A 288,358-nucleotide genomic window follows, 5' to 3' on the forward strand; every position below is an offset into this window, starting at 1 on the left:
GTTTGCAAGCTACCCATTTATGGATAATGCAGGTCCCAATTTAAAGGACTGTCTACTATAATTTTATAATGGTACTCGCAAGAAAAAAGTGTAGGGAAATCATCTGACACCCTTTTTTACATGACTTTATTTATAAGAGTCGTCCCTGTACATTGTCAAGCATATGGAATATAAATAACCTAATTTATTTAAAATGTAGTAGATTTTCACCCAATATTCAGTACAAGAAGGTTCCCATTTGTCAGGGGAAGTTGGGCGACAATTTTGTTGTAATGAGATTTGGCCTAGATTGGGTCTGTAAAACTTAACCTAGCAATGAAGGGAATGAGAAAAGGAAAAAGGAGTAACTTTCATTGCAAGCCTATTATTGTCAGGTTTTACCCATTTTCTTCTTCTTCTCTTTCCCTTCCTTTTTCTTCTTCATCATCAACATCACAGAAGCTAATAACATTTATTGAGTGCTTACTCTCAGTATATGCTATAAAGCTTTATTTACATGGATCATCTCAGTCTTTATAACACCATAAGGTAGGTGTCATATTCATTTCACAAATGGAAAACTCAAAGTTCTGTTTATTAAGTTGATTGATCAGGATCGTATAGAAGCCAGGATTTGAACAAAAGTCTATCTGAATACTGACTAAACCAGTGAGAGGACAGGGTACACATGTGTTATATTTATTTCTTTTTTTTTAAGGTTTTATTTATTTATTTGACAGACAGAGAGACCACAAGTAGAGAGGCAGGGGGCAGGGGGTGGGGGTGGGTGGGAAACAGGCTCCCTGCCAAGCAGAGAGCCTGACTCGGGGCTCGATTCCAGGACCCTGAGACCATGACCCGAGCCAAAGGCAGAGGCTTAACCCACTGAGCCACCCAGGTGCCCCTGTCATATTTATTTAAGATACTTTTATTTAATCCTTTTAAACCCATCTTAGGTGGGTATTACTATTCCTGCTTTGCATACAATGGTCTTAGGGTCAGAAAGGTTAGGCAAATTGCACAAGAACACACACCTGTGACAGAGCCAGGATTCAAACCCAGACCACGAACTCTACTTCTACACAGCAATTAACAGGCATTTGTAGTAAGAGAATCATAGACTCTTGGCGTGCTATAATCCTCTTATTTGATAAGAACTGAAACCCATTCTTATGGAAGTAGGCTGATGAGAATACAGAAAGGTGCATAATATCCATTGCTTTAATTAAGTCATTCTCTAAACACCTGAATTAACAATTCAGCAATAAAAATATATGTCTGTTTGCCAAGAGCTCCTCAACTAGCAAGTAATGCAGCACTGTGATGGGAGTGAAAATGGATATAGGTGGACCACATCCAGCTTAGAGGGATGGGGGAAGTCTTCCTAGAAGGGGTGATGCCTTCACTGAGTCTTAAAGTAAACCCAGGTGTTACCAAAGCAAGGATGGGATAGAGCACATTCCAGGTGATAGAACACCACATGCAAAGGTCCACGTAAGGCAAACGGTGGGAAGTGACCAGAATGAGGATGTGAAGGGGTGTCTCGCAGGCCTTGGTAAGACATTTCACTGCATTCTGAGCCTGGGAGAAGCCCCTGGAGGATATAAGCAAGAGAGTGTCATGGTCAGATTTGTGGTTTAGAAATACCACCCTGGATAGGAGGGCTGTTGCAATAATCCAGGAGACCAGTAATTATATTCTGGACTAGGTGGTGGCAGAGTAGTTGGAGAGACATGGATGGATTTGAGCCATTTTAGGAAGATTACTTGTTAGTACAGGATGATTGATGAAATGCGGAAGCAAAGGAGAAAGCTAAGGTAATGTTCAGATTACTGGCTTGAGCAACTCTCAATGGAATGGAAGGAGAGAAGGATCCTGGGAGGAACATGATGTGTTCCTGTGGGCATGTTGACTTTGGAGTTTCTGTGGAGTAGCAGAACAGGGGTGTCTTCTAGGCAGTTCTGATGCACTGGGGAGATTGCAGGACCAGAAATGAAAGTCTGGGCATTGTGGGCATTGAGAAGGTATTTGAGTCATGGGCCTAGATTATTTCACCCACAGGAGGGAACATGTAAAGTTGGAAGAAAAGAGAATGAGGCTAAATAACTCTAGGAAACACATTTAAAAGCAGTGGGACAAGGGGTACTTGGGTGGCTCAGTCAGTTAAGCGTCTGCCTTCAGCCCAAGTCATGATCTCAGGGTCCTGGGATCCAGCCCCACATCAGGTTCCCTGCTCAGCGGGGAACCTACTTCTCCCTCTCCCTCTCCCCCTCCCTGCAGATAATGCACTCTCTCGCTCTCTCGCTCTCAAATAAAATCTGTAAAAGTGGGATGTAGAGAGGAAAGGGGGAGGAGGCGTGGAAGAGGAGGAGAAGGGGAAGAAGAAGGAGAAGCAACAGCAGCAGTCAGGAGAGCAGTAACACTGATGCAAAGGAGGAAGCAGGAAGGAGGATTCCTAGGACATGTGTGTTCTGATGCTATGCTAAAACAGTTGTGCATTGATACCACAAGAGCAAACATGACAATTCTCTGGAATTACAACACCGGCAGTTCATTGTTCTTTATAGGGAAATGAAGCAACTTCATTTCATAAAGAAATGAAGGGGGCTTATCAAAGCCCAGGAGCCGGTACAGACACACACACACACACACACACACACTAGTTTCAACTACAGAGAAATGTTTTTCTTTTCTTCAACCTTTAGGTTACCTAAAAATTGAGAAGGTTTTTCCCACAATCTATTCTTGCCCCCAAAAAATACATTTAAGAAAGAAACATACAAAATAGAAAGACAATGTTGCTAAAAGCTGTAAAAAAAGTGAAAATTAAAAGAATTCTGAAATGTCAGGGCCACAGTAGCCTTTGCAGAACATCACAACTTGTTCAGACTTGATACATTTATGTAGTATTCTCTACTGTTCAGGATGCTTTGATTATCTCATTAGGCACTAACGTGGTTATAATGAAGTAGATGACTCTGGCATCAATGGGTTATTACACTGCTAAGAGAAAATAATAAGCAGCATAAGAGGAATAGAAAGGGGTACAGAGGTCTGGACAGGGGAAATGTTCCGTGTATGGGTGGGGGTAGGGAGAAGAAAAAGCTGAGCTTTGAAGAGCCAAGAGCACTTCCTAAATGTTTATGGCATCCCCGATACTGAGGTAAGCACTTTTTATGTTATCTCATTTGAAGGACTTGAGTGTGTTGCATGGTGGCAATGGGCATTTTGCACAAAGGCAGATGGAAACTTTGGTATTCATCATAGTGCCTGGTATAAGAACACAACACTATTAATATTAGGGGTTATCATTAATTGAAGACTTCATGGTGCCGGGCACAATAAGAACCTTTGTCCATGCTGTCACATTTCAGCCTTAAAACAACCCAGAGATTAAGGTATTTAACTCCCACTTTACATATAGCTCTCATTTACATATAAATTTAAGTGAGTCACCCAAATAAGCTCCCTGGTGAAAAAAGCAAATGGCATGCTCAACTAAGACTTTTGAGGAGAATGGTTTTAGAGGTATGAACAGGGTAAAGACAATGAACAAGGGATGTGAGGGTACCCAGAGACTAGCAAAAACAGGAGGTCATTGCCACCCCCAGATGTAGATAATTTGAGAAACACCTTTAAGCAGTTCCGCTGACCTACAGCAAATCAGCTGCTTCTTTCCAGAACATGGGGGTTAGGAATTCTAACTTTGCTGCTTTCATTGATATCTTTACATTAAACACACCTGTGATGATTATTATGTTGAATCTGTCAGTACCTTCTACAGCTACTCTGATCAACATTCCAGTGCCAGGAAACACTTTGAAAAACTGGAGAAAATGGATGGCCCTAAACACAGCCTCCTTATACATTGAATACTGCCAAATATTCTTTCTGAAAATGCTGAATTGACCTTTTTTTGGCATCTTGTTTGTTTTTTTTTTTTTTAATAGTCAATGTCATGGGCTTAAAAGTGGGTTTTGGAATGTGTGCTGTTTATTACTTCCATGAAAGTAGCTATCTGAACCAGCCAGGAGCTGGAATCACCCAAAAGGGGGCACCATAGAGAAGCTATGATTATAGAAGGGTGCGGATGTTGTAGAACCATGAAAAAGTAGGAAAAGAGTGGAGGAATAAATATGTTGACCTCCTTCTCCCCTCTTGCCCTCCAGTCTCTGGTAATTGCGTCCCACTGGCCAACCAAAGTCAACAATAATGGGATCCCAGGTGGTGCATTCCATGAAGATCAGTCCTCCAGGACTTAGAGCAAGACAGAAAATGGTGAAGCATGGGTCTAGGGCACACCAAAAATGCAGGAAGGCTAGGAGCCAAAGTCAAGTTTACCATGCCTCGGTTACTGCTTATATATTACTCTACCATATACGTTGTAGGTGCTTGGTAAATATTTGTTTAGTGAATGAATTCCCAGATGAAAGTTGAAGAAACTGAAGTTAGGAGGCTACACATCTTGACTTTAGAAACCAGAACCCTGACTACCCTGAAACCATCTTCTAGTCTATAACCTATTGCCTGCCCATTCAACCAAACATCATTCACTCCTTGGATGTCAAGGAAACTCTGTAACAATGGGTGTCTGCTACTGTAAACCCTTTTTGCATCAAATTTAATGACTATTATGTGGAAATACTCAGTACTTATTGTCAGAATGCATACTTACAGTACTTACTTGATCCAGTATTTTTAGCACTGAGATGGATGAGGACACCCTTGACCCCTCATTCTCTTTTAGGATTCCCACCCCCATCCCCAAACACCTGTTCCCCACTGAAAGTAAATCTTGAATCTTATAAATAATAGAGTAAGAAAGACTAAGGCAGGAATGCCTATTTTAATCCTGAAATAATTGCTTCTAAAATTGATACATAAGTACCAGCAATATTATCAATGGAGAAGAAAAGTTGCCTTTGTATCAGTGTCCACCAAGGAGAATAAAAACAGCTCTAGGTATTTCAAATGGAGGAAATTAAAACAGGGAATTAGTTATAAAGTTCTTAAAATGTGTAGAAGGGCAAAAAGAGCAATTTAACCATAATAAACCCTACATTATTGGGGCAACTGGGTGACTTGATTGGTTAAGCGTCCAACTCTTGCTATTGGCTGAGGTCATCATCTCTAGGTCATGAGATCGGGCCTCGCATTGGCCTCCCCACTGAGCATGGAGCCTGCTTGGGATTCTTCTCCCTCTCTCTCTCTGCCCATCCCCCATGCACATGTGCTCTAAATAAATAAATAAACTCTACATTGTCTTTCATGATTGCATCCCCAGTGCCTACTGCAGTACATAGCATGTAGCAAGGGTTTAACAATTAAGTACTGAATCTATGATTACACCTGTGGGTGAGATTTGGTCTGTCAGTCTAAGAAAACCATAGGTTCTGTGGGAAAGCATTAGGATACCTGTCTGACTCTGATAATTCAGTGAATGTGGATATGTGATTTGATCTTTGATAGGAAATCACATTCAGAGTCTTCTGTTCACAACCTGCCAATGGACAGTATTTATTGAACTAGGTGTTAGGTACTATTCTGGGCACTTTTCTAAACACCTTGTATTACTAACTTAACCTTCATAGTAACCCTATGATAATAGATTCATCATTTCCCATATTACAGGTGAGGATTAAATTTAGGCAAAGAGCTTTGAAGAAGGAGATCTAAGATCATACAAGAAAATAGCAGAGCCATGCTTCCACCCACAGAGTTTGGCTCTAGAGGCTACACTTAATCTCCACCCCATTTGTCTATTCATTGCTCAGGTGAGGGAAGCTTAATACCTTTATACCTTTATTTCCCATTTTTCCCATTGTTCTCTAGGCCAGAACCCTATTGGCTGTTTCTGTGACCTTCCTTTGGGGCCCAGAGAAGGCTGTATTTCCCAGCTCTTCCCTGTGATTACTGTAGCTGTGCGACCGAGTTCCAGCCAGAGGAAAGCGAGCAGGAATGACAGGCTTCACTCTCTGGCCTGGCCCGTTAAGCCTCTCACACGTGGTGCTGTATGTTCTTTCCCTTTCGTTCAGCTTTAGGAAGGTGGGCATGGTGAGTTTGGGTGCCATGTTTTGAAGTGTTGGAGCCACAAAATGGAAGAAGGCTGGATCCCTCCTTGTTTCGGGGACAATAGTCAGGAACCAATCAGGACCAACTGTGGTAGATTTTAAGTGAAGAAGAGACAAACGTATACCAGTTTTATACCAATATATTTGTTGGGGTTGTTTGTCGTCACATCTAGAGTTATCTTAACCAATATACGTGTGCATTGAATGGATTATCCCTGGAATGTATGTCTGGCTTTTGCATGTACTTTTCCTTAGAATTCTTATTCTTGCCTTCCAATTACTCACATCCTAAAAATTATTCAAGGTTTAAACCAAGTCCATTCACCTCCAAGCAGCTCTCTTCCACACCCATTAGCCACAATGACAATCTCTTTCCCTCAATTCCTATAGCACTTTGTTTTCTGTGCCTTTCATGTGCCCTTGTCATAGCTTCAATTTTGGATGTCTCATTTTCCCAGGGAGGTCTGTAAGCTCTTCAAGGTCAAGGATCATGTTTTTATGCTTCTTATATATCTCTGAAGTATGTAATACAGTGTTGTGCCCTGGGAATTTTCAATAAATATTTGTGGGGAAAAATGAATTTATAAATGTATTAGGCTCAATAAAGTCTGTTTTCCTAAAAACAGTCCTTCATTACTCAAGCAGGAAGGTACGTAAGCTATAATTTACTGGAGTTGGTGTTCTTGTTATTCTTTTCACTGACATATACATTCTAACACTTTTTGACAACTGCTTAGAGGAGACAGAAGGCATGCTTATCAAATTTCAGATGACACAAAACCAGAGGTAATAAATAATGCACAAGATGGCAGAATCAAAACTAGGCAAGTAGGAATGAAGCAGATAGCATTTAATAAGGATAACTACAAGATTAAATTTTTAAAAACCAATGGCCCAGTTTCGGTATGGAAAGACATGGCTAGCAGAAAAAAAATCTCAAGTTTTAATTGGCTGCTGGGCTGACATGAGCCCAGAGTGGTACATGGGACGCCACTCAAAGTTAGGCTCAGGGCACTGAGTGGCAGGCAAATTATTTAGGCTCTAAAAGGGCACTGGCATTAACTAAGTTTGCTAGGTGGAGGCCAATTGGAGGTAGATGGAGACTCAATTTTGGGTTGGAATTGAGGGGAGGAACAAAGTCCCGTATTATAGCCAGGTTAAGAACAGCACATGGTTTGGCTTTCAGCTGTAGCATTAGAGGAAACCCTTGTCTGAGGCCACCGTTAAGTGTTTTCCGACAGTAAGTTAGTACTGATAGGGCAGCCTGGGTCCCCTGAGAGTCTTGTCTCAGAAGTCAAACAAAGTAGGTCTTAAAGGTTTGTTATTTTAATTTTGGCCCCTCTCCCATGTCAGGGTAAGAGCTGCCCTTCACTTAAGACCCCTCACTTTTGAAGCTGAGAAATGCCATGGCATCTGGCATTTACATTCAGGTCACCTTTGAGATGGGGAGAGAAGGCAGATCACATCTTCTCTGGGCTCAGTTGGGACAATCATTCCAGGATCCTCAGATAGATCTGCTCCTAGAAGCCCACATTTCCTAAAAACTGGGATCAGAATTCTGGCAAGAAGCCTGTGGCCTTGGCCTTGGCACTGGATCATCAAAAAAGTGAATACAATCTTAGGTGGTGTGAATAGAAGTCTAGCATCTGGAACAAGGGTCCTGCCATCGTCTGTGCTGGTCCCAACACACAGGAAGAATTGTTTCTACTCCAGATACCATGAGTTAAAGGGATACAGGCAAACTAGTGTGTGTCAAAAGGAAGATGATCAGAATGTTGGAACACAAATCACTAGTTACTTTTTGGTGGTTCAGGGTCAAGGCCAAGATGGGGGGTGGGAGGGTGGTGTCAGGCAACATAGATATGAGAACTGTCTTCAGATAACATGAATGCAATCTTTTGAAAGAGAATATGAGCTTGTTAGGTAATGCTAGAAGACAAAATTTGGACCAGTGGGTTTTAAGTCCAAAAAGAAGATTTTAACCATTATAGCTCTTCAAAAGTAGACTATGCTTTTTAAGTTAGAGAGGTTTAAAATGCCCAAGTGAAGATCTTATTACTGTCATGTATGTTTTAGCTGGAGTTCAGGTCCTTTGGATGGGAAGTTAGAGGATTTCTAAGGTCCCGTCCAAATCTAATGTTTCATGATCTAATCAATCTTTAACTTAGAAATGTGCTACAGAATCTGAGAAAAGAAGCTTATTACCTGAGACCATTTTGGAGTTATGGTTTGGTTTTTGAAGTGGGTCTTCTCAAAAGAAACAGAACCCAAGGATTATTTAATCTGTGATAGGTAAGGGGGGAAAAATAGTGCCATTACGAAGGGAAAGCCACTCCTTGAGGTGTATGGAAAAAGAAACATTCAACAAATACCACGGGAATTGCACGGAGTCTGTACTGGCATGAAGGGAATGCCAGGGAGAAGGTTGGAAACCTTCTTTCCTAGTGATGAGAAGTTGTGATGCTATGTTTGTCTGACACTGCGCAAGGGGAGCGCTTGTCTGTAGTGGGGAAAACACACTTGGTCTTTGCCTCCCTACATCTGTGGGCCCTGGAGACAAACACACCAGAATCCCATTGTCCATGACAACTGATTGTCCTTGAAATACTGTGTTTCTATACCTCTGTTCTTCTCTCAACATATGTTTTTGAACTCTTCCTCTTTCTCACAGATGGGGAGAAACATATTCTTATAATCTCTTGGCTCACCGGGGGTGAAAGGTCATTCTCAGATCTGGGTAGGAAAACGGATCCTCACGCTAAGAACTGAGGGTGTTACCAGGTGTAGGGCAACCTGGGACCAAGAGAGTAGGGAGAGAGGTCAAAGTATTTATGCACAAAGGAATCACCCCATCCCTTGGCCTCTTGACCACCACGAAGCCCTCCAGGTACTCTGCTCAAACCATGGCATCTTCACGTGCGCCTTGGGGTGGATATGAGGTGTGCACCTGCGGCGGAATACAGGTAACCTCGGGCCCGGGTCCACCGATGTTCCCACTGCGCACAGCTCCGGGGCTCACCGCTTCCCCCGCCCACTCCTCGTGCGGTGCTCGATGCTGCAACTCCCGCCTGGGCTGCAGCAAACCCGAAAGCGCCGGGGTGGGCGCTCGGGCCAGCGCCGGGAGCTCTGGGCATGCTCAGTCGCTCGGGCAGGGCTCGGGGCGCGAGCCGGGCTCCTCCTGCACCACATTCATCCGCTGCCAAGGGGAGCCGCCAGGCGCTCGCAGGCTAGGCGCGCGCTGCCCGAGGGAGGACCCGGCCGCCGCCGCCCCGCCGCCTCCCGGAGCCATGGCAGCGCTCGGCCACCCCGCCGCCTTCGGCCGGGCCACCCACGCCGTGGTGCGGGCGCTGCCCGAGTCCCTGTGCCAGCACGCGCTGAGGCGCACCAAGGGCGACGAGGTGGATTTCGCCCGTGCCGAGCGGCAGCATCAGCTCTACGTGGGCGTGCTGGGCAGTAAGCTGGGGCTGCAGGTGGTGCAGCTGCCGGCCGACGAGAGCCTCCCCGACTGCGTGTTCGTGGAAGATGTGGCCGTGGTGTGCGAGGAGACGGCCCTCATCACTCGACCCGGGGCGCCCAGCCGGAGGAAGGAGGTAACTGTCCGCCCGGCGACGCGAGGGGCGCGGCCGGGAACGCGCACCCGGCCCTCCCCCGCCGCCCGCGCGGGAGTTGCCGGCGGAATCGCGAAATTGGCCCCCGGCTAGTTCAAAACTTCTCCTTTGGGGGGAGAGGGTGTGTGTGTGTGTGAGAGAGAGAGAGAAGTTCATTGTTCACGCCTCCTGGCTGTCGGCACAGCTGGGGTGCCTCCAAGACGCCCCGACTGAGTGTGGTGGTGCGGACTCCGGCAGGTGGGTGGGGTGGGGAATCCACCTCACTGGCGTTTTTTATGTGTAAAGAGTGAATAGTGGTAGAGACAGTGCAACTCTGAGCGTTTCCCAGGGAGGGTTGCTGCTCCTGGCTGGGTGAGGAGTCTTGGGGAGCAGCGCTGGTTTGTGACACTGAAGCCCCCAAGTCCTGCCTAGGGCTCGGAACCGCGCGGGCCTGAGTAATCAACCCGGTGTTGGTGGCTCAGACCTAGGGCGTCCCGAGTTACTTTTTAGTGGTGGCGAGTGAGTCGGGCAGAAAGCGACTAGTGTCAGGGGAGTGGTTTGTTGGTGAGCTGAGAATACGTGTTTATGAATAGGCGAGGTGTGGAAAGCTGTCCTCGGTGTAGGGTGTTGGGGGGTGTGTGTGTCTGTGCGTTTAATTAAAAATGGTTGTTTCAGAAATTCCATGATTTTTGCCATGTTATTAAACTTACAGCAATTAGAGCTTTGTGTGTTCTCAAGGGAAAGTGACTACTTTCAAATAGTGCAGCTTGTGAAAATGGCTGTGATGGCTTTAAACCCAAGGCAGGTTAGTGGGGAGAAAGAGAGTGAGAATGGATTTTAAAACGTTATCTGGCATGGGTTCCCCTTATCACCAGGCTAAAAGCCCAGCCTCAAGACTCTGTTTCTGTTGGCATCAAGTGGCATTGCAAGAAGCCGGTGGTTTCTTTCATATCTGGATGGTTAGGGATTCCCCCCTCCCCATTTTGTCTTTATTCAGTAGACATTAGAAATGCCTCATAGAGCTCATAGTTAAAATATGCTTACTCTACACATGCTTCACTACTTAGTTGATAGAACCATACATGGGCTGAGAGAATAAGCATATTGCATTTATTTCTTATTGAGACAATTCAGCCGTTGTTCACCCTACCTTAGCAGAAAACAAAAAGAGTAACCGGTCTCCTTTTCTTTACCTTTTATTTCCTTTGCCACACATTTGAGTCATTGAGATGGCTCACTATATTTTAAACTGATAAACATATTAACGCCATGTGAATACTTCTGGTGTGTCCTAGGCCATATGGCACAACTGTGGTTTGTGTTTTAAAGAGGAAAAGACATTTCAAAAACCCTTTCAAGATGGTACTCCTTTGATGAGGGTAGTCCAATTTCCTGTCAAGAGGCTGTTGCACATTTAATCATCCATTTCATTTTATTCCTGTAATAAAACCTTCCAAATTTTGGCTTCCTAATTGTAAGTGGGCAGTGATCCTTCTCCCCTGTCAGATTTTGAGGCATACATTTTAAGCTGGCTACTCTCTTCTATCAATCTAGTGGCTCTCTGCCAGAGACCTCACAGTGTGGTGGATAGGAACACCAGACTGCAGCTAATTCTGTGACCTTGGAGAGTGTCTCTTGCCTCAACTTTCTCACCTGAAAAGTAGACCTAATACTTATATCATAAATTTGTTGTACTAAATTTGTTAATCCATCTGAAGTTTATAGGGTAGGACATTTCATGAATGGTGGTTGTTATTATTTACTTAACAATGGGTCATGGAAGATTTTCTTTTTTTTGAGCAGTGAGAAGTCTGCTATATACTGAGGTAGTTACAGTGACATTTCCCCTTCCCACGGTGAAGGGGAGTCATATTCACACCTTAGGATCCATCCTAATCTGCTATGTAGCACTTCCTCCCAGCTTGAGTTTCCTACAGGAGCATATTGTCTCCCCAAAATGCCTTTACCATTGCATATGATCTGAATCAGCAGAGTAACAGATCTTGTAGCCAGAGAGAGCACGGGCAGCTGTGTTGGATGGGGTACTTCTGGAAGGCAGGGCTGTGCAGTCTTCTGGAAGACTAACACTCTTTGAAATCTCTCACCAGTTCACTGCCTTAGTTGTTGAGTGAATAAATGAATGAATAAAATGTTAACTAGCTAATATTAACAAGCTCATAATAATTACTTCAAGGTTCTCTTTGGACTGTTGTATATACTTTTCATGTGATACCTGCCTCCCTAACTGAAATTCCACAACAGTGAAGGCATTATTTTAAGATTATTGCCGCTGATCTCCTTGCCGTGTCTCCTTACTCTCCATTTCATTCTCCATGCTGTAGAGTCCAAGTCTCTAAGCTGGTCTTTCTAAAACTCAGATCTGATCCTGTCCCTGCTCTGATGAAGCTTCTTGAAGAACCCTCCATTAGGCTTGATAAACCCATTGAGTTGTTCTCTGTTTGCCTTTCCAGCTTCAGTTGCAACTCTGACCCTACCCCAGGTGCCTCCCAACCTTTTGGCTCAAGCCAGGTTCTTTCACTAAAGCTCACCACGCTATTCTTTTCTAAGCATACATTTCTCCTTTGTCTAGGACATTCTTCCTCTTTTCTCTCTTTTCCATTCTACCTAGCTGTTCTACTCATGCATCATTTCTCAGTTTTCTGTTATCATTAATATTATCAGCTAATCTCTATTGGGTGCTTGCCATTTGCAAAACATAGTGTCAGATTTATGACATGGATTTCACTGAATGCCCACATCAACGCTTTGAGCTCAGTACTATCATTATTCTTACTTTAAAGTTGATGGAACTGAAGCTTAGAGAGATTAAATACCTTGGCCAAGTTTATAAAGTAGAACCAGTGAAACTAGGACTTGAACTTGAATTTTAGCACTCTAAAGCTCTGGTCCCAACCACTGCGATACTAAACAACCAAGCATAAGGTTGGTCCTCCTTTTATGACCACTTGGAACTCTCTGCACTTTCTTCTATGGTATCTTTCATACTGTATGATAACGACTTGTTTTAACTTTCTGTATCTCCCCACTATTATGAGAACTCTCGGGACAAGGATCACATCTGCATTCCTTAACATTTTATTCCCAGGACCTTGCACACAAGACTCATGCAGCAAATGTTTTGTTGGACATGTGTGTCCATGACTTTAGATCAACCTTAGGTTTCCCTGCTTAGGACATATTTGGTGTTTTGCAGGCATTCTCAGTAGAGTCCCAAAAGTTTCGTTACAAGTGCAGGTGATTTATAATTGTTTTGTTTTTCTCTTCCTCTCCTTGTACCTGTCTCTGTCTCTTGTTATTTTGCTTGTTTTTATAATAATTCTGGAAAATTACTTTATCAAAACATCATGTTATATTTAATGACTTTTCTTCCTTGGAAGAAAGGACTGAGAACTGAACTCAAGAAAGTAACCCTTCTGTGAAAGCCACAATGGAGCCTCCCGAGATTAGTAAAATGCAGTTGCTGTCTGCAGGAAGCTTAAGTTTTAGTGAAGAAAACTGCGTGTAGAGAGTCAGCAAATAATGTTAATTGTCTCATAACTCTGTCTTCATGAAGACAGACAAATTAGCTTTGAGAACCCGTCATAATGATGTACTGTATGGTGACTAACATAACATAATTTTAAAAAAAGAGAAGCAGTCGTATTTTAAATGAATTCAGCTTGATTTTAGAAGAAAAAAGTCAACTTATAAATGCCAACATCCTGTAAACAAATACTTAAGAGCTGAAGTAAGACAAGTGACAGAATGTAAAAATTAAAATTTTTGGATGGGTTATACATTTCTGCAGCACCAAATTCAAAAGGTGCAAGAGGATAGATAGGCAGTGCAAGTAAGTTTCCCTGCTCTTGTACCTGACTTACCCTGTTCCCTTCCTTAGAGGCAGCTACGAATAACAGTTTCCTTACAGAAGGTTTTTAGTACATAATGATTAACTGGTGAAGGTTACTCAAGCAACATTGTCAAGTATATCCTGTGCCCTTTTGCTCCTCTTTCAGAGTCATTTTATCCTTTCCCAGGTACCAAGGATTAGTATGTGGGATATTCTGTCTAGGAGTAAAAACACACAAATTCATTCTCACAAGGTGATAACGGCCTTAATTATCCTTTCCTGGGCCGTTTATATTTTTAGGGGCTTCTTGCGGAAGAAGGCAATGTACATAGCACAAGGTAACAAATCCAAAAAGTGGAATTGGCCATTGGGTAGGGACATGGAGGCGTAGATGGAAGGCGTGAACAATACCTATTTAGATAGAAATTCTCCTTTTGTTAGGGCACTTAACTGTTTGGACCTACATATTTTGGCCCTGGGTTTATTCTTTGGTTAGGCTAAAAGCATAACCCCGATGATCCCAGAGCAAGGTAAACATCAAGACCATGTCTAATGACTAGCTAACATGTACCATGGTGTGTGTGTGTGTGTGTGTGTGTGTGTGAGAATTGCAAAACATGGTATTATTATCAACTCTATTTAAAAGAAGGAAACTGAGGCTCAGGTAACCAGAGTTAAGTAAGTTGTTCAAAAACACACAGCTAATAAGTGACAGAACTGAGGTCTTCATGAAAATGTGAAGGTCATTTTTCCTTGATGTGCTTGTAGCCAGTTGTGGTTAATCATAACAGAACATTAAATCAATACAAAATAACTACCCGAATCCCCTTTTATGCAGCCAGCAATATGCAAACCTCAGTTGGATATTAACAAGATGGAAGTTTTACTTCCCTCCTCTCATAAATGAGAGTAAATTGTTTTCATTTTAGTTAAATAATAATAATCTGATCATTTGCACGAAACCCCAGAATTATGTAGGCACAGTTTGTGCAGAATTGTATCTTCTTTACCACTAGACTGGATGATTGCTTTTTAAAATGCATACATTTTCTCAAATTTCTTTTTAACATCAGGTGAGAAAACTGCCCTAAGCCATAATTAGAACTTACTCTTACTCTCACCAAGATGGGAAGTAAATGTGCTGGAGTCTCTTTATACGGCAGCGGATTAACAGCTCTTGATAAATCGTCACCTCCAACTGGTTAGAACAACTGCTCCCTTTCAGGATGTTTCTTTTTGACTCTACTTGGCCTTGGCAAAAAATGTTTGGAAATTGATGTGTCTTGGAAACTGGAGTGCATCTATATATAATGCAATCTATTCCCATGCAGTTGATCTTGAAAGCCTTGAAAATAAAGAACATAGTGATGAGTAGGGAGTGACTTCTATTAGATACTATTAGCTGAAAATGAGCTTTCTGCAGAGATTCCTAGGATCATTAGAGAATCATTATAAGACTAAGAAGGCAGAGATGGATCCTTATAATTCAGATATGGTGGAAAATAGCTTTTGCATGTATTTAAATTTTTGTTGAGCTCAGATTTCTTCAAAATTGGTTTTATTATAGTAATGGTAGGTCTCCATCCATTAATATAAGCCACAACACAGAAAAATCTACTTAAGACTTTTGAACAAAGATTTACCTTCTATTGCTTTTGAATCATACATAAATTATTCATGGCCTCTTATGAATCTCAGTATGAATTTGGAGATGCATGTTTAAAAAATGAGTGCTGGTTGTTGTTTATTTCATGGGCATTTGCTATTAACATCTGTAATCACTTGAGAAAGCCTCATTTTCTACCTGGAGACTTGGACATATTGTAGAGTTCATTACCCTACTCAAGGGATATCATGATTAAAGGTAAAATAAATGAAATTTTAATGAAAGAAAAGTTTCATTCATCTCTTATGCAGAGCACAGTGTGTTGTTCATCCCAGATAGTCAATAAATGTTTATTTACCAAAGCTAAGTCCTTGATGTTCTATCAAAATGCTCCTCTGACCTTTGAAGTTAGCTTGTATTGTTTTCCCTAAACTGATATTAGGTATTAAATCTGTTAGTGTCCTCAGGCTCATTTCATAAGCAGGCACTTTTCATCCAAATGGACAAGCAGGAATAATCTCAAACAACAAATCCCATTTAAAAATGTGTGCATGTAATGCCATCCCAGTTCCCTTCCTCATTGTCAAACAATTTAATGATGTACATTGTCTTCCTGAAGCTGAGTGCTAAAGGAGGAGTAGCATCACATGGAGAGAATAAATAACCAGACTTTAGACTCCTGTTTCTGAATGTTTAGGTCATCTAAACAAGTATGACTAGAGAAAACAGCTCAGCAGAGTACAAAGATGAAAGTACATGTTATTACAGGGTTGGTTTAATTTTGCCCAGCAAATCAATGTGGGCAAACCTGACTTAGTTCATGTTAGCAAATTAAAGAGAATACAACTTTTAAGCTGCTTTTGCAACTGGATGAGCTTATAGGGGTAAATTTTCATTATTGTGAATATGAATACATCAACATTTTGCTTGATTTGAATATGTTTAATTAATTAAACAGACCTTTGCCTTTATTAAAGATATTTTGCCTTGATTTCTTTGTTCTTGTTTTGTTTAAGAAATACTAAAATTTTCTAATTTGCTTATGGTACTAATTATGAGTGCCATGATTGTAATAAAAATGACTGTACTTTAGAAGGTAAAGGAATAATAGTTGTATCACTCCTATATGTTTGTTCATTCAGCAACTGTCTCCTACATGCCAGACCCAGTGTTTGCTGTTAGGGAGACATAGCTGAATTAGATAACACTGCTGCCCTCAGGATCTCACAGTTCACTGGGGAGGCAGACTGGTGACAGATGCTTGCAGACAAAGGGGACTGGTTTCACGACAGGGTTCTGTCTAGTGCTATGGAAGCTCCAGGAAGAGTGTCTGACCCATATCAGGACCTCTCAGAAGAAGAGAATATTGAGCTAGAAGTAACCAGGAAGGGAAGAGAGGCAGCCTTCCAGAGACAGTGAGCACTATGAGGTAGGATAAGGGTGATCAGTAAAAGTAATTTCATTAACATTGAGGAGGATACAGCATTGAAAAAAGCCTGCCTGTGCCCTCTCAGAGCTCTGAGATTTTGTTCCCTAGTTCCAGGTTCACCAAGAGAACTACATACTTAGCTGTACTTCCTGTTCGGGGCCTACAGCGATTTCACCCCTTAGCACAGCCTACTCCTAATTGTGCACTCCAAGACCGAGACTTATTTCTTGAGGTGGCTAGAATGCCATTTGGTGGGGGCAGTAATTTTTCCTCTTTGGTCCCAAATTTGCCACATTAGGATGTATCAGGTAAACCTGGCATCCCGTAGTATATAGTTATATATAACATTATCCACGTCAATGGCAAGTAAGAGAAAATTATTTCCTCTTTGCTGTCAAAATGTGTTTTTATTCACAAACCTTTCCATCTTTGCAGTAGACATTAGTGAATCTCACACTAATATAAATCAAGTGTAGCCTAAAGTAAGCATCCATTTGTACTCATAGGTGAAATATACTGCAAAAGGCAACATAGTAGGGGTATAACACTATTCTAGGAGTGGGGGATACTGGTTTTGATTTTTTGCAATGGTAGGAATATCTAATATTCTTTCCAACTTGGAGATGCTGTGTTTTCTTTCTGGGTCTCAAGTCATGTTGGGATGGGACATAGAGGGTAGGGAAAAAAAAAGGATAAGGAAATGTGAAAAAACGATGGGGCAACGATGATAACTTAGGTTTGTGAGATGGGATTAGGGATTAGTGAATAAAAAATACTGGCTTTTATTCAACCTGACAGATGCTTGTCCTTCGTAACTAACCAATCCTATGACATCATGCCTTGCTAATGATAATCCATTATGAGGTAAAGCTGAATTTCCCAACTCTATTTCAAAAGCTCAGCTCACTCAACCATTTATAGCATATTTAAGTAATTTTTTATTTAGAAAACTTAGATAAGAGCCACTGGGAGAGAGTGACATACCTAGACCTACGTACTGTCGATCATCACATGACTTTCAGTGTCTGCCAGTTGATGTTTCTGTGGTAAATGTGAATCAATGGCTTGAAGAAATGGAGAGTGAATGAATGTGAAGTATATACTGTGAATGAATATGAAATATGTAGGTCGTGTTTTTTGTTAGAACTAAAAGTCTTGACTTGCCCATGGCCGTTCTTTCTTACAAACCCTCTGTGCATATGTGTTGATTTCCATCCCTGGTGCTAAAATTTGGGTTTTGTTTTCAAAATTTCGACTTTTGTCTTCCAAAACTTCATAGTTATTTTTCTGAATAAGGAAAAAAAAAAGGATACCCATTTAAATGTAGCCCTTTCTGTAGTTAGCTATGTACAATTTAAGATTGTTAACAGTAAGATACTGATATAATTATTTTTAAGGTTTGGAGACATGTTTGTGGTAAACTTAGACCTTTTTTGTCTGAAATTATTCAAAGAGCTGAAATTAGCTAATGTAATGCTTTTGGTATGGTTGAAAGATAATAATGGAAAAAAACACATCTACTTTATTCTCTTAATTATAATTTTTGGGGGTAGTAGGGAACCCTCATTTTACAAAGAAAGAATAACATAACTATGGTTTGGCTTTGGGTCATATTTTAGGCCACTATGATACAAACATATTTTCTAATTCCAGAGTTTTATGTGGAGAAATTTGAATCTAGTGCTTTATTTTGAGGTACTCAAACTATTTTATTCTTGCTTTTGGTATTCTTCGTTCTTTACACCCTCTTAGTCCTTCATCAGGGGCCCAGGTTTTCCAGTTCTCCTTTCGGCAAAAAATACAGTGTTGGGAGTCAGAGAGACCCTAGTCACAAAGGGTGCTGCTTTCTTCATTCTTATGTTTTTTTCAAACTAAACATCTCCAAAGCTTTAGGCCTCCCCTAGTCTCCAGGCTTTCCCAGGCCACCCCAAATATGTGAGTAGGTTAGCAATGAATAGAGCACAGCTTCAAGACAAGGCTTTTTGTACAGTCGTTTGAGTGCATGTTTTTAAACTGCTGTCCTTCACCTGCCATAGAAGGGTCACGAAATCAATTTAGTGGGTCATGACCAGCCCATTTGTTTTTATTGTAACAGAATCAATAGAAAATGTCAGAGTGCACTCCAACACGGTAAGATGGTGTCATGAAACTTTTTTTCATTTGTATACATTTGTGTTTCTATGTATACGAATTAGCTATATAAAATATGTTTCTTACTATAGGTCACTGGCAAAAAAAAAAAAAATGTGAAAACCCACTGTGTCTCCTTTGAATTGGACTCACCTCTCAGCCTCTTCTTAAAAATTCTGGAGGACTATGCCTGTTGTCCAGTTGGGATCTGGGAATCCTGGCCAAAATCCTAACTGTTTCCCTATGTGTATCAAGTCATGCTTGATTTCCATTTGCCTAGGTTGGAAATCGGACCTTCTGGCTAATTGGAACCCTGTCCATCAGGGGCAGGAAGTGAAGCTTACTGGAGGACCATGAGGAGGAGAAAGACTGTCAACTCCGTAATTTGCGAGAAGCTGATTCTACCTCTCCTTCGGTGACCTTCTATACCAGTTGAGGGAAGGTTACATTAAGACAGGCAAGCGTAGTTTCCATCTGAACTGGCATCTTTTTCATTTTTTTGCAAGTAGAAACTGTGGTAGCCGTAAGAACTGAACCCCTGAGCAAACTGCGTCCAGGGGTGTTGACTCCTACATTTTCTTACCAGCAACTTCCGGATGGAAGCTGAGATGGGCGATGACCCCAGGAAGCCTCAGCGTCCAACGTTGGGATTTCCATTGCATTTGGGGATGGAAACTCAGGACACTTCTTTTTTTCTTCAAAGAACCCCGGAATGTGTCAAAACACGGAATGTCCTAAAACATAATTATAACGTTCATGCCATTCTCAGACCACTGCCTAAAGGCCTAGAAGAGACCTGGAAGATCATTGGTTTCACTACTTTTTCTTCACACTCTGCAACACTAAATAGGTGTAAATCCAGCCTGTACAGATGAATGCCCAAAGGACATTTAATTTTATTCCCCAAGTAACCCATTTTAGCAATATTTGTTAGTGTTAGTACTCACACTAAGTATGAATCATTTGAACTAACATATAGGCTGGGGTTCATTCTGACAAAGTGTATTTGACTGGTTAGTAACAGTTAGTTACAGGGAAACAGCATCCGATTTTCGGTGGTAACCCCCCTTTGCACAGCTGAGCAGCCTAGTGCTAAGAGTAGAGTGTACTGTCTCACACCTGCTCTTTTGTCCCCCTCTAAAGCAGAGCTTTGAAGATTTTGGTAAAGGAATAATTATAGAGGCAAACAGTGTGGCTATGACTGGAGAAATTGTGTGTTTGTAGGAAAGGGGTTTGGAATTGTGCATCTTGGAACTATACTACATGAGAAAAAAAATGGATAATGCATTTGTCATGTCCATGACAACATTTTTCTTTGTGAGCACTGAGCTGGATAACTGAAGCCTCTGAGTGGTTTGCAAGAAAACTGAGGACGAATCTTGCTTCTAAACTAGTCTCCAGAGAGAAGCTTCTCCGTGAGGGAGAGAGAATAGGGATTTAGGTTAGAAGTTTTTTTTTGAAACTAAGTGCAGAAAAACATACAAGATATAGCCCACTGGCCTCAACACGGCTGAGGTTTCAATTATGATTCGATTCACGCTCCCTGAAACACTCGCCTGCCCGGAGGTCAGCCTAATGACTGGAAATTCTACAAATGCAACAGCTACTGTCTCTTAGACTGTTTTAAACACACACACACACACACACACACACACACACACACACACACAAACACAGTTTATATACACTCAGCATCAAGTTTGGATAAAATCAGTTTTCTAACAAAACCTTCCTTGTGCATAATGTTTGGTAGTAATGCAGATCGTCAAAACTAATTAGAGGGATTCTTGAGTTACATTATTTTGGTGGACCACTAGCCAGGAGAAATATTTTTTTGAATGAATTCTGCTTTTTCACTGGGCTCTTTCAGCTTGTAGTCAACTTCGTATCACCCTTTCTTCCTCTTGATTTCACCCTTTTTTGGAGCTGTCAGTGGAGGAGAAAGAATGTATGCAGTCCCTGGAGCTTTCTTACCCTTCTTTACTTTCCTTCTGTTGAGGAGTTCCCATAACACCATGAATTTTTCCTCATATTCTGGTCTGGATAGTGATTTTCAAATTACAAGTTTCAACTCAGAAGTAGATCATAAAGTCCACCTAGTGGGCCCCTCTACTTTTTGTTCACACTCTTGTGTAAATGAACTGGAATTGAAAATGTCAGAGCACATGCATTACCCATAAGACAGCCAAGTATTGTTTCCTTTATACACATACATACAGTTCCCTTGTGTGTTGTGGATTGTGACAAAAGGTGTATTTCTGGCTGGTGGTCATTGCTATTGAAACCTACTTACCTAGAAAACCAAGATAAAACTTAACCAAGTACTAACATTAGCTTTTATTGATATTCTTTGCTGTTCACAGCAACAATAGAATTTTGACATGTGTCAGAGCCACTGATTTTCATTGCGCAAATAGGCAGTTTGTCTCATTTTATTACCTGGTAGGAAGGTAGAACCACTTGTCTCAATGCAGCAAAATGCAGGAGATGGAAAGGAAGAGAAGAAACACAGCATAGGTGGCAAGTTTGGGGTTCTTTTCAGAAGTAGGTATTTTCAGATATCAAGGACTCCATCACAAAAATGTTTTAGAGTATTTCCATACACTTAGACATGGTATCTTCACTTGTAAATCAAATTATGATGATGTGTTGTGATAGGGCAGGATGGCAGGTACTCAGACAGCATACCTGTTATGAAAAGGGCCACATTAGAGCCCGGTACATTTTTATGTTTTGTTGACCCCAGCCTCCTTCCCACTGATTCTACTTTCCCCTGCTCCCCACTAATCTGCCCACGTGCATCTTCAGCTTGCCCCACTCCCTAAATCCATCATCACTTGAGGTGCTGGGTCACCTCAGGTGCCTCGAGCATTGTCGTTCCCAGGATGCACACCTCTCACACCAAGTCTGGTACCTGCAGACACACGGAGGCAGACCGATTCCTGGGACATTCCTTGAGCTGTGCTTTCTCTTCCTTTCCATTGCCTTCAAGAGTGGAAAAGGACAGCTAGGAATGCAAATTACGGTTGCCCCGCTTATTAGCTGAGTCGTGTTGAGCAAGGGGAGCTTCAGTTTCAGCATCTGTAACAATGGGGGTGGTTTTGAGCATCTGTAAGTTTGTTATGTGCCTAGATGCATTAACGTGTTAAAGTGCTCAGTTGTACTTTGCACAGAGTAGCTCTTCTTTCAGTGCTCAATCCCTCCTTTTCTGTTGTTACCTGCTTTTTGTATTTCTAGAGAGCCGTCATTCCAGCCCATAAGGTTGAGACTGATTTTTCTCTTCCTACTTCTTACCCGGAAGCTAGAGAGCTCATCTCTTCAGCTTCTGGCTCGCTGCCTGTAGCCTGCCCAGACGTTAAGACTTTGCTTAGGAATTGGGATCCATGGCTCTTGTATTTTGTGCCTCTCTGCTGGCTCCACTGAAACATGCCAGGAGGCTGGGAAGACCATTAGAACCTCTGCTTGAGCCTCAATGGGCACCTGGGCAAGTCCCCCAGCACCTGCGTGTGCTGCTATACAAGCAAGTCCCGGGGCGGGGCGGGGGGGGGGGGCTGGCTTTCGCTCCACCTCATTTTGTTAGGAGCAAGTCATCCTCAACTGAATCAAAAGATGTTGTTCTTTCTATAATTGTTTTTCATCCTCTGACCTTCTAAGCAAATGAATACTTAGAGAATCTCTGCCTTTAAATTTACCGTTTGGTCTTGAGCCAGTCATTTATGAGTATTTAGATTTGAATTCGTATTTCTAGTATCTTTATACATTTAGTATATTTTAAGGACTTTAAATTTTTTGTTTTATTTAATTTTTTATTATTACCATTTTTATTGAAGTATAGTTAACATACAATATTATATTAATTTTAGGTAATACAACATAATGAATCAACAAATTCTATGCATTATACAGTGCTCACCACAATAAGTATAGTCACGCTACAACATGATTACAAAATTCTTATTATTTGTATTTTAGTATAGTTGTACACAATGTTACATTAGTGTCCCGTGTATAACATAGTGATTCAACTAATCTATATGTTATACTATGCTCACTACCAGTATAGCACCCATCTCTCACCATATAGTGTTGTGATTCTCTTGACTATATTCCCTATACTCTACCTTTTATCCCTGTGACTTATGCATTCCGTAAGTGGAAGCCTGTATCTCCCACTCCCTTTTACCCATTTTGCCACCTCTCTGTACTCTCTCCTTTCCGGAAACCATCAGTTTGTTCTCCGCATTTATGGTCTCTTTCTGCTTTGAGGGTTTTTTTTTTTTTTTTCATTTGTTTTGGTTTTTTTAGACGCTACATATAAGCGAAATAATGTGGTATTTGTCTTTGTCTGACTTATTTCACTCAATATAATACCTTCTGGGACCATCTACGGTCTCATAAATGGTAAGATCTCCTTCTTTTTATGGCAGAATAATATTCCATTATATATGTGTGTGCACAAATATCTATGCATATATATGTATGTACATATATACGTACACACCCCACATCTTTTTTTATCTATCTATTGAAGGGCACTTGGATTGCTTCTATGTCTTGGCTGTTGTAAACCTGCCATAAACATAAGAGTGCATATATCTTTTTGAATTAACATTTTCATTCTCTTTGGGTAAATAGCCAGTAGTCGACTTACTGGATTATATGGTAATTCTATTTTTTATTTTTTTGAGAACCTCCATACTAATTTTTACAGTGACTGCACCAATTTACATTCCTACCAACTATGCAACAAGGGTTCCTTTTTCTCCACAACCCTGTCAATAATTGTTATTTTTTGGTCTTTTTTCAGCTACTATTCTGACAAGTATAAGGTACTATCTCATTGTGGTTTTAATATGCATTTCCCTGATTAGTGATGTTGAGCATCTTTCTATGTATCTGTTGGCCATCTGTATGCCTTCTTTGGGATAATGTCTGCTCAGGTCCTTTGCACATTTTTTTAATCAGATAATTTATTTTTATGGTGTTGCTTTGTGTAAGTTCTTTATATTTTGGATATTAATCCCTAATCAGATATATAATTTGCAAATATCTTTTCCCATTCAGTAGCTGCCTTTTTTGTTGTTGTTGATGGTTTCCTTTGCTGTATAAAACCTTTTATTTTGGCGTAGCCCCAATAGTTTATTTTTGCTTTTGTTTCCCTTACCACAGGAGACATAGCTATAAAAATATTGTTAAGGCTTGTGTTGAAGAAATTATTGCCTGTGTTTTCTCCTAGAAGTTTTTATGGTCTCAGGTCTTGCATTTAGATCTTTAATCCATATTGAGTTTATTTTCGTGTATGGTGTAAGAAAGTGGTCCAGTTTTGGGTTGTTTTTTTTTTTTTTTTTTTGCATGTAGCTGCGCAGTTTTCCCAGCACCACTTTTTGAAGAGACTGTCTTTTCACCATTGAATTTTCTTCCCTCTTTTTTCATAGATTAATTGACCATACAATCATAGGTTTAATCCTGGGCTCTGTTTTCTGTTCCATTGTCTATATGTCTGTTTTTGTGCCAATACCATACTGTTTTGAATACTACAGTTTTGTATTGGATCTTAAAATCTGGGATTGTGAAACCTGCAGCTTTGTTCATCTTTTTCAAGATTGCCTTGGCTATTTGGCAACTTTGTGGTCCATGAAAATTTTAGGATTATTCTAATTCTGTGAAAAATGCCATTAGTGTTTTGAGAGGGATTTCATTGTGTCAGTAGACTGCTTTGGATAACATGGCCATTTTAACAGTATTAATTTTTCTAGTACCTGTGCATGGAATATCTTTCCATTTGTTTGTGTCATCTGCAATACCCTTCATCAGTGTTTTATAGTGTTTTAACCTCCTTGGTTAAATTTATTCCTAGATATTTTATTCTTTTTGCTACCATTATAAATGGAATTGTCTTAATTTGTCTTTCTGCTACTGGTTATTAGTATATAGAAATATAACCAATTTCTGTGCTTTAATTTTGTCTCCTGCAACTTTACTCAATTCATGTATTAATTCTAATAGTTTTTTCATGGAGTCTTTAGGGTTTTCTATGTATATTATCATGTGAGTTGTAAATAGTGACAATTTAAACTTTTCCTTATCAATTTGGATTTTTTTGTTTCTTTTTCCTGTCTGATTGTTGAGGCTACGACTTCCATTACTGTGTTGAACAAAGGTGGTGAGAGTGGACATCTTTGTCTTGTTCCTGATCTTAGAGGAAAAGCTCTCAGTTTTTCACCATTGAGCACGATTTTATCTGTGGGCTTTTCATATATGGCCTTGATTATGTTGGGGTATGTTTCCTCTAAATCCACCACTTTTTTGAGAGCTTTTATCATGAGGTGATGTTGAATTTTGTCAAATGCTTTATCTGCATCTCTTGAGATGATCATGTGATTATTATTCCTCATTTTGTGGATGTACTGTTGATTGACTTGCAAGTATTGAACCATCCTGGCATCCCTGGAATAACACCCACTTGATCATGGCAAATGATTTTTTTAATGTATTGTTGAGTGTGATTTCTTAATATTTTCTTGAGGGTTTTACATACATGTTCTTCAGGGATATTGGCCTGTAGTTTTCTTTTTGTTTAGGATCTTTATCTGGTTTTGGTATCAGGATAATGCTGGCCTCATTGAATGTATTTAGAAGCTTGCTTTCTTCTTCCATTTTTTTGGAATAGAGGAAAATTGGTATTAACTCTTCTTTAGATGTTTGTGAATCCATCTGGTGCTGGACTTCTGTTTCTTGGGAGTTTTTTTATTACAAATTTTATTTTGTTACTAGTAATTGATATGTTCACACTTTCTATTTCTGTCTGTTTCAGTTTTAAAAGATTGGACGTTTCTAGAGATTTATATATTTCTGTTAGGTTGTCTAATTTGATGGCATATAATTTTTTATAATAGTCTCATAATTTTTTGTATTTCTGTGGTATCACTTATTGCTTCTTCTCTCCCATTTCTAATTTTACTTATTTGAGCCTTCTTTTTTCTTTAAGGACTTTAAAAATTCTTCTTACATTGCAAGGTAAAATTACACTTGGAATTGAGTCTTAGTTTCACTTTTCAGTTATATAATAGTGGGCAATTCACAAGTTTTAATTTCCAGTAAAATATCTTTCTTCCTGATTCCCAAGGATGTTGAAGATCAGTGTTCTGAGTACTGTGATGACTTATACAAATGTGATTACACTGTAACATCGTTATGGCCAATGAAAGATTGTACATAATGGTAATAGCAACATTATTATTTATGAACTAGGATAATGGGCTTTTCCTGAAGATGTCTCTGACTGATGAGATCTGACCAGTGTCACTTGCACTGTGACCACTAAGCCTTGACAACCCTTTGGGAATAGAGGTTGCTTTTAGGGCTTCAGTCAACTCTAAAGACGCAGATCTACTACTTATTAGCAAGGTGAAATTGGGGAAATAAATTTTGGGTACAGTTTTGTCATTCTGTAAGAAAAGAAAATGTGACTTTTATTCATGTAATTATTGAGTGCCTGCTCTATGTAAAACTGATAAACAAGTATGATGCCTGCCCGTGAACTGGGGAGTCTAACTAGGGAGACAAACATAAAATAAACAATTACAAATATATGCATATTTAAAAATAGTAAGGGCTGCAAAGGAAAAAAAAAATTATTCATGAGGTTTTAAAAATAAGAGAACTTTGCTGGAAAAGACCCTGAGTATCAGTTCTTAGATAGACATCTTATTAAACAGTAGGCAGTAGATGTTCACTGATCAAATGATAAATAACTGGTCTAATATGATGTTACCAGAGATACTCCCACAGGCATTAAAGAGGTAGGTTGGCATCAAGGGGGACCTGGACTAGGAAGTCTTAAAATCTTTACTTAAAAGCAGTGTAGCTCAGGGCTGGCAGGTGATTACTGTGGACTTCAGGATTCCCGTCTATGAACTAGGGATAATGCTGTTCTTGGCCAGCCTCTATTGTGTTGAGGTTTAAATGAAAAAAAAAAAAAAAAAAAAGAATATGAAGGTACACTATAAGATCAGGGTTGTGGGTATTACATAGTGGATACCTGTGAACTGTAAACTCAGCACCTATAGGACTTGGGCCACAACCTTCCCTCCCACAACATCACAATACCTAGAGATGGGTCCCCAGTCCCACAATCCTCTGTAGAAGTCTTAGAACCAGCTCTTAGAGTACTGTGGCCTAGCTCAATTGACTGTCAGACCTATGATAGTAGGATCTATAGCAGTGGTACTGAGTGTGGCTAACTTTTTGCTGCATGCTAAAAGATTAGCTATTTTATGGGACTTCTGGGGAGAGCCCTCTAGTTAGATCCAGGAGCTAATTATATCAGAATATGCACCCTATAAAAAACTTTGAGAGCTAGGTAGGCTTCAAGAGCACATGTGACTACCACTTATTTTGTACTATGTTTGCTGTTTTGTTTACCCTACTTCATCTCAGCCATATAGTCCCCCTCATTTTACAAATGGAGAAACTGAGGAGAGGTTACACAACTTGTTTAAGGTTAAGTAGTTACTAAGTAGAACTGATATGGACAGCCTGGTCTTTCTGACTCCGAGACCTAGGTATTTGGCCACAGAACCACAGAAAAGGCACAAAGAGCCATGCCATCCATTAGAGAATTTCAGTTAGCAAGACCCTGTCAATGCAAACACCAAAGTCACAGGCCTGATGCCCCCAAAGGGCAGCTGTCCAATCCATTAATGAGGACACTGAGAAGAATGAGAGACAAAGGCTTCTCTTTTTGAAAACATGGTTTCAACTCAGGAGCTACCCATCTCTCTACCCCTCATCCATGAGGCTAGCCCAAAAACCTTCCATACAAGGAGAATCACATATATGCTGGCCAGCATCTTCAGCCATGCATTTAGTTTGAGCTTGGTATTTGTTGGCAGGGTTCCTTGCCAAATAGTTAAGCAACCCATGGAGAACCTTGACCTTAACTTATAAACACAGAAGGACATGCTGAGTAAGAGTCCGAACAGGAATCCTGGGATGGTTCCAGCTCAAGGAAGGAAACTCCCCTGGCTCTCTGAGTAAAAGGCAAGGGTTAATTCCATCCATACACCCACACTAACTGTTGCTCAGTCTTCCCGGAGCCAAATCAAAGGAAAAATTATGTGAGTAATACATGAAAGAAGTAGATTGTCACTATTTTTTATATAGATGTTACCCTAACTCTGTGTGTGTCTCATTTGGTAACATAGACCCCCGGCGAACAGTATAAATGATAATACAAGCAATAATACAAGCGAGCTGCAAACTAATTCTTGTACCCCTGAGTTTTGGTTGAGGGGGCCCTGATACACCCAGAAGCATGTCTATATCTTACTGTCTTTGTACCTTAGAGGAGGGAGGGTAGGATGACATGTCTGGCTTTAGGTTCCAGCATCCCTTAACCTCATAACTAAGACACTTAACTTCTGTGATGGCTTGGATAAGCCATTGGCTCCTTACCCTTCCTCTCTCTTTAGTTTTGTTCTTGGGACCATATTCAAGAAAATGAATACATTTCTCACACTGTTGATCCTCTTTGGACAGCTCTGATTTTGTTTTTATGAATATTCCTTTTCCCTTCTATAGAGGACTGGAGTCCAGCCCCTATACTCTAGCCCGATGGGGACTTATCTCTGGTCTGCTCTGACTTCTGGACCCCGCAATGTTCATCTCTCCACCACCACCACACATCTTTCCTAACCCTCAACCTCACCTCCCCCTTGTTTCTGCCACCACGTTTTCCGGATATTCATTCTGTCTACCTGTTTGGATTTCTACCTACCTGTCTCTGTGTGCCTGGATCTACTTTTCAGGGTTATAGACCCCCTTCCAGGGCAGCCTACCTTCTCCTGGTTAATTCTCTCCCCAACAACAAACAGCAGCATAATATCATTTATCATGTATTTATTGTATGTTAGCACTTTATTTTATTTTTTTTAAAGATTTTATTTATTTATTTGACAGACAGAGATCACAAGTAGGCAGAGAGGCAGGCAGATGTGGGGGGAAGGCAGGCTCCCCGCTGAGCAGAGATCCCGATGCGGGGCTCGATCCCAGGACCCTGGGATCATGACCTGAGCCGAAGGCAGCGGCTTAATCCACTGAGCCACCCAGGTACCCTGTATGTTAGCACTTTAAATCCATCCTTCTCATCAGCTGCCTTAATCCTGTTCCCAGCTCTTGGAGCAGTCCGTCTGTTAGCAGAGGAATTTAGAATTTAGTCAATAGTCAATAATCAGTAGTAGGTCAGCCTCATTATTTCTGTTGTGGGCCTTGTTCTGACACGACCCTTGGTAACGTTTCAGATGCTCAAGTTGTGCCCTGGTTCCATTGACTGCATTTGTATCTTGATCTTGCTGATTACCTGTCTGGATCTCCAGTGAAAGACCTCAAGACTGACCTCTAGTGCCCTGAACGGGAGACTTCCTTAAGCTTACCGCCAAACCGTCTGGTCCTATGTTGTGCCAGCCTTCTCTTATATCTGCCTGGTAAATGTCAGGCCAAACACTAGCCTGCCATACGCTGGGGTGGACCCATCAGCCAGTTCCCTTTTTCTGGAGTTGCTAACGCCACTGCCAATTCTGACTCTTCTTCCTTCTGCCCACAGTTAGAACCATCCCTGGTCACTGGCCTTGCCCTGGTGGACCATTCTGCTGACTGGACCTCAAATCCAACACATCTTCTTATGTTTTAAAGTATCTGTTAGGTTCAACCTATTGGGAAGTGTGGAGTAAAGTGACTTGACTTGAGCACATCCTTAATTTTCCTTCTCCCTTCCTATCTCCTATAATAATTAACTATCATTTAAATGCTACTTTTCTGACTCAGTTCAATAAATCAATCTGTTCTTGGAACTCTGACTAAACTGACTTTAGTACGATTTAGTAAAATGGTATTTGCTGGTAGAAAAGTGATCTTAATGTATTTAATTAAGCAGATTAAAGTGTGATTATCTCAATTGTCCAAACTGTTTTTGTAGATTTCCTGTGTTTTTTGTTGTTTTCTGTAGAAGAAAAATTATTCACATTATTGTAATTCCATATAGTGCAAAACTAGAACAAAGGAAGTGATGCAGATCCTTTAGCAGAAAGGTCATTTGAGTCATTGGAGTGTCCTGAACCATAGTGGGAACTTAGAGCCACTGTTGATGCACAGCACATTTTTTCAGATTATGACACCACTCATTTATGTAGATGTTTTTCATGTGAATATTGGCTCTGAAGGCGAGCGATAGACATTCACTTGTAAACAAAGGCGGGTGGTGTGAGGAGGAAGTGAATCCTTTGTAGAACTCTGAAATAAACCAGATCCTCAGAATGCCTCATTCTTAATAATTCCTGACATTCTTTATCTTTTAGAAAAGAGGTGATGGAGAGAATTAAAAAGCAAGATTAGCAATGCTAAAAACATGAACTCTGATTGATGATCTGGGATAACAACTTCAAACTAATAGATCTTGATGTTCTCACAAGAAAGGATGATGAAGATTCTGGCTCCCAATCATAATTGGTTTATATTTACTGCTGAACACAGCACAGCACAAGGTCTCCATGACTTCCTTGGTTAGAGAAAGTGATAAATACAGGGTCAGAGCTGACTTGTTTTGATGATTGACTGGGAAGGAAGAAAACAGTTCTGCAGAAGAGAAATCTTTCCAATGTTTCCATTGAGGATTAGCCTGTCAAAATTCAGACAGCAAGGGCCAGTGTAACTTCTGGTTGACATTTTGCATAACTCAGACTGACTAAGCCTACAATTCCTGGTAACTGAATTTGAATTTTTGGCAAGCTTTGGAACTAGATAGGGAGCTATCAGATCTACCTCCAGGCTAAGACTAGCAATCATATTACTGGGTCAATGATTTTGCATTCTAGTCAGATTATTGTAGATTGTGGAAAAACAACAAGACCTATCCATGTCTGCTGCAAGAAAAAGAAGGAAATTGTAAGAATATACTCAAACGGAAACCAGAAAATCATTTGGAACATGGAATCTCTTTTTTCTTCATGCTCTTTCTTCTCTGTGGATCTGCTTTATCTTACTCTGTTTCTAAATAACTTCAGTTTCCTTGTGGTCCAGAATTTACCTCATATCCCCCTAACTTACCATATCAATGTGACTCAGACTTGCATTTTCCCTGTTTCCAACTCCCGAATGGGGAGCCTCATGGGCCCATACTAAGTTTCTGAGCCAGGCAACCAAGTCATGGGTAGTTGGCCAGCCTGTGAATAGACTGGATTTGTGTCAGGCCCCCAGTATTGGTTCATTCAGCTGTGTTTCAGAAAGACCATTGTAGGTTTGCTCAGAGCGGCAGAGTCTGTGAACAGGACAGATTCCAGAATATAAACAGACAGGCAGCGGTTGGTGTCTCACATATGACTAGCTACCTCCTGTTAGAAGTGAATCTGAACACTGAACTGTAGTGGGGGCGGGGGGAAGCTCTGGGTGAGGAGACCGCAGTCTGGTCTTTTTTCCCTTTGAGTTTTGAAATTCAGTGATGATGGCCTCCTTTTCTCTCCTGATGAAAGACGGCCTATCCTATAACCCTTTTCTCTTGCCTCCAGGTGAAAATGAAGACATAAAAAGCTATTGCGGCAAAGAGGGTGGTGAATGAGAAGGAAAAGAGCAAATGGGAAGCGAGAAGGAGGAAGAAAAAGGGAGAAGAACTGGCTAGAAATGAGATCTTCACTTTGCACCCAGAAACTTAATCCATCTCCATGATGCTAAATCATAAATCAGATAATTGGCGATGGTGTTGGGAGGTTTGAAGGAGATGTAGAGGGGGGAGATGGGGCCTCAATAGGTGGGAATTCCACCTTCAGGTCTTTGATGTGAGATTGCCAAAGGATCCGACAAAAGGAGGACTTGAAATGGAGATGAACCACTGAGCAAGGCTGGTTTTCAGGCTTTCCATCTTTCTGGAAGCATTTCAGGGCGCCTGGGTGGTTCAGTCCATTAAGCATCTAGCTCAGGTCATGATCCTGGGGTCCTGGCATCAAGCACCGCTTTGGGCTCCCTGCTCAATGGGGAGTCTATTACTCCCTTTTCTTTTGCCCCTCCCCCCACTCATGCTCTCTCATGCATTCTCTCTCTCTCTCTCTCAAATAAATAAATCTTAAAAAAAAAAAATCTAAAAACACTTCAGTAGGAAAGTTCATGAGAAGTCTCGGGCAATAGAGCTCAGCATGGGTGTCTCAACTTCTAACCAGCCCCAATTAGAGATGCACCAGACAACAAGCATCTGGACATTCCAGACATCTCTACTGGGCTGTAATATTTTGGTTTGCCATTGCAACAAATGGTCAGAGTTGCAGATGACATTTAGCTGTTTGGAATGATTTATTTGGTTTTAAAATGTAACCTGATCTTTTCGCTGAGCACACACCCTTTAGGAAAGAGGAGAACCCTCTTTTTTCTTTTATGCATCTTACTTGCTTCTAGCATTAACCATCTCTCCTAATTTGATGTCCTGTGGTTTGGCCTGCAAAGCCGCATATATCAAGCTTCCTAAATATTTGGTTTTGGGCACAGTACTTACGTTGCACAAATCAGTAATCTTTTACCTTTCTTTCTTTTTTTTAAAGATTATTTATTTATTTATTTATTTGAGAGAGAGAGCATGAGCAGGGGGAGGGGCAGAGGGAGGAGAAACAGACTCCCCACTGAACAGGGATCCTGACCTGAGCTGAGGGCAGACAGAGGCTTAACCAACTGAGCCCCACAGGTGTCCTATCTTCCTTCTTCGTTGAAGCTTTCACAAACTCTGTGGTCCCTGTACTTTGGCTAGCACATACGCTCTTTTTGTAGTTAACTACTTTCATGATGCTGTCCCTCACTAATCTATAAACTCCTTTCCTACATCACCACTTTCTCTTTTTTTTCACTTCTGAGTCTCCAGCCCTGAGCACAGTAGGTGGTACACAGTAGGTGCTCAATGAATGTTCATTGCATTGATTAGACAGTGTTCTATACAGCTTAGTATGAGCAATATTCTTGGAACCCATTCTGTGGAGCCATGTAATAGGTGGCAGCTTGGGTTTAGTGGGAAGAACACAGGAGTTGGAATCAAGGCATCTGTGTTCAAGCCCTTGCCTTGTTCTTTATGAACGTGTGGCTTTGGTCACAGTCTTCCTGAGCTTTGGTTTTCTGGTATATAAAATAGGGATAATGATTCCTGCTGCTTAAAGCTTTGGTGAAGATGAAATTTTTTTCAAAATGTGAAAAGTCTTTTTATTGTTAAAGTGCTACAGAATCACATCATCAAAATCGACCTTTTGAAAATTCAGAAAATAATCCCCCTTAAATGTTTGATTCAAGACAGACCATCTCCTTTCTGCTTTGTAGCGAACATGTCATAGAGTTGAAAGCTATGTTGTGAGGATAGTACATATGAAACATCTGGTATGGTGCCTAACATATAGTAGTCGCTCAGTGGATGATAGCTGTCATTACTGTTTTTACTCCTATTATTATTAGGATAATATAGCATTTCCTCAACTGGTTCAGAGGAAAGCAGTTGGGTGATCCAAGAAGGGTAATGAATCCTCAGTCCTCATACAATTCTGTAAGTCTCTATCCCTGAACAAGCAACTGCTTTCTTGCCTTCTCTTTCCAAATTCAGATATTCATGTGTATACTGTAGGATAACTTTTGAGCTCAGAGAAGAGAGCTGTGAAAATTCATGTGAGTGTAGCTGTCCTCTTGAGCATGTACTTTAATTCTCTCATCTGTCAGATAGCAGAACCTCTATTGAGAATAGGGAGACTATAAAAACGTCTGCATTTATCTGCAAAGCTGATATTCTACTTTATTTAGAAGTTGAGGTGGAGATGGAAACCCTTCAAGTTCTTGATGCCATTGAGCCTTGTTAATTTGTGAAGGGGTTTTGTACTTGCCCTTTTTTTTTTTCTTTAAACCATTCTTAATTTTCCAACCCTGCTTTTTTGTTGGCTTCAAATGTGCTCACCAGAGTCCTGCCAGCTTTAGTTGGAAGGAATATATTTCCGAGCTTAGTTGGACATCAGTTTTTTTTGGGCCCTGCCCAGACTTTTGACAGAGAAGGTAGTGTTAACGGGGTTGATGGTGTCTAGACAGTAAAATCAGAAACTGTGTAATTTATGTTGTATTACAGACATCCACTTCCCGGATTGGAAAAAGGAAACTGGTTTTTATCTAAGGAAGTTACATTAAAAACCAAAGCCCTGGGGTATTTCTGACCTATAAAAAGTTGAAGCTTGAATAGTTTTACATAACATTCTTCAGCCCCTTCAAAGACAAGAGTTATTGAGAGTATTACTGTGTAAGGCCAGAGATGAAAAACAAACTTCCAAGTTCCAGAAGACGATTCATAGAACTGTATAGTGAACGTGCACTGCTGCTCACCACTGGTTAAACCCCTTTATAAGCTCACAGTTCAATTTTGGTATTGCACACCAGTTTTAGAGGAATATGGGAAAGTTGGAGAAAAGAGAGGCTAATAGCCAAAGATGATGGAGCTGTTTGGACCTAAAGAAAATTGCAGATTTTCGAGGATTTAAACAAACAAACAAAAAAAACCAACTTTGTCTTTAAAAAAAAGCATGTTCTTTTTTTTTTTAATTTTTTTTTTTTTTAAAGATTTTATTTATTTATTTGTCAGAGAGAGAGAGAGGGAGAGAGAGCAAACGAGCACAGGCAGGCAGAGTGGCAGGCAGAGGCAGAGGGAGAAGCAGGCTTCCTGCTGAGCAAGGAGCCCGATGCGGGACTCGATCCCAGGACGCTGGGATCATGACCTGAGCCGAAGGCAGCTGCTTAACCAACTGAGCCACCCAGGCGTCCCAAAGCATGTTCTTGATTAGAAAAAAAAGTATTAGATATTTAAAATATCTTGAATCCACAATATTTGTGTTTCTTTTCAGGTTACTTAATGCTCATAAATATCAGATGTCAACATACAATACTGTCAAAAGTAATGAAAAGAAAAAAATCTTAATTAAGTTAGGCAAAATTTATGTGAAACTAAAGGTTTTTTTAAAGCCCATGGAAACTTTTGTTTTGTTTCAACCTGGATAATTATCTAGCTCCTTAATTAAAACTCTGCATTTTTTTTTCAGAAAAGTATAAACTGCTCTATGTAGTTATGAGACATCATATCAAAGGCTGCTCTCTGAACCGTTTTAGAACACATGCATTTAAAATGTTGTAGTCTTATTAATATTATGCATTAATACTAGAATTTGCTTTTCAATGATTGTTTAAAAGTTAATATTACTTAAAATAGGAAAATTAATTATCAAACTTCATTCATTAACAAATAATTACCTTTTTATTTTTATCAGATCCTACATTACTCCACTAGATTTAAATCTCAGTTTAATCATTTTCACCAGAATATACTAGGTCCTAGTAGTCACTCAGTGAATATTAGTTGAACTGTATGTTGAATTGCTTCTAAATTTTACATAGAAAGCACTTTTTCATGTGTAGTAATTAGGTAATTAAAATTTGTTTTAAAGAGCAGATGGTTTCAGAAATTATATATTAATATTAGATATTAAATATTAGATATGTTAAAATAAGAGCATACTATATAATGTACTGATTGCTACATATTCGTGATATGTATAATATGAAGAAATCTCTGTAGCAGCCAAAGATTGTGGTAAAAGCCTTTTCCACAGCACTGTAGCCCTTTGGCAGGAAGACTTGGAGGTCGTAACTGCGTCCGACACTTGGGAAGCTGAAGTCACTTGTTCAAAACTGGCCACTCCAGTCTGGGATGTTTAGATTGTTGGCTTCCCAGGGTGAAAGTCTGCACCTTCTATAGTTTCTGTGGTTCTGGCACAATGATGAGGATCTAGAGGACACAGTGGAATATTCTCAGCTAATTGGTGGAAATTGTCTGTTTAGAATGAATTGGTAACCAGCATCAGCTGGAACATTAGTATTCCACCACTGCTAATTATGGTTGAATGCAATGATTGGAAAACTGCAAAAATAATAATAATAGTCACCATTAATTAATGGTGATAACAGTCACCACTATATACTTACTGTCTGCTCATTTAATCCTTCCAACAACTCTATGAATTTCATTCTATTATCATAGTTTTCCAGATGGACAAGTTAAAGTTAAGTAACTTGACCAAGATCACAAACTTAGTGAAGACTGGAGTTATTTAGATTCAGATTTGGTGTGTCTTGAATTTAAAACCTATACTTTTTGGGATGCCTGGGTGGCACAGTTGGCTAAGCATCTAACTTGATCTCAGCTCAGTTCTTGATCTCAGGGTCGTGTGTTCAAGCCCTGCATTGGGCTCCATGCTCGGCGTGGAGCCTCCCTTTAAAAAAAAAACAACAAAAAAACCCCCCACCCTTTTCATTATCATCCTATTCTAGAACTTGTTACTCACCTTCCCCATTAGTTTCTCATAAGAAGTTATATTTTGGCCTATCCTTGGCTGCTCAACAGAGCTCTCTAGATATTATATGTCATACCTCAAAAGCGAAGGACCTTTTGAAAACCTTCTGCCATCATCCCAACCCTTGTTCTGGTTATTTCATGCTGCCTAACAAATTATTCCAAAACTTAGTGGCTTAAAACAATGACAGAATTTAATTTGCTCATGAATCTGCAATTTGGGCAGGACTTTGTGGGGATAGCTTGTCATTGCTTTGCTTGGTGTCAGCCAATGGGGCTCAAAAAATAATTATTTACAGTTCCGGCGGTTGGTACCGGAGAGACTCAAATAGCTAGAGAGTGCCACAGCTGAGGCTGCGCAGGCCTCTCTCCCCATCTCTCTGTGGATTTATCTGTGGTCTGTCCAATGTGGTGGTGTCAGAGTTCCTGGGGTTCCTATATATTGGCTTAGGACTCCTAAGAGGGTCAGAGAGAGAACAGGAGAGAGAAAGCCAGATGGAAGCTGTATTGACTTTCCTAATCAAGTTTCAAAAATCACGCAATACCACCATTTTTTAATGAGAAGCAGGCCACTAAGGCTGGCCCATAGTCAAGGGAAGGGGAATTAGATTTTGCCTTTTATTGGAGGAGTGTCAAAGAATTTGTGAACTTGTTTATCCTGGTACCATGAGCCTTTTTTGAGTAGGTCTACCCCTGTCTCAGCTTCAGGCAATAGGGCTAGCCCTGGGCACTTATGTGCAAGAAGTACAAGCTGTCAGCAGCATCCTCCCTCCACAGTTGCGGCCTTCACCTCTTCTCAGAACCTCTCTTCTCACGAGTGATAGCCCTCTATGGCTGGAGAGCTTCCCTGCTCTCCCAAGGCCCGAACTTTCCAGCTTTCCTACTCCACATCTCCATCATAATACTTCTCTAGATGATCAGTTCACCCACAATGACAGTACAGCCCAGAGAGATACTCAGCACCTTTCCCAACACAGACAGCAGAACCCCAATAGTGTCAGCACCGGATGGTGCCTGAGCCAGCTCTCCCCGGGGTTCCCGTTTGCCATTGTTGCCAAAACACCTATTTTCCCATCACCACCCATATGTGGTCACTTTCTCATCATTTCTACTAATGATACAACACAGCATTCCCAAGATGTGTCTGCCCAAAGCTTTGTTACCCACTTGAGTATACTGCACTCTCCTGTTCTCTGGAATACTAAATCCACGCGAATGGCATTAATAGAAGGTATTAGCTCTGGTATGGCAAACACCTGTTTGATGGCACAGGAAAGAGGTGGGTTCACCTTCCTAGGAAGAGTAGTACAGTGGTGGTAAGGACAAAACAGGGTTTTTCTCCTTTGGCTGTCTTGGTGACTTTCATGGGCTCGAAAATAAAATACAGTACTGCGTATTTTTAAAAATCTTGCGTATTTTTCCCAAGTTTGTGAAAATGCACTTTTTGAAAATAAAATTTAAATACTGAAAGCCGCTTACATCTTTGAGCAGTAATAGGAAATATTATTTTATGTGCTTGTAAAATAAATTATTATAGTTTTATCTGGAATGTCCTCTGTCTTATTTCCCAAATATCATATTTTTATCGTGTTCTTGAAGCTAAAATAATCTGCAGGATTTACGGTGGGAAGGCCAAAGATTCTGTACCTTGTTTCTAATCATCTTATGTGTTGCATAGTGGATAAAGGCACCAGCCAAGTACATTTTCTGATTTTAAAATATGGCACTTGATTTGGGAAGTATAGACAGGGCCCTTCATTCCTCATTTTGAGTTTACTTCAACATCCACGAGCAGTGGAGTCTTATGCTACTTAATCTCACGTCCACAAACCCGCTGTCTCCCATCTTTGCTCTTCAGGAGAATGCAGTAACCTGCACCAAGGTTCCTGGTACATTACTACAAAGCCAGGTTATAAGGCGAGGTTCACACAGTTGACTATGACAATCACTAATGCCATTTAAGGAGTCGTTACTGTCTGCCAGTGACTTGGAGTTTTATCTCAATCCTTGGAGAGAGTTGTTAATATTCACATTTTTCAAGCAGCAAAACCAGCGCTTCAGGAGATTAAGTAATTTGCCCAAGCTTGCCCACGAGTACGTAGTGAAAACTTGACTCTAAACTGGGCTTTTTTTTTTTTTTTTAAGATTTATTTATTTGAGAGAGAGATTAAGAGCTAGAGGGAGAAGGAGAAAGAATCTGAAGCAGAGGGGTGCCTTGGTAGCTCAGTCGGTTAGACATCTGCCTTTGGCTCGGGTCATGATCCCAGGGTCCTGGGATTGAGTCCCTTGTCAGACTCCTTGCTCAACAGGGAGTCTGCTTCTCCCTCTGCCTGCTGCTCCCCCTGCTTGTACTCTCTCTGTCTCTCTCTCTCACTGTGTCAAATAAATAAATAAAATCTTAAAAAAAAAAAAATTCTGAAACAGACTGTGCTGAGTGCAGAGCCTGATGTAGGGCTTGATCTTGTGACTCTGAGATCATGACCTGAGCCAAAACCCAGAGTCAGCTGCAACTGAGCCACCAGGTCCCTAAACTGGGCTTTTAGACCCGGCAGCTCTTGCTTTTAGCCTAATATTTTACTAAAACCATTGTTTGCCATTCTTCTATCCTCTTCCATTACCTTATTGAAATTCAGAAAACTCTCCATGGCCAGAGGATGCTTTTTCTTTCCAGTGGTATGGCTATGAGATAAATCACTTCTTTCATGCACTTTGAAGCTCCATGTGTAGTAAGAAGAGAATCCAAACAGACATCTGAGAGCTTGTAGAGTTTCTGTTTGCATATGGGTCAAATAAGCGTCATAGGGCTCTGTGACATTGTGTTGCCTCATAATGAATCTCTTTTTTTTAATTGAATTGAACTCACAGGAAGCACTGGGATTGATGGCCAACCCTGAATTAAGACTGTGGAGCAGGAAAAAAAAAAAAAAAAAAAGACTGTGGAGCAGGAGGAAGGACCCAGGCTGCCTCCCATTTTCTTGTGTTCAACAGTCTATTTTATGAACAAGCCTATTGTGGGGGTGGGGCTTGCGTAGAACTCACTGAGATAATGAACTATGAGAAACAGAAAGAGCAACTCTCATGAAAGGAGTAACACTTAAGCAAGAAATGCCTTTAAAAATTAGAAACCTGGGGCACCTGGGTGGCTCAGTGGGTTAAAGCCTCTGCCTTCAGCTCAGGTCATGATTCCAGGGTCCTGGGATCAAACCCCACATCAGGCTCTCTGCTCAGCAGGGAGCCTGCTTCCTCCCCTCTCTCTGCCTGCCTCTCTCCCTACTTGTGATCTCTTTCTCTGTCAAATAAATTAATTGAAAAGAGAAAAAAAAATGTTTAAAAAAAGAAAAATTTAGGAACCTGGAGGGTGAAGGGCACTGCTTCAACCTCACACGAAAGCTGCTAAAGAAAGAAAGGAGGGAGCAGAGATTCCCAGATGGGTACCCAGATAGAAACAGTGAAAATCAGGTTTCAAAGCCTATCTGCTGATTCTAAAATCAGGGGCAGTGAGATGGATTTGCTCCACAAAAGTTCATGGTAGTTGAGGTTCTGACGACAATTCCCTTTTGCCTTAAGCTTGTGTTGTTATCCAGCCAACAATTACGATAAAGGACTTGCATGAGGTCAGTGTGCTAGACACTACACCATAGTCTGCTGGGACGAAGGGTAGGAAAAAAAATAAACAGACAAATGTAGCAGTGATAAGAATTATGACTGAGAGAAATACTGTCGAAAATAGATGGGTCCATGAAGACTTACGAGAAGTGGTGACATCTGAGACAAGATGAGCATTTATTTACTTTTTAAGATAATTTTATTACTTCTAGGGGTGTGTGTCTGTGTGGTACATGTTTGTATGCATTTATCCCAGATAAAACTTTTAAAAGAAAACTTTAAAACTTTAAAAACAGATAAAACTTTTAAAATAAAACTTTAAAAACTTCTGTAGCACTATGTTAAATTAGAGTGGTTGGTGACAGTGAATATCCTTGCTTCGTTTCTGATCTAAGGAAGAAAAGCATTCTTTCGCATTGCTTTAGCTCTACCCTACAACTTTTGATATTTTGTATTTTCATCTTTGTTCATTTCAGTGTATTTTTCACTTTCTGCTGAGACTTCCTCTTTGACCCATTGACTGGAAGTGTGTCATTTAGTTTCCAGGTGTTTTGAAGATTTTCCTGTTATCTTTCTGTCCTTAGTCTTAGGTTTGATTCCATTTGGTCAGAGAACACACTGTATATTTTTAGTTCTTTTAAGTTTTATGAGGTTTGCTTTATGGCCCACAATATACTAAGTTAAACATGTCTTGTAGATGTTCTCTGGGCCCTTGAAAAGAATGGGTATTATGCCATTGTTGGGTATTCTATCTACAAATGTCGATTAGATGCTGGTGGTTGATGTGGTGTGTTCTTCTGGATCTTTGCTGTTTTATGTCTAGTACCATCTGTTGCTGAGAGTGGGGTGCTGAGTTTCCAACTGTAACTGTTGATTTGTCAATTTCCCTTTTCAGTTGTGTCAGTTTTTGTCTCACATGTTTTGCTGCTCTGTGGTTTAGTGCACAGCCATTTAGGATTGCTATATCTTCTGGATGGACCTTTCTAGCATTTTTATAATATCTCCCTCTCTTTCTGTCTCTGGTAGTTTTCTTTGGTCTGAAGTCTACTTTATCTGTCATTAATATAGCTACTCCTGTTTTCTTTTGACTAAGGTTTGCATGATATATCTTTTTCCTCCCTTTTCTTTTGAACCTACCTGTACCCTTATGTTTGAAGTGAGTTTTTAGTGGGCAGCATATAGTTGTGTTACTTTTTTTTTTTTTAAAGATTTTATTTATTTATTTGACAGAGAGAGACACAGCAAGAGAGGGAACACAAGCAGGGGGAGTGGAAGAGGGAGAGGCAGGCTTCCTGCAGAGGAGGGAGCCCCATGCAGGGCTTGATCCCAGGACACTGGGATCATGACCTGAGCCTAAGGCAGCCACTTAATGACTGAGCCACCAAGGTGCCCCAGTTGTGTTACATTTTTAATCCACTTTGCCTATCTTTGGCTTTTAATTGGTATATTTAGACCAGTTGCAATTAATGTAATTATTGTATTTCAGAGCTGTGTCAGCCATTTTATTTATTGTTCTATTTGTTCTGTTTTTCATTTCTCTGTGCTCTTTTTCCTGCTTTCCTCTGGATTACTCAAACAGTTGTTAGAATTTTTTATTTATGTTTAATGTTTTTTGAGTATATCTCTTTGTATAGCTTTTTTTTTCTTTGTATAGCTTTTATAGTGAGCGCTCTAGGTAGTATATGACATATACATAACTTTCCAGAGTTGTTGGTTTTTACATTTTATCAGTTTGAGTGAGGTGTAGAAACTTTATCTTCCTTTACTTCCTTTTACTTTCCTGCATTTAAAATTGTCTTAAGTACTTCCTCTGCATACATTTAGAAACACGACAAATCACAAGTTTTGCTTCAAATGTCAAACATTTTTTAGAAAGCTCGAGAAAAGAATGGTATCATATTTACTCATTTTTATTATCTGTTGCTCTTTCTTGTTTTCTCATGTTTCAAGATTCCTTCTTTCATTATTTCCTTTTTATTTAGAGAACTTGTTTTAGCTATTTTTTACGGTAGGTCTGCTGATGACAAATACTTTTAGTTTTCATTCATCTGGGAATGTCTTATTTTCTCTCCATTCATGAGGCACATTTTCATGGATATAGGATTCTGGACTGACAATTTTTTTCAGCACTTGAAAAATTGTGCCATTTTCTTCTAGCCTCCGTAGTTTCTGATAAAAAAAAAAATCTACTGTTTTTCAAATTGTTTTCCCTCAAAAAAAAATTGTTTTCCCTCTATAGATAGAAGTAATCTATCTGTGGTTTTGCTTTGCATGATTTTGGTTACTCACAGTCAACCATGGTTCAGAAGCAGATGGTCTTCCTTCTGACATATCATCAGAATTTCTGGTCAGTAGTAACCTAATGCTGTGTCACCCTACCTGCATCATTCGCCTCACTTCATCTCATCATATGTGCATTTTACCATCTCATGTCATCACAAGAAGAGTAAGCACAGCTTAAGATATTTTGAGAGAGAGGGAAATTTTGAGATTTTTGAGAGCTAAAGACCATATTCACATAGCTTCTATTACAGTGTATTGCTATAGTTGTTTTACTATTTATTATTTTACTGTGCTTAGTTTATAATTTTGACTTTATTATAGGTATGTGTGTATAGAAAAAAAAATAACATATATAGGGTTCAATATATCCAAGGTTTCAGGTATCCACTAAGGGTCTTGGAACATATCCCCCATGGATAAAGGGGGCAACTGTATATAGAAATACAATTGATTAATTGCATTTTGCAATCTTGCATCTTGTATTTGCAACCTTACTAAATTCACTTATTAGGATTTTTTTGTGGACTTTCTATGTACATGATCATGTCATCTGAAAAAATATTTTTACTTCCTCTCTAAATGATATGCTTTTCTTTTCTTCCCTGTCTTCCTCCTTTCTTCATTTTCTTCTTTTCTTCTTTTTTTCTTTCTTTCGTTCCTTCCTCCCTCCCTCCCTCCTTCCCTTCCTCCCTACCTTATTTTTATAAAAGAACATGGATGATTTTAATGGCATTTTTTTATTAAAGAATGGTATAAAATAATGAGATTTTTAAAACTTTGCTCAATTTTTTTAGCTTAAAAATTTAGTACAAGTTTTATGCAGATTATTTACATTCCTAGTTGTTGAATTGATAATACCTATGAAACTCCTTATCATTCTGTGTATTAGCTTTCTCCAGAAAATTCTGATTATGTTTGCAGTCTAAATGCTAGGTGTATATTGTTGCAGTTATCGTTGTTGTTTAGCATTAAGGACAGGAATCTCTACAAATGTCAACCAAATACCTAATGCATTTTTTAGAGGTCATTGAGGGGAGGTAGGTTTCATATGCAGAGTGAAGGAAGAAAGTCCTCTCTTATCCCCTCAGCCAAGCTCAAACCCACACTGCTCCTCTGTTAGCTCAGGTCCCCTGCCAGGTCTTTGATGTTTTACCTCCTAATTGCAACCTCTTCTTGGTACCTCAGCCATTCCATGAAAATCACTAAGTGGCACATATCGGAATTAAAAACAAAAACAAAATTGAATCCTGTACACACACACACACACAGCCTGGCAACCTGGCCCTAAACCAATTTTTTTGACACAGATTTGTATCACACAGTGTTAAGTATCAGTGTCACAGAGTGGATTCTATGGTTTGCAGTCATCTTCTCTGAATCGATAAGTTTAAACCAAAACTGAATGGGGAATTATAAGGTCTGAAGTATTGTTTGTTTTGCTGGTTTTGGTTTGTCGGAATCAGCCCAAGTCTTGATGAGTTCATGCCCCCAATTTGCTTTCACCACTGTGCCTTCAAGATGCTAAAATACCAGAATGAAAGTGAAAAATTGTTGGTTTTATAGATGCCTTAAGTATTAAACATTTGAGTTAACTAATAGAAGGTGGGAGAGGTAAACCAAATCATCAAGTAAACTAAAATTCATTTGGATTTGCTTCTGGAGTGCATCATGTGATATTTTCCAGGGAAGATTCACATTTTTAATCATGTTTGCTTTACAATAATATTAAAATAACCACATTTCCTGAATATAATTCAATTGTGCCATTAAGGGATATGGTGTTCTTTTATCATTCCAGTCAGGGTAGAATTCACTGGAAATAAAAACTGGCCATGAATAATCCATGCAAAAATATTTAGGAGCCAATGTAATACCAACAGAATTTACATTATCTCTGTATTGTAGTATTTCTTAGACATCTCAGAATCCTAGCTTTGAGAGGGATATTAGGGAGACTTCTCACTGGTTTAGCATAGGTTAGCTGATGGTCTGCTTTATATCAGGCACTGTATTCGTCTCTAGGGAAAGGAAGATGGGAGATGGAGGAGAGGTCATGCCCTCAAGGAGCTCCCTGTTTGGTGGTGCTCAGTCTGGCTATCTTGAGCCTTTGCTTGATCATCCTGAATAAAGCACCACTTTCTTTGCTGCCCAGGCAAGCAGGAGTAAACAGGCAAGCTGCCAGCTGTTTGTGTGGTCTGGGGTTACTTGTGTTGAGTTTGCTACAGGAAGCTGGTGAGGAACAGACCATTCCCAATGCCTTCTCAGATATCCATGCACTGACCTAGCAACAACCTTACCCTTCTTGAACAGTGTTTGTCTCCGAGCAAACCCCTGCACAGGCAATAATATCCCTCTCCTGAGCTTTGATTCTCAGAAGTCTGGAGAGGCACATGGATCCGTGAAGAGTCTTGGGTGACACAGACTACTTGGGTTCTTAATATGGGTGGACAACATAGTGATAGTTAGCTGGGACTCAGCTGGTTAACACCTGACTGCCAAGTAGTCTATAACCTTCCGTAACAAATGAGACTGATACATGGGTTGGTGCCAAGAATGTTGTAAGTGTTGGGCCTCGGTACCTTGGATTATACTTCTTTGACTCGTGTTCAGATCTCGGTGTTGGGGGAGACCTATGACACCTGAAGGAGAGGCTTTCCAACCCCTCCCTCACCTAGGATATTTGGGAGGACAGTTCAGCAGGAAATGCATAAATGTTTATGAGGTGGGAGGGGTGCAAAAAGAAAAAAATACGCTCAAATATCAGTGACCCACCCGCCTTATGACCTTTTCTCCCCCTTCTGCTTTTTCTCACTCTCACTTCCGTCACATCCTTAGAGAGAAACAAGATATTTCACCGTGTTTGTTTGTTTGTTTTCCAAGAGCAGTTGACAACAGACAGTCATGCAGGCACACCCAGTTGACGGATCATGGAAGGAAATAGATGACTATTCCTGTCTGTCCCTTCAAGTTGGCCCTGCAGGGACTGGCAAAACACAGACATTTTACACATGCCATTTCTATATAGAGTTCTCACAGCTATAAAAGTCGTCTTTGAATCCAAGTTATCATATGAACAAATTGGAATGAAAACCCCAAACAGAGTTCCTCGGCTGATTTGTTTCTTCTGAACAGGCTCCTTGATCGCTAGAAATTGGAAGCTTCACAGAAAAAATTTCAAAAAATGATCAGATTCTCCAACATGCCATAATACAGAATACCCTCTTCCCTAAATCGCTTCCCGTTGTCTCTTCCACTTTAAAAAACAAAACCAAAACCAAAACCACAAGCTCTTTACACACTACAGACCCGGGTAGGGTTTAAATAAGAATCAGAGACCTGTATTCTGTTTCATGTGTGAACACACAAGCTCTTTACACACTACAGACCCGGGTAGGGTTTAAATAAGAATCAGAGACCTGTATTCTGTTTCATGTGTGAACACACCTAGCCCGTGCTTGTCTCTGGTTAGGTGTGAAATTGGAAACTGGTGCCCACAGTAACTAGCTGTGATCCTGAGAAAGTTACTTCACTTCTCTGAGTCCTATTTGCCTTAGCTGTAAGATCAGGAACTTGAACTAAGATCATCCGTAAGCTAATAAGGAAGGTTTAGAAGTTTTAGCCTGAGTACGTGTACAAAGAAAATGTAGTGTTCTTCAACACCTTCAACAACTTATTGATAGCCAGTATTAACTTAGGAGACGTTGCCTGAATAAACCAGTATCTAGTTACCAACTTATAAGTGTTTAGTTTCTTGGGTCTCAGGCATTTGGGAGATTGCTTGAACAGTGGCTATGCAATTGCTTTAGCAATAAATTGACATTTAATTCAGTAAACATGTATTCAGGGCCTTTTGATTGCATGGACTTATTCCAGGAGCTGCATAATGATATCTTTAATTGGCATAGCTCTTGATAGTTTATGAAGCTTTTTTTCATATGAATTGTCTCACTTGATTTTTATACCAACACTGTGGAGCAGAGAAGGCATGTATGTAGTATCACCATTTTACAGATGTGGAAATTGAGGCTCAGTGATATCACATAGAATCCTAATCTCAATTTATTATTCCTGGGTTCTAAGGAGACAAAGGATAAAAAAAATACAAATGGAAAACTTCTTATGAAAAATAAGTATCCTCTGATGATGATGATGATGATGATGATGATGACTGATGGCAGTTAACATTTAATGAGCTCTTACTGTGTGCCAGACACTAAGTGTTGTATATGTAGTAACTAATCTAATTCCCACAACAATCTTATGATGGAGGTACTGAAATTATTTCTACTAGTGGTAAATATAATGTAAATTCTACTAGGGCAGTATTTCTTCTAATCTGTTTTGTTCACTGGTATATCCCCAGCAGTTAGAATACTGCCTAACACAAAATGGACACTCCATAAATATTTTTTGAATGAATGGAAGTTTCTGAATGTTTTGAATGAATGAATCTCTTTTTTTGCAGTAGAGAAACTGAGCTTGAAATAATTGGGTAGTTGTTCTGGACTCAGATCACTCAGGTAAAACAAGGTGGATGCAAGATTTGAATTTAGCTTTATCCAGAGTTTGTTTGTTTGTTTGTTTTTTGTCAGAGAGAGTGAGCACAGGCAGACAGAGAGGCAGGCAGAGGCAGAGGGAGAAGCAGGCTCCCTGCTGAGCAAGGAGCCCGATGTGGGACTCGATCCCAGGACCCTGGAATCATGACCTGAGCCAAAGGCAGCCGCTTAACCAACTGAGCCACCCAGGCGTCCCTTATCCAGAGTTTTTTTTAAGACCACAAGCTATCCTTGTGTTGAAACAATCCACCAACTATACTAAGTGTATGTGCTTTGGTTGGGGGGGAGGGGGACGGCGGTTAGACTTGGAAAATCATAACTTTCCTAATCCTTGCATTTAGATTCTTGCACAGAAACATTTAATTGACGTAAAACCCTATATTTGATATGTAACTTACGTATTTATTGATGGTGATCGTGCTTGGGAAATAGTAGTTTAACTGAGTGTTCTGATACTTCTACTTAAAAATGCATTCTCTAATTAAATGTGTGATTTTTTGTTTGTGTTGGCTGAGATATTCATTACAAACTAGGAAAATCTAGTTCTGGTTTATCCACCAAAGAAATACAAATGTCTGAGAGATGGTGTGACTAGCCATAGAAGCTTAAAGTGGGAGGTGGTTGGTGGGCGCTAGGATGGAGGGCAGGATCACAAATTCAGGTTAGTCAGAATAAAATACTTAGGAAAAACTGAATTGTTAGAAGGTTTGCCAGCTTGCAAAGATGAACCAGTGAAAATCTAGAAAGAAAAATAAGACAAAAGAAATGATGCATTATCTTTGAAAAGTACGAATTTAAAGCATATAATCCCGTTGTGAGATTTTGGCTTCACAGTGAAAGAATTGTAGTGTGAAATGTAATGCCTAACTTCACCTAGTAGTTAATGTGACTTGACAGTTCACCTGGGAATGAACTGTAAAGAAATGCTTCATTTAAAAATTATAGTGTATGGGGCGCCTGGGTGGCTCAGTGGATTAAGCCGCTGCCTTCGGCTCAGGTCATGATCTCAGGGTCCTGGGATCGAGCCCCGCATCGGGCTCTCTGCTCAGCGGGGAGCCTGCTTCCCCTTCTCTCTCTGCCTGCCTCTCTGCCTACTTGTGATCTCTCTATCTGTCAAATAAATAAATAAAATCTTTAAAAAAAAAAAAAATTATAGTGTATGATCTCTATAACTGAATATTAAAAGCTTTTTTAGCAGAGCATAAGTAAGTGCTTCAGTTAAAAAAAAATACGCTCTTTCCTTACAAATAACCTGTGACAATAGAATGGCTGTGATAATTTTCATTATTGTTTGTATAACTAATGCAGTTCTTACCTCTTTCTTGTGTATTTATACTTGCTTCTTGTTTTACATTGATAAACTAGAAATGGAAGCCAAAGAAGGATTTCTCCTTATTTTGCAATTTTTTTCTAATTATAAAACTAATTCATATTCATTGGAGAAAATTTGGAAAATCAGAAAAATTTAAACCCTTTAATATCAGAGTTTAGAAATTTCCCTTAGGGAGGTGGTATTTATGTCTATGTTAAGTCCTTTAGGAACTAAAAAAAATGGTATTTTCTAATTATACACCCATGTGAACTAAAAAGAAGAGAGATAATGCTACTCATTTTTATATTTGAGAAAAAGGCGATGCTGACTAAGGACAGAAAGAAAAATGGACTTTTAAAAAATTATGCTCATTAGACTATATCTGCATCTATAAAGATCTTCTTTTCTAAACTTATATCTGTATTGTGTGTTGACAGATATCATATGTGTGGAAAATAGCAGTTTACATCATCCATACTGTGTTCTCATTAGTCTCATAGTCTTTTCCATCTTGATCTCAGTGCAATTATTAACCTTTAAAAACAAAATAAAAGCACCAGGCCCAGTTAGTTTAATTGGTGAATTCTACTCAACATTTAAGGAAAAAATGACACCAATTCTCCATAATCTCTTCCAGAAAATGGAAGCAGAGGAGACACTTTATGAGGCCATTATTACCTTAACACCAAAACCAGGTAAAGCCATTACAAGAAGGGAACTCTACAGGCCAGTATCTCTCACGAACACAGATAAAAAATTCTTAACAAAATATTAGCAAATTGAATCCAACAATGTAGATAAAGAATTATACAGCATGATTAAGTGACATATATTTCAGGTATGCAGTGTCGATTCAGTGTTTGAAAATCATTCAGTATAACCCACCACATGCACAAGTTAAAGAAGGAAAACCGTATGGTCATATCAATATATGCAGAAAATGCATTTAACAAAATCCGACCCTCATTCATTATAAAAACTCTGAACAAAAACTAGGAATAGAGAGGAACTTCCTCAACTTAATAAAGAACATCTACAAAACAAAACAAATTCTACTGCTAACACATACTTAATGGTAACACTCTTTTACCCTAAGGTCAGGAATAAGGCAAAGATGTTCTCCCTCACCACTGCTATTCATCATTGTACCAAAAGCCCTAGCTAGTGCAATAAGACATAACAGGAGATAAAAAAATATACAGATTCAGAAGGAAGAAATAACACTGTTTTTATTTGCAGATGATATAATTATAATTATCTATATAGAAAAATCCCAAAGAATTGACTGCAACAAAAATTAAAACTCCTGGTACTAAAAAAAGTATAGCAAAATTTTGGTCATAATGTTAAAGTACAGAAGGTAATTGCTTGCCCAAATACCAGTAATGACAATTTGAATTTGAAATTTAAAAAAAATTATAATAGTAAAAAAAAAACAATGAAAGGAAGGAAGGAAGATAAACATACATATAAATCTAACAAAATATGTATAAGATCTATATGTGGAAAAACTACAAAATTCTGATGAAATAAATGAACGAAGACCTAAATGAGAGATTCCATGTTCATGGACTAGAAGACTCAATATTGTTAAGATATTAATTGTTCTCTATTTCCCCTAAATATTTGATGCATTCCCAGTCAAAATCCTAGCAAACTGTTTTATAGGTTATCAACAAACTGATTGTAAAGAATGAGTGGAAAGGCAAGAAACCTAGAATAACCAACAGAATACTGAATAAGAAGAAACAAAGTTGGAGGACTCACAATACCTGATTTCCAGACTTACTATAAAGCTATAGAAATCAGTAAGCATGGTATTCATGAAAGAATAGACATGTAGATCAATAGAACTGAGTAGAAAGCCTAGAAATAGACCCACACAAATGTGGTCAACTGATCTTTGACAAAAGAGTAAAAGTCATTTGTCTTAATTTGTCTTCATGGGTCATGACAAAATACCATAGATTAGGTGGCTTAAACAGCAGACATGTATTTTCTTACAGTTCTGGAATTGTAAATCTGAGACCAGGATGCCAACTTGTTTCAATTCTGGTGAGGGCTCTCTTTCTGGCTTGCAGATGGCTGTCTTCCCACTGTGCTCACGTGGCCTTTCATCGGAGTGCCTGTGTGGAAAGAAAGAGTGGAAGTTCTCTTGTATCTCTTCTCATAAGGGTGCTAATCCCATCTTGAAGGCCCCAGCCCCCAATAATCTTATTTAAACCCAAGTATCTTTCAAAAACTCCATTTGCAGACACTACCACATTGGGGGTAAGAGCTTCAATATATGAATTTTGGGGAGATGCAATTCAGAACATGGTACTATTCAATGGAGAAAGGATAATTTTTTCCATAAAGAGTATGGGAACAATTGGATGTCCACAAACAAAAAAACAAAACAAAAAACAAAACAACAACAAAAAAGAACCTAGACATAGACCTTGTATTTTCCATAGATATTAAATCAAGATATAAAATGTAAAACTATAAAACTTCTTGAAGAAAATATACGAAATATAAGTGGTGACAAGTTTTTAAATACGACACCACAAGCATGATTCGTGAAGAAAAATGTGATAAATACACTTTATTAAGATTAAACACTTCTGCTTTGTGAGGGAAACTATTAAGAAAATGAAAGATAAGCCACAGATGGGAGAAAATATTTGCAAAACATATCTGATAAAGGACTTGTGTCCAAAATATACAAAAAACTCTTAAAACTCAACAATAAGAAAGCAAACAACCCAGCTAAAAAGTGGGCAAAAGGTCCTCACCAAAGAAGAGTACAGATGACAAATAAACATATGAAAAGATGTTCAATATCATTTGTCATTAGGAATTACAAATTAAAATGAGATATCACCACCTTCCTATTAAAATGGCTGATGTCCAAACAACTGACAATACCAGTTGCTGCCAAGGATACAGAACAACAGAAGCATTTATGTATTGCTAATAAGAGTGTAAAACAGCACAGGTACTTTGGCAGTTTCTTTCAAAGCTAACCATAATATACCATATAATTCAGCAGTCATGTTCCTACGTATTTGCCCAACTGACTTGAAAACTTTTATGTCCACACAAAAACCTGCATGTAAATGTTCATAGCAGCTTTATTCATACTCATCCCAAAGTGAAAGCAACCAATTTGTCCTTATTAGGACCCTTATATGATGGATTCATATAAAGGAATATAAGTCCACGTTAAGAAGACATGAGCTATCAAGCCATAAAAAGACTTAGATGAATCTTCAGGATATATTGATACATGAAAGAAGCCATTCTGAAAGGGCTACATAATACTACTGTATGATTCCAATTATATGAAATTCTGGAAAAGGTAAAGCCATAACAGAGCCAGGGGTTCAAGGAGAGAGGAGGAGGGTTGAATCCATGAAGCACAGGGGGAATTTGTAGGGCAGTGAAACCATTCTGTATGACACTGTAATTATGGACACATCCACTATGCATTTGTCAAAACTCTTAAAACGTTGCAACACAAAAAGTAAACTTTAATATGTGCAGGCTTTTAAAAAATCGTTAAGGAAATTGGGAGTCCCAGGATGGAAAACAGAACATGATTTAAAAAAAATTATTATAAGGTATGAAACAATCTCACTGAGGAGGGTGGGAGGGAGAATTGTAGTGGACAATATTCTTTCCCTTGGAGACACGGGTTAACAATTCTGATATTTCTGTACTGGAATTGAGCAATTAAGTAAATGTATGACAGATGGTAGAAGCTGGGTTTCTCGTTGTTGGAATGAGTTTACTGGTAAGCAAGAAAAGCTGGAATGATCCCTGTGGCAGTAGATTAGAGTGGAGATGCCAGTTTGAATTCATGTTTAACTTAATAGAAATACAGATGGTTGCACATAGAAAAATTTATAGATATGTGTGTGTACAGGGGTTAATATATGCAAATATGTTTTTTGCTCCTCAGCAAAAGGGCTAGGAAATAACATCCCAGCAGTAACAAGCATACTTAGTGCCCAAATCTTGGTTTCTTAAGCTGTTCTCCAATAAAAGGAACCAGGACTCCTTGGAGAAAGATTTTTAGCACTAGATCAGGAAACATACAAGACGAATCTGGAGTGTCTCTTAGTGCCAGAAAGTAAGGGATTACTTTTAAAAATGCACATGGTGATAGAGTATGTCTAAGGGACATAGAAGGCAGTTGAAAGAGCTCCCAGTGGCTAAAGATGGAACAATTTGAGCAATGAAGTAAATAAAGCACTATGGGATTATAACCCAACGTATAAAATAAATATCCTTGAGCCCATACTGAAATAAAGAAATGATTGAATAAATACTTGTGGGAGAAAAGACAAATCTCCCAGGCAGAAGAATTACAAATAATTTATGTAGATGTTCGGTCCTCAAGGAGATAGAGCAAAACTCCCCATATCTTAAGTGTGACTGCCCAAACTGACTTTCTTCCAAAGTTACAATCTGCAGCGGGGGAGCAAAAAGTAACTTTAACAGGGGAGAGGCCTGACAAACACTGTGTGAGCCAGGTGATCAAGGTCAACACCAACAGTGATGGGTCATGTTCATAATGTGTACTCTGGATACAATGTAGCACTTGACCTCAGCAGTCTTCCTCTCCCAGAACCATAAACCCAGTCTAATCGTGAGAAAAACATCAGACAAATCCAAGTTGAGGGACATTCTACAAAATACCTGACCAGCACTCTTTTAAAACATCAAGGTCATCAAAGATAAGGAATCTAAAAAATTGTCACAGCCAAGAGTTGCCGAGGAAGACATGGTAACTAATTGCAATGTGGTCAGTCTCTCCAGATGGGATCCTGAAACAGAAAAAAGGTATTAGGCTGAAACTAAGATAATCTGAATAAAATATGGATTTTAGTAAATAAAACTCTCTCAGTATTGGTTCCTTAGCAATGTACCAATCTATGGTAACAAATGTACCACACTAATGCAAGATGTTAATTATAGGAGAAACTAGTTGCAGGGATATATGCAAAATGTCTGTATTCACTTCACAGTTTTTTTTCTGTCAATCTAAAATTGACATAAAAACAAAGGGGTTTTTTTTGTTGTTGTTTTCTTTCCTTTTTTTTTTTTTTTTTTTTAAATTTCCCAGACTTTTTTGCTGCTGGTGTCCTAAGGGTCACTATATTGCACAACTCCAGGAAACACCATTCATATAAAATTCAGTGTGAATGGTGTTCCCTGGAGTTGTGCTAGGCTGCAATTTTAATGTCTTTTTCCTAAGAAAATGTATCATGTTTGCCAGGTGTCAATTTATGTCTTCCAAGTAAAATTTTCCATCAGTTGATTATAGATCCTGCCTTACTGGTTCCCTCCAGAGGGGAAGGTTGTGCTGGATCAGTGATCAACCTGTTTCAGACAGAGGTAGGAAAGGCACCGTCCCTCTTTTTTAAGCAGGCATCAACCCAGCTACATGGGAACATACAGGGAAGATGTAGCCCAGTTGGGGAGATCTGCTTGGCTTCTCCTATCCTGGCCTATGATGTATACTACTCCACACTTTTACCCACCTCTGACCTTGGTTATGGGGTAGGAAGCACAGCATGACAGTTGGCATTGCTGGTGCTTTGACCTCCTGAACCAGGAAGCAACCCAGATGGGCCAGCAAAGCCCAGGGCATATAGGAATTGTGTTGGAAGTGGCAGCAGAAATATTTCTGAACCAAGAAAGAAGGGCTTCTCCAACATCCAAAGAAATGCTACATTTTCCAACCTGCTTGAATAAGAACCTGAAAGACAAAAATTTTTGTTGATTCCTCAGAAAACTCAGGCATTTAACTAAAATACGTAATATTCAGTCCCTATGAAATGTGAGGGCTTCCCCTGGTATTTAGTTCATAAGTTGTGCTCCACCAACTTTAACAGCATCCAGTTCCCCCCTTCTAGATCAAGCTTAATGGCCTTTCACTTTCTGTTTCTGTAAATTATAAACCCCGGATGTGTCACAGTGTGTAGTAAAAACCATCTAAAAAAAAATTTGTTTTTTAAAGAACTTCATAAATTTGTTTTACTCAGGTTTATTGGTCCTTTTTTAATGGGCAGAAGAAAAATTAACCTTTCGTGTTTTCACTTTTTTTGCACACTGAAGGGAGACCTTGAACTGTTTGGGCAAAAAGGGAAAATACTTTACTTGGGCCAATTTTTTTTTTTTTTAACAGAGTAGGTCCAGTTGCTGAGATAAGCCTCTTGCTGAATCAAATGTATGTTTTTGTGTTTGGTCTTGGATCTTATCTGCCTGCAGCAGCAGCAAGCTTCATAACAAATGAGGTTCAAAGAGGTGAAGCTGCTCTTTCAGCCTTACACCAGTGTTTTCAAAGAGTTCTGTAGATTTGGTCACTATGCTCATCCTAATCAAATTCTTTGAAAGCTTATCTTCGGCCACCATTTCCTACAGTCTTTCCTCAAAGCAGCCATTATTTGCCATCATTAGTAGAATGGCATGTGGTGTGTAAATATACTTCGTAGTTAAATTTCTAAGACATTGTTTGAGACCATCTTTGGAAGAATCTCAGCTTGGCATGAAATTTTTTTTGTTTTCAGTTTTCAAATCAGTGTTTTGCAATTATTTTGTACACATTGCAGATGGTTTCCGAAATTTGTTCTTCAGATGATGAGAGTTATGGCTTTTATAGTGCAAATAAGTTAAATAGATGCCATTTGGGTATCTAGATGACAGCTTGCTTCATTCTTTTTGTACTGGAGAATTCTGCCAGAAGATGCTGTGGATTACAAGAAGAGTTGTGTATATGAAGGTTGATAAAGAAGAACATTTTTAAGGCTGCAAGATCCCTAGAATGAGATGGGATTCACAGATTAACCTTGATTTTCTTCAAAAGACCCTGTTGACTTAAACTCTCGGAAAATATGATTGTACTCTTTGGTCAGCTAAATTGTAAAAGTGACCAGGCACCCTACCCTGAGGTAGAGGGCCTGTCAACATTTGGAGTGTCTGAGGTGGTGATGTTGGGGATTGGGCTGGCATGATGGAGGGATGGGGACTAAAATTCCTAGAATGCAAGCAAATTGAGCCCACTTGCCTCTCTGTAAATGGGGCTCTTGACCACAGGCCTGGCTCCCCTCACCTCCCCTCCCACTCACCCAGCAGAGGACTGACCCATCCCTGCCAGAAGGCAGCTGTCCTTGGCTAGAGCCAGTTCTTGGCTGCACGCTGTGCTCCACACAGTCTTCCAGCCCAGCCAGCTTGGCTAGAGAGGCCTCAGATTTCACCCCCCAAGTGCAGACAGTTCATACACTAAAATCAGATTTTCTCACCTGGTGATTTGATCATTTCTCAGTTGGTAGATTTCATCCATAAAAATTGTCTTCTAGAAAATAATATAAAATCCGGTGTTCTCTTGTGTGGTGTTATGGATAGAAACACTATCCAGTGAAAGCTCCTGAGAGAACCTTGGGTAAGAACAGCGGTTTAGGGTCACCTGGCTGGTTCTGTCAGTAGAGCACATGACTCTTGATCTCAGGGTTGTGAGTTTGAACCCCACGTTGGGTGTAGAATTTACTTAAAGAAAAATTTAAAAACACCAGTTCATTTGTCGGATCCATCCAGATCAGACCATGCCATTCTAAACTTGAATTTCTTTTGCATAAATTAGAGACACCCATTTTAAAAATAAATATCATGTGGGAATGTTTTACTAACTTCATAAGCATTTCCCTGCAGATAATCAAGCTAACCAGATACTATCTGTAAAAGGAAACAAATTCATGGTCACACAAAGACTGTGATAACATGAGTGACTTTCTTAAAATAAAAAGATCAGAAAACATCTATTGTTTCTTCATACCTTGAAGTAAATTTTATACAAATACGTCCTAATGTATGTAAACTCAAAATTCAAAAGTGTGGACATCCACATCGAGATGCTGGGGAATCATTTTCTTTTCCTACTAAGTCTTTCATGATATAATTTATCTAGGTGGATAATTCCTATAGTAGGATTCAGGTAGAATTTGGTTTATTTAAAAATGCAGCTCAAAAAAATCATTTAAAATACAACGCACATACAGTTTTTTAAATTATTGAAAACTACATCGTACATTCAGAAGGGTGTTTTAACTGAGCAGCTTAAAGGAAAACAATGAAATGAACACTTGTGCATTTATTACACAGATTAAAAAATAAAACTTAGATGGCCCCTTGGATAACCCTCCTCAGTCATAATCCTCTCCACAGAGGTAACTAACTACTCATCTGAATTTTATGTTAACCTACTCCCTTTTTTTTCTTTATAATTTAGTCACCTGTGTATTTTCTTTCAAAGTAATATAGTGTTTACCTTTTGTCTTTTTTGAACTTTACATAAACAGAAGCACAACTTCGTATTTTTGGGGTGACTTCTTTTGCTTAACATTACTGTGTACTTTGTTCTAGTATATGACTATATCAAATTTATCTGTTTTGCTGCTGATTTACATTTGAATTGTTTCTAATTTCTTGCTGTTCTAATGAGCAATCCTGTGGTTAGTCTTAAACATGCCTCCTAGGCCACAAGTGAGAGACATTGTCTCAGGTAGATGTGGATTTTAAGGCACATGTATTTCCAGCTATACTAAGCAATGCCAAAATGTTTCCCAAAGTGATTGCTCCTATCTGTGTTCCCATGAGCAATGGATGCAAGTGCTATTGCCTTCATCACATGTCCTCCACCACTAGATACTGCTTTTTTGTAGTGTAGTGAGTATGAAATGGTATCCCATTGTGATTTTCATTTTTATTTCCCTGATCCCAGTGAGGCTGGATATCTTTTCATATGTTTACGGGCTAATTGTGTTTTCATGCATCCAACAAATACTGTTTGTGTACCTCCCATGTGCCAGGCACTGTTAGGGTCTCTCTTCCACTTCTTTGAAATTTCTGTACCTACTGATTGCCCATTTTTTTTCCATTGGGTGTTTCCTTTTAAAAAAAAAATTCTTTGTATGCTCTAGAAGCATCCTTTGTTGGATACGGGTTTTGCAAATACTGTGCAAATATTTATTTGCAAATAAGTTTCTATCTTACCTTTTTACTCTGTGGTATTTTTTGATGAACAGAAGCTCTTAATATAATGTAGTCAGATACTTTTTCTTATATTGTTTTTTTAAAAATGCTTGAGTTTTCTCCACAGAATGCTCTTACACTGTTGGTGGAAATGCTAGTTGGTGCAGCCACTTTGGAAAACAGTGTGGAGATTCCTTAAGAAATTAAAAATAGAGCTTCCCTGTGACCCTGCAATTGCACTACTGGGTATTTACTCCAGAGATACAGATGTAGTGAAAAGAAGGGCCATAAGTACCCCAATGTTCATAGCAGCAGTGGCCACAGTTGCCAAACTGTGGAAAGAACCAAGATGTCCTTCAATGGACGATTGGATAAGGAAGATGTGGTCCATATATACAATGGAGTATTATGTCTCCATCAGAAGGATGAATACCCAACTTTTGTATCAACATGGACAGGACTGGAAGAGATTATGCTGAGTGAAATAAGTCATGCAGAGAGAGTCAATTATCATATGGTTTTGCTTATTTGTGGAGCATAAGTAATACAGAGATACATGGGGAACTGGAGAGGAGAAGGGAGTTGGGGGAAATTGGAGTGGGTGACAAACCATGAGAGACTGGACTCTGAGAAACAATCTGAGGGTTTCGGAGGGGTGGGGTGGGGTAGGAGATTGTGTGAGCCTGGTGGTGGGTATTAAGGAGGGCACGTATTGCATGGAGCACTGGGTATGGTGCATAAACAATGAATTCTGGAACACTGAAAAGAAATTTAAAAAAATAAAGACTACCTGAGGGCAGGAAAAAATGAGTTTTGCTTTTTGCTTTTCAAATTTAAGACCTTACTTCCATTTGAGGTGTATTCTTATACATTATATGAAGAAGGGATCCAATTTCTATTTTTTCCCCATATGGAGAACTAACTCATTGCGACATTATTAATGAGCTGTTTCTCCTTTACCTACTAACCTATAATGTCCTCTTTGTCATGAGTCATGTCCTTATGTACCTGTGTGGGTCTTTTTCTGGGTGCACCCTTCCATTTCATTGTTCTATTTGTCTTTCTCTATACCAGTTTCACTGTATCACTGTAGTCATTACTCATCATAAAAAGAAAAGGATAATACAGTTGGTCCTTGAACAACACGGGTTTGAACTGTGTGTGTCCACTTGTACATGGATTATTTACAGTGCGGCACTCTAAGTGTATTTTATCTTCCTTATGATTTTCTTACTACCATTTTCTTTTCTCTAGCTTACTTTATTATCAGAATACAGTATATAATACATACAACCTACAAAATATGTGTTAATCAACCAATTTTTTACATTATTGGTAAGGCTTCTGGTTAACTGTAAGCTATTAGTAGTAAAGTTTTGGGGGAGTCAAAAGTTTTGTGCGGGTTTTCAACTATGTAGTGGGTCAGCGCCCCTAACCCCCATGTTATCCAAGGAGCCACTATAATTATTTTGCACTGTTCCTGGCACACATGTGAAGCACCCAACAGTTGTCATCTATTATTATTTTAGTAGGGAACACATTTTGGGGGGGAGAGGGGCACATTTTAATATGTTGTTTTAAACAATGTCTGACACTGTGTAGACATTTAGTGAACATTCTGTAGAAATAACCACTTCTTGCATTTGATTTGAGTTACCTGAGTCCAGAGACAAGAAATACACATGCTCAGTCATTATCTTTGCCTTCTGGAGCCTATAGGAAAAGGTGAGAGATGAATTCTCTCAATTCTCCAGAATCCCTTAGGTAAGGCTAAATGAAGGAGGCTTTACTTTAGTAGTTTGTTTCTTTTTCAGAATTGAGTTTTGGAAGAGAAAATGATACAGAGGAACATAGAAGCACATTCAGGGAAGACTTCCAGGAATAGGTATCCAGAGCATCCACTTTTCTACAATTTTCTATTCCATGTTCGACTTATTATAAACCACCTCAGAGTCTTTATAAATAAACCCATTTATTTGATGAAGGAGAGGGAAGTGCCACATTTTAAGGTTACTGAAAGAAATGTTCTTTGCTCTGTTGGTCTTGGACTCCCACAAAAGTCTTGATTCCAGATGTTAAATTGTTTTTTCAGAAGCCTTGTTAAAGTGCCAGAGCATTAGATTTTGGAAGGCATTTCCAAACCCCAGCTGATTATCACAACACACAGGAATCCAAACTTTCAAAGCTCAGCTTTGGCTCTGAAGTGTATCAGCAGCTGCAAAAAATGTGTGCAAAGGCACAGGTTCACAGGACTGAGGTCTGATGGCCTTATATGGTAAAACTATAAGTGAATTTCCTTTACTTCCGGGTTGTCAGAGATTCAGGTCAGTTGTTCAAAAGGCACTAAATTTCCTTGATCCTACAAAAAATAATTGTAGCTCAATAATGGTAATAATGATTCAGCAATCACACAGGTGATATGTGGGTTCCGTTATGTAATATTACAGATTTTTAAAAAATTCTTTAATTTTATTTTTCTACCAAAGCATTCATAGTTGATAACCTTATTTTACATCTTACTCCTGCTGTATATTCCAGAATACATTTATAAGGTCACCTTTCCTCAAATTATTTTATATATACTCACAATTTGTGTTCTTCTAAAGAGGCTTGTTTCATCATTCCCTAAGGAACCAGTCCAAGAATGGAGAGAAAGTCCTCTCCATTCACCTCATCTCCCTCCATCTGCTGGCAGAGGGATATGCCTGAACACGACAAAGGTAGGAGAGGGAGTTTAGGAGAAAACCAGAGGATGTTTGAGCTACATCTCATAATTGTGTTCCAACAGCAGACTGATGATCTCTGTGTTCTTTGTATCATTTAACAAATAGCATTAGAGCATCTAACATGGTATAACAGACTCCATACTCAATAAATTATTGTCATCAGATAAAGCTGAATTATAAAGACAGTCTATAATAAATGAGAGTCTATCTTAGGCCCTAAAACAAAATGATTTCAATTTTTAAAAAATATATATTCTATTTCCTACCACTGGCCCTATGCCTAGAATTTGGTACATGTAGGAATTAAAAAATCAGTCCAATGTCTCTGTCTCCCAGATTCCATAAGGATAGTCTACATTGGCGTGATAACTTAGAAGGCAGCCCTGATGGTATCAGGGCAGAGCATTCCTCCAGGCCTGGCTCGGGTAGAAGTTCCACTTTCATCCTTCCCTAATTCCTTTTCCAGCAATTGATTGGCTTCTGCAGTGCTGAGGGCAGGGGTGTCAGCTGATCTTTCTCTGATTTCTTAAGATTCCTCATTTTCAGAGCAGAAGCCAGCATGATCAGAATACTTCTAAGAAATCCTCAGCAGCCATCTCCATGGGGAGCCTCAAAATGAGTGAAACACAGCGTTTACTCTCAAATGGCACAGCAGTTGTCATCATGGCAGCTATCAAGAACTGCAGATGTCTCTTTCACAGTCTTTATATTTAGGGCCCAATAGAATTAATTGTCTGCTGTCTTGGCATCTGGATCTAGAACAGATGTACACTAAGCAGCCATTTGGCTAAAGGCTGGGATCCAGCAATGGAAGATCAGTGATAGCACAATGTGATAATCAGCCCTACACCAGTCCCTCCCCACTGGGGTCCACATTTACTTTGTCAGGCAAAGGAGCAGGTCCGTTATCTTTCTAAGCACTTTTCCAGTGTTGTCAAGTCTTTTCTTTGTCCTCTTTGACCTCAATACGTAACAGTTTGTTTTTAAAATCTTATTCTCAGCTACTTATTGCAATTGTGCCAGATGGTTAATTCATAATTCTGATGAAGTTTTAGAATATAAGTGAGGTCCGGCGGGGTGAGGTCTGGAGCCGATGACCAAGAAAAAATTCTTGAGATATCTTTGGTGCTAAATGGTGGTTTATTAAAGCACAGGGACAGGACCCGTGGGCAGAAAAAGCTGCTGTCCCGGGGATCTGAGGAGTGGTCCATTATACACTTGCAACTTGGGAGGGGGTCAGGGATGGTGTAAGTTTCTAAGGAATTTTGGAAGCAAGGTTTCCGGGACCTTGAGGGGTTAGCTGTTGTTGGGAAAAGGTCATTTATTACTGTCTAATAAAACCTTAGTCATGAGACCCTTCAGATATGTATCAGTGGGCCATATGCTTGGGGATCATTGCCAGCACGTATCTTGGAGAGTTCAGAGATAAAGGAAGTTTCCAAAGGAAATTTTATATGTTAAAGTAGATTTACAGGATCCTGGTTGGGAGTAGGGTTCGGTCAAGCTAGGATTGCCTTTTAACCTTAGCAAAGCTTTAAGGTGGAGGTAGTTGAGTTCCTAGAGGACTGTCACTCTGCCTGTTTCAAGGGCTTGTCAGTGGGTAAGGAAATTTAATAATTTTTCTTCTGCCTCTGTTTCCCATATCAATTCTTTGTTCTAACTCCTCTACTTTGTGAAAGTTTACTATTTTTAAAGCCATGCCAAAAAAAAAAAAACAAAAAACTGAAGCCTACAAGTCTACCTTTCTTTAAACAATAATTCTACCCTAAAAACACCTGTGTGAAAATTTAATTCATATAATTTATAACAATTTATTACTCTTTCTTAGACTTCTGCCTCTCTGTCAAACTGCTATTGGTTTGTTTCATGGGTGATGGTGCTGAATATTTTCCTTTGCAATGCCGTGGTTTTCCTGATGTAATAGCTTGTGGGCTAGACCAAGTCTGGCCTGGCACTGGTCCTGGCCAGACACTCAGTCAGAGGACCTGTGGAAAACATAATTGGATAGAGCTGGATCTCAAGACATCATCTCAGCCCCATAAGTGATCTCTGCAACAGCCTAACCCCACTTTGATGGTGACTCTACACTATTATAATATCTCCTTCACTCTTCAGAATGTCTACTCCTGGTTTGGGTCCATATTCCCCAAGGCTGTTATTATACCCAAAGCAGGGGGATATTTCTCATTGGTTTGCTTGCTTTGGTGTTCCATCAGAGAAGCAAAGACTTAATTATTTATGAGATAAAGTTAAGTAAATTGAGAATCAAAATATTCTTGGGACTAAGCCATGCCTACCACTGCAAAATTATCTTTTAAAATGTATTCAACTTATGCATTCTAAACTAAATCATATTTAGTACCTAAACTAAAAATATTCAATATTAATCTCACTTTCCCTTTTCTCAAAAGGAGATAAACATTAACTTAAAGGAATTTTTTTCAGATCTATCTTTTCATAATCTCTGCTGAGATTTGTTGATTAAATAGGCATTGAACCTGCCTACTTAACTTTTGGCACAACAATTCAAGTAGGGAATGAAGACTAGTGAAGGAGTGAGTTACAACCAATAGCTTGAGTTTTGGTAAAAACTTTAGCACAGGATCCTCAAAATTTGTTTTAACCAATAAATAACATTTTCTCTAAACAGGATTGAAAGCTCATCTGTGCATTCCAATAGTGCTATTAAAGCAGGAAATGCCCTTGTAGAGGTGGAAGCAAATTGCTCTGGGAGCACAGAACTAAATGCCTGCTATGAAGTTAGGGAGCCCTTCACAAAAGATACAGTGTTTGAGCTGGGTCTAGAATGATGAGTGGGCATTCCACATGCAGAAAGGTAAAGGGTAATTTAAGCAATATGTGAAAAAGCATGGGGGTGTGACAGAGGATCTCAACACACCAGTAGGAAGTTTGACATGACTAGCACTTTAAGTGGCAGGAGAAATACTGAGAGCTTACACTATGGTTGCCAGGCTGAGACGGTCATACTTTGTCCTGTACTGTAGTTCAGTGGAAGATAACGAAGGTGTTTCACTGGGGCAGTGATGTGATCAGATCATGCTGTTTGGCGGTATCTCCACGTAGATTAGAAGTTCAAAACACTGGATTCAGGGAAAATTCTTAGGGCTCCTGGAGTAGTTGCTGCCAGACATGTTGAGAGTCTTGGACTCAGAGTGACTACGGGAATGCGGAACAGGAGATGAAGTTGGAAAGTATTTAAAGTTAGGTTATTAGCTCTGTGAGGGCAGGGACCATGCGTATTTTATTGAAGGTTGCCTCATAAAGCTCTCTACATCTGTTGTTTGATCTAAGTTGACATGGACCCTGTCTTGCAAAAACCCTTTTCCTATCCACTTTACTTCTCATTTTTACTGGTTGGTCCAAATTGTTCAGTGTAATAAGCACATTCATTGCTTCTGCTGCCGTCAGATATATAGAATTGTCATCAATGAATTAAGTAAAAAATTAAATATCCATACTCGTTTGTACTTTTTCATGTATTTCTGTCGTATTCTGTTTGTCCGTCTAGCTTATACTGGAAGAACAGCTACATTTTTAGTGGAGGTGTATATGTCATCTCATTCAGAAAGGAAGGTACATATTATGAGATACTTTTTAGCAATTTTTAAAATGAAGTATGTGTACAAATATGGAAACATTTCCAAGAAGGGCTTTTTTAAAAAAAACAATTTAGGGTAGTTGGGTTGTAGACATTGGGGAGGGTATGTGCTATGGTGAGTGCTGTGAAGTGTATAAACCTGGCGATTCACAGACCTGCCTGTACCACTGGGGCTAATCATACATTATATGTTAATAAAAAATAAAAAATTTAAAAAAACAATTTATAGAACGATGTGATAATATATTAAACAGAGGAAATAAACCACAAATCAAGATTACATATCTTATTTTATATGTATTATATAATTATACAGATACCCAAACAACAGTACGAAAAAAAATTTCTCCAAATTGGTAACAGTGGTTGCTTCTGAGGGAAGGACCAGAAGAGAGGGTAGATGGAAGCTTTCAGTTAATCTTTATTGTTTGAGTATTTTAACCATATACCTACTCCCCTGAAGAGAAAGAAAGAAAGGAAGGAAGGAAGAAGAAAGAAAGAAAGAAAGGAAGGAAGGAAGAATAAGTAAATAAATAAATACAAGGAAGAAAGAAAGAAATACAAGGAAGAGAGAGGGAGAAAGAGAGGAAGAGGAGAAAAAGAAGGAAGAGGATGAAGTAAGGTAGCCAAAAGCAGAACTCTTTGAAGGCAGAAAATTCCTCGTTCTGTGGTTATGTTTATTAAGAGCAAAAGAAACGAGAAAGTATGTCTTTGTCCAACACTGGGGAAAAAAGAATTTGCTTTCATCAATTATTATTATTATTATCATTATTGTTATTAATTAGAGAGAGGGTGGAGAGGGTGGAGGGGGCAGAAAAAGAGGGATAGAGGAATCCTCAAGCAGACTCCACGCCCCGCCAGAGCCCCAGATGGGGCTCCATTTCATGACCCTAGGATCATGACCCAAGCCAAAACAGAGAGTTAGACGTTTAACCCACTGAGCTATCCAGGCGCCCCACGATGAATGATTTTTATTATTGCTGCTGAAGCTGTGATTGGTGAAGTAGGACAATGAATCTAATACTGACTTTTAAACTATAAAAATCCATATTGTAAACCAGGACCTGCCTTTGAATAGCTGCGAACTCAAGCAAACAATTTAAATTCCATGTGCATTGTCTTCCAACTCTAAGGCAGGAGAAATAATACTTACCCCTAAAAAAATGTTGGAGGAGAGAAATAACAGATGTAAGCAAAAGAACTTAAGTCTTTTGAATTTTACAAGATTTTATAAGATAGGATCCTCTCCTATAATCTCTACTTTTATACATATACTGACACACTGGGTATCTCTGCATACTCTTTACCAATTTTAAATCTGCAAATCATTGTTTAAGGTAATCTTGCATAATCCTTGGGTCAATATTACAAAAAACTAACAATCAGTTCTTTCAGTTTCAGATTTCAAAAAGCCTCCTTTCAGATTTCAATTGAATGGGCAACCATTATTTTTAGTGCTTAAAAACACGGTGGCGTCCCTTTGGAAATCCTTAATTAGTAGTGGCCATTGTCTAAATTAGGTGAAAATGATAATGTAAGAAAGTCTATTGATTGTTTTCAAAGCAAGATATTGTAATTCAAGCATATTTCCAGATGACAGTGAATTGCTGGAAAGCTGTAAGTTTAGCTTTCCGCTCTGATAGAGTTTTAAAAGAGGTCAGAGTACGTTTTACCATAGTGTCTAGCAATGTAAGTCTGTGCAGACCTTTTGGCAGACACTGCTGTATACTCAAGCTAATTCAATGAATCATCCATTGTTGGCTGGCCCTGCTCTCAGTTGCTAAGAGATCTTTCAAGCATACTGAGGCTTCCTTCATTCTACATGGTCTGAAAAAAGGGCAAAATGTATTAAATTGGTAAATGTCTCATCATTCCTAAATCAGTTATTAAAACTTTGCCCAGGATTTTAACATTTGGGGCAGTGGGTAAGTGAGTGTACAGCTGGAGAACTTTCTACTGGAGAAAATACAGAAGAAAACTTCCTGTTCATAACTCTTGAGAGCTATGTGTGCAGGGGAGATGGAAATATTTAAAAAGTGGACGCAGACACCAAAAACAAACCCTCAACTAGGAAGGTCTAAACTCTTTTAATGAAAAATAATGTGTGTGTGTTATTATGTTTCAAATGAAGATTTTCTTTCATTTTTAGTAAATATACTTTAATTTTCATCATTTCTCTGAGTCATACAGACTTTCTTTGTAATTTAACATGTAATTATAAAGCTTTGATATAACATTTTTAATATAGAAATTTTAAAATGTCATAAAAATGGAATATAGTGGGGTGCCTGGGTGGTTCAGTCCGTTGAGCATCTTCCTTCGGCTTGGGTCATGGCCCCAGGGTCCTGGAATCGAGCCCCGCATCAGGCTCCCTGCTCAGTGGGGAGTCTGCTTCTCCCTCTCCCCCACACTTCCTCCCCCCCCCCAGGGCTTGTGTTCTTGGAATATAGTTTTTTTTTAGCTTACTATTTAAGAATGTGTAAAGTTTATTATGTTTTATCTGTATTCTTACTGATATTTCAAGTTTTAAAATATATAATAGTTGTTTTATTTATGTACTTTTTGGACTTGGTGGTAATTTCACATTATTGAGAATCCCATAATTTATCATGGAGGTTAATGATTCATTTGATGAGAGGAAGAGGATGTTTGGACTACAGATTTAAGAAGAGAAAGGAAGAGCATAACAAATCTAAACTTTAAAAAAAAGATATTTTATTGTATTTGAGTTTCTTCCTTAGTTTCCCAGGATAAAATTCTATTCCATAAATCTCTCATAAAGATGAAGCTTTGATGTAAGTACATGGGCTTTGAAGTTAGACAGGCCTGAATTGTGATCCTGGCTGCTCCATGTTCTAGGTGGTGTGACTTTGAGTAAGTTACCTTCTTTGGGCCCCCACTTCCACACCTGTAAAATAACATCACCCTGTATACCACGCCACGGGGTTGCTGACTCAAACAAGGCAATAACATAGCCCTGTCACGTAGCAGGTCCTCAGTTCTCATCTTCTCTAAAACTGTGGGAGGCTAATAGCAATACGCGCTTAAATGCTTACAACCACACCTTGTTTGTTTTCAGTTGGCAACATTACTATTTGTTTTAGTTCTAATTTCAACAGAGATGTATTCAGATGAGTGGACAAGAAGTATTCAGATAAGTATTCATCTCATGTTGGGGAGCTCAGGATAAGAGCACATGAAGAGTCTTACACCTCACCTTCTTTCTTGCAAAGAAACAAAACGTTTTGGTGATTCGTGGCTTCTTGCCTCCCCCCTCTCTATGAGGTCCTCTTGTTATGGACCCCACCTTCTTTCAAGACTTCCTTTCCAACATGCCATCTCCAGTTTACCGTTCACTGCTATAGCATTTTTTTTTTTTTTAAAGATTTTATTCATTTATTTGACAGACAGATCACAAGTAGGCAGAGAGGCAGGCAGAGAGAGAGGAGGAAGCAGGCTCCCTGCTGAGCAGAGAGCCCGATGCGGGGCTCGATCCCAGGACCCTGGGATCATGACCTGAGCCGAAGGCAGAGGCTTTAACCCACTGAGCCACCCAGGCGCCCCTACCGTTCACTGCTATAAAGCAGGACTTCATTAGGGCGCTTTAGTTTTAGGCAAGGAGCAAGTATTTCCCCAGCCAAAGGTAGAGCAGGGAATGAACTGCACCTTGGTACCAGCCCTGTTCTGTTGATCCAGAACATCACTTTTTAAGACTTTAAAGCAAGCTTACAGAAAAATAAAGACTGACCCTATTTATATGCTTAAGCTTCCTGACACCTGTGTTTGTTTAGAGGAAATAACTCAATGTCTGTACTAACAATTTGATGACGTACACCCTTTATAGGATCAAGTACATTATTTTTACAGTAAGTTTTTTAATGTCAGGGAAAAATAGTATCCTTTCCTCAGGTGTTTGAGTGTTTCCCTCTGTAGTCTTAGATACAGTTTTAACCCTATTTCTTTTGGGTAATCTTTGCTATTGTGCTTGAATGTAGACCAAATGGAAATGAACGCATTTGGCTTATCATTCAGTTATACTGAAGAGAATTGCTAGCATCTCTGCTCTCAGAATAATATAAAGTGGCAGCTGTACAGAACTGATAGAGAATCTGGTAGCCCCTGCATAAAAAGAGAAATCTTAATGTAGCTTAACAGTAGTATCAGCGAAAGAACCTCTCTGTCCTTGCCAAGAGAAGATAAAACAGAGGTGAATGACAGAATGTCTGCCTAAGGGCAGATTGTAGAGTTGGTTATTTCCTGGCAAAAATGAAGCAACACAAAACCCAGAGAAAAGAAGTGCAGGTTTAATGCATAAAGAAAATTACGTTCCCTGAAAATAAAGAAAATCAGCACAAACTAACTTACATTGCAGTGATAGCATTCGCTAAGCCCTACATGGAACAACTCTTGTGGCTTTCTGTTAGAGTTTCACTTTGCAATTATAATTTTCATACAATTCAACTTGAGAGAGAGAGAGGGAAGGAGGGTGAGGGAGAATTTCCCTCACTTTCTAAATCATGGCTCAGTAGTGTGTTATAAAACACCAAGAACGGAAAAGCCATTACGTGGAATATAAAGAAATACTTGAGGCTACAATATCATTGAACTCTTGGATTCAGTTTCAGCAGACATGCTCTATATTCCCACAAGAGTCTGGAAAATTAACTCCTATTTTTTTCTGTCTGGAGTTGCAGTTAGTGTTATTATTTGCTCCATGGCTCAATCCGGGTCAGACTGTTCTGCAGTAACACAGGTGGATGTTAAAACAGGGAATCTGTTGAAAAGATTTCGGAGGAACTGCTTCCCTAAAGCAGTTTTGGATGGCAGTTTGATGGCAGTCAGCTATGGTAAGGACAAATGAAGCCTAGCAGTACCTTCTAGAATGTGGTTGAGCAAGGTTTGTCACCTGCAATCCTTATGCAGAAGTTTCATGTAAAATGGGTCTTTAGGACCAGCTGGCATCCTCTAAGAAGTGGATCCTAGAAATGGAAGTCTTTGAATTCTCTTAATATTTGTGAATTGTAATGTTGTTTTGCCTTTCTCTAATTAGCTTTATTTGTGAATTATGATATGTAATTCTTAAAGGAAAATTACATAAACCTTTTGTATGGGCTTGAAAATATTCTAGAAATTTGCTGTTAAAAGCTAGTTATGGAAAGATTTTTTATCCTATTAAAGCTAGCAGGAGGAATATAGTTATGATTTAAGATGTAGAAATTGTTTTGTAGTACCTAAGGTGTTTTATTGTCAGGAATTACACTGTTAAAATGTAACATGTAAATTTTGCCAAGGGTACCTGTATCCACTTGTAAGCAGTTACACAAGGGAAACTATATTTTATGTGTTCAGCCCATTGAATTATTTTTCTAGTAAACAACCTGACATAAAATAGACTGAGACATCCATTTATTTTAACAACTATGTTAAATTACAGATTAATGGTCCAAAATAAAATTTGAACTGATTGAATACATAATTCAGCATTAGGGAGAAAATAGATCTTTTTCCAACTGAGGATAGACATAATTTTTTTTTCTTTTGTGAATAACTTATTTTCTGCCTTAATAAGTTTAAGACATGCCTGAACCACAGCCAGCCTTAAGAATCCCTTTGTTCAGAAACGTTCAGTGTTATATTGACTAAGGATCAACTTGGGGGTTGAAAAATAGATCAGTATTTCAATTTCTGACTTTAGACTATTTTTAAAGTGCTGAGAGTTCCAATTGAAAAATTGCAAATGCTCCAGGACACAGTGCCTGGAAATAAGATTCCTCAATAGTAGGGCTTGGGGATGTTAAGGCGGCCCTTACAGAAATGAGCCTTCAAGTACATTTTAAGTACAGTGTCTCCTGCACGTTTTGAACGGTTCTCTTCAGATTTTTCTTGGATATAACTGTTTCATTTTGCTTTGCTTCTTTTCTGTAATTCCGTTTGGTAAACCCAAGAGTTTCCATGTCCAAGGGAAAAATTTCCTCAAACTTGCTATCATTCCTCTCCAGATTAAACCCTAGCGGCCCTAGGGAGGGTCCCAGACCACTGCCAACACACACAGATTCCCTTCTTATCACTTGGAACAGACACTCCTCTATGGGCGCACACACACCGCTGTCTTAAGAGAGCAGATATCTGTTGAGGTTAAACTAATATTTTTGGAGCAAAAACAAGAACTCTGATATTTTTAATTGGTTAATTGTGTTTCCTAGAAATGAAACTTTAGGTCAGCTCTATTTACCAGAAAATCCAGAAAAGCACTTTTATATATTGGTATTTGTAACAAATTACAGGTTTCAGAAGAAAATATCAAATTTGAGTCTAAAACAGTGTGGGAAATTCATATATATACACTGTCTTTTAAAAATATTTTGTCAATAAAAAACCTGGAAATCAGTCTCATTTGTTACTAGATGAAAGACTGATTGAGGAGAAAAAAATGTTCACTCTTAGACCGCGGCTGGAAAAGAGAGACAGGAGGTGAATTTTTTTTAAAAACGACAATTTCAGAGCACCTTAAAAAAGAACTAGATGCAAAACAGTTTATGAAAAATGTTTTCTTTCAAATAAGATAGTAATAGTGCTTCTTTTAAAAATTTTATATGTAGCAATATCTAATTCTGTGCTTAAATGAGAGGAATTTTAAAATAGCTCAAAAGCTGCTTCTCTTAAAATTCAAAGTAAAATTATATTGCAGCCTCATTGCAACTTTTTCCCTTAAGGTAAATATGAACCATGCTCTTCTGTATATGCTGTTAAAACTGTCTTTAGTATTTTGGATATATCTAGTTGTTCTTTTCTGCCCCCTGGAAAGTGAATAAATCCAAATAAATCCAAGTAAAAGAAGTTGTCAAGAATGGAAGATTTCCCTTTTAACAAATTTCAGGTTTTCACAGTAGTCTCCCTTCTCTCTTAGGAGTTCTAGGTTCATGGAAAAAGGGAACATTTCTGTCATTTTATTGTTAAACTGTGTCAACACGGTATATTTTCATAGCTATTCTTACTACTCAAAGACAGTTTCTACATAGCATGAGAATTTATTGATGAAAGAGTGTCAAACTAGTGTACTCAGAAGTGTTCACTTTTTCAGCCAATTGTTCTAGAACTGTGTAGATAAAGCTTTAGAAATCCCAGATATTTGCTTACCATGTCTTTCAAGAGTGTAATGACATTGTGAGTGTGGATGATATCTCTGCTTACATTTTTATATGTTTTCCATTTATGTATCACGATGCTCTAGAAGGGATAGAAGACAGCTTAGGGTATATAAAATACAAGGCAGAGGGGCGCCTGGGTGGCTCAGTGGGTTAAGCCTCTGTCTTGGACTCAGGTCATGATCCCAGGGTCCTGGGATCAAGCCCCGCATCAGGTTCTCTGCTCAGCAGGGAGCCTGCTTCCTCCTCTCTCTCTGCCTGCCTCTCTGCCTACTTGTGATCTCTGTCTGTCAAATAAATAATAAATAAAATCTTAAAAAAAAATACAAGGCAGAATCAGTGAAAATATGGAGAAAGGAATAAAATAAGAATAATTACTGTGAGGAAGAGCCAGGAATGCTGTTGATGATATGCATGATCTAGCCACTATTACAGATGGGTCACAGATTTCACGCTAAGGTTTCTACTGAAGGTAGTAAGAGGTGGACCTGGTAGGTGTTTCAGTCCGTAAGGCCACAAAGATGCAGGCAAATCAGTTACTGAGAAGTGATAGTGTTCTCACTGCTAAGCTCAGAATTTCCTCTTGGGGCCCCATGAGGCTATAGTGTGATGATATAAATAACATCATCTATCACATTTCTATAGTAGGTACAACTCACTGAATTCAGTATTACAGTAGGCGAACTCACCTAATTCAGGTGTACATTTTAGAATTTCTGAAGAGTAGACTGTGTGTTCTTCAGGCAGGCCTCCCTGATTGTTCTTAATATATTGTGCCAGTGAGCTCACGATTTTGTTATGAAAAAGTAGCAGAGATGTAGAAAAACAAAGCCAAGATTTTCCTAAGCAGAAACTTTTGGGTCTACTCAGACACATGGACCAAGAAACAATGACAAAAAAATAATGAGCAAAAGTGGACCTTCACAACTCCACAGTTTTGTTCCTGTAACAGGGCTGACAGATGCAATCTCAGAAAAAGGCGAGGTCCTAGATCTGCACTCCTTATGATAACCCAATAAAACATGAATTAAACGTGCATTGAATCTGGGTGATACTGTTTTCTTGCATTGTCTCTAAGATGAACTATTTGAAAACTGCACACCCAGGCAACTAAATGATTTAATTCCTCCCAGATTATTACTTATAAGATATACAAACAGTGAAAGAACTTTGGTTTTAGGATATTTGAGTTAGAGTACTTTTGTTTTGTTTTTTGTTTTGTTTCTGGAGTTTTTTGTCTTTGTTTTTGTTTTGCTTTTTGGCATTTTTTTGTTTGTTTGTCCTTTTTTGCTTTTTTGATTACTATAGGCTGTAAATTTGTCTTTTTAGGCCATTCCTAGTTAGAGATCAAATAAACCAAATCAAGAAGCTTGGCTTTCTGCTATCTGTATCAGAAGAACAAGAATCCATTTCACTCAAATACAGTACATCCCCTCTCTCCTAAATAAAAAGTTGCACGTGGAGTATGGGATGCAGGGACTCGATTTCTTTTCCTCGTGCTTTCTTAAAGGAGTCCATTGCCCTGAAACATTTTGGTCTTCTGATCTATGGCAGTAAGCTGCTAATCCTGTTGGTTAGCCACATATTTTAGTAAATTCACAGGTCCTTTTGCTTAAAGTAGGAAGTGGGTTCCACCTTTATCTCTTTGCTCAGCCAAGCGTTCCCCTGTGTTTCCTATTTCCTTGTGGAATGTCTTGGGACCTGTGGGTGGGGTGAAGAATGGTGTGATTGGGTTTTAAAATGACATCAGCCCAGCTCATGGATCAAGTTGTGTTCAGTTCTGACTGGAAGGTAGGAGACCTTGCCAGTTCTCCAATTAGCTCTTTACGAGGGGACCCTGGATAAAGCTGATTCCTGATCCCTGTTCTTCCTTTGTTGCTTCCTACTTAGCCATAGGATAGAAAAGAGGGGTGTGTAGTAATTGATACTGCTAACCACTGGCAAATAAGACAAGGACACTGAGACAGGATACGGCTTGGCCAGACATAGAACAGTATGTGACAGTATATTCTCTTTTGTCCTTGGACTTCAGGTATAAAATTGGCTAGAGTTTCATTTTTCTATGATAAGTAATATAATTCTCTGTTTTTTGTTGAAAGTTAAAAGATCTTCTAGAAATGTCAAATTTGATCACACGTTCTTTTGCCATTATTGCTGAACAATACTAGCATAACTATAATAGAAATTTTCATTTTAAAAAAAGGGCTTAGGGAGCACCTGGGTGTCTCAGTTGGTTGAACATCTACCTCCAGCTCAGGTCATGATCTCAAAGTCTTGGGATCGAGCCCCGTGTTAGGCTCCCTGCTCAGCAGAGGGACTGCTTCTTCTCCCTCTGCTTCTCCATCTGTTCCCCCACCCGCTCCCACTTGTGCTCTCTCTCTCTAAAATAAACAAAAAAATCTTTAAAAAAAAAATCTTAAAAAAAAAAAGAAAGAAAGAAAGAAATTTTCAGTATTTTCCTCACGGTGAACCTACTATCTGAAATACCCTCCTTAAATGCTCCCTGCTTTCATTTTCCTTTTGGAGGCGAATTCCAACTTCAGCTAGAACGTGAGTTCTCTGAGATCAAAGAGCTCATTTTAATCATCCTTGTGTCATGTCGTTCATTCATTCATCCCTTACTAATATATATTCATTCAAAAAGAAAAACAAACCCAGCTTGTTAGCATCTCCTACGTGGTAGGTCTTGCGCCAGGTCCCTCAGTGAAGTAGCCATTAGCATGAGAGCAGAGATACCCCTCATGACAAAGGATTTCAATGAAGTACGGCATTGAGCACAGGGCCTCACAGCGTCAGCCACTCAGCGCACGTCTGCTCAGTGGATGAATCAGTCAGTAATGGGGAAGTGGCATGTCATCTGTGTCCAGAGTTTTTGTGTGGATTATCTGGATTCCCAGGCTAAACTTGAACAGACAGTAGGTAATATTCAGTGAACATTTGCTGTGGGTAGGGCACCATGTTAAGAGCTTTATGTATACCATTTTATTCATCACCACAACCCTGTCAAGTAAAAGCAACTTTTAATGTCAGCTTTACAAATGAGGAAACTGAGGCTCAGACTTGCCCAATCAAACAGCAACTATCAGAACAAGGATTTTTTTTTTAAGATTGTATATATTTATTTGACACAGAGAGAGAGAGATCACAAGTAGGCAGAGAGGCAGGCAGAGACAGAGGGGGGAGCAGGCTCCCTACTGAGCAGAGAGCCCGATGCAGGGCTCAATCCCAGGACCCTGAGACCATGACCTGAGCCAAAGGCAGAGGCTTAACCCACTGAGCCATCCAGGTGCCCCCAGAACAAGGATTTGAATGGAGTTGTTCAATTCCGAAGGTTATGAACTTAAGCATTTTTTTGTATAACCTCTCAGGGGTTATCTCTTTCAACTCCTTTCAGTGAATCCTGGGATCTTAACAGAGAAGCCATCTATCAGTCAGGAGACCAAATATTCCACATTGAAAGCAGATAAAAATAGCTTCATCAGGAGCCCAGTGGAGCCATTGATTGTCCTAGAGTGGTAGTATATCTAAGCAGGACCTTCCTGAATGCCACATCCAGCTAAGTTAAAGAGGAGGTGCCTCTGGATTCTTACAGTGAAATTTTCACAAGTTTTAATATAATATGTAATTTTATAGTTTCCTAAGGGACCAAATGATTTTGGACAACTCATTTAGAAATGGGGGGGGGGACAGAGAGAGGTGAAGTAAGACAAATTAAATATATTGTTCCCTTTCACCATCCTTCCAGTTTCATTTCTTAGGGAAAACAGTAAAGATGGGGTAAAATTACATAATTACTTTTCACTCAACCTTTCAGATTATTTCTATAGCCTCATAGTTTATGGCATTTACTCTCTATTTATATAACTTGTATTTACAAAGCTAGTGTTTAAGAGGCAGTTTGGGGTGTTTTTTTTTTTTTCTTAACAATATTAGCAACAGTAACAATAGCTGAAATTGTTTCCTGTGTTCCACGCTTTGTGCTAAAGCTTTTACATACATTATTTTATTTGATCATCCCCTCAACCCTAGGAGATAGTTACAATTATAATCTCCACTTTAAAAAGATCCAAAAGTTGGACAGGTCAAGTGAAGGAACTTGAATTTGGAGAGGTTGAGGATTATCTCAGGGTCACACACCTATTAAGTGGCTGAATTTATGCTCAGAATGAAGCCTGGCAGATTCCAGGGTCCATGGATTCAATGACTCTCCCAGCCCACCTCCTTAAAGGCTGGCCTGACTGTTGGCCACGCTGCATCAGGTAAGGCCTTGCAATCCAAACATAGGAGTTTCCCAGGGTAAAATGATTTGACGAAGAAGATGACACATTTCCCAACTTGATAATATTCTTTTAAAGTGTGTCTTAAGGGGCACCTGGGTGGCTTCGTAGATTAAGCATCCCCTGCTTGATTTCAGCTCAGGTCATGATCTCAGGGTCCTGAGACAGAGCTCCGTGTTGAACTACGTGCTCAGCCAGGATTGTCTCTCACCCTCTCGCTCTGCCCCTCCCCCTGCTTGTACTCTCTCTATCTCTCTTTAAAATAAATAAATTTAAAAAAAAATTTTAAGTGTGTTTTAAAATGAGATAGTCCTCCCAAAAGCAGATTATTAAAGAACACCTGTCATTAAAATTATATTTAATACCCATTTACTATTTATTTTCTTTTAAGGTGTTCCTGGTTTTCTTCACCAGGCCTAAAATTCAGTATTTTTTCCCAAGCCATTCTGAATTTGTTTTTGCTTCAAGTTAGGAAAGCTCCCTGGGTATAGGTGTGGATCAATGTTTTTAGCTGCTCTGCTCTATGCCGATGGCTCTGGCTCCTTGAGCAAAGGCACTCTGGCCTGCTGAGGTTCTCTTATACAGGAGCCCAAATAGATAGAGTAGAGGAGGACTCAACTGCAATTATGAATTGTGCTTCTGGGTCTCTGTTAATTTTAATATAATGGCTGAATTTTCTTATTAATCTCTTTGCTACAGGTTCATCTAAACACAGTCCAGAAACACAGTGCTATGTAGTTATAAATGGCATTCTTAATTAGCTTCCAAGCTCTATTAGAGTTAATGGCTATATCAGGACATAGCATTTAAATAACATTTAAATAAATCCTCAAGGAGTTTTTATCACACTTACTGTCTGCCATTGTCACCAAAATCATCAAGAATCATACTTGTTCTACAGAAGGATTTTCTAGACCATCCATTTATTTGTTAAAGGGGAAGATGTTGGCCCTCGCTGTTTTAATGAGAAAAAACAATCACTTGAGTTACGAGAAATTGTAGAATGTCGTCACAGAGGTCATTAGGGAAATAAAGTTACAGTGTTTGAGTGTATGGGCTTTAGCCCTTTTTCTAGCTGTGAAAGCCTACAGGTATTTCCCTTTTGTTGTGAACAGTTAGAAAACTGGACCAATTATGTGAATCCCTGGCTTCCAGACAGTGTCAAAGAGGAAGTATGGGACTGTGATCCCTGAGGGAAAGGAAACAAATGAAGTGAGATCTTCACTTGCCCCAACTCACTGTGTGGAGTCCATTTCCAGCCACTCAGGGGATAAGGGTAACAGAACAGAGCTCAGTGGTCTTGCTGAGTTCGGAGGATGAGATGAGAGTTTGAGGAGATCAAGAATTTCAGAACAGGGGCACCTGGGTGGCTCAGTGGGTTGAGCCTCTGCCTTTGGCTCAGGTCATTGTCACAGGGTCCTGGGATCAAGCCCCTCAACGGGCTTTCTGCTCAGCAGGGAGCCTGCTTCCCCCTCTCTCTCTGCCTGCATTTCTGCCTGCTTGTGATCTCTGTCTGTCAAATAAATAAATAAAATCTTGAAAAAAAAAAAAAGAATTTCAGGACAGAATTCAGGAGGTGAGTGTGCTTCATGAAGAGAGTATTCTAGACATCTGCAGAATTGCTCCTTCAGTCTTTGGCTATAAATTTGTCTGTGCATGCATAAAAGCAAGTACTTAAGACTGGAGAGAGAACTGGAAAATAGCCCAAAAAATTCCTGGAACTTAAAATAGATGGTAATAGTTCGTATTCCTACCGGCCAGAATGGAGAGATCTCAAAACGTGTGTGCACGTGTGCACGCACAAGATAGGCAGACAAAGGAGAGAGCCAATAGTGCAAAGGGATCTAACAGTCAGAACCAGAATATAATATGGCTAGAGAAGTCAACATGAACAATGCCATCAGTGTCCAGTGGGAATATGACCAAATAATTTATTCACAGATAATGGAGCAATCAATGATCTTCATCACATTTTTAAGTACCTATGTGTCCCTAAGATGTATTTTTGCATTTAAAGCACATTAGAAATTTAGACATGGTAAAGATAAAATCTTTTTGAAATTTGCCTCTGGAAATTATTTTTTTAACATTTTATTTATTTATTTGATAGAGATCACAAGTAGGCAGAGAGGCAGGCAGAGAGAGAGAGAGAGAGAGAGAGAGAGAGAGAGCGCGGGAGGCAGGCTCCCTGCTGAGCAGAGACCCTGATGTGGGCTCAATCCCAGGACCCTGGGATCATAACCTGAGCCGAAGGCAGAGGCTTTAACCCACTGAGCCACCCAGGCGCCCCTGGACATTTCTTTTTAAGATTTTATTTATTTATTTGGCAGAGAGCTCACAAGTAGGCAGAACAGCCGGCAAATGGAGAGGGAGAAGCAGGCTCCCTGCTGAGCAGAGAGCCTGATGTGGGTCTCAGTCCCGGGACCCTGGGATCCTGACCTGAGCCAAAGACAGACACTTAACTGACTAAGCCACCCAGGCACCCCTGGAAGTTTTTTTTTTTTTTTTCTTTTAATTTAGAATTTCAACTGTGCATTATTCTAGTGGCTTTCCTATTTACCTGTCACTGTAAATTTTCTGCAGTGTTTCTAGTAAATATATGGAGCCTTCTCCTGTTATGCTTGGCTTAGTGGTATAAAAAAACAACTGTCTGGATGCTTATTTCATCTGCAAGAATAGGATATTTTATATGCCAGGATTTTCACTTGTTAAAAAGAATCCCAGTCTCCATAGGCAGGGTATTAATTTGCTGGTTTTTGATAAGCCTTCTAGAGCAGAATGGAATCCTCTTCCCAGTAGATTACTAGAAATTTTTATTAGTAGAAACATGCTAAGCACCTAAACAAGGCTAACATTTGCATGTGGCGCATTTGGGGGAAAGCGTATGAAGGAGCAGCTTTAAGGAGAAGATGCCAAAGGACTCCCTCTTAATAGCTTATATTAAGATATATAATATCGTCTATTAAGATATATATTAAGATATATAATATTCTCTATAATTTTGCCTTTAATAGGGGAGATTTTCTTCACCCTAATTAATTTCTTCTATCCCTTTCTGGTTTGAAAAATTTGACACCCACCCATGTGTATCAAACAAAATCATTTTTCACTTATGTCCTTTGTAAAATGCAATATGTGGAATGTGGCTGAAATAATAGAATGGAGTCCAGTAAGTCACCTATAAAAATCAGCACAAATTATTATCTCATATTCAGGTCAAAAACTTTGTTCATATGACACATGTTTACTACTCATTTTAGATATATTTTCAAAGTGTCCAGCTATCAGATGAGAAATCAAATACAAAAACTGTGTCATGGTTTATACTATATATTTTTCAATTTTTCATTTGGATAAGGTGAAGAGGAAGAGAGGTTGTCAACTTATTTAAGAAGCCAAATCTTCAATTCTCCGATTACTCAAAAGTCTTATTGTACATGGGTGTATATGTATTGTGTGTGTGTATATTGGCAGGGAGGAAGTTATGTTTTGCCTTGCGAAAGAATCATTTAGGGAAAATCTGGCAGACATTGTGAGTAGCTTTGACTTAAAATTTTTTCTTATCATTTGAAAAACAGTTGAAAAACACCTGGGCCACTAACTGTGCATTATGCGGAAACATCTAAAAATGTGCCTGCCGGGATAATGTCACAGAGTGCCATGGTCCTCACTCTCGTCTTCCAGTGCCAAGCCACATCTATTCTGTGATCTTTGGTTTCATCAGATGGCAGATGCTTCCTCGTTTCATGCCACAGAAAGTGAAATTCCAGCTAAAATGAAAACTTTATAAATGAAATATGGTAATTTATACTTGAGTCTAAGAAGATAATTTAAGTTCATATGTATATATAATTATATATTAACTGTTTTCGTGCTGTTTAAGTAGAAATGATTTTATATTAGTAATCTTAACATCGACTTTTTGTCTTAAAAACATTTTTACTGGGATGCCTGGGTGAGTTAAGCATCTGTCTTTGGCTCAGGTCCTGACCCCAGGGCTCTGGGATCGAGTCCCACATAAGGTTTCCTGCTCAGCAGGGAATCTGCTTCTCCCTCTGCCTGGCACTCCCCCTGCCTGTATTTGTTTCCTCTCTCTCTCTAGCAAATAAATAAATATCTTTAAAATATATATATTTTTACTGAGTCAAGATCTTGTTATATTGTAAATATGGGCCTTGGGTTCTAAGTCGTGCTTTAGAATCTATGACTGAGGAAAGTTACTTAAAGTTAATGGGACTTGGTTCCCTGATCTCTATGACTGCTGAGATCTCTTCTGATTTTAATATTACACGATTCTGTGAGTTATATCATGTGCTAGTTTCGTTTCATTTAATTCTCCAGTTCAGAAATTTATCACACATATATCTGCATCTAGCTTTGATATCTATTAGGTGATCAATAAATATTTGTTAAAGTAATAGTGTGTTTTGCTGTTTCTGATGGGTTGTAAAATTACTGTAATTTCACAGCTTTTTATATTGGGCTGTTACTCGTGTTTATTTTTGTTGAATGATATTATCGTTGCTTTAACATTTACTTCCTCTCTACCATAGCTTTGTGCATGATGTAGAATTGGTTTTTATATGTTCTTGTTAAGATGTTTCAGAGAGGAATCTGCAGGAAAAGCTCTTTCACTACACCTAATCTTGGTCACTCTAAAAAGATAGAGGGTGGCTGAGTAGGTTAAGTGGCCGACTCTTGGTTTTGGCTCAGGTCGTGATCCCGGGGTCTTGGGATGCAGCCCTAGGAGCCCCTCGACATGTGGATGTGTGGTTGGACTCCACACTCAGTGGGGAGTCTGCTTCAGGATTCTCTCTTTCTGCCCCTCCCCCTTCTTTCGTGCACGCTCTCTCACTCTCTCTCAAATAAATAAATCTTTTTTAAAAAATAAAAAGTAAAAAGATAGACACAAATATTTTCCTAATCATAAGATAATCCAGAAAGCAAATTTTACTTTTATTTGCGTTGGCTTTACTAGTAAAAAAAAAAAAAAAAAAAAAAAAAGCTCAAACTTTCTGATAATGTTGCTCTATAGAAAGAAATGGTACCTCAAACTCTATCCATTGGAAAACTAGTTAGAGACAAATATTAGGTACCCTGAGCTTGGGGATATGTATGCCTTCTCCTAAGGCTCTTGGATGTATATACTGAATAGAAAAAAAAAATTACAGGAAACAAACTGTTTCCTGTTTAATAAAAGAATTTTAAAATTACAAATTTGTTCCCTTAACTGATTTTTTCCCATCATATGTTTTCAATGAATTTTTAAGTGAGGGTTAAACTATTTAACTCAGTCATCTGATAGACTTACTGAGATCATGTATTAGTTCTTTAAAAATTCCTAATTCTATAGAATCTATATTCAGCTTTGTTTATTTTCATTATTTAACACTAGCACCTCCGTGGCTTAATAAGCCATTTGTAATGGAGAGGGAGTTAATTAGTTATGCTAGTAAGAAGCAAACTTGAAAGCATTTAATACATTTTATATTATTATTTGTTCTGAGAGACTAACTCAAGATTTATAGGGTTCAATTTTGAACCTCAGAATAAATAAAGGGAAGGAAAGGCAAAACTTCCCCGGTGTTGAGGAAAAACCCCTGCTTTCTAACTTCCTATGAATGGCAGTATTGTTCACCACAGTATGGGGAACCGGGACCTTGCCATTCCATACTTAGGCTTGTTTTTATTTTTAAGGAATGTCGGAAAATTGTGGAAATGAATGTTTTTTCTTTTTCTTCTTTCCTTAATACCTCATGGATCCTGACCTTTTCCTTTAAACGGGTTTAGTATGTGTTTCCTTTAAAATTGGTCACTGACCCAAAAATAAGTTTTTCTTTTTCCATGATCTTCTCTAAAGAATTCTGTTAATAGCACACTAAACTGGATTACAAACTTACTGAATAAGTGCTTTGAATCCTGGGCAACCTTGGAATAAAGGGCACAGAAAGAGTAATACTGCATAAAACGAAATGGAGCAAGCTGGTATAAAGGAAAGGAATGAAACTGTATGGTTGATGTGATCAACATCTTCTAGTAGGTTTATTAGCAATTTAATGGAATATGGTTATTCAAGCACAATAATAGCTTCAGTTGAAATGTCTGCTCTGCTCTTTTTCCCATACACTTTGGAATGAGTTGAATGTGACAGCTGAGCTTTCAACAAGCTTCATGAATTTTAAATCCTTTTGAGACATAAAATGGGTTCCATGGCATGCAGTCCGTGTGGACAAGGAGTTGGCAGCCTCGCCGGGTGTTATGGGATATCAGGTGTATTCAACATACTGAGGACCCAGATTCACTGGGTGTATTCTGGGTCTGCTCTGCATCTCCACAAAGAACAGAGGACCTCTTTCTGTCTAAAATTTAATAATTAATTATTTTGCAGTTGCACAGTTCTTTTCCCAGCAATTGGTTCAAGACTTAAACTTCATATCATCGCAGAAGAAAATCTTTACTAATGTCTCAGAACAGATTATTTTTGGCAGCTAAATATTTCAGTTTTTTTTTCTTTCTCCTATCTGATTCATGCATATTTAGAAAAGAAAACCATGTGAATTTTGACACAGATTTGTATCCTCAAATTTTAACACTTATCCGGATCGGTCCTGAAGTACTTCTTTAAATATTTAAATGTTTTCTAAAGCTGTTCTCAAATTCTGTTTTTACCACTCTAAAAATCTGAATCTTTGCTTAGGGATAAAAAAATTGAAGTATTCTGAAATTCAATACAAAGAGCCTTCCTAATGGTATCTGGAACTACCTTACAACAAAAGGCTATTTTCAGAAGATAATTTTTCAAGAAATCCATTGCAAATAATCTCAATTTAAGTGTGAATTCATTCTTAAATTACCTTATTTAACAGTGCCCTATATTTTATTTAAATATGGAATATTGGTATTTAAAGTGTAATTTTATAATAGCATGAGCAGAAAAACATTTTCATAAATACAGGAAATTTTGAAAGTTTATGTGACAGATTATTAGTAGTTGTATCTGTAGATGGTATTGGGATTACAATGTTTTTAACGGTTTTATTTTTACTGATCAGTACTTTCTAATTTTTCTGCATTGAATGTATGGAATGGGATGTGCTACCTTTTTCTTCTCAAGTCTAGGGAGAGTAGATTTTACAGAGACCTCTCAGAGAGTTGATAAATATTCCCTGCGGTTGGAAGTGCCCTGGGCACTGGTCTAGGAGATCCGAAGGGCAAGAAACTGGGTGACTAATGGCGTAGTTACAGAGCCAGAAGAGTGCCACTTTGTTGAGGACAGACGTACTGCCAGAGTTTGTGGAAGTGTTTGCGTGGACTCGAAATGCTGGAGCAAAAGCTGGACTGGGGCTGTTTCAAGTCCAGTCCAAGTGTATTGCCCACAGAAGCAAGGGGATCCCCACAGTGAGAGCCTAAATGGAGTGAACCACAGGTGAACCAGGGGCTGGTAACTGAAGTGAAAAAGACTCCTAACAATGTGGCTACAAGTGGTCCACTCTTCTTACCCAGAGTCACATCAGCATTTGAATGTTTAGAATAGTAGAAAGCATGCATTAGCCAGCCATGTCCTCTGTGCACAGATCTGCCTTGGGAGTGGTTACTATAGTTGTAGATAGTAGATGGAGTTTTAAATGTTCAGGTATTTCTTAACTTTTCCATCAGTGACACAACAAATAGTATCCACTGACCAACTGTAGCTCTTCATTTGTGCACATTTCCTTTTAATCCTTGTTTAACAGTCCTGCTTTTTAAAAAAATGTTGCAATCTAGTTTTTTAACAGCTAAATGTTATCCATACTCTTCTTATTCTTAGAGATATCTCTTGGTTTCTCCCTGGGTGTTTATAAGGATACACTTCCATTCGTTGCACAAAAACTAAATGACATTAATCACTAAAGAGTATGTTAAATTGTGCTCCTCTGAAGACCTGAGTTAATCTACTTTTAAAAGTTCCTGAGGCACTATCCCCAGAGAAACTGAAGTAAAGAAAATCTGGCTAACTATCTGTCAATAAGAAATACTTAGGGAGTATATTTGTGTAATGCTAAAATGCATTTAGCTTTGTGTTTAGTGTAAACATTACTGTGTCCACTTGGTCTTTATTTCAAGATTTGAGTGTCAACTTATAGGATACTAAATTTAGTTCAGATACATTCAAAAATTTTACAAAACATACCCACTGTTAAACAAACTGGATTTTGCCAACAGAGTGTGTGCTCTGTTAGACTATAAGCTTTGTACATTTTATAATAAGCACATTCCTGTTGTGAAATGGAATGCATCTGATCCATAATAAATCTGGTTGAGAGACAATGGAACTTAGCCAGCTCAGCCCTCGTTCAAGGGAAAAGACAATAAATAGGGGCAATGACATTTAAGAGAATCTAATTTCATCATGCACTGCCTCATAAGAAGAATATCTAGATGGCATTAAGGTACTTTGAGAATTACCCCAAAGAAGCTACAAAGTGCATTCCATGTCATAGAAGGGACTAGTAGCTATTCCTCAGATAAATGTTTTAGTTAAAAGTTAATACTTAGTGATAAATTGGAAACAGAAATAAACTTTAAAAAAGAGAGAGAGAAAACTGTAAAGACAAGAGTGTTACCATATTTTTCTGAAACAATTTGGGAAAGGCAAAACTCACCAGCTAGACAATAATTAGTTTTCCTTGGTAAAACGTTGACTGGAATGTTTCTATTAGGAAAATATTATCAAACTATTCCAGTCTAAGTCCAGCTGAGAATACCCAGATTCGATAACAGAGAAGAGAAATTACTCACTATTTTTGTTACCGCTGTGTTAGAACTTGGACAGTTGTCAAAAACAAGAACCATTTCTTGAAACTAGCCATTTCATACAACTAAGCCTGTACTTATTATTTATAAGCATACAAATATTCAGCTGGTGGTTTTTCACTAACATATTTTAAATAAGCTCTGGGAGAAGCAAATGTTTGAACATATGACAAAGGGTGAATATTTACAAAATCACTTGCCATGTTGCAGCCTGGAATCAGAAGCCAACTTCTCAGAATGAATTACTATGTCCTCAACTAACAATGACTGCAGCCCGTCACAACCATTTCTAATGAAGGCTGCAATCACAACACATAAAAAAATCTAGGACTAGGAAGGAAAAAAGAAAAGCCGCGTTCTCCCCAAAGATAATCCCAGCATTCCAAAAACCATCCTAAATATTGTGTTCAAACACTGGGCAATGTGGTACAGTTTAAAAAGTACCAACTTATACCAGTTATGAAGAAAGTTAGTTTCAATTGGTAAAAATTAGTAAGTATAATATTTTTAAAAGATAAGCAGCCTTATTCATTTTTAGCACACACGACAGTCATTTAGGATGTACTAATGAAGGGTTTCTAAATTGAGATCTTTAGCAAACCTACTTGAATAAATGAGTAAGAATGTTTTAATTAGCACAGCAAGCCTCCATTTAGTCCTATGGTGCTTTGGTACAATTATTTTGGACTAATTGATCTAAAATGTGTTTGAAAGTTGTTCTTCCTATAGCCTTGTAACTTTATTTGCTTAATGAACTTCACCCTCTCTCCTGTTCAAAGAGATCACAATTTCAAAATGTATGGTTTCTGAACAAATGAAATCTTATACCACTGCTGTGTTTTATAGCTTCCACAAAACTGAATCTAACAAGAAAATGCACAGGCATTTGACAGTAAGTAGCACTTGAAGCCTCAACACACTTATTACATCCAGAAAGTTCATTACAATCCATTTATTTTTTTCCCAGACCTTTTATCCTTGTGGTATCTGTGCAATCAAAAATGTATATGCATTAAGTAGTCTTTTCCTGCCAAAGGGGGATTATTCCTTCCATTGTTGCAACCAGCCACCATACTGTGCAACAGGAATGGCTCAAAAAATATCTCCAGGAGTCTATTTCTTGGAATACAGTTGTTAAGAGGACTACACCCCCATAAGACTAGGTTAATATATTCAAATGTGGTGATCTCTCCTTATGGAGAATATCTAGAAGGCATTTCCAGCTCAGCTTGGTTAAAACAGAACTCCTGAATTTTCTCCCTAGACTTGTTCCTTTCCTCTGCCTTTCCTGTATCAGGAATTAGTGCTGTCATCCACCCAAATGCTCCAGTCAAAAATCTAAGTCGTTCTTGATTCTTTTCTTTCCTTTCACTCCCACATTTAATCCACCACCAAGTCCTGCCAACTCTCCTTCAAAACACATCCCAAAATCTGTGAGTTTTTTGTGTTTTTTGTTTTGTTTTTTTTTGTTATTGTTGTTGTTGTGGTCTCCACTTTCATCACCTTTGTCCATCCCACCATTATCTTTTGCTCAGACTCCTGTAAATGCCTCTTAGCTGAATTCTCTGCTTCCATTCTTGCCTTCCAGCCCATTGTCCACAAAGCAGCTAGCCAGAATCACCTTTGTAAATTAGATTACGTCACTCTCTCCTGTAAATTTCCAGTGGTTTCAGATGACATTTAAAATTCGAACCCTTAATGCTAGTTTACTAGGTTTTTTGTTTTTTTTTTTTTTAATGGCCTGTCCTCTCCCTACATCCCCAGCTTTAGTTAGTACTTTGCTATATTCATTTTCTAGAGCTGCCATAGCAAAGTATACCACATACTGGGAGGCTTAAACAATAGAAATTTATTTTCTTAAAAATTTGGAGCCTAGATATCTGAGATCAAGGTGATGCCTGGGTTGTTTTTCCTGAAGCCTCCCTCTGGCTGGCAGATGGCCACCCTCCCCTTATGTTTTTATGTGGTCTTCCCTTAGTACCTGTCTCTGTCCTAATCTCTTTTCATAAGGATGCCAGTCATATTGGATTAAGACCCACATTAATGGCCTCATTTTAATTTAATTACTTCTTTAAAGGCCTTATCTCCAAATTCCATCACATTCCAAAATCCCGGGGATTGGGACTACAACATACGAATTTTGAGAGGAGACAGTTCATCCCATAATACTTGCCCTGTTTGTTTAGCCCCATACTAGCTGTCTTTCTGTTCCTTGAACAAATTAAGCTTGTTCCCACCTTAAGATGTTTGCACTGGCTCTTGTTGAAACATTCTCCCTGATGGCAACATGGTTGGTTCTTTCAGTCGACTCATACATGTCACATGTTCCGAAAGGCTATTCCTGACCTCCCAGTTGAGCCCTCTCATTTTCTAGGCACACCTCAGAGATACGGCATGTTCAGTTCCACATCACAACAATGAAGTGAGCCAACTGAACTTTTTGGTTTCCCAGCACATATAAAAGGTATGCTTCCACTGTGCTGTCGTCTGTTAGGTGCACAATAGCATTAAGTCTAAGAAACAATATGCATACTTTAATTGGAAACTACATCATTGCTAAGAAAATAATGCTAACCATCACCTGAGGTTTCAGTGAGTCCTTTTGCTGGGGGAGGGTCTTGCCTCAGTGTTGATGGCTGCTATCTGATGAGGGTGGTGGTTGCTGAAGGCTGGGGTGGCTCTGGTAATTTCTTAAAATAAGACAACAATGAAGTTTTCCACATCAATGACTCTTCCTTTCACCAACAGTTTCTCTGTAGCATGTTATACTGTTCGATAGCATTTTAACCAACAGAACTTCATTCACGATTGGAGCCAATCCTCTCAAACCGTGCCACTGCTTTATCAACTAAGTTTACGTAATATCATTTATCCTTTGTTGTCATTTCAACAGTCTTCAGAGCGCTACACCAGAAGTAGTTTCCATCTCAAGAAACCACTTTCTTTGCTCTCTCATAAGAAGCAGTTCCTCATCCATACAAATTTAATCATGATATTTCAGCCATTCAGTCACATCTTCAGGCTTCACTTCTAATTCTAGTTCACTTACTATTTCCACCACATCTATCTGTGGTTATTTCCTTTACTGAAGTCTCAAACCCCTCAAAGTCGATCTATGAGAGTAGAACCAACATCTTCCAAATTCCTGTTTATGTTAATATTTTGAGCTCTTTCCATGAATCACAAATGTTCTTAATGGCATTTAAAATAGTGAATCCTTTCCAAAAGGTTCTCCATATACTTTGCCCAGATCCATCGGAAGGATCACTATCTTTGGCACATATAACCTTACAATATGTATTTCTTGAATAATAAGACCTGAAAGTCAAAGTTACATGTAGATTCATGGGCTACAGAGTGGATGTTGTATTAGCAGGCATGAGAACAATATTAATCTCATTGTCCATCTTCTCCTTCAGAGCTCTTGGGTGACCTGGTGCATTGTCAATAACATTAATTTTTTTTAAAGGAATCTTTTTCTGAGGTGTAGGTCTCAATAGTGGGCTTAAAATATTCAGTAAACCTTGTTTTAAACAGATGTGCCATCATCCAGGCTATATTGTTCCATTAATAAAGTACTGATAGATTTATCATAATTCTTAAGAACCCTGGAATTTTCAGTATGGTGCATAAGCAATGGCTTTGACTTAAAATGAGGATTTGGCGGGGGTATGTGTGCTGCATTAGCCCCTAACAACAGAGTCAGTCTGTCCTTTGAAGTTTGAAGCCAGGCATTGACTACGCCTCTCTAGCTAAGAAAGTCCTAGATGGCATCTTCTTCCAGTAGAAGGCTGTTGCATTTACACTGAATATCTGTTGTTGAGTGTAGCCAGCTTCACGAGTTCTTGTAGCTGGATCTTCTGGATCACCTGCTGCAGCTTCTCCATCAGCACTTGCCGCTTCACCTTGCACTGCTGTGTTTCGGAGAAGGCTTCTTTCTTTAAACCTCATGAACTCACTTCTGCTGCTTCAAAATTTTCTTCTGTAGCTTCCTCCCCCATCTCACCTTTCGTAGAATTGAAGAGAATTAGGGCCTTGCTCTGAATTAGGCTTTGGCTTAAGGGAATGTGGTGGCTGGTTTGGTCTTCTTTCCAGACAACTAAAACTTTCTCCATATCAGCAATAAAGCTGTTCTGCTTTCCTTCCATTTGTGTGTTCACTGGAGTAACACTTTTAATTTTCTTCAAGAACTTTTTCTTTGCATTCATAGCTTGGCTGTTTGATTGGTACAAGAGGCCTAGTTTTCTGCCTAACGTGGCTTTTGACATCCTTCTTCACTAAGTTTAATCATTTCTAGTTTTTGCTTTAAAGTGAGACTCTGCCTTTCACTTGAACACTTACAAGCCCTCGTAGGGTTATCATTTGGTCTAATTGCCGTATTGTGTCTCAGGAAACAGGGAGGTCTGAGGAGAGAGGGAGAGGTGGGGAAAGAGCTGGTCCATGGAACAGTCAGAATACATACAACATTTATCAATTAAGTGTGCCAACTTAAATGGTGTGGCTCGTGGCTCCCCAGAACAGCTACCATGGTGACATCAAAGATCACTAATCACAGATCACCACCCCCCAAAATGGAAAAGTCTGAAGTATTGTAGGAATTACAAAAAGGTGACACTGAGACACAAGATGAACACATGCTATCAGTTAAATGGCATTAATAGTCTTGCTCAATGCAGAGTTGACACAAGCCTTTAATTTATAAAAGAGCAGAAGCGAAGTGTAGTGAAATACCATAAAATGAGGTATGCCTGTATGTCACATGCCCTGAATTAACTCTCTGTATGGTACCTACTACTACCTAATATTTTTCTCTTTACTATGTATTGTCTATCTCTCCATTTCCCCACAAGAATAGACACAAAGATCTTTTCTCTTGACTGATGTATTTCTAGGGCACAATAGTGCCAGGTGTGTTAAGAATGTTGAATAGATATTTATTGAATGACTGGATAAATGAATGAAACCATTAAAGATGGGAAAGGGAAGACTGGCAGTTAAGTGACTATTGTGACAAATAGACCAAGGACAGTTTTCTCCCTTGGAGGTCTTTAGAAATAAAGATGAATCTGCTTATCATTGAAGTGTTCTAAGAGCTGTCTATAAGCAGTCACCCCACCTTGCAGCATGCCTTGTCTAGACAAAGTGGCTATTTTTAGGAGAGGCATAAGTTTATTATAACATTTCTAGAAATTATGTGTAACATGCAGAATTTTTCATTTATTCATTCAGTAAACATATGGAGAGTCTGTTGTGGCCAGATCTTTTGTTAGTAGAATACCCTGGGAAACATGGGAGTGCACAGAAGGCGTATCTATCGCAGCCCAAGTGTAGTTGGGGTGGGCCCAGGGCTCTCTCGGAAGGCTTTTGAGGCGGCTAAATGCCTACAAAGTATTAGTTGTGTACTGGACATACAAAATATTTGCCATACTTTACACCTGTTTGCCTTTATAAATGGCAGCATACAGCTTCTCTGAATTGATTGAACGTTATGGGCACTTCAAGTTCTATGTCTGGTGTTTATTTTGGATGGTGTGTACCCCAAATTTTTATGCTTCTTGACTTTTGGGAAAATAACTTAAAATTTTTAGAACCTTGTCATTTCCCTAGTTTTAACATACTAAATTTTGCAAACCTTTTAGCAGCTGACAGTTATTTTTATTTGGTATTTGGTGACAAATCTTATTTCTGTTTGTTTTTGGCAGACAGAATGTCAGTGGCTCTTAGACACTCAGTACATGTATTGTGTCATTATTGTCAACAAGGAAATGGGCCACTTGAATTAGTACATTATATGTCAGGAGAATGACAAGACCAGCAGAGCTTCTGCCTTGTTTTTCATTTAAAAAGCTAAATGTTACTTTCGGTTGTCTTCTGGGAAACTGTCTTGTTGTGACATATGGAGGGGCCTCTGGGTTTTTGTCTGTATTTTGTTTGTTTTTTTTGTTTTGGTTTGTTGTTCTTGGTTTAGTTTTTTGTTTTGTTTTGTATTTTAGTATAGTTGACACACAATGTTGCATTGGTTTCATGTATACATAATGATTTGTCAAGTTTATACATTATATTGTATTCACCACTAGTATAGCTACCATCTGTCCCATTACATCACTGTTAATGTTACACTGTTGACTATATCCCTTATGCTTTGCTTTTTATTCCCATGATATACTCGTTCCATAACTGGAGGCCTGTATTTACCTCTTCCTTTCACCCATTTTTCTCGATTCCGCACCCCTTCCGCTCTGATAGCCATCAGTTTTGTTCTCTGTATTTATAGTTCTGATTTTGCTTTTTTTTCAGTTCATATTTTTAGATTCCATTTATGAGTGGAATCATAGGTATTTGTCTTTTTTAGTCTGACTTATTTCACTTAGCATAATTCTCTCTGTGTCCATCCATGTTGACTCATATGGCACAATCTCACCCTTTTTTATGGCGTGTAATATTTTAGTGTGGGGTGTGTGTGTGTGTACACCACATTTTCCTTATCCATTCATCTATTGATGTACACTTAGGCTTCTTCCATGTCTCGGCTATTGTTAATAACCCTGCAATAAACATAGGGGTGCATATAGCTTTTTGAGTTAGAGTTTCAATTTTCCCTGGGCAAATACTCAATGGTGGAATTATTGGATCATATGATATTTCTATATTTAATTTTTGAGGAACCTCCATCCTATTTTCCACAGTGGCTGTACAAGTTTACATTCCCACCAGCAGTGCACAAGGTTCCTTTTTCTCCACATCCTCACCAACACTTGTTATTTCTTGTCTTCTTGATTTTAGCTGTTCTGACAGGTGTGAGGAGATATATCGTTATGGTTTTGACTTGCATTTCCCTGATGATGAGTGATGTTGAGCATCTTTTCATGCATCTGTTAACCATCTGTATGTCATCTTTGGAACAATGTCTATTCAGGTCCTCTGCCAATTTTTTGTTTATTTTTTTTAGTTAAGTTTTTACTTAAATTCCAGTTAGTTAACCTATGGTGTAATATTAGTTTCAAGTGTACTATATAGTGATTCAACACCTTAACAACACACCTGGCACTATTGTAGGCTCTAGAAATAACATCACCCAGTGCCCCTCACAAGTACACTCTTTAATCCCCATCACCTATGTAACCCGCCTTCCCTTCGGTATCCATTGGTTTGTTCTCTATAGTTAAGAGTCTGTTTCTTGGTTTGCCCTCCCTTTCCCCTTTGTTCATTTGTTTTGTTTCTTAAATTCCACATATGAGTGAAATTATATGGTATTTGTTTTTCTCTGACTTATTTTGCTGATCATTATACTCTCTAGCTCCATCATGTCATTGCAAATGGCAAGATTTCATTCATTTTTATGGCTGAGTAATATTCTATTCTATTTAATAGAATAGAATAGAATAGCATTGAGTAGAATAAAATAACAGTAGAATAAAGAAAATGTGGTGTATATATATATATTTTTCTTATTCATTCATCAGTCAATGGATGCTTGGGCTGTTTCCATAATTTGGCTGTTGCAGATAATGCTGTATGGATCCCTTGGAATTAGTATTTTTGCATTCTTTGGGTAAATACCTAGTAGTGTAATTGCTGGATCATAGAGTAGTTCTATTTTTAACTTTTTGAGGAACCTCCATACTGTTTTCCAGAGTGGCTGCACCAGTTTCCTCTGCCCATTTTTTAATAGAATCATTTGATTTTTCTGGTGTTAAGTTGTATAAGTTACTTACATATTTTGGATATTAACCCCTTATGAGATATATCATTTGCAGATATCTTCTCCCATTCAGTAAGTTGTCTTTTTGTTTAATTGATGGTTTCCTTTGATGTGCAAAAGCTTTTTATTTTGGTGTAGTCCCGATAGTTTATTTTTGCTTTTGTTTCCCTTGCTTAGGAGACATATCTAGAAAAATGTTGCTATGGCTGATGTGAAGGAATTACTTTTAATGGCTATGTTCTCTTCAAGGACTTTTATGGTTTCAGATCTCATGTTTATGTCTTTAATACATTTTGAGTTTATTCTTGTGTTCGGTGTTAGAAAGTAGTCTAGGTTCATTCGTTTACAGGCAGCTGTCCAGTTTCCTGGAAGGGGCCTTTGAATATCTAGAAATTTCTAGATAATGAGAAGGATCTTTCCCAGTTTTCTTCAGAGCTGTTTTTTATCTCTCCTGGGTACTGGGGCCCCATTAGTTTTCCTTCTGAATTTCTGTCAAATCTTTCTATTCACATGTCCTCCAGATCTGAGTACTAGTTCAGGGATGAGAGTGTTGGACATTAACTTCCAACTCTGACATACAGAGCTGTAACAACTGTGCCTTATCTACAGAATTGAGGCAGTATAATACTTCTTTTTGGCTTTATAAATTATTATTTTGCTGTTTTCTATAGACAGTATAGTCTTAGTGTCACCAGTGGCCTTTGATCAACATTCTTAACAACCCTGATACTAAGTATTATCAGTTAAAATAACACCTTACATAGTGTGTCATTTGTTGAATGGCAAGTCATGGTACATTTCTAGAGAAAGAAAAATGCTCCGTGTAATAGTTGTTTCTACGTCAGAACATAATGAGTTTTAGTGATGTGGTCTGCTGTTACGGACTCTTCGGATACTGCTTGTCAGTTTCATTATATAAGTAAATGAGTTGCTTTTAGCTGCAGCTAACAAACCCAATTCAAACTGGTTAAGGAAATGAAAACTGTCGTATACCAAGAGATTCAGAACGCCAGAATTGATTGATTCATCAGTTCAGCAATGTCACCAAGGACCCAGTCCTTTCCATCTTTCTGCCCTGTCATCTTTAATGACAGATGGGTTTTTAGACCGGCACCAGTGCCAGCTTCCATATCCAGGCAAGGCAATGTGCAAAAGAAAAGGTGGGGTTATGTTTCTTCCTATACCTCCAGGAGCCTCTCAACGGACTTCCCCTTGGTAGCTAAAATTGGGTTATCTGTGCCAGTCCCTGGCAAGAGGGATGGAACCGCCGTGACTGATTCAGAGTAGGAGGTACCTGAAGCAATGTGGTATTGTTAAATAAGGTAACCCGTGTAAAATCACTTAGCACAGTGCTGAGCACTTAGAAAGAGCTTAATAAATTTTACATATTATAATGATGGTAAGTTAAGTCTGTGGCATTAATATTGTAAGAGAGGGCCAGAGTTATGAGTAGTTAAAAGGTAGATTCCTCAGCCCTGGGGAATACTGATTCTACGTGGAGGAGATGGAGGGAGATGATAAGCCCCACTTGCATGGAGTAGGTGCACCTGGAAAGCCCATCTACAGTGCAGGGTTGTGGGATGAAGGCTTAGATCTTTAAAGAGGGCACAGAAAATGTCCCTACTCATAGGAAGAGATTGGGATAAGCTACTGGAACAGGGCTCCCAGGAAAATGATCCAAAGTAGCAGCTAGGTATATGGTCTAAAATGGAACAAAACATAAAGAATGACTTAATGGTCAGTCTCAGGAGGATTGGCCTGGAGCTTATTAGATCCTCCTTTTTCAGATGGCGACTGATCTTGGGAACGGGGGAGGGGTAAATCCAAAGCTGAAGTCTCCTCTACTACATGTGGATATGAGAAAGTATGCAGAGGTTAACGGCTAAGCAGGGCATGACAGCTGTTTTCTCATAAGAAAATTATGGATGCTCTATATAGTGTAATTATTATCACTGTTAGCAAGTAATTAGCAGCACTAAAAAATAAAAAGAAAACCCACAAATTATCTTAAGTTCGTGTTAAGTTGACACACACCTTGTTTTCTAGATATAGTTTTTCCCACTACAACAGAATCTTTCTGTTAGTTTCTGAGGGGTTTTCTTCTACTTAGATTTTTTTTTTAAGATTTTATTTATTTCTATGAGAGAGAGGGTGAACCAGAGCGACAGAGCACGCACGCCGAGGCAGAGGGAGAGGGAGAAGCAGACTCCCCTGCTGAGCAGGGAGCCTTATGCGGGGCTTGATACCAAGACCCTGGGATCATGACCCAAGCTGAGGGCAGCCACTTAACCGACTGAGCCACCGAAGCACCCCCTTACTCGGATTTTTAAATCTACTTTTGAGTTTGCCATCTCTTCCCCCCATCCGTATACTTAGCTTCTTGCTTCTGACTGAAATTTTGTTAAACATCAGAATACTTTTATGAATGAATAACCATCTGGGATGTTTTCAGTAAACTCTCTTGGAGGGAAATAGATTTACAGTCAGAGTCACAGTTATGAATGCCAAAAACCATTTTGAGACTTACAACTCTTTGAAATCTAGAGCTGGAAATGACTTCATTTTTAAGCTCTACCCCCTCATTTTACAAATATGGAAACCAAAATGCTAAATGGCCTGATTAATTTTTAGAACTTGTCACTAGAGCTAAGCCAGTACATTTAGAAATCCATATCACTAGAGATAAACTAATAAGTTTAGAAATCCGAGAAATCAATAGGCAAAATGCAATGGATATTTAATTGTGTGTGGGAAATGATTCAGAAATCTCATTCTTGCAACAGTTATTAAAGCTCAATAAAAGAAAAATGAATGAGGTAGTTATAAAACTTTCATACATGTTCGCCATCATGAATATCATGATTTCCCAGAATAATCACGGGATTAATGACATTTACTTGACTCTATCTGATAACTTTTGAAGATTTTAATGTAATAAAAAATTTCCAGTTCTATTGACCATTTTCCTAGCACAGTAAGCCCTTAATTGATTTTTCATATATTATGGGAAGCTGTTTATGATCTGAGAATCATCCAGAAACCCGTTTTATTTCTAAGGAAGATTTCCAGATGACCCGCTAGCAGGAATAGATAACCATTATTAACATCTTTATTTCTCAGTTTAAATGTTACTTACTCACGTGACCTTCCTTGACTCCCTGAACTACGTACCCTTCGTTCTCAAAGAACACTGTTGTTTTTCTGCATAGCCCTTATCATAATGTATAATGTATAACTATATGTTGATTTTGGTGAATCTTTAACATCTGTTATCCTAAAGGCACTATATAGCAGGAGTCATGTTTATTTTTTGGTGACCACTGATCACTGTCTATCATGGTATCTAGCTCAGAACAGACACTTCATATTTACTGAAGGAACGAAACTAAGAATAAGATTGAGGTGGCTCAAGGCACACTTTTACTTAGTATTACTACTTACATATGTACTTTTATGATTTTCACTTCTATGAGCAGTGTATTAGATTTGTAACTTTAAAAAAACAGTTTTGCAACTTGTTTTTCATATTTTAAAATATAACTACAACATTTCAGTAAATAATGGATTAAGGAAGTTGGGGATCTGGGGCTCATTTATAACATTGTTTTCTTTGGAATTTCTTAGGAACATCTCAAGAAAGTTGCACCATATTCTGGACAAACAACTTGGAAATAAGCAGCTCAACATTTTGCTTCTGACCAAAGGCCATTATAAATAAATTTTTAAAATAAAATATATTTAAATTTGGGGCTTTCTGTATTTGTTTTCTATTGATGTGTAAATGCTTACCATAAACACAGCACTTAAAAGAATACCTGCTTATTAACTCACAGATTTCACAGATTGGAAATCTGGGCATGGCATGCCTGGTTGTTGGCGGGGCTCTGGTCTCATCTGAAGTTTAGATCTTCTTCCAAGCCCATTCAGGTTGTAGGCTAAATTCAGTTCCTTGTGGTTGTAGGATCAAGGGTCCTTGGTTTTTTTGCTGGCTGTTGACTAGGAATTGCTCTTAGTTCCTAAAGGCTGCTCTGTAGGAATCCCTCTGTAAGCAGTTCTCAACATGGCTGTTTGCTTTTTTCCAGACTAATAGGACAACATCTCTCTGACTTCTTTGTCTTTGACCTGTAAACTCCCTTTTAAGGGCCCACTTATTTGGTCAGGCCCACCTAAGATAATCTTCCTTTTGATTAATCCAGGTCAACTGATTGGAGACTTAATTGCATCTGCAAAATATTTTTACCTATGACATAAAACATGCCTAATCACAGGAGTGATATCTCATCATATCTATATGTTTTTTCAACACCCAAAGGGAGAGATTTGTGCATAGCATATACGTCAGGTGGCAGTCTTGATCATCTTGGAGTTCTTCCTCCATACTTCCCAATGTGGTAGATTCTCAGAATCATTCCCAGTTGATTGAATTGGTTTGGAACGGGTATGGTGACATGGTTTGGTGTTTATCTTCATGCCTGTGTGCTTTTGTAATCCTACTGTAATTAAGATACATTTGTTGACTGTCTAAAGATTCCTCTGCAAATAACTCTTTCTCATAATCTGATCTAGAAATTAGGAGGATGAAGTAGTGGCTCCCAAAATTCATTAGTTTGTATTTGCTTAGGAAAACAAAATTTAGGATCTTTAGAAACCAGACATAAGTTCACATTACCACAGTTCGTGGCCTCCCCCCACCCCACCAACTCCCATTCCTCCAGAATGTCTGAGTACACGTTTTTGTTCACATAAATAAAGTGAACATAATCTGTTTTTAAGGGTATTATAGGTGCTCACAATCTTTTCTAATTATTTATTTTCATTTGACTACATAATAGATATATAAATGATCTTGTTGTTAGTGACAAGATGTATAGGAAAGAACCCAAACTTCAGAGTAAAGTTTTCTGAGTTCAGATCTCAGCTCTGCTGCTAGAAGACCTTGGACGAGTCACCTACTGTGTCTCTGCTTCCGCATCTCTAAATTAGAAGTAATGCTTGTACTTGTTTCATTAGATTATGAGGGTTCGATTAGTTAAATATGATTTCTTAAGAGAGTGTCTGGCACATAGGAAGACTACATAAATGTTTGCTGTTATCATTGCTAATTAAATTCCTCCTAAGAGTTTTGTCCTTCTAACAGCAGAGGATTCCAATATATTTCTATTTAGGAATTTTTAAGACCGAGTCATTTAGTATGTTAAGCCTTCCCTTAATATTTTTTTTTTTTTGGTCTGGTTAGTTTTAGTAATTTAATTAGCACATGTGGAAAAGTTAAGGAGTAAACCACTGAACAAACCTCAGGCATCCCAAAGTTGCGGGGGGTGGGGGCGGTAATTCATGTGCAAGCTGTCATTGGTGAGCATTCTCGATGTGGTTCATACATTCTGTTCCCATTACTTAGCATTTTAATTGTATTGCACCTTAGCATCCTAAGACCCTAGTATACAGAAATGTCACTCATCTCTGAAATGAAGAGATCATGGAATCTGGAGCCACCTGGAATAGGATCTTGTAATACCAAGTGGACTTAAGTATACAGAGCTGAAAACAGAAGGCATGAGCTGCAATTCTGATGTGGGCTTTGCTTTGTGATGAGACTTCAGGAAAAACATAATCACACAGTGCAGTGAATTTGAACATAAGAATGAGCATGGACTCAGGAGGCTTGACTTAGCAAATCAGTCAGTCTCCTTTAGCCTAGTTTACTCATATGTAAAATGGGTATACTAATGTCTATCCTTACTACCATCACCAACAAGTATTTCATTATCACCAATATCCATAAGGTATATCCACCCCCACTGGCTTGTTATCTTCCCAGGAACAGAGACTGCTGTTGTGTTTTTCTAAATATTTGTAGCTTGATTTTCGTTTTTACATTAAAGTTTGTTTATTTTTATTTTATTTTATTTTTCAGTGTTCCAAGATTCATTGTAAAAAAAAAAAAGTTGGCATCTACTAAATGTTTGTTGAACTGAATTGTTGATTAAATGAGAAAAGATATATAAAAGCATGATAAAGACATTAAGTCTCCACCAGATAATGCTCCCTCAGCATTATCTACATGTCACACTTAACATTTAAAGGCAAAACAAAGTCAGCAACAAATTGAGAAAATGAAACTATTTACTACCAACAAAACCATGCTGCTGCTGTTCAGCTTCTAAGAGCTAGATAGAGTATGATTAAGATGACAGTATAATTTTAAAGCTCTTAGAATATGATGAGTTATAAAGGGACTTGGAACATAGAAATGGGCATTGAAAATCTAGTGGTAATAGTGTTGATAACATAGCTCCCAACACATGGCAGGTCTGTGAGGGACAGAGACATATAGGCCACAGATAAGCCACAGATAAGCCGAGGCCCTCTTTTGTAGTCATAACATCTGGAACCCCATCGAGCAGAAAAGCAGCTAAAAGAAAGCAATTTGGCAAACAAGTTGGTGCAGACTCTTGATGGAATCACAGCACAAAACTGTTCATCAGCCCCTGTGAGCACATTCACGACATCCAAAGTGAAGATGTGGAACATTCGAAGTGGACATAGTTGAAAATAGGCAGAAAAGACAACTTTGGACAGGGCCAACTGGAAAATGCCACCATCTAAGTAAAGAATATTGAACTAATGACAGTGCTGTTGCAAGCTATTGTGAATATAACCTCCCAATAAAAAGGTGTAAGGTTTTATATTTGTTTTAGTGTTTTATATCTGGGGGAAATTTTGCAAGAAGCAAAGAAGAGTTGGGGTCAAATGGTTTATTTTTGTCTTTTTTTTTTTTTTTTTGAAAGGTAGCCAGAATCCAAACCATGCACTAACTTAGGGCAAAACAATAACATCAGCAAGCACTGGTTTTGAGTGTAATGTGGCAGGCACTATGTATTAGCTTATTTCTTACATAAACCCTGTTAGAAAACACTATCCCATTTGCAGCTTAGGAAACTGAGGCTCAGAAAGTATAACTCGTCCCAAGTAACATACCTAAACCCCAATTCTTTCCATTCACTGTGAGAACACAAAAGGAGTGAAATGAGAAGACAGGGTGATGATGTAAAGATGAAGGACAAATGAGGGAACACAAATGAGGGCCATGAAAGAAAATGAGAAGAGAGTGGAATAGAAAATGTAGGAAAAGGGACCAGGCATTGACAAAGAGAGGGAATTCTTTAGATTCTTTTAGAATGATCCTATCTTCAGGAACCAAATCATTTTGTATCATCTTGGCTGACGCTCCTTTGAGTCCTGTGGGAGATCTTACCAGACAGACCCACTTCCCACCTTATGTAGTACGTACAGGGGTCTGTTTTAAAGCAGAGATTATACAAGAAATCTGCCACATAGCCTGACAGATTCCAGGAGCTGGGAGGAAATCAAACTGTCATGATTTAAATTTCATTATCTTCAGGGTATGTGCTCTAACTTTACATTGGCTTTGCAGAAAGACTGTAATTTGAATTCACTGGAAAGCAGATGGGACCTGTCATACGGGTAAAACATAAGAAATGTGTCCAAATGTAAGAAGAAGTAACAGGTTTCTTTTGTCGGTCAGTTTCATAGTACAAGTATTTATCCTTGGGTCCACATAAGCCGATATTCATCAAAATGATAGAAGTCCTATCTAATATTTATTGAGCAATAACAGTGTGCTCAGTGCTTTGCATCTATTTCAACATCCGGAGGAGCCAAGAAAGTTGATACTATTATAACTAACCACTGGTTTTAAAGATGAGAAAACTGAGGCCCAGAAAGTTAAACAAGCTGTCTCTGGCTAATAAGTAGCTGAGCAGGATTTGAATCCCAGGTCCTAGGGGATAACACTACACTATGCAGACTTTCCCAGGGCATTCTGTGTAACCCCAAGAGCTCCACGGTTTTTGACAATAGTACTCCAGGGATAAAAAAAGAAAGAAGGAAGAAAAAAAGGTGGGGAGGGAAGGAAGAAGAAAAGGAAACAATAATGACCTCAATACTAGTACCAGCTCTTGAGAAAGACATGCGGGTTGGATGGTCGGAAGCCACAGAGGTGGTCTGAACCCACTGTGGTCAGGGAAGGAATCTTTAGCAAAGTTTGGGAGGAGCAAAGAGGGGGCAAAAAGAAATGGGAGTACAGAGTAAAAGAATGAAACAAAGTGCATGCAGAGTGAAGAGAGGAGGAAGAAAGGCCTGGCCAATCTTTAGAGTATGAAAATAATATTGGTAGGCTTTAAATTATTAAGCCTGTTTCTCTAATTTACCCTTTAATTTCTCATTTCATGGGGGCATAGTGAACTATTCAACTCAACCTTTAAAGCTAATGCTGTTTGTCTGACAGTTTCTCTCCACTGTGAGTAATGCTAAATTCCACTCTGCAAGGTTAGTATCTCAGTGAAAGGTGGGTGTGTTGTTTAGACTTTTTTTTCCCCTTGAAAGTTAATTAAGTCAACATTAACCATGGCTATGTAACCTCAGAATGGGCAGTTTCTTTGAAGGCTCATGGTTTGGATCTTTTCCTGCAAAAATTCCCACTAATATAGTTACATTTAGTATTCTAACTGCCTGGATAACTGACTCGCTCCGGGTCCGTGTGTCAGGGCAATACCAGGCCTTGTTTGCAGCTGAGTTGGTGTGCTTCACAGAACCGCTGTGCCAAGAGTTTGCGGTTCTCCATGCACAGCCTCCGGGTTCAGCCTCTCTTGTTTCTTCTCCAGAAATTTCCCTGGAGTTAGCATTGCCGATTTGATGCCGTATGGTTCTACAGTCCTCAGAACTATTTACTTGACATTTTACAAATTTTTAAACTTGTCCATACCCTTAACTCTGAAAGCAATATGGTATCATCAGTGTTTGTGTTCTGGACCTATCCTGAAGATTTTGTTTATATAGATGTGACTGAATATTTAAGGAGAAAAAAAAGTACAGGCCTTGCGCAAAATCCAGTTTTTTCATACTGGTGCAGCTGTTTTAACTTTTAAGAAACCACAAGCATTTTATCCTCTAAAACTCTAATTTGAAAGACACAGGACTTTTAAAGAAATACGGTGTTTCTGAAACTGATATATATCAGACTCCCTACTTTAGTTCTCTTTAAACTCCCAAGAATTGAATAAAGTTCCTCTTGAAACTCTTAAGAATCGAACAAAGTTACATATGCATTTTTCAGACCAAAATACATGTTATTGCTGTATTCCTAGTAATTTTTGAGATATTAAGTTACAGTAGAAGCAATAGCATCATAAGAGAGAGGTACAGTGGCTGCATTCTAAAGATCTCTCTCCAAGCTCAGAGAATTTTCCATAGTCCCAGAGGCAGATGCTAGAAGGAAACAGTTGTGTGTTTTCTTGCATTCACCATAGCCCTGCAAGCCATGGTAAAGGTTATTTTGTTTCTTTTTTTATGCTACAGTAATGATTCCCCTTCCTGTTATATAGAAAAACCTATTGCGCTAAGAGAACACTAGATATATTTATTACAACATGAAGAACATTTTGTCCATGGAAATAATTATTTATTGTTCTGAGTCACTCTGGTTTGTGGAATTTTTACATGTGTTCCAGGACAAGGATGAGATGATATATTTATTTTAATTTGTATCCTCTTTTCTTCTTGACTGTGTGAATGTCACCCTTGTTGTCAGAATAGTTCTGTATTTTTATTACTTTAGAAGTTACTCTACTGTAGTTGTGTCTCCTAACTCTTCATTGACAATTCAGTATGTGTCCTGGGCATGCTGCATTTTGGCCGAACTACCTCCTTTTCTTAGTATCATGTGATCTCTTGTTTTCCCTTTAGCCCCTATGCATGTTTTCTCGATGCATGTCTTCACCATGTCAAAGGTTATTCAGACCTACAGAAATATTTAAATTGTTGAGCTGCTGGAAGGACTTGAATTAAACTGTGAATTCCAAAGGGCATTTGTTATGCCTTAAATTTTTTCTTGCATTAAAAATAAACCTCACTGGAAGTATTCCCTAATTCAGCCCAGAATATCTCTGTGCTTTAGACTATACCCTGCAATCCTACAAAGTCCCTGAAATTCATTTTTCATGTATTCTTTGGTTTGATTGCAATTATTGTATTTGTTAAGCATCCCTAGGGACCTAGATTAAATTTAATTAGGAGTTCAGACTTACAGAGCATCCTTAAATGTTCTGACATTTTAAAAAAAATATTTGAACAGAACAATGACTGTCCTGTGAGCTGAGATTTCAAGTTGCTAATTATTATCATTGATATTTCTTCCATATATTCCTCAGTGTACATAAGACACTGAAAGACTGACTGACTGACTGACTGACTTAAGGTTTAAAATTAAATCTTGTAATTTCTGGCAAGAACAGGAGGATTTGTTCTGCCTCCCACCTTCCTTGACTCATATGCTGTAACTAGCCAGCCTTCCAACAGTGTCCTAACTAGTCATCTGCCCTACCTAGTCAGCCTCCAACAGTGTCCTACCTAGTCAGCCTCCAACAGAAAAAGGGACTATAATACTGACTTTAGCATAGACTCGACAGAGACAAAATGGACAATTTCTAATACATAATTTATTCTCTTGCAAATGGTCATTGCAAGTCCAAACTACACTACGTATATTCATATATTCACAGGGTGTGTGTGCGTGTGTGTGCACTTATGTACGTAAGAACATGATTCAGTGTTCAGAAGTTTTAGATGATTAGTTTTGTTGTTAGAAAATGGTAGGATATCAATCTGAATCATTTTATTTTCAACAGGTTGACATGATGAAAGAAGCATTAGAAAAACTTCAGCTTAATCTAGTAGAGATGAAAGACGAAAATGCAACCTTAGATGGTGGAGACGTCTTATTCACAGGTATCTTCATCCTCACTTTCTCTTATCCAAAACTATTTCTAATACCTGGCTTGTATTATTTAACTGTAGGGGTTTTTGTTTTGTTTTGTTTTGTTTTGTTTTAATTACCAAAGGAAAAATGCTAACTGCCGGGAATTTGGAGAATACTGGAGGAATTTGGAAAATACTGGAAAGCACAAAAGAGAATAAAGTGAAAATGACCTTTCATTAAAAGATAATCATTTCAACATTTGGGTGCATGTCCTTTTAGTACTTTTGTATGCATGCCATCTACCGTATTTTTTACAAAATTGTTACCAGTGTGTACCTATCATTTTGTAAGTTGCATCTACTATATTTTACACTTTGAGCTTGTGGGTTGCATAGTTTTGCATTGTGTGTTATTATATCTGGTTTGTATTTAAAAGTTTCTTAATTCAAGATGTATCATTTACAAATAATGTTCTTGCCCAGACAGCAAGATGAATTTAAATGATTTTATGTGCAAATTGATTTGGCTTCAATGCCAGATGAATAATAACAGAACTCAACCAAATACAAACAGCTAATATTATTTTGTATCTAACTAGAATCAGTTTTTATAGTGGGCATATTATTGCTGTTAAAGAAACAGTAATTGTAGCATTTAACCTTTCCAGCTGTTTATGGTCATATTACTCTTTTGCAAAAGTCACATCCTAAAATTTGGATCCCCAGATTCATACTAGTTATACTGATAAGCAAGACAATCAATAATAATTTTTAATTTATAGTGAGAGTTTATTTTACCCTGAATGTCAGAGAATCAATACCTGTTTCATAGATGTAACCCTGCCAGCAAGGGCTGGTTCCCAGGGATTTGGGAATGTAGCCCAGGTGGCCCCACTGAAAATATGAAGCTTCTTAGAAGTCTAATATTTTGGCTGATGTGAATTTTATATTGAATCCCTTATATAGAGAGAAAATAGAGCCATTTTCATTTCAATCTAAACGTAATGTTTTGTATTACTTACATTTTGATATAATTAGTGTCCTAGGAGGAGGAGAGGTATTTATTCTGTGATATTTGCATAGTCCCTTGCTCAGTGTCACATACCTATGGGTGGGGCCACTGTGTTGCTGAGCTCCGGGTGGCGCCATTCTTATCACAGATTTATGAATAGTATCCCCCTGGAGTTGTGCAGTGCACAACCTGGGCTACTGTTGTCACAGGCAATGGCCCTGCCTCGGGGCACGGAGTGCACACCCATTGAGCCATAAGAACACAGAACAAGGGATCAGGGAGGCCTACGCTGCATTCTCAACTCTGGCCATGTCCAAGCAGACTCAGGCATTCTTTCGAATCTGCCTAGTAAGTTTCCCTTGGAATATTCTTTGTGTCTCCCATTGATGGCACTTTTCATTCTTTTTGACAGCACAGAACAACAGCCTGTTTCTCTTAGAAAATAGGCTTTTGTGAAAGCTAGATGTGTAAATCATGCTTCCTTACAATAAAACTCTTTTTTTTTAAACCAGAACATAGCCATATAATAAATAACTTCTTGTAAGCAGGTACTGATAATATTTGAAGTATGTTTTAAAACAAGCTGTGTTCACAGCCATTTAGCTATCTTAACAGCTGAGCTGAACAGATTCCCTAAAATCTTTTCATGTTTTGGCTCAGCCTATTCTACAGGAACCTCTTCCTTTGGTCAGATATCTTTCCATAACATTTCAATCCTGATGTTTTTGCCTCAACTTCTTATTAGGTACCTAAGTAGTGAGGCTTGCCTTTGACACTATCTGTAAGCTTATTTTGGTAATATTCAATCCTTAAGTTAATATCTTGAAAGTTTTTTTATTCAAAACTGAGATCATGTTGGGATATCTGCTTGGCACTTCATTCATGCCTGACGCCTGGTCCTGCCTTCTGTTTCCTACTTCTCAGTTTTTTCTTTTCCTTTCTTAATTGTGGTAAAATACATAAAACATGAAATTTGCCATCTTAACCATTTTTAAGTATACAGTTCAAGTGGCACTAACCACATTTACCATATTGTGCAACCCTCACCACTCAATTTTTTGATTCAGAAGAGTTGGGTAAGAAACAAAATCTGTAGCACTTTCCATGCGTTCTGGGTCCTCTTCCTTTTGTAACTCAGAGCTTCATTAACAGTCGATCGAGAAGTGGACAGAAGGAAAGCAGCTATCCGACTCCAGTTCTACTGGGAATCTTATGAGTCGGGCCAGCAGCTACTGGCAGAAATTATTTCAATCCTATTCCTCTGAAATGGACATCAGCTTATCTCTATTTTCATTTTTTTTTATTTTTGTGAAATATGGAGCAAATAAAAAAAAAGAGTTGTAAATGTCTATGTATACTTTAAAGATCAATGATCAAATGAGCACCTGCTGTCTGCCACCTGGCTTTAAGAAATAGAATATTGCCACGACCATAGGAGCCCCACTCCCAACTTCTCTCCTCTCAGCCTGAGGTAACCACTCTCCTGCATTTTGTATTAATCAGTACCTTCGACTTTTGCCTCAATCTAAATTATATGTTGTTTAGTTTTGCTTGTCTTATAACTTTATATGATTAGGATCATACTATAGGAACTATTCTGTGATTTTTCTGCTTTTGATCTAACTCGACGCTTCTAGCTATAGCTCTTTGTCTTCACTGTATGTGGTATCCCATGGTTAAGAATTCCCACAATGCATTTATTCATTCTACTGCTGATGGATATTTGAGTGTTTTCCAGTTTTTTTCAATTATCTTCAGTGATGCTATGGACGTTCTTATGTGTATGTCCTGGGAATATGTATAAGAATTTCTTTAAAGTAAACAGTTAGAAATGGAGTTTCGGGTGATAAACTATTTTTGCTTCAGTGAAATGTATCTGATTTTCTCCTTGAATCTATTGATGTGGTTAATTGCACTAATTGATCTTTCTGATATTGGGTCAGTCTTTCATCCCTGGGATGAAGTCAAACTCCATTTTGATATACTCTCTCTCTACTACAGTGCTGGATTTAGTTTGTTAATTTTTTTCTTAAGAGTTTTGTTTTTGTGGCCTGTAATTTTTCTTGCTTGCTTTCCTTCTCTGGCTTTGATAAAAGAATTATCTTAACCTTATAACATGTATTAGGGAATATTTCCTATGTTTCTGTTCTCTAGAATCAGTACTATTTGAATTGTGCGTTCCTTGATTTTTGGGAGAACTTACCTATAAACAGACCCTGTTGGCCAGGTACTTTCTTTGTGGGGAGATTTTAAATGGACTCCATTCCTTTAATGGTTCCATGTCTATTGAGGGTTTTCTGAGTCAGTTTTTGTGAGTTCCATTTCTCATATTTTATCTAAGTTTTCAAAATGTTGGATATAAACTTCTTCATATCTTCTTAATATCTGTTTAAACTTCACAGCATTATAGCTATGTCCTCTTTTCATTCTTAATGTTTATTTATGCCTTCTCTTTTTTTGTGTCAGAGATCTGTCATTTTTATTCATCTTTTCAAAGAACCAATTTTGGGTTTTGTTGAATTCTCTCTGTCTTATATATTTCCTTTCCTCTTCCTGTTTCTGTCCTTAATTCTTTCCCTCAAATTTCTTTGTTTTTATTCTGCTCCTTTTTTCTTAAATTTGAATTTGGAAGTTTGTCTCTTTAATGTTGAACCTTTTCTCATCCTAAGGCAAGCAGTTAAAGCTGTATAACTTTCCCTTCGAGGACTGCTTTAACTGAATCCTTTGTGTTTTGATATATATTTGTTATCATTAGTTTTAAATGTCTTCCAGTTTCCATTATGATTTATTCTCTACTCATTTATGGGTAATGGTGTTATTTAAAAAACATATCAGTCATTATTGTAAATTGCTGGGGATGCCACCTTACTACTCTGATAGTTAATGAGTGAAAGAAAGATTCAGGCATTTAGCTATCTTTCCTTTATGAATTCTATTTCAAGTAGACCAAATACTTGATTGAGAAAGTGTTGTTGTTGTTGTTTTTTAAGAATTCTAGCCAGTAAATGTAGATTCCTAATAAAATAATGGATCTGTGTAACGATCATCCAAGGCTGTTAAAACCTTTATATGAACGCCTGATGGGGAGCTTTACAATGGATGCATCAGGCTGATACCCCTTGAACACACAGATTATTCTGGTATCACCAACAATGTGACAGTCAGTCATGTGCTTCATGATGTGATACAATAGTACAGCCCCACCTCTGAAGTAGTCCTAGCAAAGAAAAAATTTTTAACAAGAATCTATTTAAACATCTACATGAAACTATCAGTTTACTGAACATACAAAGGACAAAGGAACAATTTCATGTTAGATGATACACAGGGAAACAACCAATCAGATCCAGAAAGTGGGATCATCAATAGGACAAATGACATGGGAAAGGGGTAATTGATAACAGAAAAAGTTGACATAACAGACAACAACAACAAAAATGTTTTTTAATATTTCAGTTCCAGAAGTTCTGTTATTCCCATCAGAAAGACTATTTAGGAATTTTGGGGCACCTGGGTGGCTCAGTGGGTTAAGCATCTGCCTTCGGCTTGGGTCATGATCCCAAGGTCCTGGGATTGAGCCCCACATGGGCTCCCTGCTCAGCGGAGAGCCTGCTTCTCCCTCTCCCTCTTCTCCTCTTGTGCTCTCTCTCTCTCTTTCAAATAAATACAATCTTAAAATAAAAAAAGAAAGGCCATTTAGGGGATATAGTCCACCATACTGCCAGAAACAGAAGTCCAACTGACTTTTTAAAGAGATAGGCAGTTTGCTTTTCTTTGTGCTTTGCTACCTTAGTCTTTTAAAATAGAAATAGTGCACATGCCCCATTATAAATTTGTTTAAATTTGCTTTTAATCCACTAAATTTTTTCCTAAAAATCATATATAAATATAATTTATAAATCTATTTTTATCTTAGAATAATTAAGGAAATTTTTAAAATTTCAGCTGATTTTTTAAAAAAGATTTTATTTATTTATTTGACAGACAGAGATCACAAGTAGGCAGAGAGGCAGGCAGAGAGATAGAGAGAGGAGGAAGCAGGCTCCCTGCTAAGCAGAGAGCCCAATGTGGGGCTCGATCCTAGGACCCTAGGATCATGAACTGAGCTGAAGACAGAGGCTTTAACCCACTGAGCCACCCAGGGACCCCCAGCTGATTTTTAAATAAAGTAATACTTTTCTCAGATAAAATATCTTTCCCTTAGATTTGTAGGTAGTTGAGTTTTCTCAAGGGACAATACAGACACACCATTAACAAACAAAACAAAAACAAAAAGCTTGTCAATGTGCCACCAAAGGGTCCTCTGTCTGCCAAAAGCATAAGCCATTGGAAGTTATCATAACATTATTTGACCTGGGTCATTTACTTCTTTTTTAAGGACATTATGAGGATTAACATTATAACATTTGTAAAGTCTATCAAGCAATTCTACATGGTTTCGCTTTTTATACTTTACCCTAATGTTCTGGATCAAAATATACTGATTTCTCTTTGAATATGTTTTCACATTTCATGTAGAATTCTTTTTCAAAAAATTAAAAAGTTAAGAATCCTCACAGATATATATATATTGCCTAATATTATCTACTATAATTGTTTGCTTGCCTCTCACCAGGGGATCATTTTTACTTGATGTTTTGCCTTCTGAGAAGAAAATTTATGAAATTTTAGAAAAGCCAAATGACTAGAAAATTCCATCCTCCTTTGCAAATAGGTATCTCTGACATTTTGACTGGAAACAACAAACAGGAGTTTTAAGGACATCTCTTTAGAGGTCAGGCCTGAAGACCAGTCAGCCCTAAACTCCCTTTATGCATATAGTTTCTTCAACCTTTACATCATCGTTATAAGAAAAGGAATCTGACTTCATCATGAATGTCTGATATTATTCTTTTAGGGAAAAAAGGGGAAGCATTACTAACTTGTCATTGCAAGTTACTTAATTTTGTCATTGCAATTACTTAATTTTTTATTACACATGAAGGTGTTTAATTCTGTTATTTTCTAAGTGGAACATTTATTCTTTTATTGTGCTAAAATTATAAAACATAAAACCTATCATTTAATTATTTTTAAGTGTATAGTTCAGTGTGCAACCATCACCACCATCCATGTCCAGCACATTTTCACCTTCACGCACTGAAACTTCATACCTACCACACTGACTTCCCAGTTCCTCCTCCCCTGAGGCCATGGCAGCCACTATTCTACTTTCCGCCTCTGTGAATTTGAAAAAGTTTCTTTCTAAGGATGGTAGTTTGAAATCAGATCTGTATAAAGAGAGCAGAGGTCAGAGTATAAGCAGAGCTGCCTTCTGTGGTAGGAAAGAACTGTGTGATGCTTTAAGTTCATTATTTACAGATAAAGAAACAGTATGCCATCACTGGTGCCATGTACTCACTGTGTTCCATGACATTTATTATAGGCAGAGAATTTTTTGTGGGCCTTTCCAAAAGGACAAATCAACGAGGTGCTGAAATCTTGGCCGATACTTTTAAGGTAGGTAAAGTTAGACCATTGATGCCTGGCATACAATAATTAATAAGTATTCATAGACACATTGAATCAGCATGTCATGAATAATGGTATCTATATGTCACCAGCTCTGCAAAATAAGTCCTAATATTCGTACATTTGCTAGAAGTTTTAAGAGCTGTCAAATTCAAATTTCTCAATAGGTTGCATTGAGCTACCATAGCCATAAAAGACAAAGTTTTGGACATCTTCTGTTTTTTTCCCACTGTAAAATCATACAGCTACCTGACAGATTTCCTGTACAATAAATGACTTCCAAAAGAATCTGGAGACCCAGCTGACCTAAACATGAAACATGGATTTTTCACAGTGAAATCAAGGATCACTTGTACTTAGTACCTACTATATGCTGGAAACTGGGCTAGATATTGCACATCTTCTCAAGGTCCCTTTACTCCATTGATTATTAATAGATTGGCTTGGCTCACCAGACTGCTTAGGAAGCTCTTTTCCCCTTGAGGATGTGAGGCTCTAGTTTGCACAGGATATTCCAACATAACTTTCCAGAGTAGCCCACTCCGTGGATCAACCAGCAAAGCTAGCTGTTGACATAATCACACAATCTGGAGGGAGACTCTGCACTTTCTTCTTAAAAGTAGTCTCTATTGGGGTGCCTGGGTGGCTAAGTCAGTTAAGTGTCCAACTCTTGATTTTGGCTCGGGTCATGACTGATCTCAGGGTCCTGAGATGGAGCTCAGCGCCTGGCTCCGTGCTGGGCATGGAGCCCACTTAAGATTCTCTCCCCTTCCACCTCTGCCCCTCCCTACCTCATGCCTATACTCACTCTCTTTCTGGGAGGGGAACAAAAAGTAGTCTACGTAGTCTTTATTTAACTGGCAACACCAAAACCTACAGATCCCAGTTTTTCTTCCAGATATTCAGGGCCCCTGGTAGCCTCCCTAGAAATGGACATGTTTTGGGCAGGGTTAAATCAGTTCTAGAACTATTCTGCAATGCCAAACTTCTTGTTTCTATTACACACATAGGACTATGCCGTCTCCACAGTCCCAGTGGTTGATGCTTTGCATTTGAAGAGTTTCTGCAGCATGGCTGGGCCTAACCTGATCGCAATTGGATCCAGTGAATCTGCGCAGAAGGCCCTAAAGGTAGATACAACACTGTGCTCCTTCAAAATGCAGCCGGCAATGCCTGCCGCATGGTTTTTCTCATTCTCTCTACTGGGAGGGCCGCAAGCAGGAGTGGTGGGATGAGAACAGGCTGGTACTCCAGCTTTCTCAGATCAACACCATCGTGACCTCTCATTCACTGGGAATCAGGAACACCTGAATGTAAGAACTCTTCACTGCTGAACTGTTCATACACCAGGGATCATCAAAAGGCCGTGACTTAGAATAAGAAATACCAAGCACATCACAGTTACTTTCTCTGGGGAAAAGGAAGGTATGCCACCAGTAGCACTTTCCTTAAGTAAGATAGTACATAAGGGATTCTTATATTATTCTTATCCTTTTGTGTGTCTGAAATATTTCATAATAATCTTTTAGAAAAACACGATTCAGAAATACATAAAAAATTTGACTGCTTGCATCTGGAATACTAAAATTTTAGGACAAGAATTTGTCTCATTTCACAGGTGAGAATAGGAAAGCCCAGAAAAAATTAGGATTTGCCCAAATCACAGAGCTAGGTCAAGAGTGGAAGTCATCGAAACCTTCCACTGCTACGTGCTTTTCCTTCTCTGTAATAGCCCCTCGAGATGATCTGGACCCTCCATCATGCCAAAGACCATGTCTGTTTTGCTCACCATTGTTCCCTTTCATGCTTGGCCCATGGTGGACCCTTAATCAATATCAGATGAATGGATGAATACGTAAATGAGAGAGGTGATATTATTTCCATTTTGCAGACGAGAACTAGATCAAATGACTCACCCCAAGCCACAAGGCTAACACTACATGGTGGGCTGGGATTACCATCTCTTCCTCAGGACTTATGAAAGGACTAAAGACAGAAGCTTCTTTCAGGCAAAGAGAGGAAATCTGTGTGTCCCAAGGTGCACAGTTAATGTTTTTGCCCTTTTAGGTCTTTACTTGTCTATCTCAGTGCTAGCCTTGGTGCATTTTATCTCAAAAAAAATCCTGGCCTTCCAAATGCTGAGTTCCCCCCCCACCCCCTGGACTTCCTGTAGCTTCCTCAGCCTGCCCTCCTGGCCTTTCCATCTTCCTTTACTCATACTGTATCTTTGATTGTATTCCTAGGACTTTTAACCATTATTGCTAAACAGCCTGCCTCAGAATTTGAATTAGGTGTTTTTTTCTGTGTTTCCTTTAGAGAATGTCTCTTGTTTGTTCATCTGGAAGGCTGTGTCAACTTTCCACATATAGGAAAGGTGGTGTCTTGAAAGAAAATATTTGATAGATGGTAAAAATATTTGATAGATGGTATCACTCAAAGGATCTAGGAGGATTATTTTTCTCCTCAGGGACTAACTGTGGTGTCTATCTGTGGCAGCTGGGTTGGTCAGCGCATGTCTGAGATTGAGTGTAAGGGAAGGAGAGTGCTGAAGCTGGCCTGTCTTGTGCTCTTGTTAATTAGCAGACGGAACATCCTCTGGGTAGACAGATTACAAAAAGTAGCTCCATCTGCAGTTCTGGGTAGACTAGATCCCTAACTCAAAGAGCTTGGTTCCTAATTCAGATAGGACCCTAACTTAAATAGTCTGGAGAAACTAACACATAATGAACTAAGAGATAATACAATATGGTTAATTAGCAAAACACTGTGTGAAGTAGCCCTAACTGCTATTCACAGGAGAGGATGGAGCTCCCTGGGGGCTGGATGTTCAGAGAGAACCTCATGGACAAAAATGGGGCTAGAAGGGTTTGCCAAGGCAGGATTCAGTGAGACAGTGTTCCAGGTGGGGACGCAGTATAGACAAAGACTGAGCCGGATACATACATGAGATCTGAGCAAACTAGTCCAACTGGTAAAGAGTTTTCCTGTGGGCTCCTGGAGATATGGCTGGGTGGAGCAGGTAACGTCTGAAGAGGTAGCAACTTAAAAGTGAGGAAGAAGATGAGTTTATCTCCATGAAGCAGGAGTCTGGGCTTCTGAACAGAAGGGTCTATATTGCTTTAGAGATGTTGGACTACCATTCTTTTCGAAAAAAAAGGGGGGGGGGAGAGGGAAGGAGAAGATGCTGCAATCAGAAAAGAGGACCACTGATAACCTAGAAAAAGAAAGCCAAGCCCCAAGTCCCGTTGTATGCCTTGGATTCACTACCATGTCTCCACTCATCTTTCCCATCTCATCATCAAGTCAAGTCCTCTGAGATCACTTCTTTTAAGGGCATCTGGTGTGGACTTTATAGTCCTCGTTCTTGTACAGTTTATTTGAGTTAGTGTTAATAATGATGTTCACTCTATACTTGAAACCTTCTGTGTCAGAAGCTATAAATAATCCTCACTTAGTGGAATGGTATTCACTTTTCGGAGATCATATTTTCCATCAGCAAATGTGCTTCCTAAACTATGGGCCCGTAGAGTTGGCAAATACCCACCTGCTGTGTTTCTAGCATCAGAAAGGCTCTCTTACCTTGTAGTGAAAGCCAAGGAATAAATTGAATGGAAGAATAACAAGATCTCCATGCAGGCATGTTCTCAGGTCGGAACTAGGTGGTTTGCTGAAATTCCCATTTAGTGAGCTGAATTGTTTATGTATTTGAGAACAGTTTTGGCTCTTGTATTAGAAAAGTCAATAAAATTGATAGTGTGGTAAGTCCTACTACTAATTTGGAGATAATAATACTAATATAAGCAGGCAGAAAGACATATGGATAGAGACAGACCATTTACACATAGTTAAATGTATCAGTTTTATTTTTTTCCATTTTATAGGTAAAAATACTGAGATCTGATGAAATAAAATATTTTACATGCAGTCCTCTGGAATCAGATTTCCCAGGCCTTAATTTTCCTCTCCCCAATTGTCCACCCCACTCCATACTCATTCTTCGTTTTCCAATTATTTTGCTATAAATTTGTTTCAGCTGCGCTTCTTCTCTCTCCTCCCCTCTCTCCAACTACCCACTACTCTTCACATTTCTGCTGTGGTGTCCAGGATCTGACCTATGATGAAAGGTTTTGAGTTTAGTCCCAGATGTCTGTTTTCCCCTTACTGATCTCGATGTCTCTATAGAGAATCTTGTGGCCACTTGGGCATCTCTTTAGGGCATAGCACTTAAACGGAGGTGAACTGTGCCTTCCTGTGCCATATACTGAGAGCTTGAGTACTTCCCACATCTGTCACTGGTTGCTGAATACTTGCTTCTTTCAGAGCCAGAAAACTACTTCTTATATATTCATGCAAAGCAGAGAGCCCAAGGGTTTCTAGATAGTCTTATTGCATTTGAAACACTTTGTAATGTGTTGCAGTCAATTCTTGGTTAATGAAGTAGAATCTTATAGAGATAGTCTCATACCTGTCTAAGTTGTAGTAGATTTAATAGTGTGTGCATTGTATATTTAGATGAAATCATCAACCTAGGGAGACTTTAGTGACTCTCTGCTGAAAAATCCAGAACACGTTTAACACAGGGCACATTTAATACACATTTAATAAAGAGTATATTTAATGAAGGGAAGGAAGAAAGGAGGGCATATTATTACTGCATTTTACTGCTGATACAGCCAAGGTACTGGAAGATAATTTGAGCAAATACCCAGACATTTAATATCATGTCTTATCCTAGAAATACTATTATCGCAGCAAAATCTATCTTCAGAGCAACCTGTCTATTCTATAGTTTTTCCCCCTACACTTTCTATTATTCTGCATGTGCCTCTGGGCATACCTTCATCCTGCCCTTCTAGCTATACAAGAAAATAGTGTAAGATTAATTAATTCTTGCACAGGCAATAGACCTATCAGTACTCTTGCAGAAGGAATGTTTGCCTTCTCAAAGATGATGAGAACTCCAGTTGCTGCACATCTGCAACTGCTGGTCAGAAACATGATTTGAGCAAAGGAAGTCAATCACCAAGAAATACATATTCTTGGGGTGCCTGGGTGGCTCAGTCAGTTAAGCATCTGCCTTCAGTTCAGGTCGTGATCTCAGGGTCTTGGGATCAAGCCCCATCTTAGTCCCACATGGCATGGGGTGGGGGTGGGGGGGTCCCTGCTCAGCAGGGAGTCTGCTTCTCCCTTTCCTTCTGCCCCGCCCTCTCTGCTCATGCTGTCTCTGGCTTTCTCTCTCTCAAATAAATAAATAAAATCTTTTAAAATAAAATTTAAAAGTAAAAAAAAAATACACAAATTCTATTATGTCCTTCATTTAAACAAGAGACAAAACTGTGCTATCAACAGTCAGAATAGTGGTAATTTAAGGAGTGAGGGAGTTGAGTAGCCGAGGGGGCTACTTTGTATGTTTAATTTTTAAAGCGTACAAAAATATGTATAGAATGTATTATTGGAAGTGGGCTGAGATTAACTTACATTAATAATTTTCCAATAGTGGGCTCTAACTCTTAAACCTCTGCTTTATCTTCTACATGATTCCTGTCTTTACTGCAGACTAACCTCTTTTTATTGTATTAATTAAGAAAAAAAAGACAAAGGTCATACTCCTTGAGCAACAGCTCCCCATTTTCCCTCCCCCTAGCCCTTATACCTTAAATATATACAGGTTTTAATTGTCAGTTATACCTCAATAAAACTGGGGAGGCAAAGGCACAGCATCCACATCCCATCCACATCCCATCCAATTTTTCCTAAATCTATTCCAAAATCGACTTCCTTTCCAGGAACCTGGATTAATTACCTGCCCTCTGTCCCAAGAGGATAGACTGTAATTCCTGCCCTCTGGAGGGACTCACTGTATTGATTTTTAACTCAATCTCCTTGGTAGCGTTCAGTCCTCCAGTCAATTAGGGGGAAAAAAAGGGAAGAAAGGTGAACAAAGGGAGGAAGGCAGAGAAGATGGGAAGAGGTAAGGGAGTGACATTTAGCTAAAACTTTCCCCAGCTGGGGGGACCTTTCTCCCCAAGCTGGGGGGCTCTGCCATCTGCTGGCCAGGCAACAAGATCACCCTTGCCTTCCTAACCCCTTGTGGAAACCAGTTCTTTTCCCCTTTTGGCATCTGCAGTTTTGTTTGTTGGCCTTTTTTTTTTTTTTTTAGCTTAATAAGTCCATTCTTTTGTATCACGATGAATTATTATTTTAAAATGCTTTTGATAGAAGTACTGAAAGGATGTGGTAAGAAAAGGATTAGGAGATCACCACTCCTTTTTTCCGTGTCTTTGTCATGTAAATGTAGCTGGAATCTAGTAAGTGGAATTCCAGTAGACTTGTAATTTTACATTGACACTCATAATGTATCTTGATGGAAATGTCTTTTGGTTTCTTATCTACTTCCTGAAATAACTAGCTGCATTTGTAAGATTCCTTGAATGAGCACATAGGCTGCTTTGCAGCTAATTTAAATTGCATAGCACAGAGCATGTTTTTCTCTTTTGAATGACTAACTATATAATAGAGGTCACTCAGACAGTATTTCCTCTCATTTTTTGACTCAGCTTCAGCATTGATTTTATGTCCAAAAATGTCCATGTTATTTTATAGATGGTCATATAAAGAAAGAAGATGGAAAAACCCTTAATGTGTTTGGATTTTGTATGTTTTTTTATTGCCTGGAATTTCCTTTGATGACAACTGGAACAACAAATAGCAAAAACCAAAAGACAGAATGCGAGGTAACTAGTATCAACAGGGTGATTGAAATGGAAAAATAAAGACTCTGCATTTCAAGTGGTTGTTGTCACAGGGAATTACAGTGTGTAGCCACAGAATTTCCCACTTTGGGTCTTTACTGTGAAACGCATGCTGACAATCCCATTGTGGGTTTAGTTTAGTCTTATTATTTGGTTGTCTGTTCTAGTTGTATTCACCAGATCCACAAAACAATGATTAAAAAAAGAAAGAAACTACCATGCCTGAATTAAGAAATTAACAGAAAACCAAATAGCCTCTGAGTTTGTAACAACTGTTGATGCTGCTTTTCCTGGCAGCAGTTGTCTTATCTGACAATATTCCCAGAGCTGTATGCCAATAAGGCTGGGGTGGCCAAAATAAAATACTTGGCATAATAGGGCCATAAATAATCTGAAGCTATGAGACCAAAACAGCCATGCTGAATTTCGGCACCAGTTCCAAAGCAGGAAGAAGGCAAAATTGGCCAAGTAGGAGAAAGGGAATAATAATAGTGTTTTTATTCTCTTGAGCTTTCAAGAAAATTTCAGAGAAAGAAGAGGAAGAAATTACATTTAAAGTGCTATTCACTCTGTCCATTATATGATGGGACATTGATAAATATTCAGCAGGCTTTGTGGGATGTTAGAGGGGGAATTCAAGCATCTGTTGGATGGCCTTTGAATCCAAGACTCTTACTTTCAAGAGAAAAGGCCTAAGTGACCTTAAATTAGTGGTTTTTAATGATAGGTGTGGCTTAAAAACCACCTGAGGAACTTTCTAAAAACACACTGACCTGGACCTGCCTCAGAAAATCCTAATGTTCTGGGTCTGGATCGCATCTCCATTTCTGAAAAGCTCTACAGGTGATTCTGATACACAGACCAGTTGAGAGCCACGGCCTTTGAGGATTTCTGCAACTTCCAAAAGCACCTACTTAGAATCCTGAATAATGCACACCTGAAGAAGCCAACCACTATATATCATAGGTACAAGGGTATGTATTCCAAGTTTCAATAAAAGTAGAGCAAGTGTCGTGATTAAAGCTATCAAAAGCTAGAAACTCCTTACCTTTTTGCTGCCTAAAGTTCAACATTGTGTGACTTAAAATATAATACCTAACTGGATAATAACTCAAATGCCATCATCTACTCCATTTGGCATGCTGAAATTCCTTATTAAAATATTTCAAATGACCAAAAATTGCTCCTATCATTTTCTGAGGACAGGATATTTGCCTTTAACTCATGTTTCCATACCCCCTCCCCTAACACACACACACACACAGACGGAAAAATCTAATAGGACCTGATCTCTGGGTGTGAAGATTTGTGCCAAAGAGACAAAAAGGTTAAACTTCACACCATTACTGATGTTAAACAAGAACTTACGTTTAAAAATAATCATGTTGATTCTAGTAAAGAAGCGTAGTTATCTAAAGAGCCAAAATGGCAATAAGTGCTAAGCTGGTAACTTAGAATCCCAGTTCATGGGTTGTCCTTCTGGCTCTGCCACCAGCTCTCCCTGTGTGACCCTGTCTCCTGTACTCAGTCTCAACCTGAATAAACAGAGTTGAATCAGCCTCACTAGGAAATGAGAGCTTCATTCCTTCCCATCAGAAGCTTCAGGGTGGGCAGTTAAGGTGAAGGACTGTGTCTTGAACATGTGGATGTGCAAACACCTGGCAAAAAGTAGCAACCATTTAATTTTAGAGCACCAGCCATAGGGATAATTCCAAAGTGGGTTGACTGTAGACTCTTGACCACAGTGACATTGTTCTTTCAGTGGCTATGGGTGATGGGAGACTTGTGCATAGCTGAATATCTTTACGCGTGTTTGAGGATAGAAAACCATGGGGCACCTAGGTGGCTCAGTGGGTTAAAGCCTCTGCCTTCAGCTCAGGTCATGATCCCAGGGTCCTGGGATCCAGCCCCGCATCGAGCTCTCTGCTCAGCGGGGATCCTGCTTCCACCCCTCTCTCTCTCTCTGCCTACTTGTGATCTCTGCCTGTCAAATAAATAAAATAAAAATCCTTAAAAAAAAAAAAAAAAGAAAGAAAAGTAAACCACAGAAGACTCTAACCTAATTCCATTTTTCTTTGAGGAGGCATCAATTGAATAACTATCAAATTGGATATCTAACAAACAGCATCATTTTCTAATTTATACATAAAAATCTAATAGGAAAAAAAGGTGACACTTAGGGGCACCTGGTTGGCTCAGTCAGTTAAGCACCTGACTCTTGATTTCATATCGGGTCATGATCTCAGGGTGGTGAGATTGAGACCTGCGTAGGGCTTCGCACCCAGCTTAAGATTCTCTCTCTCTCTCTCTCTCTCCCGTTGCCCCTCCCCCTCCCACATGCTTGCTCTCTCTCTCTCTCTCTCTCCACTAAAAAAAAAAAAGGTGAAGCTTCCAAAACCTCTCATTACTATTCCTTTTGCAGAAAGACTTTTTAAAAGGCAATAGGAAAAAATAAAACAGTGGGCAATTGGAAAGAGTCATAGATGAGCTTGAAACATGAGCTCCCTGACCCCCAATCCAGCAGTGCTCTCTATTGAACAGCAACTCTATGAAAGATTCTATCCCAAGCACAGGGGACACTGAGATGAGTAAGAAACAGTCTCTGCCCTCAAGGCCCCTCTGGCTTAACTGAAGAAACAGGACAGGTCATTAAAAGATAAATACTGTCACAGTGTGACACAAGATCCATGACTAGTAGGTGTGGGGTTCCCCTAGACGGGGTAGGAGTTCTAAGAAGGAAGTGATCACAGGAGGCGGGAGTCAAAGTGCAAGTGGACCAGAATGAACAGCAAGCCTGTCCTGTTGTAGAGGAGGAGTGGTGATTACAAAAAGGATAGCTGGGGGAATATCTATTTTATAATCAATAGACAATGGCTGGAGCAAGGGCTGGGTACAGGGGGGAAAAAAAAGTTAAGCTTCCAGATGTAAGTTGGGGCTGATTCAGAGGCCAAGGAATGAGGGTTTTCTTCTCTTTGGACTGTGGGGAGGCACTCAGAATTTTTTAGCAGAGGTGTAAACGCTGAAGGTGGTATTTTAGAAAAATTCTATCTGGCCATATGCCTGTAAGGATTTAAGAAGCATAGAGATTAGAAGTAATAAAATTAGTTAGGTGCCATCACACTGTCCAGAAATAAAGAGGAGAGTCTGGACTAGAGAAGTAGCCGTGAAAATAGAAAGGGCTGTGCAGAAGCTGAGTTCCATTTAGAGAAGTAACAGAACACTGTGACTGAGGGGTTTGAGGCGCACAGGAGAAAAAAGGAGCAGATCAGCACTTTTGACAGATATTTATAGAACTCCCGTGCTGTACCAGGCCTTGTACTAGGTCCTAGGGGGACAATGAGGAACAAAATGACTTCAGAAATGACTACCAGATGGGGTGACTTGGGTGGAATTTTTGGAAAAGAGTTCCAACTCTCCCTGTCACCATGAACTCAGTCCTCCCCATCTACACAGGAACAAACCAAAGAAAATCTTTGGGCAAAAGTATGTTGCGGGATTTCACTGACCTAGATTCACATTTTGGAAACTGAGCTATACTCAGACATACTCAACTGACAGTGGCTTGGGTAGACATCCCATGTCTAAGCTTGTAACACACTAACGGGGTTGGCTCCCATTTCAGTTTCCATTGGCAGCAGTCAGTGGCTCATCCAAATTTGGAGTCTCTGTCCTTTACTCTTTTCTGTTTATTTTTTATCTTTATCTACTCACCCTAAAGGCATAACAAAAAATCACTTAAACATATTACATGCTCTGCATCTCCAGTGGTGTCCTGTTGTTTTTTGGCTGAATTGAGTTGGCAAAAGACTGCCCCCACCCCAAAAAGGATGTGTGTCGTGGGCTGAAATCTGCATCACAGCATGACCTGCGTGACTCTCTGGGCCATGCCAATGCCAGTACCCTTGATGTTGAAAGGATTAGGAAATGTATCAGTTGAGCTAGAGGGAGCATGGTTGAGTTTTGGGTTACTGTTTCTCCGTGGAAATCACATGTATTAAATGCCTTATGTGTTGATGAGTATCCTATTGCTTGGCTGAAGGTTAATAAAGCATATGGTAAAACATAGACACTAAATTAGAAGTGACATTTTAACCCTGAATTACACTCCAGCCTCTAGGGAAAACATCCATACTACCTCAAAAAAACACCAGGATTTGGGCCATCCTTAGAAATAATGATATGCAAGAGAAACAAATTCAGTTTGCCACCACCTTCCTGCAAAACCATTCCACTAGTATTATTACCCTGCTATTAATAATCACTTACTGGGGCGCCTGGGTGGCTCAGTTGGTTAAGCATCTGACTCTTGGATTTGGCTCAGGTCCTGATCTCGTGGCGTGTGAGATAGAGCCTCATGTCAGGCTCCATGCTCAGTAGAAGTCTGCTTGGATATTCTCTCCTTCTGCTCCTTGCCCCACTTACTCATTAGCTCTCTCTATCAAATAAATAAATAAATCTTTTTTTATTAATTTTTTTATTAACATATAATGTATTATTTGTCCCAGGGGTACAGGCCTGTGATCGTCAGGATTACACACTTCACAGCACTCACCATAGCGCATACCCTCCCCGATGTCCATAACCCAACCACCCTATCCCTATCGCCCAACACCCCAGCAACCCTCAATTTGTTTTGTGAGATTAAGAGTCTCTTATGGTTTGTCTCCCTCCCCATCCCATCTTGTTTCATTTTTTCCTTCCTTCCCTACCAAGAAATATTTTTTAAAAAATAATCACTATCTTTATTTTTATCTTTCAAAATGTTATATTAGTCCAGCAATATGTAAGAGTATTTCTAAATCTACTTTTCATTGATGGTCACTGGATGCTGTGGTTGGGGCCCGCTGTTGCTCAAGCACTATCTGTCTACAGATACATTAAAAAAGAAGTGGGGGAAGCTTTGCAGATTTTACAACAGCCATTCCCTTTTAATCTCTTTCTGAAGTGGGATTAAGTTCAAAGCTGTGACCACATATCCAGAGGTGACTCATCATATAGAGTTTCAACCAAAAAAAACAAAACAAAACAAAACAATTGGAAGCCAAATGAAAGGTGTTGAGTCTATTGCATTTCATGCACATTTTCTCATCACTCATTTGTTTTTCCATCCACACTCTGGCAAGGGATAAGAGCTCAATATTTCTCAATATACAACTAGTAGTAGTTTTAATATCGGTAGCAGTAATAATACCTTTTAGGTGTAAAAATCAGGTTAATTTAATTTGAGAAGTCTGAGTTAGTGGCTTTCAAATTTTAGTGTACCCAAGAATCACATAAAGTGCACATTTGAAATGCACATCACGTTCCTCGGATTCACTAGGACAAATTCTGATTCAGCAAGGCTGGGAAGGAACCCACGTCATGATTTGGATGTAGGTAACCAGTAGATTCCCCTGTGAGCAACACTGGGACAGTCTGGAATTCACCAGATAGCACTTCCAACACTGGGATATGAAGGCAGGGGGAGAAAATTCATTCTAAAACTAAATTGCTATGTCCTTGAACAGAAAATGTCATGAACTATCATTCAGAGTAATATCATACTGAGTAAAATAACTGGCACTTCAGAGAAAGAGCTCTCATGTGAACGAAAATGCAGAATTCCACTAGGTTATTGAAATACAACTGCCTAAGAAGAACTCACTCTTCTCTAAAATGCTGTGTCTTTTTCAGGGGAAATGCTTATAGAGTAAAAGATATATATCATGTGTTTCATCTCTCTCTGTTGGTAACACTTGCATGTTAAAAACAATGTATCTGAAGTGAGTTATTGCTCTAATTCTCATTGGGCACATAGGCCATCAGACTTGAATAGAAAAGTCTTCATTTCTTCTGAGCTCTGAAGTCCTGTGGCCTGAAAATAAACATGATACTAAATTCATCAAGTAAGGCAGGGCACCTTAGTGGCTCCGTCAGTTAAGCATCTGCCTTCAGCTCAGGTCATGATCTCAGGGTCTTAGGATCAAGCCCCACGTTGAAGCAGAGAGTCTGCTTCTCCTTCTCTCTCCACCCATTTGTGTGTGCGCACTCTTTCAAATAAATAAATAAAATCTTATGAATGAATGAATGAATTCTTCAAGTAGGAATAGAGGAAGGAGGAGGGAAACCCAGGTGTCTGTCTGGGTAAGACGTTTGTCTGGTCCCATCCCTGAGCTTGTTAGGGAGAATTTGAGAAGGGCCCCTGGAGAGCAACCAGAGCGAGTTAAATTCTGGGATTCAGTGACCAGTGTTGATTACACAGAAGGGTATGGCACAGCTGTTGATAGGCAACTCCTCCTTGCTCTTCAGTAAAGGTTGAGCTCTAATTGTGTCTTACACAAAATTGCATTAGGAGATTTTAGGAGGATTTTAAGAGTTATTGAAATCCTAAATCCAGTGTTAAAAGTGATTCAGTCACTCAGCATTCAACAAATGTGTACTGAGTGTCCACCACATGCCGAGCACTGCTACAAAGCACTGCTCAGGGGGCCAGTGGTGTAACTGCCTCCCTGGAAGCTCTTAAACAATCTGTCTTTCTGGGATGACTTGCATACCTTGACTTAATTGGATTCAAACAGTGTGTCAATTGCCAAAGCGATCAAAATATATATAACGGTGATGTAAAAATACATTACTTTCTGAGTCCGTTGATGACACTAGCTAGTTGCCTTTCCCAACTTCTTATACCACCCTTCCTTTTTATTAATTGAACCTTGAGTTTTAAGTGAGCACATTGCCACTTGAAAGAAAGTGGAAAAAAGTCCGCATTTCTCAGCTTCCTTTGGGCTAGGCATAACAATGAGACTAAGTATTGCCAATGAGAGAAATGTAGAAGTGCTGGGTATGAAATCCAGGCCGTGGACTGAAAAGGAGGAGTTGTGCCTTTTTCCCTTTTTTGAATCTCGCTGCTTGAAACAAAGGATGTGATGGCTGGAGCACCACAGCTATTTCACACCAGGAGGACAGGAGCATGCTCAGCCCTAGGTCTGGAAGAGCAAAAAGCTAGAAGACCCTGGATTCGTGATGACTGTCAAGTGACGACACAGCATTATGACCTCAACACTCTTCTCATGTGAGAGGGAAAGTTTTTTTTAAAGGGGTGCAGGTCATTTCTATTATAGCCAAATTTAGTCTGTTACAGCCAAGTGGAGATAAAGGCTTTTGTTTGCCTTAGGGAGAAAATTCAATTCAAGCTGCCTAAACAAGGGAGATTTATTGGTTTATGTAGTTCTAAAGTAATGCAGACTCTATAGTGGGGTTGATTGATCTGCTCGATGTCGCCATCCAAGAACCAGAATCTTTTGTGTCTCTTCCCCACCTAACACACATGCACTTCATCAGAAAGCTGCCTGCCTTTCAGGACAGCACTGTGACTGCCAGCAGCTTCTGATGACAGGCTTGCACACCTGTATTCAGGGAGGGGAACATTCATCCTCTCAGAAAAGTAAGAAAGCTTCTTTCAGATCTTGTCTATTCTTATAAGTCTGAATTGGTCATCTGCCCATCTTTGAACCACTGACTATGAGCAAGGGCTGACTTACACCCGAGCTGCCATTTCCTGACTGCACAGAGACGTGCCGGGCTTGCAGCAAACTCTCAGGGGCACCATGGCCTCTTTCAACATTTCAAAAATAGCACAGATATACCTGTCAGATAACACACACAATTCTACTGTTAGATCGCTTGGATCTAAATTCTTAATAAACCAAAGTGTTAGGGTTTGGGGGGAAACCTTTTTTGGGAACCCAGAAGGGTGGTTGTATTTTGTTTGTTTATTTTGGTTTTGGTATGGTTTGGTTGACCTCAAGGCACCATAAAAATATTACTGAGGCTCTGTGAACCAAGAGAGGAACTGCTGGACCAGAATTGGGTAGAATTAACTTCCCCCAATTATGTGGGCTACACAGTGCAGTGTAGATATAATGAAAAGTGGGGTAGTTACTAAGAAAGCAGAGAAAAGGTGGGGGGAAAGCAACCAGAATGTTCACCAGACCCTCAGAAGAGCTAAACCCTGGCTTGCTCTTAGGGAGGGAATTATCTTTTTTAGGAAAACACAGTGGGTCCTTCGGGGTGAAAGGTGCTATTCTTGAAGGTTTGGGGTCAGTAGACAATACAACAAAAGAGAAAGCAAAAAGGAAGTGCTTCTTAGATGCACCAGGAACAGGGAGACAGGACAAGAGAAGAGAAAAGGGAGTGAGAAGAGGCCTCAGCCACGAGACAGAGTTGTCAAGTCTTTGAAGAACACCAGCATTCAGTATTCAATTTTAAGTGTTCATATTACTGCAATACTCCAACCTCCCAAACCTGGGAAAAATCTATGACTCTATGTGAATAGGGTTTTTTGAGGCAATCAAAAAAAGGCTGAAGTCCCTGCCTATGATGACATGGTTGAAAAGAAGATAGCACCTGTAAAATAACTATCTCTGAATGGATCTAATTCTCTGGAAGCTGGGGCCAGAGACAAGATGAGAATATAAGCTCCCCTCTTTCCACCTCCCACCCTTAACCCCCAAGATAGGTAGAAATTATGGAGAGGGCACAGAATAGTGGTTCTTGATCCTGTCTACATATTAGAGTCACCTGTTTAAAATGAATGTTTAAAAGGAAATACTGATGTTTTGTCTAACTCCAGACCAAGTAAATAAAAAATCTCTATGGTTGGGACCCAGAAATCTGTATTTTTTAAAAAGCTCCCCAGATGATTTTAGTCTGTAGCCATGGTTGAGAACCACTAGCTGATGTAATATCCATTATATAAATCAAGGAGTAGAGGTACAAAACATTCTAACTTAGATCTTGAAGAGAAGAGAGACCCCTTAAAGTGTAGGTGGAGGAGGGAGTAAGGGAGGAGTTGACCTGGTTCCTTCTTGTCCCACTTAAATTGTCTCCACCAAACTAAGACCGAAGGGAAAGCCTGGTCTGAGGCAGGAGAATGAAGATCTCATCCCTACCTTGCAGCTCACGGGCTTTATATGCTTTTAGTGAAGTCAATTAATTTTTCGTCTCTGAATCTCTGTAAAGGAGAAGTGGACTTGATGATTTCCAAATTCGTGCCCAGTTCTCCAACTTACGATTCTTAGTATTCTATAAAATGACCTCACTTCCTCAGCTGTTCAGAGTACTTTATCAACATTCCCTCTCTGACAACAGCAAAGACCACATGCAGAAGGAAACCAATCTTTCTTCCCAACCCAAGGTAACTCCCCACAAAAGAACAGACAAGGTGGGGATGGCTGTTTTCTTCATTAGCCGTGGTTTGGTTGTGATCATTTACAGGGTATTTCGGTTTCTGGGAGAAGATATATGGGGACAACAGCTGTTTTCTTAAACACTTATCCCTTTCTTTTCAGGGCTCTTGTTAATTCAGAGGAAGAATAGAAGAGTAAATAGTATACTTACATGGAAATTTGATTTCTTTCTTTTTATGGTTGTTTCCCCTTCTCCTTCCCATAAATATCTGCTCTTCTCCTAAAATATAAATTTGACGAGTTTCTCCTAAAAACAGTGGTTTTTCAGCCGGAGGCAACATTGCCCCCCAGGGGACATTTGGTAATGTCTGGAGATATTTTTGTTACAACATGGTGAGTGGGAGAGTGGATGCTTCTGGCATGTAGTCCATAGAGCCCAGAGACGCAACTAAACATCCTGCAATGCACAGGATGGGCCCTGTAACAAAGAACGATCTAGCCCAAAATATCAAGAGTGCTGAGGTGAAGAAACCCAGTCCTAAAATATGAATGGGATTTGTCAGCCCTGTTTCGCAGGAATTGTCATTTCTGAGCATATCACAATTAAGGTGCTTCTCCCTGATTAGAGACAGCAGTGACTCCTGAACATCAAGTAGCCCATGCCAGCAAGAGAGTTTTCAGGAGCCGGGAATTGAATAGCTATATACAGTCCAGTGTTTGGTAGATGTTTTGTATAACATTATTTTCAGATATTGGAACAACTTACTATACATGGACAAGAAGGAAATAAATGTGAGATGATCGCAGAAATTGAGTAACAAGGCCACGTGTAATTGCCTCTAGAGATTTGCATTACCAGCCTTTGAGGGACGTGGAGCTGGAGCCTCTGAGCTGTGATGTTCAGCCTCCTTTCCTGACAGATTCAGTGGAAGTAAATGGATTTTGTTTGGAGTGTGTGTGTGTGTGTGTTTTTTTTAATTTTTTTTAATTTATTTGTTAGAGAGAGAGAGAGAGCGGAGCACAGGCAGACAGAGTAGCAGGCAGAGGCAGAGGGAGCAGCAGGCTCCCCGCCGAGCAAGGAGCCCGATGTGGGACTCGATCCCAGGACGCTGGGATCATGACCTGAGCCGAAGGCAGCCGCTTAACCAACTGAGCCACCCAGGCGTCCCTGGAGTGTGTGTGTTTTAAAAAAAGATCTGAAGAACTCACTTCAGACTTTTAATAGTGATTACTATAGGGAAAGGGGGAAGACAGAAGAGTAAGATGGGGCAGAGAAGGGAGAAAGAAGACTTCCATTTTTTAAAATCAGCTTTATTGAAGTAAAGTTTCCACGTAATAGTACTTTATTTCATTACAAATCCACACTTCACACTTCGAATGTACAATTCAATGAGTTTTGACAAAGGTATACAATTGTTTTAAGTCCAATAGAACTTCAACTTTTCACAGTTGAATCTTTTACAAGAAGCTTATGTGTTGTAATTTTGTTCATAGTTAGTTTTTTTGTTTATAATTAAAAACATGTTTTTGGAAGAATTGTCTGAAATTACGTACTCCTACCTCACCTCATTTTGTAAAAGCGGCTTACAAAGATGCATGAAGGATAGCAAAATAACCAGAAATAAAAGGGTAACATGACTTGAAAGGAAAACAATGACTTAACTTGAAGCCAAGGGGTCCCTGGGTAGCTCAGTTAAGCATCCGATTCTTAATCTCAGCTCAGGTCTTGATCTCAGGGTCGTGAGTTCAAGCCCCACATTAGGCTCCATGCTGGACGGAGCCTACATTAAAAAAAAAAAAAAAAAAAAATTAAATTGGAGCCAAGTTTAAGAATACAGACCACTGATTCTCATTTCATTCTTTACACATAGGACAATCAGACTTTAACCTTCCAATTAGTCAGTGTGAAAAGGGAAACCCTTTTCACCTTATTTTGCCTGTTTGAGAGCTTTGATGAATTTAAGCTCCTATTTAACAAACTCAGTTTGCCACCCTTCCTTCCAGGAGTTCATGAGTTTCATAAATCCGTTGAAGCTTAATCCCCAATCATTGCTTGCCCAAGAGGACACAAAAGTTGGATGAGCCAGATTTTAAAGCTAAACTTACCCATAGCATTACCAGAGAGGTAACTTTCTATGTACAGCCAACTTAAGCTAATAACATCCACGAACCAAGTCTTATAAAACCATGAAATTTCCTGTGTAGGGCAGTGGATTCCTGGAGTCAGCTCCTACCAGCTTATGAGGCTGATTGTTAAATTTTCAGGTATTTTGAGGCACCTGGGTGGCTCAGTTGGTTTAGCAACTGCCTTCGGCTCAGGTCATGATCCCCAGGTCCTGGGATCGAGCCACACATCAGGCTCCCCGATCAGCAAAAATCAACAGAAGCATTCTCTTGTGAGAATCAATTGGCAATATGAAATTTACATGTAAGAGTATTGACTATTTTATTATTATTTATAAATTGTGTGTTACCCATCCTTCATATCAGTAAAATTTATAATAAATTTATGTGGGTATATTATGCATGTATTTTGCCCTATATTTACCAGCACACTACTGCCTGGAGCTAAAAATCTCAGAGTACACACATACATTAAAGGTTGTTTTTTTTTTTAACCATCTAGGCTAAGATATAATTGGAGGCCCCAGTGATGATTTTCTTCATCTCGTTCCAGGAAAACAAAAAAAAAAGCGCTCTTTCATGAGGACAGATTCTTCTCTAACCCCAATGCAACATTTTCGCAAGGGCCAAGTAGACAGGGCAGAGGATTTTGAATGACTCTAAATCAAAGCAATAACAATTATTTTTTAAAAATCTAAATTCATGCCCTTCTGATGAGCTAGCCAAGGAATATTTGCTCATATAGAAAATAAGCACTAATCCACCAGTGGTAGGGTCAGGATTGATTGGGGGCATCATTGCAAAGTGCGTGTGTTTGGTCATTTCTTCTCTCTCACTCTGGAGCCACCTATCTAGAAGTGATAATTCCTCTTAACCCACTGTCTTTTTCCATTCCCAAAGGCTTTGCTCTTCTATCGTCTACTTAAAGAATATAACAGCTAGCTTTAAGAAAACCAATCCCTGTAGTTCAGTAGAGAACTTAGATGGCTTCAGGAGCCAGACCTTCTCCATGTAAAAGCATTTAAATGCAAACTTGTAAAAATACATGCATGTCGGGCACCTGGATGCTCAGTCAGTTAAGCATCTGCCTTTGACTCAGGTCCTGGGATTGCGTCCCACATTGGGCTCCCTGCTCCGCGGGGAGTCTGCTTCTCCATCTCCCTCTATGCCTCCCCTCCCCCCATTCATGCTATCTCTCTCTCTCTCTCTCTCTCTCAAATAAATAAATAAAATATTTAAAAAATTAAAAAATAAAAAAAATATGCATGTCAAACAAATTGTATCTATAAGAAAAATCAGCCCAAAGGCTGCCAGTTAGTGAGCTCAGAGTCTAGTCTTTCAAGGGATATTGGAGAGGTGGTAGTTTGGTGTGACAGGAAAAAGATAGGGATTTGGAGGTTGATGTACCTGGACTTAAATCCTGGGTTTACTGTCTTAACATGTGACCTTAGACAAATTACTGAATTTCTCTGGACCTTGGTTTTCTCATTTGTAAAAATGGATAATTGTGAGAAATGAATGAAGAATAGATGAACCACCAGTGAACAGAAGATAGCTCAATAAATGGTCCAGTTGTTTCTTGCTATCAAATGACACAGGGAGCCTAGGAGATCCCCAAGCCCCCAGGACCCAAAGGAATTAATTTTTGAAGGTGGGATTAGGGTGCAGGTATCTGGGAAAGCATAGCCAGGGCATGACTTCGATATCTAAGTAGGCAACAAGATACATCTTTATGAACAAGACTATAGGAGATCTGTTTCTGCCACAGAGCTAGTCTTAGAGAATATGTGGCAGGGGTTAGAAAGGAAGTAGGATCCCAGATTTTGCATTTTGGAAGTGGTGCTTTGGTCTGAATTTCTTTCCTCTATACCCCTGAAATTAGAAAATGAGGATTGTGACTCACCCAGAGAATCTCCCTTGTTCCACCTGCCTGCGCCTTGCCCAACCCCAGCCCTCCATAGAGCTCAGAGTGGTCCTCTAATAAGTGGACCTTCCTTCTGTGGAAGGTCCCAGCCTTCCACAGAAACCATTGTTTTTGAGAATCCCTTCCAGAAACGGTTCATGTGCTTTGTGGTTGTAGTTTGAAGGAGAGAACTCTTTTGTCCTCATGTTCAGGTGGGCATTATGATCTGAACAAAAACAGCAACTCCAAATATATGAGAGAATGTGTGGAGGAAATGGCAGCTAGCTTCAAAGGAAATCCTTGGCCTCGAAAGTTGGCCCAGATTTAACTAAAAGGAACCATGTTGCTTTGCTCTTAGGATCTGTATAGCCCATCTATTCAGAGAGGATATTTAACAGACAGCCTTTCTCAGGTTCTGTTCATTTTGAGCTGATCCATGGAAAGATCCATTAAAAATGAAAACATAATAGTTCTAGAATATTGTCTGTAGTTATATTGACTCAGCCTTAAAAGGACTGTCTGGGCTTAATGCCTGGTAAATTGTTAGCTCTCAATAAACTCTTGATGGACAGATAAATAAATGAATGAATAATTTTAGATATACAGTAGCAACAAAAAGTGTGCTTGAGAATCACATACTATATATCTCAATAGAATCTATAATCTGTCCTTTTTAGTATTGGCTGTTTTGATATGTTGGCAAGGGTACATATGTATATTTCATAAATGATCAATTATGAGTGAGCCAAACACGCTCTGAATATTCCCTAGCCGTCTCTAAATACCTTCTGTACCCCTTTCAGTATCTGACCCATAAAAGTCCTAAAGTGTTCTGTGAAACAACATTAGCCCAAGATTTTTTTTTTAAATAATTGATGTAATACAACCATGAGTAACAAGTGGGAGAATGTAGCTGCCTTCCAGCCCTTTGAATGAGAAAATTCCCAGAAATTCTGGGAACTGCCGGAAATGCCTGGTTGTTAATGCAACTAGCCATGCAAATTCTCTTGGGCTGAAAGCCAGACGTTCCCCACTCTGTTTTGTGACAGCTCCACTCTGGGGAGCAAGGCTGATTCCTCCAAATCAGGCGCTGTGTAACAGACCATGAGGATTCGGCCACGATGATTCGGTGGCTCTCAGAGCCATTTCCACTCTGCTGCACGCCTTCTTCATTAAGGGGGTGCCTATAATGGAAGTGAGCTTTACTTTCTTTTCACTGCTAGCATCCCCTTCGTGTGCTTGTCCTGCCTTAAATTATAGATTGTCATCACCAAGGAAGAGCCTGCAACTCAGTTATCTTTGGATGTCTTTCTCTTTCCCACCTCTCGCTGTCCTGCCTAGCCCCTGGGGCCCTTCCATAGAGAACTATTGGATTGAACCAAACACTGGTTGTGTCCAATGCCAGTAGTACTGTGTTTTACACAAAGTGGAATAATTCCTCTGGGAAATGGCACAAGTCAGAAATGGCAGTTACAGCAAGGACTTGACGCCTCAGATCTTCCTCTAGAGCCGGGTTGAACTTGCGTGTATTATCCGGAGTCTAGGGCCTCTCCGGAATTTAGAGTGTTCGTGGAGGGTTTCGGTGCTTCCTCCTTTCCATTCTGGCTTGGGACACTGTGAGAAGCAGGAAGTCCATCCCCTGGGGTTAAAAGAACACTGTATACAGAACTCTGGAGCAATACACCACCTCCACCCTTTTTTAGGAAAAAATGCTGGCACATAGAACGGCACAGCCAACAGCCACATTCTCAAGATACTTGAAATGATGCTCATCTTTTAACAAAGGCTTCTCTGCATCCACAGAGAGCAAACAAAACCTGCTCCTCCCCTCACTGCAGCTGCATCTTCGTCCAGGCCCCCCCCCCCCCAGCTCTTAGGGGCCCCGCCCTGCCACGTGCGCGGGTGAGCACAGCCTCACAGCACGGGCTCCAGCAACAGAGGAAAGATGTTAGCGATACGGTCTTCTGAATCTTTCTCTGTCTGTTCCTCTCTGAATGGTGAGCGCCCTGCCTTGTGTATATCCCTGTATTTCCTGGTCCCAGCTATAAATAAATGGCAAGTTGTCTTATTCAGACAATAGCAACATATAGGAAAGAGGAAAACAATCACTCTTACAGGAAAAGAGAAACCTGTTCTTTGTTCCAGAAACAGAAACCTTTTGTGTTTAGAATAAGTACCTCACTTTTTCAAGAAAAAAAAAAAACAATGTATTTTTTGTTTATTACTTATAGTTACCATTTCCTAAATCTTTTTCATTTAGAAAGACTATGCCTGATGTCGTTGTCTCCTTTCCACCATTGAACAGAACCCCTCACTACTCCAAATGGGGCCTGTTCTGTTATTAAAAGTCATTTCTCTAGGCACATTTTTTAACCTGTCTTGAAATGATAACCATGGGGCCTTGATAAATTGATTGAGGATCTTCTCCTAAGGTAGCTTTGTTAAGACATTTATTTTAAGAGTAGCATTTATCGGTGAATTACTGTATCTAGTCCCAGTGTTAAATTATTTCCCCGCCCAGGGTATAATTCCTTTCCTGACAACAATGAAAAAAATGTAACTATCCTCAAACAATGGGAGGTTGGTACTAGCTCTGATGTCAGTAATTTTTAAGAATACTCCCACCAGAAGCTATAAATTATAAATATAAGGTCTGGAAAAGAAGAGAAATACTAATGAGTATGGAAAACCAGTGATTACAATTTCAAATAAATGTCATTAACTGAAGAACAAAGCAAACACAGAGGAACCAAAGGAGCGAGATTGTTCCCTCAAGGAGCTGAAGGTGGGGCATGGGAGGGAGGGTGGAACGAGATCGAGTCCGAGTAAATAAAACACCCCAGGAACGGAAATACAGTCTCTATTACCCAAAAGAAGCTGGGAACTTTTTCAAGTAGGCACAACCTTGAAGATTTTAATCTGTTCCCTCACTAATAAACAAGAAGTCAGCACCGATAACACTCCTTGATAATACTTCCTCTGGAATGTACAACATTCCATGTTTCTGCTCCTTAGTCACTACCGGACTCGCATGAGTCAGACTAAGAGGGGGGAAGTTGCCAGGCTGCTAGTGGGACCCTTGAAGGTATAGTCGGGCTCATAGGTGTGATCTTGCTGTGTTCCTTTCTCTTTCAGCTCTTCTTACACTAGGATTAATAGTGTAACCTTTGGATAAAGAATGTAGTGAAATATCTATAGACCATGAATTAAACTGGAAAACCAACTGGCCACTCTCTAGTGCTTATGAATGGTGGGAGCAACGAGTCTGAATGTGATGGACCAAAATATACTGCCCATGGTTCTCCCAGTGGCTTAGAAAATTAGGTCAATGGAAATACTCAATTTTCTGGATTATGTTTTCTTTGTGTCTGAGCTTGACGAGGTAACAAGGGCTGTACCTACCATGTTTTAAGGATCTTTTTCCTACTTAATAAACCTGCTGAGGGCCTACTTAGTAAGCCTCTGGCCCAAGGAACTGTCTCCTGGTGGTCTGGAAGAAATCCTGAATTTCTCGGGTAAACTCAATCTAATTCACATGAAAGACAGTCAGTTCTAGCTGTAAATGAGCAGACTAGCCATCTTGGCCCACCTTCAATAACACATAATAAGTAGAGATTCAGACATACTACAATCCTAGACCCTGCACCCAGAAAGAAACATGCTGGCCAGGCTGACTAAGAGTGATGGCTGAAAAGTTTCATAAATCCTAATTTGTGTGTTGATTTAGAGACAGTTCCACTTAATATCTTGAAGAATCCGTCTGCTCACTGGGCTTCTGGACCATTTTATTAAATCATAGGTCGCAAACTGACAGAGACATATGTATGTTCATTTCAATATACACAAAGTTTTTTTCTTTTCTTTCTTTGTTTTAATGCTTTCATGTGCTGCAGACTGTCTAGTTTGCCCCAGATCCACCACTCCCTGTCATGTTACATCCAGAATCATTTGGGTTAGGACCATAGACTGTAGTGTCCTACTGTACAGCATTAGGAAAAAGCCAAACATTAGCTTTAGCCCCATTCACATTAATTAATGAATTATATTTCTTTTTCTGGATGAAGACCATATCTTGTTTTTATATATGCAGTTGTTCACATATATAAATTGTGAACATCTCAGTGTACTTATTTTATTTTAAGATTTTTTTAATTTATTTGTTTGACAGAGAGAGAGAGAGAGATCACAAGGAGGCAGAGAGGCAGGCAGAGAGAGAGGGGAAAGCAGGCTCCCCATTGAGCAGAGAGCCCGATGCGGGGGCCCGATCCCAGGACCCTGAGATCATGACCTGAGCCAAAGGCAGAGGCTTAACCCACTGAGCCATCCAAGAGCCCCCTCAGTGTACTCTTGAGGTTTGCTATAGCCTTTGAAAGGAGTGAGGAAGGGCTGCCTGGGTGCTCAGTCAGTTAAGTGTCTTCTTTTGGCTTGGGTCATGATCCTGGGGTCCTGGGATGGGGCCCTGCATCGGGCTCCCTGCTCAGCAGAGTCTGCTCCTCCCTCTTCCTTTGTCCCTCCCCCTGCTCATGCTCTCTCTCTCTCTCTCTCTCAAATATATAAAATCTTTAAAGAAGAAGTGGGGACGGGTGGAGGAAGAGGAGGAAAAGGAGGGAAAAATAAATCAATTAGTTGCAAGCGTATTTTGATCACCTGCTAGATGTCAAATGACTTGCAAGAAACAAAGAGGGAAGTATGCACATTTATTACACGTTTAATATGTACTAGGAACTTGTGCTAAGCACTTCATAGACATAATCTGTTTTGCTTTGTTTTTAAAAATAACCTTCAGGGGCATCTGGTGGCTCAGTTGGTTAAATGTCTGACTCTTGAATTCAGCTCAGGTCTTGATCTCAGGTTTTTGAGCTCAAGCCCCACTTTGGGCTCCGTGCTAGGCATGGAGCCTACTTTAAAAAATAAAATAAAATAAAGCAAAATAAAATAAAAAAATAAAATGTTCAGAGTTAACTCTATGAGAAAAAGGTATGACACTGTCATCCCATTTTACAGCTGAAGAAATTGAGGCTTGAAGAGCTTGCTCAAGGTCACACAGTGTATAGCAGGGCCAGGATTCAGACCTAGTGCTTTCTGATTGCAGCTAGCAACTTGACCCTTATTTGTCTGGTCATGCTGCCATAAAATACTAGAAGCTTATTAAGGGCTTATTACTGTGCCTTATTATATACATTATCTTCATTTAACTTTCACAATAAGTATATGAAAGACTATTATTATCCCAGTTTTATAGTGAGAAAACCAAGAGGTCAAAAAACAAAAAAAGCTTAAATTTGCATAGCTAATAAAGGCTAGAACTGTAACTCAAACCCAGGTCTTACTCCAGTTGATGGTCTAATGTGCCCCCTTCCACACAATGGAAGGGATTATTAATATGTTTTAAAAGCAGCCAAAAAGAAAGTCTGCCTAAGATGTATTTATGTAGTAATTCATAATAGAAGAGAGCTACTTGGATATGGATTTTTTTCTTATAAGCCTCTCCATAGTATTTCTGGGCATACCATTTTATAAGGAGGGCTAGGTTGAATATGTTTTTAATTTTCTTAGAATAGCTACTCTTGGGGAATGTCTTTAACTTCTTAAGTGTCCACATATTCAAGTAGATCTAAGGTTTCTCCATCAGGGCTGTAAAGAACCACCAGGGCAGGAGATGCCCTCTACGGGCCTGTCCCTTTAGGGGACAATTAAAGAAGCACAGCCCAGTCCTGCGGCTACCCCAAACTGTAGCATGTTGTAACAGGCTTATGTATGAAAGAAGAGTTAATGATGCCACAAAAGAAGAAATTATAAGTGCCAAATGAGGGCAAAAAGGTCGATTTTACAGCAGTTATTAGGAGAGGAAGAACTGCCGCAGCCCTGGAGGTCAAGAAAAAGGGCAAGGAAAGACGATTAATAGAGAAGGGTTTGTGGTGTCCAGATGTGGGTTTGAGTTGTCCAGATGTGGGTTTGAATCTACCCATGTGACTCTGAGCAAGTAAGTTATTTGATCTCTCTCAGTCTGTTTTGTTCATCCGTAAAATGGGAGTTCTGTGATCAGATAATACATTTTAAATGTTTCCCGTGGTGCCCTGTTTCTTCTTACTGTGTAATTGTCTGCCAGTCTCCTCCATTAGGCTGTAACCTCTCAAAAACTGGATCTGGGGGCACCTGGGTGGCTCAGTGGGTTAAGCCTCTGCCTTCGGCTCAGGTCATGATCTCAGAGTCCTGGGATCGAGCCCTGCATCGGGCTCTCTGCTCAGCAGGGAGCCTGCTTCCTCCTCTCTCTCTGCCTGCCTCTCTGCCTCCTTGTGATCTCTCTCTGTCATATAAATAAATAAAATTAAAAAAAAAAAAAACAACTGGATCTGTGTCCTGCTCATCTTTGTGTCTCTCAGCCTTTGGTACAGGGCTTAAGCTCATGCCCATACCTGATGTTTCTTTCTGTGCAAAGGATATTCCATTTTCAGATTACTTGTGCCCTCTCCCGGCTTTTGACATATTCCACATGAGGAGAAGTAAATGGTTTACTCGACTGGCGAGTCAGGGAGAGCTTATTCTATGCCCCTCTCCATGTTCTCTTTGGAATGAATTTTCTACAAGGAGCATGCAATCTTTTGCTCTCTTCCATACTGTGAATCTTACTGTCCATTGCCGCCACAACTGAGTGGGCAAGCCTGCCTACTTCTGAGGTCTAGTAACATGAAGCACATTTCCATATAGATATTGAAAGGTACAGGAAGACCTGGTTGGAAAGGTAAAATCAAACCAGATTATGGAAAATCTTGTTATACCCTTATGGCGTGACATTTCAGCAAATTCCTTTAAATATATGGATATTGATCAAGAATGAAAAGAGTCTACATGATGAAGCAGAAAATATATTTGTTTTTTGTTTGTTTATCTGTTTTTGGTGTTTGGATATTTTTGTAGTGAAGGAGGGGTGGTTGATTTTTGGGTTTCAGTTTTGTTTGTGTTGAGATGAGGATAAGGTGTCAATTTCTAAAAATTTTATAGAGTTCACTCCTGTGATTTTTTTAAGTTATTATATATGAAGGCATTTATAAACCCATCATTTGATTAATAGGCCTGCTAAATCAGGTGTTTTGTTTTTTTTTAATCAAGTGTGGTCTGGGACCATCTGCCTCAGAATTACCTGGAGAGCTTTAGAATGCAAATCTCTGCACCTCACTTCAGATCTGCCAGACCAGAATCCCTGGTGGTGAGCCCTAAGAATATGAGTTTAACATTCTCCCCAAGTGATTTTTATGCTTATTGGATTAAAGGCATCCCCTGCCATCAGACAGGTTAATTCAATTTAAGTGTATCTACAAGAGGAAATTGCGTGTGTGTGTGTGTGTGTGTGTGTGTGTGTGTGTGTTTATTGCTAAATCAGATTATTGACCAGAATGATTACCACTCTGGTCCCTTTTTCCTATAGACTAGGACAGCCCTTCTTACGCAGCCAAGGATGTCATCCAAACCCCAGCTGGGCCTTTTGCATATGTGTCCATTTCATGTCTCACTGATAGATCTTATGAACAAAAACTGGAAAAATTATGGCCAGTTTTAAAACCTTTTCAAAATTGCAGACAAACACACACTTTAAAAAAACAAAAACAAAAACAAGAACGCTTGCAGTTCTTCCAGAGAATCCTGACTTCATGGGGTTTTCCTCTGTGATCTAAATGACTAGAGGAAATAGGCAGAAACTTCTCAGGAACGTTCTTCGGCATCTGTCGCAAGCTTATACCCACGCACTGCCTTCCTTCTGTTTGAAAGTGTGGGGAAGTGCTCTGCTTAAGCTGCTATGTTTCTCCTTATAGATCATGCAGCAGATGAGTGATCACCGCTATGACAAACTCACCATGCCTGATGATACGGCCGCAAACTGTATTTACCTAAATATCCCCAGCAAAGGTCACGTCTTGCTACACCGCACCCCAGAAGAATATCCAGAAAGTGCAAAGGTAAAACAAATAAACAAACAAACAAAACCAGCCTTCGTGGCCACTGCAGCTGAGTAGACCTCTCTGTGACAGTCTTCCTGCCTGGGGATTTTTTCCATGATGGAGTGACAAATAACAGGGGCTTCCTTTTCCTCTCTGCACGTCAAATCGTTAAGGAAGCAGAGAGGATAATATAATTTTAGGTCACAAGGAAAGTTAATTGAACTCATTCTTCTCATTCTTGTCTCTGATGACGAACACAGGCACAGTAATTGAGGTGATCATGCCTGGTATTCAAAACTTTTCAAGTAAGTACTTGGATTTTGCACGTTTTTGCCTGCAGCTCTGATGACACGTATCTCCCTGCACTGAGACACTCACTCAGCATAGAGACTTACAGTTGGACGGTCAACTGTGTCATTGTTTTCTGGCAAATCTGAGCTGCCCTTCACCAGAAGGTCATTTGTTTTTTTATGACAGAGAAGCATGAGTGACCCAAAGAAGTGGGTGCTCATTGTCAGAGCTGCAAAAAAGGGGCTTTGGGCTGTGCATCCCAGGTAGCGATGGATCAAAAAGATGACACACTTGCCATCAGGCACCTGTCCCTCTAAGAGCTTCTGCATTTGTTTGCCAACATAGGAATTGTCCCTAGACATGGAATTCTTTCCTGGTCTAAGAAGATGTTCCTTGTCCTTCAGGGCATTCTGCCAGTCTCTTCTGCACACGCAGACATAGCAGTGCTCACTCGTAGACCCTCCAGGTGTCCATATCTGTTTTAGGCATTTCAGCATCTTGCTCTCTGCCCAGAGGAATCAGATACTGACACTCAGCATGACAGAAGAGCCCTTAATAGCCACTGGTTTTTTGTTTATGCATCTTAAAATTTATATCTTCAAAGATTTTAGAAAATATTTTGGCCACCTTTCCGATAGCCGGTGATATTGTGTAATCACCAGGTTTATCTTCTGAATCAGTCACCTTCTCGGCAGATAAAAAGAAAATGGGGAGATACATAGATGATTTCTCTGTTTCCATGGCTGGAAGTGTGAACCTGAGGAGAATAGAGGACCCTTGAGCCTAGAATGGGGCTTAACCAGGTCTCAGATGAATAGAGGGTCTCATACTTTATTGTGCATCAGGATTGTTAAAAATACAGGTTTCTAGACCCCCACCCTAGAATCTGCAATTTCAACAAGCACCTGGGTCAGAGAACCCACTTGGAGAAACACAGCTCTGGGCCATTCGTGCTTCTCCAGCCACATGGATCATCTGATGAGCAGATGATTAACAGCTTTGGATTCAGCCCTGTGTCCATCCACAGTAACGATGATAACGTCCATGTTTACTGAGGCTTCCCCTGTGCCAGGCACGGGGCCCAGCCCACTCTGGGAGTTATCTCATTTATACCTCACAGCAGCCCTGTGAGGGCAGTCTTGTTACTCTATTTTACCGAACAGTAACCCAAGGCTAGGAGGGAATCTGACACTTGGCTGAAGTCACACATTAGGTGGTGGGTTGACAGAACTGGGTCTGGAGCCCCACTCTGGCTCCAGCACTCTTAATTAGCCACTGTAGTGAAATTTAAGGAACAATTCTTCCTAAAGAAGCACAGTAGATCATTTTTTTTAGATAGTGTGTTCCAGGTGATTTTGTACTTTAAAAAAAAAATGTGCTTTGTTTGATCATCAGAGAAAAATCTGTGGACCTTTAATTCAAAGTTTTGACACATGCTTTCTATTGTGTCAAAAGATGCTATAAGATTCACACCTGTCATTGAAAAGCAGTGTGACCTGAAACACTTCACTCAGAGTCTGTCTTGTCAAGTTTTCCAGTGGTGTTGGTAAGGAGAGAAACCTTAAAGTTTAGTAGAGAGGGTTTTAAAGTGTGGCAAGGAAGGGTAATATTCAGACTGAAAACACTGCCACCGGTCTTCACGCATCACTCAGTCTCCCAGGGACAGCGGCAGAGTGAAGGCATCTCTGGTAAAACCACATTTTTGACACATCTTCGGCTTTGAGGTTAAAGCATTGAACTTGTGATTCACCAGGGCCTCTCGCTCCACTGGGGGCCGGTGTAGTCTAGACTGCAAGCGCCTCTTGAGGTTCAGTGGCTGAGAAGCCTAAACTCGTGAGCCAAATGAATCCTCACACTAGGTGAGGAGGTGGGGGGTGGGGAGGACGGGGGTAAGACAGAGGCGGAAACGTAACCCTTCTGCTTTACCTTTCCTTGATTTCTGCTGCAGGTTTATGAGAAGCTGAAGGACCATATGCTGATCCCCGTGAGCCATTCTGAACTGGAAAAGGTGGACGGGCTGCTCACGTGCAGCTCGATTTTAATTAACAAGAAGGTAGACTCCTGAGTCGAAGCCCCCCCTCCTCGTAGCCGGCAATACCGCACTCACAAGGCCGATGACTGTACGCTCCTGTCGTGTTCATTGACAATCTACTTGCCACTGTGCTACTAACTCTGGTTTACAAAAGTCTCCTTCTGAGTTTGCTCCGTTCTGCACCCTCCCCGCCCTCCCCTTGCGGTGGTACCTAAACTGTGGGTTTTGCTAAATGAATTAAGCAATCTAGAAAATATAGAGCTCATGAATTATTGAACTGTGATTAATGGTAGCAAAGAAATACTCATTTTCGTGTTTGTGTTATCAATGTGAGTATATATATATATATATATATATGCTGTTGAGTCGCCAGTATTGGCTAAAGAATGTCTTCTTGATCAGTCAGATAGGCCAGGGGTTCTTTTTTCCTGTTTGTATTGTTCATCATCTTTGGTTCCTGTGAAATTCCCTGGTTCCTGGCTTCTCCCCTTTTCCTTCCTTTTTTTCATCTGAACTCTGGATATTTCATTGCCAGTTGCTTTCTTTTGCCTTTCTCACTTCTGTTGCCTTGGGTAAAATCCAGGGTCTTGCCTTCTGGGTGCCTTCCTGCCAGTCCCTCCTGTGTGCCTCATTATCCTCCTCTGACCCATGGCTCCATCACTGTCCCAGGAAGGACAGACGGGTCCCTCAGCAGAACTGTGACCAAAATCACAATGGCTGTTTGGGGAACAGTTAACCAGGCAGAGGCATATCCTGATGGGGTTTGTCCCAGACATCTGAATTCCAGAAGAAGTAGGGCACCACACCTAGGAAGGTAAATTCGGCTCCAGAGGGTTACTAGAGATCATAGATCAAGAAGCCTGGAAACACCCCATGGGCACATCTCAGAAAGTCTTTAAGTCACATTCCATGCATTTTTGCTTCATTACTGACCATTTATAGACCTCGGGGAATAGTCTTATTTTTTCCTTCAGCTCCTTTCTCTTCCCACCCCCTCTCATCATGACTCACCCTACTTCCAGCCTTCTACCCCCTGCAATTATCCTGGTCTAGCAAAGTTACTTCTTTCAAAAGAGACATTGCATCTACAAATGATTATTGGTGGTCTAGTGAGAGCCAGATGCAGCATGTTCAGGAAGTGATCGGCTTGGTGCTTGAAACCACAGACAATGGACAATTCCACTTTGAAATATCTATGAATATATACTGTGGAATTCAATTAAAATTTGTTTCCTCTCTAGCTTTTAAATTACACAACCTGAAACTGATGCTGGTCTCTTACAAAGAACAATGCCACAGTGAAGGGAGAGATCATTGTCTTTTACTTAAACCTGAAAGAATCAGCCTTTTAACAGGCCAGGGAGATGGTACTTTCCAAGGAATGGTGACTGATCCAGGCATGTTATCAAACTTCCTAGTCATCTCCACCTTTCCTGTATTGCCTGTAGCTTGTTGTTCAAGATTAACAATCAGGGAGATTAAGAAATATGACTTCAAGGCTTGCTCTGCTTACCTATGTGATTCTCTCTTTTTCTTTTTTTAAGATTTGTTTACTTATTTGAGAGAGAGAGTGCATGCGTGAGGGCGGGGGAGGGGTAGAGAAAGAGTCTTAAGCAAACTCCCCACTGAGCTTGGAGCCTGACCCTGGGCTGGATCTCAGGACCCTGAGCCAAAATCAAGAGTCAGACGCTTAACCGACTGAGCCACCCAGATGCCCCTTATGTATGTATTTCTAACCAAACATTTCTTATGTTTGGTAACCAAGACAGAATTCCCTCCATTCATATCTCCCCTGAGCAAAGAGAAGTGATAAGCCTCCAAAAAACCAAGACATCCTTAACCTCTATCTTTTCATTTGTTTAATGCCAAAATTTGAAGAAATTCCTTCTCCTCCTTTTTGTTGAATTTTTAATTCATTCCCGTGCAGGTGTCTTAGTTATAGCCTGGTATGAATGAACCATATCTTTGTCACTGTTTTGTTTCAAAGGGTCTCATCATGGGTGAATAATGTGTTTTTACCAGAGAGAAAATGAATGTTACCCACATGGTCTACTTCATAAGGAAAAATTGTCCTCCATGATTATGGTTGCCCTTCTGGGTTAAATCTGGCCCTGTGCTGGCAGAAACAGAACTTCTTCCTGGGGTAGTCTGGCATCTCAAAAACAACCTCGGGAAAGTTAATCCAGTCAGCCACGTTAGGCTTACTATTAAAGCTAAGTGGCATATAATTTTCAATATCTTTACTTCTGTCATCCCTAATTGAGTAACTGTATTATATTTAGTCAATTGCAAGTGAACAGGTTTTTCTTTTGAACAACTTGTTCTGCAGAAGGCTGTTTTTCACTTTTCCTTTCCTCTGCATTTTTCTCCTCTTTGCTCCTCTGTCTCAAGAAATCACTTAGAGTCTATGCGCCTCTTCACAGAACTGTATTCTCTGCTATGTCACTGATAAGATCGTCTTCTTTGGACTCCTTGTGTGATACGATGATGCAAAAACCCAAAATATCTGCAGCGTAGTGGTAGCAATTTTTGATGTTCTCATCAGCATAACGTTATCTTTGCAGAGGAATGATGACCCGTTCGTTACCTAGGTTCCCCTCTAGTCTGTTGTGATTTATAAGGATAAATAAACTAACAGAAGCTGCTCTTTGACATTGTAAAGACATTAGGAATTGTATTAAAGTAAGGAAAAGTTAATTCCGATTTCGTTGGTTAGTAAGACTCAATCTAACAGGGGCAATATAGAGAAAGTACATTATTTAGCATTATCTCTTCAACTGTAATGGATTGCTATAGAAATCAGCAGGCAGATCTCTAAGGTGTATTGATTGCTCTTTAAGCTACTGTGAACAGCTTACTAAGGCTATCTCTTCATCTCCATGGGGGAAATAGTCTGTAGGTGAATAATGTGACTTATATAGAGTTGCATGTTAGTCTTCGTAATTATTTAAACTTTAACATTCTACAGAACTCAGACATGGCCTCAACATGGTGTTAGACTTGTACATTTTGTTTTCCTGACCATCACATTCCAGCCAATGTATGGTTATCCACTCTGTGTGCCAAAACCAGTCATGCCTCTCACCACCCTCTAGACCAGAGAAGTTCTGCACCCGGTTTTAGTCTCTTGCTGTCCTGATGCTACAAGTATACCAATCACGATGGAATAAAGTGTGAATTGTACTGTGACCAACAGCACCTGTCTCTTTTTTGCAACAGAAACTGCTGTAGTAAATGTAGTCACCATTGCTTTGCTGTCAGCGGGGAAGTTTTTTCTGTTGTCCCATAATTAGAAACACTGCGCCTGTAAATCAGTCTGCCATCAAAAGCTTGGATTAAAATGGTATCTGAAATGATAGTTCCTACTCCAAGCACTTAAAAAGCTGGCCTGACACCCATGTGAGGTCAAGAGGTCTTGATCTCACCTGTGTTCCTCCTTGGAGGCTTCCTTTGTTCCCTTTCACTCCGACTGTGATACGGCTCAGTCACGAAAGCAGTGGAACAGGTTTTCCCTTGTGTGTGCAAGAGTTTGGTTGTGGTTTTTGTTTGCTTGTTTTACAATAAGCATCTGTTAGGACATTTGAAGATTTTTTAATGAGTCTTTTTTTATTTCCAACAATTTTTTTTGAGCCGAAAGCAGCTTTATTATTTTCCTTTTCTGATTGTAAAAAATGATCGCTCACTGTAAAAATAAAATTCAAATAGTACAGGAGAAACTATAAAAGCAGAAGAGAAAAATTACCCAAAATTTCATCACAAAGAGATGCCATTGTTAACATTTTGAAGACTACCCACCCATCTATGAATAGGTAGAGATATAAATGTGGAATAATTTCACATCATCATGATGTTCAATAGCTTGCTTCCTTCCCTTTAGCAATAGATTACAGGCCTCTCTCCATGTCAATAAATAGAGATTTACATCATCAGTTTTAACAGCCCTGAATATTCCATGATACCATTGTCGAAGCAGCTCTTTCTAATTTATATGGAGTGTTATGTCACAGATGTTCAGTATGCCCATGTTGCTGGTAGCCTGGGGTCTTCAAGCTGTCAGAAATGTGCTGCTTATGAGGTTACACATATACCCAGAATTAGTTCAGTCTGGGGTCTTCTTATCGAAACTGAATGGTATGTGCAATTGTTCACTAGAAGCACACACTAGTATTAAATTCCCTCTCAGTTGATGTTGCATTGATTAGTTCTCCCTTATTCAGGCCAGCATTGAAATGGGCACAGAAGCTTTAAAAAAAAAAAAAGCCAACTACCACCCCTGCACACCTGCCCTGGGCCCCTGTAGGCAACGGAACCCTTCCCATAAGTGCCAGAGTACTTACTCCTCACAGAAAAGAATGGAGATGCTTTTTAAAGGAAGAGTTGGCGGGGTTTCCCTGACTGATCTTTCTCCCAGCCTTCCAGAAGGATGACAGAAGGTAAGAAGGAGAAAAATCCCCTCTCGTGACAAGCTGCAGATTCTGAAATGGGACTTTTGCTGAATGAATAATGCTGGTCAACAATAGTTTTAGGCAGGTGGGCACATGTTTAACAGGCTTTGGGGTACTGCTCCTGTCTTTTCAGAGCTGGCAGTCTGGGAGGGGCAAGGAAGGAAGACTGCACAAGATAACACATGGTTACGACACAAGAGAAGGTAAGGTAAGAACTAAAAAGAACAGCGCTGTGGTGGTTCTCAAGAAGGGGAGACCTGATGGAGGAACTGGGGTTTGATCAAGGCTTGGAAGAACAGCCCTGGTTTCAGGTCAAGATAGGAGGCAAGCCTTTGGGGTGGAGGAAGACAGTGGGAGTACAGGCACGAAGGTGGGAGAGCATAGCCTACACTTCAGAAGGGTCCGTCATGGACCAGTTAATGCTATTGGACCCTGAGGGTACAATGGTGACAGGATCTGCTTTCCTGGAATTTACATCCACAGAGAGACAGACATTAAACAAGCGATGGCATGTGTGGTAAACACTGTGGAAGGAGAATGGGATGCTCAGAGCCCATGGCAGGGGCAAGCAAGTGGATCTGTTTGGCTGAAACATGGGGAAATGTAAGAGCACAGCGAGACCATGTAGGTTGAGGTGTCAACAGTCTTGCCTGCTAAGACAGTATATTAGGACTGAATTCGCCAGTCTGTGAGCATCTCCTGAAGACTTCGAGGTCAGGGAGTGATATCACTGGAGCTTGACATGGCAGCATTGTATACGATGATGGGAACTGAGACTGGCATTTCTCTAAGTTTAATTTCCCCTAGTTTAATTTGTCATTTAAACATCTCGTCTCCAAAATGGAGCCTGAAATCTGGGCAATTATCTCTCTCTCTATATATATTTTTTTTTTCCTCTCCTGAAAAACAAATTAATAACACCTTTCCCTCCCAACTCCAAAGGAACATTTTCAACACAGACGAGATAAAAGGACTGAAAAGTTTTTTGGAAGAAAGGTATAATGTAAACATCATTATCATCATCATTATCCTCATTAACTCTTATCACAGCAAGTCAGGATCCCATCAAAATGTCATCTTCTATTTGCAACATCAATCACCACTCCAGAAATAACTCAAGATTTTCATCATTGATGCTTCTAAGCTAGCCTGACAACTTCCATGACAAATTCACAGGTTTCCTTGGTAGCCGACACGGCTGTTCCGAAGACATACTTGCATTAGGGAACTGTTGGTAAGTTGGAATTCTCCCCATCTCCCTTCCCCCTCCAAACACTCAATTCTAACTCAGTGAAAGCTGGTCACTTATAGTACAAGATAACTGGGGTTATCAGGCTTTTAGGAGAATGTGTAAGAGCCAAATATGTTACTGTCACTATAAATAAGTAAAAGATTCAAACCAGTATGCCAGCTAACCTCTTGGTAAAATATAGCTTGGGCTGGCTTGTGACATGAATGCCTACAAGTAATGATGGGTCTCTAGGTCTTGGGAAGCCCCCTCTATTTGTAAATAGAAAGTTTAGTCATTTGGCTATAAATACAATGAAAGACTTTGAGTGAATTAACACAGACCTAAGAAGGTAGCTTGCTTTTTCCTCCAGTTAAACTTTTAAAATAATTTTTTTTAAGTTCCTGTCCATGGACAAGGAACTTATTGATTAAGGAAGGACTCTGGGACAGAACTCAGAGGACAACAGCTCCAAATTAAATTAGGAAACCATGTGTTATGTGTTGAAATTTCCCACTATCCCTCAAGGGTACAAAGACTAGATATTTCACATTGAGGCAGAAAAAGTTCAGGAACCAAACAAATTCTGATTCTAAGCAACAGCCAAGCTATGAGAAATGTTACCTCTTCTACCTCTGGAAAGAGCTTATGGAATAAGCAGGTTCATGGATCCAGAAGAGGCTTAAAATTTCAGGGCAGGATATGAACAAAATCATCTGTTCTGTTTACGTGGGACGCATGTGAACATATGGGGTCCCCTAGAGTTAATGCTAGGACAGCAACATGAGGCTTACTTCCTTTCTAGGCTTGCTTATAATTGGGGGAGACTGAAGGAACATTGTTATCATGAAAGGATGGTAACAAGGAGTTTATTTGAAATAGGATTCACCCCCCCCCTTAGATCAAATAAAGAGATTTTAATGATGGTATGTGTCAAAGATATGCATGTTCAGGGTGCAAACAAGGGGTGGTGACACCCAGAAACCTGCAGTCAGCAACACCCCTAGGCTCAAGAGGACAAGGATAGGAAATCATGCTACTGCCTCTCAGACAGAAAAAGAAGGACCACAGCTCCAGCCAGAGACCATGTTCCAGAGCAGGGAAACATAGCTCAGCCTCTCTCTTCCCACTCTTAGATCTGCTGGAGCTCCCCATTGACTGAACACAACGGCCGGATGGCTAGTTGGGGGGCCCAGCAATGCCTTCTTCAGAGGTGAGCTTCCTGAGCCGTAGAGCTGCCAGAGAAGGGAGCTGGAGAAGGTGGAAGGTAATCAGCACAATGCCACTATGAAAAGGAGCTCTTGGCCCTTCAGGGAGCAGCCATCACCAAATCTGTCTCTTCAGGTTGGCATTTAAATCATATTTCTTGGCAAATTCCTGAGGCACATGCCAGTTCCATGGTCTGGTTCTCCCTCTCTGAATTTCAGAAAATGATTGGAGCAGAATCAGCAGTAGGACACGAGCCGGCACTGCCAGAGGGTGAACATCGCGTTCCAGACCCATGAGTCCTGGACCTCTTTAGTAAGCACTATGTTAATTCCAAAATTAGAACAATCTCTTGGGCACCTGGTGTTCAGAAACAGCTAGGTGCTTTTTTACAGCATGCTCATGACCTACTGGTGACAGAAAGTTGTCTGGGATTCCACAGAACCTACTTCCTCTGTTTCCCCTTTTGTTTGTGCACACAGCCAGTCCCGCTAGGCACAAGCTGTGTTTGGTTTTACATGGTTATGTTGTTCATAGGAATAATATTCAGTCTACACTCATCCAGTTAGTTCTCCATTCCTGGAGATGTACAAGCAGAGACTCAAGGACCAAAAGCAAGAGTGGCTGTGGAGAGATTGATCTGGGTGGTAAAATCTGACCCATATAACATCTTGTCCTTTACCACCCTGCAATTCTATGGTTAGGTGTTTGTGGTGTTCTGATATCCCAGGGGATTTCCTTCCCACTCTGCTCCTCCCAACCCCCACCAGGCTCTATATGAACGTAGTTCTCATCTAGTAAATAACAATAGGAGCTCCACTTCTAGCATGATCGCAGGAAGAGATCTGTGGATTGACTCCCCAGCAACACTGATTAACTTTTTTTTTTTTTGATGAGCCATTTTTTTCCAGGTTTATTCAGACGTAAGTGCCAAAATTTTAACACATTTACACTGTACAGCATGGTAATTGGATATACATACATACATTATGAAATGATTCCCACAGTCAAGTTAATTGACATGTCACTCTAGAGAGTAGCTCACAATTTCTGCCGCCCACAGCTACAGAGCCAAGCCTCAGAGATTTTGCCCAGGGTAAGAAGCAGGCTACAGAACCAAGAGCTTCAAATTCCTCACCAAAGGACTGACTTCATTTGCAACACAGTGTAAAGAAGTTCAAGTCTAAAGGTGCTCTCAAAAACCATGAAGCTTGTAATGAAAAGCAACTGGGAGAAGACTGGTAGATTGGGCTAAACTTTAGGCAGCCAGCTTGGAAAAGGAAGAACTAAAACTACCCCTGTGAACAGATAACATAATCTTACTTATACAAAATACTGAGGAATCCGCTAAAAAATGATTAGACCTAATAAAAGGTGTTCAGCAAGATTTTAGGATATAAGACCAATATAAAAAAATAACTGCATTTCTACATACTTGCAATGAACAATCTGAAAGTGAAATTAAGAAAAACAATTCCACTTATCATAACATCAGAAAGAATAAAGTACTTAGGAATAAATTTAATAGAAGTGCAAAACTTATACTCTGAAAATGACAAAACATTGTTGAAAGAAATTAGAGAACTAAATAAATGGAAAAATCTCTCATGTTCATTGATTAGAAGACTTAATAGTATTAAAATAGTGATACTTCCCAAATTGATCTACAGATTCAAGGCAAAACTTACTAGAATTCCAGCTGACTTCTTTGTAGAAATTGACAAACTGATTCTAAAATTTGTATGGAATTACAAGGAGCCCCCAATAACCAAAATACTGAAAAAGAGAAAGTTGAAGGACTCACACTCCCCAATGGTGAACTTTAAAAAGCAACAATAATTAAAATAGTGTGGTAGTGGGATAAGGATAGACATATAGGTCAATAGAATTGAGAGTCTAGAAATAAGTCTATGTTTTTATAGTCAGCTGATTTTTAGCTAGGATGTGAAAGAATATTTAAGGGAGAGAAAGGATAGTCTCCTCAACAATGCTGGGAAAACTGGACACACACCTCAAAAGAATGAAGTCAGACTCTTCCCTCACAACATATACAAAAATTAACTCAAGGGGCGCCTGGGTGGCTCAGTCGGTTAAGCATCTGCCTTTGGGTCAGGTTATGATCCCAGGGTCTTGGGATTGAGCCACACATCTGGGTTCCTGCTCAGCGGGGAGTCTGCCTGTCTGTCTCCCTCTGCCCCTCCCTCAATCATGCCCTCTCTCTCTCTCAAATAAATAAAATCTTTTTAAAAAATTAACTCATCGGAGTGCCTGGGTGGCTCAGTTAGTTAAGCATCCAACGATTCTTGGTTTCAGCTCAGCTCATGATCTCACGTCATGGAATTGAACTCTGCATCCAGCTCTGAGCTCAGCTTGGAGTCTGCTTCAGATTCTCTCTCCCTCTCCCTCCTGCTCTCTCTCTCTCTTTCAAATAAATAAATAAAATTCTTTAAAAAATAAATTAATTTAAAAAGTGAACTCAAAACAGGTCAGATATCTAAATGTAAGCAAAAGTCTTAGAAGAAAACATAGGAGCAAATCTTCATGACCTTGAATTTGGCAATGGATTCTTAGATATGACCCCAAAAGCACAAGCAATAAAAGAAAAACAAAAGAGAGACAAACCGGACTTCCTCAGAACTGAAAACTTTGTGTTTCAAAGGATACCATCAAGAAAGTTAAAAGATAATTCACCAAATGGGAGAAAATACATGCAAACCATATATCTGATAAGGTATTACATTTTGAATATATAAAGAACTCTTATAACTCAATAATAATAATAAAAAAGACAACCCAATTTTAACATGGTGAGAGGATCTGAAGAGACATTTCTCTAGAGAAATTACACTGATGACCAATAAACATATGAAACATCATTAAGTATCAGAGATCAACATCTCTGATGCAAATCAACATCACCAGGAGATACCACTTCATACCCAGTAGAATGAGAAGAATCAAAAAGTCAGATAATAAAAGTATTGGCAAGGATGTGGAGAATCAGAACCCTATACACTGCTCTTGGGAATGTAAAATGCAGCCACTTTGGGAAACAACCCAGCAGTTCCTTAACGTGTCCACATTCAGTTACCATATGACCCAGCATTTCCCCTCCTCGCTATATACTCGAGAAATGATTGCCTATGTCCATGCAAAAACCGGTACGTGAATGCTTGCTGCAGCATTATCCAAAATAACCAAAGGGTAGGAACAGCCCCAACGTACACCAAATGATGAGTAGATAAACAAAATGGGTTAACACCACCCAGTGGAGTATTACTGAGTCATAAAAAAGAATGGAGTATTGATACATGCTACAACATGAAGGAACCTTGAAAACATTACGCAAAGGTAAAGAAGCCGGTCACCAAAGACCCCATATCGGTTGATTCCATGTATGTGAAATTCCATAATAGGCATATCTGTAGAGAGAGAAAGGAAATTACTAGTTGCTCAGGGTCAAGGGGGTAGGGGGGAATAGAGGGAGTGACAGCTTAGGAATAGAAGGTTTCTTTTTCACAGAATGAAAATGTTCTAAAAGCAATTGTGGCAGTGGCTGCATATATCTGTGAATATGCTTAAAACCCCTGACTTGTACATCTTAAATGGGTGAATTGTTTGGTATATGAATCTCATCTTAATAAAACTACTTAGAAATAATGGTAATAGTACTCTTTGTCCTCTTCATATCTCAAAGGATAGTTGCGAACTTCAAATGAGAGAGTTTATGTGGAAATACTTGGTACCCTATGCTGTTTTATACAAATGCAGCCCATTATATTCCTGAATGGGACCAATCAGCTTTTTCACCTGCACCTGTCAGTGCAGAACTCATAGGCTGCCATTTCTAAAAGTACCTTAGCCCCCAATTAGATTTCCTTTTCTTCCGTTGTTGACAAATTCATCCATTTCACCCTTGAAATAGCTCTGCATAATAGTTGCTTGTGCAATGCTTCTTACCATCACAGCCTTTTTAAAAGAGGAAATAACATTTCTTTTATATGTTTTCCTAAAATTCAGCCCAAGTGTTGCATAATTACCACACATACCAAGTTCCTCGCTGCATCAACCATGAAGTCCACATGGTGTGTATAATACTGTGCTAACTGGTAATCATTCCTTTCCTCTCAAGTTCCCAAACCCCTCATTATATCCTGGCCATCGTTATGCTCTCCAGAGACGTGGTGAACAGCAGTCTGAATAGGCAAAAGGAGATGAGAAAGACATTTGCTCAAAGCGGTGAGGTTGAGAACAATATTGAAAGCATCTGGTTCTTGGCCAGGTGAGCCTATGAATGCAGCAGCAGCGCACCATTTTCAGACAGGAGAAGGAGGGAGAAATCAAGTGACCCTTTCCGGTGGCATTTTCTTTACTTGGCTGACCTGGCCAATCCTGCAGTCTAAATAACCGTAGCTTTTTTATCCAATTATACAGCCTTGGATCCCAGCCACGTTTCATCTGGCTTGCAAGCTGCCGATGCCCTCTTGATCTCTTTTTTACATTTTGCAAATAGTATCTAGTGATAAGAGCTTTTTTGTAAAGCCCTGTGTACCTGGCGTGGTGCCAAGAAGTGCTATGCTCCTCATCATGACTGCCTTATAAGGCAGATGTCAAAACTGAGGCCCCGAGAGACTTAATCACTGGACAGAGTCATGCAGCTGGTGGATGTGGCACCAGGGCTCAAACCCTGATGCCGTTTGAACAGCAGAGCCCATGCTCTTCATCATTGTTCTGTGCTGCACGTGGGAAACTAGTGCACTCTAACAATTTCCAAATTGTTACACATCAAGGCATTTCCAGAATGTGTGAAGTTTTCCTACCTCTGCTTTTGCATATTAGCCTGGATCTGGGAGTATGTATTGCCCCTCTCTCCCAGAGGCCTCCCTTGGTTGAGCCTCCAAAACAAAGGGAGCCTGGACATCCTTGTGCAGACAGCAGTTTTTATAGAGGAAGTGTGGAGTAACAGCGCCCCCAGGTGGCCATGTTTATTTTCTCATGTGGCCCTTAGGCAAGGAGTGGGAAGAAGAAAGCTCTACAGCTGACCTGATGGCTTTCGTGGTACGTGCCCTGGGGATCTGGCTGTGGACCCGGGCAGATTCCAGGCCTGGACTCTCCCACCGTGGCTGAAACCAGAAGTGCAAAGTCCCGACGGAGGTTTGAAGAACCATGCAGACCCATAGGAAATCTGAAGGCCTCGTGGCCTTCAGGGGACAGGGGAAAACACCCCCTGTCACTCACTCTTGGTCCCACACCTGCATCTCCTCCAATGGAGCACCAGCGCTAGCTAAGCTTTGTTCCCTTGCTGGGGAAAAAAAAAAAAATCACCAACCCTGGGGTAGGGGTGAGAGCGGGAATACTTTAATTCTTAGTCATTTTTCCCATCTTCATGTGAAATATGTCCATCCGGTCCATCCCTGATAACAGGTGTTTCAAGGAAAAGAGAAGAACCTAGGGATGCTGAGAGTCAGGAGTATTGGGGAAGGCAAGGAATAGAGAAAGGAAGAGGAATCAAAGAGAGAAGAGAAGGGGGAGGGAGAAGGGGAGACAGGAAGGGCCCAAGAAGAGAGGAGGGGGGTAGCCCAGACCTCTCTGCAGTCTGGCTCAGTCCCCCTTGCCCCAGGCTTCAGAAGCAGGAGGAACCTGCAAAGGCAGTGTGTCCAATACACAAGATATCTCAGTGGCTCCCCACTGGCCTCCCATCTGGCTTCATGTATAGCCTGGGCTCTCCAGAGAAGCAGAATGAATCAGGTCAGACAGGTGGGTACACAGATAGAGTTACTACAAGGAATTGGTTCATGAGATTTTGGAGCCTAAGAACTCACGATCTGCAGCCAGTAAGCTGGAGAGTAAGCTGAGCCAGTAAGCTCAGGAGCGCCAGTGGTACAGTTCCAGCTCAAGGCTGAGGGCCTGAGAACCAGGACCCTGGATGGTGCAAGTTTCTACGTCCAAACCTGAAGCCAGGAGAAGACTGGTGTCCCAGATCAAAGAGGCGGAGAGAGAGAAAATTCTCTCTTAGTCAGCTTTGTTATTCTTCTTAGGCCCCCAGCGGGACAAGGTCCACCCACACTGGGAAGAGCAACCTCCCTAACTCGGTCCATGGATTCGAATGTTAGTCTCATCCAGAAACATCCTCACAGACACCCTGAAATAATATTCAACCAAATATCTGGGCAACCCATGGCAGCACAGTCAAGTTCACACATAAAGTGATCCATCCCACTTGGCAAGAACCCCTTGGCACACCACTTTTTGGTTGGTTGTGTCCAGGCTGTTCTCACCCAAGACAGTAGAGGCTAAGTACAGAAACAGCCTTTTCCAGCATCATACCCCCAGCATCTGACACAGTAAGTGCTCAGGATGTTTGAAAAGTCTAAAAATAGATAAATGAACAAATTCACAGATTTGGACACAATATAAAGAATATACAGTACTCATCTCATTACAGAGCTGTGCCCTCTCTAGAGGGAGGTAAGCTCTTAGTTTGGGGCTGTGTATGTCATCACATTCCCAGTGCTTAGTGTGGTGTTTGACACACAGAAGGTGCTCAATAAATGTCTGGTGACCCAGGGACCACTAGTGATTCCCTTCTTAGAGATGGGGCTGGCCTTGCGTTTCCCTTAGAGGTGACCGAAAACCACTCTCACTTTTCATCAGAGTCTGAGAACAGGCTTTAGCGAATTGGTGTCTTTTCCATTCACTTCAGATTTCAGAAGCCTTTGTTTGCACAATCCCAGCCTTCCGTGCTGTCACCACAGCGAGGAGAAATCATCAGAGTGCCATCGGGCCCCTTCGGGGAAAGCTAGGAAGACTACAATTAGTGCTGTCCGTGAGCTGCCTGCAACAGCACTGTGGGCCCTTCGAGGGGAGAAGAAAAATCCTGATTAAATGGAGCCACTCACAGCCCAGGAGACTGCTGAGCTACAGGAGAGTTGCCCTAACGCTGTGAGATAGGTTTCCAGAAGAATTTCGAAAAAGATAAAGAGATCCAGTCTAAGTTCATCTTCCTTTCTGGAAGTCTCTGCTGTTCAGGAAAAGCAAGAAAGAGAACTCTATTTTGGGGGCTTCTGTGTCTTAGTTTTATTTGTGGAAAACCGTGACAGGGGTCCCAGAGAGTCACAGAAGTATGAGACCTTGTCAACTCCCAGCTCCTCAGGGAAGTCGGGCTCAAGGAAAACCAAACCGCCAGTTAGTCGTCACTTCCGGCCACTCACAGAGGTACGATGGGGTGGTAGTGAAGAGGTGAGCTCTGGCATCAGAACTGCCCTCCGATGGAAGCTCCATCATCTGCTGGCTTGGGCCCTTATAGTGGTGACACCAAAAGGTAGCTTAGCCACCCACGATCTCCATCAGGCCTCAAGCTGTTCCAGATGAAGACCATAACCATTGTTGTAATGAACAGTTGAAATAGTCTCCATCTTATGTGATTATAAGCGTATAGGAAAATGTTGCGTTTTTGTTGTTGTTGTTGTTGGTATACATGAGCTAAGTGAACACGGTGTGCTTTTTATACAAACACAGCTTCAAGACAAATCCCTTATCAGTCCCTGCAACATTCCAAACCAGGTCACTACCCTAAGTTCCTCTGATAGTTAAAATTCTGGAGTCAACCCTTGCAAAGCATTTGCTTTCAATAAGACCCAGTTTCCTCCTCTGTTAAGACAATAAAAGTTGGTATAGTTATTGAGTACTTTCTGTTTTCCAGGCACTGAACTAGCCATTTCTTTTAATTTTTTTTTATTAACATACAACGTATTATTTGTTTCAGGGGTACAGATCTGTGAATCATCAGTCTTACACAATTCACAGTGCTCACCATAGCACATACACTCCCCAATGTCCATCACCCAGCCACCCGATCCCTCCCACCCCACCTCCACTCCAGCAGCCCTCAGTTTGTTTCCTGAGATTAAGAGTCTCTTATGGTTTATCTCCATTTCCGGTTTCATTTTGTTTCATTTTTCCCTCCCTTCTCCTATGATCCTCTGTCTTGTTTCTCAAATTCCTCACATCAGTGAGATCATATGATAATTGTCTTTCTCTGATTGACTTATTTCGATTAGCATAATACCCTCTAGTTCCATCCACGTCGTTGCAAATGGCAAGATTTTGGTTTTTTGATGGCTATATAATATTCTGTTGTATATATAAACCACATCTTCTTTATCCTTTCATCTGTTGATGGACATCTAAGCTCTTTCCATAGTTTGGCTATTGTGGGCACTGCTGCTATAAACATTGGGGTGCACATGCTCCTTCGGATCGCTACATCCCTCTTGAGCAACTTTCTTCTCAGACAGACAACTTTCTTCTCCTCTTCACTGAGTTGCTGTAAACCCAATTAATTATTGCCAATTAATTATTGGCAAAACTTCGTATAACGTTGTTCCCAGTATTTCAAAGTAAATCATCACGTTCTATGAGTCTGCACCATATGAGTGTCTCTCTACCTGTTTTATCCCTGTCTTCGGCAAGTATTCTCCTTATCTTTTGCTAATTCCTTTCATTAATCCTAATGTTTCCCCAATGCCTCCTAGATATTTCAGGGGTTACCTGACACCAGAGTTGGATTCCACAAGTCATTCAGCCTCCCAAAGGCTCAAATACTTCTTTTATAAAATGACATTACACCTCTCATATAGGTCATTAGGAGAATTTTATTATGTATGTTCCTATTCTATGCATTTGTAAGACACTGAAGGTTCTCAATAAATGGAACTTTTCTTCCACCCTTGTCAGGCCTGGCCCAAAAAACCCCAAGAAGACATACAAGGAAAAAAATCTAGCCCTGGTGTGCCCACCCAGATTCAAGGAGATACCCCAGCACCAGCGTAGCAGGACTTTCAAGGCCCAAGACCTGAGCCCTGGGTCACGTGATCTGCTCTGTGGCAGTGTGTTGCCTCACTCAGGAGTGGAAGTGATTCTTGGAAGCTGAAGCAGTTGGAGATATAAAAAGACAATAATCTCACACCTCTATGAGCTTTCAACATGGCAGATACCTCTGAGACCACCAAACATAACTGTGAGGTACATAGCCAAGCACACTTGTGGGGGGGCAGGGAACACATGGGGGCGTGTCCTGGGCATCTCCCCTCCCTGACCCAGGTCTAATTCACCTGCTACCTCCATCTCTCCAGCCCCTTTATTTTTTCCATTCTTCTTCCTCTTGTCATCCTTTCCTGTAAATGAAGATCATATTAATACAATGAGGTTGTTAAGTACATCAAAGTAGATGTGCCTAACAGTGATTTGTTAACTATAAGGTGCTGTACAGAACGTATTTTTCATTGTTTTTAATTTTTTGGGCAGGAACTCCTCTCTCTGTGTCACATACCATCTGTTAAAAGGGATGGTTTTATTTTGGGGAGGGAGGGGATGTTTGTTTAGTTTTAGGTCTTTGGTTTTTTTGTTGTTTTTTAGTTCTGGTTTCTGCACACATTCCAGTTCATAAGGGAATTTAGTGACATTTTGAAAACCCAGCTGGCCTCCCAGCATAGCTGAGATGGAGACACGGCTCTCTGGAGAAAGAATTCTCACCACCCTGCAGCTGGCTACATAGCCTTGCTGAGGTGAGAAGGGGCTCAACTCCAAACTCACTCCCAGCGCTCTGCTGAGTGTCAGTCCTTGTGACCTTGGCTTGGATCAGAAACTACAATGTTTCCTTTGTGCTAACATATAAGACTTGTCTCTCTCCAAATTGCCAGGTGCTCAGGCTTCTGGCTGAGTGTCAAATACAGCAGCTCCAGAGGACCCTTTGAGGTGCCCTGAAGGACCCCGTTGGGGGCTCAGTAACAATGTTTTCCTTCCCAGCCTGAGTTCTCAACCCATTGAGAAGTAAGGCAAAAGACCAAATAGTTAGAGACCAAAAATGTCTCTATTTTTTTTTTTCTCTGATATAGGTTAGCATTGGAAAATCTAACTTATATTGGTTGGCAAATGGAACCTCACCTTTAGGCTGGAGCCTGTTAAAGGAGTGCTGGCCCAGAGCTAGCCTCCCCCGCCAGGGAGTGGAACAAAGCCCGTCTGGAAGTGCTGAGCCAAGCACGTGCTCACAGCAGAGGAACTTGCTCCCAACGGGAAAAAGTGAGGCACTGAGCCAAGCTCCCTGTTTTATTCCCAAGTCCACCAAGTAGAAGGAACCCTGCCCTAGATTAATCCTAGCCAAGGACGATTCTTTGCTCTCAAAGTCTCATTGAGGCAAATGTTTACAGGATGGCAATTTCCTTCAAGAGGGACATCTGGTTACCCTATGATCTATTCTCTCCTGACATAGTAATTAACACACCTCCATTGCATGCTCCTTTTGGTGTTTACCACAAACCCCAGTTGTGTTCTGGCATTCACACCTCCCACCACTGCAGTCACTTCTTCCGTTTACCTAACACCCAACACCTACTCACTGCCAGCTGTAGTCTGAAGGCTCGCATGACAGAGTGGCCCGAGTTAGCATTTCCTCTTAAACCGTTCAAATGATCCAACCTGTCCCTCTTTTGTCCTTACATAGGCACATTCTGTTGGCGGTTTCCATATTTTTGGAGTCCAGTGTCTTTCGTGTTACATGAACCCACAAAAACAATAAATGGAAACCCTAATCATTGCGAGGTTTTTTTGTTTAAGTCTGTTCCATTCAAATGAGTCATACCATTAAGTAAATACACAGTTTCCTTTAAACGCCTCATCTGTTACACAAGTACCAAAGAGTTCACTCTGACCCCGTGTTGTGTTACGGCTTTTCCCTTGTTCCGTAAAACTTTCATTCTTGGATTACACATTTTCAGGGACGACTGCCAATTCCTCCTTTCTCCTCTGTCCTCCTCTGAGCATTGTGCGTGTGCATGTTTTCATGTCAGCTTCGTAGTCCTGCAAATAAAAGCCCCCTTTCCTGTGTTTTCAGCAAACTGAATCAATTCCAATTTTCTTCTGGGCTTCTGTATGTTTAGTGTGTGTGCTTTGCTGGACTGTTCCATTCAGCTTCCCACTCTGTTTCAAAGGCATCTAAGATAAAGTGCAATATGCTGGAAAGGAATTGAACTTTCTGAGTTCAGAGCCTCCTCCCTCAGGACTGCAACAGCTGGGCGGGTGTCTAAGGGGACTTGGCATGTAGTTGCCTCCTCCCTTGGGCTTCCATTATCTTCCTAACAACCCTTTATACTTCCTCCAGCCGTGTACCCACCATCTGTATTTTCATGACTTGCTCCTCTGTCTTTCTCCTTACCTACCCTGCAAATCCGCCAAGGCAAAACCTTGTCTTATTTTTTGGATCTCCTCCAGCTAGCTCCTGACTCCTAGTGGGGGGGAACCTCAGTTACTATTTGAGGAAAGGGAAAGGAAAAGAAAGAAGTGAGGAGCTCAAGAGGGGCCGGAGTCCATAACACCCATGCATATGGCAGTATCTCTCTCCAGAAAGCTGTCCCCACACTACACTTTCTCATGGCCAGCTCCTTCCCTTCTGTCACTCCCATGTCCGCTCAGGGTCACCCCCTCAGAGTGTCTGCATCCTTCCTAAAGGAATCACCGAATGGACACACATGAACACACACACACACACACACACACACACAGTCATCTTCTATCTTCCTTCCCTGTTTTGTCTATTTCTGACTCTTTTGCTATCTGAAATTATTTTAGCTGCACGTTTAGTGATTGTCTGTCTCCAACCATTACAATGTAAGCGCCAGAAGTTACCTTCGCTATAGTATCTTAAATAGTGCCTGACATGTGGTAAGTACCTAGAGAGTTTCAATGGAATGAATAAATGAAGAAAGAGGGGTGCCTGGGTGGCTCAGTGGGTTGAAGCCTCTGCCTTCGGCTCGGGTCATGATCTCAGGGTCCTGGGATGGAGCCTCGCATCGGGCTCTCTGCTCAGCAGGGAGCCTGCTTCCCTTTCTCTCTCTGCCTGCCTCTCTGCCTTGTGATCTCTGTCAAATAAATAAAATCTTAAAAAAAAAAAAATGAAGAAAGAGAAGGAGGAAGGAAGGGTGTGTCTCCTCCTCCCCCCCATGCCCCATTCAATCAACTTTTTTTTTAAATTTTTTAAAAAGATTTTTATTTATTTATTTATTTGACAGAGAGAGACACACTGAGAGAGGGAACACAAGCAGGGGTAGAAGGAGAGGGAAAAGCAGGCTTCCCGCTGAGCACGGAGCCCAATGCAGGGCTCGATCCCAGGTCCCTGGCAGGCAGACGCTTAACGACTGAGCCACTCAGGCACCCCTCAATCAACTTTTTTTAAATGTAGAGCAATGAGAACCTCCAGGGAGAAAAAGGAAACTGTTCTTCTGCCCTTTGCTGACCTGCCCCCTGGCTCTTCAGTATGGGCAGCAGGGTCCAGAAAACATCTGGGTGAGAGGACAGGTGAGGAAAATGAGAAATGTGTCAAGCCGTGTACCCTTCCAGATGCAGGGGAAGAATGCTCTAAGGAATGTGGTGGACCAGAGATTCAGAGCTGTCCTGGAGAGGGTTCCAGCCACACTGCCCGTGTGCAGTAAGGGACCCGCCGAGCTTCCCATTCAGAAAATGGGAACACGGTTTGCACAGACTCCCACAGGCAGTTTAGATAGCTCAGGGCACCCATGAAGAGGTGGCACAGTGAGGCCTCAGAAGGGCCTGGAGTTGGCCCTGGAAAGCCAGGAGCCAGAGGCTGCAACGTCGCTGTTCCGACCGCTACACTGTCGTCTCTCCGTGGTTCTGCGTGTCCGCTTCCTTCTCTCACGGCCGACCTCTCACAGGAGCCAAATATGGCTGCTCAGCAGTCCCACACACCCAGTTCCCTGTTCCAAGGTGAGAATCTGATGGCACCAGCTTGGGTCAAGTGTCCACAACCCTTCTCATCTGCTGTGGTCTGGGGTCACTTTGTAGGGGCATGGCAGCCAGTGGGGTTCAGAAAATGGACTATGTGGCTGAGAATCTCCCCAAAGGACATTTACCATCTTTACCTTAGCCAAGAGGTGGTTTATGTACTCCAGACTGATAACATCTGAGAATGTTATCGTCATTTCTTTTCAAATATCCAGATATTTTCCATTTGTTTTCTCTGTCATTCACCCGTCATCACCTAACACTGGGAGCAGAAAATAGAAAAGGCCGCCCTGTGAAATGTGTGCTGGGTCAGTAGGGCATGAAACACTTGTTCCAGAGTTCGTGGATCTGAAGCAGCCATTATGAGTCAATGACAGAGAAATGTTTATCGCCCTCAATTAGCCTAAAGAAGCCAAGTGTGACAGAACTCCTGTGGGCAACTTTCCATCTTCCTCTTTCATTGATTCTGGGCCTAAGAAAATAACTCCTGGAATGTCCAACCCCTTCAAAAGAGCAAGATGGTGTATCCTGAATGCACCCAAAGCATACTCTTCTTTTTTTTCCCTAAGATTTTATTTATTTATTTATTTGACAGACAGAGAGCACAAGTAGGCAGAGAGGCAGGCAGAGAGAGGGGGGGAAGTAGGCTCCCCGCCAAGCAGAGAGCCTGATGCGGGACTTGATCCCAGGACCCTGAGATCACGACCTGAGCTGAAGGCAGAGGCTTAACGCACTGAGCCACCCAGGCACCCCCCAAAACACACTCTTTTATGGGTAGTTAGGAGGCCAGCTCACACAGCCTTATGCCACTCTCGCTGACTACTTCTGACTCATTGAAATGGCTTGCTGGCTAGTGAGCCCAGGTGTATGCAGGTGTGTGTCCACCACTGCCCTGGCTTGTGAAGAGGTTTGGGGCCAGTTCTGTTTGGTTCCACAGGACTGGTTCCCCAGGTACGACTCCATGAAGACCGTCTAGGTGATCAAGGTTTTGATCCTAGAGATTTGAAATGTTCTAAACTACTGGAAGTGGGACAGCTGAAGGAAATCCCGGGGCACAGGTCGTTGCTTTCAGACCCAGCTAATCATCACTGTGACTGTAGCCAATGAGCATTCCTCACCACAGGTGAACGGGACTCCTAATCTAGGTCCTCAGGACTGGTGGAGGTCTCCGGGCTTGTGAGGTGCTGGGCCAGGGGCCATGTTCCAGCGGAGCACAGCTCTCTCTCTTTCTGTTGTTGAGCTCCTTCCTCTCTGTGCACCCACCCCTCCCCCCACTCTCCTGCAGCCCCCCACCCCCCAAGGCCATCTGTGGAATCTTTAGTCTGGGGGCAGAGCTCTTTCTGTGTCACACCTGTATCCGTGACTTTTGAACTTAAACGTTACTAATTCGCCTCCTTTATTCTCTGCCTCAAGAGGAACATCCTTCTCCTAGAAGCACTGCGTGACTCATCTAGTTTTCTGGCCTCGGAGGAAGATCTTCAAGGTGCAGGTGGAGAAGATCAGAGAGTGCAGAGTTTGAAGGATGGTGGGTGTTGAGGGGTGAGTGAGAACACAGAAATGATTCCTGAAAATATTAACCCATTCCATTTGGATTAGGCGTTGTGCCCATAATACGATGCTTGTTACTATGAAGTTTTGTGTTCTTGCTCACGTGGTTTCCTGCAGGGCTACACGACAGACAAGGGGACCTTACCCGGAGGGGAAAGCAGGAAAATCAGCTGGAGTTGGCTTGGTGCTACACGGCGCGGGCTGACCTGCGCGGGTCCTGCCTGCTGCAGAGTTGACTAAGGGACTAGATCTCGAGAAATGTACTGATATGAGGCTTTACTTCCTTTGGTTTTTTGAAGACCATCATGCCAGACCTCATGGCCAACAATGAAGGTATGTTTTTCCCTTAAAGGGTGTCCTTTTGATCATTTTTGGGTAAAGCTGACCTAGAGGTGAGTGAAGGGGAGAAAATAAGCAAATAGCTTCTCCTTTTCCCTGGGGTGAGTCAGACCGAAATTCTGAGGATGAGCGTGAGTGAAACCCTCCTGTCTGGGGAGGTGGGGTTTGTTGGCTAGGAAGGCCTTTCTTATGGGAGGTAGAAATGAGGGAGCATACCCCCACAGAATGTCTCAGCACCCACTGTGCCTTACGGGCCCCTACCTAGTAGCTTGGAAGCACCCTCTGCTCTGCACATGGCAGCCAGAAGTGCCGGGGACTTAACACTCCCCCGGGGAGTGTCAACCAGGGATGGTTTGGAGCAATTGGATAAATATAACCGATCTCTTCAATCCTCAGGACAATTCTGAGACATATCCTACACCATCACTGTCCAATAGAAATGGAATGTCAGTCATTGCAATCATCACGTAATCCTCATGTAATCTTACATTTTCTTGTGACACATTTTAAAAAGTAATAAGAGGCAGGTGAAATGAATTTTAATAAAATATTTTGTTTAACCCATAGATCTAAAATACTATCGTATCAACGTATAATCGACATAAAAATGGCCAACGAAATAGTTTACTTTCTTGGTACTTTTTTTTTTTTGTATGTTAGAAATCCAACGTGTATTTTACATTTAGAGCACAGCTCAATTCTGATTAGACACATTTTAAATGCTCGGCAGCCACATATGACTGGCCAGGCCAGTGCTATACAGTCTCTTGAAGTTGCTGAGGCCAAATGAGCCCCAGTTGCCTGCGGTGGTTAATCTTCATATTGATGCAGCCTACTTAGACTTCCTTCCCTTCTCCAAATGACTTCTGCAGTCCTTAACAGTGCTGCCTGAGGTCGCCTGCCAAATACTACTGGTGTCCATATCTGTGCCTCTGAGTCAGCTTCTGGGGACCACAACCCGAGACACGACAGAGCTAAACCTCTAAGCTCTAAGGGTAGCCACACTCGTGTTAGCTGTTGAGCTGTTCTCAACGTTGAACTTTCCTTCTGCTATTTTTACATGCGGGTAAATACTTGCTTAAAGTTACAGCAAAGTGTGTTCTATGCTGTGACAACTTGAGGGAAGGGTCTGTCTGTTCTTGAGCCTCGAGAATAAAGGACAGAACAGTGTCCCCTCCCCTGAGGCCAAAGTGGAGGTAGCAGTAGCAGGACCCATGGAGATAGCCATGCCCAGCAGGGGGCGGTTTCATGAAGGTCACCAGCAGCAATGTAGGCTAGGGCAGAAGAACACATGGGATTCATTTGCTCTCACACAAGATGGTGGTGGAGACCCTCAGACAGGCCAGAGGACGGTCTCTAGCCCTCAAACCAAGGGGAGGGTGTACCAGGTATCACAATTTTATATTTAAAAGGAAATTTAAATTTCTGCAGGCATGGGTGGTAAAGCCTAGACACCTGATGGCTTGTTAGTTAAGTCTCAGTTTGCTTCTTCAGTCAGGATGACTTCAGAGAATCCTCCATCCGTACCTCGGAAAGAAAAACAATGGTAGGTTGAGATGTAGATTGATTGAAGCACTATTTAGAAATTCCTCCGGGAGAGGTGCTTCTTTCTAAAATAGGTGCATGCTTCTAGGAGTTAGAGCATGACTTCTAATTATGTCAAACAACACTGAACACATAGAACAGTTCTATCAAGGGGACACTTGGGTGGCTCAGTCAGATAAATGTCTGCCTTCAGCTCAGGTCATGATCCCAGCGTCCTGGGATCAAGCCCCGGGTCGGACCCCTGCTTAGCAAGGAGCCTGCTTCTCCCTCTCCCTCTGCCTGCTTCTCCCCCTTGCCTGTGCTCACTCTCGCTCTCTCTGTGTCAAATAAATAAATAAAATCTTAAAAAGAGAGAGAGAGAGAGAACAGTTCTATCAGGGCATGGAGCAAGGATGAGAGAACAATTTTATGTCAGCAAACACTAAACTATCCTTAGAAGAAACCTGACCCCCAAATGTCTGTATGTATTAACAAAATATTTTGGTTTGTATTGACCTAATGAAAATGGAAAATTCCTTCTTACTTATCTGTACATCTCTAATCCTCTTAAGCAGAATAGAACTAGCTGTTTTTCTTGGCATATTTTTTTTTTCTCAAGCCATCATCTTCACCAAATATAGGCCAATATATGTTGACTTCCATGAGCCAGACATTAGAAATGAACAAAATATCTCACAGAAGACTAAAGCTTCAACTTTATATCCTTACCTTCTAAAACCATGTAGCCTTCACTACCTTTTCCAAAAAGTGTATTTAAAATGACAACAGCAACATTTAATTTTGGCGTCCAAAACACACGCTATCGAAATTACTCTCTCTAAGGTTACCAGTGACCTCCTGTCCTAATAAACCTAGCCAGGAATACGTTTTCATTCTACTTGAATTTTTTCTGCAACATTCAACGTATTGAACAATACTTTCTTTGTTTACTCCATGTCAATAAGCATTTACTTATCACTATAAACTGAGCACTGTTATAAGCACCTTAGATACATGGGAAAATAAGAAAAAGACTTGTGCCGTCCTGGAGATCACATTACAGTACGGGCAGACATCATTAAACCATAGGCCTCTGTTACTGATAGTTTTTAGAAGTTGGACACCAAAATGTCTTTTCTGAACAACCAAGGAAAGGTCTTAGGCTTTGGAGCCTGGAGAATGTGAGTCAGAGGCTGGAAGACGAGAGAAAACTGTGGGGTGATGTGTGATTTTCACCTAAAGTATCCCCAAACAGTCAGTAAATTTGTAAGCATCACAAGATGCCAAGTGTAATTGGATTTCTTATGGAAAACAGATCTGGGGTGTTGCTTACATCTGGGTCTGGCGACTCTGCTGGTTCTCTCAAACCCACAGCCTCTCCCACTCCTGGCACCATTTTATGAGTTTAGAGCCTCAACCTTCAAGGTGCTCTCCCTCCCGAGCTCTAGACTTACTCTTCTCTACCCCCAACCCCCATGTTGCTGCCTGAGTGATCATTCCCCCAACATACAAATCAAATCCTGTCAGTGCCTTTTTCCTGAGTCAGGCCTTCTGAAATTGGTAATATGTTTACCAAAGTTCCCTTGATAAAATACACACCGAGAGACACAGGTTCATTTGTCAATAGAGTCATACTTAGAAAAACACACTGGAGTAGTTTTTTTTTTCTTTCGAAACAAGAGTGAAATGCTCTTCCCATTTAAAAAGGGTTGACATGCTTCTCACTGCTGTAGGAACGATCTGTAGTTAAACAGCAAAAGATTCTGAGAAACTGCGATGGTTGCTAGAGCTAAGCTAATCTTGACCTAGGTAATCCCAAGTGGGGGTTTGGAGGTTTGGAGAGCTGACACCTAGCAGTTTAAGGCATGTGAAGCTGGTTCATTGCCCAGACGTTCAGGAGCTGCAGGTTAATCTTCACATCCAGCAGCCTGACATGACTGAAGGTAGGTGTCCAATGTCCAATCAGAAAGATGGGATTAAGTTTTGCTTCTGCTCTGAAAGTAGGTCCAGACGGTGTGGGTTCTGCTCAGGGAGAACCAACAGCTGGAGAGGCAGCCTAGGGGCTGAGTTTCCTCAAGACAGCATAGTTGGGGGAGAAACAGCAAAAGGTGGCTGAGGGGAATCGAGGTCATCAGCGAGAAGGTTCTGACAAGCATCAGATCTGAAGGATGACTTAATAATGACAATAAGTCTCAAGAATAACAAAAGCAATTAATTGCTAACATCTACTTCCCACTTGGTATAGCTGAGGAATTAAGCATGTAACATGCATTCAGTCTAGGAGATGAGTGGTTGCTATTTCTTATCCTTTATATGTTACTATTTCCCAACATTCCGCCTTTATTCCTGCTCTCCTCACATATTTAAACTTTTTTCCTGGGTGGATGAGAAACGTCGGGCATATAGCAGTTAGGAAACTTGCCTGAACTTGAACAGTAAGTGGTTAAGGAATGACTCAAGGCCAAGTGAAGTAAAGCTGAAAACCAGACATCGAGGTGTGAGTCAGAGACCACAAGATGGAGGTCAGGATGGAGCACAGGCAAGGAATGGGTGGAGGCAAGTGGGTTAGAGCTAAGGTCAGGACGAGTTATAGAACTGAATTCTCCTCTAGCTGCGTCCTGGTGTGTCACAGAAGTGAGAGGAGAGGAGCCACGCAGGACTGGATGGGGATAATGGGAAAAGCAAGCCAGCGTAAAGAAGAATGATTATTTTATTTTGCTTCCTTTCATTCCATTGCGGTAAGAACACTTAACATGGCATCTACCCTCCGAACAAAATTTTAGGTGCACGATGCAGTATTGTTAACTACAGGCACAGGAACTGTACAAAAGTTCTCTAGAACGTATTCATCTTGATTAACTGAAATTTTTTTTAAGAGATTTGTTTCTTTCTTTTAGAGAGAGAGAGCACAAGTCAGGGGTGGGGCAGGAAAAGAGAAAGAGAAAAGGAAAAGAGAAAGGAAAAGAGAATCTCAAGCAGACTCCACACTGAGTGTGCAGTCTGATGCGGGGCTTGATCTCACAACCCTGAGATCATGACATGAGCCAGAACCAAGAGTCGGGTACTTAACCGACTACACCACCCAGGTGCCTCCATAACTGAAACTTTTTATGTACTGAATAGTTAGCCAGTCATTCAACATGTATTCATTGAACACCTACTGACTTAGTCCACAGAGGCGGCTATAACAGATTACCATTGGCCAACTGGCTTACAAACACATTGGAAATTTATTTCTCACAGTTCTAGAAGATGTAAGACTGAGATCAGGGTGCCCATGTGGTCCAGTTCTGGTGGGAGTCCTCCTCCAAGTGGCAGACTGCCAACTTCTTGTTACATCTTCATGTGGCGGGAAGAGCAAGGAAGCTCCCTGGGTGTCCTTCACAAGGGCACTAATCCCATTCAGGAGGGCTCTCCCCTCATGACCTAATCCCCTCTCATAGGCCCCACCTCCTCATATGCACGATGAGGATTAGGATTTCAACATGTGAGTTTTTGGGAGACACATTCATCTCAAAAACCTACCCTATAGCAGACATGGTTATAGAAGCAACATTGAAAAAGTAGATAAAACTCTGTCCTTACTGAAGTTACAATTTAGCTGAATAACAATAGATTGAATATTAAACAATAAAAACAGTAAATCCGATGTGTTGTGCTGTCACAACCAGCTCTCTCCAAGGAAAAATCCTGGTGGAACAGGATTTTAAAAATTAGGGGTAAGATAAAGAGAAAAACGACTTCCGATCCTGCAGGCCAACCCCCTTCCTCTGTTTAGCAAAGATTCCCAAGGTCCACGTGGCTCTGGTAGTCTGAATATGGTCTCCCTGAGGCTTAGGGTTAGAAGCAGTTTCAGAATCACTGAGGCTGGGGTGCCTGGATGGTTCAGTCATTAAGCTTCTGCCTTTGGCTCAGGTCATGATCCCCGGATCCTGGGATCAAGCCCCGCATCGCGCTCCCCGTTCAGCGGGAAGCCTGCTTCTCCCTCTCCCATCCACCCCTGCTTGTGTTTGCTCTCTCGCTGTGTCTCTCTCTGTCAAATAAATTTTTAAAATCTTTTTAAAAAATCACTGGGATGAACCACCTTGCCTTTTACCTTCCTGTTTGTGAATTCCCTCACAGAAAAAGTTATCTGGAATATGCTTGAATACCTTGCAGGAAAGAAGACTTCGTGTTTCTCAACTCAGTCCACTCCAGAGAAGTTCGGCTTTGGTTTGGTTTGGTTTGGCTTGGCTTGTCCTATACTGATCCCCATTAGAGTTCCTGTTAACCCTGAGTCCAGCATTAAAAGTGTTTTATGTTCTCAGTGTTGGATTACCCACAAATTGATTGGGTTTAAATGCCTTCTGGATCACAGTTTTTCACACAATGCCCTGGGAAGCCCTGAGTATTGCTTCACCCTGGGCATTTATAAACTACGCCTTCAAAATTCCTTCCCAAATTAAGCCTCCAATGGAGGCCCGCTTGGAGTTTGCAAGAACAACCTTCCTTCTCCTTCTGTAATCTGTATCTAACTCCCCTCACTGTTGCACATGGATCGTCACACCTCGTGGGTCTTCAGCAGGATTAGGCATTCTCATTTCCAAGATTCCTTCTGTATACTCCAAGGGGCCATCTGACAGAACCAGGCCCTCTGAGCTCTGTTTTGTTACCATCACCATCTCTTCATTTACCAGAGGAGAAAGTCCAAGTGTAGAAACTCACTACAGACTAAGAAGTCCCTTGGCAGGAAGATCTTGGAAAGCAGCAATTAATTCGGGGCCTACAAAAACCAGAGGGCTCTCTTTCCTGCCAATCTTGGGATGTTCTCTTTCACATTGAGGGAGTTGGACAATCCCATGATAAGTTTCCTAGCTTTTCTTTTTCCTACCTCAGGCACAGAGAACAGACCTGAATGCCTTAGATCTTTGCCCTTGCCCCAGGGAATGTTCTTAGCTCCTCTGAATCACAGGGCATAATTCACAATCACTTGGAATAGAATTCATTGCTCAACATGCCACCTGGTATCTGGTAGGAAGTGTTGGAAATAAATCATTAAATAGCAGTTCAAGTACCACCTATTAAAGACCGCTGGTCCAGTTTAAATATACCTCTTTGACGGTGCCTGGGCGGCTCAGTCAGTTAAACATCTGCCTTCAGCTCACGTCATGATCCCAGGGTCCTGGGATTGAGCCTCGCATTAGGTTCCCTGCTCAGCAAGGAGCCTGCTTCTCCCTCTCATTCTGCTCCCTGCTTGTGCTCTCTGTCTCTGTCTCTCTCTCTCGAATAATAAACAAAGTCTTAGAAAAAAATCTAAATATACTCTTTCATGTTGTCTTGTCAGTCAGAAATGCTTTCCTCTTCCCTCCCACTGCATCCCTATAATAGCTGCCTTTATTGAGTGTTTATTAGTTGTTCCCAGGTCATATAGCTGATAATTAGCAAATCTAGAGTCCAACTGTACTGAGTATAATAGTGTCTTCACAAAATCTATGTTCCCTGGAACATGGGAATGTGACCTTATGTGAAAACAATGTCTTTATAGTTGCATTTGAGTTAAGAGACTTAGAGTGGGCTTAAGTCCAATGATTAGTGATGTTATAAGAAGAGGGAAATTTGGAGACAAAGAAACAGTGGGAAAACAGAGAAGGCCAGGTAAACATGGATGCAGAGATTAGAGTCATGTTTCCAAAGCCAAGGGATGCCAAGGATTTCTGGCAACCACCAGAAGCTATGAAGACACAAGGAAACAGTCTTTCCCAGAGTCTTCAGAGGGGATACGGCCCTGCCAGTTTTTAACTTTTAGCCTCTAGCACTGCAAGAGAATACATTTCTGTTGTTTGAAGTCACCCAGTTTGTGGTCATTCGTTAAAGCAGCTCTGGGAAACTAACACACCAGCCTAAGTCTGTCAGATGCCAACCATCTTCATATTTAGCCACTATGACATGCTGTCTTGTGTTTGTAGCATCTAAACTCTATCTTTCATGGAACCTTTATCAGATGCCTTGTATTTCATGGTAGGAGACAGATGGTTCACCTAGAACTTGAGGCAGGAATGGAGGGGCGTGGGGAAAGATCAACTTATTGCAAGGTAGAGAATGGACAAGGCTATTTCTTGACAAGGTGCCCAATCCTTTACAATTACGGTCTGACCATGTGGTTTAGCAGAGAAGGGGAAATGTGTCTGCTTATGAAGGAAGTACGGTGCACTAGAAAGAAAACGGGACTGGGAACTGCAAGGCCTGTCATGAAGCAGCTTTGTGATTGGACACATGATGTTCAGATGTGGCTGCTTTGATACAGACTATCAACATGGGAACTTGAGACATGGCCTCAAAAGCGAACGAGTAACCTCTCAGCTTTAAAAAATTCCTAATCTCCTCACTCAGTTCCTCTCAATCTCTGATCCTCTCTCCATAACTCCCACTTCTGACACATAGCATACACTTTTTAGTTAAGTGTAAATGAGTAAAGAACTGTATACTGAGGACAGAAGGAGGTTGGTGGTGTCAGAAATGAGATAATGGTCAACAATAAGGAAAAAGTCAGATGGATAAAAAGAGTCATGAAAGAAGCCTTAAGAATCAGAGATGTCTGCCAGTAACATTGGGTAACCAATAGTGGTAACACAAGGCAATGTGGCAGAATAGCAATATTTATCAAATCTTGGTAGTAAATATAGATGTTTGTAATATTTTTCTTTATAGTTTGGTGTGCTTTAAATGTTTTGTTTAAAAAAGAAAAACAGGGGGGCCTGGGTGGCTTAGTGGGTTAAGCATCCAACTCTTGATTTTGGCTCAGGTCATGATCTCAGGGTCATGATACTGAGCCCCACGGGGCTCTTGTGCTGGTGTAGAGCCTGCTTGAGATTCCCTCTCTCCCTCTCCCTCTACCCTCACCCCCACTTCTCTTTTCCCCTCCCCCATTCACAGGTATGTGTGCGTGGGCACTCTCTCTCTCTTGAAAAAAAAAAAAAAAAGAATAAAAATAAACAGATAGGGGTGCCTGGGTGGCTCAGTGGGTTAAAACCTCTGCCTTCGGCTCAGGTCATGGTCCCAGGGTCCTGGGATTGAGCCCCGCATCGGGCTGTCTGCTCAGCAGGGAGCCTGCTTCCTCCTCTCTCTCTGCCTACTTCTCTGCCTACTTGTGACCTCTGTCTGTCAAATAAATAAATAAAATCTTTTTAAAAATATAAAAAAATTAAACAGATAAATAATAATAGAACAACAGAACAATAACCATCTCCTAATGGTTCTATCACAACTCATGTGTCACCTTGGCATCATTCAAATCACTTTACTTTGATGGATGCTGAATCCACTCCTTCATGAGCAGACCTTGTATGGTTGTGGTCAAACAGTTCATTTCCACATACAGATGGACCAATACTTTGGAGAGAAGTTGTGGAAATATATAGGAAAATATGTCTCCTTGGGCTCTGTACTCCTGCTCCTGAGAATTTATGGAAAGGAAATGATAATTCAGAAGAAAAAACGATGGAGAATACGTAGATGAAAAATTGGGAGACAAAATTGTTTACAACAATGACAAATGGGGAATAACTTAGGGTAAACATGGGGGAAATGCTCACCACCGCTCCCACTCTGGTCACGCCACCCTCCTCTTTCCCTAGATCACTGGGGTATCCTCCAGCTGTCTCTGCATCCACCCTTACACCCACAGTCTACTCTCAGCAGCCAGGGTCACCCTTTTGAAAGGAAACGAAATCACATCCCTACTTCTCTTCCAAAGGTTCCCACCACCCTCGCTGTTACTAACCCTGATCTGAGCCACCACCTCCTGCTGCCTGGATTTTGGAAACAGCCCCCTAACCCTTTCCCTGGGCTTTTTGGGGAGACGGGCTGTTTTGGAAACAGCCCGTCTCCCCTTTTCCATCTTCTTTCCCCTCAAGACAACAGTGAAAGTGTTCCTTTTTCAAATCATAAATCGGATCATGTCACTCCCCTGCTCGGAACCCTCCAGTGGCTTCCCGTTTGACTCAGAGTACACCCATATGACTCAGAGTAAAGTCAGAGTACACATTTATAGCAGCACATAAGGACCTCAGCTCCTTCCCAGTCCCACTGGATATTTTTCGTAGGCTGTTCCCTCTACTCCTAATGTTTTTCTCTGTATGTCCACATGACTCATTCCTTCATTTCCTTCACGTGGTAACTTAAATCTCCCCTTCTCTGTGAGATCCTCACTAACCACCCTGATTTAAATATTACCACTCCAGCACTGAGTGCTGAGTAATGTAGAGAATTGTTAAATCATTATGCTGTACATCTGAAACCAGTAGAACACTGTACTTTAATTATACTTAAATCAAGAAATTTTAATGTTAACATTCTATATACCCTCATCCTACTTTCTTGTTTTGTATTTTATCTTAGCATTTATCATCTTCTAACATAATAACTTTACATATCATTTTCCAAATGTCTATCTGCCCTGCTCCAAAACACATGTATGTTAGAATTTAAACTCCAGAAAGAAAGGAATTTTTATCTATTTTGTTCGTAGTTCTTTCCTCAGCACCTAGAACAGTGTCTGGTACATAGTCGGCATTCAGTAAATATTTGTGAAATGAAAGCACAATTGTTAAGTAAATTGGGTTATACCAAGATGAGGGAAGATTAAGCAATCAGAAAAAACTGGACTCGTACTGTGTATCAACATAGGAAAAGACATATGATGTAATGTAAATGTTAGAAGCTTATGATGCAACCTGATCTAAACTACATTGGTGTGACTTTGGCAACATTGTTCTTTTCTGGTTCTTTTGCTTTCCCTTTCCTTTAAATGTTAGAGTTCCCAAGAGGTGTCCGCCTGGCTGACTCAGGGGGTAGAGCATACAACTCTTGATATTGGGTTGTGAGTTTGAGTCTCATGTTGGGTGTAGAGTTTTCTTAAAAAAAAAAAAAAAAAAAGTTGGCATTCCCAAGTTTGTCTTTGTTCCTCTTATCATTTCTGTCATCACTTCAAACACCATCCAGTTTATTTATCATGTTGTCCAAACATGTCTTGTGCCCATGCTGTGTTTTGAATTTCTCACCCACATTATTCATTATTCATGTTGTTTTGTACACACCTCTATTAAGAGTTAGATACCATTCTGGAAATAGTTGTCTGTTCATCAATCTCCCCCCATAAAAATAGAACTCTTCCAGGATAAGATAGCTAGGACATATTAGTAAGGACTCAATGTTTGAGTCATACAAGATAATAAATTGAGTTCATACTGTGTGCCAAGTACCTCTAAGAACCTTACATATATAGAATCATTTGATTCTCACAGCAGCCTTGTGAGAGGCGTAAGCTAGACGTATCTTCATCACACAGATGAACAAATAAGGAAACAGGATTATGAAAAAGTGACCAAAAAAGTATGCAGACGTTAAATTAGGTATTAAAACGAGAGGATTATAGGTGGTTTTTCTTACAAAAATTTATTTAATGTTGTAGTTAAGCGGCGCGTGTGCCTCGTGTGTACACGCGCCGGTACCTGCACGCGAGCAAATAGCCTAACAAGTCAGTGGGTTAGCGCAGCACCCGGAAACTGTAGGGCAGAGTCTGGGAAAAGGGGCGGAACCCAGATGTACTGACAGGCTGAGATCCGCCTCCACCCGTGAGCAGTCTGCGAAGGCGGGGCGTGCGGCGGGAGGAGCAACGGGCCACACCCACGGAAACGAGTCCTGACTGGGAGGCCAACCGGCTCCTCCTCGCAAATGACGTGTGGGGGCTGTGGGCGGAGCCACTCCTGAAAGGATCCGGCCGGGGGGCAGGGACAGGCTTGGCCCACTGGCCGTCACCGATTGGCTCCCTCTGAGATGGGGCGGGTTCTAAGACTGACCCCGGTTCGTCGGGGGGCGGAGCCTGCGCCTAAGTCTCCGGGAGAGGAAGGAGCGCCGCACGGAACCGGGCTTTGGGACGGCTGGGTCTGCGGCGCCCTCGGCCCCAGAGGCGGAGCCGGAAGCTCTGCGCTTTCGTTCCTGCGCCCCTCTGTTGTAGAAGGGGCAGTTCTCTTCCTCTCGACCCGTTCCGCCTGCCCTTCTCCCCCTTCACCCGCAGGCCCAAGTCCCCAGCCTGGCCGGGCGGTGTTGCCGGAGCTCCCGGACCCGGAAGAAGCACTTACTCCCTCCTCCGCCATGGAGCCCACCGCGCCGTCCCTTACCGAGGAGGACCTGACAGAAGTGAAGAAGGACGTGAGTAGTACCACCTTGCCCAGGCGCCGCCCAGGGCCGGCGGTCGAGGGTGGGCTGGGGCAGGCTGCGGCCCGGCGGGCGAGGAAAGCGGAAACCCGGAGTGGGAGTCCGAGTCGGAAGAGGAGCCTTCGGGTGGAAGAAGCGGAAGGTCCAGGCACCGCAGGACGGCACCCGAGGGACCTTAGTGGCAGTGATCCCTCGTGACCTGTTAATCCACGTTTAAAATCGCTAAAAGCAGGGCTTGGATTCCTGAAACCTTGTCCACTGGAGCGTTTCTTCACAGTCAGCTCTTGCCCGCTCTTCACTGGTGATTTTTACCCCCACTGCGCTGTGGATGGGCGTTTTTGGGAATCGACTGCCCAGGTTCATCTTGAGCCAGAATCCTTAGGCTGATGGCTCAACCTGGAGCGAAAGCTGGACCAGTTAAAGGACCCCAAGCAGTGGAGCAAATATGTGAAACTTTTTATAAGGGGGGTTGGGGGAAGCTCAACAGCTGAAAGCACAACCTGGAATTCCCCTAGTAAGCAAACGCCCACATATTTAAATTGAGGGGTGGGAGGGCATGTAGCCAAAAATTAATTTACAGGTAAATGCTGAAAATATTCAGTACCGAAATTATGGTCTTTTGCTTGGACGCTGCAAAACTGCCTAAATCTTGATACTTAACACTTACTTGTTACGGTATTTCTTGTTTCTTTTGCTTCTAATTACTTGTTTTGCTGAATGAGACCTATATGGGTACCACTGAAATAACTTCATGTCATTTCAAATTAAACACAGAACCTCAACAGAAAATGAGTTCCAGTTTAACACTTTAGTACTTATACAGATTCATATTTATGAACTGGACAAGACAGCATACTTTTAAATGTTCATTTACCTTAAAATTTTCCCCTTTCCCTACCTTGAAAAGTTTAGTACACTGTACTCATGATTACATAATTGCAATTGGCGTGACTCATTAGTAAAAGGAAACTGGCTGCGTATGACTGGGATTTGTGCCTTTAGCTTCCTCATTCAGCAGATTTTTGTGGAGCACTTAGTGTATGGAAAGTACTCATCTTGGGTCTAGAAAGATACAAAAAAAGGACAATCAGCCCTCTTCTTTATAGTCTATTTGAGATAAGACTGGGACATTGATAACTACCATAGAATATATGAGTGTTGTCTTATATAAATTTGTGCCAGTAGACCCATGAACTTTAAGAGCTAGGCCTGTGGTGTTCCAGATTCTTTGTCACACAAATTGCAGTGTTCCCATTTAGTTTTTACAGCAGCCTCTAAGGGAAATAATTGTCATTCCCATTTTGCAGCTGATAACAAAAGGCTGTGAAAGGTTACAGGTGAGCATAAATATAAAACCTGTACACAGACACAGTTGTTAAGTGTCTTCCAGGTCTTTATTCATTTTTTTACTATCAGTTCATTGATATTATCCATCTCTATGATTTCAATTTACAGCTGTATCAGAAATTCATAACCTTGGGGAATCATGAGTGGATTTCAGGAGGTCTATGGAAAAAAAAGTATATGCACATTTTTTTCCTTAGAAATTTTTTTCATGCTATTTTCAAAATGGTTGATGACCTCAGAAGGCTTTAAAATTATCATGCATGTATTTGGACTCCCTTCTTTGTCAACTCTAGGTCCTATTTCCAAATATCTACTGGAAATCCACTTTTATATTCTGCACACTCCTTGTCTTGTCAAAAACTGAACTTTTTATCATCCCTTCCCCAAAGCGGCTTACTGTCCATGGCAGTATTCTCTGTCTTGATGGATAGTATACCACTACCACCCATCCTCCTAGCAAGTCCCACTTTTTCACTATGCTCTCCCCCCACCTCCTCTAGTTGTTTACCTCATCTTTTGAGTTGAATTTTGTTCGGTTTCATAAATAAGAATTCAAGCTGCTGTGAGGCATGCATGATTCTAACAGGTCAAAAATTAAAGACTAAGACACAGTCCCAGTTTGAAAAGAGCTTGATTTCTTGGGAGGAGGTAGATGGACATGAATTAATAATTTCAAATTACAGTATAAGTGCAGTGAATTTTCCATTCATCTGAAACTATCTACTTGACACTCTGCTTCAGACATACAGGTCATTAAGGTTGAAAACGAATATATAATTGCAAATTATGGTAAGTACTATAAAGGAGACAGACAGGTACTGAGACGTAGCAGGGGAAATCTACTTGACATAGGATGGTCAGGGAAGGTTACTTTTAAACTGGTTGCTGAAGAATATGACAGAACTGGGGGAATAATATTCTAGGCAAAATAGAATTTGCAAAGGACCTAAAACAGGGAAGACCTTGGTGACTTGGGGAAATTGAAAACACAGGCAGAGGGTGCCCTGGGATGAAGTTATGAAGGTGAGCTAGAGCCAGTTCCTGAAGGGCCTTACAGATGGCAATAAAGCGTTAGGATTTTTTCTCCCCAAGTGTACTAGGGTCTATTGAAGAACTATGTTATATTTTTAGTTCCTCTACCTATTGTATGGACTGAGGAGAGCAAAAGTAAGAAGAGGCAAACCAGGGGCACCTGGGTGGCTCAATTGGTTAAGCTGCTGCCTTTGGCTCAAGTCATGATCCCAGGGTCCTGGGATTGAGCCCCGCATGGGGCTTCTTGCTCAGGGGGGAGCCTGCTTCTCCCTCTGCCTGTGCTCTCTCTTTCACTCTCTCTCTCTCTGTGTGTCAAATAAATAAATAAAATCTTCAAAAAAGAAAAAAAAAAGAAAAAGAGGGAAACCAGTGAGGAGATTGTTGGAATTTATATAGTTGAGAGCTGATGGTGATTTGGATCAGGGTGAAAGCAGTGGAAATGGATAGAACAAGCGAATTCCAGATGCATTTTAGAAATAGAAATGATAGGACTTGGTGATGGATTGAGTTGAGAAAGAGTGGGATCAGACTGGTAAGTGAAAATGTCAAATCAGCAATTAGACCTACAAGTCTGAAGATCAGAAAGGAGATCTACGCTGGAAATATAAGTGTAGGATTGAATGAGTTCACCTTGGAAGTTGAGAGGTGGAAGGGAAAAGGGAGATCATAGGGGAGTTTTATAAAGTGAAAGGTTATAGCCCCAAAGGTGGAAATAAAGCCAGGGGAGTGTTGTATTCATATAGGACAAGAAACCAGTATTTCAAGGAAGGAGTGAGTGGTCAGCTGTGTCCATGCCGCTGAGAGATAAGATGAAGACTAACAAATATGAGATTTGACAGTGAGGAGGTTATTGGTAGCTGAAAAGAGTAGTGACACAGATCGGAAGTGAATTGGGAGATAAGAAGTGGAGTCGTGGTATATAGACAAGTGAATTAAATGCATAGGGTGCCGTGAGGACAGAGGAGAGGGGTGCCTAACTCCTTTTGGGGAGTTTAAGCAAAGCTTCCTAAAGGAGGTGACCACTGTGCCACATCATAAATGATAAATAGGGACTTGGGGTATGAAAAGAGAAAAACAAAGTAATAACACAAAGAACTAGGGAGTGACGGACAGCAGTTTTTAGGTAGAACATAAAGTACCAGGACAGGTAGAGGGGGTGATAGATTAAGCTCCAGAGGTAGATAGGATCCAAATTACAAAGTACCCTGTCTCCCATTATCAAACAGCTGTTATTTATCGAGTACTTACTGTGTATCAGAGACTGTCTCAAGTCTTCATATTCACTCTCCTACTTAGATCTTCCAGCAGTCCTGCAGGGTAAGTGTTTATCACTATTTTATAAATAACCCAAAGCTTAGGTTACTTGTCCCAGCTCTTACAGGAGTATATGGCAGATTTAAGATCTGAACTGAAGTTGGCCTGATCCAGTGCCCCACTCCTGGCCTCTCAACTGTTCCGCCGAAGGGAAGGACTTTATCTTCTAAGTTAGTGGAATAAAACCAAGTTTTAAATTTTTACAGAATTCACTGACAACATTTCAATATTAGCAGAATTCACGTAACACTCCAGATTTCCATTTTCTCTTGAAAAATCGGAAGATCTGATAGATGTGTGAAGGAGAAATTTGAGCAGGAAGAAAGAAATAGGAAGTACAACTAGGTGTCTTGTTTGTTAATAGTCCATGCAACATCTGATGAAGACCTGAGTTAAGGCAGTGCTAATAATAGAAATGAAGTAAAGGGGCAGATTAGATAAACGTAAGGGGTAAATTGACAGGACTTGGTGGGTGGGTGATCAGATGTGGCAAGTGAGCAAAGGAGAGGAAGTGGAGGATGAGTGGTAGGTTTATTGCATGATTGGATGGACGGTGGTACTCCCAAATGAGTTAAGAATATCAGAGGAAAAGGACAGGCAAAGATAACAAATTTGGTTTTGAAGTATCTTTGGGCTAAGTCTAGAAAGTCTTGATCACATACACAAACTTGGCGATAATCAGCATATAAGTCGTAGAGATGACAACGGAAGAGGTTTTTTCCAAGGAGTTCAGTTTTGAAATCTATTCTCTCTCTCCATCCGCAAAGCTTAAATTCATGCACTCAGCATAGCTTATGGGAAATATTGCAGCAGTCTCCTTACAGTTCTCCCAGTTTTTGCTCCCCCCAGTCCTCTGCAAAAGTTTTTTAATTGCTTCTTATTTATAAACCTTTGATGACTCTTGTGGCTACAGTGAATTGTATGTTCCTCAACATATTATAAGATTCTTCCATAATCCAACCTGTTTCCTTTTCAACTCAGTTTCTTACCACTGTTTCACATGCACCCTGCATCCCAACTACCCCCAGACTTGTTCGTATTCCCCTCTGTGCATCTTCATGCTACAAGTATAGCCTCTGTAAATTTCCCAGATCATGGAGGTATGGTTAGTTGTTTACTCTGTGCTTCCCCAGTACTTGTGGGCTGTTTTTGTTTTTGTTTTTGTTTTCTGTGTCATACCACATTATCTTATAATTATTGGCTTGTGTTTGATACTACTCTCCAACTAGACCATGTGCCCTTTGTGTACAGGATTCAAGTCTTGTTCATCTTTGTATGCTCAGCACTCTGCATATTAGGTGTTTAGATATTTGAAATGTTTGCTGTGTGAATAAATAAATGAATGTGGAAGTTCTGTGGACTGAGAACTATGAGAACCCTTCACCCAGCCTACTTTCCTGCCACCACATACTGGGATACTTGCAAGATCTTCCATTGCCTTTAGCTAGCTTGTTCGTGATAACTGTAAGTCAAATTAGTCATAATATTTGTTGACGACTTACTGTGTACCAGGCACTTTTCTAAGTACTTTACATTTATTATTTTATTCCTCATAATACTCAGATGAGGAAACTGAGGCACGGAGGAGTTAAGTTACTTACCCAAGATCACATATCTAGTAAATGCAAGAAGAGCTAGAATACAGTTACTGGCATCAAATTATTAATGCTATTTATTGGGACCCACATCAGCTTTCTGCTAATTAAGTTCCCTGAGGTACTTCTCAGATCTCAGCCTGTTTTCTGTGATTTCCTTTTCCTCGTTTCTTTAATTTCGTCCAACATTCACTATTTCTTTAGCATACTCCCCCAGTCCCTTGCCCACTTCCCTTCTACCAGCGGACCCACTGAATTAGGGTATAGTCTTTCCAACTGACTTCAAAGATAGACACATTGTGGACTCTTACGGTTTTACTCTAGGAAAGACACTCTTACTCTAGGATAGAAACTCTAACGGTTTTACTCCAGGAAAGTGGAAAATTTACAAACGTGAGAAAGTTATAAATTATGAGGCCTCACTAAGTTATCCTCTTTGGTCCTGACTAATCCTGGATTCCTTGTTCAGTGGTAACTAACATGGAAGCCTCTGCTCTCATCTTTACCCCTGAGGTTGGAGGCCCTGAGCATACCTCCCTATGTCCACAGACACAGGCCCTCTAGATTCAGCCAGTTTCCTCCTCATAATAGCCTGGTCTTGGTTTATAGCTGTGAAGGTGAGATTAAATTAAAGCAAGACAGAAGCTGCAAGGAATGTTTAGTTTAGGACCTACTTCTGTTTACTTGGCCCTTGTCTTAATAACATGGATTTTAGTAGGCCTGAGCCTCCTGACTTCAGTATGTTTTCCCCCACCAGTTAAGATTCCTAACTAATAATCAGTCACCTATGTGATTTCCTCAAGTGTTGAAAAAAAAAACAAAACTGAAGCACAGTTTTATGTCTTTTAGGCTTTAGAAAATCTGCGTGTATACCTATGTGAAAAAATCATAGCTGAGAGACATTTTGATCATCTACGTGCAAAAAAAATACTCAGCAGAGAAGACACTGAAGAAATTTCTTGCCGAACATCAAGTAGAAAAAGGGCTGGAAAATTGTTAGACTACTTACAAGAAAACCCCAAAGGACTGGATACCCTGGTTGAATCTATTCGGCGAGAAAAAACACAGAACTTCCTGATTCAGAAGATTACAGATGAAGTGCTAAAACTTAGAAATATAAAACTAGAACATCTGAAAGGTAAGATATGTTGGTGTCCAAGAATTCATTTAAATGCGACAATGCTTTTAAAAGTAAAATGTAAAACAAAAAAACCCAGAAATGATTGTTTTGTTTTTATTCAAAAAGTTTCAGCTTCAGAATTACATTTTATTTACATTTTTTTTTTTTACCTTATGTCATTTCATTGGAAGAATGGATTATCACTCAGTGTTCTGTTTTTTTATTCATTTAACAATACCATTTATACAAAACTTCAAGAAAATCCCGGTATACACATGTGTTTGCTTCTGAAGTCTGCAGAATGTAAGATCGATCTATTCAGAAGTAACCCCTGAAAATGCACATCACACATGAAGTACAATATATAGGCAAAGTATTTTTAAGTCCAGCTCTGATAGTTCTTCTTCTACCAGTTGATCACAGAATGAAGTGGTTAGGATATGCTTGTAAGAGTCATGTCCTGTAAGTCATCCTTAACTTTAAACACTAGAGTCACACTCAGTCTGGCATGAGGAGAGAGGCGTGGGAATGGAAATTGATAAATGGCATAGCAAATTCACTTTCTGTGCTTCACCCTCACCCTGGAGCACACATCACTAATTGGAATACCACAGAGAATTTCCTGCACTGTTTAAGTCTCCTCTCCCCACGAATCCCATCTCTCTCTCTCTCCCTGTGCCTTTCTGTAGCACACTTAAATAAATAAATGTGCATGTGATATAGCTGTCCTCCAGCTGTTCTGGGCACTCGGGATACAGAGAAGAGTAATCTAGGGCTCTGCCCTTAAGAAACTCTGTAAGCCCATATTGGGGCACCTTAGAAGTCTCCCCTCCTGAGCCATATTTTAGAAAAAAGTTTCTATAGCATGGAACAGAAATGCTGAATGCATTGTGAAGTTGAAGAGCTAGTGGGGAAAAAAGTGACATATAAATGTACTTTATAGACATCACAGATTTGACATAAAATTTGTCAATTCAGGAGGATCTGTGTCTCCAGATGGTTAAGTTAAATATTTGCTAAAACTAACAGAAAGATAAAATTTGTGTGTGTTTATTCTTTCACCCTGAGGCTAATTGTTAGCTATACCCATTGGATGTGGTAAAATTCTTTGATCAGAGCAACCATTGTCATTTAAGTAAAGTGTTAATTTGAGAACCAGGACATTATTTGATGTGAAGAGGAGACCTGGATTATAGTTCTCACTTTCCCATGAGGTAGTTCTGGAATGTTGGGCACTACTTAACTTTGGGGCCTCTATTTTTTCGTCTCTACTAGTAGAAGCTATCCCAGAGGACCTCTGAAATCCCTCCTACTTCTAACACCCTGGGATTCAAGAATCCATAATTGGTATTAATTAACTCAGAATTTTAGCATATGCTCTGTTTAAAGTTTGTTTTTTAATTGGGTAATACATTTTATGCCGGAATGCTAAAGAATATTAGTTGTGACAGCTATTTCTTATTTTATGAAAAATTTTAGGGGCTACTTAATTTTTTCCAGGTCATTCAGTATATAAGTATGTAAGGATACAAATTAAATGTGAATTATAGCATGTCATTTCGTTTTCTTGAGACTATTTCCTTATCTAGGAAATAAACATAATGATATACTTCATGGTTGTTGGGAAAAGCAAATGAAACGTGAAATGGATTATGGCAGAATTTATAAATTGCTCTTTAAATCTTGGTTGTGTGGTAACTAGCTTGTAATCTTTAAAAACTTACAAGATGGGTATGGGCTCAATTTTTTAAGTTACTTTTTTCATTTACATCTGAATAATTTTATTGTAGGACTGAAATGTAGCAGCTGTGAGCCTTTCCCAGGTGGAGCTACAAACAACTTCTCTAGATCAAATTCAGATGAGAGTAATTTCTCTGAAAAACTGAGAGCATCCACTGTCATATACCATCCCGAAGGAGAATCCAGCACCGCCCCATTTTTTTCTACTGAGTCTTCTCTGAATTTGCCTGTTCTCGAAGTTGGCAGAACTGAAAATCCCACCTTTTCTTCAACTACGCTTCCCAGACCTGGGGACCCTGGGGCTCCTCCTTTGCCACCAGAGCTGCAGTTAGAAGAAGAAGGAACTTGTGGAAACTCTAGTGAGATGTTTCTTCCCTTGAGATCACGTGCTGTTTCCCATCAATGACAGTTTACAGCCTTTTATTTTTTTAATAACAACAAAAAATATTTGAAAGTGTATCAGTCTTTTTATAAAATTGCTGTAATGACAACATTTGATATATGTCTTTTAAAATGCAGTGGAACCTATACTTTGTCATTAGACTTTTTTTAGGACAAAAGAAGCATACTTTGAGATAGTTAAAGAAAATCATGTTGATCATGTGCTTTTCAGTGTTTTCTATTCTTTGCATTTTTGAGGTCTCAAGTGTTTTCACATTTCTTATGTGAAAGACTAACTTTAATTTTTTATGTAAAGACTAACTTTAATAGGGAACATTTTTCTATTTGAGAATAGAGTCTAAGGCTGGGAATAATGTCTCAGTGTATTTGTACTAAAATTTTCACAGTTTCATAGTCCTTTCCAACTATTCAGCAGTAAATTTGCAGGTTAAGCTACATCTATATGGTAATAAAGCCAATCACTAACAGGAAAACTGCTAGTGTACTGAAAAGAATCTCCCAGTCTCTTGGGCTTAGAGACACTTACAGAGTCCCCCTCTGATGCGGAGGAAAATCTAAGGGAGTTTGAACCACCTAGGATATCAGTTTGCCAAAATACATTTCTTATTAACCTTACTAATCAATACAGTTTTCTTAGGATTTTCACAACCTTTGCTTTTTTATTCCTACAGAAAAGCCTCGGCAAAAGCCTGCGATGGCGTGTAATTTGGTGAGATTTTAAAAATATTTTTCTGTACTTTTCATTCTCTTTTAAAATGAGGACCCTGTACAAGTTCAAAGAACTAGAGCAAAATGTTATATGTGTGTATCTATGTGCCAGTTCTGTCTTTAATACTTTTTGGAACAAGTGGGCCATTAGCCTGATGTGTCTTTTTATCATAACAGAGTTTGGCTAATTTTACACCTTTATAAATTTTATGCTGTCATTGTTTTTATTTAAATTATAATTCTGCCTATTTTCTGATATGTGTCTCATATATTTCCATTACTTTTAAAAAGCAGAGATGGAGATATGCTATTAACAATAAAAGTTTTTCAATTATAGTGCTATTTTTGGGGGAAGTTTCAGGTATTTCAATAGGAAGTAAATACCTAAAATACTTTTTTTATATGTGCCAATTTTTATAGAAACATTACTTCAAGTTGTGAGATCAAGTTGCATTTCAGGATAGACTGATGCCTTTATCAGTCACGAAGAAGATTGGCATATTCTTCAGATAAATTTTTTTCAAGCCTGAGTGGTTTTTGTAGTGTAACATTTTCTAAAGATTATGGGAAGTATGTTTCACCTTCAGTGAGGCATAAGAAAATAGTGGCATTACATTGAAAGAAGTCTCGTTAAAAAGCCGAAGCAAGCTTTTCATTTCATTAATAAAATAAAATTTGAGGGGCGTCTAGATGGCTCAGTGGGTTAAAGCCTCTGCCTTCGGCTCCAGTCATGGTCCCAGGGTCCTGGGATCTAGCCCCGCATCGGGCTCTCTGCTCAGCAGGGAGACTGCTTTCCCCTCTCTCTCTGCCTGCCTGCCTCTCTGCCTACTTATGATCTCTGTCTGTCAAATAAATAAATAAAGTCTTTGGGAAAAATAAATAATAAATAAATAAATAAAATTTGATATGTGGTTACTTTAAATAGAATTTACTCAGAATCAAAAAGAATTTAGATATGCTGTATCACTTACATTTATAGTTTATAACACTGAGTTCTCTTTCAGGCTGTTAACTATACAGACAATAAAATTAAGGTTTTAAGAAACTTAGCCTTTTGGGTTTTCTGAATCCTATGGAGTCAATTTTTTTTTTTTCCTTTAAATACTGAAAACCACCTGTTGCTGAAAATACATAAACTAGAAGGTCAGACTGGCAGGTTCTTGAATGCAGGAATGAAATAGTTACTTTTTACAGGTGCCATATTATCACTTCATAGAAAAACAGTTGTGAGGTCACTTTTAAAACTTTATCTTAATTAATAGACTTTATTTTTAGCATGGTTTTATGTAGAAAAATTGAGCAGAAAGTACAGTGTTCCCATTTACCCCCTCTTCCTCTGTTTTCCATTTCACATCTTGCATTAGTGTGGTAGATTTGTTAGAATTGATGAACTAGTCTTAAAACCTTATTAACAAAAGTTAATAGTTTACATTAGGATTCACTCTGTGCCGTGCAGTTCTACAGATTTGTTTGTTTGTTTAAGATTTTGTATATTTATTTAGATAGTCCGTGTGCTAGCACAGAGAGAGGCAAAGGAAGAGAATCCTCCAGCAGACTCCCCACTGAGCATGTAGCCAGATGCACGGCTCGGTCTCATGACCTTGAGATTGTGACCCGAGCCGAAATCAAGAGTAGAACACTTAACTGACAGAGCCATTCAGGCACCCTGGTTCTATAGGTTTTAATAAATGGGTAAAGCCATGTATCCACCAGTGTAATATCATACAGGACAGTTTTACTGCCCGAAAAATGTCCTTTGTTCCACTTACTCATCTCTTCCTCTTCCCTTCCCCTTCCAGCCCTGGCAGCCACTGATCTTTTATTGTTTCTGTACTATTTTTTTCCAGAATGTCACATAGTTGGAATCATATGTAGCCTAAGCACTATGAAACGTAAGTTTTCTCCATGTCTTTTCGTGGTGAGCACACCTTTTCATGAGGTGATTTAACACCTTTGGTCAGCATGTTGCTCTTCATCCAAACATTGGCAAATTAGGAACAGGCCAAAATAATGGCAAATTCTAGCTTTGCTTCAATTTTTTTTTTTTTAAAGATTTTGTTTATTTATTTGACAGAGAGAGATCACAAGCAGGCAGAGAGGCAGGCAGAGAGAGTGAGAGGGAAGCAGGCTCCCCGCCGAGCAGAGAGCCCGATGTGGGACTCGATCTCAGGACCCCAAGATCATGACCTGAGCCGAAGGCAGCGGCTCAACCCGCTGAGCCACTCAGGCACCCCATTGCTTCAATTTTTTTAAGAAGTGTTGGGTTTTGTTTGAGAGATTTGGGGTTTGTTTATTTTGATAAACAGTCTTTTCATTTTATTTTTTTAAGATTCTATTTATTTTTTTTGACAGAGGGAGAGAGTGAGCACAGAAGCAGGGGGAGTGGCAGGCAGAGGAAGAGGGAGAAGTCAGCTCCCACGCTGAGCAGGGAGCCTGATGGGGGCTTGATCCCAGGACCCTGAGATCATGACCTGAGCCAAAGGCAGACACTTAAAAGACTGAGCCACGCAGGCACCCCAGTCTTTTTATTTCAATTAAGTAATTAAGTAATCTAATTTCTCAATCTTTTCTTTTGTGGTTAGTGATTTCTAGCTCCTGTTTTAGAAATCTTTGCTTGTCTCAATAATGATATTCTCCTATGTTTTTTCCTGGAGTCTTAGTTGTTTTAATTTCACAGTTGGCCATATAATTCATTATAAAGTGATTTCTGTGTATGGTATAAGGTAGAAGCTTTTTTTTTTTTTAAGATTTTATTTATTTATTTGAGAGAGAGACAGCATGATGGGGGGGACTGTCAGAGGGAGAAGCAGGCTCCCCGCTGAACAGGGAGCCCGATGCAGGACTCAATCCTGGGACTCCAGGATCATGATCTGAGCTGAAGGCAGTCGCTTAATCAACTGAGCCACCCAGGCACCCAGTAGAATTCAGTCTTACAGGTACTATCTTTTTAAGCAATATAAAAGGGAGCAGAAAGTTCTTGCTCTGGTCTTATCTTGTGTCACTGTATAAATATACACACTTTGGACTTTGGGGAAAAAAAAAAACCAAGAAGCAAATCTGTCTATAGTTGTTAAGTATAATTTTATGAAGGCTGTCTGAGAGCAGAGCTCAAACAAACTCAGAATAAAGTGAAGACTCAACATCACACAACTGTTTAGGATAAAAATCCAGGACTGTTTGGCTCCACAGTCAATATTCTTTCCACAACTCCATGTTCTTCTTAGTATTTCTTAAATAACAGAAAGTTAAGAGTGGAGATAATGTATTCTTTTCACTCATTAATTCAGTAATTATTTATTGAGTACCTATTTTCTAGGTGCTGGAGACAGAGTGATAAAACCTGTGTTCTCAAAGAATTCACATTGTAGTTGGGGGAGGTAAAATATAAGTAGGGGAACCTGGGTAATTCTAGTTACCATGGATATAAAATAGGGCATGTGTGAGTTAAAACATAACTTGGGAAAGAGTATAGATAGCATCATCAGGGAACTCCTCTCAGAGCAGGTGACAGTTGAACTGAGACATGTCCAAAAGGCACAGAAACCAGCTTAAAGGGGCTCCCACAGGCCAAATCAGGAATAATTTCAACATAAAAATACTAATAATAATAGATCATAAATCATTGGATAAAATAAGAACCCATGAGTTAATGCTGATGTAAATGGACAAATAATGTGATGAAGAATGGGATATTGACACAGTCTCAAATATCTCCCTACAAAACACTTATTAATTACAAAGGAGGAAAAAAGTAACTTGATAGTAGAAAACCCTGCCAGATACTACCTTAAAAAATCAGGGGTGCCTGGCTGGCCCAGCTGGTAGAACATGTGACTCTTGATCTTGGGGTTTGAGTTTGAGCCTCACCTTGGGTGTAGAGATTACCTAAAAATAAAATCTTTTAAAAAAAGTTAAAAATCATTAGTACCAAAGCAAATGAAACCACATGCCTCCTGATAGAATGCAATGAGAAGAACACAACACCACTTTCGTGATTTTTTTTTTTTTTAATTTGACAGAGCACAAGTAGGCTGAGTGGCAGGCAGAGACAGAGAGAGAGGAGCAGGCTCCCCCCTAAGAAAGGAGCCCGATGCAGGACATGGGACTCTATCCCAGGACCCTGGGATCATGACCTGAGCCCAAGGCAGCCACCTACTTGACTGAGCCACCCAGGTTTCCCCTTTCATGATATTCTTAACAAAGATTTGTAACCTGAATTTATCACTAGGACAAATAGAGGCATCTTCTACAAAATAACTGGTCTATAGTCTAGATATCAAGGTCATGAAATTTAAAAACAGAAACCATTGAAGGTTAAAAGAGATAAAGAGACACAGACACTAAATGTAATGCATGAATCTAAACCAATTTAAAGATTATTAAATGTTAAGAAAATTAGCAAGAAAGGAAAAAGGAAGGTAGTTGAGGTAGAATTGGTAATAAGTGTTTGGACTTGGACTGTATTTTATTTTATTTTTTTTTAAGATTTATTTATTTATTTATTTGACAGACAGAGATTACAAGTAGGCAGAGAGGCAGGCAGAGAGAGAGGAGGAAGCAGGCTCCCCGCCGAGCAGAGAGCCCGACGCGGGGCTCGATCCCAGGACCCCAGGATCATGACCTGAGCCGAAGGCAGAGGCTTTAACCCACTGAGCCACCCAGGCGTCCCGACTTGGACTGTATTTTAAATTTGAAATGATAACATTTGCTGACTTGTGACCTGAGCACGTGTATTAATAATGCTGCAATTTGGGGTGCCTGGCTGACTTAGTCCATAGAGCATGTGACTCTTGATCTCAGGGTCATGAGTTCAAGCACTACGTTTGGTGCAGAGATTACTCAAAAATAATGGTAATGCTGCAATTTAAAGAGATGGGACAGATTATGGGAGGTGGGGAGTATTGAGGGTAGGAAATGAAGAGTTCAGTTTGGACATGTTTTTCAGGTGTCTATTGCTGCATAACATACCTAAACCTAAAACACTTTAAAACACTAAACTTTTAAAACGCTAAAACTTAGTGGTTTAAAATAATGACCATTTATTTGTTCATGATTCTGCTAGACTTGGCTTCATAGTTCTTATGATGGTCTATCCTGGGATCATTCTGCATTCTTATAAGGGCTTGGCTGGGATTGTATAAGTTCACTCACAAATCTAGTGCCTTACCTGGGATGGATACACTAGCTGGGAGCTTACTGGGGTTCCTTATTCACAGTATCTCCAGCAGAGTAGCTGGACCTCTCTTTACATGGTGGCTCAGGGCTTCCCGGGGGTGGGGGACAATGGAGGCATCCTAGTCATCAGTGCAAGGCACAAGGCTAGCCCAGATCAAAAGGGAGAGGAAATATACCCCATGATGGAAGGAGCAGCATACAGCACTGACATGGCAGGAATTGTTGACTGCCATCTTCGTAGAAAATCTACTACAAATATGTTAAGGTTGCAGTGCTTGGTAGACACTGAAGTTGGAAATTGGGTACAAGGATTTGGTGTTCAGGGAATGCTTCTGGACTGGTTATATAAATGTGGGAGTTATTAGCATAAAATGGTATTTTAAACCATGAGACTTGATGAATTCACCTTTAAACAGAGGGTTCATAGAAAAGAAAGGCTGTTCCAGGACTGAGCCTGAGGTGCTCTCACAACTGGAGGTGAGACAGAAGAAGGCAAGAGAGGAAACGGAAAAGAGCCCTGTGAAATAGGAAGAGAACTAAAGTGTATGATCTGGTAAAAAGCAAGAGAAAAAAGTGTTTCAAGAAGGCCTATCTTGTTAAGAGGTGAAGTAAGAAGCAGCCCCCAGACTTAGTCACATGGGAGCTGTTGGTGGTTTTGATAACAGGGACTCATGACTCAAACTGTATACCCCAACCCCAGAGGGACTCAACAGGGGGCCAGTTTTTAAAAGATTTTGTTTATTTATTTGAGAGAGAGTGCACAAATGGGGGAGCAGCAGAGGGAGAGGGAGAAACAGACTCCTCACTGAGCAGGGAGCTTAATGGCGCAGGGCTCAATCCCAGGACCTCAGGATCATGATCTGATCCAAAGGTAAACACCAACTGAGCCACACAGGCACCCTACAAACAACTTTTTCACTTTCATTTAGGTATCATTCCCTCTTAGATCACCAGGAAGAGTGAAAGATTTCTAGTTTTCTTGGTGACTAGGTTATATCATTTTCTAAGAGAGGGAACACACACAGAAACAAGTCGTATGAAAGGACAAGCTACTGATCTAGTAAATGGGTGTTTGAGGCCCCAGCAGGACGTCCACATGAAAAGTTTAAGAGCCAAATGGAGGTCTGGTCCAGAGGTTGGATGGAGAGATTGGGGTTGGAAACCCAGATGTGGGAGTCACAAGCATAAGATGGTTAATGCCATGGAAAGAAATGGGTTGGCCTGCAACGTTGTAATGCCCTCTACAAAATGGTAAGTCTTGCTGAAAGATGGTACAATAAATTGGGAAACACCGGTGTTTAAGGGCCATACAGGGCAAAGCAAGAATGGGAAGAAGCTGACAATGAGAAGCCAGAGAGTGTGGAAGACCCACTGAGTGGTGAGATGCAATCCAAGAAGAATTTCATCAAAGACAGTTGTTCAGATCCCACTGGAATGAGGTCAAGCAGGAGAGGATTTAGTCAGTGACTTGGTAAGTGCACCACCCATAGAGGTCTTCCACGGTGACTGCGGGAAACAACCATACTGAGAGAGTAATTTTCAATTTGAAGAGGAGATGCCATGAGATTAGGAAGATATCCTGGTGTCTGGGCAATGGTTAAGGTGAAGCGGCCGTGAAAAACAAATTCTTATCTCTTGTATGCCTTTAATAAATTCTTACTGAATGTTGAAAGTTTGTTTGGGACCACTAGTTCAGGACTTGTCTCTTCTCAGGGATCCTCAGGAAGGAGCACAGAGCAGCCCCTGCTTGGCCAAGTGCGCTCGGCGCCTCCAGCCTCAGTCCCGACTCCAGCGGCAACTGCCCGGCGCCGCCGTCAGGGGGCGCAGGCTCTGCGCTCTACCGCAAGACTTGGGGCGGAGCCAACAGCGGGGCGGGCCCTAAAGCAGCTTCCGGCTTCCGGCGGAGCCCACGGTCGTCGCGCGCAGCCGTCATGGCGGCGGAGGAGAAGGACCCTTTGAGCTATTTCGCGGCTTACGGCAGCAGCAGCTCGGGTTCGTCGGGCGAGGAGGATAACAGCGAGCCGGAGGAAACGAATCGCAGGACCCCAGATCCTGCGAAGCCGGCGGGCGGCTGTGGGAACAAGGCAGAGAAGCGGCTGCCAGGACCCGACGAATTGTTTCGGAGCGTGACTCGCCCGGCCTTTCTCTACAATCCGCTCAACAAACAGATAGACTGGGAGAGGCACGTCGTCAAGGCGCCTGAGGAGGTGAGGTTCCCGACCCGGTTTCCCGACTGTGGCCCCGGCCTCCGCCCCCTTCCTCCTGAGCCCTCTCCTGGGGACGGGCACTTCGTTCCCCCCACACGCAATCACCTCCTGCGGGATGCCGCACCACCCCTCCCATCTCCAGCCCTGGGGAGCCCGGGCCCCGTTCCCCAGCCTGGTGGGTGTCAGACTGGCCCGCAGCCCCCGCCCCCTTGTGAGGAGACCCAAACCTCCGCGCTCGGTGCCCCGACCCCGCGCTGCGAGGACTAACGGTGGTGACTCCCCCGCCCCCCCCGCTGCAGCTTCTCCCCGAGACCCCTTCCCTTTGACGCCGAAGTGCCTGCGGTGCTGCCTCCAAGACAGTGTCTGCTGCAGCCTCCTGAAGGGGTCAGCCTTGGCGTAGTATCTCTGAGACTGGATTCTTCTTTGGTAACTAAAAGTTATTAGCTTTATTCGTATAGGGAATCCTTTGGCTTTTCACTTAACAGTATTGTGATTTTGATGGAAAAAAAATGTGTCTTTAAACCTTAAAAACAAAAAAAGTCATCCTGAACAATAAGCGAACGGCAGGGAGGTGCATGTGCCCATACCGATTGTAGGAACCTCGGTTCGTCACGGTGCTTTTTAATGTGTTTGCTTAACAGCCTCCGAAAGAATTCAAAATATGGAAGTCAAACTATGTACCACCTCCGGAGACCTACACTACTGAGAAGAAACCTCCCCCTCCAGAGCTGGATATGGCAATAAAGTGGTCTAACATATATGAGGACAATGGTGATGATGCCCCACAGAATGCTAAGAAAGCTAGGCTTCTACCAGAAGGAGAGGAGACAGTGGAATCAGGTAAGGCCAGTCAGATTCCCTTGAATAATACCTTTTGGCCCCTATGATGAGTTTAAAAAGGAGGAGATACTTAATGAGTGAAATTTAAATCTAGCGACTTAAGAAATTAATAATGGTGTGTGATTATTATTTTTGCTGTAGTTTTGAGAAAGATTGTATAAATTCGGCCTTGACGTGACGTCTCTGAAGGCTCAACCAGTAGTATTTACTGTGTTTCAGAAAAAGATCTTAAGTTATTCAGTCTTTAGAGTGAAATCTCTGTTATCTCAACCTGTCGTGTATATGATTTATAATTTAAAACAGAGACAGTTAATTCATGGATTCTTTCTTGTGATTGCAGCTTCGAAGAGCTGAAGGCTTCATTTTATATTAAAGCAGTTGTGGTTTAAAACCAAAATTAGTGTGACAAAATGAAGTTAATTGAGTATTACTACATACTAATAGGAAGATAATGACCTAGTTGACATGTTTGTATCATAATTTCATCTCATATTTAGAGTATAAGTAACCACAGTAATCTCTGCTTACATACTTTTACCCAACCCCTCAGTTCCATCCTTCACACTGCAGCTAGTGATCACTTTTTCTAAAAGTAATGTCTGATTATGTAACTCATCTGCTTAAAATCCTTCACCAACAGTATAGTCAAAGCCTTCTGATAGGCCCTGCCTTTCTCTCTACCTTCATTTTGAATGGTGCCTTTTTCTAGCACTTTAAGATCTTAAAATTGTAAACTGAATAGACCATCCTATTTTATGGTTCCATGCCTTTCAGGGTATGTTGCTCCTTAGTCCAGAATGTTCTTCTCTCCCTCTTCGGCTGGTAAACACATTCATCCTTCAAAATCTTACTCAAAGAAAACAATGTCAGCACCTCCCTCAAATTATTTGCTCCTCTAAACCTTGTGTGTGCTAATGCTATTGATTGTACTGTCATCTTATATGAGATTATTTGTTCATAAGATTATCTTCTTTGTGAACCTGAGTTCCTTTACAGTTTGTTGTACATTTTGAATATTCAGTGGGTATTGTTGAATTGAGCTAATATTTGGAAGTCATATTTATGGAAGGGCATGCCAGTTAAACAGATTTCTGATGTTCTCATGAATCCAGGGCTACTTCCCTTAGCTCCTTTTAGAGCCAGGCAGAGTTTTGTTTTAGGAGAAAAAATAACTGACTGGTAGGAGTTCTTCAGTTTTAATTTTACTTGGCTTTTCCATTTCTTTCACTGATTTCCCAGTGTGGATTAGAAGTCACTAATGAAGGCATAATATCATTCAGTAATGGCATCCTTTTAAATAAAAATACCTCATATTGTATAGTATTGTGTAATTAATAAAAAAACATTTTTGCGTAAATAGTGTTTAATCCTGCACCTGGTGAAACCAGATAAGGAAATATGGAAATGAGAGCTTCATGTGACTTGTCCATGATCACAAAACTAGAAAATGCCAAGCTGTAAAATAGGTACTTCCACACAGTGACCTAGTAAAGAAGTGGTACATAATTCATTATTACTCTTTTATAGACAAGGAAATAATCTCAGATTAAAGAATTGGCCTGAGTAAATTCACACAGCTAGGAAGAGGCGAAATTAGGATTCAGATTCAGGCCCTTAAGTGGAAACGATGTCTCTGTAAACTGGGGTTTATTCTCTCGATGTTTTGCAAGCGGTAGTGCTTGAGAAATAGCTGTTCTCTAGGAAGTAAGACCACTAGAGCTGATACTCAAACTAAGATAGGCTGGTGCTCTCTCTTTGTTCCTATATGGAAAAAGTGAGGATTCTCTACCAGGAGAAACAACCAGAAAGAATATTCTTCTTTCCAGCTTGCCTCCAAATATGTGGCAAATAATGTTGTTATTCTCCTAGGTAATTTCTGTTCTTTTGATTATATGATGGTCCTCCATCAGAAAGTGTACAGAAATAATATCAAATGACAAAAGGACCCAATGCTCAATTTAAAGCTGGATCATAAAGTTAAAAGATAATCCTAGAATCTTAAATTTGGACTCTAATGTTGGTTATTGAATGTAACTATCTTCTTTTTTAGATACTTTCCTTTTTAGAAGTGATTTTTGTCATTTCAGAATCCCACAAAGTATAAAATTGATCATTTTTTTATTTGTATTTATTTGTATTTGTATTTATTTTTTTTTGTATTTGTATTTATTTACTTACTTATATGTATTTATTTACTTACAAAATATCTTGTTTAAGAAATTTCATATTCCACCTGGGTGGCTCAGTCCTCAACCATTTACCTTCAGCTCCGGTCATGATCCTGGGGTCCTGGGATGAGCCCCATATCGGGCTCCCTGCTCAGCAGGAAGCCTGCTTTTCCCTCTGCTTGTGTTCCCTCTCTGTCTGTCTCTGTCAATTAAATAAAATCTTTTTTTAAAAAAAGCAAAATCCCGGGGCGCCTGGGTGGCTCAGTGGGTTAAAGCCGCTGCCTTTGGCTCAGGTCATGATCCCAGCGTCCTGGGATCGAGCCCCACATCTGGCTCTCTGCTCAGCAGGGAGCCTGCTTCCTCCCTTCTCTCTCTGCCTGCCTCTCTGCCTACTTGTGATCTGTCTGTCAAATAAATAAATAAAAATCTTTAAAAAAAAAAAAAAAAAAAAAAAAAGCAAAATCCCACACTCTTAAATTATCTGATTTTTAGACTATTAAGTTATTTTTACTTTTCCTACTCATTTTTTGCACTTTGGCCTTTTTTGCCAGTTAAGTTCTTTTAGATTTATTATTATTTTTTCTTGTTTGGTAATTGAGAAATGCAACTCAGTAAGGCTTAGATATTATTGACATGTACTTAGCCATGAAATCCCTACTTAAGTAGTTAATGCTTTTTCTTTTTTTTGAGAATTTAGAAAGTTAGTTCATATTAACAGTGTTAACTTATTTACCTCAGGTGGCATGAATTCCATAATAGAAATTTTTTTTTCTTTACTAATGCATCTGTAATATATTGCACAGAGTAGAAACTCAATAATTTGTTAAAGGAACATTTCAGAGTGGTTTTGTTTCATTTGCCCTGCTATGGTTTTCAAGGCAATGCCTTGTTATGTCACTAGATGGCATTAGCTCCTGTTCAATTTCCTGTTGGAAATTATTTTTCCAACCTTAGTAATTTGTGTTTTTTGTTAATTCAGTAAATTTATTTAAAATTGGCAGATTAGCAGCAGAAATGTCTCACGATCTCTCTCTCTCTTTTTTCTTTTTTTTTTGAGAGAGAGCACAAGCAGGGACAGGGAGAAGCAGGCTCACTGCTCAGAGCCCAGTGCAGGGATCTATCCCAGGACCCTGGGATTATGACCTGAGCCGAAGGCAGATGTTTAACCAACTTAGCCACCCAGGTACCCACAGTCATCTTTTTAATGATATGTCAACAGTGGATTTTATAACAAAGTAATTTCAGTTTTTATACTGTGAAGATAATCTCAAAGTCCAGCAATGACATTAATTAAACTCCAGTTAAAAAACAAAGATCTTGGCTTATTTGAGCTCTGTGACATATCAGTTGGTTTATACATTACTTTTGTGTATGCATGATAAACTGTTGATTAAAACTCTGGTCTGTAAATTCCTAGGATGACTTGTTGATTTGAATTTTATTTTATCTCGCTGCTTATCTAAACCCATAAGTGCTTTCTGAAATACATAAATAATATCGCCATACTGTGCTTGAAGATGAATGAAGATGAATGAATCATCTGTTGATTCTAATTATTCTCTTCATCAACGAAGGAGATACTCTGAGTATGGTACAGTTAGCAGAAGGGAACTGAAGACTTAGGCTGTAAATGTATTTCCTCCATAAGGAGTTATGGTGTGATATAAGCAGCTTTTCCCCAACTTTTTATTTTTATTACAATTTTTTTTTTATTAAGTAAGCTCCACACCCAACATGGGGCTTGAATTCATGACCCAAAGATCAAGAGGCTCATGTTCTACTACTTACTGAGCCAGCCAGGCACTACAGCTTCCCAGTTTTTTTAATATGAAGACCCCTTTCAATATCAGAATATTTTATATATCACCACATGATAGTTGTTGAACTTGGGCATCTGTTGATTGTGAAGGTAAAGCCAAAAGTGCAATGAATCCAGTAATGTGCTTAATACAGATTTGTATTTTAAAATTTATAACTTCTGTATGTTAGTCTGTCTGTATGGAGTTCTTAACATAAAGCCACACACATGTTCAGAGAGAATACAGTTTTGGTGAAACTTCTACCTCTGAGTGCTTTTTAAATTTCAAAATAAAAGGACAAGGGTTCTAAATAGGAAACGGAGTTGTTTTGCCGGGAAATAAAGCAGATTAGAAGGGAAAGAACAGCCGATGGCTACTTAAATAATGTCATGGTTAGATTGGTAGTCTTCTTTGGTTAAAAAAAAAAAAAGAAAATAGAATGTGTTCTGTTTTTTACAACATGTAGATTATTTAAATACACACAAAGTGTATACTGTGAAATATATGGGAATAGCTTTTTTCCAGAACAAGTCTGATACTCTCATTTTAAAACTACCTTAATATAGCACTAAAAGGTCACTCTGAATTCTGCATGACACTATAATTTAAAAATGTCTTACTTTTACTTGCATTTTAAAATCAGAGTTCTAAATTTAATTTTTGGTTTTTATTAGGAAACCAGAAGAAACATAAGCTGAGGATAATGATTTTGTTCTGAAGTCAATGAAATTTAATACTTAACTTTTTTTTTTAATTACTGATTAAACTTTTCCTTTCCTGTTTAAAGATGATGAAAAAGATGAACATACTTCTAAAAAGCGCAAAGTAGAACCAGGAGAGCCAACAAAGAAGAAAAAGTAGAAAACAACAGATGACACGAATTTCTGGACTGCGAAACTTGTTGAAACGGTTTTTTTGGGCAGATTAAGTTGATGTTTTAAATTATTATGAAACAACATCTCCATGAAAGTACATGTTAATTAACTAATAATAAGTATTGCTGTGGGAACTTTCCACTGTAGAATTCATTTTTTATTTAAAACTTTATTTAAAACTCAAGTGGTGATTTGTGATTGTGAAATTGACAACACATGGAAGCATTCTTGCTGTCACAGAATTAGTGACATGCTTTGAGAGTTTTGTCACATGTCGACATGCCAATGTTCTATGAACCTTTTATTATAAAGGAATATATTTTTAAATGTATTGTAATGTACTGTGAACTCGTAGGGTGCTTTTCAACAGTGTTTGTACAGTGTAAATAGATCATGGAAATAAAATTACTTATTCAATATTACTATTGCATAACATTAACATTTGAATATTTGTCTGTGGCAAGTACCCTCTTTGCCTTGTGATGTTTTTAATAGTAGGTATTACCATCTAGGAGTGCCTTCTGTGTTCCAGGTGCTTTGTGGATACTTTTTCACTGATCCTCAAACAGCCTGGTAAAGCAGGTCCTCCTAGAGGCTTCATTTTATAATAAAGAGAGATTAACTTACCCAGGGTTCCACAGTGAGTGAGCAGTGATTTGGGGATTTAACTAAGGATACTTGAACTCCAGAATCATCACCCTGAACCACCTACCCACCAATCAGACTTTCGTCATCTTCGAGGGACTGCAGTTGTCATGGCTTGGGGTACTCTCTATGGTAAGCAGGGAGATCTTCCCTGATTGTGTTACTGCGCTTTATCATGTAAACCTTAGGTGATGGTTATTCATTAATTTCCCTGGTAAATAGTTTGCTGAAGATAAGGATTCTCTATAAAGAACTGCCAGATGTAGCAAATAGAAATAGAGGACACCCAATTAAATTTGAATTTTAGATAAACAAATAATGTTTTGTATGTGCAATATGTGGGACCTACTTACACTAAAAATTTGTTTATCTGAAACTCAGATTTCACTGACCATCTTGTGTTCTATTTTGTTTTTGTGCATGGCTCCTATTTTAAGGCTTCATATAGTAATAGTCAAATTCAGCAAGGGGTAGTAAGGAAATAAATCATCTTTTATTTTACTTCTTTAGTCCATAATGGCAGTGCAGTTATTTGTAGCGTTTTGAACTATAAAAAGGAGATGCTATACGTTGTATCAATCATTCCATGCATCTTAATGCCTTTCAGAGCCAAGAGTTAATTACAGGACACTGCACTGTTAGTGTATAAGAAGAATTTAAGACATTTGTCTTTGAGTTTAAAAAAAAACCAAATCCTCAGTCCAGTTGTTTTTCTTCAGTACTGGAAGTCAGTATTTGAAAAACTATAAAATTTGTTTAATTGGGAACATGGATCAAGTAGATTAAGATTTGCAAAAGGCATTAAAATTATGGTGCTAGCCATGGCATTTTGTGGAATGAGGAAGGAATATAAACAGTATGATAGCTTCCAATACATCTCAAACTTGCAAAAAATAATTCTATGGCTGCTTTTTTATTTTTTTCAGGATTTTATTTATTTATTTGACAGAGACAGTGAGAGAGAGCGCAAGCAGGAGGAGCAGCATATGGAAAGGGAGAAGCAGGCTTCCTGCTGAGCAGGGAACCCAATGTGGGCCGATCCCAGGACCCTGAGATCATGACCTGAGCCAAAGGCAGATGCTTAACCAATTGAGCCACCCAGGTGCTCCCTATGGCTGCTTTGTCCTCTGTTTATAGATACATGATTTCCAAAATTGAAGTAATTGGTAAAGCAAGGAACTTTTTGTTTAAAGCCTTTGTATATGAATAATTTTAAGGGCTAGAATATCATATTAGGGAGTGGCATCAAGTGATAAAGTATGAGTCCAGTGTGACACCAGACTAAACAAATGGAATTATAATTTTGAGTCTGTGATTCCTAAATCTAGAGAAATCTATTGTCTGGATACATGTATTAGAGGAGCAGATATCTTAAGAAGTTATTGAACTATTACAAAATTTAAAAATTAGCATGAAGGCAAAACTCATACAATAAAAAAACAACCCAAGGGGCGCCTGAGTGGCTCAGTCCTTAAGCGTCTGCCTTCAGCTCAGGTCATGGTCCCAGGATCCAGCCCCGCAACGGGCTCCCTGCTTGGCGGGAAGCATGCTTCTCCCTCTCCTACTCCCCCTGCTTGTGTTTCTTCCCTCGCTGTGTCTCTGTCAAATGAATAAATAAAAACTTAAAAAAAAAAAAAAAAGAACCCAGCAAGCCACTGTCTGGAAATCTAACCTCTTTTTATCACCCATTGGTTCAATTTCCAACTTAAATCAGTTAGTTTATGATAGAACAAAAGCTAACTAGATCAGTCTCTAGTGATGGCTTTCAGCCCCCACTTCTAGAAGGTAACAGAATGGGAATGGCAGGGAGGAATAAATACTGCTTTTCTGGAAGGGGTGTTGATATTTTAGGACATACAGTGGCTAAACTTGTGAGCTCATTATGCCCCTGCTGGGAGATGTACACCTACTTGAATAGTTCTAATGTAGGAGGGGAAAGGGAAGGAGGCTAAATATTTTGGAGCAGTCTGATTCTGCCATTTGTATTTCACAGAGGTTCTTTTCAAAATATGACCAAAAAACAGAAGAGGAAAGGGACCGTTATCCAAGTTGTTTCTCTTTTAGACAAGTTACTTGATACTTGACTCTTTCTTCATCTTTAAGGAAGTTAGGCCACATCAGGCATAAATGACTTTCTTTTGTGCAAGGATAAAATTTGAGAACTAAGCATCTGTGGTCCATATTTTAAAATTCAAAGTGTAAGTAGCATATGGAGTTTTGTGAAAAATATTCTATTCGGAATCAGAGCTAAAATTACTGAGAAAATTGATACTGATTTTTAGCCATTAAAATACTCATATTACCTGGACTTATTTGCAAACTTGTAACTTTCTAGTCTAGATCCTTAATGCTGTGTAGTGCTTTTGCATTCACAAAGTTCAATCATATAGTATTTTAGTTTCCAGAAACCTAACGAGGTAGGCTTTATCATTTCCAAATTAGAGAAATGGGAAACAGGCCCAGCCAGATAAAACAGTATGCCCACAAATATGTGAGTGAGCTACAGAGCTCAGGCTAGAATCTGTAATTGCATTCCATGTAAAGTTTATGGAGTACCTATTGGTGCAAAGCACTATTAGGAGAAGAAGACTCATCTTTATTTTAGCAAAGTCACGTTGGTAGCCATAAGGAGAAACGACATGTAAGGACTGATTCAGAAAGACCGGTTGCAGTAGTTCAGTAGAGCAGTAAGTAATGAACTAAGGCATTGGAAAGGAGACCGGGTATGAGAAACTGGTAGTCCTTAGTTGGATGTAATGGCCCTGGTTTTCTTTTATCGCAAACTATATACACACACACACACACACACACACACACACACACACGTATATGTATGTGTGTGTGTGTGTGTATATGGTGAGGGTTTTTTTTTAATTGCAAACTACATATATATGGTTTGCAGTGTGTGTGTGTGTGTGTGTGTGCGTGTATAATTAAAATGTAAATGGGCTAGTGCAGGTTTGGACATGACCTGCATGTAAAACATATTGCCACACCATTTAGACACACAACCCTAATAGACATATTTTAAAAATACAAATATTTTTACAGGTATCTGCATGAACTCAACAACTGATTAAAACCACAGCTGGACTTCAGTGTCATTGGTGATATTTCGGGTTTTAGACTTTTGTGTCCATACCGAACTGCTTCCCTATTTCACTTACTAAAGAAGTCCCAGACATTCTTACAAGAAATCCCCAGCAAGTGTTTTGGACTTTTCATTATATTCTAAAGCTTTCTCTCTTCCCTTTACATAGTTTTCCCAATTTAAAACATTGCATTGCATTGTAATGCAAAAAAAAAAAACAAATACCAAGGAGTATTTGTATGTACAGTCCACAGAGGAGGGCCTCTGCCTGTTCATTCACTAGAACCATACCTGGCACATAAAAGATACTCAATAGAACTCCTGATTGTTGATGGTGAACTGAATTTTTCCAATTCGTTTGGGAGTGATCCTCCAGAGGCTTGTGTCTCCAGTTTTATGGGCCAATAAATCTTGACAGTTTAAATCAGTTTGAGTTCAGTTTTCTGTCATTTTCCATCAAAAACATCCTAACTGATGTGAAACTTTTTACTGCCTTGGTTTCTTGCAAGGCCCCACGCTATCCTGGTTCTCTTCTCTATTTCTCCTCTCCAGCTCCTTCTCTGCCAGCTACCCTGGAAGGCCAACGTAGCCTATGTTTTTGCCTTCTGGTTCTCTACACTGGTTCTTGATGATTTCAGCAGAGTTCGTGGCTACCACAGTCAGTAACACTGATGGTTCCCTGCACTGTATGGCTTGCCAGAATGTTCTCGTAAAACCCCAGATTTGTGTGTCCATTTGTACGTCTCTTCTTGAGTCTAAAGGCCCACGCGTACTGAATGTGCAAAACCCACACTATGGCAATCCCCATACCACCTCCTGTATTTTGTTCCTGGTTAATTGCATCACCATCAATCTGCCCTCTGCCTCACTCCCCACCACATGGGTTAAGTTACTAAATCCTAAGGGTTCTCTCCCCTCAGGCTCACACACGTATTAATCCAGCTCTAATGAATCATTTATGATTCCCCAGATATGCTAGTTTGATAGTTCTGTGTGTTCACTTGGACCGTTTGCTTGGCCTGGCCTTTCTGCTTTGTGAACTCCCTCTTACCCTCTCTTTTTGCACTTTGGTCTTTAGTCTCCATGTCTGCACCTGTCCGTTGCTTTCCCCTGTGCTCAGTACTAAATAGCCAAGATTTGCTAAGTACTTACTGAAACCGGTAACCAAAGGGTTAATGGGGCTACTCACAGCTGCAGACTAATAAGTGCAGCTGCAACTTTTTACCTAGACTTTTTTCAGATGCCTTTACATGTCCCTGATACTCCCTCAAGAGGTGGATTTGAGGCTTGCCCTTTTATCTCCTTGTTTGGCCGCCTCTGGAGTAAACCCTCTCATTGCTGCACACTTGTCTTCAGTGATAGTCTTTGCTGTGAACTGGGTGGATGAACTTGGATTTGGTTACATTACTATGTGCCAGGCATTGTTCTTGGTGCTTTGCATGTATTAACTCATTTAATTTGATGAGGTAGCTACTCCACCGCCCCCCTCCCCCCCCCACCCGCCCAACCCTGGGGAGAAAAGGGAGGTGCAGAGAGGTTGATTTGCTCCAAGTGGTAAAGCTGGGAAGGCAGGTTGCCTGGCTCCTGACCCAGGGCACTCCTTCACTGCACTGGCGAGGAAGAAGGAGCGCCCGAATGTACCCATAGATTGATTTATAGTTCATGTGTGTTTCGTTTAAAGGATGTCTTATCCCTAGAAGGCACTCAATACAAATATTTGGAGAATTAACTTACAACCAGTTCACTAACCAGAGGCATATTTGTTGAATGCTATGGAAAGCATAGTCAATACAGAAGTGTTGTAGGAAGATTAATGCATATTTCAGTGATTTAGTACCTTCTCTATCACATATTTGGAGTATTTTTCAGTGAAAAGCCTTAAAGCAAGAGGTCTGAGAATATGCTCCTCTCCCTCCAAAAATATATTTTAGTTTCTCACATGTTTTTCAAAGTCTACAGTTTTTAAAGCAACATGAAATAGCTTTAAGTCATAAATTCGGCCTCAGATTTCATTGGCTTTTTTCTAACCTTTCAAATGATGGCTTGAGTTTAGAATCCTAGCACCAGGGCATGGGAAGTCCCCCAGAGGTCCTCTGGTACAGCCTTGCCAGAATGTAGGAATGTCTTCTCTGTGATCTTTGTCTCTCTTTTCTAGGTTCACAGATGAGCCCACAAAATGACAGGTTTACAGGCTGGATTTGAAAAGCCATTTCCTGTATGTCTGTAATATTTTGGTTCCCAGGGTCTGGAACTCCTGTTCCTTTCCCTGTGTTTACCATTTTCTGAAAAAGAAGAAACAGAGTATTTGGTGCATATTATTGAGGTAAAAGTGCAGCTCTATTCCTGGCATAATTACCTGTCTCTGTTTCCACATGGGACCAAAATTCTAGCAACCTTCTCTGGCACACTGGGGGGGTTTGCGTTAACAGTTTAAATTTAGAATTCCCGAGAGAAACAGCAATGGAATAAGAAAATAATCGCTTCCAACTAAGGAGGGGACTCGCCAGCAAGCAAAGTTATAAGCGAGCCAACTCAGAAATAACTCCTCTGAGGCTCCCGTGTGGGGGGTGGGGGGGAGGGGGGGACGCTTAAGACCCTTTTCCTAGGTTTCAGTTCATAAACACAGACGCACACACCTTGAGGATTTCCCAGGCAATAGGACCTTCCTCCTTCCTCTTCTCTTTTCCCAAGCTCTGCCTCAGGCTTTGCCCTCCAATCCTCTCAACTACAAAAAGTGGCCTAAAAAGCCTTAGCAGTAACATTTCTTCCATAACATCTGGAATCCATATGTCCAATATGGAAGGCATAAACCTATTTTTTTTCCTTTTAATTTAGGCTTAATTACTTGAGCTCAAAATCCTGCAGGTCCCTGCATCCCTCCATACCGAACTAATTAGAACAATCATCTGAGCCATCCAGGGCTCCAGATCTGTTAAAGCCTGTTATTGAGGTTAACAAATGAGAGGGTTAATTTCTCCAGATTGCTCCACAGTTGGCGAAGAAAGATAACAAGACTTTTACATTAGTACAGCGCTTTTGAGATTTCAAGCTATTTTTTCTCAACACCAAACTGCCACCCAGGAGAAGAGCTCACTTTGGGTTCCAGCCTGTCTGGAGGTAGGTGACTAATTTTGAACTGAAACCCTTGGAATTCACTACTACAGGTGGAAGAGGGCCTCCTGGCCTTGCTCTGCTTCAACTGCGTCGAAAAGATTTTGATACTTTTTAAAAAGAAATGGGATTGCCAGGTAGTAGCCTCTGGGGCCAACTTGGTGATGTTGACTTAAAACCTTAAACAGTAAGTGGCTTTTTCTGGATAATTAGACCAGGGCCCTGTATATTTTTAACTTAAATTCATCCAGTACTTTGGCTAATTATAAACTACCTAGGTTTTTCTATTCTTTTTCCATGTTTGTGTCCCCTGTAACAGTAGCAAGGCTATATACTATGTCTTACTGAGTAGCTAAACTGGAGTTCCTAATTTAATCGATTTTGCCTTAGAGGGTTGTTTTTTTTTTTTTTTTTCTAAGATAGCTTAGCCTAGTATTGAGTTTTGTTTTGTTTTGTTTTTAAAGCCCAAGAGAGTTAGTTAAAAAAGGATTCGAGTTTCTTAGCATTACCATGATTTCAAATAATTTTTCCAAAAGAGATGTGTGGAAATGTGATAAAAAGTGATGGGAAACAGGTTTTCAATGGTCTCACTGAAAGGCCAAAAGTAAGAAAAAAAAAATCCTTATGTCACAGAAGTGCAGAAAACAAAAACTTGTGTTTCCTTTCCTACAAATATATTTTGTCTTTTTCAAGGACAGGATCAAAGTTTATGCCAAAAACACAGTAACAATTTGTTACTTTCAAGTCACATCATTATAATTAAGTCTCAACATGAATGTTTTATATAAATTGTTTATAATAGTAATACTCATTTAAAAATATTGGGGCGCCTGGGTGGCTAAGTGGGTTGAGCCTCTGCCTTCGGCTCAGGTCATGAGCTCATGGTCCCGGGATTGAGCCCCGCATCGGGCTCTCTGCTCAGTGGGGAGTCTGCTTCCCTCTCTCTGAGTGTCTGCCTCTCTGCCTACTTGTGATCTCTGTCAAATAAATAAATAAAATCTTTAAAAAAAATTAAAAAAATATTTCTGGGGGAACCTGGATGGCTCAGTTGGTTAAACATCTACCTTCAGCTCGGATCATGATCCCAGGGTCCTGGGATGGAGTCCTGCATCAGACTCCCAGCTCAGTGGGGAGCCTGCTTCTCCCTCTCCCTCTCCCCTCCCACGGCTTGTGCTCGCTTCCTCTTTGAAATAAATAAAATCTTTTAAGAAAAGGAAAAATTCTGATTATGGGGGTGCCTCAGTGGCACAGTCAGCTAAGTGGCCAAGGCTTGGTTTCGACTCCGGTCGAGATCTCAGGGTCTTGTGACTGAGCCCCATGTCGGGAGGCTCCGTGATCAATTCAAAGTCATCTTGAGACTCTCCCTCCCTCTGCCTCTGCCCCTCCCCCCAGTTGCACACTCTCTCTAAAATAAATAAATCTTTAAAAATATTTTTGATTATGAAAATGATACATGTTCATTGTAGAAGTTGTGGGGAAAAAAAGAAATAAAATAGAAATCACATTTAGTAGAGAAATCCACTGGTAACATTTTGATATAGACTATTAGAGAGTTTTTTCCTATGCAGGTATTCTGAACAGTATAGATATTCCATATTCTACTTTACATTAAGCATTATTAATCCCATTAAGAATTCCTTGAACACCTTTTTAAGTTTTCATTTATCTATTGGACTTTGAAATCATTTCCACATTTTTCACCACTATAAATAACGCTAAGATGAACATCTTGTAATTTAGTATTTGGTTGTAGAATTTGATTATAAAACTGCTTTTGAGAGTAGGAATTTAAGACAGAGTCCTATGTAAATTTGATCTAGTTTGCTTGACTTAATGCTCCTAACTTCTTGAGACCACATCTCAAGAAATATTTTACAAGTTTTCATACTTCTTTTTGACCTCCTATATGTTAAGTCCCTTTCCAGAAACCAGCTCTCTGTAACAACAATCTGGTATTTCTTTTTTAAAAGATTTTATTTATTTGATGGAGAGAGAGAGAGATAGCACAAGCAAGGGGAGCAGCAGGCAGAAGGAGAGGGAGAAGTAGGCTCCCCACGGAGAAAGGAGCCCAATGTCAGGGCTCCATCCCAGGACCCCGGGATCATGACCTGAGCCAAAGGCAGATGCCTAACCAACTGAGCCACCCAGGCGCCCCAGCAATCTGGTATTTCTAGTATGTCTTCTTTTTAGCTGCTCTGAAAAACCATGTTTTTTTTTAGACTGCTCCAAAAAACTACTCAGATTCCAAAAAGCCATTCCCCAGTGCTCAAATTGAGAACCTGGTTATTTTGCCTTCAGCAAAAGGAATCTGTGGCCACTCTGAACTAAAGACAGATTCGAAGGTGGAAAGTGGACAGAGGGAAAAAAAAATAAAGTGGACTGGACTCCCCCCCCCCCCCAAACCCCACCTCTACATTATTGACAATATAATTGCAATTAACAGAGAGGAACCTTAGGTGGAGCCAGAGGCTGCTGAAGAAATCCCCTCTGCGTTCAGTCTTCCCCAATGCAGCTGGCTGGCCTTGCCCTGGGCGACAGGAGAGTGCCAGGGAGCACCTCCTCTTAAAGAAAGGAAAGACAAAAATTCCTCCTTATCGTGGTTTGTGGAATTGGGGAAATTCCACAACCAAAGCTCCCAGTAAAGTTTTACCAGAGGGTTTACAAAGCAGACTCCCAGGAGAGGAGCTCCCTGGGCAAAGTAACTTTATCCCCACTCTCATCTTGTCACTTAATCACACTTATATTGTTACCTCTCTGCTAGGCATATCTTATCTTCCTAACTGGATTTGGAGCTGCTGGAGAGTCAGCAGGGCCTTACATGTCTTGCGGAATAAACTCTCTGACCCAGCCCAAAGCAATAAAATTAGAAGTTGTTCGATAATTATTTGTACAGATGAACCAACACTTACCATCTTAGAGCAAATGAGTCTTCGGGTCCTTCCCTGTGGGTCTATTTTCGGTGGGGGACTGAGCAAAGCAACCCCGGGAGGGGTGGGGTAAGAGCGGTTTACCAACGTCCATTTCCCTGGGCTGGCCCTAAAGAAAGCTAACCAAGTCCAATTCTGATTCTTGTCCCTCAGTTAATCCAACTGTTAACAAACCTCAGTTAACTGAGATCCTCCTCCACTTCCTCAATTTTTAGGGGAAATAAATTGTAAGAAAACAATAAGGATTTTTACTTCTTAAAAAACAAGTAAAACTACTTCCTCGGGGTTGGCCACGCGCTAGGTAAAAATCCAACTCAGTCTCTTCAACGTTCTCCGTCAGTGTTTCCAGAAATATGTTCCAAGAAAACTGCTTGCAGATGCTCTGAGGAAAGGTTTCCATTGACGAAGTCTAGGATATTCCCTTCTAGATATTCAGAACGAACATGAGAGTTACAGGGGTTCTGAGGAGTCATTCAGTAAAGTAGCCTCTACCTTCTTGGCCCCTGTGTCTCAAATTTACCTGAGCACAGAATTCTTCTGAGGAAGAGCTGGCAAGTATTTGTGGAATGCACTTGCAGACATTCCACTCTCCACCATACCGGTTGACAACACTCATTTGGGTTTACACTAGGGGGTGCAGGGAGAGTTGATCATCGATTACTCAAGGAGTATCTTTAGTTGAGTCTATTTGCTAATTTATTTTTCAAAAGAGTTGTTGAATCAAAGACTTTTTTTTTAAAGATTGATTTATTTGAGAGAGAGAGCATGCTGAGTGAGCGAGAACATAAGGGTGGAGGGTCAGAGGGAGATGGAGAAGCCCCCCTCCACCTTCCCACCCTCCCCACCCCCACTCTGAGTAGGGAGCCCCACTACAGGGCTCAATTGCAGGACCCTGGGATTATGACCTGAGCCACAGGCAGATGCTTAACTGACTGAGCCACCAGGTGCTCCCCACCCCTTTTTCTAATCAAAGATATTTCTAAGAGAAATGCAAATTAATCCTCCTAAGGGATACTATTTCTCCCTAAGTAGATTAGAAAAATGACACTTAACAACACATTCTGGCAAAGATACGGAGACACAGCATTCTCATACAATGCAAGTAGGAAGGCAAAATAATCTAAATCTATGGAGAACAATCTGGCAAAAACTACAGAAATTACAAACATATTTAGCTGTTGGCCCAGCAGTCTCAATTCTGGGAATTTATCCTGTAGGTATGCCAATACATGTACAAAATGATATATGTGTATGACAGTTGTTTATTGAAACATTATTTATCATAGCAAAATACTGGAATGAATTCAAGTGACATAGGGGACTGGTTAAATAACTATGGTTTATCTGCACAATGGAATAGTAGAACCAAAAATATGGGAAAAAAAGTAGTTCTCTGGATGGATATGGAAAGATATCCAGCATGTACCATAAAATGAAAAAAGGAAATTGCAGAAAGCATATATACTTTGCTACTGTTTACTTTTTGTGTAAGAAAGGGGCTGATAAAATATATTCACTGGATAATGGAATATTATTTAGCACTAAAAAGAAATGAACTATCAAGCCATGAAAACATGGAAAAAACTTAAGTGCATAAAAGAAGGAAGCCAGTTTGAAAAGGCAACATACTGTGTGACTCCATCTCTATGACATTCTGGCAAAGGTAAAACTATGGGGGTACCTGGGGGCGGGGAGTGTGCCTCTCCCTCGCCCTCTGCCCCTCCTCCCCACTCATTTGCATTCTCTCTCTCTCCTTCTCTTTCCCAAATAAATAAATACAATCTTAAATAGAAAAAAAAAAAAAAAAGGAGGTAAAACCATGAAGACCGCAAGAAGTTCAGTGGTTGCCAGGAGTTGGAGTGAGTGGGAGGGATGAATGGGTGGGACACAGAGGAATTTTAAGGCAGTGAAAATACTCTGTAATACTCTGTATGGTACTACAACGTTGACCACAGGTTATCCATTTGTCCACACCCGTAGTAGAACAACACCAAGAGTAAGTTGTAATGTAAACTGTGGACTCTGCGTGATTATGTTGGGTTGATGTAGCTTCATCAGTGGTAATAAATATACTACTCTGTGGGGGACATGGATAATTGGGAGGGCGGTGGGTATGTGGGGACAGGAGATATATAGGAAAAAATCCGTACCTTCCTCTCAATTTTGCTGTGAACTTAAACCCACTCTTAAAAAACAAACAAACAAACAAACAAAAAACCCTTTTAAAAGTATACAGAGCCATGTTTGTATAAGGTAAAACTGCAGCTGCACAGAAGAAACCAATAAAAGTGTCACCTATAGAGGATAGGGGAAGTTTGGTATAAATAGCGACAATGTCAAACTTTACCGAAACCCTGTGATCCAGAAAACCGTGAAGGCTAAGAAATCCCCCGACCCTTTTGTGTCCTAGGAAATAGCAAAGGAACCCCCAACTATCTGAAATAAGACCCATTCTTCATAAGAATCCCATAGGACTCCTGAGGATGACTCCCTCGTTGACCTGCTCCTTCCTTCTCTTTAAGAGATCCCTCATTCATGAGTGCTCTCCCTTTTATAACAGGCAGAATAAAATTCTCTCTTTAATGGTCCAGTGCATTTTCACAACAAGCATGGGGACAGAGGTTGAAGACTTCTTGGGGTAAACCCTTATATATCATTTTGATGTTCAAACCACGTGACTACCTTGTCCACTTTAAAATTTTTTACTTTAATTTAAAATCTGAAACAGGCCAAAGATGCCTTTGACAAACCAGGGGCTACCTTGAAAGTGCCATAACTAGACTACCTCAGGCCCGGCATCCCAGGTCACTGTTTCAGGATAGAAGAATGTCCCACTCTTCAGCTTTCTCTGTTGACCGATGAGATGACCGCTCACTGACCTTTCCAGGCTTTTCCTTCCTTACAAGTACACTTGTAATGAGAGAACACGGAGAGAAAGGAAAAAGAAGGAAAAGGCATTTTTTTAACCCGTGGCTGATAAAATTCCCTAGTTCGAATCCATCATCTTTCCTCCTACCGCAGAAACAATAATTTTTCTCTCTTCTTCCTCCACTTGTTTCTACCCTTTGGATTCTTCTTTCCCCTTCCCCCTTCACTTTTCATTAATGGTTTGGAAGCCTGAGCCTATGTGTACCTCATGCATGGCTGCTTCCCCGTAGTTGCTGGCTGGACCTTGGATGTGGTCGCCTTGCTTTGATGACTGGTCCTAAGGGAGGGCACAGCAGTTTCCTGGAAGGAACCTGGATCACTGAGTGACCAGAAGGAGCAACGCTGCCCTGAGGACCTGGACCATTCATATTAAAACCATTACACGAGAGAAAAAGAAACTTCTTTTATAAGCCACTGTATGGATTAATTTTATTCAAACCAGCAGTTTCTTTTCAAGGAAATTGCAAGGGTTGTATTAGACCATCTCTAAGAAGCTTCCCATGGCTATCCTATGTGAATCAAAGCCTAATTTTGCCACCGTAAAGGACTATAGAGGCTTTGAACCGTAGCAGTGTTCATAGAGTGGGTCTTCACGCACAGCTGTGATGCGTTTGTTACTCTCTGGCCGGATGAATAAGACCCGGACTTTGGGTTCAGCCCTCATAAATCCAGTTCCCGGCCTTGCTCCTTAGCACCTGTGACCTTGGGCAAATTGCTTAAGCTGTCTGAGTCTCACTTCCTTATCTATAAAATTCAGATAACATTAGGAACTGTTTCACAACCTGAGGTAATCCAGGAGAAGTTCTTGACTAATAATAAACTCTCAATAAATTGTAGTTTTTTTTTTAAATCATTGGTACTGTTAATGTTATTGTGATCATGAACTTTGTTAAGAATATAAACCTCACCCATCATAATGTTTCCACAGACCGATCTTACCCAAATTCTGATTTTCTGTTTTGTATCATCATTTTAAAGAATGAATGGACAAAGAAGCATCACAACAGATGAAAATCACTGTGAAGGGTGAGGTGGATGGATGTGGTAGAGGCATCTACTTTTTGCCAATGTGTGGTTCTCCTGTTTCCTGGGAATGTGGGAGACCATACTTCCCAGCCATTTTGTGGTTACGCAAGGCATCGTGACTAGTTCTCGTCAAGGGACGGTGAGTCAAAGTGCTGTATATGACATTGGTGCAAGGTATTTCAGAGCTGACGTGCATTATCCATCATCTCTCTTTCCCTAAAGCCACTGGTTGAGCTGATACCGTCATGCACTGATGGAGCCCCCATCGCCCTGGGTCCTTGAGTAACTATATGAAGCGGTCCACTTCTCACCCTCAACCTCTAACTAACCCACATTGGATATGTGGAATAAGAAATAAACCCTGCTGTGTTGACATTCAATATGATATCACATTATATCACATCACATTATAGGTGAATATAATATCACCTATTTTTTTCTAATATAATGAGTAATGATCAAGTTGCCATAATATCCAGAAGACTTAAGCCTTTGTATTGAAAGGTCAAAGTGCCCACCGTATGCCAACTGTGATGGCCCTTGCTGGTAATTTCCATGATTAAAATACCCGAAGGTGATTTAAAACATAGAATTTTTTGTTTCATTAACAAAAGCATACCAATAAGATTTCCAGGAGTGATTAATATGGAGGTTCTATGATTAGAGCCCCTAGGACTATAGAGAAAAGCTCTTCACATTTTTTGCTGAGTGTATTGAGATGATTTTTTAGAAATATTATTTATTTCTTAGAGAAAGAAAGAGAGAGAGTTGAGGGGGGTTGGGGGGCAGGGGAAAGAGACAAGTGGACTCCCGCAAAGCTCAGAACTTGATCCCACCATCCTACGATCACGACCCGACCCAAAATCAAGAGTCGCTGCCCAAACAACCAACCAACCAACTGAGATACCCAGGTACCTTGAGATGATTTTTTAAATAGTCTTTTTAATTTTTTAAAAGATGTTGCTTATTTATTTGACAGAGAAAGAGCACAAACAGGGGAGCAGCAGGCAGAGGGAGAGGGAGATACTACTGAGCAAGGAGTCCAATTTGGGGCTGGATCCTAGGACCCCAGGACCATGACCTGATGCTTAATTGACTAAGCCACCCAGGCAGCCCTCCCCAGATGATTTTTTTAATGTATATTTATTGCATAGTAGTTAAGAGTACCTAACCCTGACTCTGAAATCAGACTGCCTAGATTTGAATCTTGACTTCACTTCTTGTTTTGAGAAAGTTATTTAATTTCCCTGGCCCTCAGTTTCCTCATGTATTGCATTTACAGAGTTGTTCTAAGGATTAAGTGAGTTAACATATATAAAGTTCTTAGGCTGTACATGGCACATAGTAGGTCTTATACAAATGTTAGCTCTTACTGTATTGATGATTAATTCTAATAATCCTAATTATTTCTGAAATTGGGAATTATACCCTATGATCTTGTTGTAAGAATAGATCTATGATCTATGTCATAAGAATAGACTGGTAAATCTTTATCACCGAACAGGGAACCCAGAAATAGAGTCAAGGCAGGACAGCTATGGCCTTGGTTTGCGTGTTGTCCCTCCAGCAGTAATTTATAGACGGTGTCTGTTCTGCCTGATCTGTGTCTGCACTGTTTTTGCTATTTATATTTTGAATAGACCCTTGGTCCCAGGCCATGGAAGTTTAGTACATGCAAAATGTGGTGCCTACAGGCACCCGGGGCTCAGTTGGTTGAGTGTCTGACTCTTGATTTTGGCTCGGGTCATGATCTCGGGGTCCTGGGATCCAGGTCCACAACAGGCTCCACGCTCCGCAGGGAGTCTGCGTGGGATTCTCCTTCTCCCTCTGGCCCTCTCCAACTCAAGCTCTCTCTCTCTCTCTGTGTGTGTCTCTCTCTGTCTCTTTAATTTATTAATTAGAGAGACAACAGGTAGGGAGAGGGGGAGCAGCACAAGGACAAGGAGACTCCCCACTGAGTGCAGAGTTAGACCTGGGGCTCCACCCCAGGACCCTGAGATCTTGACCTGTACTGAAGTCAGATGCCTAATTGAGCCACCCAGGCGCCCCAATAAATAAATCTTTTTAAAATGTGGTGCTTCCAGTCAATGGTTACAGATAATTCATTCACATGTATTGCAGATAAACACCTTGCTATGCATCCAGTAAATGCAGTGAGACAGTTAGTTTATACTGTATAGACCTAAATTTCAGATGGATTTGAGTTTAAATGTAGAAAAAAATCTAACAATGGAAATTTATCCCTAAATGTTGGAAAGACTTTCAGCAGGAAATTTAGAAGCTGTAAAATAAAGATAGATAACTACTCAAATATTTTTTTAAAAAGTGGGAAAAAATTTAAAAATTTTTGAAAGATTTAAAAAAATATAAAAAATGCAGTGTAGAAAAAATACCACAAATTTAAAAGACAGTGATACATTGGGCAAATGATTTCTAACACTGCAAAAATTGAAGGGTTAAGTGTTCTACTATACAAAAAGTAAAAAGAAAAAAGAGTAACCTAACAGAAAAAAGACAAATATAAGTAGGCAATTCATATAAGAGAAAATCCAAGATTTGTGTTTGCCAGTAAACACAGAAGATGATGCCAAGATGCCTGCCTCCCAAGGAGTCAGGGAATTGCAAATTAAAGTTACTACAAGATAGCCCTTTACAGACAACAGATTGGCAAAAAGAAAAAAAACCTACTGCTTTCAGAAATACATGGAAAGGGTCACTCTCACACATTGTGAGATATGTAAATATAAATAAATATAAATATATTTATAAATATATTATATATATGATATATAAAAATATATAAATCTAAAATATATATATCCTCTATAAAAATATATATATATATCCTCTTCCTAACACTCTTACTCATAGGAAGAATTTTCCTATTTAAATGAGAGCACCAGTATGAAAGGATATATGTAGAAAGATGCATCCTCACTTATCATTGGAAAAAAAAAATCTTAAAAATTAGGCATTAGTTTTGCAACGATGTGGATGGAACTAGAGGGTATTATGCTTAGCGAAATAAGTCAATCAGAGAAAGACAACTATCATATGATCTCTCTGATATGAGGAAGTGGAGATGCAATGTGGGGGGGTTGGAGGCAGGTAGGAGAAGAAAAAATGAAAGAATATGGGATTGGGAGGGAGATAAACCATAAAAGACTCAATCTCAAAAAACAGACTGAGGGTTGCTGGGGGGAGGGGGGACGGGAGAGGGTGGTGGGGTTATGGACATTGGGGAGGGTATGTGTTATGGTGATTGCTGTGAAATGTGTAAACCTGGCGATTCACAGACCTGTACCCCTGGGGATAAAAATACATTATATGTTTATTGAAATAAATTTTAAAAAAATTAGGCATTAGGTAGAAAAATTATGAAAAATTTTGAATGAAATTATGGTTCATCCGCACGATGAAAAAATTATGCAGTCATCAAAAAGAGTGAGTTTGGAACTATACCAGCTTTCTTGAAGGGATCTCCATGATACCATTTAGATGAAACAGATGAAATGCGGAAATGTCAATTGTAGACACACACACACACAGCATATATATATATATATATATATATATATATATATATGTATATATATACGTGTGTGTGTGTATATGTGTGTGTGTGTGTGTATATATATATATATATATATATATATATATATATATATATATCTGAGTATATGAGTACGGGGAAAGAAAAGCATATATCCATAACATATTTTATACTGATTCCCTAGGATGAAAAAGCAACCAATCAAGCCGTATTTTTAAAAAAATGTTTTGGGGCACCTGGGTGACTCAGGCAGTTGAGCCTAGGCCTCTTGGTTTTGGCTCAGGTCATGATCTCTCCGTGGGTGGGATGGATCCTACCTCAGGCTGGGTGCTCAGCAGGGAGTTAGCTTGAAGATTCTCTCCTGCTACCCCTCCTCTCACTCTCTCTTTCTCTAAAATAAATAAATAAATCTTTTAAGTGTTGGGGGCCTGGGGGGGCTCAGTCGGTTCAGTGTCTGCCTTCAGCTGGGATCATGATCTTGGGGTCCTGGGATGGGGCTTTGAGTTGGGCTCCCTGCTCAGCAGGGAGCCTGCTTTTCCAGCTCCCTCTGCCCCTCCCTCCCCCTCATGTCTGCATGTGCGCATGCACTCTCTCTCTGTCTCTCACACTCTGTCTCTCAAATAAATAAATAAAATCTTAAAAAAAAATGTTTTGAGTGCCACAATAAAATAACACACAGGACATTCCATTTACATAACCAAAATGTCAACAGTGGTTATCTCAAGCAGGGTAAGGAGATTTCGGGTTATTTTAATTCTTTTACTTATATGTTCATATATTGTTTTTAGAATTTTCAAAATGCATTATTGATATAATCAGGAAAACATAAAACTTTTCATTGTTGGAAAAATAAATGAATGAAGAGCTTCAACAAACTATTGGGTAAGTAGTTCTTAATTTTGGGAGGAACCTAAAATGTCATTTTACCTAGACTTAGGTAATATTGAATGATTCACAGTTTTGTTAAATTTAACTTAAAACAATAAAAATATTTAAGTACCTTCTAAAGATTTTTTCTAGTTTTCTACCTGAGATTTTGTTATTGAGAGAGAAACTTTTCACTGTAATTCAAAAGAACTTTTCACTGTAATCAAAAGAACAATATTAGCTAAAAGATGTATTTTCTCCTTACGATTTCAATAAAATCTTTCTTTAATGGCCCACATCCTATATCCTGATATTTACCTCATATTTGGAGACCTGTTATTTAGTGGTTTCATTCCCCTGCCCTGGTTCTTTAAATTTGATTGTACTTTGTGGTAATCAAATTCCAACAACAAACTTATTGCTGAGCACTTTGGTATGACCTCAACACAAAGAAGTCATAGTATTTTCGGTTACTATCTTGTGAGTCCATTCATATGTATGTGTAACCTCTTTTAAACAAATAAAGAGCTGTTTATAAAAGAAAAGTTAAATCATAACCCTGGAAAGAACTCTACCCCTTACACAAAAGGTGGCATAATAGGGAAGGGACAGCAGCAGTGAAAGCACTATCAGGACAAACCCAGGAGTGATTAGATGCAATGAGATAGGGCACTGTTTCAAACCCCTTAACTAGATACATATACCACATTTTTCTCTTTTCTGGCTCCCTTGGGTTTCTACATTCCAGCCCACTTACCATTGTCTACCCACTTGGTCTTTTCCTACTTTGAAACATCTTCATGGTTTTCTTGAGCATTATGTTCTGGTAACTTCTTTCACAATGAGAGGCTTATTGGTATCTGGTTTTAGTAAATGTATTCTCTCTTCAGTGACCACGGTTTTGAAAAGCATAGTATAGTATATATATAGTATATATATAGTATAGCAAAGTATAGACCCAGCAGAATTTCTGGAACATTCTCTGGTCCTTGAGAAGGACATACGAATATGGAACCCTGGTCAGGTCAGCGCTAGACCTCTCAATTCCTAGTATGGCCAGAAGCCTCACTTTAGCATGGGTGGTGAGTAAGGCACTCCTTTGCTCCCTGACCTAGCCCTGTTCTGCTTTCTAGAGGCAAGAAAACTCATACTAAAATTTAAAAATATGGGATCTGCAATATCTATCCAATAGGGAAGTTGTGAAACTTAACCCATGTTTTTATAGCGCTTTCCAACCCTTTGCTGAAAGAACTGCAGAAATACAGTGTTCCTCTTGTTTCTATGTCTATTGTGACTCACTTGCTTCAGTGATGCAACAGATAAACAATGATCAAGATAAGTTTGAGGTTTGCATACGACTTAAAGAAGCAAAGATTTGTCATCTCTCTCTCCTTAGCAAAAGTCTTCTGCCAGGGCTCTCGGTAATGACTGGGTATCAACACTTTCTCAAATCAGAAAGTCGGTTTTGATGTTTTGGAACATTCCAGCTGCTCTCTGTCGTTTCCTTATTGACATGGGCTAATCAGGCTTTCCCAGAGGGTCTTATCTGCACGCTGTGGCAGTGGTGTAGGGAGCTGCCAAACAGGTTCAGTGGGATTGCACAGCTGCCTGGGAGCTGGGGGCCAAGCTGGGTGAGCTCCCTGCTTTCTCCTTTCAAGGCCTGCAGGCTTTGACCTGTAAATAGGTGCCTAAACAGGGTCTAATCTGTCACACAAATATGCCTTAGCAAAAGTGGTAATGCCCCTTACCACATAGCTTAGCAACAATTCCAAGACATATATTTAGAGAAAGGCTTGCATAAATTGCTATGCCTGGTATTTCTATAAAATCCTCTTAAGAGATGGCATAATGAATCAAATTTTATTTATAGCAGCCAATGGGAACAAGCCCCTTCCTATGACCCCAGCTCTTAGGAGCAGCCCTAAAATAACAAACCCACACCGTGTGCTTGATGTATGTCCTTTAGGCTGAGCTCAAGCATTCTGTTCTTGGGGACGGTGTTTTACTCATTCGTGACGGTTTTACCATCTCTGCCCACCATGATATGATCTTAATGCTTCCAATAAAAAAACATATTTTTATTTTTAGGGTTTGTTTTTTGATAATTCAGAGAACTGTTTTTAACTTGTGAGAAAGACTCTCTAAAATTGGAATGACTATTGATATTCATGGTTGGAAAGTCAAGTCTCAGGACCCCGAGATCACAACCTGAGCCAAAACCAATAGCTGGACACTTAACTGAGTGTGCCACCCAGAAAGAGACTTTTTTTTTTTTAAGATAATATTTAGAGATTTTTATTCAAGTTGGAAGACCTTACATTTGCTCTCATCATTAGCTTTGTGATAGAGGGAGGTGGCAGATACTATCAGGTTTTCAGATTTTAAAAAAGTCGTTACAATTGTTTTTAATTTTTGTTATTTTTTTAAAAGAATTTATTTATTTATTTGACAGAGAGAGATACAGCAAGAGAGGGAACACAAGCAGGGGGAGTGGAAGAGGGAGAAGCAGGCTTCCAGCTGAGTAGGGAGCCCGATGAGGGACTAGATCCCAGGGTCCTGGGATCATGACCTGAGCTGAAGGCAGACACTTAACAGCTGAGCCACAGAGGTGCTCCAAAATTTTTATTATTTTTTTATTAAGTAATCTCTATGACCAACGTAGGGCTGAGCTCATGACCCCAAGATCAACAGTGGCATGTTCTAAAGACTAAGCCAGCCAGATCTCCCAAAAGTTGCTACAAAGTTAACATTAAATAAACAACTTTAAAGCAGTTTATTTTGTAACAACCTGAACCAATAGATGTCTTGTTTATTTCCTCTACAACAATTAACTACAAGGTTTATGAAAGATGCCACATTAAGGACATGCTATGGATTTCTTACGAGTATTGTCCCAATTTTAGAAATCCTTTTTTTTCTCAGTCTCAGTCTGATTTATTTTTATTTTTAAAACACTTTTTTTTTTAGTTTTTATTTATTTAAGTAATCTCTGTACCCAAGAGGAGGCTCAAACTCATGACCCTGAGATCAAGAGTTGCACGCTCTTCTGACTGAGCTCGCCAGACGCTCCCTGATATATCTATGTGAAGACCATTGCCTTTTGCCTCACTCCTTTTCCATTTTTCCTTCATTCATTCATACATGCATCTACCGCTATTGAGTGGAAGAAGTATTTGAGCTGAGACTTGAAGAATAATTTGGGTTCTAAGCTTGGTCCCTGTCCCCCAGAGATCTTACATCTTAGAGGGATAGAAAGTAAACAAGTAAAATGCTCCAATAAATACTGATAATTATGGTTTGTGATATCTGTCAAGACCACAGACATTAGAGCTAAGACCTGAAGGATGAGCATGGCCCATGTACTCTCTGCAAAGAGGAATTCTCATGCAAAGTCTGATGGGGAAGTGCTTGGCAGGTGCGAGAAACAGAAAGGTGACCAGCATGGCTGGAGGGTGAGTGGGAGAGCCGCGTGAGATGAAGATGGAAAGGCAAGCTCAAGCCACATCACGCAGGCCCTTGGAGGCTGAGGAGAGGAGTCTGAAGTGTATTCGAGGAGCAATGAGACCTTGGAGGACTTAAGCAGGGGAGGGTCAGGTGAATGTGATTGGGAGAAGTGTTCAGGGTCCAGGGATAGTCACACGCAAAGAAGCGGAGATATTAAAAAGTGTGTTAAGATTGTTAAAATTCAGGAAAGAGCCCCACATTGAGAATCTTGTAGGGAAATGAATATGACTAAAGCAATTTTCTGCACCCAAACTCTGTCATTCGTCAAAAATGAAAAGCCTCTTAAGTCTAGAGCCCTGGAACGTTGCACTCTGCCGATGAAACCTATCCCGTATTTTTGAAATTGTTGTATCATGCACAGAGAACACATTAAACCAAGAAACCAATTTTGATCCATTGTTCATCTTTCAGAAGAGAACAGCATCATTCTCTTTCTCTTCTCTGGCCACAGGCACTCAGAAGTTATTTGTGATCCTTCAAGTTTTTATTGGTTCAGAAATGTCTGCCCCTCTACAGGGTGTAAGAGATAACTTATGGTGGAAGTGTCCATTTCTTTTTTTTTTTTTTAATATTTTGTTTATTTGACAAAGAGCGATCACAAGTAGGCAGAGAGGCAGGCATAGAGAGAGGAGGAAGCAGGCTCCCTGCTGAGCAGAGAGCCCCATGTGGGGCTCGATCCCAGGACGCTGGGATCATGACCTGAGCCGAAGGCAGAGGCTTTAACCCACTGAGCCACCCAGGCGCCCCGGAAGTGTCCCTTTCTATGTGTCCAAATTGCATTACCAAGATGGAATTTGGTATTTCGAAGGTATTTCAGTGTTCAGAGAGAAATCCATTACGTTTTTCTAGAAAGCTTTCACTTAATTATGAGTTCAGTTTCAGCCTTGAGCTTGTTGTTACTCATCTCGCTGATGTTGACCAATACCTGTTTCGCATCTTCCCAAAGGGAAATTTCTAGTGGATTCTTCATTGATTTCCTTTTTAGTTACAGCCCATCTTCCTAATTCTCCTTTGCTTCTCTGTCTTGGCCTGTAACTGACTCATTCAGACATTTTCTCAGGTCTTTTCAGGTCTTTTAGCATACCAACCTCCCTGTGTTATTTCTCCAAGAGCAGTTTTGGAATGTTTGCACAGAGAATTAGTTTATAGTTTGGCTCATTCTTTTGTTAACATAATACTATGGAATAAAATCTTTGCTTCCCTTCAGCCTTGACAGGTCTTGGCAGTAACTGCCACTTACTTCGTTCTGATTTCCATTTGGGGGAAAAGCATTCACTTTTCTTTTCGTACACAGCCTTGTCTCAGACATTCCTCTCGCCAGGATGTTACACCTCTTCTCCGTCTTCCTTTCACCCAGGAGCAAACCCTCTTTCTTCTTGAAGCCGACCTTATGCTATTCTCAAGCACAGTCTTTATTTTCCCACCTCTATGCCTTTCCTCATGCTGTTCTACTAGCAGGGATGCCCTTCTCCTCCCGGTTCTGTGAACCAACGATTGTTTCCTTCCTCCTTCACTGAGCCTTTTCAGAGCGCTTTAATCAAAAATCTTTGTTTGACTGCTCATTGGGCGTTTTCCCCAAGACCATGCGATGATCTGTTCAGATTTCCTGAAGACAACAACTAGAAGCCAAGAAATCATTTGATAAATAGTTAAGCAGCGACTAGAGTGGGGAAAATGTGATGGAAGGAGTCTAACGTAGTCAGTCTGCCACCAAGCTGTCAGACAGCTTCCCCGGACAGTGGTCATGCTGAGCGCTCAGTGTGGACTAGCTTGATAGACTCTCAGCAGTTAGTAACCCGGTCAGCCCTGCTGAGAGGAAAACATCCGCTTCATTCTAGCGGGTGATCTCGCTGAAGGAGTGGAGGAGGAACAAGAGAAGCAGTATGTATCAAGGTAGAGAGAACGGACTATTCTTTTCCTCTTAAGGTTTTCAGAATGTATTTGATGGTTGAAAGTAAAAATTACAATTTTCTGATGGAGCTTCAAGGTGGATATAAGAGATAAGACCATTATAATATAAAAAGAGAGAGCGAGAAGACCTGTATGTTGATACATTTCTACATTCCACTTGAAGTGATAAAATACTGATTGTAAGTGACTGTGAAAAGGGAAGCATGGGGACACCTCGGTGGCCCAGATAAGTGTCTGGCCTTGGCTGGGATGGAGTTCTGCATAAGGGCTCCCTGCTCAGCGGGGATCCTGCTTCTCCCTCCCCCTCTGCCTGCTGCTCCCCTTGCTTGTGCTCTTTATCTCTCTCTCTGACAAATAAATAAATAAAATCTTAAAAAAAAAAAAGGAAATATGCATATAGTATTTCTAGGGAAACTAACAACAAAAAACCTACACAAAGACATAGAGTTAAAATCACCATACATAAGTTAAAATGGAATACGAAAATGTGCTTAGAATCCTGAAAGAGGAGAAAATGGAAAACAAAGTAACAGAGGGAACACACAGAAAAGAAGTAATGAAACGGTAGAACTAAATCCAAACAAGTAAGAAATTTTGTTAGATGTAAATGGAATGAACCCCCTAAATTTCTTTCTGGTATTATAGACTTCTGCATGCATGAGAGAGAGAGAGAGAGAGTGTGGGAATGAGAGAGAGAGAGAGAGTTGGGGGTCAGGGCAGAGGCAAAGGGAGAAAGAGAATCCCAAGTGGGCCCGACCCAAACCAAAATTAAGAGTCAGACAGATGTTCAGCCAACCAAGTTACCCAGGCCCTCTCGGAAGAACTTTCAAGATTGTTTTTGAGCTGGTCTACTGGTAATGAATTCTCTTCATTTTCCTTCATCTGAAAATGTTTTTATTTCACCTTCATTCTTGAAGGATACTCAGGTGGATATGTATTCTGAGTTAATAGTCTTTCAACATCTGAAAAATGTCATGCCACTTTCTTCTGATCTCCACGGCCCTGATGAGGAATCTACAGTCGTTTGAATGATTGTCTGGCTGTAGGTAATGTAGATAATTTTGCTCTGGCTACTTTTTACAATTTCTTTCTTTGTGGTTTTCAGTAAGTTGGTTATGATGTTTGGGCCTAGAGTTCTTTGGCTTTCTTCTGTTTGGAGTTAGGTAAATTTCTTAAATGTCTGTTTTATCAAATTTGGGAAGTTTTCAGTCATTGTGTCTTCAAATACTTTTTCACTACCACACTCCCCTCCTTCTGGGACAGTGACAATGTGAATGTTAGACCTTTTGTCATTAACCCACAGATCCCTGAAGCTCTGTTCATTTTTCCAAAAATATTTTTTCTTTGTTGTTCAGATTGGAAATTTTCTATTGACATATCTTCACGTCCATTGATTCTTTTTTTGTTATCTCTATTTTGATCCCATTCAATGACATTTTTTGATTTAGTACTGTCCTTTTCTATACTGACATTTCCATTTGACTTCTTTGCTGAGACTTTCTATTTTTCCCTTTGTTTTAAGAGTGTTTGCAATTGTTTTCCTGAAGGATTTATATACTAGTTGTTTTAAAGTACTTGTCAGGTAATTCCAACAGCTGTGTCACTATGGTATTGATGTCTTTTCATTGTCTTTTCCCATGCAAATTAAGATTTTCCTGGTTCCTTGTATTCCGAGTGGTTTTGGATTAGAACCTATCCTGGACCCATTGAATATGTCAAATTCTAGTTCTAAATGGTTGTTTAAACCCATTAAAGAATGTTGATTTGTTGGTGTGCCTGGGTGGCTCAGTCAGTTAAGCATCTGCCTTTGGCTCAGGTCACAATCCCAGAGTCCTGGGATTGAGTCCAGCTTCAGGCTCTCTGCTCAGCAGGGAGCCTGCTTCTCCCTCTATCTGCCCCTACACCCCGCTTGTGATCTCTCTCTCACACACACTCTCTTTCTCTCTCAAATAAATAAATAAAAATCTTTTTTTAAATTGTTGATTTTTTTAAAAGATTTTTTTAAAAGATTTGCTTATTTTGGAGAGAGAGATTGCACACATGTGCAGAGGGGCAGAGGGAGAGGGAGAAGAAGGAGAGAAGCAGACTTCCCACTGAGTGTGGAGCCTACGTGGGGCTCGACCTCATGACCCATGAAATCATGCTCTGTGCCGAAATCAAGAGTCAGATGCTTAACCGACTGAGCCACCCAGACACCCATATATATATATATATATATATATATATATATATATATATAAACAAACAATTGATTGGGCTAGGTCAAGGCTATAGATTTCAACCCACCTTATGTGGGCTCTGGCGCTAAGATCAGCTCAGCAAATCCAGCCTTCCAGCACAGTTCAGATTTGTCCCTCATATGGGTTGTCTCATAGTCACTTTGGGATCTGGGTGGTGGTGTATCCATTAGTTCAGTTCTCAATGTCTTCAGCGCGCTCATCAAGATCTGGTCCACACATGCACAGTCAGTGGTAAGCTCCTGGCATCCATAAAAATTCTGTCTCATCCCACTCAGGCTGCTATAGTAAGAATACCATAGATGGATAGACTGGGTGGCTTAGACAACAAACATGTATTTTTCATGGTTTCTTTATCATAGTTCTGGAGCCTGGGAATTCCAAGATCAAGGCACCAACAGGTTGGTGTCTATTAAGAAACTACTTCCTGGTTCGCACATGGCCATCTTCTGTGTATCCTAACGTGGAAGGGATGAGGGAGACACCTGGGGTCTTAATAAGGGTACCCGTCCCATTCATGTGGGCTCCAGCCTCATGACCTATCCACTTCTCGAAGGTCCCACCTCCTAATGCCATCATAATGGGGCTTATATTTCAACAAGTGAATTGTGCAGAGACACAAGCACCTAGCCTATGGCACAATCTCTCAGGCTCTTTTTATTTCCTGGGCGTTGCCCATTTTGGTCCTCAGGCCCCTGAGCTGAGGCTTCAGTGCCCTCACTCTGCCGCAAGCTACTGTTACTGTGCTTGCATTCAGGGTCAATCACCAAAAGGATAGAGAGAGAGAGAGACACGCAATGGGGGGTCCGTCCCACCCTCTGTGAGGCCACAGATCCACCATTCAGGGAGAAAGATTTCCCTCCCTTAGACCGCCATGTCACCCCCACAGGCATGCTTGGGAGGTGGAGCACAAGAGAAGAGAGAGGAAAAAAGTCCTAGGGGTTTCTGCACTTTCTCCGAGAATTGGGAATTCCTTTCCACCTCCTTGAAAGACTCGAGGGCTTCTCCTGAAACTTTCCCTTTAGGGCCCCAGGGTCATTTCCAAGTGTGAAGCTGCCTTGTATTTGGGTCAAGGAATACTGGACCAGTTTGGTGGTGCTTTGAACTCTGGGCTCTTCCCAATCCATCTGCTACTGTTTAGTTTTCAGAGTCCTTAAAGAGGTGCTGTGTGCATTGTGTCCATGTTCTGTAATTAAGAGAGAGAGTGAACATTTTATCTACAACCTTAGTCTGACTTTTTGCACTGCAGATATTCTACGGTATTTGTCATGACTGCATTCTAAGGGGGAACTATCTAGATCTGTGGGAATATGTTCAGTTTTCATTAATAAGTTTTATCTGAGAAAGACTTGTTTCTCTCTGTCTGTAGTATGTAGACCAAATATAACTGTGATTCATATATTAAATATGCATTTATTTAATTTACTCCTGGGGTAAACAGAGACATAAAACTTATTATACCTTCAGGCAGTCTTGACATATGCATTGAACTTTGCTTAGGAGCTTTGTTCCCTTTTTATTTGAACAATCTTTGGGTATGTAATTATAAGGTTGCCGACTGGTGTGCATAGTTTAAAAAAAAAAGTTTTCAGATAAGTGAACTTCTCCTGCATTTAAAGAAAAACATTTTTCCCCCAATGTAATTTCACAAAGATCCTGGTAGAAATGACATTCCTTATTGGGCCATTTAAAATTCTTGTTGTAAAATAAGTTTTTATGTTTTCATTCCTCAGACATGTTCGATCAAATACACTAGCAAGTACCATGTCCATGTTTATAATAAAACGCCACGCTCTAAGATAATTGTTCTGTATGACCAGAATATTATTTTAATGCTTCTAATGAGGTTGTTGAAATATTGAAAAACAGTTTCCCAGCAGTAACTATCCTTCATGTGGAAACGTGGGTATGTGTGTTTGGGGCTGGGGAAATGGTTCCATGAGCTTCTTTTCTCAGTTATCTGAGGTAACACACAAGTTAGCCTCGATAGTATTTTTTTTAAATGTGAAACATACTTCCATAGCCAAAGGGTTAAAAGCAAAACTGGGAGACAAGGAAGAGGCAGTGATTTTTTCATTATGCGGCACCTAGGTGGCTTAGTCATTTAAGCATCTGGCTTTGGCTCAAGTCATGATATCAGGATCCTGGGTTCAAGCCCTGGTTCAGGATCCTGCTTCTCCCTCTCCCTGCTCATAGTTATGCTCTCTCTCTCTCTCTCTCTCGCTCTCTCTCAAACGACCTTCTTCATTCCTTGAGCTGAGAAAACAGTTGTTCCCTTTTAATAGGCAAGCATGGTCGTTTGGTTGCTACACTTGGAATGGTCCACTCATTGTCAGGACCTGCCTGATCCTGGTGGGCTCTGAGTTTGGAACCTGCCGGAGATATGTGATGTCAAGTTGTCTTTACATGAAACTCATTTTTTAAAATTTTGTTATCTATTTGAGAGAGAGAGCGTGAGCATGAGCAGGAGGAGTTGGAGAGGGAGAGGGAGAAGCCAGCTCCCCACTGAGCAGCGGGTATACCCAGCAGTGCAGGTCTAGGTGTACCCAGGAAAACTGTCACCATACTTCATCTTAAATGAATCAATAGAATGATGATTTTGTTTATTCTGGTGATAAGAGAGAAAGTCTTGTTCTTTATCTTGAATGCATTAGTAGTGGGAGAAAGAACTTTATTCACCCTCAGATAAGTTGTTTAGTAAAAATGGTAGGAAGGTATGTTTTGTGAACAGGAATGTGACTTGAGACCGGTGTCCAGACTTCAAAAGATGCGTAAAGATGTGCAGTGCTGAGGCCTGTGGGAGAACAAAACACAGTCCCAGATTTCAAGAAAAATAGAATGCAAAAAAGCATTTCTTTGGTGATTACTATCTTATGATTAATAAACAGAGACAGAAATTTTTAGAGCAAAGAAACTGTCCAAACTTCATGGTGTGATTTATCACTATTATCACAAATATACATAAAGCTAAATCGTTTGTTGCCCAATTTACATATCTTTAACCCTTTGACAACATGTTACTTTATTTTTATTTTTATTATTTACTTTTTAAAAAGATTTATTTATTTATTTATTTATTTGGGGGTGGGGAGAGAGAGAGAGAGAACTAGGTGAGGGGCAGAGGAAGAGGGAGAGAGAGAATCCACAAGCAGATTCCCTGCTGAGCACAGAGCCCCCATGCAGGGGGCTCCATGCCAGGACCATGAGATCATGACCTGAGCAGAAACTAAGATTTGGCCACTCAACTCACTGAGCTACCCAGGTGCCCCAAAACATGTTACTTTAAAATCTCCCTCCCTCCCTCTCTCTCTCTCTCCTTTTTAGAAGATTTTATTTCTTTATTTGGCAGAGAGATAGAGAGCATGAGTGGGGACAGAGGGAGAGGGAGAAGCATACTCCTTGCTGAGCAAGGAGCCCTATACCGGACTTGATAACAGGACCCTGGGATCACAACGCAAGCCGGAGGCAGACGCTTAACTCTTTTATTCTAAGAAAACCTACTTGTTTTAGTCTGCTTACACTGTGACAAAACACAGTAGTAGGCTAGGTGATTTAGCCAACAGAAATACATTTTCCTACAATTCTTGAGGCTACAAGTCCGAGGTCAGTGTACCAGAACGGTCAGTTGCTGGAAGGTTCTCTCTTTGGCTCGTGGAGGACTGCCTTCTCACTGTGTGTCCATCCCATAGACTGGATGTTTGTGTGCCCCCTAATTCATATGTTAAATCTTAAGGCCCAAGGTATTTGGATAGTATTTAGAGGTGGGGTCCTTGCAAGGTGATTAGATCCTGGAGGTGGAATGGAATTTGTGCTCTTACAAAAGAGACTCCAGGAGCTTCCGTGCCCCTTCCACCATGTGAGAATACAGAGAAAAGCCAGCCTTATATGAACCAGGAAGTGGGCTCTCACCAGACACCAAGGCTATTGGTGCCTTGATCTTAGACTCCCTGACCTCCAGAACTGTGAGAAATAAATGTTCGTTGTTTATAAGCCACCCAGTCTGTGGTATTTCTGTGACAGCAGCCCAAATGGACTAAGACAGCTCACATGGACTTTCTTTCCTTGGTCTGTCTCCCAGATGGGAATCAGGTGGTCTTTTGTCCCTTCTTATAAGGACGTGAATCCCATCAGACCAGGGTCCGTCCCTTGCAACCCAATTACCTCCCAAAGGCCCTACTTCCAGATACCATCACATTGAGGGGCCAACATATAAAATCTGGGAAGACACAACTCAACTCTTCAGTCCATGACACCACCTGAAATTTCTTGGGATTTCTTGGGATCCACTGTTTCTACACTGAATGGACGTTTCTGTCCTTGCATATACTGTGCTCCCCTTTCTTGTATGTAACTGATACATTGCCACAATTTAAATTAGAAACTGAAATAAAATGGAGATTTTTTTCTAAAGTAAAACCATGTAGGTATTAATAGTGACATGTGCTGTTATGAAAATGAGCTTGGGAGGAAAATAATTGGTTTTATATAATAACAAGAGTCTAGCATACTTTCCAGATTACCTGAAATAGTGAATTAATAAGTGCTTATCTGAAGTTTCCTCTTTACACACACCTGAATAATCAGAAGATGATTTTCAATCAAGAGAGACATCATTAGGCAGTTTTTGCTTTCTTTTCCCCCCAAATTTTTTCCTTGCTAGTCCAAAACATTAAAGTAATATATAACTCCTTACCTAGTACCTTAGAGAAAAATCCTCTAGTAAAAGAATACAAAAGGCTAAATATGTGTTTACTTAATTATCTCTTTTGGTGTAATTATGGTTTTTCTTAGTAGCTTCTTGCCTATAAGTAATGCTCTTTCATTTTGTTTACATGAAAGAACTGTGGGTTTCCAGTAGGAGATGAAAGGAAGTTATTTCTAAGTGCTGAAAATGTTTTTGCTTTTGTTTTTTTTGGTGGTAGTGAGAGGTTGAGGTTGCTTATTTAATTTTCTAAGTCTGCATTTGAACCCATTTGGTAATTGATAGAGAAAAGTAAACTTTAAGTAAGAAAATTTTTATTTGTATTTATTTGTTGGATATGTAGAATTGAACGTACCATTGAAAAGCTGGGATTTGGTATGTGAAAATATTTCTGATGGCAAATACCCAATGAAACACATTTTGAACTATTCTTATTTGCATCTACAATCTTCTCTTAATGCTTCCCTTAAAACCTTTTCTTTTGAACTGACATTTTCCATGAATATTAGCTCGGAATATAGTTAAAAGGGCAGAGAAATACTGCTCCTTTGTTTAAAAGATGGAGATATAATTTGCTTACCATAAAATGCACCATTCTAAGAAACACATCAGTGGTTTCTTGTGTATTTACCAGGCTGTGCAAACATTACTGCAATCTAATTCAAGAACATTCTCATCATTCTAACAAGAAACTCACACCCTTTGGCAATCAATCCTCATTTCCCCCCTTCTCCCAGTCCCAGGCAACCAAAAACCTACCTTCTGTCTCTATTGATTTTCTTATGTTGGACAGGTCCTAGAAATGGAATAGTACAATATATGGCCTTTTGTGGCTGACTTTTTTGACTTAGTATAATGTATTCAAGGTTCATCTATGTTACCTCTTTTAATCTTCTTTAAGATACCTCATAGAATAATATCAATCAGTTTCACTGTGAAGGAAATGGTAACATACGTTAACTTGCTCTTGAGCATGAAGATCTCATATTTGTTTAACGAATACGTATAGAACATCTACACATGCCAGAAATATCCTACAATGTGGGGTTATGGCATTTAGTGGTGATGGTGGTGGAGTCACATAAATCAATAGACATCTAATGTAACACTAACTAGAAATAAGTACAGTGAAGAAAAGGAAAGCAAAATGAATGGAGAGGAAGTGTCGGGGTATTACTTTAGGTAAAATGGTCAAGGAAGGGCCCTCTGAGCAGATGACATTTGAGCTGAGACTTGAGGAAGTCGCACAGAGGGAACAGCAAGTGCAAAGGCTCAGAGACAGGAGTGTGTTTGGTGTGTTGGAGGAACAAGGAAGCCAGCGTGATTGGAGGGCCGTGAGAGGAGGAAGGCGAGGAGACAGGTAGGAGGGCAGAGAGTTGACCTCCCGTAGGCACAGGGGGAACATCTCTTCTGTCCTAAGGGGACCCGAGGTGGAATTTCAGAGTGCAAATAATGCCAGCTGGGAGATCTGGTAGTGGGTGGTTGAGGCCGTTCTCCCCTGAATGTTTCTGTTACTTCAGTTTAACAAAAAAGAGAAGTGATAACTGACAGTGAGGACGGGATAGTGGTATCAAAAAGTTGAGAAAAAGACGAGAATGAATGGGCCAAGGATATTTAGTGGAGTCATTTGGCAGCACCGAGGGACCACGGGGAGGTTCTAGTATGTTTTTCACCAGCCACATAAGTCATCCAAGTATCAACATGAAGTTTGTGGGAAAGTTAGTTGTAACCAGGGTTGGAGTTTTGCCACGTGAGGAGGACAGTGGGAGAGAGGATGAGAGAGTTGAGGATGTATGCAAGGGAGTGATTGTATGGGGGCCATGCATGCAATCCAACGGAGAAGAAAGGACAGAAGAGGAGTGATGGACTGGAGGGATGGTGGGATCAAAATATTGTTGGAGCCTGAGTGCTAGAAAATAGGAAGTGGTGTCTGGAGTGTTTGCAGGTACTGGTTATGATGAAGTCTAATGTATGACTCAGACTGGGTGGCTGAGGTGGGTGGAGAACAAGATTATTAGAAAAGTTTAAAAAAAAAAGGAAAAAAAAACCCACCAAAAAAAAATAGACCAGGTTATTGGATTGTTTTCATAAATAACAAAATCACAAATAATAATGACAGGAAAAATGGCAGAGAGATAGCGGGGCAGATGCTAGAATGAACAAAGGAGAAGTTGGCAGATGACAGCGAAAATCAGAGGTGGCAGGTGATGTAGTTGAATGCTGTCTATTTCAAGAGAGAAGTGGATTTTCAGGAAGAAGGAGGAATAATGATCTGGAATTGGCAAAGTTGAGCAAGAGCTCACTCACCACGATCCATGGGTTTTGGGTATGTGACTGATCAGGATTAGGATGTGAACTAGTTCTATCTGATTTCAAATAATTTCTATTATACTATGTCAGATTTGGATTAGAATTACAGTCTAGACCTAGATTTCAATATTCTCGTGCAATCCCCGCAGTGTAAACCATCTGGCCACCCTCAAAATTATGTTGCTTTAAACAGTTGCCAAGATCCATTTGGAAGTTGGATTCCTACTTAAAAGAAAAAAAGTCCATATCGTGCAGTTGGTTAATAGGTTGAAGAAACTGAATCCTCTGGCCTGTACTTTCCCATAGTCTGGATTTTATAACTGCAGCCCCATGGTGTTAGCACGCTCCTCTGTTCTCTGCAGTTCCTGAAAACTGGTAATCAGACCTTGAGGTTGATCAAACTCAGGTTCATTTCTGGTAAGAATACCCCACAGATGGTGGTGGGTACTCGACCAGAGGCCATGTAATGTCAGGCTGTGTCTCCCTCTTGGTAATGTGAGTAGCCACTTGTGATTTTTGTTGAGCTCCATCATTAGATCCCGTATTTCATCAGAACGAAAAAATACGGCACTGGTTCTTTTTATTAGATTAACAGCTTTGAAACAAACAAACAAACAACTACTTCCCTCCATCAACTGTGAGTTACCCCGAGATACAAATCACTTAGGAGGGACAGGTTATCCCCTCAGTTCACTTCTAAAAGAGGCTCATCTGGGGCATCTGGGTGGCTTAGTGGGTTAAGCCTCTGCCTTCGGCTCAGGTCATGATCTCGGGGCCCTGGGATCCAGCCCCATATCGGGCTCTCTGCTCAGCAGGGAGCCTGCTTCCCCCTCTCTCCCTCTGCCTGCCTCGCTGCCTACTTGTACGCTCTCTCTCTCTAACAAATAAATAAAAATCTTAAAAATAAATAAATAAAAATAAAAAATAAAAGAGGCTCATCTGAGAGCACCTGGATAAGGATGCATATATTTTGCCTTTAAAGTATTGTAGTTTGTCTTACTTTTAAAATTAGACAGCCTTTTTAGGATGAAGTTGCACATTGTGGCTTAATACTTGCAGTTAAATGAGAATATATTACAGGATTTAGTCCTAACACCTTTGAAGAGGACTACACAGAAAAGCATTCAAATCTTCAACAAGTATCTTTCTAATGATCTGCTGGATTCACAAAAGCTCAGAAAATATTAAACTCTTCTGAAAGGTGACCAACTAAATTTATGAAAACAAAGTTTTAGGTCAGTGCAGGTACTATTATAGTGAATGGATATTCTATTTTTCTCTCCAGGGAAATGTCCCAGGGCTGTAGACTATAGTGGTTTTGGAATCAGATAGATGAGGTTTGAATTCCCTTTCACTTATTATGGTAACTTTGAGGAACTTACTCTCCATATCCTAAATATACGATAAGAAAATGTGAAATAGGGACACCTGGGGGGCTCAGTCGTTAAGCGTCTGCCTTCGGCTCAGGCCATGATCCCAGGGTCCTAGGTTGGAGCCCCACATCAGGTTCCCTGTTCAGCGGGAAGCCTGCTCCTCCTTCTCCCATTCCCCCTGCTTATATTCCCTCTCTCGACATCTCTCTGTCAAATAAATAAAATCTTTGAAAAAAAAAGTGTGAAATAGTGAATATTCTAAAACATTATATATTTCTAAAACATTAGGCAAAAGCCTCCTTTTTATTGCTTTGGTTCAAGGTAGGGGATGAGGTAAGGAACACGACTAATTGCCAAATATTAACTATGGAAAAATTAACAGAAAAAAAATGTTATATTGAGGACATGCCATCTTTGATTCTCAGGGCAGTGGCAGTGTGGTCAGTTTTGGGTTAGAACACTTTTACTCGATATTGATGGACTGGCATCATGGCAGACCAGGCAGCTCTATACCAGAGGATCCCTAGAAGGCAGCTGAGAGAGAGAGAGAGAGAGAAAGAGAGAACTGGGCAAATGCCGGAGGTAAACTTGTCCTTGGTTCCACTAAGACTCCAATGGAAGACTGAACAGCAGTGAGACAGAAGTGCACTCTAAATTGCTTAGAAAATAACCATAACATACGTAGACATTTGCTTTGTATTACTGTTAAACTTAGCCCTCTGTCTCAACCTGCCCTGCTTCCCACCCCTTCTCCCAGACTGAGTCAGTACTACCCCATCCCTAGTTTGGCTCCCTGCCTTACTGGAGTCCTATTATCCCACAGTTGTTTCATCTTTTGTGACTGTGCCGACATAGTTGTTAATTCACAGGGCATCAAAATGATTCCCAAGTCAGTGAGAAACAAGTACAAACACTGGAAAATGTATCCCCACCCCTTAATTTTTGTAGGAATCTGTTGATTAGAAATATATGAAAATTGAGATAACTGAGAGAATGGGGTAAAACAGTTAAAACACAAAAAGGATTTCACGAAGTTTAACTTACGTTCATATCTTGTCACCATCTTAATTATATGTGTAATGTAAATTCTGTGGGTACTGTCTTTGTAGTTACATTTTTATAAACTTTTTATTGAAGTGCAATACATATACAGTAGGATTTGCAAAGGTCATTATTTAGCATCATATAGCCTTAACTGCCTTATTAACTTCTGTTGTGACCCTTTAAAATACTTCTTAAAAATTGTGAATTTATGTGATAGAACATTTTCTGCTTCTAAGTGGCATTAAGTTCAGTTGTGTTCAGACTTAGTCCTGAGTAATGTGTAGAACAATGTGTAGTATTTGATATGGGCCAATGTATTTATAACTCCTGAAATCAACAAGTTGACAAGTTGACAAGCTGAATTAAAGAAGTTCAACCTAGACCTTCAAGGTTATATTTTTCTGTTTTTACACATATATGCAATTTATGGTGTACTTCACAACTGTTAACTTATAAAGAATAAACAGATTTTGCAACCAAGAATTGGAATGAAATAATTTCTGAGAGATCAAATTGTGTTTACAGACACCATTATTGGCAGATTTACTGTCAGTCATTTCCTGTGGGAATATTTCCCTGGGACATAATTGTATGCCTTGATTATTCATTAAATAGCCTTTGCTCCATGGAATAAAAATACTGTAGGACTGTAAATAATAATGCATGCAAATTATAGTTTAACATTTCACAGTATTTTCCTAGATGAGGATTAAAATTATTTAACAAACAAACAAAAGTATTTCTTACTCATAACTAAGAGAATTTTATTTTTTATTTTTTTAAAGATTTTATTTATTTATTTATTTGACAGAGAGAGAGATCACAAGTAGGCAGAGAGGCAGGCAGAGAGAAAGAAGGAGCAGGCTCCCCACTGAGCAGAGAGCCTGATGCGGGACTCAATCCCAGGACCCCGAGATCATGACCTGAGCCAAAGGCAGAGGCTTTAACCCACTGAGTCACCCAGGTGCCGTCTAAGAGAATTTTAAAACAACACTAATACAATATGGTCTAGTGGAGAGTTAAGCAATAGACTGGAAATAAAAGCTGTTCGTTTCCTCTAAATTAAAACTGACATTAATTCAAAAATATTTATTTATCATAAAAGATGCTATACTTATGCTCTGTGGAGAATACAGAAGTCAATTATAAATAGTCTCTGCTCACAAGGATTTTATGAATTTTCTGGCAGGAGAGATAAGGCATAATTTGTAGAAAACAAAAACCAATAAATACACTATGAATGGATATGAATAAAGTACTCCTGGAGTTTGGAAGAATGAGAGATCATGTCCATCTGGAATATCAGAGATGACTTGAGAGAAGACGGTTGAGTGGAGTCTTAAAGGATGGGTAACATTTTTGCAAATGGAGATGCAAGATGCAGGTAAAATTATTCGAGGAGGTAGGGACTAGATACTAAAGAAAGTGGTATATGCCAAAGCACATTTAGAGATTGGAGTCTTTAACTGGTGGGGGAAAATGAAACTTACATAAATATATTTGGAAATTGGATAAGTTAGGACCAATTTTTTTTTTTCAAGTTACTTCTGTCCAAGATGGGGCATGTGGGGCTCCAACCTATCACCCTGAGGTTGAGTTGCATGCTCTACTGATGGGGCCAGCCAGATGCCCCAGGACTAAATTCTTTTATTTAGTTATGCAAGCATTCATTTATTCAACAAGTATTTCTTGAATTCTTATCATGTGTGAATACTGTGCTGGGAGTTAGGAGTACATTCATGAGCTACTCAAAGGCCCTTTTCTAATATGTAAACATTAAAAAAAGAAGTAACTGGGGGTATCTGGGTGGCTCAGTCAGTGAAGTGTCTGACTTGGGCTCAGGTCAGGATCTCAGGGTCCTGGGATGGAGTCCTGCGGTGCATGGGGCTCAGGCTCAGTGGGAAATCGGCTTCTCCCTCTCCTGCCCCTTCCCCAACTTGCTCTAATAAATAAATAAAATCTTTTTTAAAAAATGTAACTGAAATCAGAGATGACAGCAACGATGATTCTTACCAATCAGGGATAGGTCCATTCACCTGTGGCAACTCAAGGTCTTTGCAACTGTTACACAGAATACAGGATTTAATGTTTTTAAGAGAGTTGGTATTTCCAACTAACACTGTTTCCCAATTTTGCCCAATTTTTTCTCAACCAAGTTTTCATTAAAATGAAGTGTTAGAGGGCTGAAAGCGGGGGCACTACTTCTGCGTCTCCATTTTACAAGTTTTGGTGGATAATCAGAATTTTGTGGTAGTATGCATTCTTTAAAGAAAGAAAGACGGGGACAAGGTGGTGATTTTTGGGGCAAACGGATTCTTCCTCACTGAAAAGGAATCTCTGCAAATTTCCGTTAAACAGCTAGCTCTCCGTGTCATTAAAATCATTAGGAATGTTTCTAGAACACATTGCACTAAATGAGATACACCTGTACTCACACTGTGTCCGTCAAAACGATCTTTGTTTTCTGTCAAGCTGGGACTTGTTAGACACGCCTCGTGCAATGGTGGCAATGGGCAGGGGGTGAAGGTGACGGGGTGGCCGCCAGGAGGGCACTTTCCCTTTCTCCAAAACTTTGCAGCCTTCCCGCCGAGACACCTTCCCGCTCATTGTTTTTTCTGCCTCAACTCTCACAGTCCACCTATCTCCCGCCCCGCCCCACTCCTCTCCACCCTCTGGGCGCTCCCTCTCGGGTCCCCGGGTCTCCGTTAGGTCACGCTCGCCCTCCTCCCCTCCCGCCCTCTGCCTCGCCGCGCGCCCACCCCGGGGAACGCGGCTCCGCCGCCCGCACACTGCGCGCCCCGTCGCGGCCCGAAGCTCCGGGGCATGCGCTCTGCGGCGCCGCCGCCCTCCCCCACCCCTTCCCGCGGCAGAGTTATGCCAAGTATGTGAGGAGCCCGCGAGGGCCAGCGCGGGTCATGGGGAGCCGCCGCCGTCGCCGCAGCCTCCGCGAGCACAGATTTTCCCCGAACTGGGCTCCGTCCTCTTCCCGCAGCGGGGGCGAGCCTGGGTGTTGAGGCGGAAGGGATGGCGGACCCCCTGAGGAGGACACTGTCCAGGCTCCGGGGGAGGAGGAGCCCCCGCGCCGCCGGGGGGCTCGGGCTCCGGGCGGCTGCCGCAGCTACCGTGGCGGCCTCCGCGGTGGCCGAGGGAGACGCCGGCCGTGCTCCGGACGCCCGCCCAGGCAAGCACGCCCGCGCAGCCCGGCAGAGCCTGGAGCAGCCCCCGCCGTCGCCGCACGCGTGGGCTCCCGAGGCGCGGGTCCCCGGAGGGCGCCCGGAGCAGTGGGGAGCGCTCGGGCCTCTTCAGCGCGGCGGGAAGGAGGCCTTCTCCTCGGGTGGCGGGTTTCCTCGAGCCTGTCTGCACGCCCCGCCGGGCTCCGAAGGCAGCGGAGAGGAGGAGGACGACCCGGAGGACGACGCCGACTACTACGAGAACCTGCCCGGCGGCTCCCACTCGGCGCCCAAGCCTAAGGGGGCGGAGGCGGAGCGGTGGCCCCCGCCTCCCCCGGCGGCGGGCTCCTCCCCGGGGGCGGAGGGCGGCCGCCAGGAGACAGGCAGGCTGCAGACCCAGTTGCGAGAGGCCTATTATCTGCTGATCCAGGCCATGCACGACCTGCCCCCTGACTCGGGCGCGCGGCGGGGCGACAGGGGTTGGGCGAATCGCGGCTGCCTTGTGGGAGCCCGGGCGCTGGGCCAGCCGCCTTCCCCCTGCGGCGCTGCGGACCGCCGAGCCTGCCCCCAAGATTGGCAGCGGGGAGGCGGTGGCCGCCCTTGGCAGCAGGTGTCCCCGCCCCGGTCGCCTCCGAGGGAGTCGGGGAGAGGCCGCCTGCGGACTCCTCGGATGCGGCTGTCCTGCAGCAGAAGCCTCGAGAGCCTCCGGGTGGGTGCCAAGCCTCTTCCCTTCCAGCGGTGGCCCAGCGACAGCTGGATCAGGTGCGGCGCGCGCGGAGACCTGGACGAGCCCCCGCCACGTGGAGGCGGGATGGACGGCTGGAGCGGAGGCAGCGTCCCGGCCGCCGCGCCCTCCGGCCTCCTGACTCCCCGCTCCAGGGACCCCGGCCGCTCCTCTGGAAGCCCTTTCAGGGAACCTGCGGGGTCCGCTGTGGTACGCAGCGGCAAAGAAGACGGCCAGGAGGGGTTCCCCTTCCTCAAGCCTCCCGCGGTGACAGTCAAGAAGCTGCAGAAGTGGATGTACAAAGGACGTCTGTTGTCCTTGGGAATGAAGGGTCGCTCCCGGGGGGCACCCGCCAAAGTCACGGGAGCGCAGGCGACCTCTCCAAATCTGGGCCCTTTGAAAATGCATGAGAGCCAAGTCCTCTCCGTGCCTCCAGACCAAAGAATTACGTTAACAGGTAGGTTATTTTGCAATCAGAATGCTAACACTTTGCGTCTTAATCTTTACCACCTGGGCTTCTGTTTTAAGAGCGAGGAATAAGGTATGTTTTTGCAGACAGGTACGTGCCGGTGCCAAAGTGAGTGTCACGTAAGTGGCAGCTGAGTGTACCGGGTTACTTAGTATAATGCGTTCACTTGTTTGGCCTTTTTCTTTTTTCTTTCCGTTTTCCTTCCTCCCTCCCTCCCTCCCTTCCTTCCTTCCTTCCTTCCTTTCTTTCCTTTTTTTTTTTTTTTTTTTAAAAGACAGTGGCATGAGGACCTTGGGATTTTTGCTTTTTCTTCCCGAAGAACCAGCGTGCTTACTCTCAGCAGGACAGTGAGTAAAGGTTAAGTTCACCACAGGCTTTTAGTATAGAGTCGGGCGGTGCTGCCTTGATTTTTATTCTTTGTGGCTCTAGGCAAATCCGTAGACTTTGTGGAGTTTGTGAATTTGAACTTGATCCAAGGTAGACTTTATGGGCTTCATAAACTGTCATTTTACTCATTAGGCGTCCTCCCCCCCACCCCCCGGCCGGCGTGCACACAACACAGACACACACAACCCAAACCAAACCAACCAAACAAACAAAACTACCAACTAAAATTTCTTTTTAGTCAAGTAGGATTTCACATACTTCCCTCCACCTTTCCTCCTTCCTCCCTTCCACAAAAAACTAACAAAGTGAGTAATCTTTTTATTGTGGAAAATCAAGGGCACTAGTATTTTAATAAAAAAAAGATGTCTCCTGTGCTTCTAAGAAAGTGTAGACTTTTTTACAGTCATTTGTAAACTTAACTATATTTGCCCTTATAAATAGGATTTTGCTCCCAGCTTTGTATGTACATGATTTTTAATTTTTGCTGAAGGTTTAGAGTACCAGTTCTAGAAATCTTTTAATTATGTTGTAAATAGTAAAAATTCTTTCCTGAAAAAAGTATAATACCTTCAAACTGAGTCCAAAACAACATGATGCTTTGAAGTACAATCTTAAATATAAAGGCTTTTAGTGAACATAAAGACGTACATGTCATTAATTCTCTAAAAAATATTGGATGGTGAAATGTAAAAAGTATTCAGAGTACTTGTCATTTTCTCTGGTAAGAATTACAAATTCTCCAGGGCTGGGTTTATACACATTAACTTTGTTTAACCACTAAATACAAAACAGTGGGGAGAAACAAAGTTCACAAAACTTCTTAACACACAGTGAAGACAAATCAAATGGATCAAATGATTCATTTAAAGCTTATACAAATCTGGAATGTTTTTTTTGAATCTATAAATCTCTAATCCATACCTGTCAATTTTTTCCCTCAACTTTATTCCATTTCACTTGAATAAAAGGGTTACAGGATGTAATTTTTTTTTTTTTGTAAAGAGAGATGTACTTTATCCTAAATTCATATTAAAATCATGCATTTGCAGGGTTAAAATAATTTGTAACCATATTTTATTGCCACTGTATCTTTACTTCCCATGATCTTGGTTCAGTTAACTCTTTGTAAGCTTGTTAAATTTCAGCCATAGCAAAAATCTGCATAAAACAAATATTTTATGCTCTTTTGTTGCAAAGGTTAAACATGCAAAGTCTGATGGCTTTAAGTCCCTAAGTTATAAATAAATATTCAAGGACTTTAAAAGTAATAAATGTAGTAATGCTTAACAATGAATTCATTGATTTTTTTTTTATTGAGAAAGTAATTAAATGGAAGTAACTTTAAAAGAAATTAAAATGAAACATTAGAATCACTATGTGGTAGTATTTTAGATATTTTACAAGAAATCTAAGCAAAAGCTTGGATAATTTCTGGTTTATTTTATTTTTTAAAGATTTTTATTTATTTATTTTGACAGAGAAAGATCACAAGTAGGCAGAGAGGCAGGCAGAGAGAGAGAGGGGGAAGCAGGCTCCCTGCTGAGCAGAGAGCCCAAAGCGGGGCTAGATCCCAGGACCCTGGGACCATGACCTGAGCCAAAGGCAGAGGCTTTAACCCACTGAGCCACCCAGGCGCCCCAGATAATTTCTGGTTTAAACAACTTTCTCAGATGTTATTATTTAATGTTTTTTAATCAAATGTTACTTCCTTTCAGATCTTTAGGAAAGACAAAAATAATTTGTGTAATGCTTACATATCTAGTATAGATTTGCAGAGCTAATTTTGTTTTTTAACTGTTTTTCATGAAGGTTAGTTTAACTTATTAAAACCATTCTGGATACTTTATGTGGTTCTCATATGACCCCTCCCCCCACCCAGGTATGACATTTGTCATTTAACAACAATAAAAGAAACAGGTTGAGTAGTTTGCCCAAACTAGTTTATGGTTTGTATATACTAGTGTATGGATTCAAACAATTACATAGATTCAGACTTACATCTTTATGACTCCAAAACCTGTATTTATTTAAGGTCAGACAGATGCTAAAGTTCTTTAGAGGTCTGACCCAACAAATTTTATCACGTTGCTTGGATTGAGAACATGAATGGAATTTCAATAAGGTTCAGAAATGTAGGTAACTACCTAGAAGTTGCAAAGATGAAGGAGTTCACATAGATTTTTTTTTTAAAGATTTTATTTATTTATTTGATAGACAGAGATCACAAGCAGGCAGAGAGACAAGGCAGAGAGAGAGGAGGAAGCAGGCTCCCCGTGGAGCAGAGAGCCCGATGTGGGGCTTGATCTCAGGATCCTGGGATCATGACCTGAGCCGAAGGCAGAGGCTTTAACCCACTGAGCCACGCAGGCACCCCAGTTCACATAGATTTTAAGACAATTTTTAAATCAATACATCTATTTTAAACCTTTACCTTTAAATAACTTTAGTTCAGATTGATGTTACATGGATTCTGGTCTTGTTTTTTTTTTTAATATATTTTCCGGATTCTACTTTACAGTCATATTTTCTAAAAATTAATTGGGCAGTCCAAATGAAGCAGTACATTTTAGATTATATAAAGATGTTAGACTAAAAGGTTAATATCATACTTTTCTATGCAGTGTTATTTGTGAGGATATTTTGTTTTAAAAAAAGTTACAGAATTTATAATATAGAAATGTATCATGGGACAAAGATACATAATCTACCTAATATTTAGGTATTTGGGAAATTTTTGAGACTCTATAACAAATGGAAGCCAAAATGATTTTCTGGTTTGATTTCTGGCTCCTCCTAAGAACCTCTAAAACTTTAGGGACTGTAACAGTGCCAGTGACTTGGTGCATTGGGTATGTAGTGTTCACAGATTGGCCAATTTGTTCTTAATTGAGATGATTATTTAAGAAATCTAAAGTCATTACACATGATAAATAGTGTCAAGTTTCTGCAAGCCTTAAGATTACAAAGGAATTTTAATTTGCCAACTATAGTTCATTAAAAGTCTTTATAAATAAATTTAATTAGCATATAGTACTCAGAAATAAATTCAAAAACACTAGGTTGAAATATTTCAGCCTTTTACTGCTTTAAAAGTAGCCTTTTTAAACAAGATTTTATTTATTCACTTGAGACAGATAGAGAGCATGAGCAGGAGGAGGGGCAGAGGGAGGAGAAGCAGGGTTTCTGATGAGCAGGGAGCCAGATGTGGGACTTGATCCCAGGACCCCAAGATCATGACCTGAGCTGGAGGCAGAGGCTTAATCATCTGAGCCACCCAGAAGCCCCTAAAATTAGCCTATTTTGACTCGACTTTTGCTACTACACTCTCTGTGAAAGGAAATTTTGTCTAAAAATTTTAGGCAGTTCTCTTAAAATAGCATAATTAACTGGTTTAATCTCATGTAATAAACCTTAAAGGGAAGTTGACATTTATAATGTGGAGTCCCATCTATTTCTTCTTTTTTCTCAAGTATTTGTAGCTCTGGTTTCTTATCTTTTTGAGCTACATGATCTTTATGGATTTTTTTCAACAAATTCTTTCATGCATGAGCCCTCTTCACGATTAGTGGCAATATGCATATAATTTTTTACTGTCTTCGAGTTTTATTTTTATTTGTTTTATTTTTTTGAAAAGATTTTATTCATTTGAGAGAGAGTGTGAGGGTGCTTACCAGCAGGGGGAGGGGTAGAGGGAGATGGAGAAGCAGGCTCTCAGCTGAGCAGGGAGCCCCATGTGGGGCTCCATCCCAGGACCCTGGGATCATGACCTGAGCCAAAGGCAGATGCTTAACTGACTGAACCACCCAGGCACCACTGCATTCTAGTGTTAAATTTAAATACCCCTCTGAGAAATTCTGCCATTGTGGCCCTAGGAGCAAGTCCAGTTGCATATTTTTTTTTTTTTTTTTGGAAGAGTGCCATAGAACATTGGAGTTGCTGGTGGCAGGAAAACTCTGAGAATTACAAATTCAGCAGAAAATAGTGTGTTGATTTGAAAGTCCTACATTTCTAAGTGGAGTTTATTTTTTGAGAATTGCCAAGGCTGTTTTCTAGATCATTGCCACTCAAAGTGTGGTTATGGAGCAGCGCTTTTTAAACATAATGTGCCTCTGAATTCCCTGAAAATCTTGTTAAAATGCAGATTTATAGGCGTGAGGTGGGACCTGAGATTCTGCATTTTAACAAACTCCTAGTGTTGATGCTACTGTTTGGTACATACTTTGAGTAGTTAGATTCTAGAGTTCCCAGTGCCCCCTATCACCTATCTTGATACAGTTGTTAAAATTTTGAAAAAGCATTCTACTTTATTCTGATACCTGATCCCTATTAGAACAAAGCAGTTGAGCTCTTTCTGCTTTGGTTTTATTATGTATACATGTATACTTACTGCTTACATGTGACAAGTTTAAGCAGTTCCCTCTATATTGGTCTCATCTTCTACCAGTAAATGTGAGATTTTGGAATCTGCCAGAGAGGAGGCCTTATACTATACTGGTTATCAGAATAGGACCTCTGGGTTTCTGATCAGACCCCACCACTTACCTTACCAGGCTTGTGACCTTGAACAGGTTACTCAACATGGCATAGCCTTAGTACTCAGATTGCTGTGAGGATGAAAAAAGATAATCCATTTGGCACCATGTTTGGTGCTTAGTTAGCTGTTATCAAGAGAAAGGCAAGCAGGCTTTGTGAGAGTACTACCTTGCCCAGATCATTAGGATTCTGGATGGAGAGGGAAATGATCAGAAGTTGGGGAGTACTGCCTTGAAGAGCACTGGGAACTGAGCTAGAACATACCCCTTTAGGGGCATTTATTTATTCTGCTCATCTTTTCTTTTGTGGATCTTTGTCTTGCTCCTCCCTCTTACTTTTATGGACCTGAAAACAGTCTCAGGGTTTTTTTCTCTACTGTCCCCAAAGCTAGCACACAGTGTTTTTCTTAAGGGCTTTGTTGTTAGTCACAAGGGAGGAAACATAAAAGATAGAAAAATAAGTTTCTTTTTTTTCCCCTTGTACCCATCTCCCTATTTAGATTTATTTCAAAAAGAGAAAGACATGTGTGTGTATATATATATATATATATACACACACACACACACACACACACACACACACATACATATGTGTGTGTGTGTATATATATATGTATATGCATAAACCTAAGGTTTAAGTTTACTCTAGTCATTTCTTCTGGGCTGCCAGGTTTGACTCTATGCAGGGCTGTTTGTATTTATTTAAACTCTAATACAGTATTTTATTTAGGATTTTTTAAAGAGAAGTAAGCAAAAGCAACAGAGTTTGTTTCTGCAGTAGGGCTTTTTTAAATGATAAAAAGATGTCTATATATAGGTACATTTTCACTGAGGGTGAAAATGCATAATTTCTCAGAAAGTTTGCTGATATTTTGAACTAGGACACTAATAAATGTTTAGTAATAGTAACTCATTTAAATTTATTATGAAATAATTAAGAACCCAAATTGGTTTGAATAGTTCACTACTATGTAGAATATTTTTCTAAGTGAAAAACTTAATTGCTGCTTCTGCATTCTCTTACATATTTTCAAAGTAGAATGACTTTAATTAGTCATTTAATTAATTATACCACAACAGGTATAATTGTAAGGGAATAAAGACTTTTTTGCCTTGCAACTTGCATACTTATTTTGGTATCTTTTTTACATTTATCTTCTTTCAGTGTGTGTGTTTATGTATGAATATAGCTGTAAGTAAAGCGAATGGAAGCTAAAGGTAATTCAAACTTATGCCAGTAGGGTTGAACATTAATTTTAACATAAAAGGAAGTAAATAGAAGATTGCAAATAGTTTTTCACTTCTGTGTCATTAACAGTCATATTCATCCTTTTAATTAAGGGAGATAAAAATGAAATGTTTTAAATTCTCTATAAATAATTGCTCAAGTAAAATTTAGTGCCCCGTAGGCTTTGCTTATATTCAATTTTAATAAATGAATATATTTGGCCTTTATCAGAAATCACAATCATGTACCTGTTTATCTCTAAATTTCAACTTCAGCATCATGTACTATTTTGAATTATTCAGCAGTAGCAATCAGACTGTTTGGTTTCAAGTTTTTGTAGTTTGTAGTTTCATGAAAAGTAGTTGCATTGTATCTTGTGTAATTATTCCTTTTAATATTATACATTAAATACTCATGTCAATAGATGGGTCAATTTGCATAAGTATGGGATGCCAGTAGCTTTGTTTTTGTCATTGCAGCTCCTTGGAATGCAGTACAAGTAGAAACATGTCTGTTTCATTTAAAATGTATGTCAAAAAACTCTCTAGGACTCAAAATAATTTATCTAACTGTATAAAATGTTGGATCTTTCGAGATGAGAAAATGATATGAGAAAAAGGTATGAGAAATGAGATGAGATGAGAAAAAGGTAAAATAAGATGTGACTCCTAGCCATTGTGAGTTGTATAATTTTGTACTTTTGGCTTCAAATTTACAATTGTATAAAGATTACAAGTAATACCTCATGAATGTCTGACGTGCTATTAAATAATATGGGATTTGGACTTAAATGTGAAATAGATTTAGCTTTTAGTACACTTGGACAAAGACGTGACCACTAAAAATCCAGAGGCCCCAGTAATTCCTGAGTATGTGTTGATTTTCAGTTTTTAATTTCCTTACTTTTAAAGGAGACAGAACCAAGAAAGGAGACAGAACCAAGAACCAAGAACTCAAGACTCTTGAATCTTCATGTTTTTCATTAATTAAACTAAATCAATTCAAGATAGGTATTGAATATGTTACATGTTTGCATGTTAAATCTTGGAGGTAGAGACGTGTGTTTCTCTTAGTCCTGGACCAGGTGTACTGCTACAAACTTTGGAGTCAGAAGAGTTTATTTTGAGTGCTGCCTTTCCCATTTATGAACTAGGTGGTCTTGGGCAAGTTACTTGATTTTTCTGAGTAGTACTATATAGCTTTCAAAATATTTCCAACATTATCTCACTTAATTCTTACTAACTGGGTTGATAGTATCACCATATTCAGAAAGGGCTGCCTACTTCCCTACTTTCTGGTGGGTAGCATGGTGTAGGAGAGACAGGTGTAGGAGAACATGAATTTTCGGGTTAGACTGGCTTAAATTTGAATACTACAGCTAGCACCTTGACCATATTCTTCATTTTTTCTGGCTTGTGGAAATAATCATACCTGTCTTAGCATTTTTGTGGAGGCTTAAATGAGGTTAAGGGCTTCCTTACTGTTTTATCTCTCATCACTGATATATAGTAGGCACTCAAGAAGTAACTGCATAGTAGGCATTCATGGGCGCTTCCTTGCCTTTTGAGTCCTAGTCTGTTCCTGCCTCTGGAACTAGTTGAACTTGAAATGCAGTTTGTGTTGGAGGGTTTTTTAAAATTAATTGCTTGGTTGGGTAAAATTTAGAATTAAAAAAAGACAAGTTTATATTTTTTAAGGGATTTTTGTTCAGTAGAGGGAGGTTACCAAAAACCTTGATGATGTATGAACCTAATTTTTTTGGTTGTTATTAAGCTCCTCATAGTTTATTGTGTTTTTACCACTCTGTTATTAGGGTATTGTATTTTATTGGCTGTAATACTAAGATGAATCAATCATATACATACTTAAAGTGGATAGACTATAATTCCATCGTTTATAAACCTAGCATGATCTTAAATTTTTAGAAAGGTGGTTTTGTCTGTTTTTCTGTGTTTAGTGAATTGGTATTATGGTATATATTTAACTAACTGAGTGTCATTGAAGCCTGCTTTATGCAGTTCTTTGGATATGTTCCTTTTTATATGGAATTAATGTTATGTATACATTTTTAGAGCCTTATTTCATTATATTAACACAAACACATAACAAGTATTTGATGACCCTCATTGGACTATGAATTTTTTAAAGGTAGGAACTATTTTGTTCATTCTTATGTTCTTGCTCCTTAAGTTTGTGCCCGGCCAGTAATAAGAGCTGGTTGTATTTACTGTGAGACAAGATATCTGGTTCTAATCTAAAACCTTCTTAAAGGATTTTTATTTTTATTTTTGCCCTAGGTATTTAGAACTTAAACCCTGCATAAAATGCTACTGCATAACTATAGGATTGGGAAATAGATGTTGTGCTGAAATTTCAATAATCAGGAAAGCATTTAGTATTAAGTAAGCCACGCTTATTTTTAAAGATTTGCTCAAAGTTCATCTTTGTGTGAGAAAGTAGAAATATTACTTATGTTTTCTAAAGATTTCTGGACCTTGTAGTGAGTTGGAAATTATTAAAAATATTAATTAAAGGCATACTGTGTACAAAACATTCCGTGTAAGCTTTTTATAAAGTATGTTTTGCTTAGGGTAAGTCTTTGTGAGCCCTATCATGTGTATAAAGGCAGTCTCACAATTTATTCTTTTTCTCAGAGTTCTTATGTCACTTATACTAGTAGTCTAAATAATAGAAATTATTTTTAGGCGAAAAAGCCAAAATTCTTCTTGTTTCATTTTAGTCTCCAAATGTAATACACTTTTCTTTCTATCTTTTTAAAAATATTGTTTTAGTAACTGATTTCAAGTGACCTGTTTTTCCTGATATGCTAGGCATTACATCATTACATTCTACCATCTTTTTTTTCCTTTGAAATAGATTTATTTGAAAATGTCTATGGGTCTTCAGTGAAGAGAAGAGAACTTGAAGACCTGAAGGATAATATTGGATTCAGAGGTCATAAGCCACTTAATAGCATCACTGTGTCAAAGAAACGCAATTGGCTATATCAGAGCACTCTGCGACCTTTTAATTTGGAAGAAGAAAATAAGAAATGCCAAGACATAAGTCACTTATCCATCTCACCCAAACATCAGCTATCACGACCTTTCTTCAAGTCCTCTGAAGAATACTGTACATATATGGTGTGTGATGCTACAGATTCTTCACCTTCACGAAACGGTTCTTTAGACTTTAATGAGGAAAATGATGCAGACGATGAGAGAGAAATATGGTACAACCCCATTCCTGAGGATGATGACTTTGGTATATCAAATGCCTTGCGTTTTGGTGAAGTAGACTCTCCTGTTCTGAAGTTTCCTACTGTTAGCTTGAGAGTGTTGTCTGGCAGTGACCTAATGAAAGCAGAGCAGTACACCGAAGACTTGCTGTGTTCTTCAGAACTCAGAACCACACAGTCCAATGAGACGAATCCTGTAGAGCCCATCCACTCCCCTGAGTTCATGCAGCCGGTCAAGCAAAGGGTTGGACATAAGACACAAGAAGGTATCATGGTAGAGGAGAGTCTCATATTGAAATCTCCTTTTGCAGGTAAAGATATGTTTGCCTTTTCTTTTTCCATTTTTCAATTCTTTGACAGTAGTTACAACTGAATATAGATGTCTATGATAGCCATGTACTTTTCCTTACAGAGTGAGTGTATTTTTGTAAAAATAAAACTCAAAAACACTTATAAACCTTTTTATATAAATGGTGGTTTAATTATTTCTATCACAGACTTTGGTTTTGTAAGGGGTGAAGATGCTGGGGGAGTCCTACACCAACTCAAAGGATGTCTCTCCTTTGAGACAGTGATTACTTTTCTCTTAGTTGAAAGAATGGAATCATAGGGAGTGGAAGAGAAAGATATATTCTTTTTTTTTTTTAAGGTTTTATTTTTTTATTTGACACAGAGATCACAGGTAGGCAGAGAGGCAGGCAGAGAGAGAAGAAGGGAAGCAGGCCCCCCGCTGAGCAGAGAGCCCTATGCGGGGCTGGATCCCGGGACCCCGGGACCCCGAGACCATGACCCGAGCTGGAGGCAGAGGCTTTAACCCACTGAGCCACCCAGGTGCCCCTAAATTTCTTTTTTTTAAAGATTTTATTTATTTATTTGACAGAGAGAGATCACAAGTAGGCAGAGAGGCAGGCAGAGAGAGAGGGGAAGCAGGCTCCCCGATGAACAGAGAGCCCAACATGGGACTCGATCCCAGGACCCTGGGATCATGACCTGAGCTAAAGGCAGAGGCTTTAACCCACTGAGCCACCCAGGTGCCCCTGAGAAAGATATATTCTTTATATAAATCTGATTTTGCTTCATTCATTCATTTACACCTAGCCTGGTTATAGCTGAAAAGTTGTGTGTTCAATGTAGTGGTAGTTATTACTTTATGGTTTCATGCCTACATTTCCTCATGAACAACTGAAAGGAAGAAGAGAAAAAGAAGTGAGAGGTAGAAGTAAAGACCTTGGAAATAGGTGCTACAATAGTTATGGAACCTAGAAAGGAAATAATTGAAGTTTGATGCATATTAGGTTGAACCATATGAAATTGTTGAGATTCAACAGTTTCTGATCTGCAAAACATGGCATTTCATATAGTTCAACCTTATGGTTTTATTCTTTGATTGCCTTGATTTTTTGATAGGCTTCTTTTCAAATTTGGTCCCAAACACACTACACAGGAAACAGCATAAAACATATTTAGTTCAGATATCCAGTGTTGAAGAGAAAGCAGTTCTGGTTTATATCAAGTCATTTTAATTTATAAAATTTAAATGAGGGACACCTGGGTGTCTCAACCGGTTAATCGTCTGACTTTGGCTCAGGTCATGATCTCTGGGTCCTGGGATTGAGTCCTGAATCCAGCTCTGCAGGCAGCGGGGAGTCTGCTTGTCCCTCCCCCCACTCATGCTCTCTCTCTCTCTCTCTCAAATGGATAAATAAGAAAAAAAATCTAAAAAAAAATTTCAAGTGATACAGAATATTCCAAGATGTGGCGTATAGCAGGTGCTGGCAGTACCTCGGCCACATCCTTTGTGTTTTATTGCTTATTTAGAAGGAAGCCGCCTACTTCCAGCCATCAGTATCTGCATCTCTGCTTGAGGACTCTGTGAAGGTTTAGGGAATTTCTCTGCAGGGCAGCCTGGGAGTGCCCCTGAACCAGTGACTGACAGGAGTTGGTGTAGGGCTACCTCAGCTCTCTCCCTCCTTGAGTGCCATAATTCGACATCGTTTCCCAGAGTTTTCTCCGCGGTTAAGCACCAGTTGCCCATAGTAGTAGCAGGCTTGATAATTCTTGGATTTTCCCCTGAATTTTTTCACCTCTTGCTAGTATTTCTGTACTTTACAAATAAACTACTTGCATTTGAATCTTTTCCTCAGGGATATGAGGAGGTGGAGTGAATGTTATATTGATAAGAGAACAAGTGAGTTAAAAAAACAGTGTGTACTATATGATATTAGTTTTTTGAAAGAAACACTGAGAAGTTACACTGCAAATATTAAGTAACTACCCCCTCCCCCCACCATGTTGGGATTGAAGGTAATAAAACATTTTGTGTGTGTGCATTCCTATTTGTAGACTGACTTTGCAGCATGAGTTTGTGTTTTTTTGTTTTTTTTTTGTAATCTGGATGGAGAGAGAAATAAATGCTATATAATATAATAGTTTGGAAGGCAGTTTGTGATTAGGGTGGGGTGGTAGGGAAGGCTTAAAGGAGCGTGGCAGAGCATGGCAGGTTGGTATGGTGCAGAAAAGGCAAGAGGGTACAAGAATAACTGGGAAGTTAGAAAGCCAGTGTCTGTAAAGTGATACGTACTTTGATTTAAGTTACTTGTCTGTAAATTTTATTATTTTATGTTTGTGGCAAATTGTGAACCTGGAAAGACTAACAGACATTACAAAAACAAAAAATAACCCCAAAACTTGAAAGTATGGTAGGGTTGTCATTTATGTCTCCTTTCTCACTATTATTCTTCCCTTTAGCATATTATTAAAATATAAGCACTATTAAATATGACCAAAGGAAATATCTATCTATTTATTTATTTATAAATATTCACTTATTTATTTTAGAGAGAGCTCACCTCTAGTGGGGTGGTGGTGGAGGAAAGGGGCAGAGGGAGAGGAAGACAAGCAACAAGCAGACTTCCCACTGAACAAGGAGTCCAACACGGGGCTTGATTCCAGGACCCTGAGATCATGACCTGAGCCAAAATGAAGAACTGGACAATTAACCAACTGAACCATCCAGGCACCCACCAAAGGGAATATTTAGACAATTTATTTACATGTCATCTTTTTTTGTTTTAATTTGATCAGAAAGGTCACCTAAGGTAGTGTTTTCTTTAGCAGTATTAACAGAGAACTGTTGAGAAATAGGCAAAGAGAATGGTTGAATTTTAAAATAATTTTCTCGTCAAGAAATAGGGAAGAAAAAAGAAAACGAATGACAACTTTTTAATCATCGTAACACAATTATGACTTGTTTTTTTTTTTGTCTCTCAAGTTACATGTGTATATGTATCTTTTAACTAGTTGCAATCATTAGCATGCTGATTTTGGTTTTTGGTATTTTCATCTTGTATTGTACATGTAGATTAACATTATTGTTTGCCAGTTTTGCAGCATTTAATTGGGTTGATGTGTCCAGATCTATTTGACTGGTTATGCTGGGTGTTAATAGGTTGTTTCCACTACTATTGGAGTGATGTTCGTCATGTTCTGTTTTACTTAATTAGGATTAATCACTAGTAGCATTACTGGGTTTTTATGGCTGTTAACTGTTGTTATATGTAATTCCTCTATTATAGTTCCTAAAAGATTTACCAACTTACAGACAACTAACAGTTGGTTGGTTGATTAATTCATTTATTCAACGAACACTCAGTTTCTGCTGTGTGCCAGTTACTGTTCTAGGTGCTGAAGGAATGTGCCAGGTTTACTAGATTCTAGCCTGGCCCATGAATTTATAAGGATTTTCATTTTGTACTTTTCCTTTATAGCTAGTCTATGATTTGATTAGTGTAATATTGGTTTAATTTTCAGCAGTTATTGAGTTTGGTAATATTTCAGTTCTTGGATTTTACAAAAACAAAGCATTTTTATTTTAATAAATTGCCTTGTCTACAGTAGAAATTGTTAATTTACACAATATTTCATTTTAATAATTAGTTAAGAACTTAAGTAAGAAATATTTAATGTACAATGTGTAGAAAAAGTCAGAATGTCAAATTAACTCCTTAATAATGTAAAAAAAACCTAGAGCAATTTAATATACTGGGTAGCATTTTAAGCCATGACAAAATAGATTATAGACTACAGCAGGAATCCAATTACTATAGACTGTTTTAGGCCAGTAAACCAGTAGAATTGTACTATAATTTACAGTACAAGGGAATGCTTTGTCTAGTTTGTCAAACACTCCATTTCTTATTAGTTGCTTACCAGAAAAGCCCAGCAGGCATACTTAAAATAGTTCTTTCTCTATAAAGAAACCACTTCTTTGTCATTAGGACACATAAAGAGGGGTGGAGGGAGATTATATTAATTCTTAAAAGAAAGGTCATTTAATCTATTGATTTTTGAAATGAATTAATACTTTTTTTGATCATCTTAATTGTAAAATGTATTACATAAAGTGTTCTCTGGTATGAGGGTCATTAGAGAACTTTGTAAGGAATAGTTAGATGAAATGTGAAAAATTGATTTAAATTTTAAATCGTTTAAATAATAAATTGTTTGTTTGTTTGTTTGTTTGTTTTTTAAGTAAGCTCTAGGCCTAACTTTGAGATCAAGTCACAGGCTCTCCTGACAGAGAACTAGGCATCCCTAGATAGTTTCTTTAAAGGAACAGTTTAAACTTACATTAGATTTTAGAAGATAGTTTCATTTCGCTTTATTAGTTTAAACCCTTAAACAGGAACAGTTTCATATTTTAAAATAAAATTTATTAGTCTATACATTTTTAAAAATTTATTTATTTATTTGAGAGAGAGAAACGGAGTACAAGCAGGGTGAGAGGCAGAGGGAGACGGAGAAGCTGACTCCCTGCTGAGCAGGACTCTGAGATCATGACCTGGGCCACAGGCAGACGCTTCACAGACTAAATCACCCAGGTGCCCTGATATATATATATATTTTTAAATGGGGAATTGAGAATTTGAGGTTAAATAGAATATTTTAACTTCTTAATAATAGTTGAGAAAAGGTCATTAAAAATTAATGTGTATGTATAGGCGAAAAAATGTTTAGAAGGATGGAAGGGCTCTAAAGTATACTATTTAAGAATATAGACTTTGAAGGCCCACGCTTAGATTTGAATCGTTGCTATTCCTGCCACTTACCAGCTTTGGGATCTTACACATATCAGGCAGCCCTGTGCATGAAGTCTTTATCTGCAGAATGGGATGCTAGTGGTATCTTAACTCATAAGGCTATTTCAAGAATTAAATGAGAATCGTTGCATACTAAGTTTTAAATTAATTTTTCATTCTTTATCTAGCTCAATAAGTGGTCGGTGTTATAAGTATTAACAATTTAATATTAAACAACTTTTAATATTATTTTGACCACAGTATTTACAATGGCTAATCTCTTGGTAGTGCAGTTTAGGCTAGTCATTTTATTTGTATTTCTTTGTATCTTTTAAAAACTTATAACTATCACATTCAGAAGAAAAACTATTTTTGAGTAGAGAAGAATTTAGAAAGATTTCAATGCTTTACTCTTCATGAAAACTGAGAATTATGAGAAAACTTCTTTATGTCTCTGTACTATCATTGAATATATTGAAATTGCAAGGAAAGACCCTAAGTTAGCTTTTGAAGTTCTAGGGAGTTACTGTATATAAATAATATAAGAAATGTCTTTATAGTTTTTAAAATTAATTAGCTTTATGACATTCAATATTCTGTTATTCTTTTTTAATGTATTGTTTTTTAAAGGTTTTGTTTATTAGAGAGCGTGCACAAGTGGGGGAGGGAGGGGACAAGCAGGCCATGCTGAGCATGGAGCTCGATGTGAAGCTCAGTCTCATGACCCTGAGATCATGACCTGAACCAAAATCAAAGAGTTGGACACCCAACTGACTGAGCCAGCCAGGTGCCCCTCAACATTCAGTTATTCTTGATTAACTAGAGTTCATTTTATATGATCTTCCGTGGCATGTTCTATTAGAACATTAGAATGAAGAAGGGCTCTTAGTTGTCAAAATTATAAATTTTGTTTGGTTTTTAAATTTTTTTTAAAAACCAGTCATGCTACATGATAAAGTTTAGTTTTTAAAGGATTATAAATAGAAGAAATGTTTTTTGGGGGGACCTGGATGGCTCAATCAGCTAGGCATCTGCCTACTGTTAAGGTGATGATCCTAGGATTGATCCTGGATTGATCCAGGATACAGCCAGCTTTGTATCTTATAGTCTTCTTGTATCTTATAGCTTCTCCCTCTCCCTCTGCCCATCCCCCCTGCTTCTACTCACTTGTTCTCCCTCTCTCTCAAGTAAATAAATTTTTAAAAATCTTCAAAAAAAAAGTGTTCTTTTATTAGAGTAGGATTTCTAAATAAACATTAAAATAGGAAATATGTTAAAATAAACATGTATTAATATGCCAAAATAGGAAGCTTTCCTAGTTTCCTCTGATACCCATTGTTTATGGTTATAAAATAACATACTCCCTGAATTATACTGCAGTGGGAAATATTTTAAAGGAATCTATGTTACCCTTCCTCCAAACCTTTAGAATAGAAAAGCAGTTGGAGAGGGAGATGCTTTTTTCTGCTGTAAGCTATTTGGAAATCCCCCCACCCCTTTTTTTTTAAGATTTTATTTTTAAGTAATCCCTACACCCAATATGGGGCTCAAACTTAACAACACTGAGGTCAAGAGTTGCATACTCAACCAACTGAGCCATCCAGGCACCCCTGGAAATCCTTGATACTCTGTTCGAAAGTGGTAATGGAGATTTACCTAAACTTGCTTATAACTAACTAAATCTCCCCAATGAAATGAAACGAGAGAAAAAAAATCTGTCCATATGAGAGTTTGTTTAGTTGATGATTTATAAGGCAGGAATCAAAAAATATCACCTTATAATTTCTTTTTTTTTTTTTAAGGTCCTGGGAGCCTAGCTGCTACAAATAAGACTGAATTGGGAGTGCCAGAACCATCTTCTCCAAGCCCTAGCCCTGTGAAAAAAAATAGCTCAATTAACTGGTCTTTCCCAGATAAAATAAAATCTCCACGAACAGTGAGGAAACTTTCTATGAAAATGAAAAGGTTGCCAGAACTTAGCCGAAAGCTGAGCGTTAGAGGAACTTTGAATCACATGAACAGTCCAGATAATACTCCTTCTCTGTCTAAATGTAACTGTCAGGAAATTCATCATACTGATATTCTGCCTTCTGGGAACACAACCACAGCTGCGAAGAGGAATGTTATAAGTCGGTACCACTTGGATACCAGCGTATCTTCTCAGCACAGCTACCAGAAGAAAGCATTTATGAGTTCTAAGTATTCGTGTAAAGGTGGTTATCTCAGTGATGGAGATTCACCTGAACTTATAACTAAATCTAGCAAACATGGATCTGAAAACAAATTTGGAAAGGGAAAAGAAATAACTCCAAACAGTTGTAGCAAGAGTGAAATAGACATTGATGCTTTCAGACATTATAGTTTTTCCGACCAACCTAAATGTTCACAGTACATATCTGGGCTCATGAGTGTGCATTTCTATGGTGCTGAGGATTTAAAACCACCTCGGATAGATTCAAAAGATGTCTTCTGTGCGATTCAGGTAGATTCAGTAAACAAAGCGAGAACCGCTCTGCTCACGTGTCGGACAACATTTTTAGACATGGATCATACTTTCAACATAGAAATTGAAAATGCACAGCATTTGAAATTAGTAGTATTCAGTTGGGAACCGACTCCAAGAAAAAATCGAGTGTGTTGTCATGGAACTGTTGTTCTCCCCACTTTATTCAGAGTGACAAAGACACATCAGTTGGCTGTCAAACTTGAGCCCAGAGGTCTTATTTATGTGAAAGTGACTCTTCTGGAACAGTGGGAGAATTCTCTTCATGGGCTGGATATAAATCGAGAACCAGTAATATTTGGTGTTGATATTCGAAAAGTTGTAGAGAAAGAAAATATAGGGCTGATGGTGCCACTCCTGATACAAAAATGTATTATGGAAATTGAGAAGAGAGGCTGTCAGGTATTATTTCATTCTTTCTCTACTACCTCCTTATCAATTTATCTACCTTAATTAATTAGATTTATAGTAAGTCTTCAGGGAAGGAATTCAAGGTAAGGTTAAAAGAAATCCAATTTAGACATTTTCTCATTCCTGTTTTTTAATTTTTATTCCATGACTGTTTAGCATATAATTCATACTTTCACCTGTGTTGTCAGTGAGCAACTGAGAACATGCTAAATGTTTCCAGTTTATGTTCTGAGGCAGAGCTATTTGGGCCTTAAACCTACGTATCAGGATTGCTTTACAGTGGCATTCCTAGGAAAAGCCAGAGCTGATAAGATAGCCAAAGACTAATTTATTTAAGGAATGTTTCTGCCTGGTTTGACATTTTCATGGCACAGAATTCCAGCAGTGAATCTTAAAACCCCCCTTTGCTCCTAAAACTAACTCCCTGCCCTTATTCTCTCCTCTCCCTCATCTCACCCTCAGGAAGCACAAGCTTATCTGTCTCTGAACTTTGGGATAGCATGGAAGATGAAGAGAGGTCCTATTAATAACATTTCTCATTCTCTTTTCCTTTTAAATAAGAAGGTTAATTAAATAAATAAGAAGGTAAAAGCAGCCCATTAAAACAAACAAAAACCCTGGCGTTACATGTAATCAGATCTGTAATATTAACCAGTTTACAAGACCTTATCTTTCTTTATTTTCATGAATACATGTGGACTATGACAATGAAAAACAGCATATCACTGAGGGTATTATTCTGAGGTACAAGTAATTGCTTAAATTCAAAAATTAAGTCTAACGTCAGTATTTCTGAGGTATTTCTGCTTTAGGGCTATCAGAATTTATGACATTGATTGAAAGCATCAAGGGTAAATATCACCAAGTCTGAACTATGATTTCTTTATATATAGAAAAGATTTTAAAATAACTCACCCTGGACCTGATGTGGAAACTACGGAAACAGTGTAAGTAAGTTAGTAGGGTTTTGTATTAAAGATGCAGGAAACAGGTACTGGTTTCTCCTCCATTATTAATTAGCTGGGTGATGTTGGGCAAGTCACTTAATCTCTGTGGGTCTTATTTGCTGATTATCTATAAAAACAGATGAGGCAGCTTTCTGAAGGTGAGAGGTAAGAGGGACATCTGAACTTTTGAAACCTGTTCTCAGATATATTATTCAGATTGAGTTTATGTTGTCTATATGAGATTGAAGCCTTTAGTTTCCGATGTAACTTTTGGTCCGGTTACTTTTTCTTAAGGTTCTCTGTTTTTCTCCCACAACTCTTTTTTTTTTTTTGGCAGCATGTAAAGAGATGTAGAGGGGTCAGAGATTAGGGAGACTGTGAAGCTAATTATTAAACAGAAACTTTCACAATTGAGTATTAAAATAAGTAGCTCAAATAGCACTGTACTTCTGCACTGTTTTCTGAAATATTTTATAAAGAATGGATATATGACTGTTGTAACTTTTTTAAATACTAAGAAAACATTTTTAGCAATGCTTTTTATTTCTATACTTAAAGTTTAGAAATAGTTATTTTAATGAGGAATAATTTCCTGTGATGGGGTGCCTGAGTAGCTCAGTTGGTTAAGCATCTGCCTTCAGGTCAGGTTCTGATCCGAGTCCTGGGATCCAGTCCTGCATTGGGCTCCCTGCTCAGTGGGGAGGCCCCTTTGCCCTCTCTTTCCCCCTGCTTCTGCTTTCTCTCTCAAATAAATAGATAAACTCTTGAAAAATAATCTATTAAAAAAAAGAATTTCCTGTGAACTACAAAGTAAAATTTACAGTACTACATTTGGAACTGCAGTTTTTAAACACTTTCTTTGGTTTTGTTTCTTTTGCTTCCCCCTAGCCCCAACATACACAGAAAGAGGCTTATTGTGTCTGTTATTTTATGGACTTGTACACGGCTTAGATTTTGTTTACCTTTTTAGTCAGTAATTATTTTTGTTTTTGTTACCATGAACATGAGGTTTCAATAGTCATACAAGAGTAGTTTGTGGCATCTTGCAAATGCTTTGAAGACTACTACCACCTACCCCCCTGCTTCCAATGGGAAAAACTATGGTGGAAATCATACTCATGGTTGATCCAGTACAGATTCTCTCTCTGATAGAGACATCAACCATGTACTTCAAGTGTTTGATTCAAGAAGTCAGCATCTGAAATTAGGGATAATACCTAATCCTTTCCTTGAAATATATATGTTAGATTTCTATCTTCCTTTATTCACCTTTTGGGATAGCATGTTCCCTTAATTTCTTACTACTGAAATACTGCTTTCTTCAATTGATTCTATGTTCATCTCGTTCTCAGGTTGAAGGGGATATATCTTTATTAGGGAATTTTGTGACACTTAAGTGTGCCCACACCAGAAGGGTCTACTCAAGTTAGTTTCTTCTAATGTGATAGCATTTTAATATTTTAGTTTTATTTCCTGGATCATCTATGGTTCTGCCATGTCTTGTGAGATGTGACCAGTGTAGGACATGGATAAGAGTAGGAAATTTACTTCTAGTACATTCCTTAGTTTCCCATATTACGTTGATCCTTTTGAATGTAGCACCACCTTGCATTACCTTCTCTTAAAAACAGTTGCAGGATCCTGGGGTGCCTGGGTGGCCCAATCAGTTAACCGTCGGACTCTTGAGTTAGGCTCAGGTCATGATCTCTAGGGTCATGAGATCAAGCCTCATGCTGGGCTCTGCACTCAGCGGGGAGTTGGCTTCCCTTCTTCTCCCTCTCCCTCTGCCCCTGGCCTTGCTCCCATGCATGCAATCTCTCTCAAATAAATAAATAAATCTTAAAAAAAAAAAAAAAGAAAATCTTGTAGGTTCCTTACTATCTTCCAAAAATTTTTAATAGCTTACCATCTCCAATATTTTGGGTAACATTTCTTTTCATCTATGAGTGACACTTTCCTATATCGAGACCCACCTTCTGTATTCTACCAGTTATGTAATGACTTGGAGAGGTTTGTGTCACAAGGACACCTGGAAATTTCATTTGTGTACGCCTTCTCCTAGATTGTTTATAAGATTTTAAAGTGATTCCTTGTTCACATCCTTGAGGATCTTCATTGTTTATTTTTACTTTATTTCTGTCTTGAAATAATGTCTTTATAACTTCCTTCAATTCAAAGTGATTCAGCTTCCTAAGTAGTGTTTGATGTGGAGGTATAGTTAACAATCACTTATTTTCTTGAAGGGTTTTTTTTTGTTTGTTTTTTGTTTTTTAAACTCTGATTGCTTCATTAGACATGTTTTCTCCTCACAGGTATCATGTTGATTTCCTCTCAGTGAGTTTATAGGGAGCTTCCTAAGACTTAATATTTTATCTCCTGTATGAACGAACAATGTTTAAATCTTCTTGAAATAAATCTTTTTAGTGTAGGTTGAGGGGAGGGTGGATCTTACATATATTTTGAATTAAAGGTTTTATTTTACCTTAATATATTATTTTAATTGAATTTCCTTTATTTATTTATTTTTTAAAAAGATTTTATTTATTTTATTTGACAGAGAGAGATCACAAGTAGACAGGGGGTTGGGGGAGCAGGCTCCCTGCTGAGCAGAGAGCCTGATGCAAGGCTTGATCCCAGGACCTTGAGATCATGACCTGAGCTGAAGGCAGAAGCTTAACCCACTGAGCCACCCAGGTGCCCCGAATTTCCTTTATTTTTAATCAGTTGACTTAGTAAGTTAAAAAAAAATTCCAAGTTTGCTTTTATTTCATCCCTATTTTTCCCGGTAAGGTAACACAAATAGTATACTGGAATCTTATTTCAAGTATGTACTTTTTTTTGGATAGATAAACTGAGATTTAAAGAAAGTAAATAACTTGCCCAAAATCACTAAGCAGGGAGTGATAGAGTGGCCCTTTTGGGATCTAAAACCCTCGTTTAACCACTGTGCTGGATTTCTTCAGTTTAGAGTGAAAGATGTGAAAGGGCACAATCTTGGGCATAGTGGTTGAGCATATAAAACTAAAGTGAAGGGCTTGTATCTTAAGATAGATAGCACTACAGAAATCATAGTATATTATTTGAATTTAAATGAACGAACAGAATGCTTTCATTTAACTGATGAATATATGCTATGGTGAGATTTCGAAAGCTGAGGTATTTTTAATTAAATGTCATCAGAACATATTTGATTACCAATTTCATGTGACTTCTACATTTTGTGCTATTGTATTTTCTCTTTATCAAATTTACCACAATATGGCCATGATTTCATTTCTAGGTGGTAGGCCTGTATCGATTATGTGGTTCGGCAGCAGTCAAGAAAGAACTTCGAGAGGCTTTTGAGAGAGATAGCAAAGCTGTTGGTCTGTGTGAAAACCAGTACCCAGATATAAATGTAATAACAGGTAATAAATGTTTTTTATTCTTTGTACACATTCTGGAAAGACTACATCTGTAGGAAAAGGAGTTGAGATAACTATTTTGTAGCCCACATTGAATTGGGTTTTATTCTGAAGTCTTGTTTTCCTTCCTTCAGACATTACCGTGTTATTTTCTATGGGGAGGTACCAAGATGTGGTCCCTGCCCTCAAATAGGCAACAAATATTTGGGGAGTGGAGGTGGGAGTAAGACTTGCATTAAATTAGCTGTACTAGGTAGCAGGAGGAAAAGGGTACATTTTCTTCATAGAGGGATAAATAAAACACCATTAGAGTTCAGCTTGATTGGAGCTTGGGTCATGTAAAGGGCGTTGACTATCTGGGTAGAGAATTCAGATAGGCAGAGGGGACCCATCAAAGATTTTTGAGCAGGGGAGTGAAATCTTTAGAGATAATCTTCTAATCTGGCAACTCAATGTGATGGATTGGAATTAAAAGAAATCAGAAGACAGAAAACCAGTCAGGAAGCCTTGGCAGTGGTCCCAGCTGAAGGAGTCTCATAGCAGTAACAACAGGAAGGAACAGATTTAAAAGGATATGAAGAAAGAGAGGGCCCAGATAAGCATTGCTTGGATACCTGGTTGATTAGGTGCCATTTGCAGAAACTAAAAAGCTGAAAGGAGAGCTACTGCTTTTGGTGGAGAAATGTAAAGAAAGATTATGAATTGGGTTTCTTTTACATTGAATTTGAGGTGCTAGTAGGAGATCTATGTGCGAAAATATCAGGCAAAGTAGAAAGTACAGTTTAGGAGAGTAATATAATCCAATATATAGCATTGAAAATATACTTCAATTACTCCTGAAACATGGGGGTGGAAGATGGCAATGTAAGGGTCATTGATCTATAATTGTAATTATTGCCTTGCGATTGTCCATAAAGTTTGAAAAGATATGGGCTTTGAGACTCTCCAAACTTTGGAAGGCATGCAAAGAAAGAAGATCCAGCTAAAGAGATTGAGAGGAAAGGAGTCAGAAAGTTTGGGAAACAAAAGACAACAGAGTTTAAGGAAAGGTGTGAGGCAGTGTCATGTGATCGAGGGATTATAAGATGAGAACAGAAATAAGTCCTTTGAATTTGGCCACTATAAAGTTGTTCATAACTAATGGATATCTTCAGGGACTATTGGCTTATAATTCTATGTTTGTTTTTGTTGTCGTTTTACTTTTTATTAGCAAAGTTTTGAAGCATATACAAAAGTAGAGAGAATACTATGATAAACCCTCTTTATCTATCACCTGGCTTCCATAATCAACACATGACCAAACCTATCTCTTTTATAGCCCCTATTTATTCTCCCCTAGACATGGATTATTTTGAAGTATATATCTTAGATATCATATCCATTTGGCTATAGATGCTTTGGTATGTGGGTCTCCAGATCTTCTGGATTGTTTTGATAGTTCTCTCTTCTGTTAACTACCATTTTTTTCATGCTGTAATATTGTTTATTTATCTCTCTAATTTGATTTTTTATATTACATGCAATTAATTGCTTAGGAGAGAATTTGAGGAAGGTGCAACTTGGACATATTAAAGAGATTTTTGTTGGTTAGAGTGCTTTAAAACTTACTTTTAGGATTGAGGCTTTTCATATAGATGAGGTTCCCAGTCTCTGAACTCTGAATGACTGTATTTTCATAATATTTAATATATACTCTTAGATAATCAAAACTTTGATCCCAACCATTTTAAAAGAGACAACAAACCAAGGCTCCTTTTCTTTCATATACATTTTAACAAATCAGAAATACTGCATACTTTTATTTTTGTAAAGGAAGAAAGTTTATCCTTTCTCTCTAAAAAAAAAATGGATCATATCTACAAAGAAGTAGAATTTTCCCGTTAATAATATGTGATTAAAATCAGCAAAGGACCCATTTTATGATTTCGTTAAAGGAAAATTTTATAAGTAGCAATTCCCAGGAAATTACACTCTATAACCCAATGAAATGAGATTTTGCCTTGGTGGAGCATTATCTTAGAAATAAAAAGAAAATAAATAATAAAAAATAAGAATATCAAATATGTACAAATTAAAAAGGTGAATGATGTGGTTTATTTTGATTATTTGCTATGACAAGATCCTTAGAAATTTGTAGCATGTGCAGATGATATGAATAATAGATCATTGAATGAATATTAGATTTATGGCATTCTTTTCTAAAATTGAGAGTTTCCATAATTTATGAATTGGGCATTTTTTGGCTCTATTCTTTGTACTCTTCCATTTCAGGAAAGCTGGGTTTTATTTGGTTTTGTTAAGATTTACTTATTTATTAGAGAGAGAGAGAGAGATAGGGAGGGAGGATGGGGGGAAGGGGAAGTGAGAGGCAAGAGAGAATCCCAAACTGACTCCACGGTGGGTGTGGATCCTGACTCAGGGCTCTATCCCAGGACCCCAAGATCACTGCCTGAGCCAAAACTAAGAGTCGGGTGCTTAACCAACTATGCCACCCAGGCGCCCCAGGAAAGCTGTTTTTTTAAAAAGAACCAAGAACTATTTTCTTTCTTGATAAAGAGCAAAGGAAATGATTTAAAATTGAGAAATGTCATCGGAATTACAATAAATTATACACAAGGTCTCATTATGTCTCAAAAGAAAGGACGTTATTGATTTGGGGAATTGGCTAGTAATGATGTTGCCTAATGTGTTTGTTCCATGTAAACTCACATTTCTAAGTAAACTTTCGAATATAATTAACAGTTCAGTAGTTCTAAAAAATGAGCCATTAATAAAGTGAATAATAGAGTTTACTCACAGTTTAATGTGTTCTTAGTAGCTGGTTTGTCTGGAACACAGGATGAACTGCTCCAGACAAACCAGATTTTTCAAGGAAGTGTAAAATTTAAGGTATGAAATTTATTCATAGTTCTTTATGGAGCTTATTTATCATAGGAACAGTAGAAGCAATTAGAAAAGTAAAAATATTTATCATTTAGTGATTATTAGAAAAGAACATGCCTCCTGCAGTGGAAAATTTACCTGCCTTAGGTAAACTGTCTTCATATTTCAGTATTACACGATCGATATCTAAGTTCAGTACTTAAATGTTTATTTAACCATGACTTTTTCAGATTTTAATTATTTTTAAATAATTCTTTTATTTTCCCTTAAAAGAAAACTTGGTCAGAAGTAAACCCCAAATTATCTTTCAAACATTAGTAATTTTCTTCATTTGTGCATATTAAATAATACATTTTCCCATACCATATGTATTATATGTTCTCTGATCTTTGGCACATTAACTTTCAAATTATTTCTATTTTTCTTTATCTGGATTGAACATAGACATTTAAACTGTATAAACACTAAGGAATGCAAAACACTGAATGATCATAGATGTAGCAATTGAAATATACTGAGGCAGTAAGAACCATTTGATCTGAGTAACATCTGTGGAGTGTGACCAAAGTAAGCAGGAAGTTCAGAAAGAGTAAGTGAGGTAGGGTGGGTCAGATTAATGGACTTAAAAATTAATTTATAGCATTAACTTCAGGAAATATCAGTGAGTCTATGTTCAAATCTATCTACTCTAATGTTTCTTTATTATCTATAGAAGTTTCACCTGAGAAAGATTCTCATGGTCCTGTACTTATATTTTCAGTATTCTTGTTCTGGTGAGTTAATTTTTTGTTATAGTAGGCGCTGATAGAGGATGAGGGCACTTTCTCAGGGGACAGTGTCTCACTTGAAGAATGAGTTTAATTAGATACTAATCTTCATAGTCCTGCCATTGTTTGTAGAAAATCCATTCGTCTAACCATCATATGTCGTATGTTCCTATACACCAGACACTTTGCTAAAGCATTTGAAATACAACAATGTGTAAGAGATAATCTCTGTCCTCAAGAATACTAGTCTAAGGGGAAAGACAGAGTCAGAGATAGCTGATTATAATATATGAAGAGGAGCACTTAACTTATTGTGGGAAAATTAGGGAAAACTTGGTGGGAAAGGTGACTCCTCAGCTAACTTAAAAGGTGAACTGGACTTAGCCAGCCAGGGTTGGAGGAGAGCAATCTATTAGCAAAAACCTGGGAGATGGAAGCTACATGATTTGCAGTACTTGCTAAAGAGAAAAGCATCAGGCAGGTGAGTGGTGAGAGATACCTGGAATGCTCTCTCAGACTGGAACCCAGACCTGACAATGAGGGTCATTTAGGAACAGCAGAGTTAGAACATGATCATTTTCACTTTTCTCTCTTTCTGTCTTTCCCTTCCCTCCCTCCCTCCCTACCTCCCTCCCTTCTTTCCAACTTAGTTGGTTGTTTCCCTGTACTAGGTTTTATAATAGCGCTTACACATTAAACATGTAGAGGCAGCTGGGAGGGCTAAAAGAAAGGTATGGAGATGGTGATCTACTAACTCTTTGAGGTGAATATGTGTAGTTCTATAGTGACTTTTAAAATTATTATTCCTGTGTATTTAATAAAAAACAAAACTTAAAAAAATTGTTTATTTGTTTTGCAGTACTAAAGAGTAAATAAATACTGGAAGACTATTTGTTTTGGTATTTTTCTCCAAATCAGAACCATAGTTTTAAACTTAACACTGTACATTCCTGGGGGTACTGGTGTGATGGTGGCTATGGAAATCAAAGTAAGAAACCCAAACGAGGGGCACCTGGATGGCTCAGTTGTTAAGCCTCTGCCTTTGGCTCAGGTCATGATCCCAGTGGGATCGAGCCCCGCATTGGGCTCCCTGCTAAGCTGGAAGCCTGCTTCTCCCTCTCCCACTCCCCCTGCTTGTGTTCCCTCTCTCTCTGTCTCTCTCTCTCTCTCTGTCAAATAAATAAACAAAATCTTAAAAAAAAAAAAAGAAAGAAAAGAAGCCCAAAAGAGAAGGGGAGTCTATGGATGAGAATAACCAGAGTCCATTTAATCACTTATCTTTCCCTATCTAGAAATTAATTGGTTTATTTACTAAATATTTATTGAACATTTACTATATGCCAGGCATTCTTCTAGGCACCAGGGACAAGTGAACAGGATGGACAGTATCTCAGTCCTTACGTATGCTTTCTAGTGGGGGAAGAGAGAATCAGTAATCAATCCAATGAACAGTGAGATCTAGTAACTTATGAGTGATAAGTAGGACATTGGGAATGATCCTGACTGGAGGTAGTAGTCAGCTTGATGACTCCAGTGGCTAGGGGGTCAGAGAAGAAAGTTCATCTGAGAAGTGCCTTTTGAGCTAAGATCTGTATGATACAGAGTTAACTATTGGAAGATCTGGGGACAGAGTTCTAGTTAGAGTGATTTTGCTAAGTGAGAATCAATAAAAAAAAAAAGATACTACAAATTAGTCTTTGAGAGGTAGAAGTAGTTTTAGTTATTAGAATGCTTTTTTATTTAATAAGTATGATGATACCTATCATTCATTCTATCATGGAGATTAGTAGAATTTTCCTATATAGTTGGTCTTTGTGCCTGAATGAAAGTGAGAAGCATATGGTTTCATAGTATCTAACTATTACAGAGCAGCTTAAGAGATATAGCCAGAACTAGTTCTTTATTTACCTGTAATTGCCTGCATTTTCTTCAAGTACATAATAAAAATTTACTGTTTTGTACTAAATAAATTTCTCCATATAAAATTTTCCCAAGTTTCCCTTTAGTAGTTCCTGTGGCAATAAAAATTTTTACCACAAACTTATTATCTTAACGTTTTTATGTCTCCAGAGTGTTTGAAATATGTTAAAAAGGCATTATAGCTTAAGATACTCCAGTCTATTACTAAGTTTTTGAGATAAGTTCATAAAGCTAATGTCTAGATTGATGAGTAGTTACATAGTATATGACACAATGTAGTATAAATATCTCTTATATGTATCATTTTGTGAAATCCGTTGATTATTTTTCCAATGAACTCTTTGTCTACATATAGAAAAGGAGCTCTGACTTTTACTTCATTGAACATAATGTACATTGAGCATTCTCTAAGTGCTTAGTATTCATTAGTAATAATTCCCCCTTATTTACCCTCAAATTATGTGTGAAGTAAGTAATCTTGAACTGGGATTAATTTAAAATTCCACTTATATTAATGGTTGTTTAGTATATTATATAAAGGATAATGATATTTGAAATACGTGTTTTACTAAGCTATAAAGTTATCTTTTCTGGAGATCTTTTAGGTTTTAATTTAATTTAATTGCTTTATAGGGCGAGTCTCAAACTACCAGGGCATATTAAATTTTGTTAGAACTAACAAGTCTTGCTTTGTTAAGGAACACGTATGGAATCTTTTTTTTTTTTTTTTTTTAATCATGCCCTAGAGGGTTAGTAGTGTCTCTATTTGGCAACTACAAGAAACTGCATTTTTACTTTCTAACTGTAACTCAATTGTCCTCTTTACACCAAGTGTTGCTATTCATTGTAGATAGGTTTAGACTGTGAAACTAATGATGGTAGTAAAAAGAAAAAAAAAATCCCATGATATAACTTAAGAAGTGGGAACAAACAAGACTCATGTCTATGGTATATAAAATTCTTTATTATTATCATCACTGTACACCTGACATGTTATGATGTGCCAAGCTCTTTATATATATCATATTTCTTTATGTATGTCAAGGAAGAAGTTTGGTCAGTAGTTTACCAACTGTTTCCAGATTGTTGTCTTTTCACTGTTGAGTAGAAACTTATGCTTTCCTGAGGAATAAAGCTCTCTTGAGGCTCATGGCACCACCACCTGCATCTTTCCTATTTACCATAATCTACAGAACTCTTGGGCATTCCCATTTACTCAGTGAACACTTTGATATCTCACCAATGATTATATTTCCAACTGAAGTTCTGCCTTTGTCCTAAGTGATTTTAATATGCAAATGAAATGACCCATCCAGAATCTATTAAAAGTCGATTCTCTTTCCATTGCATTGTATAAAAATAGTTGATTTTTGCATATTGGTCTTGTACTTTGCTAAACTCATTTATTAGCTCTGTTAGTTTTTTAGTGTATTCCTTAGGATTTTCTATATATAAAATTATGTCATCTGCAAATAAAGATGCTTTTACTTTTCTCTTTCCAAGATGGGTCCTTCTTATTTCTTTTTCTTGCCTAGTTGCCCTAGCTAGAACCTCCAGTATATGTTGAACAGCAATGGCAAGAGTGAACATCCTTATCTTGTTCTTTTTTTTTTTTTAAAGATTTTATTTATTTATTTAACAGAGAGAGATCACAAGTAGGCAGAGAGTCAGACAGAGAGAGAGGGGGAAGCAGGCTCCCCGCAGAGCAGAGAGCCCGACGTGGGGCTTGATCCCAGAACTCTGAGATCATGACCTGAGCCGAAGGCAGAGGATTAACCCACTGAGCCACCCAGGCACCCCATCTTGTTCTTGATTTTAGGGGAAAAGCTTTCAGTTTTTGACCATTAGTTATTATGTTAACTGAATTTTTCATAGATCCCTTTTAGCAAGTTGAGGAAGTTCCCTCCTATTCCAAGTTTGTTCGGTGTTTTTATCGTGAAAGTGTGTTGGATTTTGTTCAATGACTTTTATAAGTCTATTGAAATGATCATGTGGTTTGTGTCCTTTATTTTATTGATGTAGTATATTATATTAATTGGTTTTCAGATGTTAAGCCAACCCTTGCATACCTGAGATTAATCCCACTTAGTCATGATGTTTCTTCTTCTTCTTCTTCTTTTTTTTTTTAATATATTGCTGGATTTGGTGTACTAGCATTTTGTTGAGGAATTTTGTGTCTGTGTTCCTGAAAGTTATTGGTCTGTAGTTTTCTTGTGATGTCTTTGTCTGGTTTTGATATCAGGGTAACACTGGTCTTTCGACTGTGATCCTTTCTTCTACTCACTTTGAGTACTCCTCCCCCCCTCCGCCGTTTTCTTAAGATAGAAATTGAACCCATTGATTTGGGACCTTCCACCTTTTCTAATGTAGACACAGTGCTATAGATTTCCCTCTAAACTCTGCTTTAACCTCCCACAAATTTTGATGTGTTGTGTTTTCATTTTCACTTAGTTCAAACACTTTCTGATTTTCCTTTTTCTTCTTTGATTCATGGGTTATTTAGAAGTATGTAAGTATGTGTCAAAATATTTATGGAATTTTCCAGATATTTAAAATTATTAATTTCTCATTTAATTCCATTATAATCATAGCACATACTTCATGTGACCTGAATCTTTTTTTTTTTTTTTTTAAGATTTTATTTGAGGGAGGGGGGGAGAGAGAGAGCGCATGAATGCAGGGAGGGGCAGACAGAGAGGGATAAGCAGACTCCCTGCTGAGCAGGGAACCTGATGTGGGGATTGATCCCAGGACCCTGGGATGACCTAAGCCGAAGGCAGATGGTTAACCAACTGAGCCACCCTGGCACCCCATCTTTTTGTATTTGTTTAAACTTACTTTAATGTTAAGGACATGCTCTTCTGTGGTGAATGTTTTCATTTGAACCCTTAAGAATGTGTGTTCTGGTGTTTTGGAATGTAATATACTATAATTATCAATGCAGTCAAGTTGATTAATAATGTTGTCCCAATCCTCCACGTCTTTATGTGTTTTCTTTCTTCTTGTTAAGAGAGGCATGTTGAAATCTTTAACTATGATTGTGGTTTTGACTCATCCATCTTCTACTCCCTCTTTCCTTTAAAGGTTTCAGTTACACATGCATTAGGTCACTTGTGTTTGTTTCACAGCTCACCTATATTCTGTTCATTTCTTCCAATCTTTTTTTTAAATCTCTTTGTTTAATTTTAGATTATTTCTATTGCTGTGTCTTCAAGTCATTAATCTTCTCTGCTAATATTAATTTCATCTACTGTATTTTTAATCTCTGATTTTTTAATTTTCAGTGTTACAAGTATGATCTTTTCTTCATACCTTCTGTGTCTATACTTAGCATCTTCAGTCTGTCTTCTAGCTTCTTGAGTATATGAAATACCATATAATAACTGTTTCAATGTCTTATCATCTGTGTCATTCCTGAGTTGGTTCACAATTGATTTTTCTCCTCATTATGATCATATTTGCCTGCTTCTTTATATACATTGTAATTTTTTGTTAGATGTCAGATATTGTGGATTTTATTTTTTGGGGTGCTAGGTTTGTTTGTTTGTTTGTTTTTATCCTTTTAGAGACTTCTATCTTGCTCCCTCTGAAACCTGTAGAGGAATTCTTCCTTGCTTCATCATAGCTTTTGGTGATTTGCTGGCAATCTTTGGCATTCCTTAAGTTTATCGAGACCTCACTCCAATCCTCTGCCTTCACAAGGTGTTCTCTCAGGCTTCTTCATGTCCTCTTCCATCTATGCATAGCTATCCCTGTGTCCAAATTCCCCTTTTATAAGAATACCAGTCATATTATATTAGGACACACCCTAATGACCTCATTTTAATTTGATTATCTCTGTAAAGATCCAAACAAGTCCACATTCTGAGGTACTGGGGATGAAGACTTAAATATATTTTCTTTGTGGGAGACAGTTCAACCTATAACAGTACTGTAGCCAAATCTCATGAGTTATGAAGTTTTTCACTGTGATTGCTCAGGTCAGGAGCTATTGCCTGCCAGTGTAAGCTTCTGAAATTGTTCCCTCTAATCATTTTGGGTAGTTCTTTCTCCGGCTTTGGTTAGTTTCCTCACCAGCACTTGCTGATCAATACTCAGATAGAAACTCAGGGGAATTTGGAAATACCCAGAGTTTTTTTCTGGACAGCTCTCTACTCTCTAATACTCTGTCCTTCAAGCTCTAGCTGCTTTAATCTCCTTAGACTTCTAGCTTCCTCTCCTCCACTTAGCTAGACCTACTAGCTCCCTGCGTTTGCACCTCCTCACTATGACCTAGGAGGGCTTTCCAGGCAGTAAGCTGAAGTAGTTATGGGCATACTTCATTAGTTTCCCATCCCTTGGGGATCATATCCTTCTTTGCCTGATGTCCAATGTGTTGAACATAGTTTTGTTTTCTAGTTATTTTATTGGGTGTTTCTACTTGTTTCAGGCAAGACGTTAAATCTGGTCCGCATTGCTCCATGTTGGCTGGAATAGCTGGTCTATTTTTCTAGCCTGTATCTGAGTTGCTGCTTTCAACTAGAAAAAAAAATCACACCGAGGTATATCTTGATACCAGTATAAATCCATGGACTTCAAAATCAACTGGGCTTCCAGTGGTGTCTGCTAATAAATATGTGTTCTTGTCTCTCCCATTCCTCTTTTCATTCTCCAGAGTGTCTGTTTAATATTTTCTCACTCCTCGAATCTCACTTCACCCATGTCACTCTTAGCAGATGACCTTGCCTCCTTACTTCCTGGAGGAAATAGAAGCCGTCAGAGAGGAACCTTCTGTACTTGCTGTGACCCAGCCTGCCAGCATGCCTTCTTTGGCATACATCCTTTGTACTTCTCCACTGCCTTTTCTGTAACAGTAAGAAATGATCTTCCTCACATTTTGGACTAATTTTAATTCCTTCATGTGTTCTTAGGAATCTCTTCTTCTTTCCTCTTTGAAGATTTTGCTCAACTTACTCCTCTCTCTTGGACCTTAAAAACCATTTTAATATCTTCTCTATATTAACATTCATGTCTCTTTCATCTTAAAAAAAAAAAAATCCCTACTTTATCCTGCTTCTCTCCTTCCCACCCATCTATGGTTATCACCTTCTCTCAAAGCCAAGTTTGAGCAGATTGCCTGTCTTTCTTTCTCTGTCTCTATTTCTTTAACATTCATTTACTTCCGAACCAAATGCAACCTGACTTCTGTGTCCTTTATTCCCCTGAAGCTGTCTTACCAAAGTTGCTGACTTTTTTGTCTGGTGGACGTTTTTTGACCCTTGTCTTGAATTATCTCATGTTTCTTATACCTAGTTACAAAAACTGCCACCTTAGAATCACAACAGGAATTTGTTAAAAATACAAGGACGTAGCTCAGACCCCTGGAGATTATGGTTTAGTAGGGCTGGCATGGGGCTCTGGAATATATATATTTTTTAAGTTCTTCAGGTTATTTCAGTGTGCAACCAGGTTTGCTTAACACTGTTCTCCATAGTACTTAACATGGTTCTTATCTAACCTGCCTATTGTTAGCCATCAGTTGATATCATAGACCCTTTCTTGAAACATTCTTTTCTTGACTTCCTTGGCAGCATACTTGCCAGTCCCCTCTGCCTCTTCTCATGACCCATACTTCTTTAGACACCTTTGGGAAATCCTCTTCCTGATGACCCTTTAAAAGCCGTTGTTCTTCAGGGCCTTCTCACATCATCTGTGCCTCCCTGGTCATCTCATCTATTCCCAAGCTCTGTTATCCTCTTGAAGTTGATCATTCTCAGGGTCTCCAGCCATCTCTTTGTGAGCCTTAGATGTTTCTATCCAGAAACCTTGAATGTTCCATAGAGACTTCACACTGAATATACTCAAAATGAAACTCCTTCCCATTCCCTTCCCCTGCCATTTAAAGTATAGCACTGCTCTCCAACTAGATGCTCAAGCTCCAAACCTAGGGGACATCCTTACCCCTCCTTTTCCCTCAAAATCACAAATACATGTTGGATTTAGTGATCCTGCTTTGGGAGTTTATCCTATAGACATACGTGCATACATACAAGTAATGATGTGCAAGACTGTTCATTGTAGCATGTTTGGGAATAACCAAAGACTAGAAACAACCCAAGTATTCCATCTGCAGTGACTGACTAGATAAAGTTCTATTCATACTTTGGAATACTGTGGCTATAAAATGCCACTTTTAAAAATCTTACAGCATAGCTGGAGGATGGGATTCCAGTTTTTTTCCAATGGATCTTTTGATCCAGTCGTCTCTTTGGATACAACACCCCAAATCTACAAAGCAATGTAAGGAAGAATACTCTTTCTCATCAGTAAACAAACAAAACAAGGTCTACTGTCTTAGCAACTTTCAAATACATAATACAGTATTATTAATTATAGTCACTATGCTGTACACGGACCATTGTATTCCTTAACTCTCAAAAGTCTAGAAACTCAAAATTCATGTAATTGGAATAATTTCCAATTATTATTAGTATACCTTGTTTTCTCAACTTTTGTTTCACTTGTATTTATAGAGGGCCAGAATCAATAGAGTATATGAACCATGAATTGCTTACTTTATGAATAACAAACCTAATATGTATGATCATTGGGAATGATGTGTGTGCATTTTTAGCATGCTTTCAAAACAAGTCAGTTACTGAGGCAGTTTATAAGATGCCAGAATGCTAGTGTTTTGCTTAATAAGTTTTTGTTGTTGTGTTTATTATTTTCAGAATATTAAAGGTTGGCTATAACCATACTTTAAAAAAATTCACGGTTTTTAAAATTTTTGTTCTGAAGACCAATTGCTGTCTCTCTTTGTTTTCTAAAGGTGTTCTTAAGGACTATCTAAGAGAACTTCCTTCTCCTCTGATAACAAAGCAGCTTTATGAGGCTGTATTAGACACAATGGCAAAAAATCCTTTGAAAATGTCATCAAGCGGATGTGAGAATGACCCAAGTGACTCTAAGTACACTGTTGACCTGCTTGATTGTCTTCCTGATGTTGAGAAGGTAAACATATGCGGTATGCCTTTTTCCCTAAAAGCCAGCTAATGAATACATACTTAGCTCCAGAGCTACAAATAATTTTTCAGTTATTTTATATTTGTGGCACTATGAGTTGAAGCTCTGCCTTTTGCTAAAGGCTCCTTAAACAACATTAAGTCAAAAACCTGCTTCTTAAACAGAATCAATCTAGGTAACAATTTTATCTTTTCTATATATAATTTTAGTTTAGGCACAGGTACTTCCTATACATTTTTAAAAACCATGATTACCTTATTAAAATAGTATATGTTTATTAAAGAAAAATTGGGAAGATAGAGAAAAGAATGGAAAATGGCAATTATCATTATCCAAGGCAACCCTAATTAATATATTATTTTATTTCCTTTTAGTATTTAAACAATGTGATAACTGTTGTAGTGTACATGGCATAGCCTCAAGACTTAAGCAACCCTCATCACCACCGTTTCTTTCCTTCTTGTCTCTTCCCATTTGCCGCCTCCTCACAGTCTGAATCTTGAGATCCATATCTTCAGGCATGTCTGCAGAGCAGATATTAGGATAGCTGGGTCTACGGAACCAGTCTTAGCCTAACTTTAGCTGTTGTTCCTTAGAACAAAAGGGAAATTGAGGGTGATATGGCTGGGCTTGTCTGGATGAGGCTGACTTTACCTGTATTTTTTATCGTGTGAGGGTAGAAAGGGCAAGAGTGAATATATAGAAATTTTTAGAAAAATATTTTATTTATTTGAGGAGTACCTGGGTGGCTCAGTCATTAAGTGTCTGCCTTGGGCTCAGGTCGTGATCCCAGTGTCCGGGATCTAGTCCCGCATGGGGGTCCCTGCTCAGCAGGAAGCCTGCTTCTCCCTCTCCTACTCCCCCTGCTTGTATTCCCTCTCTCGCTGTGTCTCTGTCAAATAAAAAAATAAACTCTTCAAAAAAATTTTTTTATTTATTTGAGAGAAAGAGAGGGAGAGAGCACAAGTGGCAGGGGTGGAGGGGTGGGGGGCAGAGGGAGAGAGAGCAGAAACAGACTCCCCGCTGAGCAGGGAGCCCAGTTTGGGGCTTGATCTCGGCACCCTGGGATCATGACCTGAGCCAAAGGCAGATGCTTAACCTACTGAGCCACCCAGGCACCTGAGCATATAGAAATGTTAAGCCCTAAAATTTCATTCACCAGTTTACTGTAGTCTTCTGAACATCTGAAATATGTGCTCACTCAATTAGATTAGCAATTACTGCTTCTTTAGGTGGGGAGAAGGGAACAGTTACAAAGACGTGGACAGCAGCAGAAGGGTGCGGTGAAGGGATAGAGATAGTCCTTCTTTGATAGAAGATAAAATTGTGTCATTTTTCTTATAAGTGAAGAAATGAGTTATCTAGGTATTCAAACACTTGTCCAAGTTATATTGCTTTTATGAGTGTTGTAGTCTGTCATCTGAATTTAGGCCTGTCAGGCCTCAAAACTTATACTATTACCGTCCTTTCTAAAAAGGCTGCATAATATTCAATTGAGTGAACTTGATGTAAGTTGTCACTATTCTCTTTTGTATAATATTTAGGTTTTGAACCTATTTGTATGAAGTTATTGATTTAAATGATGTGAACATGCATAGGCTCTTAATACATAAATACATTTCATATTACTTTTTAAGAGGGACACAACAATTACATTTTGTGGCTCATCTTAGTAGACAAAAAGTATTTTTTTAATTTCAGGTTGTACTTCTTGGTTTGCTATTGAGATTAAACCTAAGATGTTTAACCAGAGGTGGTTATGTTGTGTGTGTGTGTGTGTGTGTGTGTGTGTGTGTATTGCTCACAGCACAATATGCTGAAACTAGCCTTAAGATGTCAATGAATGTAGAGTCCCATTTGTGTTAGGAAATGTATAGTGAATGGAGAAGAGGAACAGGTACTTATTATTTACAGTGTTTTTATGATTCATATATTTGTTTTTATTTCAAAATATCAATGATAGTCTCCTCTGGCTTTCATTCTCTTGTCATCCCTTTCTTTCACAGCCAAACATTGAAAGAATGTTTATTTCGGCTGTCCTTACTTCTTTACCACGCTTGACTACTCAACACATTCTAATCTGGCTTCCGACCCTATCTCTCTAGATTTGTTTTTGCCAAGGTTACTGATGACGTTCTGATCACTGAATCCAGCTGTCACTTTTGGCTCTAGAAATATGTCATTTTGATTTTTTCTTTTTCTTTCTAATTTTTATAACTACAGTTTTATTTGTCAGTTATTTCTTTAATATAATTATGAAGAAATTATATACTCATTTGTTAAATGATTGATCTTATTCCAGTACTTCAAACTCATTATTTCTTTCCATAATTGCTTAAACCTAAATAATCTTCCACTTCTTGAGCAAACTCCCCTTACTAGTTCCCTCAAGTATTAAAAAGTATTCTTTTTCAACTAAATTTTCTGTTATTTCTAGCTATGCTATTCATGGTTTGCTTACTTAAAGTATTTATTGGTTAAGCGCATTAGCCTTTTTCCTAATCTGAATCATGATAAACCGAGTTGTGTTTGAAATCTTTGGTTTCCCAGATTCAAGGTTGGTAGTCCCCTACTCACAACTACAGGATTTATTTGTGCTTAAAGATGAACATTCTTACCTAATTCCTCTTCTGTCACAGCCTAAGCTGTTGTCATTCTAGAGGAGGAAAGAGAGGAAACTGTTGATGTATATTTTCGCAGGCACTCCAGTTGAAATTTGGAATGCATTCATGAGACTTTTATAAAGAGTATGTATTTTAGCCATTTAATGGATCAGATTATGTCATTGGAACCTAAGGGTCCTATGTAATGTTTTCATAAGAAAATATGTTTCAGAGTTCCAAATATCCAACTTAGAAGCAAATCTTCGAAACAACCTTTTAAAAAGATGCCTACCTGTATTTTCTGCTGTGAATTGTGTCCTTAAATTTGCCCCTGTATATAACTCTATTAAGTGAAATGTAATTTAATTTAATTTAGGCAACCTTAAAGATGTTACTGGATCATTTGAAATTAGTGGCTTCTTATCATGAAGTGAACAAGATGACTTGCCAGAATTTGGCCGTGTGCTTTGGACCTGTATTATTAAGTCAAAGGCAAGAGACTTCTACCCATAACAACAGAGTCTTTACTGATTCAGAAGAACTTGCAAGTGCTTTGGATTTTAAAAAACATATTGAAGTTCTTCATTACTTACTTCAGCTGTGGCCAGGTAAATGATTCTATGGAAATATTTTTCTCTTTCGATGGTAGGGTGTTTGAATTAACTAATCTTTAAATATACTCATATATGATTCGAGAAAATCTTTTCTAGATTTTGCTTTTTCAGATAGTTAAGAATTGATATCTTTAAATTTCTCCATTTGGATTTTTGCTTTCGCTGATAGACATATAGATCAATGTACACATTTTGGTCAGATCTGGATTTGTATCCTGTTTGTGTTGCTTGTTAGCATTCTGATCTTGGACAAGTTCTTTAACATCTTAGATCCTCAATATCATCTTTTGTCATATGGATATAATAATATGTTTATAGAATTTATAGGGGAATCAAATAAAAAGTTATGTTTGTAAGGTGCTCAGGACAGCTCTTGTCACATAATAGGTACTCTGTAAATATTAATTTCTTTACCCTTCTCATTTTTAGTTCAGCTGATATGAAGGAGAAATCATTTTTCTCCTTCATTCAGTTCTTCCTGACAGCTTTACTGTATCCATGGTTGTTCTTCAAATTTTCCAGGCTTAAGTTGACAGTCATCTTTGATCTTTCCATCTTTCCTATCCATCCCTTGTTCCAGTCAATGACAAAAAGCTGACAGTTATTTTCCTAATACCTCTGTTATGTAGTTTCAGAGCTAAAAGGAATATGTATTTAATGAGATGTTCTATACAGGATGCTGTATTTTCTTATCCTGTAGTGACCCCCCGCTTTCCCACCCGGCATAATACCAAACATGAAAGTACCTGGGAACTTGTGTAACACACAGTGGTAAGAGTGCTTGAGCCCTGGAGCCAGTCTTGGATTCAGATCCAGATTGTGGCCCAGGCACATATTTAATTCCCCTAAGCCTCAGTGGGCTTCTCTATAAATAGTTCCTACCTTGGGGTTGTTATGAAGATTCTATAGACAAAGCATCTAGGCATTGTGCAAAGTGTTTTGTATAAAGTTAGTTTTGTTACTCTTTTAATGGTACATATGAGGATAGACCAAAGTACAAAGAAATGCTTGATTTAGTCTTTTTAAAAAATCAAATTAATTATAGAAAGTGAATAAAAACATCAACTTGTAAGTTTATAAAGTTAAAATTTTTGCTTTCTTTCAAACACAGACTTAAAAAATACTTCTAATTTTAACCGAATTAGTATATATCATTAATATTTAAAAATCCTGAATCAAGAGGTTCTGGATAATTGGTTTGATTTCTGCATTTGATACCCAACAGAAGGGAGCTCCCAGGTTAAAGTTTTAAATGTGTGTTTCCTATAGTTTTTCCTACAACTGCTTTAATTCTAATAAGCATCAGGAATTGGGAAAGGAGCCATCTTCATCGTTGACAAATGAAAACTTGCTTACCTGGAGTTTACTATAAGTACTTGATTTCTTTATCATTAATTCTGTATTAGTGTTATTTAAAAATAACTGCCCCGGAGGACCTGAATAGACATTTTTCCTGAGAAGATATCCAGATGCCCAACAGACACATGCAAAGATGCTCAACATCACTGATCATCAGGGAGATACAAATCAAAACCATAGTGATATATCACTTCACACCTGTCAGAATGAATAATGTCAAAAAGACAAGAAGTAACAAGTGTTGGTGAGGATGTGGGAAGAAGAGAACCCTTGTGCAGTGTTGTTGGGAATGTAAATGGTGCAGCCACTATGGAAAACAGTATGGAGGATCCTCAAAGAATTAGAAGTGGCATACAATGCAGTAATTCTACTGTGGGGTATTTACCCTAAGAAAATGAACACATGAATTTGAAAAGATGTACGCACTCCTGTGTTCATTGCAGCTTTACGGTAGCCTAGATATGGAAGCAGCGTAAGTGCCCATTAGTAGACAAAAGGGTAAAGAAGATGTGGTACACACGCCACACCCACATATACACTATGGATTATTACTCAGCTATTTAAAAAAAGGAGATCTTGCCATTCAGAACAACATGGATGGACCAAGAGGGTATTATGTTAAGTGAAATAAGTCAGACAAAGACAAATACCATATAATCTTACTTACATATGGAATCTATAAAACAAAACAAGTCAACAACCAAACCAAAAAAAACCCCCCAAAAACCTGAAATACACTCGTATGTACAGAGAACAAACTGCTGGTTCCCAGAGAGGCAGTGGGTGGAGGGAGGAGTGAAATGGGTGGAGAAGACTAAGAAACACTGAATTCCAGTTACCAGATCAAATGAAGTCCAGGAGATGAAAAGGGCGGCATAGGAAACATAGTCAATGTCATTGTAATAACGTTGGTGACAGATGGTGACCACACCTGTTATGGGGAACGTTGTGTCGTCTGTAGAATTGTTGATTCACTGTGTTTACACCTGAAAGTGATATAAACGTATGTCAGCTGTACTTCAATTAAAACAAACAAAAAAACCTGCCCCCTTTTCTATAACCTGTATTTTTCTTTAGTTATAGTACCTCAGATAAAGGGCAGAAAGATGAGAATAAATACAGGTTAGGCAGCCGAAATAGCTCAGTTGGGAGAGCCTTAGACTGAAGAATAAATACCGGTTAATGTGGCCCTCTAAATAATTTGCTTTTGGATTGAAGGAAAGGCAAACATCAAGTAGAAGTAGTACCGTTACTGAGCCTGAGTAAGTTGGTAGTGATACAGAGAAAGGGCCATAGTGTATGAACTTGGTGAATGCCCATCTCTACGCACCAAGTAGAAGGGTTTGACCTGCCTTGCTAGATGCATATCTTACTTATTTTTGTATTTTGGAATTTCCCTCCTCCTCTGGAGGTAAAAAAAGTTGGTTCCATCCTCCCCCCACCCACGTGGCTTCGTTATTTTAACTTTTTGTGTTATTTTTTGTTTTTTAATTTGGGGCAATAATAAAATTTGCTTTAAGCTTTCCATTGGAAAAATCTTATCTGCAAAGTGATTGGTTAGAATTCTAGCATATTGGCACTAGAAGGTAAAAATCATCCCGCCAGTGGCATTTCAGATTGTCTTCTGCCAAGCCCTAAGGTTTTTTGGAAGCAGCTTTGGAGCCAGATTGGCAGCAGGTGAGGGAACAAAATGTAAACACACTTCCCTTTTGATCAAAATAGTTTTCTTTCATGTTTTTTATGTATTGGATTTTTACAAAATTGTTGCTTTTTAAAAATGGTTTTGCTGTTTTAAGAAGAATATTAAAATTTACTTTCTCTTTACAGATGGGGAAATAGCTTTAGAGAGAGTATAACTCCTAGACCAGCTGTTTGCTGTATCACATTTTCTATGATGAGTAAATTTGGGGCAGGTTTTTTGGGGGAAAAGCTATAATTTTTTTTCCTATTCCTTTTTCTTTCATTTTTCTCACTAGAGTAAGCTTTATGAGGTCAGGGATTATATTTTGCTTACCCTTAGAACCCAAGTTCTAAGACAGTGGTGCTTAGCATTATCTAGGCACTTAAAATATATTCTGTTAAATAAGGCAGTTATGCTATAGATAAAAGACTAATAAAGTGATTAAAAATATAAATCTGTCAGTAGAACAAGATAAGAAAATTAAGTTTCTTAGTACTTATCATTACATTTTGAAACATTTTCAGCAACTTTATAGATTGCATTTTAAATTTTATTCTGTTGAAGATGGGCAGTCATAATGCTGGGAAACCAGAACTTGCCTTTTGGGGTTAAAATTAGACATTTTCTCTGCATTTTTAATAGGAAATCACTCCACCATTATAGTTTAAAAAGTCAGTGAAGTCAATTTTTCAGAAACTGAATTTTTTGTCTAAAAGATATAAAATATTATAATTGGTTTCCTAAATGTTTTCCAAGAAAATATACAAAAATCATGTTTGAATAAGGGTTTATTTAAACAACTTTAAGTAACTGGCAACAAAATAAATCTGGGTTTTGCAGGTAAATGTTAGAGATGGGGGCACAACAAGATAAGCTCAACAAACAATTAAAAATGTTTTACTTTGGGGCTCCTGGCTGGCTCAGTTGGTAAAACATGAGACTCTTGATCTTGAGGGTTATGAGTTCAAGTCCCATGTTGCCAAGGCATAGAGCTTACTTAAAAAAATTTTTTTTTTTACTTTGGTTGGCTCACAAACCAGATGACTTCAAGGTTAGCAAAGTAATGAAAACATAGTCTTGACACTTAAGCACTAAGAACAGGAATAGCACAGAAAATGAGGGAGAAAGGCAAGAAGATTAGCAACTAGAGGAGAAAAAGGAATTTGAATAATTAAACAGTGGAGAAAATTCAGATATTCCTTCTGTAATTGCATCAATTAATGGCATGGGGCATTATATATTAATACTGTTATTAAATATCAATTTAAAGTAAATATCAGAACTTTATTTTCCAGAAAATTTTTGATCAAGAGTTTTTTTAGCTATTCATAATCATATATACTGGCCATCATAGAAATATAGACAAATGGACATGTTAAAAACATACCTATAGATAGTTATCAAGTATTTTTATAAAATCTAAGTAAAAAGATATGATCTGAAAAATGTTATTAAGGTCCCTGTAAGTCTGGAAAACTAGCACTATATACATGTTTATATTACTTTTTTATTATCTTATTTTCTACAGTAGGAAACAAGCATTCTTTATATGTTGGAGTGTGAAAAGTAGGTGTGTTACTACTGATAATATATTCACACTGATAATATGTATCTTAGTGAAAGAAAGTATAAATGGAGAGGCATTTATTAATGGAAAATACGCAGAAAGAGAAAGGTATTATGGACAGTTTTTAAAAGCTATGCCTCAACATTTAAGTCCTTTTATATACAGAAGAACCTTAGACAAATGTTTTGTCCAATATTCACAAAAAGGGTAAACAGTAAAGCCTGGGTTTTTCATGATGTGTTTATCTATAGTAATCTGTATGGCTAGCACAATGTATACTCTTAGAAGAAATGAATTTTAATATGAAGAATGTTATTCGAGATTGTTAAATACCTAACCAGAATGGGAAAATAAAGTATCTGTACTGTTTTCAGGCAATAAATGAAGACTATTAGTAGCTAATGCTGTGTAATCAAACTCAGGTAACTAGTGGTCAAGTCTAGTATTTGTGCATTTTATCAAAGTGAAATTTGGGCTGCTTAGTAAATTTTGACACCGCTGCTAATAGAATTGCAAAAAAGCACAAAGGTTAGAGTGAGCACTTTAGATGTCTTTGCCTCATTTAGATGTTTGCAGAAGGAACTTCTGGTTTTTTTTTTTTTTTTTGTACACCAATATGCCTTGCCTGCTTTTTACTGTAGCTTTTAATTTAGAAGAAGCTACCAGCTTAGCTACTGTTTGAATTATAGCTAGATAATAATTAACTTGCACCGAAAGTTAATCAACATGAGAAATTTGTTTGGGGATGTTATGATACGGCATGAATTAGCACCATTGAACATTCTCCTAGCTTCTGTCCCTAATCTTGATTATTTCTGGTGATAGAAAAAAGTAATTATGGAATGCTATTTTTTTAATAGTGTGCATGTTTTTTTTAATGCATGTTTGTAGTTGATTATTAAACAGCTTATCTTTGCTCTGTTTTTTTAAGGCCAGTCGGATGGCTGTGACTAAGCAAATTTGTTGTTTGTTTCTAGTGCAACGTTTAACTGTCAAAGAATCGACAGACAATTTGTTTCCAGAGCAGAAGTCTTCTCTAAATTATTTGAGGAGGAGGAAAGAACGACCTTGCCTGTTAAATTTGAGTGGTACTGAGTCATCAAGAATACTTAGACCAAGGCAAACCAGATTAGACAGTCCAGTTAGCAATCGTTATGCAGGAGACTGGAGCAGCTGTGGAGAAAACTACTTTTTAAATGCAAAAGAAAATTTAAATGATGTAGATTATGATAACGTCCCTTCGGAAGATAGAGAAGATGGAGAAAACTGTAGCAAAATGTATGGACAAGATATAATGATGGACCAGCCAGTACCCATGTCCAAAGAGTACACATTTCAGACATACTTGACAATGCAGACAATTGAGTCTACTGTGGATCGAAAAGTCAATCTTAAAGACCTCCAAGAAAGTATTGATACTTTGATTGGAAACCTGGAGCGTGAACTCAACAAAAACAAGCTTAATATGAGTGTTTGAGACTGAGAGTTTTAATTTGCTTTTTTGTAATGTTTTAAATTTCTGATCAGTCTTTCTCACTATCTTATACCTCTCACTGTGATGGTTTTATTTTTTTACTCTTGAAAATGCCATTAATTTTTAGTTAGTTCATGTGATTCAATTAAAAACTCTATTCATTAATATAATTTTTACTTATCTCATTAGAAAATTTTTCTGGGGGCAGAGATAACTTGGCCTTGTGACTATTTTTAACAAATATGGCCAATTCTATGGAGATAACTTTTAAATGCACTTATAAGGTTCAGATAAGTTATTAGCCCCTCACGGCTTTTGTAAGTTATAGGAACTGCTCCTTTGTAGCTGAAACAGATGTTTCTTTTAGAGGAACGTGGCAGCTGCTCCGTTGGGTTTGCAGTGTGGGTCCATGTACACTGCAGCATCATCTGATCATATTTCATTTGCAATGCAAATGCTGCTATAAAAAACCTTTTTATAAATAAAAGTAAAATTATACAAATATTAATGTATTCTGTATTAACATTCAGTAATTATTTAAGCTTATGAAAATTAAATATTTTTATAATCCTGGAAATGTGTCTATTTATAAGTGCATATGTGGATAGATATTAGAATGGGGGAGGCATTGGCTGCAGAATCACATGTATCTTTAAAGTATGTATGTCATGAGGCCAAAATTATTAGCTTAAAATGTCTTTTTCAGGGAAAGAACATTTAAGTTAAAGGAGTTCCATAGAAACACTTGAACCAAAACACTAGAAGCAGCTGAATAGAAATAAGAGACTTTCTTTTTTTGATTCGCTGAAAGTCACAATATCCCTAGTGAGAAGTCATCTTTTAAACTGAAATCCTCTACTATCTTAAGGGATTAAGAGCCCAGTTTTCTGCACTAGTGATTTGCATTAAAAATCTTCACCTATTCTATGCATTTTTATGTCCTGCTTTTTAAAACAAAGTAATTATACTTTAAACATATTTATTTGTAGTAGTACATCGATAACATTGACTTTATAATTACCCTTATTTGTTTCAAAAGAAATCTTGCCAGCATACTCCATGTTACTGATTTTGAAAAATTAACTTATTTTGGCTAAGTATATTACAAGGTAGTCACTATAGCAATCACAGCAGTGTTTGAAAATGTAAATTTAGAAGCCTTTTTAATTAAATTGGAATGTATTTTTTTAAACTTTTATACCCACAGAACATGTAATTTTAAAATTATAAATAAAATCTGGATCACCAACTAAAGACGTAGTAGCCTTTAGAAAGCTGATTTCTTGATGTTTTTCTAAATATTAAAGTATTTAACTATTTCTATATAATATACATTGATAAACAGAACACCTTGTTATTTAATTTGAAAACTCAACTGTTAAAAAGCCAGATAAATAACTATTTTTATATGAAAATTTCATTTTTTAAAGATTTGTATAATAGTTCAGAAGAATACCAAAAAAACATGTGACAAGTATATATATTGAATAAACAGTCAAAAGAAATGTGCTTTAAATGTTTTTGTTTGCTATATCATGTATATTGAATGAATTGAATAAGTTGTTCCAGAAATGTAAAAGTTTTATTAAAGTATTATAACTTTGGTGTCATGCTATTAATTATCATAATGATTTTAAGGATTACTTATTTTGATGTCATTCTTTTTAAACAAATGTGTTAGAGTATTGGACAATCGAATGTTACCCATTAAATACATGTAACACTATTTTTTGGTCCAGAATTGAATTTTCCAAAATCTGAAATGCTTTAAAGGCCAGATGTATCTTGTTATATAATTTTGGATGGGAATAGTTTAATCTCTGCCATCTTAAATAGGAAATACTAAACATTTATGTTGTCTAAATCATGAGTCCTGACTATAAATCTCTTTTATTGACTGTGCTGTATTTAGTAGTGCTCAGTAAGCTTATGCCTTTACTTCATTTTATTTTATTTCAACCCTTTCAAAAAATTAACATATATATAATTTGTTTCAGGGGTAGAGGTCTGTGATTCATCAGTCTTACACAATTCACAGCACTCACCATAGCACATACCCTCCCCAATGAATGTTCATCACCCAACCACCCAATCCCTCCCACCCCCATCCCCTCCAGCAACCCTCAGTATGCCTTTACTTTAATGACCTTTAACTTCAAAACTTTTTGAGTTTTTATACCTGCTTTTTCTGCACTATTAGACTATCAGCTATCATTCCTTTCTACTCTACCAGTCCTGACATCTTTTAGGATCAAAAACAATTTTAATTTAATTTTATTTTTAAATAGAAATTTATTTATTTATTTATTTTTAAAGATTTTATTTATTTATTTGACAGACGGAGATCCCAAGTAGGCAGAGAGGCAGGCAGAGAGAGAGCAGGAAGCAGGCTCCCCACCCAGCAGAGAGCCCGATGCGGGGCTCGATCCCAGGACTCTGGGATCGTGACCTGAACCGAAGGCAGAGGCTTTAGCCCACTGAGCCACCCAGGCACCACCAACTATTTTAATTTTAGTGCATGTACCTAAATAAAGTTTCAAGCAATTCCGATGGATAGAGATTAAAAGTGAGCCTCCCTGCCATTCACACCAGCACTGCTCCTCAGCGGTACAGCTGCCTTCTATTCCTCAAGTAGGCACTGCCTTCATCACTGGGTCTAGGTTTGCTGCTGCTGTTTCTTGATTTGTCATTTGAGTAGTATCTGTTGATTGTCCAGTATGAATGACAAGCCATGTCCATTCCTTCTCCCCATTTGATATTTTTAGTTCTTCTTTCAGTTTCCTTTATAACTTTAATAATCTTTGCTTCTTGATCCATCTGTTTTAAACAGTATCTCTTGGCTCACTACCATTGTGGAAATGACCAGTGCTATACTTTCCTTCAGCCCATTACTGCCCTTTACCTCTTAATTTCTCTAAGTTACATGATTAGTTGATATAATCAACATTAATAGATTATGTTATTTGGGGGAACTGTATTTGACTTAGGCTTTTCCTTAATACGTTGATTCTAAAAACTACAAATCAATAGCCATTATGCACTGGGTTATGCAAAAGCATTTACAGGTTAGCCAGGTGGTTTTTTCTCTTACATATCCAATCTTATGTGCTGAAGTCTGTGCTGATTTAAGTAGAATATTCCAAGCTAAAGGTCAAATGGATTATTTTATCTTATAGCCATCAACTTCTCCAAATCATGCTGTGTGCTATTTGCTTCATAACTGGGTCATGGCTTTTGCTGATTTTTATTTTTCTTTTTATCATGCTCTTTAATTACCAGATTTGTTTAAAGTGCTTTTAGCGCTCATCCTGGGATTCGTGAAGTACATTCTTGCCTTTATTTTTCTTTGAGAGGAGAAAAATGCCTTCTTCAGTAAAACCCTGAGATCATCCTAAGCTTTTTAATCAACTTTATCAAATGTGGACAATGTGGTTTTCAGCTGTCATCCTGGGATATATGTTATCCTAGCACTCCTATATTCTGTTTTGTATCTCACTTTTCTAAAATTTAGGGATTTTGTTTGTTTGCTGAAGTATATAAGTAGTTCCCTCCAACACACACACACCTCTTGTCACCCCTTGTACCCTCCCCACCCCCACACACAAGAAGGGTGCTTGAGAGAAAGTTTTGAGTCCTTGCATATCTGACAAGGCCTTTGTTTTTAACCTATACTTCATTTTGATTGGACCTGCAGTTCTAGGTTCCAACTCACTTCCCTTTAGAACTGTGAAGGCATTTCTGTGTTACCTTCTTGCATCAAGTTTTGCAGTAATCCAAGCAAGAAAGATGATGGTTTGGACCAGGGAAGAAGCAAGAGAGGTGGTGAGAACTGGTTGTGTTCTGGATGTGTTTGGAACGTAGAAGCTGAAAGAATCTGCCAGCGGACCCTGAGAGAAAGGGGCAAGGCCTGAGCAACTGAAGGATGGAGTTACCATCAAATGAGATTGAGGTGACCATTACATTTTTTAGATGAGCTCCTTGTAGTGGAAGTTGCTATTTTTTTTATTAATATATAATGTATTATTTGTTTCAGGCGTACAGGTCTATGATTCATCAGTCTTACACAATGAAGTTTTTTATTAATGTAGTATTTATCAAAATACCTTATAACGTACTGTTAACTGTAAGTACAAATGCTTCTATACCTGGTAATGATGCCAGTAGTTACTGCAAGACTAAGAAAGCAGGAAGAGTAAATACATATATACATATCAAAGCCCAGTTCGTAATCTAACTCTCTGGAAAACTTCAGATTGTGTGGCTTTATATTAGGAACCCCAAAGAAACAGGTTGTGGGTAGTGGTATGGTTCCTGAAAAGAATTAATGTTTCCTGACACAAGACTTTTAAGGTTTAGGATTTTATAATTTAAAGATACCAACTTTAAGTACTTGGAAAGTGATCAAATTGAAATATGTTTAATAATAACAAGTTTTTATTTGAATTTTACAGACTTGAGGACTTTGGTATGAAGAGGAATGCTCTTTTGCTCTTTTCCCAGCCCAAGGCTCATTTTTAATTCAGTAAGTCTCATGTCTGATAAACATTGAAGTGCCAGAAATCAGAGTTCTTGGTTGCTTTCTGACTTAGCCAAAAACTGACTGGCTAATTCACGCAGAAATGGAATTCATTAAACAACATCAACAACAACAACAAACAATGTTTCAGAGGGAAGACTGTTACAGGGTGCTGAAAATGGTTTATATCTTGATCGAGGTGGAAATTTCACAGGTGTTTACATATGAAGTTCCATACTTAAGATTCTTGCCTTTCATGTAAGTCATACCTCAATTTTTTTTTTTTTTAAATGGGAATGCTGGAGAAATAGACTTGGAAAATAAACAGAATTAGGAGAGGCTTGGTGATCAGAATGACGGCAACCAAGACTCTGTCCAATTAGCATACTGCCACCAAACACAGCTCATGCACACCATTGGAGTTAGTCATGAAACCCCCTGCTCTGCTGCATCATTCCTGATTCAGAGTCCTTGACAGAAGCATCCGATGGTGCCCCAGCTTCCAGGTGACAGGGAACAATTCACTCGTACCCTTTCCCTGGAATTTACACCAAGGTAAATTCTATGAATTTAAGAAGGGGCTTCAGAAGCCAGCAGCCTGACAGTGACAAATATCCACAACACTTCCCTAGTCTTCATCTCACCCTATACCCCCAGACGGGAGTCTCTCTCTTACTCCACCTTCCCAACCCATCAAAGTTCTGACTACGATATATCCTGAAACCGTACACTTAGGTTTGTCACTGTTCACACTCTAGACCGAGCTACGTCATCTCTCAATCTCTTCCTGTTCCCTCTCTTTGCTATCACTCTCCTCTCCCCACACTCACAATCCATTCTATCCACAGAAGCCAAAGTCCTCTTTTAAAAGAAAACTGTATCCTTTCTTCAGGTTCTTCCCTTCTCCCTGTGCTCTAGCAACACTGAGAACTTCCTTTCTGTCCTAGGATCTCTGCACTTGCCATTTCCTCTGTGCGGAATGCTCCTCATCCAGACTTTCCTTGAGTAGCCTTTTTTGGTCATTTCATGTCTGCGCTCAAATGCCACTTCAGAGGCTACCTCTGAAAACCCAGTTAGTAACCTGCTTTGGAAATTGGGGGAGGAAGAAGATGGAGATTTCTGTGTCTTGTAAAAAGTACCAAATAGTTATTGTACTATTTGATTAAATGATGGACATTTATAACTAGAAAATGTTTACATTTAAACCAAATTGAAGAAGAACTTAATCCTTATCCGTTTGATAAGGCCCCTGGCATGCTTTCAAGTCATTTGAGTAAATCTTTCTTTTTGTTGTTGTTGTTTTGCTTACTGGAAGTATTTATGAAGTGGAAACTTGGGTATTGGCCTCACCATTCTACATCCTCAACAAAACTAGGGCACCTGAGTGGCACAGTTGGTGGAGAATCTCTTGGTTTCAGCTCAGATCCTGATCTCAGGGTTGTGGGATCGAGCCCCACCTTGGGCTCCGCTCTCAGCTCAGAGTCTGCTTAAGACGCTTTCCCCACCAGCCCTCCTCCCCACAAATAAATAAGTAAATCTTTAAAAAAAAATGTAAAAAGTATATCCATGCCTTTATATATCTATTTCACTGCCATCTGTCTAGGAACTATAACATAGAAGATGTTTAGTTAATAAATGAAAGAATTTTGTAAAGGGATTTTCAGAGAATGGTTATCTTACTGTCAGGAAAAGAAGAAGGACCAAGAGAGGCAATATCTATGTAATTATTCAAATACTCACTCCTGGGGCGCTTGGGTGGCTCAGTCAGTGAAGCATCTGTCTTCGGCTCAGGTCATGATCCCAGGGTCCTGGAATCTAGCCCTGCATCGGGCTTCTTGCACGTCAGGGAGCCTACTTCTCCCTCTGCCTGCCACTCTCCCTGTTTCCCTTGCTTGTGCTCTCTCTCTGACAAATAAATAGATAAATCTTTTTAAAAAACTCACTGAGTAATAATTCCTTGTTGTTAACAAAGTGTTCTCTCTCTCTTTTTTAATGATGTGTGTTTCTTTTGGAATTAGAATGGCCTTGGGAATATTCGTGACTTAAAAGGTTAGTGGGTTCATAAATTTGGGGTATTTTTTTTTTTCTGTAGAATAGCAATTGTTTCAGTAGAAACAATTATTTAAATAATATGTGTATGAAAAAGTATTTCTCACCATAAGAAAGGGAGGTCTCTGAGAGAGCTTTTGTTAAAATGTGGCATTTGTTTCTTTAGAGAAATCATGAACAAAAAACATCCTGATTGATATTAGTGTACATTTTTGCTAGAACTGAAAAGAACCTATTTTTCATTTTATTAAAATATTTTCATAAAGTTGAATGACTCCTACAAATAGAATGCTTCCCCCCCACCCCCAAATAGAACTCTTATTAGAAAGAGTAGCAAGGACCACTTTAGGGAACAGGCACTATATTTAATGTTTTCTAATTTTCTCAACATCAAGTGATTGTTCTAAGCAAATGAGAAAATGCCTAGATATTGCCCCTGGGTTGGGTTAACTTAATCCTTATCTGTTTGATGAGGCCCCTGGCATGCTTTCAAGTCATTTGAGTTAATCTTTCTTTTTGTTGTTGTTTTGCGTACTGGAGGTATTTATGGAGTGGAAACTTGGGCGTTGGCCTCAACATTCTACATACTTCTTTGACTAGAAACTCCTCTAAGGAGAGTTTAAAATTCCAACTTTAGAAAAACACAATGAATATTAATTAAGAAAAGGGAAAGTCTTGCATTCAGGACATTTTTGTGTTAGAGACAGCAAGCCTGTAGCTCACATTTTTTCACAGCTGCAGATATTGAACAGTGACCCCTTGTTCTTGACCTTTGCTCAAGAAAAGAGATGCAGCTTGCCAGCATTTGGGTCTCTTTTTTGACTAACTTTCCCCTGTAGCCATTGTAAAACTCACGTTTTAACCTAAGGGCAAATCTGAATCATTAGGTAAGTGAAAATAGCTCGTCTAAGCTCGTTGATAAGAAATGTCAGAGCATAAAAGACCATCTGTCTAAGGTTATGAATTTATGTTTGATCTGTACTCAATGTCAAAAATCACCTGTAAAGTCAATTAAACCATACATAAAAGAAGGCATATTAGTATCTTTTTCCATTGACATTTCATTACGTTTTCAAATATAAAGAATAGTTGAAAATTATACAGTGAACACCCGTACGTATATCTTCATGTTAGATTCTATATAATTGTAAGCATTTTGTTATATTAGTTTCATAGCCATCGTTATTTGTCTTAATTTTTGGTACATTTTAAAGTAAGTCACAGATTTCAGTATACATCACAGTCAGTGTCATTTTGGAAGCCAAAAAAAAAAAAAAAAAAAGAACTGGAGGTGAACTTTCTGTGATTATAATTAACTCCTAAAAGGGTCACAGAACACGTGAATTCACTACAAATCCTAGATTTCATCATAGTTAGAGAGATCTAACATTACTATTAATAACCTCTAAAAAATAATGCATATTTTGGGTATCTTGTGATCATTTCTACATAAATTTTAGCCTCCCAGACTTCTCTCATTCACAGATAACCTCACAATCTCTACCATATTTAAATACCATATGTTATATTGTTTTCTTATTTTCTCTAAAAATTTTTATTTTCAATTAAACTTACTTTTAGAGTACAACTTTATATCGCTACCATAAATGGAAAACTGGTGTCATTTGTCATGAATAAGTTGACCATATTTTTTTTTCTATACACAATAATAAATTCATAATGTATACTTGGCGTGCATATTCAGGGCAATACTGAGTTATATAGCCTCCGTCCTTCCCCCTTTTCCTTTCACAAATATTGGGGCACAAGAAAAGTCAAATCTGCATTGAAAATTGGGACACATAGGGGGGGAGGAGTCAAGATGGCGGAGAAGTAGCAGGCTGAGACGACATCGGGTAGCAGGAGATCAGCTAGATAGCTTATCTAACCATTGTGAACACCTATAAATCCAACGGGAAATCGAAGAGAAGAAGAGCAACAATCCCAGAAACAGAAAATCGATCACTTTCTGAAAGGTAGGACCTGCGGAGAAGTGAATCCAAAGCGACGGGAAGATAGACCCCGGGGGGAGGGGCCGGCACCCGGCAAGCGGCGGAGCGACGGAGCACAAAATCGGGACTTTTAAAAGTCGGCTCCACTGGGAGACATCGCTCCAGAGGCTAAACTGGGGGGAAACCCAGGCGGGGTCAGCATAACCCCAGGACCCGCAGGGTCACAGAAGGACTGGGGATGTCTGAGTGCCGCAGAGCTCGCAGGTATTAGAGCGGGGAAGCCGGCTATAGCGACAAAGCCGAGGAGTGAGCTCTAAGCCCGGGGTTACCTTGTGCCGGTCGCAGGCTGGGTGGGCTCGGAGCGCGGCCGGAGGCCACGGAGACAAAAGCGACCCGGCGCTTTTCTCCAGCTCCAACAATTGACTGCTTTCCTCGAGGCGCGACCGCAAGCCAGGGAGGCGGGGCTATTGGGCGCTTTGCTCTGAGAGTGCACTGAGGAGCGGAACCCCAAGCTCTCGGCTCCTCCGGGCCCGAGAGATTGGGAGGCCGCCATCTTCATTCCCGTCCTCCGGAACTCTACGGAAAGCGCTCAGGGAACAAAAGCTCCCGAAAGCGAACCCGAGCGGATTACTTAGCCTGGCCCCTGGCAAGGGCGGTGCAATTCCGCCTGCGGCAAAGACACTTGAGAATCACTACAACAGGCCCCTCCCCCAGAAGATCAACAAGAAACCATCCAAAACCAACTTCAGTCACCAAGAACAGCGGAATTCCACAGCAGGAGAAAGCAAATCCTACCTGGACAAAATGACAAGGCGGAAAAACTCACCTCAAAAAAAAGAACAAGAGGCCGTACCGAAGGCTGGAGACCTAATCAATACAGACATAGGTAGCATGACAGATCTAGAGTTCAGAATGACAATTCTCAAGGTTCTAGCCGGGCTCGAAAAAGGCATAGAAGATATTAGAGAAACCCTCTCCGGAGAGATAAAAGCCCTTTCTGGAGAAATAAAAGAACTAAAATCTAACCAAGTTGAAATCAAAAAAGCTATTCATGAGGTGCAATCAAAAATGGAAGCTCTCACTGCCAGGATAAATGAGGCAGAAGAAAGAATTAGTGACATAGAAGACCAAATGACAGAGAATAAAAAAGCTGAGCAAAAGAGAGACAAACAACTACTGGACCACGAGGAGAGGATTCGAGAGATAAGTGACACCATAAGACGACACAACATTAGAATAATTGGGATTCCAGAAGAAGAAGAAAGAGAGAGGGGAGCAGAAGGTATATTGGAGACAATTATTGGAGAGAATTTCCCTAATATGGCAAAGGGAACAAACATCAAAATCCAGGAGATGCTAAGAACGCCCCTCAAAATCAATAAAAATAGGTCCACACCTCGTCACCTGATAGTAAAATTTACAAGTCTTAGCAACAAAGAGAAAATCCTGAAAGCAGCCCGGGAAAAGAAGTCTGTAACATACAAGGGTAAAAACATTAGATTGGCAGCGGACCTATCCACAGAGACCTGGCAGGCCAGAAAGAACTGGCATGATATATTCAGAGCACTAAACGAGAAAAACATGCAGCCAAGAATACTATATCCGGCTAGGCTATCATTGAAAATAGAAGGAGAGATAAAGAGCTTCCAAGACAAACAAAAGCTGAAAGAATTTGCAAACACCAAACCAGCTCTACAGGAAATATTGAAAGGGGTCCTCTAAGCAAAGAGAGACCCTAAAAGTAGTAGATCAGAAAGAAACAGAAACAATATACAGTAACAATCATCTTACAGGCAATACAATGGCACTAAATTCATATCTCTCAATAGTTACCCTGAATGTTAATGGGCTCAATGCCCCAATCAAAAGACACAGGGTATCAGAATGGATAAAAAAACAAAACCCATCCATATGCTGCCTACAAGAAACTCATTTTAGACCCGAAGACACCTCCAGATTTAAAGTGAGGGGGTGGAAAACAATGTACCATGCTAATGGACATCAGAAGAAAGCTGGGGTGGCAATCCTTATATCAGATCAATTAGATTTTAAACCAAAGACTATAATAAGAGATGAGGAAGGACACTATATCATACTCAAAGGGTCTGTCCAACAAGAAGATCTAACAATCTTAAATATCTATGCCCCTAACATGGGAGCAGCCAACTATATAAACCAATTAATAACAAAATCAAAGAAATACATCAACAGTAATACAATAATAGCAGGGGACTTTAACACTCCCCTCACTGAAATGGACAGATCATCTAAGCAAAAGATCAACAAGGAAATAAAGGCCTTAAATGACACACTGGACCAGATGGACATCACAGATATATTCAGAACATTCCATCCCAAAGCAACAGAATATACATTCTTCTCTAGTGCACATGGAACATTCTCCAGAATAGACCACATCCTGGGTCATAAATCAGGTCTCAATCGGTACCAAAAGATC

At 39.5% G+C, this 288,358-nt stretch overlaps 4 protein-coding genes across 5 annotated transcripts; all 4 read left to right on the forward strand.

The window, feature by feature from the left end:
- Window positions 1-9,135: 9,135 nt before the first annotated feature.
- Window positions 9,136-138,871, forward strand: DDAH1 (dimethylarginine dimethylaminohydrolase 1). Its single transcript, XM_080802288.1, has 6 exons — window positions 9,136-9,640; window positions 101,791-101,890; window positions 108,298-108,371; window positions 109,394-109,513; window positions 136,141-136,284; window positions 138,506-138,871. Exons 1-6 carry the CDS (start codon window positions 9,338-9,340, stop codon window positions 138,620-138,622), a joined length of 858 nt encoding a protein of 285 aa, XP_080658414.1. The 5' UTR covers window positions 9,136-9,337; the 3' UTR covers window positions 138,623-138,871.
- A 32,542-nt stretch (window positions 138,872-171,413) lies between these two features.
- BCL10 (BCL10 immune signaling adaptor) lies at window positions 171,414-182,165 on the forward strand. The gene is made up of 3 exons (XM_080800174.1): window positions 171,414-171,862; window positions 178,006-178,294; window positions 180,067-182,165. The coding sequence occupies exons 1-3, from the start codon at window positions 171,488-171,490 to the stop codon at window positions 180,420-180,422; spliced, it is 1,020 nt and encodes a 339-aa protein (XP_080656300.1). The 5' UTR covers window positions 171,414-171,487; the 3' UTR covers window positions 180,423-182,165.
- A 5,322-nt stretch (window positions 182,166-187,487) lies between these two features.
- LOC308342081 (UPF0690 protein C1orf52) lies at window positions 187,488-195,144 on the forward strand. The gene is made up of 3 exons (XM_080802282.1): window positions 187,488-188,508; window positions 189,150-189,348; window positions 194,103-195,144. The coding sequence occupies exons 1-3, from the start codon at window positions 188,233-188,235 to the stop codon at window positions 194,174-194,176; spliced, it is 549 nt and encodes a 182-aa protein (XP_080658408.1). The 5' UTR covers window positions 187,488-188,232; the 3' UTR covers window positions 194,177-195,144.
- Window positions 195,145-233,007: 37,863 nt separating this feature from the next.
- Window positions 233,008-279,243, forward strand: SYDE2 (synapse defective Rho GTPase homolog 2). Of its 2 annotated transcripts, XM_080800884.1 has the most exons (8): window positions 233,008-233,770; window positions 242,807-243,478; window positions 250,048-251,150; window positions 255,387-255,513; window positions 267,892-268,073; window positions 271,065-271,296; window positions 276,284-276,331; window positions 276,887-277,020. In XM_080800884.1, the coding sequence occupies exons 1-7, from the start codon at window positions 233,023-233,025 to the stop codon at window positions 276,292-276,294; spliced, it is 3,075 nt and encodes a 1,024-aa protein (XP_080657010.1). In that variant the 5' UTR covers window positions 233,008-233,022; the 3' UTR covers window positions 276,295-276,331; window positions 276,887-277,020. The 2 variants fall into 2 exon arrangements, with proteins under 2 accessions (XP_080657010.1, XP_080657009.1); XM_080800883.1 differs by lacking the exon at window positions 276,284-276,331 and having other exon boundaries at window positions 276,887-279,243.
- Window positions 279,244-288,358: the final 9,115 nt, after the last annotated feature.

This window comes from Martes martes, assembly GCF_963455335.1.
Source record: "Martes martes genome assembly, chromosome: 4".
Taxonomy (NCBI): Eukaryota; Metazoa; Chordata; class Mammalia; order Carnivora; family Mustelidae; genus Martes; species Martes martes.

Bases quoted from the DNA above. Each gene is read 5' to 3' on its own strand.
- DDAH1 (XM_080802288.1), top strand. From the start codon at position 9,338: ATGGCAGCGCTCGGCCACCCCGCCGCCTTCGGCCGGGCCACCCACGCC. The intron at 108,372-109,393 runs GTAGGTAAAGTT...TTACACACATAG, and splicing joins TCTTGGCCGATACTTTTAAG to GACTATGCCGTCTCCACAGT. The intron at 136,285-138,505 runs GTAAAACAAATA...TTTCTGCTGCAG, and splicing joins AATATCCAGAAAGTGCAAAG to GTTTATGAGAAGCTGAAGGA.
- SYDE2 (XM_080800883.1), top strand. From the start codon at position 233,023: ATGCACGACCTGCCCCCTGACTCGGGCGCGCGGCGGGGCGACAGGGGT. The intron at 251,151-255,386 runs GTATTATTTCAT...TTTCATTTCTAG, and splicing joins TTGAGAAGAGAGGCTGTCAG to GTGGTAGGCCTGTATCGATT. The intron at 271,297-276,886 runs GTAAATGATTCT...GTTTGTTTCTAG, and splicing joins CTTACTTCAGCTGTGGCCAG to TGCAACGTTTAACTGTCAAA.
- LOC308342081 (XM_080802282.1), top strand. From the start codon at position 188,233: ATGGCGGCGGAGGAGAAGGACCCTTTGAGCTATTTCGCGGCTTACGGC. The intron at 188,509-189,149 runs GTGAGGTTCCCG...TTTGCTTAACAG, and splicing joins TCGTCAAGGCGCCTGAGGAG to CCTCCGAAAGAATTCAAAAT. The intron at 189,349-194,102 runs GTAAGGCCAGTC...TCCTGTTTAAAG, and splicing joins AGAGGAGACAGTGGAATCAG to ATGATGAAAAAGATGAACAT.
- BCL10 (XM_080800174.1), top strand. From the start codon at position 171,488: ATGGGGCGGGTTCTAAGACTGACCCCGGTTCGTCGGGGGGCGGAGCCT. The intron at 171,863-178,005 runs GTGAGTAGTACC...TATGTCTTTTAG, and splicing joins TGACAGAAGTGAAGAAGGAC to GCTTTAGAAAATCTGCGTGT. The intron at 178,295-180,066 runs GTAAGATATGTT...ATTTTATTGTAG, and splicing joins AAAACTAGAACATCTGAAAG to GACTGAAATGTAGCAGCTGT.